The following is a 270,805-nucleotide window of genomic DNA, read 5'->3' as shown; positions in this document are numbered from 1 at the left end:
TGGAGCAGAATAATAATAAGCAGGGAAAGCCTAGGTAGACAGAAGACTTCAGTGAGTTTCCTGCTGCAGGTGTCTTCCCCACGAGACCCCCATTCTCCAGGCGGCAGCACCACCAGACCAGCCACTTGGAACAGGGGCGGGTGGACAGGCAGGGTCCACACCAGAGGGACTTTGCGACTGTACGTTTCCCAGCTGCTCTGAGCTGTTTCCATTGTTACTTTGTTTCAGTGCTGACTTGTTCCGAACTCCAGGAACATAAATAAATGGGACCTGTTTTTCTAAGACACGGTCACGCTGCTCTTACTTGGTTCTGTTGTGCCCAGGGACGTCACCAGCATGCGTCACCCAGGGAGCCTGGCTCCCATGACTCTGCGGGGACATGCGCAGCGGGACCTTTGTCTGGGGTCTCCCTGGTCCACGCCCAGGGCCACGTTGCCCGCTGCAGCTCCCAAGCACGGGCCCCCCTGTGGTGGGCACGGGCGGCACTCTTCAGGGGCCCGGTGCTACTTAGCCAAGCACTCAGGCAGCTCTGCTTTCACCAGCTGAGCGCTCCAAGGACAGGCTGGCCACTGGCAGACGCTTCCAGGGCCAGAGGCAAATAAGCACCCACGACCAAAATAGCTGTCAGATGACCAGAGGGCCCGCTCGCCACCTTTGGCCCAAAGGCGAGCTGCTCACAGCAGCTGCAGCTAAAAATAAGCGAGAAGGGCACCCATCTTTGGGAGAATCGCAACGGGAGAGCACCGTCCTGCCTTCGGGCCGCCACAGGCAGGAACGATGAGGTCGCTACGCTTCATTTCTGCTGAGGCCCTGGTGTCTCACCCCCAGGTGGCCAAGCAGAGCCTGGATGGTGTGGCCCACAATCTCTACCCACTCCTGTTCAAAGCCAGCTACTTGCTGGAGCAGGCAGAGGTGATCCGCACCCTGCTGGAGCGCTGGCCGCTGGAGGAGTTCTGGCTGAGTGCGCTGCTCGGGCCGCGCTCGGAACCCCCGGAGGACTTGCGGGACCGCGCCTGCCGGGCCTGCCTGGAGGCCTGTGTGCAGGGCCTCGCGGACCACGTGCTCCGGGCCGGGGGCCCGAGGCGGCTGCGGGTGGCAGACCTCACAGGCATCCGAGACGTGCAGGTGCAGCAGTGCCCCTGTGGCAGGGCGCTGGGCAGGTGGGGCCGCACGGAGCTGCTGGCCAGGACCTGCTGCCGGCTGCAGGCAGAGCCCCTAGTGGCCCAGCGCCCCATCCAGGTCCTTGCTGACCTCTTTGTCACAGAGGGCAACTTCAAGGTGGTGGTGCAGGCCCTGGGGCCATCAGGCCCTGCCCCACTGCGTGTGCACTGCCTTTCTTTCCGCGCTGACAGCCTGGGCCCCAGCCAGCTGCTGCACGTGCTGCGTCTGGCCGGGCCGGGTGAGCTGCGCAGGCTCGAGGTGGTGCACAACGTGCGGCTGCATGCGGGACACGTGCAGCAGCTGCTGGCCCAGGTGGGCTTCCCCCAGCTGGCCTCGCTCACCCTGCCTGCCAAGGCCTTCGACGCGCCCCCCACCAGCACCCCAACCCCCGACGGCGAGGACCCCCTCCTCACCTCCATCGCCTGGGAGCTCAGCCAGATGACCCAGCTCACAGAGCTGAGCGTGGCCTTCTCCACCCTGACAGGGAAGATTCGGAAACTGCTTGGGTGAGTCTGGGGTGACGGGACGGAGGGCAGGCCGGGTTAGCGGTGTCTCTGTTCACAGCTACTCAGCGTGGGTCTGGGTGACACGGGGCCCTCTCAGCGGCCAGGCGGAAGATGCACAAGAGACCTGCAGATGGGACCTGGCAGTTTACAAGGGCACAAGTTTCCCGGCTCCCTCCATCTTTACTCTGTGAGGGCCCAGAGCGGCAGGAGGGCACAGACAGAGGCATGTGACCCAGGGGGGTTAGGTTGCGTGTAGCCTGGCAACACAGGGAACTCAAGGAGGACTGGTTTTGGTTAGTGAGCAGAAGAGAAAATTAGCAAAACGAACAACATACAAGTGACTATGTTATATTGTATTAATTATCTGTCTCATAACAGATTACCCCCACACTGGCCTATGGTGGGCCACAAGCTCCATCAGAGCCCAGCACAACTTGGGTCTACTCTTGTGGTCTCCTCTGAAGGCTTGGTGGGCCGGGAGGGTTAGGCCATCCACTTCCAAGTTCAGTGTGAGGCTGTTGGCAGGTGGCCTCTGCACCTCGGCTGCTGGGAGTCCTCACGACAGAGAGGCTGATCTGAGAACCAGAGGTCACCCAGCTAGAAGCTCTTGAGACCGATGTGTCCACACTTCTGCATACCTTGTTGGTTTAGAGCTAGTCGGCGGGTCCATCCACGTGAGGGGAGGACACCACACAAGGGCGGGAGCACCAGGAAGGTCAGGGTTCCACCTGGTTGGTGACTGGCCATGAACATAGAAAATTAAACTTCTTTCTTGAGCCAGTGGGGGTGAAGATGTGGCTTCTAGTTTAGGGAGTCCTTGGCTTACAGATGTTTCTCTTCTATACAAAGGAACCCCAGAAGCTGCTGGCCAAGGGCTGCACTCACCTTTCCTTCTCTTTCCTAACCCTCCTCCTTCACCCTGCCTACCCCAGACCCCCCCATCCCTGGTCTTCTGTCCCAGGTCTTCTAGAGAGAGAAAAATGAGGGCTCCCTTCCTCCTTTCCTCCTGTCCCCAGTCTCCTGACATAAGAAAGGATGGTTCTGAGCTCATGTATGAATAAACTCTGGCATATATATGGTGGCTGGCTCTTTGAGACTCTCAGGACAGTCCTGCATTTCTGGCCTAGGTCCTCAGCCTGGATGTGCCTTTGCTACTGGGGGAAATTGGTTCCACAAGCCAGAGGACCCATCACCGGCCCAGCAGGGCCATCTTGCTAGCTCAGCCCCTGACAGGCTTTCCTGTCTCCCACCACACTCTGACCCTCCACTGGTAGAGTACGTGCTCCCACGTGTGTTTCAGTCTGGCTGATTGTCAACAGCCTGATGAGGCCCCAGGGAGGTCCCAGCATGACGTGTGTCAGGCTAAACAAGTGTGAGACTGGGGGCGGGGGGGCGGGGTCGTTGGTGGTGGTGGTAGTCGGGGAAGGCTCACTCCCTGGCGTGACTTTGAGCAGAGACCCAGAGCATTGACTAGGCAGACTGTGCGGTGGCCTGGACAGAGGCGCAAAGGGCCCAAGCTGGTAATATGGAGGGATCAGGCATCAGCAGGGAGAAGGTTGGGGTTGGTAGGCAGGGCAGTGTGAGAGAGGGGAGTAGTGGAGGGGACGAAAGGAAGAGAGAAAGTCCTTGGAGGTTCTGAGCAGGAAGAAGGTGTGGTCGCGTTCGTATTCACAAGGGCTTCTCGGGCTTCTTTGGCCCACACGATAGACCTGGATGGAGGGGCCGGGAAAAGGACAAGCATGGTGGGCTCTCAGCACCCAGGAAGTACAGGTGCAGGGGCAGGGGGCAGGAGGGGTGGCAGAGAACAGGACCCCATATACTCTCCTGCACTGAGTGCTCAGCCTGATGGCACCAGACCCAGGCCCAGCATCACCCGGGCAGGGTGGGCTGAGGATGTGCATTCTTCACAAGTCCCAGGGCGCAAGGGCCCTTCCTGACTTTCAGAACTGCCCACCAGAGCAGGGTTTACCCCGGCTGTGCATTTGCTGATGCCGGGCCACCTACCCCACTTACATTAGAACACGGGAGGGTCTTTAGGTCCCAGCAAGGCTAGGGCTGGACTAGATGGCTCCACGGCTCTTCCCCGCCCTAAGGTTGTGAGGGCTTCCTCTCTTTGTTCATAGTGAAGCTAGCTGTTTTGTGCCAGCTCACGTGCACCTCACTGCCCCACGGCAAGTACCTGAGCAGACACAGTGAGGGGTTGACAAAACAGATTTAACATTTTAGGAACTGATGACAAAGGCCAGACCTGTCTTGGGCTAAGTTAATTCTTCTCTACACTTGGTCACACCACTGGTTCAAGACTCAGCTCTGCCATCACAGCCCCAAACTGTCCACAGACAGGAGGCAAATGAATTACCCTAGTTCTAACAACACTTTATTTATGGACACTGAAAACTGAATTTCATATTATTTTCACATGTCACCGAGTATCTTTCTTCTTTTGATTTGTTCCAATGTTTACAGATATAAAAACCATTTTAGTCTTAGGCTGAATAAAACAAGGCAGGAGTGGATTCAGCCTTTGGGCCATGGTCCGCTGACCCATGAGATAGAATTCACCTTTATTCCTCCCAGAGCTCCTTGCGGGGATCTCCTTTCACCTGTGCTCTTTTCCGCCCCGCCCCTAGCCCCCTGAGGACACCGCTGAGGGTCCTGGACCTGGCCAACTGCTCCCTGAACCACGCGGACATGGCCTTCTTGGCAGACTGTGCCCACAGCATGTGTCTGGAGGTGCTGGACCTCAGTGGGCACAGCCTGTTCAGCCTGTTCCCCTCAACCTTCTTCAGGCTGCTGGGCCGGGCTGCCCAGACACTGAGGATTCTCACCCTGGAGGAGTGCAGCATCGAAGACAGCCACATGAGCATGCTGATATTGGCCCTGAGCCCTTGCCACGAGCTCTGTGAGCTTCGCTTCCTGGGGAACCCACTGTCGGCCCGGGCCCTGAGGCGCCTCTTCACAGCTCTCTGTGAGCTGCCCAAGCTTCGGTGCGTAGAGTTCCCAGTGCCCAAGGACTGCTACCCTGAGGGCACCGCCTACCCCCACGATGAGCTGGCCATGTCCAAATTTGACCAGCAGAAATACAATGTGATTGCTGAGGACCTCCGGGCTGTGCTGCTTAGGGCTGGCCGGGGGGACATCCAAGTCTGCACACCCCTCTTTGGAAGTTTTGACCCAGATATCCAAGAAACAAGCAATGAACTTGGAGCTTTCTTGCTGCAAGCTTTCAAAACTGCTCTAGAAAACTTTTCTAGAGCGTTGGAACAAATGTAGTAGGCCCTTGACAGGCCAAAGGGGGCCTTGTAGTTCAGCTGCACGACACCCCGGGCATCCTGAGTCAGCAGGCTTGGGCATCCGCTCCCCCGGCCACCACCATTTGAAGCATCTCTTAGTGAAACTCGTGTGTGACATCCATTAAGCACTAGAGGAGTGGAAACTCTGGCTCCAGGAAAGGTGACTCAAGGCCACTTTGGTGTCAGAGCTCCACGGGGACCCACGAGCTGGCCGCCACCGTGGTAGTGCTGAACAGTGGAGCAGTGCTGGGCAGGACAGGAGCAAGGAGAGGGAGCCCAGACATCAGGCCAGGGCCAGGAAGACACCAGAACCTGTCACAGAACAGGTTGTCTGTACCACGTCTGGGTGGTTTGAGTGATTGAGTCCTGATGCATAAATGCTTAATTACAATGTCGGGGCTAGTTTTCTGTTAAGATCTGACTCATACGAAGGGCTGAGTGTTAGGATGATTACATACTAATAAAACAGCAGTGTGACTTATTCGGACGTGGCTTTAATTTCAACGCAATTTGTATTTTTTTAAGTATCTAAGAATATGAAAATGAAACGTTTTCTCAAGACAGAGGCTAGGGCTTGATGGGGCCACACCTCCTCACACCATAACCACCAAGTTCTCAATGGGGGTTTGAATGACTGTGTGAGCAGGCTCTGTCTTGTGTCCAACAGCAGGTCCCTCCTCCCCCCAGGTGAGTCCCTGTCCAGGTATGTCCCATGCCTTTCTCTCCACAACCAAGTGGGGCTGCCTAAGATGTGGGGCTCCCGAGTGACAGCTGTCTCAGGATTCTGCTTACTGGGGAAGGCAATAAGGTTCCTCCCAGGTCTTTCAGGAAAGGAGGACATCCAACAAGGGGGCAGGAGGGAAGAGGTGACGTCTAACTCCCCTTGCCCCTCAGAGCTGTTTTCTGAGCCACCACCCTCACTGCTCTGCTCACCCTCGGCCATCTCCACAGGTCCATCCTGCTGGCAAAGTCTCTGAACCCTATTTCAGGCACATGGAGTTTGTTATTTTAAGAAGGCCTCGAAAAGAGGGTAGTCACAGAGCAAAATTTTGCAGTGATTTCATTCTAACTCTAAAGAGTGAATTAATTGAAACTGTTTGTGTCTGTGGCTGGCAGGATAGGACCCAGCATGTACATGGGCAGCTGTGGTGGAGATGGGCCCAGGGGTGCTGTGGTGACTGAAGCAGGAGGTAGGCATGCAGGCGTCTACTGGTAGCGAATGTTCCTGACGGCTCCCGCTCCTGGTGCCCCTGAAGAACGAACGCATGAAAGCCAAAGAGGATGGTGGGGGCGGGAGGCACATTCAGAGCAACTCTGAAGCATGTGGAGCAGCCAAGCAGGACCTATGCCTCCTGTGCCATCGTGGTGCCTGTCGTTCACTTGTTCCCGCGGACCTGCTGGGCCCCAACCCTGAAAGTGCCATTTCTGGCCACGATGGGTTTTTGCCACACCTGCCCAGCCTGGGAATCAGAGGCTCTGACGATGCCCATGTGATGTCGGTCACAGGAATCCTGCCACGGCCCAGGCACATCCCTGTGCTTTTCATGCCGGGGAGGGCACGGCTCCAACCCAAAGGCAAACTGTGGGGACAAGAAAACTCATCATGCAGGTGGAGAGCGGGGCAGAGGGCCGGGTGTCAAGAGGTTGCGAAGGTGCCACATGGCAGCTCGACTGTCTCTCCTCCTGGTGAAACTTAGGGGCCTATCACTGCCCAAAGCTACCCGGTCTTCCTAGGGGCCAGACACCTGAATTAAGCAGGAACAGTGTGAGGACCATGATGGACACTGGGAAACGTCTTTCCAGGACATCAGGGACATGGTCTTTGCTCCCCCCAAGTCCTTTGTGGTGGCTTAATCATCGCACATCCTCCAGGAAGTCAGCGCTGCTTCCTGTTGCCTATCCTGGCAAAGAGGGAATGCAGATTCAGGGGCTTCCACTTGGTCCTTCCTACCCTGCTTTTGTTCCAGATGCTTCTTTCCAGTTGTACACTCCAGACGAGGAGAGATCGACTGATCCAAGGAACCCTCTGTGCGGGGGACGTGACCAGAAGACCTGGAGACGTGAGCCTGTGGCTCTTAGTATCACTGACGCTGTCTCTTTCCTTCTCATTTTGTGGCTTGAGCAACACCCTGATCAGTTGCCACCCACTAGACCCTATGATTCCATCTCTATCATTGGCCACCGCGGCAGCTCCCTATGGGTGAAGGCTGTCTTCTGGGTCTTGATGCCCATCACAGTGATTCCACCCACCTGCCCCTGCCAGTCCTGAATGCCATCAGCCTGGGGCCCAAACCCACCCACAACATCACCGCCGCCAGTGGGCCTCACTTACAACAGCAGCCCTGACCTGTGGGCAGCAGGCACTGCCGAGCTACTCAGTGGTGCCAGAGCCCTCTTCTCAGCACCTCAGTGGGGGCAGCAGCATCTGCCCTCATGTGATAAACCCTCTCAACACCCCCTCCACGCCTCCATGAGCCTCTGTGCTTCTGGCTCCGGGCAGCCTGGCACTCATCCCCCACTGGCCGCAGGTTGCCCACAAGCGGCCAGTGTCCTTGCAAGGACATTATACGCAGGGATACAGGGGAGTCCCCCACAGCGGGGTGCCCTGCCCCACCCTTAGACGCACCCCCCCCCGCCCCCCCGCCGTGAAGCCCAGGTCCTCTTAGGTGCAGCCATTTCCCCCTGGAGCAGGGACTTGGCCAGTGGCGGGGGCAGGGGGTCTGCGGGAGGGGCTCAGACGCGATGCTTCCCCGCAGTCTGCACCCCGACAAGACCCTGACTTGCCAGGGAGTCTGCAGAAGGTGGATTTCCCACAGAGCTGCCGCAGAGGCAGTCGATGGTTGGCACACGAAGCCTTGTTTTCTTGTCAAGACTTCCTCTGATGTTAACAAAGGCCACACACCTTGACTTCCCTGCACCCTCTCCATTCGAATGCCGTAGGAGCATAGAACCCCCCGGTTCCCAAACTGCCACGCACGGGAATAGAACAGGTAATACTCAAGCTCAGGAGGCCCCGGAAGAGAAAGACCGAAGCAAACATGCACACGCGAAGCAGAGAAGCCACTGAGCCAAGGCTGCTGACGGGTGCTGCTGTTTCTGGCTCCTCTCTGAGGGACTGGCCTGCACTGTCCACTCCTGCCCTGAGGGTTCTGTGTCATGTCCTCGAGTAAGCCACCCCCTTGTTACTGTCTCACGTAGCTTGGATTGATCTCTGTTACTTGCAGCCAGAGTCCTAATCCGGAGAGAAAGGGAGCAGCTGTTTTTGTCACTGCTGGAAGAGAGGAGCACCTTGTGTCGGTGAGCAACAGCCCACTTAGGCGGGTCCGGGCACATCCGGAGGCCCGGCTCTGGCTGCGCACAGCCCTCCCGGCAAGCTCTGTGACATCTCTCTGGCCTCTCCAGCTCCGGCTGAGCTGGGTGGGGTCCCCTGCTCCCTCACAAGATAGCCTAGTGAGCACACGCCGTGGCTGAGTCTTTACCAGTGCCCGCGTGTCTGCTTCAGATCGGCTTTCCTGAAGTGACATTAAAACGGGGGAACTAATGACAAACTTTTCCTCCCTCTCCTTAAAGAGATGATCTTGGTAAACTGTTTGGCCATCAGACCTTTGAACAATCCCACACAGAAATACTCCATTACGTAGTTTAATTAAATATAACTTCTCTTTTCAAAAACACACAGGTTCTTGGGTGAAGACTTCCCTGTCATAACTACGCATCATTGGTGCGTTTGCAGAATTACTTTGTCACCATGAAATCAACAACTTCCTCTGCCAGCCCGTATACACATTATAGACAGACACAACTGTACACACACAAAGAAATACGTGGAAGAATTCTGATCTGTCTCTTTGAACGTTCACAAGGGGGGAAAGGCATGTTTAACATAAATTGAGTGGGATTAATCTATAGCACTGTTTCATTTTGGGGACATTCAGGTCAAACCCTGTGCCTTCCAACTTTATGCCAAAGTGAAGCACACTGAAGTAGGCACTTCCACAGGAAGCAGAGGCTGAACACAGCCCCGCCCCTGCCCCGTCCAAGCCCTTCCTGTGGAAATCACTGCAACCCCACCCACAATAACCTGGTGTCCCCAAATCAATTAAAATCACAGGCTGTGAAATGACCCCTCTTCTTGACTGCCACAGAGACAGGCTCCCTCCAGGGACAGGAGCGTCAGTCTGAGAACTTCCAGAGAGCAGCCTGGACAAACAATGATGTTTGACTCTCAAGTCCCCACAAATCTTGCACACGTATCAAACAGCTCCTGGCTCTGATCCTTTTTCTGTCTTAAACACTTTTCTTTCAGTAATGTTCTACTGTAGCCTCTTAGTCCACACATATTTTGCTGTATCTGTGAAGTCATCACATAGGCATGACATGGTGTAAACATTTCGAGCCTAATAAAAAATCAGCGTGAAAAAGGGATGGCATCAGATTAACCCTCGATGAAACTTGCTAATGGAAGGCAGCTGTGCCACAAAATACGAAGTTGGCCTAACATAACTTTCTGTAGAAAGTTTGGCTTTCTGATTTTGCAGTATCAAGCCGGTGTCTAAGCTGCCTTGAATTATCTGAACATAGTTATCGAGCTATCGGAGGCTAGGCTGAGAGCACGTTGGATATTAGAAAATAGGATGAGGGTTAATAATTCACCTTGCAAGTTACCTCCCGAGTGGCTGGCTGAACTTTGCTCATTTTAAAGAAAAAACCAAGGGGAAAGAAGTGGTTTATGCCACGACACCTGAAAAATCAGAGTAAAACTGAATGTACACCACTCCAGGCAAGGATATAATGCACCAGCAAATACAAAGAACCGGAGTTTTTTAGTTCAGGTTTACCTGAATAAGTTATTTCTGTTTGGATCGAGGAGTGGCAATGGAGCAGAAAGGTGACATTAGGAGTCGCTGGAGAAGAAAAGCAGGCAACTGTCCTGCGCAGAGCACAGCAGCTAAGAGCAGAGCCTGGGGCGGAGGACCCTGGCTACTCGGGGGGACTTACCGTAGCTCTGAGCCACTTTCTCATGTCTGAAATGCTCCCAGTGATTAAAAACCACACACAAGCATAAATGATGCAGATCCAGAGTGCCGCTAAGTACTCGGCAAAACTTGGTCCCTAGACCGAATCCAGCTCGTGATATTCCCCTGCTATTAAACGTTGTTTTCTGTCAGCTTGCATTTGTAAAAGTTTGTCTCCCTACCACAGACAGGCGGGCAGGCTGGGTGGAAACAGGGTTCAAAAGCAGACCTCAATCTAGCTGCTCCTGGGCCTCTCACTACCAAGCAACTGGGTGTAAGCTACCGGCAGTTCCGGAGCCACACTGCCCGGGCAGCCTCTCCTGACCCTAGCTCAGCTGCCTCACCTGTACGGGAGGCCACAGGTCTTCCAAAGGACTGCTGCAAGGCTGGCCCCTGGCTGGCACAGGGAACCTGGATTTGGGGAGGGTCCCCCTGCCACGACCAGTAAGAGCAGCCCAGTGTGTCTAAACTTTGTGCAGTTTGAGGTAACACTGACTTCCCTTCTGCGAGTCTGCAATCTGGGACGCCAGGCAGAGGGTACCCACATGACCAGCCCTCAACACAGACCCTGGGCTGTCTCTGGGGTCCCAGGTTGGTGACAGTTCACAGTCCTTGCCGGTGTGGGGGACAGGGGAGCACTCCCATGACCCCCCTGGGAGATGACTCTGGAAGCTGCATAAGCTCCTCCCTTGGTCCCATGTGCCTTTCCTTCTGCTGCATTTGCTACACACCCTTCCCATGTACTAAGATTAGGGGTGGGATTACGGGGGCGATGTGTGAAAGGCTGATTCACATTAGCTTTGTGAAAAATGGACCATGAGTGCCTACCTTTTTTTAGTTTGTGGCGAAACGGGAGATAATCTATGCAAAAACATTTTATAAAGAGTGAAGAATTACACACATAGGTGGCATTGTTGCTTTTATATGGCAAGTGTTTTTATTAGATGTCATTGCAAATACACAGCATGTGCTAACTGAACATGGACACGAGCCAGATGCAAAACACATACCAAGGTTATCAACTGAATACAGGAAACACTTTCTTTCCCTTTGGTGGGAGAGACCCTCACAATAGCATGAATCCTCAATAATATTACTATTTTCTGTCATCATCATTAGGCAGTTCTGTTACCTGACAACTTTTATTTATAATTCTAGGAAAGAGAAAATTGGAGGAGAAAACAATTTATTTACGGAGTGATAAAAACAGACAGAACACTACTGAGAATCAGTACTGTATCTGACTTTCTTAAAAACAATCTTACCCTATAGCGCAGATATGAGGTTACACTGTTCAGCCTAATAAAATATTACAGCTTAAAAAAAAATCCTCCTGAGAAACTGCATCTTTAAGAGCTGAAAAGCATCAAGGAAGCGGGACCCTGTGTCCCGCTCAGAGGGTGGTGGGAGTGGAAGAACACTCGGTCGACAGTGCTACACGCGCACGCGGCAGAGGGAAACCAGAAAATGATACCCCGAAGCGCCGCAGCGTGGTGAAGACGGCACGCCTCACTCCTGCCCTACTTCTCTAGTATGGCTTTCTCGACTGCCTTGTGCTTCTTCAGTTCAACAATCAGTTCCCAATATTTGAGATACAACCACATGAGTCTCCCATTCTGGCGTCTGTTGGTATTCCAGACATCGCCACAGTATGTGTCGTGCTTAAATATGTCGGTCAAGCCGGCTGCCATGTGCAGGTCGGCGGCAACCGGGTCAGTGGATGCTCGGACCAGCAACCTCTTCTCTATTTCCAGCCGCCTGCTGCGAGGGAGGAGCAGGCTGCAGTAGATGCTCTGTCTTTCCGTAAGAGCATCTTCAAACTCTTTCAGCACAAGCCTGGCCCTCCTCTGCCAGTCTTCTTCCTTTTCCAGGAAGCTCAGGTACGTGCTTCTCAAGGGCTGCAGCTGTCTCTTTTCTTGCATGACCTGAGCCCGCTCCTGTTCCAGAAGCTTCTTTTCTTCTACCAACTTGCGCCCCTGAGAGATAAGGGCTTCTCGGTAACTAGTCGTTCTGTTTTGTTCTTTTTCAAGTTCCAAAGACAAGTGAGCAACCGCACGCCGGTTTTCTGAGATCACGGCGTGGTACTTTGCTTCAAGATCCCGCTGGAAAGCAGCCGTTCTCTGACGGTACGCTTCTCTCTCTTTTTCTATTTCTTTCTGGGACTCCCTAGACCAAATCCAACCTGACAGGAATAAATTAGAAGAGACATTTAATGAAAAGTCAGAGTTGAAGTTCTGTAAGCTTTATTTTTAAAAAGCATGAAAACAAAAAGGCATAAAGCAGCTAAGAACAACATTTCAATAAAATCTTAAGCCCTGAGAGATACAGATAACATTTGGTATGAAACCACATAGCAAGCAAAGTCCACATCTTAAAATCAGACAGGGGTTCCCAAAAGGCAAGTGTGACAAGGCTGCTGACAGTTCCCTTTTCAGCCTCATCTCCTACAGCAAAGAAAGTCTACCACTGCTTTCTTTTGCTCTCAAACCCACCACCACTGCCTACTCTGACTACAGTGCATACACTACTGGCAAGGTTTAAAAGTTCAGCGCGCCTGCGCGGCTCTGTCAGTTAAGTGTCCGACTCTTGATCTCAGCTCAGGTCATGATCTCATGGTTTGTGAGTTCGAGCCCCGTGTCAGGCTCTGCACTGACAGCATGGAGCCTGCTTGGGACTCTCCGTCTCCCTCTCTCTCTAACTCCACCCCACGCGCGTGCACACACTCTCTCTCTCTCAAGATAAATAAACAAACTTATAAATAAATAAATAAAAGTTAATATAGCTATGCTTCATGTATTGTTGGCTGGTGATTACAGAACTGAGTAATTTCAAAGTGCACTCAGCCTTGCCTGGTCATCACTAGTAAGCAGCTGAAGTCCAAGAGGCTTGCTTCTATTCTGACAAGGGGTGCATAAAAATAAGGTGGAGTAAGAGGTTCAACCTCAAGACAGGCCTGGCCCCCTTTCCCCAGCAGGGAAACTCGAACGTCACAAACATGGGGCAGACCGAGGGGCAGCCAGGCCTCTGCCCTCTGCTGTGTGGACAAATTTCAGCCCCGGGGAGGTTCTCTGGGGGTTTCCATCCCCCAGCACTCAAGCTGGTATCCTCGCCATTTGGTTCTCCTTCTCCCAGGTCCCTTGGGAACCTTCACTGGTCTATGACACCTGCAGCCACCCCAATTCTATAAGCATAGAAACAAATGTATTCCTTCCTCAACTAAAAACAGCCTCTAGTCCTATTTCACTTGGTAACTGACACTTGAAAGCACATATCTTTATGTCTTCCTTTGGCCCAAGTTCACAGGCAGGGGAAGTGACCAGTAGAGCAACAGTTACAATACCATTTGATCAGCACAGAGAGGTATGTGTGAAGAGGGGAGGAAAGGACTATTTCAGCGTGAAGTGCAGTCAGGGAGGGCACAAGTCTGGAAGAATGAGGAGCAGCTGGTAGGAAAGGTCCCTGTAGGTAGAACAAACAGGGGCAGGAGCGGGCACCACGTGTTCTGAGCCGACTGCTTCCAGGAGCCGACAGGCCTGGGCTGCAGGGATTACATCAAGGAGGAGCTGGAGCAGACTCTGGACGCCAGCAGGTGCTGAACAGAAGTCCTCACAGACGCTCATAAGAAGTAGGAGAGTTGGGGGTGCAAGAGAGAGCAGCGGGTCAAGGAGGGAACCAGAGTCAGGGAGCCACTCCTGCCTTAACCCAGGTATGATCTAATAAAAGTACCACAACTGAAACACAGAACAAGTGGCGACTGATACAGAACACACAGAACTGAACATCAGGCCACACGGTGCAGGCTGATGACTGGGAAGTTCGGGGTAGGTGGCACTGAATCACGAAGGCCTCCAGGAAGAGATGGGACAGGGATGTGACACATATAGGTAAGATTACCAGGGAGGCGCGCAGAGGAAAGTGTGGAGGCAGAATGGAAGTCTGAGAAATCTTTTTTTTTAATGTTTTTGTTTTTAAATATTTATTTAGAGAGAGTAAGTGAGCAGGAAAGGTGCAGAGAGAGGGGGAGAGAATCCCAAGCTGGCTCCATGCTGTAAGCCAGAGCCCAATATGGGGCTCAAACCCCCAAACCGTGAGATCATTACCTGAACTGAAACCAGAGTTGGATGGTTAACCAACAGAGCCACCCAGGCGCCCTGGAAGTCCGAGAAACCTTCAGTCTGGGTCTGATCTTGGAGAACTCTGCCTAAGGACTCTGGCTAGACAAAACTGTTTGCAGTCCCAGTTTCAGAAGGCAAAGAAAGTTGGGGATCCTGCTTAAAGAAATAGAAGTACTCTTTCCTATTCTTCCTCCTAAGTATTGTCAGAAACCCGGGAACTCCCCTGAACACCACCCGCTGCTCCCCTTGGACGCCAGTGTGATTAAAAGTGAACTAAATGTGACTCTCACCATTTGGCTGCTACGCATGGAAAGGAAATAGGAAGCATCGTTGGGAAGAAAGGGGAGTTGGTTAAGAGGATCCACGAGGAGAGTGGCGTATGAACATCAGATCAACACCTGGGAGAATTGTCCAGACAGAATCATTACTCCACCCGGCCCCACCAATGTCATCTGTAAGGCCTTTGCTATGATCATTGACATGCTGAAAGAAGATATTAACAGCTCCATGACCAACAGCATAGTGGCCAGTAGGCCCCCAGTTACCCTGAGGCTGGTGGTGCCAGCTACCCAGTGTGGCTCCCTGACTGGAAAAGGCAGATATAAGACAGACACCCCGGGGGCCCCAGGTCCAGGTGGCGAGGGGTATGCTGCCCAAAACCACCGAGCGTGCCATTACCATCACTGGTGTGCTGCAGCCTGTCACCAAGTGTGTCAAGTAGATGTGCCTGGTGATGCTGGAGACACTCTCCCCGCCTGTCCAAGGCAGAGTCATCACCACTCTGTACCAGCCCATGCCAGCCGGCTCTCCAGTCATCTGTGTGGACAGCTAAGATGGCTGCAGCGAGTCTGTGGGCTACCCCCATGCCACCCATGACCTGGAGGGACCACCTCTAGATGCATACTCAACTCAAGGACAACACGCCATTTCTCCGCTTGATCTGGCCAAGCCGAACCAGGTGGCAAGACGATAGTCTCGCTTTGCCATGATGCACGGCGGGACTGGATTTGCCAGAATTCACTCCAGCTCTCCAGAGGTGAAAGGCTATTGGGCAAGTTTGGATGCGTCTATTCAAACTGCCCATGAACTCACCATTCCAAATAATTGGCTGCATAATCAGGTGCCAAGGCGCCAGCATTAATGAGATCTGCCAGATGCCCGGGGCCCAGATCAAAATTGCCAATCCAGTGGAAGGCTCTTCTGCTAAGCAGATTACTAGCACTGGTTCTGCTGCCAGTTATTAGCCTGGCCCACTATCTAATCAATGCCAGGCTTTCCTCTGAGAAGAGCATGGGGTGCAGCTAGAACGGTGTAGGTTCACTCGTAACCTCTTTCTGCTGTCTTCCCGTGATCCAACTGTGTAACGTCTGGTCAGTGATTCTAGGTTTCAAATAATTTGTAAGTCTTTGGTTTCTATACAACTTTATCATCCGCTAAGAATTTATTTATTATTATTTTTTAATGTTTATTCATTTTTGAGGGAGAGAAAGAGAGGGAGAAGAGTGGGGGAGGGGCAGAGAGCAAGGGAGACACAGAATCCAAAGCAGGCTCCAGGCTCTGAGCTGTCAGCACAGAGCCTGACATGAGGCCCGAACCCATGAACCACTAAATCATGACCTGAGCTGAAGTTGGACTCCCGACTGAGCCACCCAGGCTCTATCATCTGCTGAGAATTTAAATATCACATTCTCTGTTCAACTGTTAACGCTGGGATCAAGATTTAGTTTTATATGCTTTTCTCTCTTTTTGGTTTTATTTTGGGTTTTTGGCTCATGAATTTCATTTGTTTGTTGATAAGAAATGTTAAGAGTGAAATATTAATAAATTTCAGTTTAGTTCTGTTAAAAAAAAAAAAGAAAAGAAAAAGAAGAAACGCTGGCCATCGTACATACAACAAACATAAAAAGACTCTTGAAGGTAGAGAACCGCAGGCAGACTGGCCAGGGACCTTGGCACCCAAGGAACACCGTGATGGTGAGTCCCCCGGAGTTTCATTTGCCTCACACATCCCAGACTTGGAGGTGAAACGGCAACGGTGAGACATTCTTTTAAAAAGCCCCAGCAAAAGTCTGCTCTCTCTGGCCAAAGGACTAGGAAGGTGGCCTAGCAAGACAGAGAGCTTGGACAATAACCACTCTACTCCCACCAAACAGCAGTCGCTGTGGCTCCATCCCCACCTCACTCGCTGGAGTGGAGGCTGATGGGTACCCCTCCCACTCAGGGGGATGGTGTCAGAGGCGCCATGTCCCCAGAGAATGGGGAGTAACAAGACCCTCCCACCTCTGCCAGCCAGGGAGCATCGGTGGAGACCTGGGGGAGCTGTACCTCCTGCCCAGTGATAATGAGGGGATCCTTCCTTTCTGCGTCTGTGGATCAGCGGCTGAGTGGAGAGCCCGGACTCGCATCCATAGCGGAGAGCGAGGCGGCAGCACCACCCTTCCCCTGCCAGAGGCCTGTCCAAGAAGCCTGCCACAAAATGTCCAAATAAAGGGTCAGGCTCCTAACAGCCAAAATGCACAGGTTTCAATTGAAAATCACTTTTCAGGGGTGCTTGGGTGGCTCAGTCTGTTAAGCGTCCGACTCTTGAGTTCACCTCAGGTCATGATATCATGGTTTGTGAGACTGAGCCCCAGGTCAGGCTCTGTGTTGTAAGTGCGGAGCCTACTTGGCATTCTCTCTCCCTCCTCCACTCACACTCTCTCAAAATAAATAAATAAACATTAAAAAAAAAAAAAAAAAAAGAATAGCATCCTCTTCCCCACTGAGCAGTTTAAAAACAAAAAAAAAAATCACTCTCCATACCCAAAATTGGAAACATCTCAAATTGAATTTAAAAAGAGTATTGGTTGGGGCGCCTGGGTGGCGCAGTCGGTTAAGCGTCCGACTTCAGCCAGGTCACGATCTCGCGGTCCGTGAGTTCGAGCCCCGCGTCGGGCTCTGGGCTGATGGCTCAGAGCCTGGAGCCTGTTTCTGATTCTGTGTCTCCCTCTCTCCCTGCCCCTCCCCCATTCATGCTCTGTCTCTCTCTGTCCCAAAAATAAATAAACGTTGAAAAAATAAATAAAATAAAATAAAAAGAGTATTGGTAGATGCCAATACCGAGATGACAGAGACGTTAGGATTATCTGACAAAGAGTTTAAAGCAGGCATGATAATATACAGCCTAAGCAAAGAAATAGAAGATATATTAAAAAAAAAAACCCAAATGAAAATTTTAAAACTGAAAAACACAATAAATGAAATAAAAAAACACGGGAAAAAAAGTGTGGAGAAGGGAGAACCCCGACAAATGGCTAAAATAATAAAATGCAGATGAACACAGACATAAAATACTAACAAATGTAATTCTACAATGTGTGAGAAGGATTACATGGCATGACCAAGTGGAGATTATTCCTAAAATGTAAGAGGCTTCAATATTCAAAAACCCATCAGTGTAATCCGACATGAGCAGTCTAACGAAGAAAATCACATGATCCTATCAATTGCTACAGAAAAACATTTGACAAAACTGAACACCCATTCATGATAAAAACACAGAAAGAAACATAAAAACAGAGAGGACTTTCCTCGCCTTGACAAGGAACACCTGTGAAGACCCACAGCTAACATTGCACTTAACGGTACACACTGAACGCTCTTCCTCTAAGATAGGAACTTCTCAAGGGAGGCCTGTAAACGTTAGCCAGTGCAAGAAAAAAGAGGAAAAGGAAATAAAAGACAGATTGGAAAGGAAGAAAGAAAACATTGTCTCCTACCTTATACTCATAAAAAAAAAATTAACTCAAAATGGATCGTGGATTTACGTGTAAAACATTAAGACTAAACTATCAAGAAACAAGAATCTTCAGGATCTACGGATAGGTGAAGAGCTCTCAGGAGGAAAAGCATGACCCATGAAAGAAAAAGTGACACACTGGACGCCATCAAAATTAAAACTTTTGCTCTGTGAAAGCCTCCGTTAAAAGAACGAAAAGACAAGTTACAGAGTGGAAGAAGATACTGGCAAACCAGATACCTAGCAAAGTAGGAGAACCTAGAACATAGTAAAAACTCTCAAAACTCAACACGAAAACACAACACAACTAGAAAATCACTGTGAGACTGGAACAGACACTTCATGGAAGAGGCAACGTTATCAGCCATTAGGGAAATGCAAATTAAAGCCACAATGGGCGTAAAATAAAAACAACGGTGACCTCCCCAAATGCTGTGGAGGATGCCAAGAAACTGGATCACTCACACACTGCTGCTGAGGATGCAAAATGGTACAGCCACTTGGGAAAACATTTTGGCATTTTTTTTTTATTAAAAAAGTTTTTTAATGTTTACTTATTTTTGAGAGAGACAGAGAGACAGAATGCAAGTGGGGGAGGGGTAGAGAGAGAGGGACACAGAATCCAAAGCAGGCTGCAGGCTCTGAGTTGTCCACACCGAGCCCGATGCAGGGCTCGAACCCACAAACTGCGAGATCATGACCTGGGCTGAAGTTGGACACCCGACCGAATGAGCCAGACATGCGCCCCCATTTTGGCATTTTCTAAAAAAACTAGTTGATTCTCAGGGAGGCTGACAAGAGCAAATGCTTTTTATGATTCAGTGTTCTGCACAGTGCCAGCTTCTAGGTCAGAGCCTGGGCAGACCCAAACCCAGCCCTAAGGGTGTTGCCACTTAGAAGCCTGCCATCTTGCAAAGCACTCCTAACCCTCAGGAACGCTACCTGTTGCCTGTGGCTAGGGTGAGTGAATTGGAAGGCTTAACCTTACACTGACTAACTACGATTAATTAGTTTTGAGGCTGGGACAGGCCCTGGAGGGACTCTCATGTTCCCTTTGTTTTCCAGACTCGTTAGCTTTTATAGTTTTTCATAACAACTTTTACTTTTGAGGTTCTTGCCTTCTCGGACTTTTGAAATGTTGCTTTTTGTCCCTGAAAAGGTTCATGGAATACTGTGCCTTTTCTTCTTGGTTGTCTTATTTAGGTAACATGATATGAGAAAACTTTTAACTTGGCATTCTTATAAAGATTCTCCAGTAACATATTATTACATAGTTTAGAAATTATAATGCCAAATATGGGTGTTAATTAGCCTCCTGGCACAGTCAACATTACAGGTGATAAGTGAACAACTGATAAATGCTACTCTCCTCACCCTTCACTTCCTCTATGGCAAGCCCTTCGACCTGAGAAATCCAGGCACATAAAGACACTCCGTAAAAAGTATCACTGCTAATAGAGGGCAGCTTGGACTTTTCTTCCATTCAATTATTCAGTTTCTCATATTCTCTTTTAATTAAAAAAATTTTTTTAAATATTTATTTATTTTTGGGAGACAGAGAAACAGAGTGCAAGCAGGGGAGGGGCAGAGAGAGAGAGGGAGGCACAGAATCTGAAGCAGGCTCCAGGCTCTGAGCTGTCAGCACAGAGCCGGATGCAGGGCTCGAACTCACGAGTCGTGAGATCATGACCTGAGCCGAAGTCGGATGCTTAACCAATTGAGCCACCCAGGTGCCCCTCAGTTTCTCATATTCTTAACTGCCAACCCAAAACTGTGGGATATGACAAAATATAAAATCAATTCCTGAACATCGGGAAATGTATCACTGTAGTGGAAAATAAAAACTAAGGGCTGGAATACTTATAACTGGCAATTGGTCATTTCCCCAAAGTGATACAAAGTCAGTTCAAACTGGAAAGAATCTGGCCAAGGCTGAGCAGAGGTTTAATGGATAAAGTCTCCCAAAGGCTGATTTTCTAAAGACAACCAAAAAGGTTTTCTTTTATGCCTGTTTTATTTATTCTTCCCTGTCAGTCCTTATGAGGGCGACTGAAGCAAGAGAGCCCCCTTCAGAGCAGTGAAGTCTGAAATGGGAGCTAACAGTTACTAAAACTCACCCCACACAAAATGCTTCTGAATATCTTGTTTTATTTCGCCTTCACAATGCATCGAGGTAATTATGATTAGCTAGCTTCACTGGATAGGGAAACCAAGGCTCAGGGGGTTAAGTAATTTGCTTAAGACTCACTGTATGGATAACACTAGAATGTACACTGGCATCTGTCCGTGCCCAAAGGCCAAAGTCTTTGGGCTCCACACTTTCAGTCCCCAAAATGCAAACGTTAGGAAAACCATGACTTACGAAAAGCAGCCAATCCCAGCATTGGAACCAACAAGGCATAATTCCATCTGCTTCCATCACCCCCATCAGCCCTGGAATTAGGCCGGATATTCCAATTTGGAGGGTCATTTAAATTATTCATGGAGATATACCTTGAAGTAAATAATAAAATCGTTAATCACATGAAAGGAATAAAATACATCTGGCACAATCGTGTCATCCTCTTGGCTCAATTCTACCTATGAGCCAGTCACATAGCACTGAGTCTTACAGGATTAAAAGAAGGAAAAAACAAGGCCTCAGACAATAGCAACTCCCCAGGATATAGTGGGGGCAAAGACATGCCTCAAATAAGTGAAGTAGAAGGAGAAAGAGATAAGGTCTCTAACATAAACAAGCTTTAGAGTACGGTTGTACACAAAGACGTATCAATAGGAAGGTGTGAAAACACTGGCTGCTTCAGGAAATGAATGACATCGAGAGGTCCAGTCAGAGGTGTGTTGGCGAAATGGGAACAGGCTAGGAAGGCTCTCCTGCCTCCCCACAAACACCACAATTAGACGCTTCTGCTTAGAGCTCATGCTGTGTCTCAGTAACTAGCCTGGGGTCGAATGTTAGTATGAAATGTACCAATTTACCAAGTATCCACAGGAGGTTGGGCATTTGCACAAAATAGAGCAATGAGACTTTCAGCTTATCTCTACGTGATAGCCACAAATAATACACACTGATTACAAAAGAAATAAAGCAAACATAGGAAAAAAGGAATCTAATTCAATTTCGAAAGATTTTAATGGGGTTTTCAATAAATACTTAACATCTAAAAATAAAGAATTCTAACTGGCAATAAAGAAATGCCAAAAAAATTATGTTAAGGAGTTTGTGGTAACTATACAACAAAAAACTAGTTATCTGAAAGTACTAAACTGCAAAACTCTCAAAGTAGGGCTGGGAAGGACAGTGTTCATTTCCTTCAAGCCAGTAAAGTCCACTTGGTGGGGGGGTGGGGAGGGGCCATAACGCCTGAGGAAACATACAATCCTAGTAAAAGCAGCCGAATCCTAAATAAAGACAAAGGGTTATACACAATTGTATTCTTTATGGTCTTATTTAGTACTAGCAAAGACTTGGAAACAACCTAAGTGTCAATAAAATGGGAATGGATCATTGTAAACTTACTCAGTAAAATAATCCGAAATTATATTGCACAAATTTGTGCACGAAAAAGATCCTAATAATACAAAACGAAAAGCAGGATAACGACTAAACGACTAAAACTATTGATTTCCCATGCCACTTCCTTCCACAAAAGATTTCAGGTAACTTACATAAACACACACGAAAATTAAAAACACTTCCTAAATCTGAAGCGAAATCAGGCGACTTGGCGAAGACACTTAAACCTCGGGAGCTGCCCTCTCCACCGCTGGAGCCCCCCGCCCCGAGTCGACCGCGCCCGGGAACACTATCTCCGGAATCCCTGAACACAGCCGGGCGCCCTGACTTACTCCGACCCCAGCGCCACCCCCGCCCTCCTGACCTGCCCCCCGGAACCCCTGATCCGCAATCTACCCCTGGCCACCCTCCGGAGCTACCTCCGGAACACCCGACACCCCTGATCCCCAACCTACTCCCGGCCCCCCTGACCTCCCCTCAGGCCCCCGGCCTAATCCTGGAACCTCAATCTACCCCAGCAACCCCGAACTCCCCTCAGGCCCCCGGCCTACCCCCGGAATCCCAGACCTCCTCTCAGGCCCCCGGCCTACCCCCAGAACCCCCGATCTCCCCTTAGGCCCCCGGCCTACCCCCGGAACCGCAACCTACTCCCGGAACCCCCGACCTCACCCAGCCTCTCCCAAATGCAGCCCAGGGCCTGGTCCCGCTTCGATCACGGCCAGGCCCTCCGACCTACCCCCGGGCGGGGAGCGCCGGGCTCCGGGTCCGTTTAGCGCCACTGTCTGATCCTGTGCGCAGGCGCGAAACCCCCTCACGCCCCGGGGTCGCGGCGTGGTGCGCAGGCGCGGTGTCCCCTCGTCCGGGCCTGGGCGCTACTAGGTGCGCAGGCGCAGTCTGGCGCGGGGGTTGGTGGGACAGCACCGTGTAAGGCAGACATGTCGGGGGTCCGGGTGGTGTCGCGGCTGCTGGGCGCCCGGCGCCTGGCACTGACTAGGGCGGTGAGTCGGCGCCGTGGGGCGGGCAGGGCGCGGGGAGCCGAGGAGGGGCAGGACTTCCCACGGGGCGGAGCGGACGCCGAGTCCCCCCGGCGCCGGACCGGGACGGGGTCGCGAGGGTCTGGGGGAGGATGCGGTGAGGAGGCCGCCCGAAGGGGTGGGGCCGACCCGGACGGCCGCGGGACTCCTGAAGCCAGCGAGTCGCGTCCCGGTGAAGGTCATGACCCCGCTTGCCGTCCCCGGGGACCCTTCCCCAGAGTACTAAGGTCGCCCCCGCCCCAGCCTTCGGCGCGTGGGGAGGCGTGTTTGCCCGAGGTCACCCTGACAGGTGGCGGCCCGTGGGTGCCCCGGGCCTCTGAATCCAAAAGCGCCCTTAGATCTCCGGCGGAGGCGGGCCGGCAACCGCAGGCGCGCGCCGGCCGGGCGCTGTGCCGATCGCCCTGGGGACGGTCCGTCGGGTGCCAGCAGCCCCGAGGACCCGGCCGGGCTCGGCCGTCCCGCCCCAGGCAGGGTAGGTGGGAGGCACGTCTGACACCGGCGCTGGCGCTTGCCTGGCAACTGTTGGCAAAACCGCGCTTCTTCGGGGAAAGCGAAGACCCGTGTTTCACACCGGGATCTGGCAACTTTTGGACCTTCATTTTGGGTTTTGTATGGTGGCCTTTTGCGCACATTGGAAAACCAGGCGAAGAACACCAGCACTCTGACCGCAGACCACGTTCGGGCGACGGCGCCGGGAAGTCTGATTTCCCGTGCGTTGTCTGCCCGGACTCCGGTCAGTCGTGGATGACCGTCAGGGTTGTGCCGCTGGAGCCCTTGCTTACCGGATTGTGTCAGATGTACTCCTTACAGTTACGTCTTCAGGATCTACCTTTTCAGGTTTTATTTCAGCACACTAAACTTGGAGGGGTTGTTGTTTGGGTTCTTTTATATGATCCGCCTGCCCACCTACTTAGTAATGTAATTACAGAGTGAAAATCCCAGTGGGAACCGAGGCATTCAACAGTATTGACTGGAGTTATGCCTGTAATTATACCTGCAATTTTCTCCATTTTGAAATACAGATACGGGGGCGCCTGGGTGGCGCAGTCGGTTAAGCGTCCGACTTCAGCCAGGTCACGATCTCGCGGTCCGTGAGTTCGAGCCCCGCGTCAGGCTCTGGGCTGATGGCTCAGAGCCTGGAGCCTGTTTCCGATTCTGTGTCTCCCTCTCTCTCTGCCCCTCCCCCGCTCATGCTCTGTCTCTCTCTGTCCCAAAAATAAATAAACGTTGAAAAAAAAAATTAAAAAAAAAAAAAAAAAGAAATACAGATACTAAAAATTAAGTTAAATGTGAGAAGGTGAACTCCGCCATCCTGCCAATGCCAGAGAACGTTTTCAATGCTTTCTCGTGCTGCTGTGGTTGATGCTTCCTGAGCAGAGGTCCCCACTCTCCACGCCCCACCCATCTTGGGCTCTAAGTCCACAAGCTGGATGGGCAGTGGGGTACTCTTCCGCAAACGTGAGCAGACTTAGTGCCTCCTGCTTGTTAAGTGCAGTGACCAGTAACTGGTGGTGCTGGGAGAAGAGCTAAACATGTATGTGTGTCCTCGTCACCCCAGCGTTCTTGTGCAGACTAAGACCCCTCCAGTCTGTGGAACTCCCTTGACCACCTGCCTGCCCTTTGTTTATGACCTTGTTGTCCTTTATGCAAACTGGACTAGAATTCTGAGCTCTGAGCTCTTAGCTGCAAGTGAGAATAAGATTCTGAGCACCACTGGTCAGAGTGTGTAAACCTGTACTTTTGTATTGGCTTGATTGGAAGTTATCTTGGTTGAATCAACTATTAGCTGCCAGCATTTACCCTTCTTTTTACCTTGATGAAGATAGCTTTTTCTGTGGAAATTAATTCTGCCCCCAAGCAATATATGTAGTGGAATTTAAGATTGGCAAAAACAAAAGCATCAACTTAGAACAACAACGAAATGTATGATCACCAACTGAGAAATGTGCATGGAGAGTAGATGATGAGGGTAATTTGAATAAAATCCACAGAGAATTTTTCCTGATTTCATTTTGTTCAATTCTCTGGTGTTTCCAAGGCAGTTTATATTTACAGCTGCTTTCAAGTTGCAAAATCATCAAACCTATTTTGCGTTGGTTTCATTTTTAGTTATCTTAATGCACTGACATAATTTGCAGACTGTTCTGGTGTATTGAAAGGAAAAGTAAAAGCAAGGTCCTTAAATAGTTGCTGGTTAATTGCTTCAGATGAGATTTTTCAAATTCTTTAACATGGATATCCAAAGTACTGTTCTAGAGTAAGTCAGTTTCTTTTCTTTGAATGTATTGTTTTGAATTTGGTTTAACGATGTACCTAGAATTACATTATTTAGGCCATTGTGGTAACCTTTTTTGTTTTCCTTTTTGGGGTAATTATACCGCTGTGGCATTCATTTCTGCATTCTGTGGGATGTGTTTCCTGGTTCACTGGAAAAATTGTGGCTTGGTTTTGGTATGTAACCTGGATATGCATCTTATTTTGGAGTCCCAGAGATTTTTCCTAAGGCTCCTTACCTAGGGGGAATGTACTGAATCTGGTGCCAGCCAGGCAGACCAGAGTTCAGACCCTGGATAGACTCCATTTCTCTTTCATGAGGGTTCTGGGAGGGTTCTGTGACGCCCTGGTGTGGTGATCATTCTAGCCAGGACCTACACCTACAGCCTGAGCTCGATAATCTTGTGAATTGTATTCTAAGCATCCCTGTTTTAAAAACCTTTAAACTTCTAGTGAAAATAATTACACATAGTTATAAAAAAAAAAGTCAAGGAATACAGAGGCTTTATAAATGAAAAGGATTGAGACCCTCTCCTAACCTCAGACCTGTTCCCCAGTGAAATCACTTCTGAATTGTTTCTGTTATTGGCCGCTGGTGTTTACCTCCATGTCTCTAGCTAATGTGCAGGCTTATGTTCATCCATTTTGGACTTTGACTTGTGGCTCTGAATGAGGACTCAGTTCGCTTAAACCATCTTCCCCCATCCTCATTTCTTCCCATGGCCTTCCAAGGCACTTTCAGAGCCTTTATGGGCTGCTTTTCTTTTTATACAGATTGTACTTACAAATAGTTTCTTGTCTGCAATTCATAGGTGAATGCTATCAGATGGGGACCCGTACTTCGCTAGATTAAGGGTTTCAATATCTCTGCCCTTCTCTTCAGTTTTCTCCCTTTTACCATTTAAGTCATTCACTTGTGCTTTCATGTCATTAAAAGCTCTGTTTCTTTTAATTCTGCCTCCAAGGCAGATTTCCTCACGCTTCTTTACGTTTCCCTGTTGGAAAATGTTTGATAGTTTTACTTCAAAAAATGTTAAATAGTTTTATTTATAGACAAATTGGTTTAATTTTGGGCTCTCCAGATTCTAAAATTGCTCCTCAAATCTGATTTAGATAAAAAGCTAGTATTCTATTTTCCACAGGGAGATAGTAGGATAATTTGTTAAAGATTTCATTTTAACAGCTGCCAGTGTTTGAGATGGCCGTGTGTGTCTATCTTTATTTAACGTGAACATCCTAGAAAGAAGAAATAAATACTTAGGGAATCTCACTGTTACTATTTTACTTTTTTACAGTTCAACTTAAGCAGGTAAGTTTAATGATCAGAACAAAAATGGGATCGATTAGGAAAAACTATATAAAAGACGCTTTACAGTATAATATGTCCTTTTCATGTTGATTATTTTTATAGGATTTAATATGTGATTATTCTTCAGTTTTCTGAATTAAAATTGTTCAGGTGGCCATAAAATCTGGAAACATAGACAAATATACATAATAAATAGTTTACTCATATTCCAACAAATGTTCAATGAATGTGCTGTTCCTCATTAGCATTTCATACTTTAACAAGTTATGCAAAACTGCACGTGCACCACAGCACTATTTCCATCAATCCTCGTACATCCACCTACAATGAATCGCTTGTGGGGATTTGTGTGTCTCACTTTCACTGGATAAACTTGTGCCTTTAGCACACCCAAGATGTAATTAAGGAAGAAGTGTCTGTCATCTGTGTTTCTGGATTGTGTGGTCCTGTTTTGGGTTTTGTTTTTTTTTTTTTTAAGTTTCACCTACTATAAGTCTTAAAAACATTTTTGACCATTCGTATTATACCAAGAAAAAAGATGAATACTAAATACGAGCTAATGGAAAAACAAAAATTCATTTGTTTTACCTTTCTATTCCACATCACAACATTTTACTGAAAATGAAGGGATTTTTAATCTATAGATAAAAGACTCTAAATGGTACTTAGGTTGTTTTACAAGTTTGATTTTAAAATCATTTAGAATTCACAATGGGTCTTACACACAATGATTTCAATAAATCAGGCACTCCAGAGCACAATTGGAGGTGTAACAATTATGTGATGACTTCTTAACAGTCCAAGGAGATAAAGACCTTTTTTTCAAATATGGAAAGAAATTAATCTTTCTGCAGTATTAACCCCTAAAAGCTATCCTCCTTTATAGACTACAATATTATTGTCAATTTAATATACTTTTATTTTTTTAAATCTTATTTTTAATGTTTGTTTTATTTTTGAGAGACAGATCCAGTGCGAACGGGGGAGGGACAGAGAGAGAGGGAGGCACAGAATCCTAAGCAGGCTCCAGGCTCTGAGCTGTCAGCACAGAGCCTGATGCAGGGCTTGAACCCATGAACCGTGATATCATGACCTGAGCCGAAGTCAGATGCTTATCCGACTGAGCCACCCAGGCACCCCCATATACTTTTAAAAAGAACTCCCAGAGGAAGGGATTTCTGGGGGTTTTCCCAAATATATACAGCTACTTTTTCTGTCATGCTTACAACATCTGCAAAGTACGGAATGTTCAAATGCAGATTCTTATGATCAAGGGGCTCCATAATTGCCTCCTCCATATACTCTTTGAGGTCAGTCACTTTCATAACTATTCCTGTAATAGGATCAATCTCTCCATGTACTGTCACCACAACTTTATAATTGTGCACGTGGCCATTTGGATTGTTGGAATTCCCAAACAATTTCAAGTTTTCTTCATTACTCAGAGATGTGCTGTGGAGCCAGTAGGTCGCTCTGAGGGAGATGAGGTGGGACAGTTGCGTGGTGTTCTTGGCTTGCCTTCCCACTTGGTTGGTGGTGGGGCTGGGACAGGCTCTCTGTTTCTATTTTGATTTCAATTTGGTATTGTAAAATGTATTGTTCTTTTTTGGAACTATTACCTTTATCTTGTACTTTATTAAAATTTCATGAACATTTGTATTTTGCTGACTTGGTTCTTTGTTAAGATGTGATTTTTACCATTTAAAAATTATACTAAAGCAGAAGAATATTCTTTTTAAGTTTTTAAATTCGTTTACTGGACAAAAAGTTGACTTAGGTCAATAAAAACAAAAGTACTTAGGGGCGCTTGGGTGGCTTAGTCGGTTAAGCATCTGATTTTAGCCCACATCATGGTCTTGTGGTCCATGAGTTAGAGCCCTGTGTTGGGTTCTGTGCTGACAGCTAAGAGCCTGGAGTCTGCTTCAGATTCTGTGTCTCCCTCTCTCTCTGCCCCTCCCTGGCTTGTGCTCTCTCTTTCTCAAAAATAAATAAACATTAAAAAATACATATATACTTAAAGTTGAAATTGGAGAATTCAAGAATATTGCATTTATCAGTTCAGATCTACTTAGAAATTCAAGAAACTTCTTTGTAATTGGAACTGTTAGCATAAAGTCAACTATTTGTGGCAGGCATCATTTGGTCTCAGTGCTTAAGAAAGTCTAAAAAAATATTTTTAAGTTATTCTTGAGAGAGAGAGAGAGAGAGAGAGAGAGAGAGAGGTGGGGAGGGGCAGAGAGAGAGAGGGAGAGAGTGAGCATCCCAAGCAGGCTCTGCACTGTCAGCACAGAGCCCAGATGCAGGCCTAGAACTCATAAACTGTGAGATCATGACCTGAGCCAAAACCAAGAGTCAGTTGCTTAACTGACTGAGCCACTCAGGTGCCCCTAAATGCTAAAGAAAGTCTAGAGGTTGGAGCCACCTGCTCCATTTGCTCCATTTGCAAGCGGCCAAGCCCTCCAGCCTGGCCTGAGGCCATTAATCTTCAAAGAAAGTCCTTCTGTTCAAAACCACTCAGAGTTCATTTTGTATTTTGCCAAATTCTCCTCCCTGAATTCTCCACTTTGTCCTACAGAATAATTTTTTTACCCCACAGAATAAATAGCATCTCTTCCAAACTGCAGAATACTCGAAGACATCTCTTATATCCCCTTTGTCATTGTTAAACATACTTAATTCCTAAAACTGTTCATGAAATTGCTAAGACTTCATTTTATCAGTAGCCCTCTAAAATGCAGTCATAGAACAGAAAGACATGCCTTATAAGTTGGTTTTCATATACAGAAGATGGCCTCTCAGGCTGGGCTGTGATTTCATTAATACCAATTTTCTTGAGTAAATGTTCATAGGGTGGAACATTTAAGCCAAAACTTGGAGAGTTGTAGAGATTAGCCAGGGAATGGCCAGGGACAAGTGTTCAGACGGAACAGCACCCTGGAGTATGACAGAGGAGAGGGGATGTGGCTACAGCCCAGCGCAGGTGTGGAGAGTGGTGAAGCAGGAGCATCTCTAGGCCTGGAGTCTTCACATTCACAGTGAAGGGTTGGTCCCACTGGTACCCAGTGTCAGGGTAAGCAGTAGAGCCTCTTGTAGAAGATGGATCTCCCAATACACTGTCCCAGGCCTTTTCCAGTGAACCACAAAACCTTGCAGACGTGTGGTGCTATAGTGTGAAGAGGGTCATGATGGATCCAGTAAAAGTGCTTCATTGTAAACTACCACTTTCACAAAATAGATGGGTTTCCCATTGTCCACTAAAAACCATAAATTAAGAAATGAACGTGACTTTGTGTCCTTTTCATTTCCTGCTGAGTCTGTGAGTGCCGTGCTTGGAGACAAGCTTCATCTAGAAGAGCTTTTCTTGGAGTGCCGACTCCTTGCCACTTGGGCCTGCCCTGGGTCCTTAGTCCGCCTCTACCCTTCAGGGTTAAGTAGAGGACCCCAGGTGAGCTGTCTAGGTGAAGGAGCAGCTGCATACATAAAAAGGTTAATGACTTGGGAAGTTTTGATGATTTGTTATTCTTCTAAGACACTTAAGTGCTCTCCATCTCTCCATCTCTGTCTCAGCAGTGGCCCGCGACATGGCAGGCAGGCACGTGCGGTTTTCACTTCACTATTGATGGGAATAAGAGGTCTTCAGCTAAAGTTTCAGATTCAGTAAGTTTACAACTTTTTGTTCCCTTATAAATGATATGCTTGTCTTAGAGGAATAATGATCTATGCCAGTCTTCAATATATTGGAGTAATACACAGGTCTTATTTAAAGGAAAACATTCTGGTTCCAATAATGCTCTAATTATTTTTAGTGTATAGCACTTAACTGTAGTACAAATGTAAGCATAGTTACTAACATTTTTTGCTTATGGTTCTTAAGTATCTATAAACCAGATTAAAATTTAAAGCAGCAAAATTATAAAATACCAGTGACCACTGAACATTATTCATTGTGACAGATGACATAGGACCCTGAAGCCACTTGTGTGTAGGCTCTTGGTGTTTACTGGGTCTGTTCTGTCCTCTGCTTAAGGCACTAAAATTTGTTTACAAATTCTTTTCTCACAAGCTCACAATAGTTACTGAATACTAGTTGGCACCTTCTCAGTCCAACACAAACATGGTCCTGAAACCGGGGGGTGGTCCTCAGTGCTGAGGCAGTTGCCCAGATGAATCGGAATGTGCCTACCTAATTAAAACAACATACTGGGGCACCTGGGCGGCTCAGTCGGTTAAGCATCCGACTTCAGCTCAGTTCATGATCTCGCGGTTTGGGAGTTGGAGCCCCGCATCAGGCTCTGTGCTGACAGCTTTCGATTCTGTGTCTCCCTCTCTCTCTCTGTCCCTCCCCTGCTTGCACTCTGTCTCTCTCTCCTTCAAGAAATAAATAAACATTTTTTAAAAAATTAACCTTTTCTTGAGAAACTTGCTGACCACAGGTGGGGAATCATGATCTATATACTGCATTATGAGCTTAGATTCACACAAGCATGTGTATGACTATATGGCTGTCAACGGAAAAAGATGAACAGAAAGGATAATGGAGTAGGAAAGCCGTATTTAGAACTAATATTTTGATTTGTGTCGTTGCTTTCCTTTGCTTCCACGGTTCCCTGCTTTGAGGCTGTACCTCTTGTTTTCAACATTTCACTTCATGGTGGGTGTCCCAGGTGCTAGGATGCGTGCTCCCTCTTCGTCGGGTCTGTGTTTCGGTCCTGTCGGTGTGGGGTGTGCCAGCCACACACTCTGGGTCCTGGCACAGGGTGGAGGCCCCTCTGCTGTGGTTGCTCTTTCATCGCTTCTTCCATTTTGTCTGAGCTCTTGCACTGCACCCGCCGTCCCAATGTGTGGCATAGGTAAATGGGTGGTTGACAGGTGAATTGTTCCTTTCCAGATTTCTACGCAATACCCGGTAGTGGACCATGAATTTGACGCGGTGGTGGTAGGCGCTGGAGGGGCAGGCTTGCGAGCTGCGTTTGGCCTTTCCGAGGCAGGGTTTAACACGGCCTGCGTCACAAAGCTCTTTCCTACGAGATCACACACCGTTGCAGCTCAGGTAAGAGAAAGGGGCCCCCTTAATGGTTTTGGCGCCTGCACAGCAGTGCTCAGTCTTCTGCCACAGGCCTTCTCACTGCACGCCAGCCATGTTCCTGTCTCTTTCTGCTCCTTGCACCCACCTGGCTTACTCGCCTTGGGAGTGTGTTCCCACACTGCCTCCACCCCCACTGCCGGAGTCACTCCTAGGGCCTCTTATCGCTCTGCTGCTCCAGTGACACTCAGGTCTTCTCTGAGCACCCACCTAATCCTCTGGCCCCCATCATAGTTTGTCTTCACTGTACTTTCCCAATCTAAAATGAGCCTGTCTCTGGACTGATTCTCTTGGCCCTGCTGCATCCTTGGCGTGGGCCTCGTTAAGTATGATGATGATGAGCTTTGCTGGTGGCATGAATGTGCAGGACAGTAGAACATTGGCCTTTAAATGCTCAAAATTTAGGGAAGAGGATCAAAGTAAGATGAAAAAGTACACAGTGATTTTATAATTTTGTTTTCTTTCCTGGCACACCGTAGGTGGTACGCAGGTTGTATACAGGTAGAATTCCAAAACTGGAATGAATTGAACTGTTTTTTCCAGTATTTGGAACATATTTCCTCATAGAGATAGCAGAGTGTGGGGTAACTTTCCAGGAACCAGTAAAAGCCACCCTAATTACTGTGTTGTAGCCTGTATTCAGCATGCAGCAACATTCTTCAGGCACTTTGCTACACAGATACTTTGTTCTAAAACTATGTGTTATAAACTGAAAAATAAATAATACGTACTTTTGAAGATTACATTGTGTCTAAAAGGAAAAATGGATGTAAACGTAAGTCTAAATAATGAGAAATAATAGTATATTCAGATAGTGCAATATTAAAACAATAAAAAGTTAGAAATGGATAGCTTAACTTGAATGCTGGTTGGAGAAAGTAAGGTTTAATTGGGGGGATAAGACAGGTGGGGACTGGGCAAGTCTAAAGTGTACTCCTGTGGGGGGCACATGGCTGGCTCAGTCAGTAGAGCGTGCAACTCTTGATCTCAGAGTCGTGAATTAGAGCCCTGGGTTGGGTATAGAGATTGCTTTTTATTTTTCTTTGAGTAGGCTCTGTGCCCAGCATGAAGCCCAGCATGGGGCTTGAACTCTCGACCCTGAGATCAAGACCTGAGCTGAGATCAAGTTGGACACTCAACCGACTGAGCCACTGAGGCGCCCTGAGATTACTTTAGAAAAACAAAATTGTATTTCTTGGGACTCCTGGAAGACCAGCTGTCTGTGGCCCTGATTCTTACTAATAGTGGCAATAAAATAATAGCATGGACATGTGCACTGGGCCAAGTATTTAGTGTTATTTTAAACTAGGTTTCTCTCTTCTGCTACTACTCTGGTACTTAACAGTTTTTACTAGGACTGTGTTTGGGTTTACAATCGGTGGGGTCAGAGAAGGAGGAGGAAATAACTTGTGACTTTTGCTGCTTGTCTTGTTAGGGTTCCTGGCTTTGTGCTGGTGACTCTTTTCTTGATAACTGAAACGTAATGGGCAACTGAGGCACAGCAGCACCAAGCGGGGAAAGAATTCCTGCATGGGTCTGCTTGACTCGGAAGCTTGATTGAGGAACATTTGCAAAAAAGAGGGAAGTCAGAAAATGTGCCTTTTCTTCTCAAAAAGAGATGAGTAATCCGGTTTTAAGTTGGGGAGGAAAAGTGTGAGTGTTACATTTGTCCCTGTACTGCCATTTTCTGTGACTCTGAGAGACAGACACGGTAGAGAATGTGACTCTGAGTTTAGAGTTTATTCCTTGACCGTAAGTACTTCTTTAACACATGTCCATAAATGCCACTGGGAACATTTTGTCATAAAATTATCCCAGATCGATTTGCTCAGTACCTTTTATGTGCCAGGTTTGGAGGTGATGAGCATTGCACATAAAAACCTCACTTAACCCTCCAGATGGCTCTCGAGTTCAGCTTCATGTCCCTTCATGGGTAAGGGCACTGAGGCTGAGGGAGGTAAGATTTGGCATCTGTCATGCCTCTCCCTGCTCAGGACGGTCCTGTAACCAACCGGACTGCAGTCAGATCCCTCACATGCCGTTGTTGTCAAAATTAGTTGGCTTTCTCTGAATCCAGTTTTGGGCAGTGGGTGGAAGGGGGATGGGCCTGGAAGGTCCAGGGTTCCCTTTTGTAGCTTGTAAGTCTGCCCTGTGTTTACAGGGAGGGATCAATGCTGCTCTGGGGAACATGGAGGAGGACAACTGGAGGTGGCACTTCTACGACACTGTGAAAGGCTCCGACTGGCTGGGGGACCAGGATGCCATCCACTACATGACAGAGCAGGCCCCTGCTTCCGTGGTAGAGGTACTGTCCTTGCATGGTCTGTTTCTGGTAGAAAAGAGAGGTCGAGGCAAATGTGGTCGGCCCAAGGAATGGTAACGAGCTGATGTAACAAGGGAAATCTTTCCTGTCATTAACCACTCAGTTCATTTAATAACAAAGTTTTTCTCTTTTCCTGAAGTGTTGAAATTTTCATAGAACGTATTGGTTTGGGTTTACAGGTTTAAGTTGAAATTGTTTAGTGTAAATTAGCGATGAATATCCCGATTCCTTCAAGGTCCTAGGTGTTTGTTTTCATATTTCACAGCTGGAGAATTATGGCATGCCATTCAGCAGAACTGAAGATGGGAGGATCTACCAGCGCGCTTTTGGTGGACAGAGCCTCAAGTTTGGGAAAGGCGGGCAGGCCCATCGGTGCTGCTGTGTGGCTGACCGCACTGGCCACTCGCTGCTGCACACGTTGTATGGAAGGGTGAGGCCACCCTGGGTGCATGGGGTGACAGGACATGGTCTGGTCAGGCCAGGCATGTGGTGATGAGCTGGAAACAGGCCACTCTGGGACAGGTCAGAAGGTCAGCATGTCAGCCCTGGGGTTGCTTAATAAACAGCAGACTAACATGGCAGGATATATATTTGTTAATTGTTAATTTGAAAGTGTCTATTTTAGAAAATTAAATTGATCTGCCATACCGAAAGTATAAGAACAGAGCAAGTATTTTAGGACTCAGCACCTCTGAGTTCCTGAACTAATTGATTTAATACTTAAGTGTTCAAACTGGACTGAGGTTTGGGGGACAGTAGTTACTGGACAATCAGGGCCTACTTTGGCATAGCCAAGTAATCAATATTTGGAATAACTCTAATTCATAATAATCAGTATTCTGAATTCTTGCTCTCAAATGGGGACAGATTCTTGATTTGCAAATGTTAGGACCCTGGTGGCAGCTTTGGCTGAGTGCATTGACACACGTGTGACAGGATCTGCCCATCCTGCAGCATACTGTGTCATGTTGGGGAGCTGGTTGTTTTGTGAGAGCCCTTCATGTTTACTGAGCAACTACAACATCTTCTCTGACATGCATGACATGTGTATGTCCTTCGTTCTGATCTGATCATACAGCTGAGAGCAGGGTACCTTTCGTGTTGATCCACAACAGCATCAGCACTATGGTTGATGCAAGTAAACTCTGTGGCTTCTTTTGCAACCCAGGGTTTACCCTGTCCATTTGTTACACACCACATCAGAGCCCTTGACTTGTTCATATGAGCAGTGTTGCTGAAATGTTAGTTTAACACCCTAAATGCAATTGAAACTGTGGGATTCTTTTTTCTTTCATGTTTTTTAGTCTCTGCGATATGATACCAGCTATTTTGTAGAGTATTTTGCCTTGGATCTCCTGATGGAAAATGGAGAATGTCGTGGTGTTATTGCGCTGTGCATAGAAGACGGGTCCATCCATCGCATAAGAGCAAAGAACACTGTTGTAGCTACTGGGTAGGAGTCTAACTTGTATTTAGTTTTTCTGTAGGAAAGTTGAGTCTCCGAGTTTCTTTAAAAAAAAAAAAAAAAAAAATGGAGGTAGTGACCTAACCCAGGAGCATAATAAGCTTTGCCAGTCTCAGTTCCATGTCTCCAAAGGGGACAATCCTAGCACCTGCCTCAGGTGGGTGATGAAGTATCTGTCTTCAGTTTGCACCTGAGAGGACCCTTGAGGAAACGGGTCTGGAGAGTCACGTGACACTTCCTGTCTTAACCTGTCTTTTGCTTTAGTGGACACTGTGTTTATACTGATTTCTGGTGTAGATAAGTGCTGTTTGTTCACATGATGAAACTAAATTACATTTCTTACATTGTCAGTCCGTTATTTTAACCCTTTACAAGAGTGAGTCCATAAAAAGCAAAAATTTCAGCATTAAAGCAGCACACGCTCCTCAGGGAGGTCGTTCAGATAGCATGAAAGTGCCTTGAAGTATAAACGAGAGTGCCTCCTCTGTCTCCCAGGCTCCCGCCCCAGTTGCCCAGGGTAGCGCGTGCAGACAGCACCTGTCACGGTGCTGCGGGCTGCTCTGTCCGCTCTGGTGCCACTAGAAAGGCGATCCTGACGGGACACCATGTGTCACCGCTTTCTCTCTGCTGGCCCGTCTGTTTTCCAGAGGCTACGGGCGCACCTACTTCAGCTGCACATCTGCCCACACCAGCACCGGTGACGGCACCGCCATGGTCACCAGGGCAGGCCTTCCCTGCCAGGACTTGGAGTTCGTTCAGTTTCACCCCACAGGTAGGACGGGACCACTTTCATGGGGTCAGGACTCTCATACCTCTCGATGCCCCTCTGTAGTCCCACACACTAGCACATTCTCAGAGCCCAGCTTGTCATCTGCTCAAGGAAGTTTTTTCCATTTCTCTCGAGGCAGTTTAGGCCACCACCTTGCCTTGGCGATACCTGCTCCAGTCGTAAAGCTGGAGCTTTATATAAAGACTGTTCAGTGTCCCTCTCCCCAACTCGATTGTCAGCTCCCGGAGGTGGGGACAGGTGCTGCAGTTCACAGTGCCTGGCACATAGTAGGACCTCATCAGTGTTTCCTGAGTGAATGTCCCGAGAGCTGTTGATCAGAGTTGTGGCATGGGCAGATTCCAGTGTTACAGGGAAAACATCAGGCTGTCCAGTAGAGTATAAAGTCGGGACGAGCTATGGCAGATGCGGCCCCCCTGAGATGTTAATGACTATGGTGCCAGTTGTGGGCACATTGAGCTCATCTTGCGTCCTCAGACAGTTGAGTGTGTAAATGTGGAGTTCAGACGGGAGGTCTAGGCTGCAGGTGCAGAATTGAGAGAGTTCGTTATTCAGATATGAATTGGAGAGAGAGATCTGCCTCTTGGGACAGGCAAGTCTCATTCTGGACTTTGTTTCTAGTTGCTTTTCTGACCTGTCAACTGAGGGGACACCACACTTTGTGGAAGTAGCCTCCCACCATGCTAAAGAACCAGACCTGGGTTTTCTCTTTGCTCTATCAGTATATTTTTTCTGATCCCTGGCAGGGATAAAAAGTAAAAAATGTTTTAGGTAGTTTTTTAATACTGGTTTTGGGGTTTTTGTTTTGTTTTAAAGTTTACTTATTTATTTTGAGAGAGAACATGTGAGCGGGAGAGGAACAGAGAGACCAGGAGAGAGAGAATCCCAAGCAGGCTCCGTCCTGTCAGCATGGAACCTGACTTGGGGCTCTGTCTCCCAAACTGTGAGATCATGACCTGAGCCAAAATCAAGAGTCAAAACACAATCGACTGAGCCACCCAGGTGCTCCAGGAAATTCTTGTTCTTTTTTTTTTTTTTTTCTTTTAAAAGTTTGTTTATTTTTGAGAGAAAGAGACAGTGTGAGCAGGGGAGGGGCACAGAGAGAGACACAGAATCTGAAGCAGGCTCCAGGCCCTGAGCTGTCAGCACAGAGCCTGACTGGGGCTCGACCTCACCAACCGTGAGGTCATGACCTGGACTGAAGTCAGATGCTTAACCAACTGAGCCACTCAGGTGCCTCTGCTTTCTTGTTCTTAAAGCAAGAAAACTCTTCTGGTGTGGTAATGACAGTTTTAACTTTCAGGTGACATTGACATAGGTGTTTGTCTCCTTGTTAAAATTCAGGTGCTTGGCATTCCTTATTGAAGGGACAGTGAGATTAAGGGCACAGACCTGCCTAGTTGCCAGGTGTGCATTTGGCTCTGCCTTCCCAGCTGCAGAACACTGACAAGTTCCTAAGCTATCATTGCTCTCTCTGAAAATAGGGATATTTCCTGGGGTTGTTACAAAACTTAGAGTTGTACACAGCAAGTACAGTATAAGTATGAACGGTGGTAATTATTGCTGTTGTTAACCAGTTTTTATTTTTTATTTTTTTTTAAGTTTTTATTTTTATTTTCAAGAGACAGAGAGAGACAGAGCATGAGTGGGGGAGGGGCAGAGAGAGGGAGACACAGAATCCAAAGCAGGCTCCAGGCTCTGAGCTGTCGGCACAGAGCCCAATGCGGGGCTCGAACCCATAGACCGTGAGATCATGACCTGAGCCAAAGTTGGACACTCAACCAACTAAGCCACCCAGGCGCCCCATTAACCAATTTTTAGATACGAATTTTCCAAGCTGGTTTTTCTTACCTAGCCACAATTTCATGCTACAAAAGAACATTCTACAATTAAAACAAAACCTGAGATATTTAACTCATGCTTGGTTGTGCTGAAAGCTGAAAAGCTGTTGGAATTGGAATATTCAGCCAAGCTGTTAGCTGCCCTTTCTCCTCACTGCTGCTTCATTGGTGCTTTTTGTTGTCAAAACTTCCTACTATTCCTTACTTAACCTGTCCTTTGTCTTACTCTGTTGTGAGCATCATGCCCCTTGCATACCCTTTTCCTTTCCACCCCCAGAAATGTATTGGAAAAAAATTTGCATTTGAAATATTGACCTAGCAATTGTTAGGTTGTAATCATCTAATTAACTGGGTTCTTTGCAGGTATATATGGTGCCGGTTGTCTCATTACAGAAGGGTGCCGTGGAGAGGGAGGCATTCTCATTAACAGTCAAGGCGAAAGATTCATGGAGCGATATGCCCCGGTTGCGAAGGACCTGGCATCCAGAGACGTCGTGTCTCGGTCCATGACTCTGGAAATACGTGAAGGAAGGTCTGTGTCATTCTATCCAAAGGTGTCTGAGTGCACACACACACGTGCACACCCTCCTTTCTCTTGGGTGGCTGCTATTCATGTCTACATGTGCACATGGGCTGGTGTGGCTTCTGTGTGAGTTTTAGCAACTCACCTACCCCACCCAACTCTGCGTAGGCTGCCTCTCCTCCCCTCTGATGGTTGTTTGTCAATTTATGATATCCCTCTAAAAACCTACATTTTGGGAAGTTAAGCTGGTTTGACTTCAGTCTCTCTCAAATCTGTGGAACATCAATTGTGTGTATGAGTGTTATGATAGAGACAGACACTCTGTGTGGGGGAGCAAGACACACATGCCCACAACCTCAGTTAGCATATGGGCCTTCGATGCTGTTTGGGGACCCACATGCGTTCGAGACCTTCACTGTGCAGACTCTTGAGTGCCAGTGCTGCCTTACGATGGTGATCTTTCTTGTATCTTTGATGTTATAACTTCTAGAGATTTTATATTTGGAGTGTTTGCATTAGAAGGACTTTCTAATGCATTTACCAAGGAAAACAGCTAATTGTGACTTCCTAAGACTAGAGTATGAGCTCAGTGAGGGCTGGAAGTCTGTTCATGTTCTGGCTGTGTCCTACCACATTCAGTCTACCCTGTCACAGAGCAGGTGCTCAGAGGAGATGTGAAGAATGGGTGGCCACAAGTGAAGGGAAATTTTGTGCAGCATAAAAAAATGTGAAACTCGTAGTCTCACATTTTCTATAATTGCCGTTTTTTGCCTCACACCGTGATGTCCTTTTCCACCAGAGGCTGTGGCCCTGAAAAAGATCACGTCTACCTGCAGTTGCACCACCTACCCCCAGAGCAGCTGGCCATACGGCTGCCTGGCATTTCAGAGACCGCCATGATCTTCGCAGGTGTAGATGTCACCAAGGAGCCCATCCCCGTCCTTCCCACCGTGCATTATAACATGGGCGGCATTCCCACCAACTACAAGGGGCAGGTGACCAAACCAGGACCCTTCCACAGTGGGAAAGAGGGCGGGAATGATACAGGTGCCCTTGCGAGCTCAGAGAAGACCGACGTTTTCCTCAGAAGGCACTGTGTTGTTGTACAGGCTGCACTTGAGTAGATGCTGCCAGAGGGCAGGGGGCTCGGCCACCTTTCAGCTTTCACTTTTCACTCCATAGTGATGAGTAGTTACTGATAACTTACTGATCCCTCCGTAGTAGACAGCCATAGATGTAATATCATTGTTTTTCCCAGCTTATAATTTATTTTACCGTATGATCTCTTGTTACTTTTGCTGCAGCCTTGTAAATTGTATTCTCTTTACAACAAGTACCTTCGAGGGTTTGTAGTTCACCCAGAGCTTTTTGGGTCTTGACTTTTTGGGCCTGTCCTTAGGCGAGGTGACTGGAGATTACGTTCATAGGTGAGTAATAGGCTGGAAGCATCTGAGTTACAACTCAAGTCTGCCCTACTCCCTTCCCTTCATTCGAATCCAGAGTCAGAGTGAGGGAGTAGGGGATCAGTTAGAGGTGGTGAGCTAGGTTTCTCGTGAGCAGTAGGTGTGGCATTAAAATCACAGGTGCTGCCACATGGGATCCTTTGATCTGTCTTGGCCTGGGGTGGCTGAGTGTCTGGGTGCAGAGGGCGGAGACTAGACTGACACAGAGAGTTCCCTGTAGGTGAGAGCAGATCTGGCCTTCACCTGCCCTCCTCCCTCTGCCCCTGCATGCAGACACCCCACCGCAGGAAGCAGTCCTGTGCAGACTTTGCTCCTAAGTCTTCAGTCTTCCTTCCACAGGTTCTGAGGCATGTGAATGGCCAGGATCAGATCGTGCCCGGCCTGTATGCCTGTGGGGAGGCTGCCTGCGCCTCAGTGCATGGTGCCAACCGTCTTGGGGCAAACTCACTCTTGGATCTGGTTGTCTTTGGTCGGGCGTGTGCCCTGAGTATCGCGGAGTCCTGCAGACCCGGTATGTGTTTCTCCAGGCTGTTTCAGGAGGCAGGAGGTTGCCATGTCTTGATTTGTAATTGGAAATTTGTTTAGTGATCATGGAGGGGGTAGTCTCTTTTTACCCCCTATAAGTGAGGAAACAGAGCAATCAGAGATTTATATGGTGATAGACTTGAGACTAGACACAGGTTGGGTGAGGGTCTTAACAATTAAGAAGGTAACCTGGTTTTGGTCAGGTTCTGTCCTATATATAGTCCTTGTGTTCTGCTTAGAAAAGTCATTGTTAGGGAGTTATTTTAAGGGGAGGTTTATCACATAGTTGCTTGCTCAATATAAATTACTTATTTGTAGTGAAATATTTTAAACAGGTATGACGATAGAGTAGTTTTCAGTACTTATGGAAAAGTAATTTAGATTCTAAAAACAAAATATAAATACCCTATTAAAGCAGAAAGGGAGGACGTAATGTACACAAAACAGAGGATTGGGTCATATCCGTCCCTGCATTGATACAGTGGATTCAAGTCAGTGATTGCGTTCTTCTGTTAAAATAATCTGCTGAGGAAAAAATGCCATGTGCTAGAAGGGTGAGTCCCACTGTGAACAGGACACTTACTGTCGCTTTGACACTCAGAGGGTCTTCATGTAGATTGTGTTGGCCCATTTGCTCAGAACAACATGTGAGGGGAAGTCACTGTTCCCAAGGGAAGTGTCGTGGGATCCCCAGGCCTCTGCTCTTCTCGTTACGCTTCATTGACGGTGACTATTTAGTATCAGTTGTGCTATTTTTATTGCACAAAAGCTTTTCGTATGGACTTTAAGTTGGTGAAAATCTTACTATCCCATTAGTTAAACACAGCCCTTAGTATACCATGCCGTGCTCCCCTTTACGTCTGCAGTTAGCAGATACATGTAAGGAGAAGGACAGTTGTATTTTCAGCCACCCTTCCCCTTGCTCTGACTACAAGTCCAGGCTGTGAAGGGCAGATGTGGGGCCCTGTCCCGGTGTTTGCTGCAGAGGCAGGAGTTGAACCCACCTGGTCTGATACCAAATCTAATGCTCATTTCACTATAGCAGTGAAGCCTAAAATCAGATCTCAGAGGAAAGCAGAAAATTTGAGGTTTCTTTTCTTTGAAAAAGAGAAAAAGGAAGTTTTGTAAGAATACTTTCGGGGCATCTAACTCTGATCCCAGGGTCATGGGATTGAGCCCCACATCAGGGGCTTGGAACCTGCTCAGGATTCTCTCCCTCTGCTCCTTTGCTCACGCACGCACTCATTCTCTCTCTCTCTCTCTCTCTCTCTCTCTCTCTCTCACTCTCACTCTCAAAAAAAAAAAAAAATTTTTTTTAATATTGTTAGAAAAAATGAGTGTCTTGTACTTTTATATCTGAAGGATCAGTATACAGTTTTAAAAAGTTTTTTAAACTTAGCGGTAAAAAGGAACAAATTACTCCTACATGCAACAACACAAATGCATTTCGAAACATATTAGGTTGTATGACCCAAGCTTAAAAGGCTATATACATACATCTAACTTTATTTACATAACATCTTGGAGGAGACAGAACTAGGGAATAACACGGCTTGGTGGTTGCCGTCCTGCTCATGGTGACTCTGTGAGGCAAAATGTGCAAAACTCTACACCAAAAATGATAATTATACTTTAACTTTTAAAAACAAAAAGAAAAGGAAAAGCATCACTATATTTTCCCAAATACGAATATTTTAAACATTAAAATGTTTAAACCCTAATCTGGATCCTATTATGATGGTTACAGGAATCCATACCATGTGTCAACGTTTGTAGAACTATGCACCTAAAGAAAAACAATTTTGGTAAATGATCACTTTTTAAAAACGTTAAAAACAAAAGCAGAAGAAACCACAACCAGGGGCACCTGGGTGGGTCAGTCAGTTGTGTCCGACTTCGGCTCAGGTCATGATATAACAGTTTGTGGGTTCGAGCCCCATGTCAGGCTCTGTGCTGACAGCCTGGAGCCTGCTTCGGATTCTGTGTCTCCCCCGCCCCACTCCGCTTGTACTCTGTGTCTCTCAAAAATGAATAAACATTATAAAAAAGAAGAAGAAGAAGACACTGTAACCAGCCTAAAATTGGGGCATGTCACATGAGAGACCAGTGCCCTGGCCCCTTGCAGAGAGCAGCTGTGAGCAGCCCAACTTTACCTGCAAACCTTTGTTTCCTGTTTTTCATACCTTCTGCCCCTTTTACCTCTTAAAAAAAATACATTTCAAAACATGTTACCCCACCCCCAAAAAAAACCTTTAAAAAATCTTCAAAACATTTATCTTTATTTTTTAGAAAAGCAAGAAGAGCAAATCTTGAAGTTTGGGTAAGCAGATATAAGGGTCTGAATCAGCAAGAGACTTTTAAACGTGCCAGACCAGGTCCTCCCTCATCTTTGAATGAGGACCACGTGGTGGTGGGGGTGGGTGGTGGTGGCAGAATTGTTGGAAACTGCTCACTACCTGAAGGTGCCAGTTCTCCCTTCTGCAGAGTAATACTGCAAGGTGTCTTTGCATAAATCTAATTTTTAAGCTTAAGAATAGTTTCTGTTTTGTTCAAAGATTTCTTACTGGATACCTCCTCCTTGCCAGAAATTTTGTCTTTATATGTTTACGGCCCCAAGTCAATATGTGGTGCTTCAGTTAAAGGGTGGCTTGGGTGGAACATTGGCTCAGGTTACGGGTACATTTTCCAAAAGCCATTAAATTCTAGCTTTTTGTTTGTATATTTTTTAAGGAGATAAAGTTCCTCCAATTAAACCAAATGCTGGAGAAGAGTCTGTCATGAATCTTGATAAGTTGAGGTTTGCTGATGGAACCCTAAGAACATCAGAACTACGACTCAACATGCAGAAGGTAAGCACCTGTGCTCTGAAGTGAGCAGGCCATTGTGTCCACAGTCCTGTGCCAGGCCCGGGTTGAGTAGCAAGAGGACACATTGCACACAGAAGGCCGCAGGTAGCAGCCCAGGGTGGAAACTACAACTTCTGCATCCCACCGTGCTTGTATGTGGCTCCTCAGACCCTCTCTTCTGTTGTGTGTATGTCACAGCCTGAAGGGGGAGAGAGAGTGGAAGGTCCAAGAAGGTCCCGGCTGGGAACTTCCTTATACCAGGCTTCCTGAAAGCCCAGCACATCTCATTGCCAAGAAGTTAATCCTATCATCACACCCAGCTTCTAGCAACTCTGGGAAATGTCTTTAAACTGGGGCCGTTGTATCCCCTAAATAAAGTCAGGAAGAGTGGAGAGTGTGGGTTTTGGGAGGAAATGGTAATCTGTGCACTAGTTGTCGTCACAGTATTTATCTTCTAGATCAGCATGTCTGATGGGATGTTCTCTGAGGATGGGAACATGTGTCTTTGACCACATGTGACTGTGCAGCATGTGAAATGTGGCTAGTGTGACTAAAGAACTGAGTTTTATTCAGTTTCAATTTAATATAAATCGCTACACATGGCTACTGCATTGGATAACGCAGGGTTAGATCAATAAAAGTAGTATGTAAAACAGCTAGGGATCCATCAGGTTCTTCGACTACAGAGATCCTTGGTCCATAAGTAAGATCTCTGTCCACTTGAAATTATTTGTAAGAATTTGTGGAGGCATTTTCCAAAAAGAAGCCACCCTTTGCTTTAGTCACATTCTGATAAGGAGTCCAGTGGCACAAATGCTCACCACCAAAAGTTGCACCATGCAGCTTTTATAGGACTGTGTGGTTCTGTGTTCAGGTGAGACTGGGCTTCAGGGAGGCTTCCTGGAAAGGTAAGGCAAATAGCATGTGTGAAGGACAAAGGTATGTTTAAGGAAACCAGTCAAGTGATCTGTGCAGGACTTTTGTGGGGTACTGATACCAGGAGTTGGGAGGCCAGCTAGGACAGATGTAATCATTGCACTGGATAGTAGGAACTTCCGTTTGGATATGGAAATGGTGAATCCATGAGAGATTTTGAAATAGGAAACCTTAGAGGTATTCCCACTAAATAAGGCATGTACAGATCTTTGACTTACAATGGGGTTAGGTCCTGAAAAAATGCATTGAACACACCTGTCTTACTGAACATTCGCTTAGCTGGCCTTAAATGTGCTCAGAGCATCTAGGTTAGCTTGCAGTAGGGAAAGTTCATCTGACATGAAGCCTATTTTATAACAGGGTGTGGTCTGTCTCACGTAATTTATTGAATACTGTACTGGAAGTGAAAAACAGTGGTTGTGTGAGTGGAGATGGTTATTGAGCCTCAGGATCATGGGGCTCAGTGGGAGCTGCAGCTGCTACCGCCACCCAGAGTCATGAGAGTGCACCCTAATGCACACTGCTAGCCTGGGAAAAGGTGACAGTTCCCGGTACGGTTTCTCTGAATGCAGATCCCTTTTGTTTCCTTGTAAAGTTGAAAAATCATTGCTCAAAACCTCATAGGTTAGGGACCATCTGAATTGGTATCTGCTGTGTGCCAGGCAGTATTCTAGATGCCCGAGTCATCCAAAGAAAACAAAAAATCCTGCCCTCGTGGAATGTACATTTGAGTTGGGGGACGGAGTAATCATTTTGCTGATTCCAGTAAATACGTAAGAAAGAGAAAAGAAATGACGAATGTATTGAAAAGGAGTAGACAAAATTATTGCTTACTGATACAAATAAAAATTCCAAGATGGGAAGTGGAAAACTAATAAAAACAAGAATGAAGTAAAGCATCTGGATAAAAGATTCATATATAAAAATGAGTAGCTTTCCAGTATACCTGCAGTAATCCATTTGAAAATGATCTTCACAGTGCAGCCAAAAAGTTTAAAATACCTTGAATAAACCTAACCCTAAAGAGTATGACAACATGAGTGCTGAAGAACATAAAAGAATGTTTTAATTAACATTTACTAGATTCTGAGATAGCTTTTTCCCTTTGCTTTTGCTGAAAAGCCAAGACGTTTGATGGTATGCTTTATAATTTTTAAATTATGTATCATTCTAAAGAAATAGATGAGGTATCTGTTAAATAGAACTAAGTCAACAAGCTGTGTTAGTCTGTGATAGAGAAGGAGACATCTAGATCAGTTGCATAGAGTCCAGAAGTAGGCCCAGGCACACGCTGTGATTAAGCATGGGATAAAGGGGTTTTTTCAAGCGTGATGAAAGGTCATTCGGTGAGTGATAGGAAACAAAGGTAGATCCTAAAATAAATTTCAGTTTTATTTCATGTCCCATTTCTTATGAGCATAAACAAGAAAACCATACAGGAGTTTGACACATGAGGAGTTTTTACAGTATTTAACCAGAAGTCCACCAGGGAACGCTCCCAGGCTTCTCACTTCTCCCTCTACTTTATGACCATCCACTCCAGGCTCACTGCAGACCACCTCATAATCTTAGCACTTCTTAGTTTGTGTCAGCAAGGAGCCACCTGCTGCTCCTAGAACATTTACCACCAGATCTCGAGGGTGGAGCAAGTCTAGGAACTGCTGTCTCCTTGGGAATTCGAAGGTGGAACCCTTACACCTTTCTGCCACCACTCAGTACATTATGCCTCAGAAGTAAGTCTGCTTGGAATCACAGATCTTGGCCAAGTTCCACAAACTGCCTTCCCTAAATGCACAATGTTCCATTTTAAATAACGGACGTGGATTTAAGACATGTACTTAATAGGAACATAGGGTCATGTTTTAAAAGCATTTATCAGGGGCACCTGGGTGGCTCAGTCAATTGAGTGACTGACTTCAGCTCAGGTCATGATCTCACTGCTCGTGGGTTCAAGCCCTGCATCAGGCTCTGTGCTGACAGCTCAGAGCCTGGATCCTGCTTCGGATTCTGTATCTCCCTCTCTCTCTCTCTACCCCTTCCCCATTCACACTCTATCTCTTAAAAAATAAACATTAAAAAAATTTAAAAAGCATTGGGGTGCCTGGGTGGCTCAGTCAGTTGAGCGTCTGACTTCGGCTTAGGGCATGGTCTCGCAGTTCGTGGGTTCAAGCCCCACGTCGGGATCTGTGCTGACAGTTCAGCCTGGAGCCTGCTTCAGATCCCGTGTCTCCCTCTCTCTCTGCCCCTTCCCTGCTCACTGTGTCTCAGAAATGAATAAACGTTAAAAAAATTAATGAAATAAATTAATAAAAAAGCATTAATCAGAACTTCATTTAACATCTATTTACGATAAAACTCTCAACAAGGCAGGTATAGAGGGAGTGTACCTCAGTGTAATCAGGGCCATATGTGACAAGCCCACAGCTACTGTCACACTCAGTGGTGAAAAGCTAAAAGCTTTTTGTCTTAACATAGGAGCAAGACAATGTTCACTCTTACCACTTCATTCAACATAATACTGGAAGTCCTAGCTAGAGCAGTCATGCAGGAAAGAGAAATAAGAGGTGTCCAAATTGGAAAGAAAGAAGTAAAAGTCACTATAGATGTATCAGATCATATTTGACACAGACTCCACCAAAAAAACTTAGACCTGGTAAGTGAATTCAGTAGTGTTGAAATATGCAAAATCAATACATAAAAATCTGTTGTTTCTGTATACAAAGAATAAATCTTCTGAAAGAGAAATTAAGAAAATAATCCCATTTACAATTGTATCAGAAAGAATAAAATACCTGGGAATAATAAATTTAACCAAGGAGGAGAAAAATCAGTACACTGAAAACAGTAAAACAGTTTTCTCGTATAGAATGGGAGAAAATATTTGCAAATTATATGTCTGATGAGGGGCTAATATCCCAAAATATATAAAGAACTCCTACAACGCAATAGTGCAAAAACAGCCTAAGAAATGGGCAGAAGGGCTGAATGGATGTTTCTCCAAAGAAGACCTATGGATGGCCAACAGATACATGAAAAGATGCTCAATGTCACTCATCATCAGGGAAATGCAGATCAGAACCACAATGAGCCATGGCTGGCTGGCTTAGTCAGTGGAGTGTGCAGCTCCTGGTCTTGGGCTTGTGAGTTCGAGCCTTGTGTTAAAAATAAAATCTTTTTGGGGGCGCCTGGGTGGCTCAGTCTGTTGAGCGGCCAGCTTCGGCTCAGGTCATGATATCGCGGTCCGTGAGTTCGAGCCCCGCGTCGCGCTCTGTGCTGACAGCTCAGAGCCTGGAGCCTGTTTCAGATTCTGTGTCTCCCTCTCTCTCTGACCCTCCCCCGTTCATGCTCTGTCTCTCTCTCTCTCTCAAAAATAAATAAACGTTGAAAAAAAAAATTTTTTTTAAATAAAATAAAATCTTTTTTAAAAAGGTGAAATGATGGGGCGCCTGGGTGGCGCAGTCGGTTAAGCGTCCGACTTCAGCCAGGTCACGATCTCGCGGTCCGTGAGTTCGAGCCCCGCGTCGGGCTCTGGGCTGATGGCTCAGAGCCTGGAGCCTGTTTCCGATTCTGTGTCTCCCTCTCTCTCTGCCCCTCCCCCGTTCATGCTCTGCCTCTCTCTGTCCCAAAAATAAATAAACGTTGAAAAAAAAAATTAAAAAAAAAAAAGGTGAAATGCATAAGAAAAAATCTAAAGGGTTTAATGGTTCTTGGCATGGCTTTTCATATGAATTGAAGATTTACAAATGGTATTTTGTGTTACAGTCGATGCAAAATCATGCTGCAGTGTTCCGTGTGGGAAGTGTGTTACAGGAAGGTTGTGAGAAAATCAGCCAGCTCTATGGAGACCTAAAATATCTGAAGACATTTGACCGGGGTGAGCATTTCTGTGGGCCCCTGCACACAATTGGGGGGCTGGGCATTTGCAAGGGAGGCTGCCTCAGGGTCCTGTCCATCCCACTTAGTGCTGACTTACCCGTCCTTGCTATTTGTGTGGATGCTGGCAAGCCCATAGCTACAGCCTGGAGTACCCATCTGACTGGATCCTGTCTCTCATGGGTGCCTTGTGTGTCCTCAGGAATGGTCTGGAACACCGACCTGGTGGAGACCCTAGAGCTGCAGAACCTGATGCTTTGTGCACTTCAGACCATTTATGGAGCGGAGGCTCGGAAGGAGTCACGAGGTGCTCATGCCAGGGAAGATTATAAGGTGCGCCTTCACAACATACCCTATTTGCACATCAGGCCTTCTCTCACCTGGCCTTGCTTAGTCCCTAACCCTGTACTTTCTCTGCATTTCACTCAATTTTCCCAAAAGTAAATTTTAAAAAGTATGCCCTTTTTTCCCCCCCTGATAACTTTTACACTTTGGTATCACTGTGTTTACTACCAGTGTGACCTTTTTCTTGGTTTGGATCAGTATCTCCTGCTGCCAGTAGCACCCTGAGCAAAACACACCTGAACTTTACTTGGTCAAAGGTTACTGTGCAGTCCGAGTATTATTGCCAGAAAATGCTAACTTACTGACTTAAAATAATGAGGAAATCATCATTTGAGACCTGATCTCATCTTGGGTCACTTTTTAAAAAATTTTTAATGTTTGGTTTTTTTTAATGTTTATTTTTGAGAGAGAGACAGAGCACAAGTTGGGGAGGGACAGAGAGAGGGAGACACAGAATCCAAAGCAGGCTCCAGGCTCTGAGCTGTCAGCACAGAGCCTGACACGGGGCTCGAACTCATGAACCGAGAGATCATGACCTGAGCCGACATTGGATGCTCAACTGACTGAGTCACCCAGGCGCCCCATTGGGTCACTACTTTTTTAAATGACCTGATTTTTATGCAGAGTACAGTTGTCAGATTTTTCCAGAACAGAGCACTCAGCATATGACAGCAAAACATCAAGGAAATGGGCACTCGGGAACAAACACGAATTTAGGATGGAATATCGCCAGGACCCGAGCCACTTTCCAGACAGACAGGCTTTGGTCTGGGACAGTATTAGTGTTCCTGGTAGCAGGCTCACCAGTCAGCTGTGAAACTTTGTTAATTTACCTTCCACTGACTGGAGCTGGATTAGATTAATATTAATTAAGCACATTTGTCACATGTACTGAGAACTAGAAGCTTCTCTAGGCTGTTGGTTGGCAGTTTGTGTGATGAGATGAATGAGTTTTCATTCAGTGTTAGCAGATAAGCAGGTGGAAGCTGCTTCCCCTGGGAGAGCTCACCTGTAGGTATGTGTTCAGAAATAAGGGAAGGTGGGGCACCTGGGGGGGGGGGGGCACGGTGCTCAGTCAGTTAAGCATCTGACTTTTGATTTCGTCTCAGGTCATGATCTCACCATTTGTGAGATCAAACCTTGTGTCGGGATTCTCTCTCCTCTGTCGCTCCACCCCTCTCCCCCGCTCATGCTCCTTTCTCTTATAAATAAACAAAAAGGGAAAGAAGGTGCTAGCCCCACTTGCTTGCCTTCCCCCACCACCCCACTCACTTCACTCAGCAGAAACAGAAGCAAAGTGTTTTTATTTTATTTAATTAATTAATTTTATTTTTAAGTAATTTGTCTCTACACCCAACATGGGGCTCAAACGCTTAACCCTGAGATCAAAAATTGCGTGCTCCACCGACTGAGCCAGCCAGGTGCCCCTGGTTTTCATTTTAAGAGGCTCTTGTACATTCTTATTCATTACTATGTGCCGGGTATTCCTTAATAGTGTTCAGCTTCTCTTTGAGAGTTTTTGAACAAAATTTTAATGTAATTGCTAGAACTGAAACATTTCAATAAAAGCTGAAAGAAGATGAAAGTTCCCAGAGTACAGAGCAGCAATACAAAGTATTTGATAAACTTTTAAGTGCATAAAAGATCTGATTTCCACACCCAACCACCCACTGGTTGTAGAAATGGAGCTCTGAGCTCATGGTGCTGCAGACCCACTGCTAGCTCTGTGGCCTCAGTGGATTCTACCCTTGTTGGGACCTGGGCCGTGGAGGCCCTGGAGTGAGGAACGGCCTGTCTGGGAGCCCCAGGGTGGACAGGTCCTCTGGAGGACTGACCACTGGCAGATGGATCACGTGTCTCATCTCTCCATCCCACCTGCATTTGGGACTCAGTTGCACTGTTTTTCACATTGTGTGTTGTTTTAGATCAGATCTACACAAAATGGTTTTTCATTAGGGATTGTAGAAGGAAGAAGGCATGGGTTGAAAAATGGACTAGGAATGTCCCAGCTCAGAACAAGGTCTGGTTGGGTCAGTGGATACCTCCTTGTTGGGTGGGATCTAGGGGGATTCATAGCAGACTGGTCTCTCATGTATCATTTCAATGAGTTTGCCATATTTTCCGGTTAAATTGCTGTTAGAGAAGTAAGAAACTTGAAGTGTGATTGTTAGTGGTATTTTCTGAAATACACTTTCTCTGGCCTCAGGAGCGGATTGACGAGTATGATTACTCCAAGCCCATCCAGGGGCAGCAGAGGAAGCCATTTGAGGAACACTGGAGGAAACACACCCTTTCCTACGTCGACATCAAGACTGGGAAGGTATATGGGGGCATGTTCTGTTCACGTAGCACTGACAAATACGCTGTCCCACATGTTCTAGAGTTCAGCGTATGACGGACTGGGAGAAGCAGCATGGATTTAAGTCGACCATTGACAGATTTGAGATACCGCTGGAAAAGACCTTGTCAGTCCGCTTCTGTCTGGAGGCAGAATTCAGCATGGGCAGGTGGTTCAGAAGGGCTGGTCTTCCACAGCTTAGCACTGGGCAAGGAGTGAGCACCCAAGCCTGGATAGCAGGGGAGGGGATGAGGATTCTGGAGCCCATAGAGAGCAAGATCGGGGGTGGGGGTGGGACGGGAAAACACTCCTTTCTTCCCATTGGTCGGACCACCTCAGGGTGCAGCCTCAGGGAACCCAGGGTATGCTGTGCAGCCCTTGGCATTGGCCTGGGCACAGCAAGCAGGGGAGGGGGTGAGGGTGCTGGGAACAACCAGCTACAAGTACAATAAAGGCTCACAGTCTTACTCCACCGAAGGGTAATTTACCCATTTGACTTTTCTCCTGGGCGTTAAGAGTCCGAAATAAGATACAAAGTGTGTACCCTTAAGCTTTTCAGGCTTGTAAGGGATCATCTCAATCATTTGTCTCAGTCTGCAGAAATTGCATTGTGCTTTGTTGTCATCACTTCATACAGAGTGCCTAGTGTCTGCTATTTCAGGCAGGCAGTGATTTTCATAATTTTGCATGAAGGCTATTTTCTGACAGTGTATGTAGAAAGATATCAGACTGGGGCCACCTGGGTGGCTCAGTCAGTTAAGTGTCTGACTGTTGATTTCAGTTAAGGTCCTGATCTCACAGTTTGTGGGGTCAAGCCCCGCATTGGGCTCTTCACTGACAGCACAGAGCCTGCTTGGGATTCTGTCTCTCGCACTTTCTTTCTCTCTCTTTGTCTCTCTCTCTCTGTGCCCCTCCCCCACTCTCGCAATCGTGCATGCTTTCTCTCAAAAATAAACATCAAAAGAATTATTGAGAAAGGTATCAGACTTCTGTCTCAGTACAATCCTATTTTTGGTAACGTTCAAGATTTTTTACAATTATATAAGAAGTGCTCATTTTAGAAAGTATAGAAAGTGCAAGATAAAGGAAATTAACATTTGTAAGATCACCAATCACAGATACCCCTTATTATTATTTTGAAATTTTTATTTGTGAAATTTTGAAGTTTATTTTGAAAATTTATTTTGAAATTTTATCTTATTTCATTATTATCATTTTGAAATATTTCCTTCAGGTTTTGCATGTATGTTTATACACTTTTCCTTATATGTATGTTTATACACTTTCCTTAAATATGAGTAGAAAAATATATAGTTTAAATGTAATTAAAGCATGACAGTATATACAGGGTTTCACCTACTTCTTAAGCATTTGTGTAAAGCATCAAGAATTTTGTACATTGTTATTTTAATTGCTGTATTTCACTACATGGATTTACCATAATTTACATGGCCCTGTTGTGCTTTTAGATCCTTTTTGAGTTTGTTAGTGAAAAATACTCTAGTACATATTTGTGGTTTTAAGTTCCTGAAATTTGCCAATTTTTTTTTTTTTTTTAATTTAGTTTGAAAGAAAGAGAACAGGGGAGGGACAGAGAAGGAGACTCCCAAGCAGGCTCTGTGCACTGTCAGTACAGAGCCCCATTCAGGGTTCGAACTCACGAACTGAACCGTGAGATCGTGACCTGAGCCGAAATCAAGAGTCGGGTGCTTAACCGACTAAGCCGCCCAGGTGCCCCTAAAAATAAGTTTTATAGTTAATTTTTCAAAAGAGCATAAGAGAATGCTGTTTGTGTGGTTTTCTACAAATTTTGTCTATCAATTTTTCTTTTTAAGGTCTCCTTGGAGTATAGACCCGTCATTGACAGAACTTTGAATGAGGCAGACTGTGCCACAGTCCCTCCAGCCATTCGCTCCTACTGATTGGGCCAGAGGTGACCGACTTTGTACCCATGTATAATAATAGCTCATGTGTGCTTTTATATCATAACTGTCCTATTGATACCCTGTCTTCAAGGGAACAAGGGCCACCATTCGAATAGGTATCATCTACCTGGTGGCCAGAAGCTTGCCAGTAATCAACAGCCAGGAAGTGTGAGGCTTCATTCTTGTGAACTAATAAAACTGGGCATGATTCTTAAATAAACATAAATTACAAACCTATTTCTATTCCAAGTCCATTTATGAGCTTATACTGTTTGACTTGAGGCCTGTTTGTTGACCTGAAATATCGAAATCCAGAAATTTTGTTGTAGTATATAATTAAGTAAAAATGAATTTCGATGCTGACAGCACATGAAAGAAATAAACATATTCTCCTTGTTCTTAGTAAGCAAATGGTTTAATATGTGAACATGTGTCCTAAAGTATTTAAATAACCGGATACTAAAGGAAACAGATGGATTTCTTCTTTCCCCACTTGCTTTCAGCTGCTACTTGGGGTCTCCTTCCTAGTAATTGTCTCAGGGCTGGCTTCTGTAGACTCCAGTCCACAGCAGGTAGGGTCATTGATATTACTGTCTGTTTTTCAATTTTAAGGATGGTCTTTACAAACTTAGTTTGCAAATATGTAAAACATTTATGTTCTTTCAGAGTCCCTTATATTTGGAGCTAACCTCCTTAATTGTTCCTGCATTCTCTCCCTTCTCTCCCTCATAGCAACCACTTTAGTTATCTTCTTAGCTAAATGTTTAAAGAGAAGAAGAAAGAAAATCTGTATTTGCATTATGATGTATAGACCATTGTGCATTCCTTGTCTGCATATCCGGAGGTCACTCCTTATCAGTGAGTCTTTGTTCCTTCCTTTGGCTGCATGAGTGTACCTTACCCTCCAGTGATGGGCATTTGTGTTATTTCCAGTATTACAGATGCCACAATGAGTAACTGTGTGCTTGAAGTCATTTTCTTCGCCAGTTTCTTTGAGGTGGAGTCCTAGAAGTAGAATTTCTGGGTCCAAGGGTAAATGTACATATTGTTTTGTTAGACGTTCCCAAATTCTCTTCCATAGGGGCTGTGATGGAGGAGAGTTGCTGTTTCCCACAGCTTTGCCAAGAAAGTATGATGGCAAGTAAGAGTTGCTGATTCCTGGGCTGGGGGAGGAAATGTTTAAGATGAGCCTAAAAAGGTGTCTGAGCTGGAAACCGTCAGGGAGCACTGGGGCCAGAAGAGGCATTGGAGCCAGCAAACAATGGTGGCTGCATTGATTGAGACTGAGTGACTATATTAAAAACATGCTGTTGATTTATAATGACAGTGTAAAAACTCAGCCAAAACTGAACAAACAGAAACACACAATTAAGCAAGTTAGGCACTAACTACTAACACTGAAAATGGGCAATTAAAGGAAAATCATGATTATCCTGCCTTTTATCCACACATTGCCATTCAGGGTAACCTACTTAATTAGGAATGTATTTTACAGAGGAATTCCTTCAGATAAATGAGTAAGGACTGATAGAATTTAAAGACCCCCTTTTTGCAATCCCTAATGTGGTTCTGGAACTTGCCTGTGAATCAGTCACCTGGAAGGATTGTTGAATAATTCCTTACCCCACCACAGGACTTCTGGTTCCATAGGTCCTGGGGTTGGGCCTGAGAATTTGCATTTTTAATATGTCCAGGGACCACACTTTGAAAACCACCTGCACAGGATCATGTGGTTCAACAAACATGAAGGGGGTGATTTTCAGGAGAAAACAACAGGTGCAAAGACTACTGACAACTTCAGACCTCCATCCCAACCAGCAGATGGAACAAGGTATAGCCAAAGCATTTTGCAGAAGTGGGAGTATAAATATAGGCACCTCAGCATCATTTAAGTGTTAAGACAGTGAATGAAAAGGTAGCAAAGGCATGTATGTGAAGCATGATAAGACAACAAAAGTGCTGATTGGTTCCAAAGAAGTAACTGAGGGTGGCAGCCTCTTTATGTCTGTCTGCTACTTCTCAACATTGTGAGACCAAGAAAACCGCTGGGGAGTGGCTGGTCTGGAAATGCACATTTCTATGGGACAGAATATTTCATACTGGAAATGTTTTATACATTGTGTATTCAAGGTTTCTAGGAGAATCCACACGTTGAAGGAATTGATAGACCAAAGATATTTAAAAAAATGCATCAAAGTAAAAAACTAAAGTACTGCCCAGAGAGATGTGATTCATTTCTAATCTGGATAAAAAGAAGCAACAAAATTAAGATACAGTACAATACTCAGACTTAAATACTGTCCATAGCATTAGCCATAGCCACATAGCTATTGTTTGCTAGATTTATATAAAATTTAAAATTAAATTCCCGGGGCACCTGGGTGGCGCAGTCGGTTAAGCGTCCGACTTCAGCCAGGTCATGATCTCGCGGTCCGTGAGTTCGAGCCCCGCGTTGGGCTCTGGGCTGATGGCTCGGAGCCTGGAGCCTGTTTCCGATGCTGTGTCTCCCTCTCTCTCTGCCCCTCCCCCATTCATGCTCTGTTTCTCTCTGTCCCAAAAATAAATAAAAAACGTTGAAAAAAAACTAAAAATAAATAAATAAATAAATAAATAAATAAATAAAATTAAATTCCCAAGTCACCTTGATTCATTTCAACTAGTAGCTATATGTAGCAAGTGACTCCCACACTAGACAACAAAACAATCCCATCATTGCAGAAAGTTCAATTGGCCAACACCAATATAGACATTTACTATTATCTTACATTAAACAGCGTATATTTGATAAATTGACCACTGCTCAGAAACCTGAGTTAAATACAAAGTGGTAGGTCATTCTCTAGCAATACTAATTCTGTAAAGAATATTGATTGGATAGGATGTAGAGGGCTGGGCAGTCAGCTGCCCCCTAGAATTCTGCACCAGAGTCTGTAAAACGGAAAGTGACACAGGTCTCCATGTAAATGTCACAGTGTAAACCATTACTGATGTGAAATGAGGCATAAATAATGAATCAAAGTGGCTTCAGAGGGAAAGCTGTAAGGGTGGATAAATACAAAATATGTGTGTGTGTGCACATTCACGCGCAAAAACAAATGGGCACGAAACTTATTTGGTCATCCATTTGTTCACTGTTGAGGGCTTAGTATATGCCAAAGACATAAGATAACAAAGAGGGTAGACTGTGAAGTGTGAGGAATCCTAGCACCCAGAAAGAGCCAACATTTAGAAAAACTCTAAGGATAGTAATAGAGGCATTTTTCAATTAGCTCAGAGATATTACACCAAAGGAAAGACTGGCCCAACATTAGACACGTGATGTGCTAATGTTAATGGGAGGAAGAGAGCAGTGCTGTCTTTCAGTTTACTTCTCTACTTTCCCATCCAGGAGCACCACCTACATGGAAAGCTTAGAACAGACCTGGTTAGGAGGGAATTGAATCCCAAGATCGGCGAGGGGATAGGGCAAGTACATCAATACTTTAAGTGATTGAGTCAGCAGGACTAGGCAGGGGATGATCTGCCTCTTTTCTGTTGGCAGAAAGTCTCCCCTGTGGCTGCGCAGCATTTTCGTAAGGAGGCAACAGGACTCCAGGCAACACTCCCATCAGTGGCAGCTGGAGGACTCAGAGGCTTGGTCCTGCCCTCCCAGTACAGCATGGGCTGTGACCCACCTGCCGTGCTCTATCCAACTTCTCAGAGCCAGAGACGTTCATTAGAAATAAGGGCCATGGTGAAGGGAGGGATGCACCAGGCCAGTCTCTGCTGAAGCCTTCTAGATTGATCTGTACATTTGGGTATATGTTGGTGGGAGGAGGGGGAGAATTTTCCCTAAACCTTCATTTTCTAGTCATTAATCTCTCTTTTAAGAGTCAGCCTTGGGGCGCCTGGGTGGCTCAGTCGGTTAAGTGGCCGACTTCAGCTCAGGTCATGATCCCATGGTTTGTGAGTTTGAGCCCCACGTCGGGCTCTGTGCTGACAGCTCAGAGCCTGGAGCCTGTTTCAGATTCTGTGTCTCCCTCTCTCTCTGACCCTCCCCCGTTCGTGCTCTCTTTCTGTCTCAAAAATAAATAAATGTTTAAAAAAAAAAAAAAAAAAGAGTCAGCCTTGCCCTGACAGATGATGCAGGAAAGCAGAGCTAGGCCTGGCCTAAAATCTCCTTGCCTGTTTGACCTTAGGCCAGCCATGGTTTTCTCATCAGTAAAACGCAGACCCTGGTGGCTTGCCCTGAGGCGCTGGTGTGAGGGTTACTCAAAGGAACACTGACACACTAGGGTAGAGTCTCACTCCTTGTGAGCATTCAGGAAGTGCTCCTTTGGATGGTTCATTTTGCACACCTGGAATGAACAGAAGGCAGAACAGAACACTTCTAGGCCCTGCAGATGGTGCTGGCTGTGGCCATCCAGGTTGGGGACTTGGCCACAGGTTGGTGGAGAGTGACACTGTCAGGAGAGGGAGGCCAGGGCCTGCTGCAGTTGCGGAGACGGTTCTTGCTGAAGTTTCCCTACAAATAGTGTTGCAAAATCAGTTATTAATTTTGTGGAGTTAGAACAGAAAAGGAGCCAGAGATGGGACTAAAGATGGATTTCAGAAGCCACAGATCAAAGACCTGTGGAAAATTCTAGAAAACATTATTCAATAACTGATGTGAATACTTTATGAGAAAATTAGGAACTTTTTGAATTCACTAAGTCATGGGAAAACCACACGTTAAGAGTTTTGTAGATTAGCACTGTAGGTGAATGCCAAAGTCAGAATATTTTAATTTCCTTGAAGAACCTGCAAGAACCCTTCACATCGTGTGGTGGTTAGGATGCAGGAAAGCGGGCAGAGAGTGATCCCTGGTCACGTCTGTGGCCAGGGCAAGGGCCTGGATGATGTATCGGCGTCCTCAGAGAAGGGGGGGCTCCAGGCTGGAGGCCAGCTCCTGGACTCTCGGTCCTTCGGGGACTGGGAAGCACCGTGGGAGGGTCTCGCCTCAAGAAACCCAGCCATGAGGACCAAACAGCACTTAAAATCCCAGGGGCTGGAACAGGCTCTGTAGCAGAGGGAACAATTTCCGGGGTCTTCAGGAAGCCTCCTGCAGCGCGCTGCGGTCCCCACGGGGAGGGCTCCCCTGCGGCAGTGTCCAGCAGCAGAACCGCCAGTGAGGTGCAGGCCGCGCAGGGGCGAGGTGACACGACAGGAGGACACGTGGGAAGTCTGACACATTCCAGAAAGACGCGTTCTTCCCCTCGGCCACGCTCACTTTGATGACTTTTTAAAAAGCTTATTGATTTTGAGAGAGAGCACGGGATCAGGGGAGGAGGAGGGGGAGGGGGGAGAGAGGGAGAGAGAGAGAGGAGAGAGAGAGAGAGAGAGAGAGAGAGAGAGAGAGAGAGTTCCTAGCAGGGCAGGACTAACCCCTAACCCTAACTAACCCTAACTCCACCCCGGGCTCGAACCTGTGAGATCACGACCTGAGCCGAAAGCAAGAGTCCCTCGCATCCCTTTGATGACTTTTTGATGCAAAACTTAAACACGCTGGGGGGAAACCGCTGTCGCCTTGCGGGTGTAAGCGGTACCTGCGCCGGGTCCGTGGCCCTGGCAGCGCGCACGCGTAGCGCGGGATCCGCGCCCCAGCGCGCCAGGGCGTCGGTGTCGCTTAGCAACGGGGCGGCCAGGCCTAGGCCGCGCTCCAGCTGCCAGCGGGGACACGCCTCCTTCCAGCGTTTCCGGAAGTGGCGTAAGCGGTAGGCCCCGCCTCAGGAGAGGCGGAAGTGGAGCGGCCGCCAGCCTCCAGCCTCCAGCCCCCAGCCCCCAGCCCCCGCCTGCAGCCTCGGCCCGGCAGTGCGTCTGGGCCCATGGCCGCCTACCCGTACCGCCCGGGCCCCGGGGCCGGCCCTGCTGGAGGCGCGGCGCTGCCAGACCAGAGCTTCCTGTGGAACGTTTTCCAGAGGTGAGGCCCGGCACCACCCAGGCACTCACGAGGCTCCACCGGTCTCCCCTACGTTCTCCTCGGCCACCCACCTCCCGGCCTCCTTCCTGGCTTCCCCCCCCCCCCCAATGCCTCTTCCTGGCTCCTTCCGGCCTCCCCCCCCCACGCCTTTTCCTGGCTCCTTCCGGCCTTCCCCCCCCCCCCCCCACGGCTCTCCCTGGCTCCTTCCGGCCTCCCACTCCCCAACCCCCCCCCCCAACCACGCCTCTCCCCAGCCTCTTTACTGGCTCCCTCTGGTCTTCCCCTCGGCCTCCCTCCTGCTTCCCTTTGGTCTCCCGTCACCCTGACTCCCTTCCTGGCTCCCTCCGGCCTCCCCCTTGGCCTCCTTCCTGCTTCCCTTCGGCCTCTGGCCTCCTCCTTCCTGGCTCCCTTAGGTCTGGCCCCGACCTCGTGCCGGAAACCCCACCTTCCCCTAGGCCCCTGTCGAGGTGCGGAGCCCGCTGCAGGTGTCCAGGGGATCGCGGCCCCCACCCCTGAGCCTACAGCCCAGGGGATTGCTGCTCAGGGAGGGTCTTCGGGACGCTTGTTTAAGGTAAACAGAAACACAGACTGCTCCAGCGCTGTTACGTCCAGCAGCTGGGAAAGAAGCTGGAGACCGGCACTGCAGCATATTCTGTCCCCGGGTTGCCCTTCAGAGTGAATGAGTGACCAATGGTCACGGAAGGACGTGTCTGAGGCAGTCTTTTTGCTGTTTATGAAAAGGAGAGAATTCAGACTGTCCAAGGGAAAGAAAAGGAGAAAGGCTTGACAAGGCAAAAGGAGCCATCTCTTTGGGAGAACCTTGTTCCCATGCGGATGCGAGAGTGAGAGTCCTAGCTGCCTCCAGAGTTGACCTAGGCTCGGCAGAGGAATGAAGTGTTTATGCTTGACATGTTTTGCTTGTCCTGCTCTTTTATTCACCAGCTTAACTGGTCTTGATTTTGTAGGGTTGATAAAGACAGGAGCGGGGTGATATCGGACAACGAGCTTCAGCAAGCACTCTCCAACGGTGAGTGGGACCTAGTCGTCAGGACTTCTGCTGAACTTTGAGCCTGACCCACCTGTAGTAAATAACTTCTTTTCCCGAGTACAGAGGAGTTATGAAGGCCTAATTACTGTTACTGGCATGTGGTGGAGGTGCTTCTGATTTATTTTGCCAGTGGGTGTCCTGCGCCAAGGGCCTTGCCGAGCTGTTCCAGCCCCTGCATGGACAGGCGCAGGGAAGCACTTGAGAAGTGGAGGTTAGGGTGTAGGTTTTAGGGAAGGATAGGAAGTTTAGCTTTGTAGGGCTAATATGCTTCAGGTACATTGAAGATCACTGATTCCTTTCGTGACTGTATCTCTGTGACCTCTTGGGAGAGGATCATCAAGGTGCCAAGGGCACCATGGGGAAGTGACTGGGATGTTGGGGATGTGGCTCTGGCAGGTGGATTGTGGGAAGATGGTCTTATCAGTGGGAGAATACTAGGCATTCAGACAGGGATAAAGGACCATAGCTGTTACACGGCAGTGTGTTGGGGGCTCTCCATGGAGTTCTCTTCTTGCCAGTTTCAGCCTTATTAATCCACAGAAGTACTGTTTGAGACCTTTTATTTTATTAACTACCTGGCTCTTTTGCCTTTTAAAAAATCCCTCAGATGCCACTGACTTTTCTGATTCTTAGATTTGTAGCTTGTCTTTCCAGAGGTGTGCCATTTAAGATAGAAAAGGGATCGATTCTAAGATGTTGGAAGACTCTTTTTTTAAGTTTATTTTGAGAGAGAGCGCATGTGCATGCGTGTGAGAGAGTGGGGGAGAGTCAGAGAGACAGAATCCCAAGTAGGCGCCACACTGTCAATATAGAGCCCAATTAGGGGCTCGAACCCACAAACTGTGAGATCATGACCTAGCTGAAGTCAAGTCGGTGCTTAACCAACTGAGCCACCCAGGTGCCCCAAGATTCATTTTTATTAGTAGGAACCAGTTTGATGTTCTAGAAAAAGAAAGGATGCCGCCACCACCTCACAGTGCTGGGTATCGGGCTAAAGGAGAATACGTGCCCTCATTGTGGGCACATACCAGGCACTTAGTGTGGTTTATTGCCTCGTGATTTACATGAAGTGCAGGGTTTGTATTTACAGATTAATACGTTTAAAGAACGGTACATACCACTGACTTTTTTCCCCCAGTATTTAACGTATGTGGCCACAGATATTGGTGTATAACTTCACACGTATTTATGTTGTTGAGTTTACGAAATTTTTCTTAAATTTTATTTTTAATTTTTTTTAAATTTACATCCAAAATAGTTAGCATATAGTGCAACAGTGATTTCGGGAGGAGATTCCTTAGTGCCCCTTACCCATTTAGCCCATCCCCCCCCTCCCACAACCCCTCTAGTAACCCTCAGTTTGTTCTCCATATTTATGAGTCTCTTCTGTTTTGTACCCCTCTCTGTTTTGATATTATTTTTGTTTCCCTTCCCTTATGTTCATCTGTTTTGTCTCTTAAAATACTATATAGTTGTGTTTACAAAATTAAGAAATTTCTTTATGGGGCGCCTGGGTGGCTCAGTCGGTTGAGTGTCCCACTTTGGCTCAGGTCATGATCTCACGTTTCATGGGTTCGAGCCTCATGTTGGGGTCTGTGCTGACAGCTGGGAGCCTGGAACTTGCTTCAGATTCTGTGTCTCCCTCTCTCTCTGTCCCTCCCCTGCTCTTTCTTTCTCTCTCTCTCAAAAATAAAAATGGACATAAAAAAAAAAAATTTCGTTACTCTCATTTGACAATTGTGCCTTCTTGATTCCTCGCTTGTCATTACTAATCTCTTTTCAATTTTTGTGTCTCCAGTACTTGTTTACACTTGGAGGAGTAGAAGATAAGGTTACTAGGACATGTCCGAAACAGCTGCAATCCAGCAGGCTATGACCTGGCAAATCTGGCTTAAAACTTTCTAAGTGTTCACCAAAACGTATGTCTTCACATTCTGTTAAATGTGGTCAGAGGTTCCAGAGGGTGGCCGCTCCAGTGAAAGCACCCTCAGAGGTCATGCTTCAGAGGCATTCCTTCTGAGTTCTTTTCCAGTAAGTGAGGACCAACCCTCTTTGTCCATTTGCTTGAAGTTTTGAGGGTGCTGCCCAGGTTTGGGATCTCTGTGAAACCTGCCCCTCAAGAGTGATGGTCACACTCTGACCTCATTATCATGACAGTGTCCACCTGGGGGCTCCTGTCTGAGTTCAGATCCTGGCTCTCTCGGTTCTAGGAATACGACTTTGGGCAAGGACTTGACCCTCCTGGGAGGGTCGGTAGAGGAAGTGCACGCAGAGTGCTTGGTGCAGTGCCTGACACATAGCAGGGGGACTGTGTTGTTGGCTGAGTGGAGGAGGGGTATTGTCACCAGCCAGGCCAGGCAGCCAGCTCAGGTGCCACATGAGGGGCAGCCACTGTTTGTAGGCACTGTGCCAGCATTTAACAAACCTGATTTCACATGAGCATTGTTGTTTGAGCCCCCGGGGCATGGTGGTGGGACCTAATCTGACCTATAGGGTTAGGCTTCTGTATTTTCACTAGAGGGTGTCAGTAATGCTCCTAGTTCTAGTTCAGCTGGTTGTTAAAGAATTTGGGTCTTTACTCTGTTAGAGCATAATCTTGAACTCAGCTGCTACTAAATATCTACCAGGAGGCTGTTTAAAAGAGAATGAATTTTCACAGTTGTCTAGAGGATGTTAGGTTCACCATTGCTGAGACCCTTTGAAATCAATACCTGCTCTAACCTAGTATCTGTCGGGACTGTCTCGGTGGCCCTCTGGAGGCCCTTTTATTGAGTTGCCCTGTGGGATTGCCTCAGCTCTTGTTCAAGACATGTAAAAACTGGCCTCCCTGTTCACCTTGACAGAGGCATGCCCTCTGCGGGGTGACTGCCAGGCAAATGGCCGGCTCCCTTCTCCCTAGCGGGGACGGTGCCTCTGGTGTTCCAAGCACCTCTGGTGGCTGTTCTGTCTTGCTTTGTTTGCATTTTATTAACCCTGAATCTTTTAACCAGTTAGATTTGCCTCTTCAAATTAGCTGTGAAAAAGTTTAAATTGGTGGCTGGTCAGTAGCATGAATTTAGAATTTTAAGAGGGGGATTTTACTGATCGAGTCTTCGAACCCTTTCTCATCCTCCTACTTTCTCCTCCCATCCAGTATGATTAAAATTCACTTCGTTCTGCTCTACTGTGGATATCTGCGTACATTTAAGTTCTTTCTGCAGTAAGGCAGGTTATGTATGATGCATATTCACAGAGTAGGTGGTATCATATCGCTTGCGGAGTTACCCGTTGTGGCTTTTGAGCTATAGCACAGGATTTAAACCCAGATGTGTGTTGCTGGCACCCCTCGGTGCCCGTGCTCATGTTGTGCTGTGGGTGTACTGCACAGCTAGGTGTCACAGCACCGTGAGCCCCGGTATCTTCCCATTTGTCTCCAGGGGAGTGTCCACCGCTTGCCGTGGGTCCTGTACTCCTGCCTAGAGCACCTGCCCTTCGTCAGCATGAGGGGACGCTGTGTGCACCCTGTGTTTCAGATCCCTGTCTGCCTGGAGGGGTGTGCCCTCTCCTGCCTTTGAGCCCCCTCAGCATCGCTGCTTTTTCTTGGACGCTCCCTGCTCTCCATTCCCTGTATTCTACACGATCATTGTCGTAGCTGTCTCTGGCCACTAGACTGTCCGCTTCTCGAAGGAAGGCCAGACTGGGCTCCTCTGCGCAGCTGCTCCGTGTGCCCAGGCACTGCTCACTGGACGGGCCTGTGTCCATCCTGTTCCCCCCCGACTGCCCCCCGACTTCCTGGAGCTGTTGCGGTTGAAATTTGACTTCTGATTGCTCTCCCAGTATTGGGGTTCTGTTTTCATATTAGAACTGGAATATTAGGCTATTTCAGGAAGTTGGTTTACTTGGTCTATTACTGGTTAGAAAACTGAAGATACAAACTTGTATGATTTCTCACTTTAATTAAATCTGTGCCTGTGTGCTCTCTGCTAATATCCAGTTGAAACCATCCTGAAGAAGTACTTGTGGGTCCCATACACTGACTCCTTTATAAGACTTGTTTCCATAGGAAAGTTTCTAAAATTGGCTGCTCTCAGGAAGGTTTGTGGTTAACAGGTATGAAGAAAGACAGAAGAAGACTGTTCTCTTGCCTTCGTTTTGAAATAACATCTCATAAACTCTCTTGAGTTTAGTACCTTTTTTTTCCTAATTTGCACATTATTTCTTGGAATTATGGGAATTTTATTTTGCTCAAGCCTCTTTTTTGTAGTTCTGCAGGTTTGTCTTAATATAACCTAGGTAGGTATTTTGTGGAGACTTTTTTAGCTGCACTTTAAAAAAATAATAATTCATATATTCTTTTTTTTTTAACCAAAATAGAGTTCTGGCTTTCTTGAGGATCCCATATTAAGAAGAAATGAGAGGGGCACCTGGGTGGCTCACTTGGTTGAATGACCAACTCTTGATTTCAGCTCAGGTCATGATCCCACGGTTTGTGAGTTTGAGCCCCACATCGGGCTCTGGGCTGACACTGTGGCATCTACTTGGGATTCTCCCCGCCCCCTCTCTTTCTTTCTCTCTCTCTCTCTCTCTCTCTCTCTCATACTCACACTGTCTCTCTCTCTTTCTCAAATAAATAAACTTTAAAAAAATAAAGAAGAGGGCACCTGAATGGCTCAGTCAGTTAAGCATCCGACTTTGGCTCAGGTCATGGTCTCACAATCCGTGAGTTCGAGCCCCGTATCGGGCTCTGAGCTGACATCTCAGAGCCTGGAGCCTGCTTTGGATTCTATGTCTTCCTCTCTCCCTCTCTCTCTGCCCCTCCCCTGCTCGTACTCTGTCTCTGCCTGTTCCCCTCTCTCTCTCTCTCTCTCTCTCTCTCTCTCTCTCAAAAATAAATACTAAAAAAAAAAAAAAAAAAAAAAAAAAAAAGGAAGAAATGAGAGAAAACAGACCATATAAGCAGACTGTTCCCTGCACACCAGTGCTTCTGGTCCCATCACTGCTCCTGCCCTGACAGTCCCAGTTTGGTGGGTAAGGGTGTTTGCTGCTGGTAATGCAGCAGGGACACTTAGAGGTTTACCCTCAGCTTCCATCCGCCTGTGTGCGGAGAAGGGCTGACTCCGCAATTGCTGAGTTGGGTTGCTCTGAGCCTGCTCCTTCCCAGGAAGGATTTTCATGGCCGGCTGCCTCCTGGGATATTCTGACTGACAAGGGTGTTTGGCCCACTGAGGGCCCTGAGCTGTGTGGTACCTGTTGGCCTATATAGTTGATCCCAACAGTACGATTTATGGCAAACACCTGCTTTCCCTCTGGGTCTCTGGAGCGTCCATGCCTGCCTCCCCAAGAGAAACCCTGGGTTGTAGACTGGGGAGTTCCCTAGTTGACAGTACTTCGCCTCTGTCCTCAAGACTCCTAGCTGGAGGAGTGAGGACGTCCTGTGTGGCTCCATGAGGGGGTCCCTCTGGGCGCTGCACGGGTCTCCACCGGAATTCTCCTAGTGCCTTTCTCTGCTCTTCTGATTTTACTCTGGCCTTTCATTATAACGAACTGCCTGAGTGTTGGAGTCCTAGTGAGTCATGGAGCCTGAGGGTGGTCTTGGCAACTCCAGTACAGCCTGTCGTGTCTGCTCTTCCCAGAGATGCACCCCGCCAAAGTTGCAGATAGAAACAAAATAAAGTTGGGATTCGATGGACCTGGCTTTGCCGACAAGTTTCTCCGTGACCTTGAGCACATTGCACTTCTGGCCCCAGTTTCTTCGGATGTAAAAATAGGATGACTGGAAGTTTAGATCCTTTTCCCCCTGGAGCCAAGCCCCTCTGCACCAGATCCTGCATCTGTCTGGTATAGAACTGGGAGACCATGTGTCTTCTGGGACTGAGTTTACAGCGTTTCACTAGTAGTCACTTAGATTGTTTTTAATTTTCATTGATGTAAATGCTGTAGTAATTTGACCCAGACTTTCATAGAACCAGTTTCCAGCTGTGGCATTTATCAGATCAGTGCTGTTGATCAGTATTTCAGAAAGGTCATGTTTCTGACTGTGCTATTTGAAGTTGTCATTCCAGCACTGGCGAAGTCTGGGATTTTGCTGAACCTGAAGAGACACCGAAGTTCTGCTGATTGTGTGCATTGGGTGCCTGTGCTGTGTGCCCGTCCCTGCAGGATTTGCTTATACCTCCTCATCTGTAGCTCCTCTCTGGCAGAAAAGGCCAGGAAGGCTGGGAGTTCTAGGTTTGATGCAATAAAGTGGAAAGAGATCACCAGTGATGATGTAGAAAAGTCTCATTCTGCTGCTGTTGTTGCCCCTAGAGATTTCAAGTAGTTAAGTGTCTCGATTGTGCAAATGCTGGATGTTGTGAACTCCTAACCCCAACCACTCACTAAAGCCAAAGTTTAAGCTTGTGGTTAACAGGACATAATTTCAATAAAGAAAACTCTTTGGAGAGAGTGAAAAGACAATATATTACCAGAGCAGAATGGGTTTTTTCCCCCTTGGAGAATGGAGGCAGATGCAGGTTCTTGACAGAATTTGTATGCTTGGGAGTTAAGTGGAGAAATGGTAAGGCGTCCTGATGGGGGCTGTCTCTACAACCATGGATGGTTCTTTGGGCCATTGTCACTTGCTTAGGGTGGCTTCCTAAGGCTCCAGCCCTGCTCCCAAATTATAGGTGACAAAAGTGTATTAAATTTACGTGGGAAATCACATTTCTGTATTCTTTAGTTCTTTAAGATGAAATTGAGGCAGGACACCTAGAAGTCTAGGTAAAAATCCGACAGGCAAGCTTTTGCAAGATGACCGGTTCTAACGTTCAAACATGCTGCTGTCTGGGAGAAGCAGATGGGAGTGTTTGAAATTGTAGGTGGCCCTGAAACCTGGGCTAGAGGGTTATGGAGTTGTAGGGCTTGTGAAAAAAGTCTACCTTTATAATGTACCCCCTGTTTTTAGTGAGTGTGTTAAATTGATTATTTGCGTTGTATTTTCTTACAGAAAACTGTTTTATAAACCACTTAAGACTTTCAGGCTGACGCTCAGGTGCATTTAGTGCTTAATACAGCTGAGATATTAAATGTGTGCATGTTGCAGTGTTGCAGCTTCATTGTGGGTTACTGAGCTTTTTATGTTTAGTCTGAGAACCAGGCCGCAAGACCTAACTGTTGGCTGTCGTTACCCCTTGGATTCTGTGCAGAGTCGGGCCCCGTTTGGGTAAGAAGGATGAGCAGGGGTACCAAGAGGTTGCCTCCTCCGCCTTCCCCTTGCACGATAGCCCCGCAGGAAACCTGTGGGTCTCCGTCCTTGACTCAGCGCATGGTGACCTGTTGCTCTCCGGAGCCCGGGACCCCTGCCGTCCGCAGAATCCTCCAGCATGGCTGCCAGTCCCCATGGGCCACCTCAGGGATGCGCCTTCCCTGGGCACCCCACGTGTGCCTTTCCAGGTGGCACCTGGCTTTCACCACAACAGGTGCTCACGTTTGCACACTACTCAACTGTTGCACTTGTGTTGCCTTTGTTTCAAACTTGTTTGGCCGAGTCATTTGCGAGATGGCTCGTGAGGCTTCTGCTCACAGTCAGGATGGCCTGCGGGGGCTGCCCTCACCTTCACAGATTGAGAGCGCATCGGCCTGTAGCAGAGGTGAAGGGAAGACAAAGGAAAAGTGAATCAGGAAAAGGCTTCAGTAGGTGCATTAGATTCCCTGGGCTTCTAGTCCGTGGTGGGCTGTCTCCTGTGGAAACAGCAGGTCGCTGCCTGCAGCAGCTAGCTGGGAGGGAGGGAAAAACAAATGAGGTGAGGAAGTGACACTCTCTGTCTTTAGAACTTTCTTTTCTGTTGCGTTCTCTGTAACATAGTTTTATTATACGGGTTTTCAGTAACGTGCCCTAATAGCTTCGTATACAGTCTTCTGCCCGCTCTGCCCACCCCACGAACGTCTGTGAAGCCTGCAGAAGATGCTTATCCAACCCCGATGTGCCAGGCACAGGGACAGGTGTGCCCCTGCCTTCAGGGGAAGAGCAGCCTTCACCGAGTAGTTACGGTGGCGCTTGTCCCAAAGGGGAAGCTCGAACCTGCGCTGATAGAGCTGACAGATTTAGCTCAGGGGCTGGGGGGACGTGGGGCGCTCAGGGAGGGCTTTCCTGAGGACACGTTTTTCCTGTGGCTTAAAGGAGAGGTGAAGGTGAAGGATGTGCGTGTGTTGGGAGGTACACCCCGGGTCTGGAGAGGCGCGTGCGTGAGCCCTGAGGTGAGCAGGCACAGCCTTTGGGCGCCGCAGCGGGAAAGCCCAGCGTGGAGGACGCTTCCCTTTGGAACCATAGTTCCGAGCGAAAGGTCACGATGTGAGGTCAGGGGGTGGGTCTCTGTGAGAAACACGGAGTTTTATACAGAGAGGGAAATATGAGGTGTTTCCATACAAGTGGGGTGTGGGGAGAGGCCCTGCTTTCCCTCCACATTAAAAACACTTTTTTTCCTTGTTTTTAGTTAGTGTAAAAATTGGTAATGGTGTAAACCACTCTGAAAACAGATTTGGGGGCGTAAAGGTATCTAGTGAACATTTCATTATCGGTTGATAAACGGTTCTGTCAGATTCAGCAGTCTCTCTATGACAAATATTTGGTAATATCCCCATTACTATACGGAAGTGGGTCCCAGGGTGCCACGGTCTGCTTTTTCACACTCGCAAGGAAAATAACGTGCAATCTTAAGAGAAGACTTTAAGGCATGGTTGTACGGTATGTTTTTCAGTATACCTCTCAACTTACCTGGTGGCTGAACGCCTGGAAAACTGAGTGTATATTAAAATGCTCTAAAGCCGTATCTTGTTTACACAGTAAAGTACCCAGCTTCACGTCATTATAAACAGCTTGGAATGTTCGTCTGTTGGGGCCAAGGGACTCCTGCACAGTGTGGGATGGGACCCCAACCGTGACGTGCTTACAGCCCCCCGTGGTCATGGCAACCAGAAATGTCCCCTGGGGACAGTGTCCCTGCTGAGAAGTGTGGTGCCAGGGTCTTCCCGTGACCCCCAAATTACTTTTGTTAGGTTCAGATGGTACAGATTCGAAACCTAGAGCTTGCTGGTGTCTGACTGTCATTCCTGTCGCTTATTTTCAGGCACATGGACTCCATTTAATCCAGTGACTGTCAGGTCAATCATATGTAAGTAAAGGTGCTGTTGTCCCGCCTGTGCAGGCAGGCACCTGTCCTGCTTCATCCCGGCTGAGCACTTGAGCTCATTGTCTGACGTGTCCTTTCACATCCCGGTTCTGAAGAGTTCAAGTACCTACAGGACCGGCGCGCTTCACACACCGTCCGTATCTGGCACGATTGTGGACTGGCGGAAACACCCGATACTAGTTTTTGACCTGATTTTTCATTCTGTGCGCTTTCACTGAATTATAGTGTACTTCTGAGCAGCCAAGAGCGCTCATGTTTCAATCTTCCATTAGCGTCCCTTCCTGAAAAGAAACCAAATGATTTGTCATTTTCTCAGCAGTAGTTCAGACTGAGTTCATATATATGTTTTTAGCCATTTTGCAATTACATGGAGATGTAGTTGTAGGTTCTTTCGTATTTGGACCCAGAATTAAGCTGGGTGTTTTTTTTGTTTGTTTTTTTAATGAAAAGCAAGTCTTCCTAAGAGAAAACACCTAAAGCCGATAGAGTCTTCTTGTCACTGGGGTGGGCCTGCGCTGGTGGGTGTAGGTCCTCTGGGAGAATGGAAGTGGCGGTGCCCGGAGTTGGGCCCAGTTCTGGGAACTGAGAGAGTGGAGGGGCTCCTTCAGTCTGCACTTTGCCTTCTTCCTGGCAAAGTGAGAGTATCCACCAGGCGCCGTGTCTTTGTAGCCTGCTTCGCTGTGAAGCGTTATTTCTGCTGTGGCTCTGCCCGTGTTTTCTTGCCCTTCCCTCTTTACCGTGTGCCTCACGTCTGTCTAACGTGGCTTAGGGGCTGTGGCTGGAGAGCCAGCCGGCAGAGGTGGTCTGGCCCTCCCCGTCAACGAGTGAGCATTTCTTGGCCGTGGGCACCTGCTGGCCGAGCACCGGCCTGACCCCGAGGCGGGTGTGGCTGTGGCTGTGGCTGTGGCTGTGCTGTGGTCGAGCTGCTTGCTGATGACCGACGAGATGCCAGCTGCTGCACACCACTCACATTCCTTTCTGTCTCAGCTATGTTCGACCGAGAGAACAAGGCTGGCGTGAACTTCAGCGAGTTCACTGGCGTCTGGAAGTACATCACAGACTGGCAGAACGTCTTCCGCACCTATGACAGGGACAACTCTGGGATGATTGACAAGAACGAGCTCAAGCAAGCCCTCTCAGGTTTTGGTAATTCACTTATCTTGATTGTATAGCATGTTTCATTTTGGAACCTAGGTGCCATTAATGCTTTTTTACTTGGTTCATTTTACTGATTTTTTTAACTATGACTTTTTTTGGCATACAGATTTATACTTTGATACTTTTTATATCATGAAGGCTTATATTTGACCTGAAGACTTTTATGTGGGTTTTTTTCACATCCAAAATGAGATAAGGGCTATGCAATCATTTCTCACTTGTGAAATGTAGTGATGTCTCACTCACATTGAGAATGAGGCAGCTTTGGAAACAGTTTAACGTGAATAAGTGAAAAGAAAATGTCGAGCAGCTCATATTTCTTGATACATCACAACACGTGGCAGGATGATCCAGACACTCGTCAGAGATGATTCTGTAAGCTGCAGACACAGTGTCGGCAGGCATGCAAGTGCCCGTTCTCAAGTGCGTGCAGGCTCAAGTGTGCTGTGCTGCTGGGAGTGTTCACACGGCCTTCCAGAGTGGGTCAGTGGGCCCTCTGATGCGGGGGTGTGGGTCTGAGAGGAAGGTGGGATTTCTGGTGTGTAGGGCTATGCAGACATGGGGTATTTGTCCGGGGCTTGTGGGAGTCTCACCCAGAGTCTGGTGTGTTTGGGATGGTCTCACTCAGCCCTGTGTTCACTGGGCCCCTATTACAAAACCCCTTCTATATTTTGCTTAAAAGTCTGCTTATAAATGCCAGCTGGAAAAAAAATAAGGCAAGTTTGTTTATAATGTACTATTTTTTTTTTTTTTTTTAATAATATACTGTTATGGGTTGCCTGGGTGGCTCAGTCGGTTGAGTGTCCAACTTCAGCTCAGGTCATGGTCTCGCGGTTCGTGGGTTCGAGCCCAGCGTCGGGCTCTGTGCTAACAGCTCAGAGCCTGGAGCCTGCTTCAGATTTTGTCTGTCTGTCTGTCTCTCTCTCTCTCTCTCTCTCTCTCTCTCTCTCCCTCCCCCCCCTCCCTCCCTCCCTCCCTCCCTCCTCCCCCATGCTCTCCCTCTCTCTGTCTCTCAAAAATAAATAAATGTTAAAAAAAAATTTTTAAGTTAAAGTTATAATAATATACTGTCATAATGTATAACATACGTCTAGGTATTTTGAGTTTTAATAATACAAAGGACATTTTTAGTTCTTATGTTAATGTGTTATTAACTTCTGTCCTTCCCCCATTTTTCCTTTGGGCACATACTTCATGGCTGTCCTTCTCTTTCTCTTAGTTTGTTGCCTTATGAATTCTGGTGGTATTCAGTTAGAGGCCCTGGGAATCCATAGCACGTTTGTGTTCTCAGCTCACTGGGTGTGGGTCAGGGTTAGGGCAGGACTTGACCTCAGGTTCTCTGCATTGGGACTGGGAATGCTTCTGACTTTGCTCTACCGATAGGTTGGGGAGAAGGTCAGGCTGAATGGAAGATCTGGGAGGGGTGGCTGGCAGCTGTCCACAGATGGTGGTCCTGGGGCTGCAGGTAGCTGGAGGCCCGGCTGGGCTGAGGACAGCTTGGGAGGAACCTGCATCCTGTGAATTACTTCCAGACAAGTGACCTTAGGTGTCAGGGAACATGGCATTTTCTAAAGTTGTCAGGCCCAGAGCCCTCTTTTTATTCAGTGCTGGTGTCCAATGGGTCCTTGGAGCTCACAGTGGGAATGCTAGGGTGGGCCGTGCCACTGGCCTCTCTGACCTCCGAGTGCCCATCAGGCCCTGGCATCTGCAGCCATGGCTGCATGGTCACAGAGGTCATGTGGCACTTCCTTGTGGTAAGGAGCCAGCAGGCCCTCTTGGTCTGGGCAGGGCCGGGCTCCTTCCTGACTTCTGAGTGCTTTCTGGAGAAAAGTATTCTGTGGTGCGTTGTAGTTATTCTAAAAGCTTCTCCCTGTAGTTGGTTCTTGATTTCTGAGAGCCTGCTCTGGATCCATGCCTTCTATGAAAAGGAACATTGTTCTCCTTTTCACATAGTCATCACTTTGGAAGATTTTCTGTAGTAACTGAAGCAAAGTCTGTTCAGTTTTGACTCCTAAGGACAGCTCTCTTGCCCTGGTCAAACGGGGGGGCTGCATTTCAGCTCTGCATGTGTGTGAGGGAGTCTGGGGGTGGGGGGCAAGCCCCACAGCGTCCTCCGACCTCTGTCAGCTCCACTTGATGTCTCAGGCTGGTCCTGGTGGCACTGGGTCACCCTCACAGGACCCACGCTGGGTATGATGGCTCACACATCCCTTTTGTAAACCCATTTCTAGTATGTGCTATGCGCCAGGTACAGAGACCTGGAAATAAAGAGGTGTGTGGGGCATGGCCTTCACACTCCTGCTAGCGGGGAGCTGACCGCTCCACAGTGGGGGTCTGCTCACGTGCAGGGCGGTCCTCCCCTGTGGGCAGGGCAGCCGGCACGGGGCTGCTCCCTCTCCCTCCACCCAGCGTTTTCTGGTGAAAAGGTTATGAAAGTTATCAAGTGCCAGGACCCTCCATTCAGTCGTCACCCATCCCGGCCGCTACCATTTTCATGCTGCATTTGCTCTGTCCCCTGTGTGTGCCAAGGCTGACGGGGCCTGTGCGCCGTGGTCCCAGCACACTTCATTCCGTAGCGTTTCCCTGGGGCGTGTGCACTACGTCCACGAAATCCGCACCATTGACCCGCCTTAGAGGTTAACCGTCCATTTGTGTGAGTTAGGGTCCCCGCAGGTCCACAGGCAGCCCCCACCCCTTTTTCATGCCATTGGCTGGTTGTAAACATGGGTCTGTCCCTTGCTGCAGTCTCTGTCCCCTGGAGAGTAGTTACTGAAGGTATGCTTTCATGCCAGGCTGCTGAGAATAGGTGATGTGGGGTCTTCAGGGTAGCTCTGATGTCTCACCCCTCCTGTGCCTGTTAGTTCTAAGGAGAGAACTTCATTCTCTTAAGGTCAGGGTGTGGCCCTGTGGTCAGTGTGTCAGGTCTGAAAGGGCCCAGTCCTGACCAGGGTCACAGGCTGGGGCTGCACATGGAGAGCACCTCTTTTTTTTTTTTTTTTTTTTTTTTTTTTTTCCATTTTATTTAAGTACAGTTGACAATGTCATGTTAGTTTCATGTGTACAACATAGAGATTCGACAACACTGTACATTACACGATCTGAGTCACCACGCAGTGTTCTGACAGTACAATTGACTATGTTCCCTATGTTATACTTTTCATTTCCTGACTCACTTATTTTATAATCTGAAGTTTGTGCTTTTTAATCCCCTTCACCTGTGTCACCCACCCACCCTCACCTCCTCCTCTTTGGCCACTACCAGTTCTCTGTAGTTATGAGTCTGTTTCTGTTTTGTTTGCTCATTTGTTTTATTTTTAGATTCCACACATAAGTGAAATCATTTGGTATTTGTTTTTCTCTGCCTTATTTCTCTGAGCGTGATACCCTCTAGGTCCATCCATACTGTGACACATGGCAAGGTCCCATCCTTTTTCATGGCCGCATAATATTTGTGTGTGTGCGTGTGTGTGTGTGTGTGTGTGTGTGTGCACGCGCACGCACGTGTGCACACACCACATCTTTATCCATCTTTCGATGACCACAGGCTACTTCCATATCCTGGCTACTGTAAATAATGCTGTAATAAACACAGGCACGTTTATATATTTTCGAATTAGTGTTTTCATTTTCTTTGGGTAGATACCCAGTAGTGGAATTGTTGAATCATAGGATAGTTCTGTTTTTCACTTTGTGAGGAACCTCCATACTGTCTTCTAGAGCAGCCGCACCAGTTTGCATTCCCAGCGACAGGTGCAGGAGGGTTCCCCTTTCTCCACATCCTTGCCAACACCTCTTGTTTCCAGTCTTTTTGATACCAGCCATTCTAACAGGTGTGAGGTCATCTCATGGTTCTGATTTGCATTTCCACAGGGCACCTCCTCTTAATTTATGAGGGTGGGGTTATCACTGTGTGGGTTTTCACTGAAGGAAATTCTTAGGGAACAGTCTGCTCCCAAATTTTGCCTCTTATGGAAACATCCTTTTTATAGTTTGTTTGTTCATCATCCGTTTTTCTGGTCTGCCTTCCTTTGGTTTTGTTCTCACTGCGATACTATTGAAGAGCAGGGAAATTGGAAGTTAGTCCCAGGGATGATAGAAGTTGCTTCCATTTTCTGTACAGATTGTGGAGATCCAGCCTGTATGTTTGTGACTAGGCCGGAGAGCGGCACCGCAGTGGCCGTTGTCTGCTGTCCACACCCTGGATGAGCTCAACCCTCACCAGCTTGGACCTCTTATTGCCCACAGGCACAGGTGCCAAGTGTGAAGAGAGGAGACTCGTAGGGGTCAGGGAGAGTGGTTCCCATTCATTACCTGCTGTCTCTGTTTTCTAAGTCATGGGTCCTGTTTTCTAATCAACTGGCAGGGAAGGGGGGGCCCTGGATTTAAGTCACAGACGCATAGAGTATGCTGACCACTCTGGAAGGGTGCTGTCATGTGTGTGCATGTTTGAATCATTTTGAGAAAAGTAAGTGCTTTTGCAGGTAATTAACTGTGAAATTCACTCAGATAATAGGTGTATATATATCCTCGCAAAGATTCCAACAGGACCGAAACCAGTAAAAGTATTTTGGCCCCTGGATCTTCTCTCCTGAATAAGTAAGGACACCAGAGGCACACAGGTAGTGGGATTAGTAGGGAAGGAAGTAGATGTCTTCATTTAGAGCGGCCACGAGGGGTATCCCACAGGCACATGGCCGTTGTGTCTGTCTTTAAAACCACCTCCCTGCTGGTGACCTCTTCAAGACCTATTCAGTAAATTGGAGGTGGAATCAGTGACTCTTCGTCATAATATCTGATGGCCCTCAAGTTGTTATGAACCTTGTGAGGCTGCCTTACTCCATATAATCTTTTACTGCCTAATGTCTGTGCTACTTGATGTATAGGAGTACCTATCAGTTAATCTGCTGCTTCCCTAAGTTTACATTTTGTTTATTTGGAAGCTTTCGGTGATGTTTTATCTTTCAAATCTAAAATGAAACTTACCGTTTGTAAAATGATAACTTCACCGTATTCAGGGAATGAAGCCTTGGCCGCCCTGCAGGGTGATTTTTGGGGTGCAGCACAGTAGGGTGAGTATACTTGATGTGAACTAGTGAGCGCACGTAAATGACCTGCTGTGCCTGACAGCTCTGGCCTCCGGGTTACACTCACCCTTCCAGGAAGAAGCGGTGGTCCTCAGGTCAGCTACTCACAGGACTGCAGATGGGGAGTCATGGGAGGGATCGCAGAATGATGGCTTTGTTCCTAGAGTGCATGTGAATGCATTTGCGCCTTGTGTTTCCACCCCCAGCCTCGGCCATTTGTTATCAGCTGCTGTAAGAGGCTGTGGGGCCTTTTGGAAGGAGAATGTGGGTGTTGACGGGAATGTCTGCTCTCCTGGCCCTCTCTTCACTCTCTGTTTTCTCTTCAAGGGTACCGGCTCTCTGACCAGTTTCACGACATCCTCATTCGCAAGTTTGACAGACAAGGGCGGGGGCAGATCGCGTTTGATGACTTCATCCAGGGCTGCATCGTCTTGCAGGTAATTGGGGCTCCGTGGAGGCTCACAGTGAGCTGAGCTGTGGAGCAGGACGGGAGTGTCTGTGAAAGCAGAGGAAAAGGGAGGTACCTGCATTCTGGAATTTGCAGTTTAATGGAGTAAGATCAGTTTCTGGAGCTTATAAAAGTTTGTCTTGTCTGTGGAGAAGCAGTTATTCTGTTAGGTGGCGGTATGGCCCAGTAGTGCACTGTGTCCCTGTGGAGACCCTGTGCGGGTCCATTCGTTTGCAGACTGTTTTTGATAAATACGGTGTAGGGCTGTATATGTATTTTCCTTATGGTTTTCCTAATCACTTTTTCTTTTCCTAGCTTAGTTTACACAATACGTACGCAAGGTATGTGTGAATTGGCTGTTTTTGGTAAGGCGTCTGGTCAGCAGCAGGCTATTGGTAGTTAACGTTTTGGGGCATCAGAGTTCCATGTGGATTTCGACTGCTCCAGGGCCTGTTGCCCCCAACCCCTACATTTTTTGGGTGGGGGCTCAGCTGTATTAGCAGTCCATTCGGATGAGGTCATGTCTTCCAAATCCAGTGGGTTATTTACATGTGTTCTCTGGTACTTTTGTTGTGTTTTCATTCTGAGGAAGAGGATAAATTTTCCATTTTGATCTTTACTGTGCCCTCCCTTTTTGAGTGAGGTCAGCTGCAGGGGCAAGAGCCGGCTCCTGAGCACACGGGCCTTGTTCCCATGTTGCGGCCACTGCCAGCCAGCATCTGGTGGAGCCCGTGGAACCCACTCACCCCGTGCTTGGTGTTTCCCTCCTGTGGCCTTGCTTCTTGAGCTGGGAGAGAAACTGGTGCGGAGGTTGAGGACCCTTTTCCAGAGACCGAGGGCAGGAGTGCCCGAGTCTGCCCTGCTGTGCCCACACAGTCCCTGCTGCTCCTGTCTCTAGGTGAGGATCCAGGTTACGTAGATTGAGGCTTAGAAATGCAGTGGACCAGAGATGCCTGGCTGGCTCAGTCGGGAAGTATCTGACTCCGGCTCAGGTCATGATCTCACGGCTCGCGAATTCGAGCCTCGCATTGGGCTCTCTGCTGTCAACGCAGAGCCCACTTCAGATCCTCTGTCTCCCTCTTTCTCACAAAAATAAGCAAACATTAGGGGCACCTGGGTGGCTCAGTCGGTTAAGCATCTGACTCCGGCTCAGGTCACGATCTCACAGTTCATGGGTTCCAGTCTGGCTTCACGTGAGCCCTGCTTCTCTCCCTCCCTCTCTGCCCCTTGGTCACTTTTGCGTGTGCTCTTTTTCTCTCTCTCAAAATAAACAAACAAACATTAAAATTTTCTAAAAAACTGCAGTGAACTGATAAACCCATAGATAGCTTTTAAAGTTTTTATTGTGACAAATGAGAAAAAAGTAATAGAGACAACAGTGTGATGAGCCCATGTGCCCCTCACTCAGACTCAACAGTTAGCAGCTGATGGGCAGCTTGATGTCATACCTGCATAACCGTAACACTCCCCGCACCCCTTACTCTGAAACAGATTTGGGCCATGGAAAGCAACTGTTTTATCTCTACATATTTCAGTAGGACTTGCAACTAGACAATGAGTCCTGGTAGCTTATACATTTTTTTTTTTAGTTTTAACATTCTTATTTATTTTTGAGAGACCAGACAGAGCGCCATCAGGGGAGGGGCAGAGAGAGAGAGAGAGAGAGACAGACAGACAGACAGACAGACAGACAAGGAATCCGAAGCAGGATCCAGGCTCCGAGCTGTCAGCACAGAACCGGACGCTGGGCTCCAACCCGCGAACCGTGAGATCATGACCTGAGCCAAAGTCTGACGCTTAACCGACTGAGCCACCTATGCACCCCTGATCCTTGTAGTTTGAATTCCGGTCGGGTTATGTCATATCAGCTCTAGAGGCCGCTGAGAAATGTCAACACTGTGAGGTTTTTAAATATAATTTGGAATTTGGGGAAACATTCTCTGGGTTTTTTTTCCCATTAGAATTCTAGATCAGTAAAAGTGAAGTTTCTGTGGCATGCTAAGTGCAGCACTCTGTGACTTCCTTGCCGATGAGGCAGGGAAAAGCCCCATCCCTGTTCAGGGCCTTGTTGGAGAGCTGGGTCTGCTGACATTTGAGCTGTGGCTCTCTGAAATGGGGAGAGCCTTACCCCATCTCTGCCTCAGGGTTTGGTGAGGCTGGGTTACACTTCTTTTGCAGTGTTGTCTGGACACTTAAAAAGGTGTAATGTAAAAATCTCCTTATTCTCTGCATCTGAATTGCTCTAGGGTTAGACTTTTCATTTGAGGTTCTGTCCCATAAGTAAACATCTGATCCTTATATTTCTTCTTGAGCAAAGGTCATTTCGTGTAGGGTTTCAGTAGCTGGGGTAATGTGATCTGAGTCCCACAGGGAGCTCGCCCAGCGCCTCCGCACACCTGTGGGCTGAGGACAGGCCAGCCAGGCTCTCCTGCAGCCCCTGCCTCTGGGCCCCATGCTGACCTGGACTTCTGCTCCCACCCACACTTCCCACATGACCTCAAACATGGGGCAGAGGTGGGCAAGCTACAAGAAAAAAGTCCTGAAAAATGTCTTCCATCTGCCTTTTTCCAGAAAGAAAAAGGCTTTTAGAAAATTAGTTTTACAAAAGAACATGAAAATTTGTAGAAATCTTGGGAAAATACAATTAAAGTATAAAGAAAGATTTCCAGTTGTTCTTCAGGCCGGGATTAACTGCTGCTGGTGTTATTGGAGTTGGTTTCACATTAGCGTCTCACGCGTGTTCAGATGCTCCTGGCCACCACCCGAGTGGACAGTCAGCTGTGTCAGGAGCCCCTGTTATTGTCAGCCATTTAATCTGCCGCAGCACCCGAGGGCCGGGCTCCAGCCTGCTCTCGTGACGAACCCGTGTGTTGTTTCCTTTTCTCGTCCTGAGGAATTGTACTATGCCTGCTTCCTTTTGTCATTTACAATTCCTTAGGCCTTTTGTGGTTGTCCAGCTGTCATCTGGAACAGCACCCCTCTAGTTGTCTCTGCTTTAGGGGGCAGGGGTCTCCCCTCTGCTCCTGACCTGCTGTGGGGGAGTCAGGCTTGTGCACAGACTAAGGTGGAGCCTTCTGGGTCGGGTGTGCGCGAGGGACCCTCAGGCTGGTACAGGGAGACCTGCCTTCTGTGCTCTGTGGCTGAGGCTTCCTTCATCTGTTGGGAGCAGGTTGTAAGCGAGGGGCTCAAGTCAGGGCCGGTTTCCCTGTGTCCTGAATGGCACGTGACCAGAGCCGAGGTAAACGTTTGAGTAACCCGCACGAGGTTGGTCATAGAGCAGGGGGAGAGGACCCAGGTTTACCACTGGCCCACTTGGGGAACCAAGGCCTGGACCCAGGGCTGTCGTGTATAGCCTGCAACCCACCCCTTGATCTCTTAACCACCTTCCTGTATCCACCCTCCCACCTGACCTCGGCATCCCCCATGGTGGACAGGCCTGAGAGGGTGGTCAGGGTTACCCACCCATGCCTCGCTGCCCTGGTCTCCGTCAGAGTTGGGGTCGTCTGGAGACCTGGATTAATTTGGGTTCCTAAATTTTTTGTTTTGTTTTGTTTTTTACCAAATAACATTTTGTTCCTTCGGTTAAAAAAATATCAAGATCTAAATGACTGTTGTTTCTTCCCCAGAGGTTGACAGATATATTCAGGCGTTACGATACGGATCAGGATGGCTGGATTCAGGTGTCATATGAACAGTATCTGTCCATGGTCTTCAGCATCGTATGACACTGGCCTGTGCAAATAACAGCATGACTTACGGAAGGAAGACTAAAAATGCCAAATCACCCTTTAAAGAAACGGAACACAAATGCAGCTAGATACTGTTCTTTCTTTAGATTTTATATAATTAACATTTGGGGACCTGACTGTACATATGTGGATAAGCTGATTAAGATTTTTGCAAATGTAACAATAGTTATAACTCACAAACATTTGATTTGAGACTGTTCAATTGTGCCATGAGGTAAGATATAATAATGTTTCAAGTGTCTTGCATGCAAAAAATTCATCATGTGCATTTCTAGATAGCTCCAGTTCTATAGTGGAAATACTTTTATTAGCCAATAAGAATTTAAAAATAATAGAGAACTTGCACAGAGGCTTTTATGTGCCTTACATTTTTAAAACAGGGTTTATTGTATTTGTTTGAATATGCAACATAAGCAATAAAGCAAATGCGCACCCGGTCCCAGACGGCTCAGATATACTCACGTGGGAGCTCCCAGAGGTCCGGGACCCCTTCTGGGGCGTCCACCTGACTCTGCTAACGGAATCCAAGGAGACCACTGTCCTCTGTGACAGGAGTTAGTTTAAATTTCATAAAACTTCTTTGGACATAGAAATCCAAATTCGGTCTGGAAGCGTGTGGGTTTCTGTCACTTACAGTGATTCAGTCCTGCCCTGTGAGGATCTGTTAACTGTGGTTTTTGAACATGAAAGCGGGGTGCAGACAGCTGGGATGGTCCCCCACGTCACCTGCTGTCGGCACACGGCCATTCCCGGGGGGACACTCATCCTGCGCCTGTCAGAGTCCTCGGAGCCTGCTTTCTGCCCCTTCCCTCTAAGTGTGCTGCCCCAAGCCAGAATTTGGGGTGGGGGTTGTGAAGACATTCAGATGGGCAGTGGTGATTTATAAATGGGTCTGGGACATCAGAAGTTGGTGTCCCACAGGGGTATGTTGGGGGCTCGTGTTGGTTGAGAGGGGGCCCTTTTTGGGTTTATCTGTGGCACCAGATTGCAGAGGTCAGAACACCACTGACCACAATATGTGGGGTTGGGCTAAAGAATCTCTGGGGCTCATAGACTGGCCTTGTGAGCTCAGGGTGGATAGCAGGGTCTTTGGGATTTCTACCACTTTCCATGTTGGGTGCCTCTCCGGACATCAACATGCTCATGGTGCAGCACCAGCACACGACCCCAGGTTCTGTTTCAGTCAGCTCAGTCCTCTGACCCCAAATTCCTGACTCCAAGAGGCTTTCAGACCCATGGCCCACACATCCAGGTGTTCTCTCTCTGGGTTCTCGTAGACATCTTGGACTCCGTGTCTCCCAGCTAATAAACCCTATGCCCTCACTCCCCAGCCATGGGGTAACCTCTGCTGCCTGCCTGCCTGCCTCCCCTCCCCACACCATGGTCCCAAGACGTGCCTTATTTCTTCCTTGCCCCAGGCCTTCAAAGACCCCAGGCTTGGAGTGAGGGCGGCCTGTGTGGCTGTCTCTCAGCCTCACTGTGCTCTGTCCTGTGCACATGGGAGCCCCTGTGCTCCACATGTTAGCTTTGCCCGTCCACCCACCTCACCCCCTTCCCTGCACCTGGACCCCCCTCGATCTGGCCTTGGTGAGGCACCTGCCCCCAGTACACAGGTGGTATTTAAGCTTCATGAAGGCCAGACAGCAGACCCCGAGAGGCCTGTTCTCTCACTCTGTTCTCAGCCACAGAGGGAACTGTAAATGTGTCATGAGTTCTGTACCCCCGATTCAGGGAAGCGAAAGAAAGGTATGCAGAATTTTACAAAGAAAAGGTCTCATCGAGGATGGCTAAGGGTCTCCTCTTCCATCGGTGCAAGGAAGGGCTGTTGCACTAATGCAGATAGTGTGGGGAAGACAAACAGTGCATGGTACAGATGCACAGGTGTGTGCTACTCAGGTATGGTGCGGATATCGTGTTTGGCGCAGATGTACTCAGGTGTGATACAGGTAAATTCAGGTGCGTGGTACAGAAGCACTCATCTGCGGTACAGACGCTCTCAGGTGTGTGCTATAGATGCTCTCGGGTGTTTGGCCCGATGGACTCAGTCAGGTGTGTGGTACAGAAACAGATGTGGCCCCAGCCCTCCCAGTGGGAGGCCAGGGTTTGGTCAGCGGAGGCACATTGAGGAGTGGGCAGTTTGGGAGGTGGTGGTCACCAGGGACTTGGGTGGCCAGTCAAGGCTTTGGTGCGTTGGGGGTGGTGGTGGGTATGTGGCTGTGTTTCCAGAAGGTCTAGAGGCAGTGGGGCTTAAGGGCCGGAGGGTCCGCTGGGGAGTCCAGGCTACTTGAAGAGAGCAGATGGTCCCGAGGGCCCCAGCCCTGCCCAGGCCGCCCCATCAGGGTGTGCGGAAACTCCCTTCGATGCGCTGCACCCACATGGTTCCCTGCGCCGGGAGCCAAACCCGGCTCCGAGAGCCGTCATTCGGCCACACGGGGGCAGTGCAGTCACGCCAGGCAGGGACGCCTGCCCTGGATGGCTCCTCCACAGCATGACCCATCGCGTGCCCAAGGACACGCCAGCACAGAATTAACAGAAGCAGCAGAGAAACTGGAGTGAGTGGGGCTTAAGGTCTGAGGGCAGCAATACCTGTCCTGGAACGTTGTGAACAAAGACTTAGGCAGCTTTTCACTTACTACTTTGCTTAAGCTGTGCCCTGGGTCCACTTAGACATGGGTGTTTGGGATGGGCAGGCAGAGCTCCCCTGGGGAAGACGGCCTCCATGAGGCCAGGTCAGCTGCCACAGCCACCCGCAATACCTGATCACTTGTCCTCTGTCCCCATGTGCCCTCCTCCCTCCCCTCCCATGCCTTATTCCCTGTCCCCAGCCTGCACTCCCCCGTTCCCCCTTCCCTGGGCCCTTGATCACCTACTCTCACATACTCCCTCTCTTGCCATTTGAATGGTGTGTTGATGACCCAGCTCTTGACTTGACTTACAGGAAGACGAAGAACCTGCTGGAGACACCGGATTCTCAGCCAGCTTTAGCCTTGGGCTCTTTGTGAAGAAAATAATCCAGGAATGGTCAGAAAGGCCTGACTTGTGGCCACAGCTATGGTCACACTAAAGTTAACCTAGCCAACTGGGAGAGCCACTTGTGTCAGTCCAGAGGAGCCTGGTCGAGGAGGAAAGCAGGTGGGGGTCTGGGGACAGAGGAGGGCCTCCGCAGGGTGGGTGAGGATTGAGGCCCCTCCTGGGGAGGGGAGGGGCTGCAGGCGAGCAGATGTGCCCTCCCTCCTGTGTTGCTGAGCAGTCTCCGTGGATCCTCCTGTCACCTGAACCCCTCAGTTCCCCCAGGCAGGGGGGCTGTCCTGCTGGGCAGCGTGGGCCTCCCTCATCCCTCACCCTCACATCACCCGACAGAGGTGGGCCCAGGAGTAACCTGGGGTCCACAGCTTCTCCATAGCATTACTCACGGTTGCACACGTGAGTAAGTGTGTGTAAATGCGTGTATGTGATTGGCCAGTGTCTGACGCCCACTAGAGTAGAGGCTCCAGGTGTCTGGCCCGTGTCTGCCTCTAAAGCTGGACCATACGTACCTGGTGGGTAAATGGGTAAAGCTGGGGATTCTTCCCTCTTGTGTGTATATGTGTTAAAATATATATAGCAACAAAACTTACATTTTTACAGTTTTAAGAGTACAGTTCAGTGGCATTAAGTACATTCACAGTGCTGTGCAGCCCTCACTCCCATCCGTCTCCAGAACTTCTCTTTCCAAACTGCAACTTTGTCCCCATTAAACCCTAACTCCCAGCCCTGGCACTCACCATGTTACTCCACATCTATGGATTTGACTCCTCTTGGGACCTCATCTCAGTGGCAGTATTTGTCTTTTTGTGCTTGGCTTGTTTAACTGAGCATCATAACTCCGAGGGTCATCCACATCATAGGTGTCAGAATTCCCTTTCTAGGCTGAATAATATTCTAGTGTTACTATGGAAATGGAATGGAAACCCCACATTTTGCACACCCATTCACGTGTTGATGGACAGGCTTGTTTCCACGTTTTGGTGGTTGAATTATGAACATTGGTGCACAACTCTCTCTTAAGGTCACTGCTTTCAGTTCTTCGTCAGACGTCTGGTTATGTACCCAGAATGGTAGATTGCATGGGAATTCCGTGTGGACTTGTCTGAGGAACTTCCATACCATTTTTTATAGCAGCCACCCGTTTCACATTCTTCCCAGTAGTGCACAAGATTCTCATTTCTCCACGTCCTCGCCAAGAGTTGTTAATTTTTGCTAATGGTCACCCTAATGGGTGTGAGGCGACATCCCCTCTTGGTCTCCACTTGCATTTCCCTAACGATCAGTGAAGTGGAGCATCTTTTCATGTGCTATTGGCTGTTCATTTGTCTTTGGAGAAATGTCAGTGTCATGAGGCTTTTCTCCTGTTTTCTTCTAAATGTTTTCTCGCTTATTTCAAATCTTAGATTGATTTTGAAATAGATGTATGGAGTTAGGTAAGGGTCTAACTTTTTTTTTTTTTTTTTTTTTTGCATGTGCCTATCCATTTTCCTTACCACCATTTGCTGGCAAGACTGTCTTTCCCCATTTAATGGTCTTTGCACCCTTGTCAAACCTCATTGACCATGTATATGAGGGTTAATTTCTCTGTACTCTATTCTTCCATTTGTCTATACTTACCTCTTCATTGATAAAAATTGGAGACAGAGGAGGCCCATAATTTGGCCAAGGTCACATGATAAGTGGCGGTCAGGCTTCAGTTTGGACAGAGGGCACCCTAGACCATGCTCTTTCATGCATGGACATGGGGAGTGTGGAGGGCACATCTGACCCTGTCCATCCTTCCCACCAGATGACACTACAGGCCAGCCAGACTGGGCTTCACCTTGTTTAAAAAAGGATCATTTCTGCTCACAATTCAGAGGGTTTTAAGATAGCAAAGTTCCTCTTGAAATTGCCTTCAAACGATACAAAGAACCAGAGAGGGAAACAAAGCTTCAGGGTCTGATGGTGCGGGAGACTCCTGGCCCCAAGTTCCAGGGAGAAGCTCCTCGTTCCTACAGAATGCAGGATGGTACGGGAGGGCAGTGCCAGTGAAGGGGAGTAGGGCGTAGGCAGGGGGACAAGGGAAGGCTTCCTGCAGGGCAAGCCCTTCTGTCCCAGGGCAGGAAGTCAGAGAAACTCACCACTTGAGAACATGTCTAATTAGGGCAGAGCCTCACTCTTGTAGGAAGCAAAGAAAGTTCACTTGACATTTGTAAAAGAAGCAACTCAGGAACCAGAAGAAACATCTTAGAACCCAATTTACAGCCAGTATCTGAGAGATGACCAAAGATATGCATCCATTTAAAAAAGAACTATAAGCTTGGTTTGCAAACATAATTCGTTCTGGAAACATGCTTGGAATCCAAAACGCTTGTATATCAAAGCAAATTTCCTCGTGAGAAATAATGGAAACTCAGATGATTTGTTCCACAACCCCAAAGCATTCATATAAAAATGATCACGGGGCGCCTGGGTGGCGCAGTCGGTTAAGCGTCCGACTTCAGCCAGGTCACGATCTCGCGGTCTGGGAGTTTGAGCCCCGCGTCGGGCTCTGGGCTGATGGCTCGGAGCCTGGAGCCTGTTTCCAATTCTGTGTCTCCCTCCCTCTCTGCCCCTCCCCCGTTCATGCTCTGTCTCTCTCTGTCCCAAAAATAAATAAACGTTGAAAAAAAATAAAAAAAATAATAATAAAAATGATCACAATACTGTAATATACAAAATAATAAAGAAAATACAAGATAGAAAAGTAAACTAACACTTACCTTGGAAAATCTTCGTGGCTGGTGTGAGGGAAACGAGAGAGGAGGGTTATTGGGAGGACTACTTCCACTCTCACTAGTGGAATCCCTATCTGTTGGCTCAGTGGAATCCTTTTCTTTTCGTGCACCTTTAACAAGGAACCTATCCAATGACACTTGCTTCTGCCTCCTTTTGAGGATTTCGCGGAAATGGGACATTGCATTGTTAAACAGATTCATTGCTCGCACTGCTACAGCCTTGTTCGCGTGGTGCTTTTCTAGAAAATTTTGCACTGTTTCCCGCATTTTACACATCTCTTTGATCTCATTTGAAGCGAGGGATTCCTCGGCCTTTTTCTCCTCCTCCCCTGCAGACGAGATCTCCCCCATAACCTCTAGCTCTTGCTCGCGATGCAGATTCATCAGTTCGTTGGTGGTCGGCTCCTGGCCATGCTCCTCCACCGGTTCCTGAATGTCGTCCTCATTCACCTCCAGTCCCCTGGTCTTCCCCAAGGACACAGTTTCATCGACAACTGGCGGCTGCTGTTCATGAGCAAGCCCCTCTAAGTCAGGTCCAAGAATGCACCCAGGCCACGGGTTTCTCCAAGCAGAACTGAGGGTTCTCTCAGTGCCCCCATCCCAGGCTTTATCGATGATCTTGGGGCAGTTCACAGTGTGGAAATGATTTTTCCAAAACTCTTGGACGGTGAGGCTGCAGCCGGGTACAAGGTGGATGAGAGTTCCTGCACCTTCCCCCAAATCCCAATGCCAGGTGGTGAGGGACACAGGGGTGGCTTCTGCCTCTAGAGGTAACTTGGCACTGAGGGAAGTGAGGCCAGGCCAGGACGAGCTGGGAAGAGCCTCGCACAGTTTCGGTGACTCGGACAGTTTCGGTGACTGTTCCTTCAGTCACACGAAACATCGCTGAATAGTGCTTTGGTGCAAAGCCTTTTAAAGTTTGAAATGACTTGCTGATCCATGGGCTGGAGGACTGGAGTGGTGTTGGGAGGAAGGAATTTGACCTTAATGAACTCAAATTCCTCCAGTAAGTTGTCCTCAAAGCCTGGAGGCTAAGCTGCGGCATTACCCATAACCAGCAAGGCTTTGGGTGGTAGATTCTTTTCTTTTTTTTTTTAATTTCATTTTTTATTTTTTAAAATTTACATCCAAATTAGTTAGCATATAGTGCAACAATGATTTCAGGAGTAGATTCCTTGGTGCCCCTTACCCATTTATACCATGCCCCCGCCACGACCCCTCCAGTAACCCTGTGTGTTCTCCATATTTAGAGTCTCTTATGTTTTGTCCCCCTCCCTGTTTTTATATTATTTTTGTTTCCCTTCTCTTATGTTCATCTGTTTTTTCTCTTAAAGTCCTCATATGAGGGAAGTCATATGATTTTTGTCTTTCTCTGATTAATTTCACTTAGCCTAATACCCTCCAGTTCCATCCACGTGGTTGCAAATGGCAAGATTTCATTCTTTTTTTTTTAATTTTTTAATGTTTATTTATTTTTGAAAGAGAGCAAGAGAGAGTGGGGGAGGGGTAGTGAGAGAGGGAGGCACAGAACCCGAAGCAGGCTCCAGGCTCTGAGCTGTCAGCACAGAGCCCAATGCGGGGCTCGAATTCACGAACTGCAAGGTCATGACCTGAGCCAAAGTTGGACGCTCAACCGACTGAGCCACCCAGGCGCCCCAAGATTTCATTCTTTTTGATTGCCAAGCAGTACTCCACTGTGTATATATACCACATCTTCTTTATCCATTCATCCATCGATGGACATTTGGGCTCTTTCCATACTTTGGCTATTGTCGATAGTGCTGCTATAAACATGGGGGTGCATGTGTCCCTTCAAAACAGCACACCTGTACCCCGTGGATAAATGCCTAGTAGTGCCATTGCTGGGTCATAGGGTAGTTCTATTTTTAGTTTTTTGAGGGACCTCCATACTTACTGTTTTCCAGAGTGGCTGTACCAGCTTGCATTCCCAGGTAGATTCTTTTCTAAAAGGTATTTCTTCACTGCCGGACCAAAGACCTCGTTGATCCACTCAATGAGCAAGATACGTGTGTCCCAAGCCTTGCTGTTGGACCCACACATGACACTTAACTGGCTCTTCTGCACCTTGCATTTCCTGAAGGCTCGTAGATTCTCGGAATGATACACAAGCGGGGCTTGACTTTGAAATCCCCACTTGCACCAGCACAAAACAAGAGGGTGAGACGGTCTTTCATGGGCCTGTGACCGGGCACTGCATTGTCTTCTTCTGTAATGTACATCCTCTTTGGTATCTCTTTCCAAAACAGCCCCGTCACATCACAGTTAAAAACTTGCTCCGGCAGGTAACACTCAGAAGCCATGAGCTTCTGGAACTCGGTAGCAAACACCTCCGCTGCCTTAGCATCTGAACTCGCAGCCTCTCTGTGCCCCACAACACTATGGATGCCACTTCTCTTAAAGTTATCAAACCATCCCCTGCTTGCTTTGAAGCCGCCTTCGTTTTCTGTTGACGTACCTGGCAGTTTACTTACGAGGTCGGTGTACAAGGCCTTTGCCTTCTCGCAGATAAAGTTCTCGTTCAGTGTCACCTGCTGGTCGCTTCTCATTTACCCAAACCAGAAGCAACTTTTCTACATCTTCCAGAACATGTGGCCGTGGCTTTGATGTTCTCGTAACTCCTTTTGCTGCATTTGGCTCCCTTATTTGTTCTTTCTTCTTTAGTATCGTGCAAATGGTCAATGTAGACTTCTTATAAAATCTTGCAGTTTCAGCCAATCACATACCTCGTTCGTATGTCTCGATTTCCTTCTTCCACTGTAATCATCTCCCACCACCTTCCTTTTCAGCCTTTCCCTGCATGGGGCCATTGTGTATGTTCACACAGATGTTGACTACAGCATTAATAACCTCCTGTCATAGACTGCATGTAATGGAACTGGCAATGAGGCAGCAGAGGAGAGGGTCTATGTCTGCAGGCAGCCTGACCTGGAATGAAGCAAAGCATTCCTAGGCTCACTCTTGTCTGGAAAAGCAAAGGACTGTCCACGGGTGCTTTGAAGTGACAAAAATACACCAGTGCTGGTTGTGGGCACCTTCCGATGTTCTGAAAAATCACTGATTTCTGCCAAACACTGTGGCCTGAGACTGCACATGGGAGACAGGCATCCACAATCCCGTTGAGAAAGAGAGGGAACAGTTGGCCCGGCTGTGATGTGATGTGAAGTTCGGTGTCACGTACTCCTCGTATCTGAAGACTTGTTCGTTTTTCAAGTTAAAACTTACTAGATATGTTTGTTCTTCTTGCGGAACACTTACAGAATAAGTTACTTGCAATCCAAGGTTTTACTGAAATTCTGTAAGAAAGAAAACAAAATGAGAAATCTTAGAGGTTAAAAATAGACTATCTGGAAGGGAAAAGGCTGAAGAACAGGAAAAAAAAAAAAAAACTAGGGAAGAAAATTTCAAAACAAAAATGGGGCCATTTTCCAGAACTAAAGGAGGTAGGGCTACTTTGGAAGGACACTCCAGATGGACAAGGCCATGCTTAAGAGCATCAGAGCCCAGGGACAAGGAGACCCTTACTGTCTCAGAGGAGGACAGGTGACCCTGAGACTTGAAGGGACTGGCCGCGCGGCAGGGACAGCACAAGGGAAGGTTGTGTCCACTTTGAATTCTGCTACTTGCTGTAAAGACAGAGTTTTCAAGACCTTTTCCTCCCGCGTCCCTTTAACTAGGACACTCCTAGAAGACACGTTCCAGGAAGCTGAGTGAACAGACCAAGAGGAAGGGCTGGAATTTGGGAAATAACTGGCATGAGGACAAGTCGAAGGGAGCCAGGATGAGGGGTGATGGCAGAGCTGCCCACGCGGAGTGTGATCCGACTCGCGGACTCTGCGGAAGGCGCGTTTTCAGAGCTGCTGAAGGATGTGGAGGACAGTTGCTTCAAAGAAAACCAAGCAAATGAGTCATGTTCAGTTAGGGCTGGGGGGGTTGGGAGTGGGGAGAGGCTGTACAAGAAAGGAAATAAATTACAGTAAATATGTCAGGAAATAAACTGTGGTAAATTGGCCCTCTTCTCCCCTCCCCCGTCCTCTTTTCTGTCCCCATAGTGAGTGGTTCTCAGCTCTGGGGCTGCAGCCGGGTACAAGGTGGATGAGAGTTCCTGCACCTTCCCCCAAATCCCAATGTCAGGTGGTGAGGGACACAGGGGTGGCTTCTGCCTCTAGAGGTAACTTGGCACTGAGGGAAGTGAGGCCAGGCCAGGACGAGCTGGGAAGAGCCTCGCAGCAGAGGGAATAGCACCTGTGAAGGCCAATGGGGGAAGGCCGATGATGCAGGCAAGGTGATTGGCAGAGCCTGGATGGTCTTTGCTGTGGGCTCTTCACAAGTGTGGACTGCTTGGGAGTGGGTGGCTTATGCCCACCAAGGGCAGTCTCCGGGGAGGAGGGGGAGCTGGACACTGGTTTTCCGCTGCACCGGGGGCCGTGCAGCATCGCCAGTGCTGGTCCCGTCCTGGGAGGTGGCAGTGAGGTGTTCCTCATGGTGTGGGAACGGCGAGGCTAAAAGGGAGGCCCGGGGGTGTGGAGCTGCTGTCTTCCCAGGTGGGGGAGTGCCAGCTCTTACTACAAAGGTCCAAACTGGGAGAGGGTCCCGCAATTGTCCTGGACCCACCTGACTTCTGCCAAGATGTGCCCTCCCCCTCCCCGGAAATCATACACATGTGTGCTTATTGAACAACAACCAAAAAAAAAAAAAGTACTACATGCTTCCTGCAGAAATGTTCAGGAATTGTAGAAATTAAAAGAAAATTACAGTTCACCTGTAACCTCAGTTTTTCTCTGTGCACAATGCATGTTACAAATGTTGGATCAAAGTGCAACTACTGCGTTTAGCTACTTAGAAATACGATATATCGCAGTAGAGCTGCAAGTTTACCTGTCACCCGGGGTAATTTCAGGTGTGCACCAGGAAAGGAGCAGGGAGAGCAGACGGACAGTGGCGGCTTTGGTATGGAGTGGGTCTTCTGAGGGCACAGGAACAGGCTGCTCCCCTGCAGGTATCTGGAGAAGAGCATTTCTGCGAGGGGACAGCGAAGGCACCGGTTCTGAGGCTCACATTCAGAGCACAGCAGTGAGTCTACAAAGGGAAGGACTTTGGGAGCGTGTGGGGAGTTGGGATTTTGCTCAGAGCCTGGTGGGGCCTAGAGAAATACCTTTGGCTGCAGCTGTGGGGCTGGACGGGGAGCCTCTACTGGACTAGATGTGGCGAAGCCCGGTGGGGCTGGGGTGAGGGGTGGGTCCTGGAGACCACCCAGGGACTAGACTTGGGATGGGGGTGGGGCGATCCCACTTCGGGCCAGGTGAGGACAGTGGCGACGGAGCGCGCTGGGGTCTCTGGTGTCCCCTCAGACGCTGGGCAGAGACCACAGGATGTGAGGCCGGGCTCCTGGGGGGTGTGGGGGTGGTGCAAAGTCAGGACGCCTGGTGGAGCAGGGGAGGGGGCCACAGACCTTCAGGGTGGAAGAGAAGGAGCCGCCCGCCCACCGTGGCCCAGGGAGGAGGGGGAGGGGGAGATACGCGCCTGCAGAGTGCGGGTGAGCTGAGCAGGGCCCCAGCCTGGTGGGTTCTGGACTGGGACATCCGCAAACGACCTGGCCGTTCGTTCCTGGAAAGTTCAGGGCGAACGTATTATGTTAATATTTTATAGTTTGTAAAACTTAAAAACAAATGTTTATTGATTTTAAGAGCGAGAGAGGGAGAGAATCCAATCAGCGTGGAGTCCATGCCCGGCTCAAACGCCCCAGCTTTGGGATGGTGACCTGAGCTGAAATCCGGAGTCCCACACTTGCCCCACCGAGCCGCCCAGGCGCCCCTACAGTTCATAAAACTTTTTAGTCCTTTTGATTCTTCGCCATTACCGCAGGACCGAGGCCGCAGGAGGGGGGGGGGGGGGGGGCAGGGGAGGGGAGCCTGGGCCCCCCTTCTCTGCAGCGCAGGTGCCGGCTCTGCCTCCGAGGGAGCAGGTGGGTGGGGACGCGTGACTGGGGGCGGTGAGTAGAGTCTGGGGCTCCCGCGGGGAGCACAGGGGCCTCGAAGGGCACAGGGCACCCCTGAGCGGACGGAGTCCTGGACAGACCTCGGGGACGCGATGCGCGCGCGCGCCCCCTGCCGCCTCCCGGGTCGGCTGGGCCGCGGGGCGGGGCGGGGCGGCTCGCGTGCCGGGGTGGGGCCGTCCTTCCGCAGCCGCGGCCGCTGCGGGTCCCCGAGATGCGAGCGCCGGCAGCCGCGCCACCAGAGCTCCCGTCCCGGGTAAGTGCGCAGGGGCGCGCCCCGCTGGCCCCGCTGGCCCCGCTCTGCCCTCCTGCCGCCCCATCCTCGCCGCCGTGGGCCGTGGGGTCCGACCGGCCACTTCTTAACTGAAAATGGAAACGGGACGTTTGAGGGAAGCCGACCCTCTGCCCCTGCTCGTGGCCCCTGCTCGTGGCCCCTCGGTCCCCCCGCCCCCGCAAGCTGTGGATCGAAGCTCCTGCCTGTGACCCACCGCCTTGGGGCCGGGTGGGGGGCTAATTGCCCTTTGCTCTCGGTCCAGTTTCTTTCAGTAGCTCTTTTGGGCAGATGCTGGCAGGGGGCTTCGCCCTGCCGCCCCCCCCCCCCCCCCGAGCCCTCCCCAGGGCGGCGACCTGCCCCCCCCCCCAACCCTCCCCAGGGCGGCGAGTGGAGGAGGCCGGAGGTGGGGGTCCTTGGAGCTGGGGCGGCGCAACTTGACGCCCTCCTTCCGGGCGGGAGCACCAGCTTTGGTGCTCACACTTGGGAAGAGCGGAAGGGCCCGTGTTCCAGGAATTCGCTCGGTTTCGGTTAGCGGCACCAAGAAAGGTTTTTTCCCCAAAAGTCTTAATTCGAGTGGTCAAAAATCCCAGACTGTGGGCCCAGCACAGACCATCAGGGACCTCCCGACCCTGTTGTTCCCACTGTGACTCCAGTTGGGCAAGGGGCCACCCTCAGGGGCAGGTGACGGGTCAGGGTCGGAGGTCAGAGGCCTTGGGCAGCTCTGTTCTTGGGTCCTCCCTCCTCTGTGTCCAGGGGCTGGGGCTGGAGGCATCTTCCCCCTTTGGAATTGCCCAGTGGGCCTTCAGCTTTGGCTGCCCCAGGTATCTCATGGGGGGTGGGGGGAAGCCCCTACTTACGCGTGGCCTCTGTTTGACCAGCCGTAGCTAGTCCGTGAGGGGCTTGACGCAAAAGGGGGTGCTTAAGTGTGTGCCTGGGACATCTGTCCCCAAGCTCTGGATCCTCGACCGTTGTGTACCCGGCCTTTTCTTGGCCTGGTCAGCAGCCTGACTCACTGAGGGCAGTCTTCAGACAGCCTCTGGTAGAGGCCGGCCCCTAAGCCTGGACAGCCTCCACCCAACATCCGCCATTAGGGATCACGTCTGGCTTCTGCAGGCTCCCGGATGGGAGCCCTGTCATGGTGGCACTCTTAGCACCCACCATTAAGAGGAGACCCTGTGCTGATGTGCAGGCTGTCTCCACTCCTGGTGGGGGGCTAGCAGGCAGAGCAGCCCGGCGTGGGAGGCTGTGTCGTCAGCAGCGGCCCTGCAGCGGCCTGTGGCTGGCACTCACCTCCTTTATGATGAGGACTTTGCTGGTAACTGCTGGAGTTTGGACTCGGACCTCCTGGTGCAGTTCAGCAGCACTGCGTGCCTGTGGAAAGATGTCTGGGGACACACACCCAGACAGGGGTGATGGGGCACCACTGCATGGGGAGGGGTTTTAATTTGGGGACAGCCATTGCTTTTACCGTAAGAGAAGAATTTTCATAAAAGCTCAGGTTTCTCCAAAGAAACCCACAGTCCGCTCAGAGCTTAGCAGCGATGGAAGGTCCACAAACCACCGTGTTGGGCCCAGCTCCCACCCGCGGGTTCCCCTGTGGTGCCCAGGCTTCTGGCCACCTCCCACCCCAGCAATGACCATGGCTGCAGAAAAGACCCTGGTCCAGGCCAACCGCAGGCCACAAGGAGCCCAGTGTGGAGGGTCTCCTGCCTTCCCCCTCCCCTGCTTACCGACAAGGCGTCTGTCACCCACATCTGAGGCAGAGAGACCTGTGTCTCGCCTCAGAGGGACATTTCTTCAAGGAGTTTGGTCCTATCCCAAGCAGGCTTCATCTTTCTGAGGAGAGGGCACATATTTAGTAAAATGGAGCAACCTACGGCCATACCATCCACTTCCTATATGTTGGGTTCCTAGGGCAGAAACCTCAGCACAGATGGAACCCCAAACTGTGGTTTTTCCGGCGAGTTCTGTGGGGGGTGGTGTCAATGGGCCGACTCCTTTAATTTCTTCCACACAAACCCCAATGGGGGTGGTGCCTGGAGACTTTTATCTGCCCTTGGTTGTTGCTTTTTGCTGTAACCTGTGTTTTGGGGGTCATTCTGAACGCTGAGGTGGAGACATGGAGGGAGAATGTGGCTTTGTGGGGCGGGCGGGCAGTGTGCGAGACGGGGCCTGGATCCTGTGCCAGCTTCTGCTTTGGGCAAGAGGGCTGTGGGTGAAGGGTAACTAGGGGGGTCAGTGCCACCCCCCCATAGGAGTGTCCCCGGCCCCCTCCTCATCTTCCCTGTCATCTCCTCCACCCCCCCCCCCACCATCCCTGCTCCTGGCTTGGGGCTCATTTGAGGAATGGTGATGCTGGGGATGGGGTCTCCTTCACCTTTAAAAAAAATTTTTTTTTTAATGTTTTTATTTATTTTTTTGAGACAGAGGGAGACAGAGCATGAGCAGGGGAGGGGCAGAGGGGGGGGGGGACACAGGATCGGAAGCAGGCTCCAGGCTCTGAGCTGTCAGCACAGAGCCCGATGCGGGGCTCAAACTCACAGAGTGTGAGATCATGATCTGAGCCGAAGTCGGACACTCCACTGACTGAGCCACCCAGGCGCCCCGGTTCTCCTTCACCTTTGGCTTCACGGGTGGCTGTGTGGGCTGTTGCGTGCTTGGCCCCTCTCGGGGTGCAAGGAACCATCCCTGGGCTTTTGTCCCCCTAAGCTGGGGCCAGGCCTGGGATGATGACCTTGCACTCTGGCCTCCAGCCACCGAAGGCCCGACCTGGCTTCCCAGAGAAGTGCACGCATGGTGGCCGTGGCACAGGGTGAGGCTGAGAAGGCCAAAGCATCCGTCCATCCATTTGTGTTGTAGCCTGCAGCCGCCAGGCCACATCCCTGCACACGCTCCAGAGTGCTCCTGTGCTTGCCCACTTCATCCCTGGCAGCCCAGAAATGTACATCTGTCCCCCAGGGCCCTGCAGCTCCCACCCATTGTCCGCTCCCTCTGTGCAGAACACCCTCAGACATTTTCAGGGTGCTCTATCCACTTCTCCACTCTGAAAACTCCACCTGTATTTGCATATAGATTTGTGTTGTGCTTTTCGTTGAGTTAAAACTCGCATAACCTAAAAGTAACCATTTAAAAATGTATTGTTCAGTGCATTTATTTAGCATATCGCCGAAGTTGGGCACCTACCACCTCTGTCTACTTCCAAAACGTTTTCTTCACCCCAAGTTAAACTCTGCACCCATTAAACAGTCATTCCCCATTCCTTCCTCCCAGCCCTGGCAACCGCTGCCCTACTTTCTGTCTATGGGTTTGCCTGTTGTGGACATTCCTTACATGTGGAACCAATACGTGACCCTTTGTGTCTGTCTTCTCTCGTGTATCTTCGTGGCTCATTTGTGTGGCGGTGCGCATCAGAACCCCATTCCTTTATGTGGCTGTGTGCGTAGACCACACTTCGTTTATCTGTTCATCAGTTGGTGGCCTTTGGGTGGTTTACACTTTTTGGCTATTTGTGAATAATGAAGCTTTGAGCGTTTGTGTGCCAGATTTTGTTTAAATGTGTGTTTTCAATTCTGTTGAACTTATACCTAGGAGTGGAGCTTGCTGGGGTGTGTGGTAACTCTGACTCTTCGGGGAACTGCGCGCTAGTTCCCACAGCAGCTGTACCATTTTCCATTGGCAGAAGCAGCCACAGTGTCCCAGTCGCTCCGCGTCCTCACCAACACTTGCCATTTTCCCTTTGTTTTGTTGGTAGCCATCCTAGTGGGGAGTGAAATGCTGTCTCCTTGTGGCTTTGATGACATTTCCCTAGTGACTAATGATGTGGAGCGTCTTTTCATGTGTTTGTTGCCATTTGTATATTTTCTTCGGAGAAATGTCTGTTCAAGTCCTTTGCCCATTTTTAATTGTACCGTTTGTCTTTTTGTTGTCGTTGAGTTGTAAGAATTCTTTATATGTCCTGAATAGTAGACTTATCAGATGCATAATTTGCAAAGGCTTTCTCCCATTCTGTGGGTTGTCTTTTCACTGTGTCCTCTGAAGCACAGGTTTTTAATTTTGATGGAGTCCCATGTATTTTTTTTAACTTTTTTATCTGTGCCTTTGGTGACATATCTAAGGATCTGTTGCCAAATTTAAAGTCTGAAGCTAGAGCCCCATGTTATCCTTGAGGATTTTATAATTTGAGCTCTTACACTTAGGTCTTTAATTTTGCTGGTTTTTCATATGGTGTCAGGCAGGAAGCAAATTCATCCTCTTGCATGTGGGCACTCGGTTTACCCCTTTGCTGAAGACACTCTTCTTTCCCCGTTGAACGGCCTTGGCACCGCAGATTGTCTGCTCTTATGCCCATTTTGCTTCTTTTTAATGCTTTTTAAAAACCTTTCCTTATGGAGAATTTCAAATCTTTGACGAAAAGGGAGGGAATGAGCCCAACTTATTCATCAACCAGCACAGATGGGCAGCTATCAATATCGAATCATCCAGTCTCACTTGGACTCCCTGATTGCATAGGAACAAATCCCTGACAAGTCATGTTTTTAGTGTGTAACTTTTAAAAATCAGCTTTTTGTATTTTTAACTTAACTTCTTGTTTGAACTGAGAGACTTTGAGGAAGAAATGTCTACAACGGTGGAGTGGCTGTAAGGGTGACAAGACGACTCTGAGGGTACTCCAGGGCTGGCAGAGAGAGCATGCTGAAAGCATGCCCTTGGACATGGTCCCTTGGGCCTGGAGAGGGTATAGTTAAGCCCCGTGGATGGTGGAGAAGGTCACTGAGTTTCTCCACCTCTGGTGGTGGTGAACCGGAGCAAAGGAAAATCTAAAACCCTGGGACCAGAAGCCCCTTATTCCTGCAGAGTCCCTCCGGGGCCTCTGCTGGCAGGGGCCATACTGTGCTATATAAAGAAGAAATGCTTGAAGGGTCTGCCATGCATGCAGAACGAGCAAGGAGGGGTGGATTTGGAGCCTGGAGGCAATAAATGGATACCTGCACAACTTTTGAGGACGAGTGTACCTCCTAGGGAACAACAGCATAGGAGCCTGCCCCAGGGTCCTTCAATCTTCCCCTCCTGGCCCAGGCGCTATAGTTGCTACAGTTGCCCTGACTACGTATGTTATAAACCCCACGATCCCTTGTTATCATTGCTGTTTAAACAGTTATCTTTTGAAGACGTTTAAATAGTAAGAACAAACCTTGGTTTTGTACCCAGCAGTTCCTGTTTTCTGTGCCTCCTGTTCCATTTTGTAGACCCATGTTACCATCTGGTATCATTTTCCTTTGGCCTGAAGACACCCTTTCACATTTCTTATAGTGTGGGTCAGCTGGCAGTGAATTCTTTCAGCTTTTGTATGTCTGAAAAAGTCTCTAGCCTTCAGTTTTGAAAGCTATGTTCAAACGGTGTGGAATTCTAAGTTTCAGGGTCTTTCTCTCCGTGCTTTAAAGACGTAGTCTCTACACTTTTCTGATGAGGCACCCACTTTCATTCTTACCTTTGTTTCTCTGTACCCGATGGCCATTTTCTCTGGTGGCTTTTAACATTGTTCTATGTATCACTGGTTATGAGCAATTTGATTATGACTGGCCTTGCTGTAACTTTTTTAAATGTTTTTGTGCTTGGAACTTATTGACCTTCTTCAATCTATAAGTTTATATTATGTTTGGACAAATTTTTACTATTTATCAAATTTCTTTCTGTCGCCTTCTATAACCTCCTACTCTTTAGAGCCCAGTTATACACATAGTGAACTTCTTGAAATACCTAAGTATTTCATTTTTATTTTGGTGCTATTATAAATGGTACTGCTTTTTAAAAATCTGTGTTCTGATTGTTCATTGCTACTCTACAGAAACACACTTGACTTTTGTATCTTGTCCTTTTACCCTTTGACCTTTTTATCTGTGCCTTTGTGCTGAACTCAATTATTATAAGACATTTACCTTAGTAAACTTTTTGGAATTTTCTGTATGTATAGTTGTGTTGTCTGGGAATAGAGTTCTGTCTCTCCCTTTCCCAATGTTCTGGCATTGCTTTTTCTCACCTTATTGCCCTGACTAGGACACACATGTGGCACAGAGTAGGAAGGGAAATGAAGGGCCGTGCCTGTGAACTCAGAGGACAAGCTCAGTTTCCCGCTGTGGGTTGTAACGCTGGTATAGGCATTTCTGTAGATGCCCTTTATTAGAGTAATTAAGTTTTCTTCTATTCCTAGCGTGATGAGAGTTTTTCATTGTTATGAATGGGTTTGGATTTTGTTAAATACCTTTTTTGCATGTGTAAGATGGTCATATGTATTTTTTCTTTAGTTTATTAATGTAGTGAATTACAGTGATCAATTTTTGGATGTTGAAGCAGCCTTGAATTCTTGGATAACCCTCACTTGTGGTGATGTTTTGCCCTGTTTGTTTTGCTGGATTCCATTTGCTAATATCTGATTGAGGACTTTTGTGTCTGTGTTCATGGGAGATATCAGTCTGTAGTTTTCTTGAAATGTCTTTGGTTTTTGTATCAGAGTAATGTTGAACTTATAAATGAGTTTTCAATTTTCAACTTTAATTTCAATATTCTTCCAAAGTTTGCAGAGAATTGGTATTATTACTCTTTTCTTTAACTGGTAGAATTTACGAGTGAAACCATCTGGGCCTAGGTGTTTTTTGGTTGTTATTGTTGTTTGTTTGTTTGTTTGTTTGTTTGTGTGTGTGTTTGTTGTTGGAATAGATGTAGGACCAGAGCAAACAGTTTTTTTCTTGAGTGAGTTTTGGTAGATTGTGTTTTTCAAGGAGCTGGCCTGTTTTATCTAAATTGTTGGATTTGTGGAGATAGTATTTGTCTTAGTCTGCTTGGGCTGCCATAACAAAATACATAGATTGGGTGACTTAAACCACAGACATTTATTTCTCATAGTTCTGGATGCTGGGAGTCCAAGATTCAGGTGCCTGCTTGGTGGTTTTGCAAACTCCTCAGGAACTTCCTAGGTGTATTCTGAAACCAGCCCCTGTTTATGGAGGGCAGGGAGAGACCAAGAAAGAGGCAGCCACTCCCAGGTCGGTAGGTGGCAGTTTTAATAAGCAAAGAGAACTTACATATGAAAGCTTGTCTCAGATGGCGGAAAGATGAGTAGATCCCATACTCACTGGCTATATCTTAAAAGCTTATAAAGAGGTCGTAACTGGGCTCAGCCATGTATACTTTGAATGTGTTCTCAACAGAACATCCCCAACTCAGGGCTGTGTCCTTGGACCAGCCTCTGGGAGCAGGAAAGTTGAGTGGAACCCACATCCAAGGACAGGGGAGGGGATGAGTACCTTCCTAGTACCTGGGTCCAGCTCACAGTTCAGCTGGCAGTCACGTCTTCTCCATGACCTTCCCAAAGCTTCAGATTTGGTTTCCAGTGAGAGCTCTCTTCTTGGTTTGCAATGACTCTGTACACATAGTGAAGAGAGACCCCTGGTGTCTCTTCCTCTTCTTATAAGGGCAACAGTTCTAACAGGTCAGGTCTCCACTTTTAAGACCTCATTTAACCTTAATCACTTCCTTAAAGGCACCCCTTCCAATGCAGGATTAAGGCTCCAACATATGGAATTGGGGGGATACAAGTAAGTTCCTAGTCATATACTCTTAATTTTCTTTCTAATGCCTGTGGGATCTGTAGTGATGACCCCTCTTTCATCCTGATTTTGGTCATTTGTGTCTTCTCTATTTCTTGACCAATCTGGCTAGAGGTGTATCAATGTTGTTGATCTTTTCAAGGAACCAACTTTTGGTTTCATCAATTTTTCTCTTCTTCTATTTAAGTTTCATTGATTTTTCTTCTTTATTATTTCTATCCTTCTGCTTGATTTGGGTTTATTTGCTCTTTTTCTAGTTACTAAATTGGAAGCTCAAAATATTTGAGATCTTTTATTTTTTTCTAATATAAATACTTAATACTGTCAGTTTCCATTAAAGTATTGCTCAGCCGTGTCCCACAAAATCTGGTATGTTGTGTTTTCATTTTAATTAAGTTCAAAATACTTTAAATTTCTTTGACACCTTCTCTTTGGCCCATAGTTATTTAGAAGCATGTTGCTTTCAAAATATCTAGGAATTTTCCATATATCTTTCTAGTTTAATCTCATTATTATCACAGAACATACTTTGTATGATTTCTATACTTTTAAATTTGTTCAGGATTGTTCTATGTCCTGGAATTTGGTCTATGTTGATGAATGCTCCATGTGGGGCGCCTGGGTGGCTCAGTCGGTTAAGCGGCCGACTTCGGCTCAGGTCATGATCTCTCGGTCCGTGAGTTCGAGCCCCGCGTCAAGCTCTGTGCTGACAGCTCGGAGCCTGGAGCCTGTTTCAGATTCTGTGTCTCCCTCTCTCTCTGACCCTCCCCCGTTCATGCTCTGTCTCTCTGTCTCAAAAATAAATAAACATTAAAAAAAAAAATTAAAAAAAAAAAAGATGAATGCTCCATGTACACAGAATACACATTCTGCTGTCGTTGGGTGGAGAGTTCTGCAGTTCAAGTCTGTTACTGTTTGGGTATTCTAAATCCTTCCTGATTTTCAGTTTACTTATTGTATTGATTACTGAGACAAGAGTGTTGATGTCTCTGACGAATTATCTGTTCAGTTTTATTCATTTTTGCTCCACATATTTTATAGATGCATACACATGTAGGATTGCTATGTCTTCATGCGATATCCGTCCTTGTCCCTGGTTACATCTTGTCTTACTCGCATAACTATCCCAGATTCTTCTGATTCCTGTTTGCGTGGCATATCTTTTCCTCTCCACTTACTTTGCCTGCCTATATCTTTATATTCAAAGTGTGTTTCTTATATTTAAAGCACATTTGTTACACATTTCCAATGTTCTCATGGCACTTCACACACAGGGTGAACATTGTGTGTTGGGCCTACCTCTTCTTGAGGCCAGGCGAGGGCTCTTAACCCACTCTCCGACTCTGTTCGCCCAGTGCCTAGCAATGAGTGGTCACTGTACAGGATGTTTATGAGGGTACAGATAGCCCACTGCATGGAAGAATCAAGATTTTGATGCCCTTCTTGAGGTGATGGGTGAACTGACCAGCCTTAGGACACAGGTCTTGGGCTACTCCTTAAGGACCTACTCTCAGATACAGGCGCCATGTCCAGCACTGCTGGTGGAGGCTGGTGGGTGTGTTCAGCTGGGCTGCAGCCGTGAGTTAGTGGCTAAAGTGGAGTCCAGGGCTATGGAGCTGAGTGCGAGACTTTACATACAAAAGAGGAAGGCTGTTGGCTCAGAAGTGCAAGGCCACAAAGGGGAGGGATGGAAAGAGGAAGAAGACCCACCACAAACTCCACCAAGAGAGGGTGCATGCGGCTCCTGCCAGGGAAACAGCCCCATGAGAGCCCTGACACAGCAAACTGTTCCTTAGGACCCTGGCTGTGTCTCCTGCTCCTGGATGCCTGTGGAACAGCTTCTGTTTTCTGAGGACAAGCTCAGGATGTTTAACTTTCTGAGCCAGGTGCAAGAGTGGAGGGCTATTCTCTGTGTGAGTGTAGTGACTCAGATCCTCAGGTCAGGCTGGGGGACCATGACGCTGCTGGTCAAGGGGAGATGGTATGGTCAGGGCTGTGTGTCCTCACGTGGCCCTTGAACACCTTCCTGCTGAGTGAGAGGGGGTGTGAGTGGCTCACGTGGGCAGGCTTTGTGCCAGAATCACCTTGGGTCTTGTCCAGTTGGCAAGGAGGAGTGGGACCCCCAGCGTGGGCTCGGTGTTGACTCCTTGATTAGAGACACAGCCGACCTCGGCCGATGCTGCTGCCTTTGGTGGTTTGGGGAGTCATACGGGCACTGGGCTCTCTTCAACATAACAAACTTTATGCTCCCTCCCCCCTTTTTTAGGGCCAGAAATGATGATTCCACCAGGGGAGTGCATGTATGCTGGAAGGAAAAGAAGGAAGCCCATTCAGAAACAGTAAAGTATCACATCTTGTGTTTTTGCTGATTGTTCCTGATGAAGGGGGAAAGTATTTGCATTTTCATTGAAAGGAGTGAATTTTAGGAATAAAGTGAATGAGGGAGAGGTTTTGCTGAGTCTTTCTGATGGGTAGAGGGGCTTGCAGAAACAGCATGAGACCCAGCGCCTGGGGCTGCCGGTGTTTTGTGGGTTCTCTGCACAGCTGGAAACCCACTGCTGCCTTTCTTAGCGACTTGGGGCTGCTTTCCTAACTTTGATGGCAAGGCAGGACAAGGCAAAGCTGAGTGACACCTTTCAGCTAGAAGTCAACACGGGGGGCCGAGATGTCACCATGGTTTTTGGTGAGCACCAGATCTCCTCCCTGCCCTGGTGAGACCTGTCCTCGCAAGGACACACCACGGCCCCTGCGAGCGTTGCCACACATGAAGGACACTGTGGGGCTTGTCCCCCTGCCTGTGGGCCTCCAGGAGGTTTACAGAGTAGAGAAAGAAGCCTGTGACCCTCACCTCCTGGACACAACACCAGTGTTCACAGTCCCGCCAGCAGCCCAAAGGTGTTCAGGACAACAAGGTATGAATTTTGCGGCAGGGGTTTGGGACTGCCCTGCTGTGAGGCCAGCAGGTGTGGTTCCCAGAGCCCAGCGGCTGCCTCTGGCTCCTCCAAGGGGGTCCTGAAGTGTGTGCACTGTTGGCTGGGTTTCTGGTGTGTGTGTGTGTGTGTGTGTGTGTGTGTGTGTAATATAGCTCTGTTTGAGTCGGTGTGAGCATGTGTATATAAGGCTCTGTGTTTGGGCCTGTGTTTCTGTGACCCAGGCTGCCCTTCTGGGCCCTGGTGGCTGCAGGATTCTGTGAGAGGCCCCCACCCAAGGATAGGCGACAAAGGCTTGAGGGGCGGGGCTTCGGAAAGTGAGTTTGTCACCTGAGTTGGTTGTGTGGCCACCGCGGGCCTCCTGGGCTCTGCAAGTGGAGGGTGAGGCAGGAGGCGGCTGAGTGTTTCCACGACTGGGTCCGGGGTGGGGCAGTGGTGGGGCTGAGTCCTGCTTGTGTGTGCTAGACAGGGTTTATTCTGGTGAGCACACAGTCACGTTGAGTAAGGAACGGCACCACGGCCCCTGGAGGTGTTGGTCACTTGCATCTTTTTCCTTATTGGGCTGTAACTGAAGGCTGTGGCACTGCACGTGGTTAAATGTGCAATCTGGTCGGGTTGACAGCTGTACGCACCATGGAACACCACCAAAATCAAGGTCACCGACACTCGGATCGTACCCAGAGTGTCCTGTGTGCTTGCGGTCCCTACCTCCACCTCCATCCAGGCAACCCTGGCGTGCTCTGTGCCGTAGCCTGCTTTGCATCTCTGGAATCTTCTGTAAGTGGAATCAGACACCATTTTGTTGGGCTTCTTTCCTTCAGCCTGATCTTGAGGTCCATCCACACTTCGTGTGCACGGAGCGTGCTCCTGTTTGCTGCCGAGTAGTGCTCCAGGGTCTGGATGCACCGCTTCGTTTACTCACCTGCAGATGGACATTCAGGTGCTTCCCAGGTTTGGGCCGTTGCAGGCAGAGCTGCCACGAATGTTTACACACAAGTCTTTGTGCGGATGTATGTTTTCATTTCTCTTGGGTAAATACCTAGGAGTGGGATTTTGACTCAGCAGATGTGTGTTCACTTTTAGGGAACCACCAAGCTGTTTTCCAAAGCAGCTGCACCGTCTTGCTTCCCGGCAGCGCGCAGGGGCTCTCGGTCCTCTGCCTTCTACCCAGGTCCCCGATGGGCGGTGGTGCCGCCTCAACACGGCTTGATCTGCCTCGTTCCCCACGGGCGCTGGGCGTCTGTTCATGTGCTTGTGTGCCATCCACATATCTTCTCTGCTGTCTTCTTACTGAGTTTTAAAACTGCTTTACATATTCTGGATACAAGTTCTTGTGGACATTTCCCCCCAATCTATGGCTTACCTTTTCATTTCATTTTCTTTTTTAAAAAAGTTGTCTCTAGGGGCGCCTGGGTGGCTCAGTCAGTTGAGCGTCCGACTTCAGCTCAGGCCATAATCTCGTGGTTCGTGAGTTCGAGCCCCACGTTGGGCTCTGTGCTGACAGCTCGGAGTGTGGAGCCTGCTTCCGATTCTGTGCCTCCCTCTTTCTCTGCCCCTGCCCCACTCACACTCTTTCTCTCAAGAGTGAATAAACATTAAAGAAATTGTGGTTTATATACACAATGGAATACTATGTGGCAGTGAGAAAGAATGAAATATGGCCTTTTGTAGCAACGTGGATGGAACTGGAGAGTGTTATGCTAAGTGAAATAAGTCATACAGGGAAAGACAGATACCATATGTTTTCAGTCTTATGTGGATCCTGAGAAACTTAACAGAAGACCATGGGGGAGGGGAAGGAAAAAAAAAAGTTAGAGAGGGAGGGAGCCAAAACGTAAGAGACTCCTAAAAACTGAGAATAAACTGAGGGTTTATCGGGGGTGGGAGGGAGGGGTGGGTGGGTGATGGGTATTGAGGAGGGCACCTGTTGGGATGAACACTGGGTGTTGTATGGAAACCAATTTGACAATAAATTTCATAAATAAATAAATAAATAAACAAACAAACAAACAAATAAATAAATAAATAAATAAATAAATAAAAACTAATCTCTATGCCCAACATGGGGCTCAAGCTCATGACCCTGAGATCAAGAGTCGCATGCACCACTGACTGAGCCACCCAGGCTCCCCCCTTTCATTTTCTTAATGGTGATTTTCAAAAGACATTTAAAAGATATTGATGAAGATCAACTGACCCATTTTTTTTCTTTTATGAGTTTGAGTGTATGTGTGTATTCTAAGAGTCCTGTGGCTATCCCAAGGTCTCAAAGATCTTATGTATTTTCTTGTAAAGTTTTATAATAGGCTATAGATTTAGGTCTGTGACCCACTTTGAGTTAATTTGGGGGGATTATGTGTGGTGACAGTTGGTGTTCACCTGTTTTCATGGGTTTCCAGTTGACCAGCCCCGTTATTGGAAGGACTTTCTTTCCCTTGAACTACCGTAGTATCTTCATCAAATGAATTGTCCAAAATCTGTGGGTTTATTTCTAGACTCCTTACTCTGTTCCCTTGTTCTATATTTCTATTTTTTCTGTAATACCAAGCCATCTGGAACATTATAGATTTATGACAGGCTTAAAGTCAAAAGGATAGGTCCCCCGATTTTGCTATTTCATTGGTTATTCTTGGTCCTTTGCGTTTCCATGTAAATTTTAGAATCAGTGTGTCAGTTCCTATAAAAAGCATTGTTGGAATTTTAATTTGATTACATTGAATCAAATCTACACATCAGTTCAGGGGAGCATTGCCAGATGTACGCCAGGGATTCTATATTTTTGGTGCCAGGGCTCTCTTCCATCTGAGTCTGAACTATCCCTGTGCTAATGGCACTGGTCCTTGTCCCCTATCACCTGCTGAGTCTCTGCCTGGGGACTTGGAACTTACTCCACATGCCCCTGGGCCTGAGCCTGAAGCCCCTCAACCCCCATCCCCTCTCGTGCCCGTGGGCGTGGGGTGGGGTGGTTCCTGCTCTGGCCCATGGGGCTGGGGAATGGGGTGGCGGAGATGCATCACGGGACAGCCAGTATTGTGAGAAACTTTGAAGGGGCTCTTCCAACGCCCATTTCTCCAGCAGGCTAGTGTCCCTCCCACAGGTGCCCCAAGAGGGCAGGGGTAGGAGAAATATCATGGCCCAGCTCATCTTCAGGCACAGGCTGTCTGGGGAGACAGGGGAGCAGCCCCCCCCCTGTCTGTACAGGGACACCTGCACAGAGGTGAGGTTTCAGCAGGGGCCACCTGCCAGTCTCCCACTGTCTCCCCTTCTCTGACCCTCACACCTGCCCTGAGTGCTCCTGTGTCTCTGGGGAGGCCTCGGGTGTCTTTCACTGACTGGGGGGGGTGGGGGGGTGGGGGGCTCTGCTCTAGCCAGCAGGTGCCAGCCCACACTGGAGCTGCTCAGTTTATCTCCAGGCCTCCTGCCGGTTTAAATTTTGCCCAGCAGCATGAGTGATTTGGGGGCATATGCCTCATTAAGGAAGAAAAACAGCAGAAAGTGAGAAAAGCAAAGATATAGGAGGAATATTTGTAAATCATGTATCTGATAAAGGGCTTCTGTCAAGAATATAAAGAACTCCTACAACTCAACATTAAAAAGACAACCCGGTTGAAAAATGGGCAAAGGACTTGGGGAGACATTTCTCCAAAGAAGACACACAGACGCCCAGCAAGCATGTGAAAGGGTGGCCATTACTGGCCGCTAAGGAAAATACCGGTCAGACGCAGCGAGGCACTCCTTCACGCCTGCGAAAATGGCTGTTCTCCAGAAAAAGGAAACTGATGTGTCCATGAGGGTGTGAAGCGCCGAACCCTCACCTGGTGCTGGTGGTGATGTCTCTGGGTGCAGCCGCTAGTCTGGCAGCTCCTCAGAAGGTGAAATGGAGTGACCACACCGACCCGGCTGTCCACCCCCGGGCATGCACTGAGAGAACTGAAAATTAGGTGTGAGCAGGGTCTTAGGGTCATACGGCATTGGGTACGATGTCCGTCGACTGAAAGCCGGCCAGACTTCCATCGAGTTGTGAACAGGTGAGCAAATGTGGTCCATCCACACGACGGAGTGTTATTCACCCAGAAGAAGGAATGGGGTCCTGATAAACGCTGCACCACGGTTACTTGAAGACATGATGCCAGGTGGAAGAAGCCAGACGCGAAAAGTCTCACACTGTGTGGCTGCACGTGTGTGAAATGTCTAGAACAGGCAGAGCCGTGGAGACAGAAGGCAGCTTGTGGTCGCCAGGGGTGCTGGAGGGAGACCGGGAGAAACTACTGAATGGGTACAGGGTTTCATCTGGAGCCGTGAGATGTTTGGGACTTGATAGAGGTGAATGTACATTTTGAAAAGCTAGTGTTGTGTGAATTGTACCTCAAAGCAAACAAAGCAGTGGCCTGTGGGATCGGGGCATCAGGCTTCTCTGTGCTTTTGTGGCCAGGGGCCCTCAGACTCTGCAAAGTAGGTTTGTGCTGCGGGCCCCTCCTGACAGACGGATTGCTGGATCTCACCACACTTGTAAGTGAACACACAGGGACAAATAGGAACTCCTAGACAAAAGAGACCTCAGCCCCTAAAAGCAGGAGCCCTCCAGCCTCCCAGGTGCCATGACCCCAGGGAGGGTTGGCCCTGGGAGCCAGGCAACCTGGGTCCAGCGCCAACAGCCCCTCCCCCTGCCGCCTCTCCACCCAACTCTGGCTGCCACTTTAGGTTCAGATGCTTTGATGTGGGTGATGTTTAGGAAGGGCCTGTATAGAGCTGTTTCTGTGAGGGCGGTTAGGGTCAGAGGAGAGGGACTGTCATCCGGCATTGGGGGGGGGGGTTGGTAAGAGGGTCAGATGAGGGAGGCCAGCTCTGCCCTCTACCAGGATGGTGGACAGGGAAGCCCTGGGCAGGGGGATCCCCCTTGTGGGGGAGAGCAGATCTGTTGTGGGGCAAAGGGAAATGGAACCCAGGCCACCAGCCACCTCACAGAGGCACAGCCCATGACGTCAGGGCTTCAGAAGGGCGGGTGGGACAGCGCCCAGGTGCCCAAGGGTCCTCTGTTACCCCCTCCTCGGACCCGTTCAGCCCTGCTGTGTAGAGGAGAAACTGAGGCCCAGAAGCATCAGTCACACCTGGACTGCAGGTCCTGAAAAGGTCCTGCGTTTAAGAAAAGCCTGGAAGAAGCTGAGCACATGCAGCCTGGGGCCAGGGATCCTCCTCACACTTGGGGAAAAGTTAGCACAGAGAGGTCAAGAAATGTGCTGGAGCCACACAGCTTGCCTGCAGCTGTGTCCAAGGAGACCTACTCTCTGTCTCTGAGCGCCCTTCCTGGTAATGGATCCCAGCTTCCTCGTATGCACAGTATCAGGAGCCTTTTGTCCTTTTCAGCACCTTTTCTCACTTAGAAGCTGATCCACGCCATAAGGTCACTTCTGGGGACAGGTGTGTGCTCCATGGGGTGACAGCCCCTGGCGGGAAACCCCGAGTCTGATGGCGCTTGCTTCCCTGCAGGAGGCCGGCCACGGGGGCTGAGAAGTCAAACCCGTCCAAGCGGCACCGGGACCGCCTCAACGCCGAGCTGGACCACCTGGCCAGCCTGCTTCCGCTTCCTCCTGACATCGTGTCTAAGCTGGACAAGCTTTCCGTCCTGCGTCTCAGCGTCAGCTACCTCAGGGTGAAGAGCTTCTTTGAAGGTAGGACTCTCTTCTGTCCATCTGTGCTCAGCTGGGTGTCGCCTGGGCTCGCTTCGGTCTCACCCGGGCCCACCCCACTTTACTGGGATGGACCAGTTTGCACCCTGTCTTGGGTAATCATTTAGGGGAGCGGGCACTGAGTGCTGATGACCCAGGGCAGCTCTGTGCAAGGCTCAGGGGCTGGCCCTCCCCCTGCTCAGCTTCCCCACAGCCTCAGGGCTTCAGAGGACCAGGCAGATCCTCTCTGTGGGGAAGCAGGACCAGGGCTGAGCTCAGGAGGCCGTGTTCCCCCATTAGCCCGTGTCACTATTGGGTGGCCATCCTTCCGTGTTGTTGCTTTGTCTGTCCCGGGGATGCTGTGATCCCAGCCAGGCACCAGCCCCTCTGCGCAAGGGGTCCCTGGTGTGTCAGTCCCTTGCAGTAGCTGGGGATGGGTGCTCTCCTATATCTGATGCCCCCAACCAGGCCTCATTCTCCACGTGTCCCGGCTCAGTTCCTGGTAAAGAAATGTGGCTGTCACCACGCTGTTTCAGGGCCCATGACTGCCGTCATCGTCCCGAATTAAGTCTGAACTTCTTACCAAATCGCAACTTACTACATGTCTTTGGGAGTGGGTAAGACAAATGTGTAAAGGGGCAGGTCTGGGCACCAGGGAGTGGTGGGGGCTGTGGCCAACAGCAGAGTCTATACCTCTACCCAAAGGCTTTGGAGGTCGGTTTTTGCACATCCTCGTTTCGCTGCACAAAACACCCTGGGCTGCAGTGAGGACGCCGGCCAGGGCTGAGGTCCTCAGGTGATGTGAACCCAGGTCTGTCCCAGCTCCCACACCTGGGGGGACAATTTGCCCTGAGACGATTATGGCAAGGCCCGAACGCACCTTAATCAGACACGTCTGAGGTGCGACTCGGCCACTGTGCATTGCTGGCCTTCTGCAGCCCCCCAGGAGCGGGAGGACGGTTTTCTTGAGGACTTAGCCTACCTTCAATCCCAACTTCCTCCAGAGACCCCCACCATGAGGAAACATTAGGGGCCTGCAGGCAGCTCTGCCCAGTGCATACTCCACCTGGGCACCTTGCCGACTGACCCCTCCAAAGGGCCTCCCACACGTTGGCCTCCATTTTTTCTCATGGAGCAGGAATCCCAGATCCTCTGATCACTACTGGGCTCGGAGAGCCTGCTCTGTGTGTGAGAGCTCTGCATGGAGCTCCCTCCCAACCTCCGTCTGACACCCCAGAACCCTGGGGGCTCACCCATGTGTGTGCCCTCTCTGCTCTGGGGTGTGGAGCCCAGTGGGTAGTCTGGGCTGGTCCTGAGCCACACTGAGATGTCCCATCATGGAAAGGCCACCTGTCATCATGGGGAGGCCGAGTGCACTGGGCTAGATGGCCATGTGGCCTGCTGAGCCAGGCTTGGTCCTGAGGGCTGGTGGCTGCCACATTGGCCATGCCCAGGACCCCTCTGGGGCATCCCTGCTCCCCTGTTCCCCTGTGCATCCCCGTGCTGCCTCTTCCATCCCTGACGTGGCCCCGTGGGATTCGCAGCCGGGGCTGGAGCTCACCCAGCGCTCAGCCCAGGTCGGTCTTCCTCACTAAACCTCGCACTCTTCCTTTGGGTTAAAAGGGTGCCACCTGGGTGTCCGTCACTCAGACTTCCATGGCTGGAGCCCAAGCTCACAAAACACTCCCGCTGAAGTATTCTGTAGGGTGACAGAGAATGGTGCGTGGCACTCAGTGGAGGTCACCAGGAGGGTCTTGTGGGCTGGTGGGCTTCCCACAGGAGGCAAGGGGCAGGCGCTGTCTGCAGGCTGCGCTGAGGCAGCCCCTCACCCCAGTCTGTCCAAGGCTCTGGCCCCTTGCTGCCAAGGTCCTACATCTCGGGACGGGGCAGGGGCGGGGGCTGCTAGTCACTATGTATTCTCCCTGCTGTGGTCTGGGCCCCTTCCCCATGGGACGGAGGGGTTTTGTGTTCCTTCCCCAGCTGCACTGGGGTATCCCCAGGCCCTCGGGTGACAGGACCAGCTGTATGCAGTGCAGTCCTGTCTCCCAACCTCCATAGCTGCAGCTGCTGTGTTTACTCACTGGCCACATTCAAAGCCATGTCTATTGTCTGGATTCTCCTTCCCAGTGTCCACATGTCTGGCTCAGGCCCTCTCTCCTTGAAGTGCTGGAATCTTAGATTTCAGGTTCTTGGTGGCTCTGGGACCTCAGGTGAGGGGCCAAGAAAGGCCCGCAGATGGGAAGACCGGTGTAACTGGGGGTGCTCTTCCGAGCATCTGTGCTCTGAGTAGAAGCTGAGAGCCCCAGGGGCCCCCAGCCCCATGCCCCAGGGGTTCTATCCCCATGCCCAGGGCCCATCGCTTTGCCCTGGGGCACATCCCCAGGCCCCAGGGGTCCTATCCCCATGCTGGGGGCCTGCCTCCTCATGCCTGTGGCTATCTGGTGGGCACTCTGAGCCCCGATGGTGACAAGACCAGTTCACTGAGGTGACTTGGAACATTTTCGTGTTGTGCAGGACAAGAGTGCAGGACAAGATGCACTCTTGTGCATCACAAGAGTGATGTGATGAGTAAGTCGACAAAGTCATACAAAATGTGCCGGAGAGCCAGGTGTCCACACCAAGGGCGCGGTCCCCAGACTTGCCTTTGCGAAGCCCCTCTGTTACGGACGGCCACCTCAGCTTCCACGGTGGCCTCTTTAGGCAGCTCGGGCAGGTTTGGGGCTGCCCTGGGTGGGGTTGGTGGTTCACCTCCTGTTGGCACACCCTTGCAGACCTGACCTCCTGGCTGGGTGGTCGGGGGAGGAACCAGGTCACTTCTCTGGATGGGTCCAGCCGTTCCCAGCCAGGCCAGGGTTGGTGGTCTCTGAAAGGCTCCCGTCTGCTGTTTCTAGGGGTTCAGGCAGCTGTTCGAGTATCTGCCTGAACGCCTCACCTCTCTTAACTGGCAGTCGGTGATGTTCCCGACCTGCCACCCCATGCCTCCTGCCGGTGCACGCGGACGCCCTTCAGGTCTGTCCGAGCAGCTAGGGCTGACTCCAGGTCCTGCAGCAGGTGGGCCAGCCCAAAGCTCACAGCTGCCTGGCCACTGTCACAGTCAGGTGTCAGAACAGAACTTGGTTTCTCCACAGCACCGTTTCTGTCAAGGGTTCTGAAGTGTGGGATCCCCTTGAAGCTGCACAGTTGAGAGGAAATTGTAGAAAGTTTCCCGAATTCATTTTCACTGTAGAGTTAGAAAAAAGTCAGGCTGCAAAAAATCGGATCTTAATCTGCACTTCCTGACTCAGAAATAGATGAGTTAATTTCATTAAAGCTTCCATAAAATGTCACCTTTGGGAAGGATGTGACCTGGAAAATTTCAGCTTCAGATGGTAATAAGGCCTGAAAACTTGCCTGTGATGTTTACTTTAGTGCTGGCTTTTGTGGATTTTTGAAAGGCAGCAGATTTTTAATTTTTTTTTATCTGGTTTTTGCACAGGCAAGGGGCCAGTCAGTGCTTCTGCGTTATCAACCCCTCTGCTCAAATGCAAGACTGGGATTTTCCAGTCTTGTGGATTTCATCGTTCACACGATAGGAAATTGGGGGCTGAGAAAAAGGGGGAAGTCAGGACAAACAGGACCCTCGAGGTGGGCTCCCCCAGGATGTGGGGCCTGAGAAGCCCCAGCACCTCCTCACTTAAGCCTGGTAGTTGGTTAGGGCCACCCTCCCAGGCATTAGCTCTGCAGTGTGGGCTCGTCTGGGACACTTGCTGGCCAGAGGAGCAAAGCTCAGGTGGTGGAGAACCACCACTCACAGGTAACGGACCCAAGGTCCACACGGTGTGTCCATCCCGTGAGTCTTGTGATGGGAGCATCAGCCAGGGCTCCTGACTCTGTGGAGAGAAGCGTCAGAGAGGGCAACAGGGGCGATAAGCAGAATGAAGCGAGAAGGGGGAGGTGGAAAAGCAGTTTCGGCTGTCTGTGGGAACGTCGAGATTCCGACCCTGGGTCAGTGCTGCCCATGGGTCGTGTCTGGGCCTCCCGTCCCTTTGCGTTTTCTCCGCTCAGCCCGTGGGGCTCGATTCTGCACATGCCAAATGGAGCCCTGCAGGGGTGAGTCCTGGCCCCTGCTCACCTGGTGGGCGGGTCCAGAAGCCCACATGTCAGGAGGGTGTGCCCCAGAACCTTCCCGAGGGGCCTTGCCCTCGCGCAGCATGTCAGGAGGGCAGTTTGCCTTGATGGTCTTAGGACCAGCAACGGAGGCGTGTACAGCTAGCTGAGTGGTACCAGTTTTCAGCTGTCACTAGAGTTACCCTTCTCTCGATGAGCCCTGTGCATCCCTCCAAATGCACACACCAAGGCCCGCACCCCAGTGTGGCTGTGTTTGGAGATGGTGCCTCTAAGGAGTATTAAGGTTAAATGAGGCCCTGCGGAGGACCTGACCCCACAGGATTAGTGTTGGTCTGAGGAAGCCAGGAAAGATTTCACCAGAAACTGAATCTGCTGGTGCCCTAATCTCAGGCCTCAGCCTCTAGAGCTGTGAGGAATACTTACCTGCCGTTTACACGCCCGTGCGTTGTGTCTTGTTACAGGGACCCAGGCTGACTGAGATGGGCCTTCTGGGGGCAAGAGGGTTGGGACCTGCCCCCTCTCCTCTCATGTGGAGCGTCCAGGGGCTTTGTCCCCCAGGCACATGGATACGGGTCACTGCTGCCTCTCACCTCATCTGCTGCTGGAACCACCTTCCTTACCCCTTCCTTCCCAACACTGACACCTTCCAGAATTGGTTCCCTGGGGCATTTCCAGCAAAGACACGCTAGCGTTGGGTCATTCAGGATAGAGTGCCTGTCCTGTCCAACTGTCTGTGGCCACCAGCTTCTGACCCCACAGGAAGGGCCCCCAGCACTCCTCAGATCACTCTTGATTCTTCTATGCACTGTTTTATTTACCTTACCATATCTTAGCTACTTCCAGGAAGAGGAGCAAGCACTCATTGGTGTGTGCACCGATTCACTCCCTCCCTTCTGGTACCTGCATCTGCTCAGACCTGATAAGTAGCCAGAACTCAGGGTCAGCACAAAACAGCTTTGATTTTTTTTTTCTCTCCCCGTCCCAGCAAATCTCCTTTCTGGTTGGTTCCTCCACTACCCATGGAAGAACCAGGGCAGCTATGGATGTTTCTGGTCCCTTCCAGGGAATTCAGTGTCCCCTCCCCACCCCTTCACTCCATAATGTTGGCTTCCTATGCAGGCTGAGCTTGGTATTAGTATGATCTGTCTTTCAAGTGTGAGCCTTCTCCCAGCCCTCACCTGGAGCTCCAGCAGGCAGAAGGGTGGGGGCTCAGGCTGGCTGCTTCTCCTCTTGGTCCTGCCCCACTGGTAGCTGTGGTTTCCTGCCCTTCTGGTTCAGAGCAGCAGCAGGGAGGAGAGGCGAGGGTTCATTGAGGTCCTACGTGATTGGCATTGCCGTGAGCTGGCCGGCAAGGCTCAGTGGGGGACGCAGAGGGGTCTTCTACTGTGGTGGGTAACACTGGCACTCTGTCCTCTCCAGCTGGTCCCTGTCACCTCCTTTCTTAGCCTCAGGTGTCAGAAGGTACCTCTAGCCTCTTCTGTTGCAGTCTCTGCTCATGTCTCCAGGCACCCTCTTGGAGGACTTGAGACATCCCAGGCCAGTGGTTGGGCATTATGACCCTACCTGCTCCCCAGGAAACACTCACCTTAGACCCACTAGGTTGGTAGATGGCACTTCCCACATGGATGCAGCCCAGGTGCCTACCAGGAGCCTTAGGCCCCACCTTTGTCCTTTGGATTTCTTGAGTGTAGAGAGATGCCAGTCTTCAGGGTACAGGTGGGGGCATGCAACTCACAACACAGACCCTCCAAGGAGACCCTCCTCCCATCCTTGAGCATCTCTTGTTTCTGACACCCCCTTTGTAACCCTGCCCAGGTCACCTGGAATCTCACTTTGGGACTTGGGTATAGTTGGCACTTTGTTGTCTTGGGGCCTCAACTCTTTCAGACAGAAAGAGTTCCATATTAACAACCTGTTATAAGGCAAGAAAACAGAAACCATGGTCCCCATCCCCGGGCATTTAGAGTCTAGTGGGAGAATTCTGCTACCAAATATATGCCTTCTTCCATTTCCAACAATACAACAGGCCAGTAACTAATTGGTCATCTTGCTGCTAACAGCCAAAAATGCAAGATAAAATATCTGAAACCTGTCAAAATATATCAGTGGGCAAGCAGGAGATTAAGGAATACTCAGAGACCAAAAACAAAATGAAGCTGAGAATCCAAAGAGAGTTTTATTAAAGGAAATTTTAAATGTTTATTTATTTATTTTTGAGAAAGTGCATGTACACAAGTGAGGGAGGGGTAGAGAGAGAGAGGGAGAGAGAATCCCATGCGGGTTCCATGCTGTCAGCACAGAGCCTGATGTAGGGCTCGATTCCACAAACCATGAGATCATGACCTGAGCCAAAATCAAGAGTTGGATGCTTAACCAACTGAGCCACCCGGCACTTCTACTAAAGGAAATATTGAAGGATGTACTTCATGCAGAAGGAAGGGCATTCCAGGTGGGAGACCTGGAGTGGAGACGAATGGAAGAGCAGGAGGGTGGTGACCGTGTGGGCAGATTGACACAAACACTGAGAGTATAAAACAGTAGTACTACCATGTTGGAAGAACAAGAGAGAGAGAATAAATTCCTAACCATAAAAGTGGAGAGGGAGACTTGAGGTACAGACTTTGGTGGTTCTTGTGTTAATGTCCTATGGAAGCTGGCTAATTAATTCATCATAAACTGTCCATAATAATCATCAGGGTGAAAGAAATGGGGTTTCCCTTAAAACTAGTGGAGAGACAAAGTAGAATAAGTAGATGTAATCAATATTCTTAGACAAGAAAGAAGAAAACAGAGATGTGGAAGGGGGAGTAGAAACCACAAAATCCCAAATGTGTCATGAATTACAGTAAATGTGAATAGACTAAACATGACAACTGAAAGATAAGGATTATTAGGGTGGATTACTATGTCTGTTTACAAATGGCATGGAAAGGTTGAAAGAAAAAGGATGGAAAAATGCTAACTGAAAGAAATCTCATGAAGCCATTTTAATGTAAAAAAATTTAGTTTTTGGTTAAAAAACATAACTGGAGATCATGAGAGAGTCACTACATAATGATTTTAAAAATTTATATCAATTAAACATTTTTAAATTGAAAACATTTTATCAAGCACTAAAATGGTTTTATTTATTTATTTATTTATTTATTTATTTATTTATTTAAAGTTGATTTATTTGAGAGAGAGAGAGAACAAGCAGGGGAAGGGCAGAGAGAGGGAAAGAGAATCCCAAGCTTTGACCTGGGGCTCAAACTCATGAACTGTGAAATCATGACCTGAGCTGAAATCAAGAGCAGGATGCTTAACCAACTGAGCCACCCAGCACTGAAATGATTTTACATTTATGTGCTTCCAGTAACATAACCTTGAAAATATATAACAAATATTGACAGAACTATACAGAAAAACAGATGAATTCATCCCCATGAAAGATTTTAAGTTATTTTCTCAGTGTTTAATAGATCAAATAAATAAAAATCAGTAAAGATTCTAGGAGATTTCACAATGCAAAAAGGGTTAATCTAAAGGACACACAGAAAACACTACTCTGAAACTATAGAATTCACATCTTTTCAAGCCCACGTGGAATTTATAAATATACTGAAAACATATTGGCCAATGAAAGCAAGTCTCAATAAATTTCAAAAGACAAAATCATGACAAATGCATGTTATAAGACCTCAATGCACTTGAGCTAGAAATCAGTAATAAAAGATGACTTCAAAACCCTTATATTTGGAAATAAACACACTGGTAAATAACTCATAGATGAAAGAAGAAAACATCATGAAACTTAGAAAATATTTACAAATCAAAATGTGGGGCATGCAGCTAAAGTAATCCTCAGAAATAAATAACCCTATGTGTTTATATATGAAAGAAGAAAGGTGGAAAATTAATGAACTAAGCATTAGGTTCAGTAGTTCTGATAAAGCAAAGCAAAATAAACAAAAAGAGTCCAAGAAAGCAAATAATAAAAGAGAAGATACTGGTGAAACAGAAAAGAAACATACAATAGAGTTCCTCTAAAATGATAAAGTTTGTAAATATCTAGCGAAACTGAATGAGGAAAAAAAAGTAAATAGTATTAGGGACCTAAAGGGAACATGATTCTAGGCGCTGCACATATTTGAAAGGTAACTGAAGGCTATTATGAACAAATTTATGTCAATAAATTGGAAAACAAATGAATACATTACTAGAAATATAGCTCATTAGAAATGACTCAAGAAGAAATGGAAACCCTAAATAGTCATATGACTATTTTGAAAAGTCGAATCCGTAGTTAAAATGTAAACCCAGAGGGTTTTAAAGCAATCTCTACCAAATATTAAAGGAATTAATATTAAAGGAAAAATAAGTCCACTCTGTACTGAATCCTGTGATGTTGGATTGGAATTGGAGGTACTGGTGTGAGCTCATCATTTTCAAAATACAAAGATAGCTATAGACATAAATACGTGTGTATAGGTGTGTGTTCTGCCCACTGGCAAGGTCTAAGGTTGCTGTGAGCATAGCTCACACTCAGATCTTGGTTTCTAGATACTGTTCACCATCAAAAGGAACTCAGGCCTCCTTCCAGGGTTGGAGCAAGGAAAGCTTAGAGCATCTCAAGCCAGAAAGTGAGGCAGTGCTCAGAGAGGAATGGAGACATCCCACAGGACACAGCCATCCCAAGGGGGCTCTCACTGGCCAAATCTGGACCATTTCAGCATTAAAATGAAAAAGAATAGTAATAGATCATAACCCAGTGAATAAAATAGGATTCCATAAGCCCACACTGATATGTATGCATAGACGAATGAATGAATGAATGAATGAATGAATGAATGATAAGACAAAGTTTTCCTGGGGCACCTGGGTGGCTCAGTTGTTTTAAATGTGTGACTTTGGTTCTTGTCATGATCTCATGCTTGTGGGTTTGAGCCCTGTGTCAGGCTCTGTGCTGACAGCTGAGAGCTTGGAGCCTGCTTTGGATTCTGTGTCTCCCTGTGTCTCTGACCCTCCCCTGCTCCTGTGTGTGCTCTCTCTGTCTCTCTGTGTCTCTGTCTCTCTCTCTCTCAAAAATAAACATTAAAAAAAAAGACAAAATTCTCCTTAGGGCAGAGTGCTGATGAAGAAGCCCGGGCTGTGGAAAGGTGACTGGAGACAGATGTGACTTACAAAGTCATCAGTCATTCACCGTTGTAGCAATAACTCAGACAAGAAATTTCTGTACTAAAATTAGTGGGTGAAAGTGGGCTCAGAAGTGGAATTTTTATAGTCTTGAACTGCCTCCCAACAAGTATGAGTTCACACCTAAGGGAAAAACTTAGGATGGAGAAACCACCACCTGCCTTAGGCCACCAAATCTGACCCCTCACATGCTGGGCAACAGGAGGCAGAGAACATGTCCTCTTGGGTGATGTTCCTGAGAGGGTCGGTAGACCGTGGTCTAAGCTGAGGAAACACTGGACAACCCCCAACTGAGGGGCAGTTTGCAGAGTTGCTGGCAATGATCTTCAGGGTCATTGAAGTCAAGGAGGACAAGGAGACTGTCTGCAAGGAGAGGTAGGACCGACCCAGCCGAAGGGTGTTTGGGGGACACTCAGTGGAGTCTGGGCAAAGCCTTCGGTGCACGTGGCGCTGTTCTTCCCGCTGCTGTGAGAAGAGGGAGGAGGCCCGAGGAGTGGTTCTGGGGTGTGGACCCGGGTGGCTCCGGAGCGGGTGTGAACGGGGGCGGCTCCGGAGCCAGTGAAGAGCACGTGCCTGGGGGAGCTGGTGGGGCCCGGGAGGGCGTGGCGCACTCATGTGTTTGTCAGGCAAGTCCCATTGGAACCTTCCCGAAGCACTTGGCTCTTTGGGCACCCAGTCCTTGGTAAAAAGCAAGAGAATTGCTAGCACTTTCTGCAGCCACTGTTAGCATCAGCCGTTTTGCAGGCGGGGTCTGAGCAGTGCTGACTGGTCAGGGGGAGCAGGCCAGTGGGCAGCTGTGGGGACTGGGAAACACTGGGGGAGCAGGGTGCCAAAGAGCGAGCAGAGGGGTCGCCCCGTGTCTCACTTGGGGGATACTCCCTTGGTAGCTCTGCGCACCTGCTGGGCTCATTTTCTTGCAGCCAGGCCCCCGCGGCGCCTCCGCTCCTCCAGGTTGTTTCTTGTGTCAACCCCAGACAGCCTCCCCAGGAGGTACACCCCCAGGATGGGCTGGCATTGTAGACGCTGAAGAAAGGGGTGCCTGCTTGAGCAAGGGAACGACCACATCCCGCAGAGGCCTGTGCACCTGGACAGCTCTGGGCACCGAGGCCTCCACATCCCTTCAGCCTGTAGCATCCACCACGAGGGAAGCATGGTAGGAAGCGCTTCCTTCACAGTGACGTGTGGTGACGATTCACACAACCACCTTGTCAGGTTATTTGCAAATTTGAGGTTACGTAACTGGAGGCTTCTTTACAAATGTATTATAAGTTCATTCTTTATACATGAATCAGACGTTCTCTGGTAGCTTTGCTTCTCCAGAGCTCAGGACACTGGACCAGTAGGTACAGCCCCAGACTCTTTGCTAGCAAAGAGTCCCCCAGCGTGGCGGCTCAGAGCACCCAAGGGTAGGCCAGGGCACGCTGACTGTGGGTGTGACCATGGGTCCTGCACACTGGGTCGTGGGCTGCTTCATGTACCTGCACACCACGCAGTTATTTGTCGAGTAAGTATTGGACTTTCTCAAAGCACCAGCATGCTGTGTGGGTTATGTTTTGTCGTGTTTCACAAAATGTTCCTTGAACTCTTGGCTTGACGCTGGTGTACTTCTCTCGTGATGCGTTGAAACTTAACAAAAACGCGGAACGAGTGGGCTTGTCCCGGATGTTTCACACCATGAAAAGGATATGGATCCCCAATGTGTGTAAGTTCCCCTCTCTTTTTCTTCCCAAAGAGCTGTTTTTGGTTGTGTCTTGCTTTGGGGATTTAAGGAAAGAGTGCACTTTCTCTGCAGGACATGTGACCCAACTTACGCAGAAGTGGTTGGAAATGTGTTCTTTTGACCAGAGAAAGTGGATGGGGTGGCCACTGCCTCTCTCTCATCACTGGCTCTGAGGAAATGCATTTTCTGTGGTGCCTTTTCAGCCGTACTAAAGTGTGAAATCTCTAAGGCATGCCTGGTACATTTTGGAAAATACGGAAAGTTTTTACAGAAAATCGACAACTTGATGCAATGTACATCTTGGAATGTGCTCTTACTCCCTAAATGCAGAGCTTGCAAGAAACAAGCGTGTTTCTTTATACTCGTGATGTTTTTTCTTGCCTAGGGACCTTGAGGCTTTGAATGGCAGCTTTAACCCTTCCCCCTCTCTGGCTGCCACGGCAAGGGTCCTGCAAGGACTCGCACCTGCCAGTCTGCACCTGCTGGGACCCTTGCCCTGGCTGCTGGTTCTCCTCCCCTCTCCACGGGCCACAGACATCTTCGCCTCCTGTTAAAATGTGCCCACGCCACGTGTCAAAAGCAATGTTTCTCCTGCCCTCCCTCGTTGTCTAGGCCCCAACATAGAGCATATACACCCTCGCACAGGACATGCTGTGTGTACACACACCCTTGGTTACTTCTGCTCCATCTGCCCCTCCGGGCCTGTTCTCTTACCTGCTGGGCCCACCTGGTTGGTTGGCGTGATGCAGGGAATAAGAGATGTAAATGTCAGTCCCCGTGTGCCCTGCCTGTGGGGGCCCCCGTGTGTAATCATGAAATCATTTTGTGATTCATAGGAGGGGGCACTGCCTGGGAGGAAGACCGTGGGGACGTGGCTGGGGTGCATCCCCCACCAGCATGGGGGAGACATCCAGCCTCAAACGAATGAATGGATCACCCGAGAAGGGAAGGCCAGCAGGCTTGCTCTCACCCCGCCCCCATGCTGCCCCTCAGGGGATCTCCTCCGGCCAGGCCTGCAGCCTGGGTGAGGTGGAGTGTCACAGAGAGGGGCCACGGTGAACATCCCTCCAGAAACCCCCATCTGCCTGCAGAGTTGGAGCAGGTCATGGACGAGTGCCCTTTGGAGTGGGCGAGGTCCCTGCAGGGCTGCAGAGGGAACGTGCAGGTTGAGGCAGCACATCTTTTCATGGGAACCTTAAGAGATTCTTGTCTGCACATGCCCCAGGCTTGAGAGGCCTGCCCTCCCAGGGATGGGGCCAGCTCGTCCTCACTCTGGGGGTGCAGGACAGATGGGCCTCTGTGGATGCCCCAGGAAGGGCAGAGCCCCCAGCCACAGGAGCAGCCTGGCCAGCGCTTTGCCCCTCTCAGTTGGTACCACCTGTTTTCTGCGAGGACTGGGGCTTCTCCAGACCCTCATCGTCTTGGCCCCTTCCCAGACACCTCTTCCCACACATGCTTTGCACACAGCTTGCTGCTCTTAGCTGCCAAGGGCCTTCCCAGAGCCACCCTGTGCCACTGGGCCCTCTTCCCTCTCAGCCTGCCACCCACCTGGGCACTCCCGACTTGTCGTCAGGACCGCCCCCCCACCCACCCTTTGGTGGCTAGATGAGGCTGTGTTTGTCAACAGCCTCCTGCCCAGAGAACCTAAGGGTGGTGTTTCCCTTTGCCCTTCCCTGTGCAGGAGCCGGGCAGACCTCTGCATCTGGGTATGGAGAACAGCCTGTTTAGAAGGTAAGGGCAAGGCCAGGAGCGACCTCTGTGAATAGCCTGAGGCCGTCAAGAATCACTGCAAACCCTCCCTCCCAGCGTGTATGCTCCATTTCCCTCTGTCAGAAGCAACACAAGGAGTTAATCTTTTCGTCCTTGAAAAGTAAAGGGAGGGATGGTTTGAAAGCTCCACAACTGTGAGCTGATGGCCCATCAATTTGATGTAGAAACTGATGTAGAGGGGCGCCTGGGTGGCGCGGTCGGTTAAGCGTCCGACTTCAGCCACGTCACGATCTCGCGGCCCGTGAATTCAAGCCCCGAGTCAGGCTCTGGGCTGATGGCTCGGAGCCTGGAGCCTGTTTCCGATTCTGTGTCTCCCTCTCTCTCTGCCCCTCCCCCGTTCATGCTCTGTCTCTCTCTCTCTGTCCCCAAAATAAATAAAAACGTTGAAAAAAAATTAAAAAAAAAAAAAACTGATGCAGAACTGCAGGTCTGTAGACCCTGTTGGGGAGCCTGTGCCCTCCCATGGGTGCAGCTCCCCACCCACCATCTCCCCCCTACTCCTGGGAAGCACCTGCCTAGCTCTCTGCCATGGCCTTGGTCTGGTTGGAGAGACCGGGTGTGGGGAGAGGTGAGCCAGGGCTCCCGGGGCACCCATCCACTCCCAAACACACATGGGCCCAGAAACCTCATGCTGGCCCTCTAGAAGGGGCCCTGGCGGTGGATGGAACCAAGTCAACACAGCCAACCTTCCCTCGTGGCTGGCCCTCCACGTCCCACACCTGTCAGTCTCCAGGTGGGCAGCCCGGGCCCCCAGGTGGCGTGCCAAGAGCACCTTCCTGGTGTGCTCATGAAGCCTGTCGATGTTGTTGGGCCTGTCTTATAGGAGGGTGAGGCTCCCAGAACTCCCTGCTCTAAGCTGTATGCTGTCCTCTGCTAAGCATGTCTCCGAGGGGCTCTGGGACGGAGGTTAGCTTCTGATGAGAATTGGGCAGAGATAGGAGGGCACTCTTGCTCCTCGGGGGTCCCCAGGGTGCTTCAAGCTCACCTGTTTCTCCTCTACCCCTGACCTCTGGGTGTAGCACGGGGAAGAGCAGAGCAGAGCCGTGGGCACGTCATCTGCCTCCATAGGGACATGTAGGGAAGTGTGGAGATCAGCTCTGACCTGTGAAGGCGTGGGGCAGGCCTCTAGCGGGAAGGCCTGCTAGACTGGGGCTGGAGGAGGAGGAGGAGGAAGAGGAGGAGGAGACGTGCCATGGGTGCTACCCAGAGCGTGAAAGTTGGGACACACTGTGCAGGGCCCCAGGGCTCAACTCCGAAATGAAGCCACGTTATACCAGGCAGGTGTTTGATTCAGCCGGCCAATGGACATAGGCCCGTCCACTCCAGGACCTGCAAATGGCCAGAATCGGGGTTTCAGTCCAGCCTCCAGTGGGGCCCCTGGCTTTTAATACTCTGGGTGGCAGGAGTCCTACCCAACCTCTAGACGGCTCTCACATTCAGTGCACCCTGCACCTGGACCCAGCTGTCCTGCTTACCTGTCCTATCTGCACTGAAAGGAGTTGGCTTCACCTGAGCAGGGAACAAAGTGGCTGCCACTTTCTGAGCATCCCAGCACCATCCAGAGGCAGAGGTAGGGGAGTCTTCTAGCTTCTCCTCCGCCAAAAACACTTGGCACCTGTCATTGGCCAGACCCAGCCACATGAACTCTAAGCAGCTACTGTGGTGGGACAACAGGCCCCGGTGGCATGTGGTTTGGCCCAGGGTGGCACCTTGCTGAGTGTCCCCTGTGTGAGGGAAATAGAGGTCTCATAGTGGAGAGGTTGGGGTGCGGGGTAGGAGCTGGCAGGGTGCAGGCAGTCCCAGTCAGCCTCAAGGGAAGTGGGGAAGTGGGGAAGTGTCCCCTCCCTTCTGAAGCGTCCCCCCGCCCCGGCTTGCGTGGAGACAGGGATGGCCACTGTCTCCATGGTTTTTCGGATTCTCTGTGTCCCAAATGAACCTTCCTGAGGGTGTAAGAAGCCAATGAAGTGAGAAGCACCAGTTGTTGGAGAGTCTCATTGTGGCTGGTGCTCTGGGGTCATTGGGTGACTCAGAGTCGGGGAGGAGCTGGCTTCTTCAGGGTTCAGGCTGAGCGGTGAGCCCGAGGGAGTCCGTTTGTTTCTGGGAGTGGGCAGCCTGGCTCATGCCTCCTCTGTCTGCCACATGGCCCCGAGCTCTGTGTGACAGACCGGGTGCGGAAAGCTGGCTTCAGGCCAGTCCCCAGGGCTCTCAGAGGCCCCCAGTTGCCCCTCAGAGTCCAGGCAGGGCAGGAGGACTAGCTGCCCACAGGGCAGGGCCTGTGGGACGTGGTTCTGGTGGGAGCCAGCACACTCAGCCCGGCCTCCTTTCTGTGGGCAGGGCAGTGCCAGCGGCTCACGAGGGGTCTGGGCCACTTGTGCGTGGATGGGCCTCTTGAGCCCCTGCTGGTCTGTGGGGGCTCTCATGCCTGGAACTTCCTCTTCGTGGCCTTCTTGGCAAGCCGGGCCTTCGGAGGGCCCCCGGCAGACTCTCCCCACACTCTCACCAGCTCCCCAGAAGGACACCCTGCACCCCCACCTGTTCCCCAAGAGCCTTTCTCCCTGACCTGTTACCATGGGCAGTCAGGTGCAGAGGGGGCGGTGACAGGGGCCAGGTGGTGGGCTTGTCCCTTGTCATGGAGGAGGAGAGGGGGACCCCCCAGGGCAGACCCAGCAGTGGGGCTGAGGTCTGTCTGCAGAGGTTTCCAGGGCCCTGGTGGCCTTGCCCACGGCCCCAGTCCCTGTTGCACTCCCAGCTCAGGCCCTCAGGTGAGACCTGCTTTCAGGGGGGACAGAGAACCCAGGACGGGAGAGAAACCCTGAGGTGGGGGAGCGGATCCAGGGCAGAGCTGAGCCAGGAGGGCTGAGGAGGGGGCGCAGCTTACCGGCTGCCTCCTGCCCTCCTTACCGGTTGCCCCCCTCCCCGGGACCCTGCTGCTCTGCCCTGCCTGGCCACCTGCCCGTGGGAGGCACGGTGGGACCCTGGCTGCGACCCCACCCCCCACCCGAGTCTGCTGCTCTGTTTCGACTCCCTGAGGGCCCCTGAAGTGGGGGACCTGGGAAGTGAGCGGCAGGCCCTGTCAGCTCGCATGGATTTCCGGGAAAGCTGGCCCCCACCCCCGGGCTCCTGCATTCGGTTTCTTTCTGTCTTGCCACAGGCCTGGGGGTGGGGCGCGTCTGCGGCTGTGCTCGCACGCGAGGCCCTGGCCTGGGTCCAGGTGGCTGTCACTGCAGCGCTGATGGCCCCATCGCGTGACAGGAGCCCAGAGGAGGCCCCGCTGGGCGTGCCCCGCCGGGATGTGGCTGCAGAGGAGGGGAAGTGGGGGTGCCCAGCTGGGGGGGGGGGACACGCGATGCTCGGGGGCCGGTGTCCCACGGTGTCCCCGTGGGTGGGGAGAGAACTTAGAGAGGGTGTCCCCCGCTTCTGCCTCTAGAGGGTACAGGACAGGATGTAGCCCATCAGGTTGGGGGGGCAGTGAACACCCCACAGGGCAGTGATGTCACCATGCTGGGATTTTCCCCCACCCCAGCTTCACAGCTGTGGAAGTCATTGCCCCCAACAGGGTCTGCAGGGGCAAGAGAACAGGCAGGCAGGGGCAGTCCAATCCCTGCCTTCCCCTGCCCTCAGTTTGAGGGGTGTGTTGGAGAAGGCTGGGGGCAGGGAGCTGGCTTGAGCTGGGGTGGGAGTGGGAATGACCTCTCCACAATGGAGTTTGCTTTGTGGAGGGCCTTGGTGGCCTGGGTGTATGGGCAGGCGGCCCAGGATGCACTGAGGTGGTGAGGGGTCCTGTCTCTGCCCAGCCAACGGCACTCCTGGCCTTCATTGAGCCCCAAATTCACCACAGGTGCTGCACAGGCCCTGCCCATACCCTGGTGGAGAGCTGTGGCCTCCCTGCTGTGGCAGCAGGATAAGACCCTCTGGCGGGGGAGGGGAGGGGGGGGACAGGGACTCACATGCCAGTGTTTTTCCTCCTTTATCTTTCTGGGCCTCTGAGAGCATGGGGTCCTGTGTGACCCCCGGCAGAGGCCCACCTCAGCCTTCGGGGTGTTCTGAGACCAGAAGGTTCCCTCAGGGGACATGGCATTCGCTTCACCAGGGTCTGTTTGCTGCTTCTGTGTGCTGGGGGTGGGGAGCTGTGTGAGTTTAGTGAATTCAGACCTTTCAGCTTTCTGAACGACAGGGTTGTGTTCCCAAAGGGAGTAAAAATAGGCACCTCTAAATGTCCCTGGCTTTCGACACATCTCAAAGCTTAGTGAGCGGTGGGGCCTTGATTGCTGGTGAGGTTTTCGGTTGGGAGAGGGGCCTGGGCAGTCTGCAGCACCGACCGCCCCTGTACCTTTGCCCAGCAACCCCCAGGTGTGACTGTTCTTGTTTCCTGCTTTCTGGCCAAGGAAATGCGTTCATTTCTGGGAGTATTTAGAGCAGAGAACAGAGTTCCAGTGCTTCTTAGCTGTGGGAGAGAGGTTGATAGAGCAAAGCCCTCTCGGAGAGGGAAGGACGGGGGGGCCAGACAGAGACCAAAGGCCCCAACGTGACCACCGTCTGTGGGGCTCTCCTGAGGGCCACCTCCCTGCATCCAACCCTTTGCCTCTGTGGACACTCGGCTCAACAGTTTCCCTGCACCTGGCACCAGAGGGCTTGAGTGAAGGGGCCCAGCGTGGCCTCTGGTGGGAGGCAGGAAGCTGCCGGTCCAGCAGTGCAGCTGGTGTGGGGTGAGGGTCCCACCAGGGAGGGCAGTCCGTGCCTGACAAGAGGTGTGGACAGAGCGTCTCGCCTGGAGTGCGGACATTGGGGCCCTGCGGTCCCTGGGCTCTGGGGACCTGGGGGCCTGAATTTCTATCAAACTCCGTGGCGGAGCAGCTGCTGCCCATAGCTCGCCGATATGGGGGGGGAAGGTACAGTGGATGTGGGGCAGACCCTGGCTCTGAGTGCGGCTCAGGGGGGTGTGAAGGTGCTGATGAAGTAAAAACTACCTGGGTAGCACAATCACTATGACCCACGTGCCCTGGAGGAGTTCAGCACAGCTTGGCGGTTTTGGAAGAGAAAATGCGGGAGATTTAAGTGCCCGTGTTTGTATTTTCTCCCGAGACCTGGACAAATGCAAGGGTTCTGCCTGCCCCAGGCAGGGCCCTTTGACCCCCAGTTGCACTGACATCACCTGCAGCTTCAGTTTGGAAACCGACCTGAGGGGCAACTGGGAGGCCCTTCCTGGTCTGCCCAGCCCTCCAAGGAGGCTCCGGGCGGCCCCCTTTCCGCACCCCAGGGGTCCTCCCATAATTCTCCATGTGGATGGGGACCCTGGGCATGCAGCTGGGGGTCCACAACAGGTGCCAGTAAATGGGGATGTGGACGGCATGTCTGTATGTCTGAGCTTTCACCCCAGAACGGAGATGGGCCACACTGGGGTTGGGGCTGGGGGAGGGCCAGGAAGCTGCCACCCTTGGGGGGCACCTGAGTCATGCCAGGGGGGCCTTCCGTGCAGTGTGGGCCGCTCCACACCAGGTTGGGGGTTGGGGAGCGGTTGGGGGAGCTGGGGGCATGATGAGGTCGCGTGGGCACTTCCAGGGTGGTCTGAGTTATGGAGACCAGCAGTGCCGAGTTAGGGCACCTACTGGAGCTTGGGTCTCCAGAGAGGACCTTGGGGACCCCTGGGCGGTGTCCCTGAGGCTGGGCGGGATTCTGAGGGGTTTACAGGAGGGGGCAGAGAGCAGTTTCTGCAGAGCAGAGTAGGGGTGGGGTCCTCGAGGTGAGGCCCAGCCCCGATGGCCTGATCTCCTGAATATCACACTTGGTGCTCCCACCTGGCTGCCCTGGTCGGCCCGGGTCCAGTTCCAGCTGTGCTGCCCCCATGCGTCCCACGGAGGAGACCCCAGATCAGCTTGGGAATGCGGCTTGGGAGGGTGGCGGCCAAGAACTTGGGAAATAGAAGAAGGTAAGCAGGTCTGGGGCCCAGGAAGGGTGCTGACAGACTTGCTTCGTTCTTCTCTGACAGCCGTGCAGAACTGCCCACGGCAGCCGGCGGCTGGTACCCCCTCGCCAGAAGACAGCGGTCTGAGCGGAGGGTCCACCGTGCTGGAGGGAAGGCTGCTGCTGGAGGTGAGTCCCCTCGTCCTCCCATCACATGCCTGTCACCCTGCGTGGGGTCTGTCTGCCCGCTGGTCGTCAGGTTGGACCGCTAACAATTTACTGGAAATGTGGCCCTGGGAGCAGCAGGGGGTCAGACACAGATGCGCAGGTGAGGCCCAGCAGGTTGGGACAGGGAACCAGAGGTGGCCTTGGCCCATACACCTCAAGTGTAAAAACCATTTCTCATTCTGCATTCTCTGGTTTTACTTGTCAGTCAATTCAGCAGGGTTTTTCAGAATCATTGTTATTATTAATGACAGAGAATCGCACGAGTTTTGCAGGGTGTGGCAGGTGCAGGCTGGCCCAGCTGTCCATATTACACGCACGGCATCTGGGGCCTGGGTCCGCCTCTCACCCCTGGTGACTCTGAGGCGCCATGACCTTCCTGACCCTCTCCCGTGGCCCGCTCCTCGAGGGGCGGGGCATGCGTGGCTCAGTTCCTCAAGCAAGATAGGACAGCGAGGTGGAGCTTTCCGGGCTGGGTCGAGTCACTGTGTACAGAGCAAGGGGGTCGCTGCCTCCACCGGTGGCTGAGAGACCCTGGTTTTCCCCACCTCAGGAGGGGCCTGTAACCAGCCGCTGAGGTGCCCCCGAGGCCGTGGTTCCCCTGGCAATCCCAGAGGGGCCGGGCCCCATGTGTCCCCCTGCGTGTCCCCTTTGGGACCCCAACACTGGGTTCCCAGCACTCAGCCCTGCTTGGTGGCAGTCCCGTCCCCCCAAAGTGAAGTGTCCTCAGCTGCACACACTCGCCCGTCTGTTGGGCTGACGCACTAAAGGCAGAAATGGTGGCGCGTTGGCTCCTTTTATGCTGATGAAATTGAGTCTGCTTGGAGCCCATCGGCCCCTTCTCGGGGGTCCCCCAGCAGTCTCGCTCAGTGTTCTGTTTGCACCCCAGCTGCCCTGCGGCAGCCAGAGCGGCCTGTCCCAGGCGGGTCCTGAAGGGCAGCCCCGGGTCCTCGCCCACTGGCCGGCCCGTGCGCTGCCTGCTGGCCCAGCTGCTGCCCTGGTGCCTTCACCGCAGGAATGAGCTCAGAGGTTTGTTTGCAAGCCAGGGCCCCTCATGGAGGACAGAGGACAGGGATCTTCTGCCTGATTCACCCCTGCCCGAGTCTCGCTTCCCACCCTTCAGTCTGCTTCCCCCCCAGGCGCTTTCCCTGACCCTCTGGGTGGCTTCCTGCTGTCTGCGTGTGAATTCCTGGGTGCTCAGCTGTTTGGCATGTGGGCTTTGGTGGTGGGGATGTGCCCCTAGGGCACCTCAGCCAAGATGTCCCCACAGTGCCTCACCTAAAGGGTAGGTGGAGGGTGGGGTTCTGCCATCTGCTGACGACAGGTGGGCAGATGGAAAGCATCTGGGCTGGTTGGAGGGGAGCCAGAGATGCTCCTGCCTCGGATCTGGGGGCTCCTATCTGCCACCGTGACCCCTGACCCGCCATGGCCCCCCCATGACCCCCATGCCCCCTACGGTCCCCACAGGGACCCCCATGACCCCATGATCCCCCATGACTTCCTACAGTCCCCCGTGACTCCATGGCCTCCCATGGTCCCCACAGGGATCCCCATGACCCCCTGACCTCCAGTGGCCTCCCATGACCCCCCATGGTCTCCCAGGGACCCTCACAAACCCATGACTTTCCACAACTCGCCATGGTCCCCCACGATCCCCATGACCCCCAGCGGTCCCCAAGGGAACCCCCCATGACCCCGTGGCCTCATGACTCCCTGCAGTCCCCCATGATCCTCCAGGACTTCTACAATCCCCATAGGAGCCCCCATGACTCCGTAGGCCCCTGATTCCCCACAGACCCCATGACCCCTCTACGCACCCATGATCCTCACAGGGACACCTACAGTCCCATATACCTTCCACTGCCCTCCAAGGCCTTCACGCCTGCTGAGGCGATGGTTCTCATGAAGATCACAGAATTTATAAATCACTTCCTTTTTAAAAAACAAAAATACAAGCAACCATATACTTGCAGTTTGCTGGGTTACTGTTGGATTTCCATGAAAATTCTGTATGGCGGGCACCTGAGGACCCCGTTCTTAGAGCCCCTGTGTCTTTCCGTCCCGTCTGGAGCAGAGCAGGGGTCCTAACAGCAGAGTAGCTTTTAGAAATACTGTGGTTTCAGGAGAGGAAATACTTCCATACCTCACTATTTACCATGTTTTTCGGAAGTGAATTCTTAAATATTAATTTTTCCTTTAAAGTTGGATTTTTCCAAGCTGGTGAGCTTGGGGCTGGAAAACATTGTGCCAGCTTGAGTTTTATTCTTGGCAAAATATAACTGGCATGACTCTTTTTATAATTCATGTTAAAAATTAAGATAATAAAATCTTAAACATGAAATCTTTGTTAAACTGTGTTCCGACTATAGATACAGAAGCATGTGCACACTCCCATCTCCTGTGGGAGCCTGGGGGCCTGTTCCACACATGTCCACACCACTGCCCTCCAGCCCCTCTGCTAGCCCTCGGCGGCCGTCCTGCTCTCTGAGCAGGACCAGGTTTCCCCCGAGGACCTGGGGACCTCAGGACATGGACGCAGCACGGTAGTCCCAGCACAGCTAGAGACTAGGAAGTGGCCCAGCCTGACCTTCAAGAGCTGACCAGCTCCCTGGGGGCCGGAGGGCGGCACCCAGCCCCATACCTCCTGTTGGCCCAGTGCGTGTGTTCAGAGAACTACCCTCTGGGGTGGGACTCGAGGCTACTGGTCAGTTTGCCGCGGCACGGGGGGCTCTACGGCCATCCCCTTGCCCCACTCCGTCTTGAAGACAGGGCCAACAGCTCCTGAAGCTTCCTTCTGCCACCCCTTGTAACACGTTCTCTGTGACCACAGAAGTTTCTGGAAGTTCCCTTAGATTGGAAGCAGTCTAGATTGTATGGTGAGGGTTCTCCTCACCACATTTCTAGTGTGGCAGTTCTCAAACTTTGTGATTAGAGACTCTTTTTGAAGTTTAAAAATATTCCCTAACAGCAAAATAAACAAATCAAGCAGCAATAACAAGAAAATCCAGCTTTTATTTCTAATCTTCAGTCTGTTAAAGAGAAACTGGAAAAAATGAGAGGTTTATGACAGGCATCATAAATTCATAAAAATGTAGTGCTGGCACAGACTTTAAAGGGCCTGTGGTCTAACGTCCACTATTTTAAGATGAAGAAACCAAGATTTGGAGCGGTTGGGGGTCCAGGATCCCTGTTGGTGTTGGGGCTGGGCCTGGCGTTTCTTTATCCGTGGTTAGTGCTCTTGGGCCCCTGCCTGCCCCAAGAAGCCAGGGTGGATGGCCAGAGGGGCCGCCAGGTGAGCACCTTGGCACAGGCTCGAGGCATGGGACAGGTAGGTTCTGGAAACACACACATTAGATCACAGTTAGCAGCGTCGTGGGCTTCTATTCCCACTTTTAAGGTGGTCTGTAGTGTTTGGTGTGGACAGGGCAGCTGGCTAGCAGGAACTGTGGACTCGGGCCTAGGAGGGGCCGGGCTACGGGCCACCTGACCCTGACGAGGGTTCTGGTGTGCCGTGGGTACATTTTCTCACACTTATTTTTAAGTTCACGCATGCTAAAACGTGTTCTTATTGGCAGTGTGGTGTGGCCACCGTTGTGAAGAACACAGCAATACCATCATGCCTGAATCCCCCTGGTGCCGCCCGTGTGTGGGGCCCGGCCACCAGAGCCACGTTCTCCGGCCCCTGCGGCCTTCTCCGACCGCTGTTCTCAGGGTGCCTATGGGTGGGCTCCTACAGCGGGGAGCTTGGGTGCCAGCAACACTCACCAGACCCAGACACGCAGCTGCCTGGAGCACAGTTGGTTTTGTCCTTCTGTGGTGTGAGGGCATCTCGGTGTGCTTGTCCACCCAACCACTAAAGGACGTTTGAGTTTCCAGGGTTTGTGTATGTGGATAAAGCTGCAAGCAGCCGCGTGCAGGTTGTCCGGGAGCATCGGCTCTGGTTCTCTTTGGGTGATACCCACGTGTGTGGCTGCTGGGTTGTGCGACAAGAGTGTTTTTGGTGTCGTGGGGACCTGGCGTGCTGTTTCTCCAGGTGGCCGTGCGGTGTCCCCAGTGGCGGAGAACAAGGGTGCCCTTGTCCGTGCGCTTGCTGTTGTCCTGTGTTCCCCCTCCTCAAAGCTGTTTTAAGAGAATCTCATCACGGTTTCGGATCGCGCTTCCTTCATGACCAATGACACAGAGCCTCTCGTCAGGTCGTGGTTGTTCATCGAAGGAGCCCCTTGCGAGCAGCCTGCTCAAACGTTTGCCCGTGAAAACAGGTTGTTTCCTACCTCGCTTTTGACTTTGGAGCTCTTTATGTGTTCTGGACACATGATCTTTGTTCTGTGTGTGGTTTGTAAGCATCTGCCTCTAGTCTGGCTTCTCTCCATTCTCTTCAGAGTCTTGCAGAGAATGAAAGTACTTAATTTGGACAAAGCCCAGGTTATCAGTTTTTAAATAGGTCATGATTCGTGTCACATTTGAGAACTCTTTACCTCACCTGGGTTGCAAAGATTTTTATTTTATGCTTGCTCCAAAGTTTTATCGTTTTGTGTTTTACATTCAGGTTTATGGTTCATTTTTAGTTGACTTTGCTACAGGCGAGGGTATGGACCGAGATAGCCTCGTTCTGCACGTTAAGATCCTGGTGTCTCAGGATTATGTGGCCCTTCTCCACTGAATTGCCTTTACACCTTGTAAAAAAAGCTTGTGGCCCTATGTTTGTGAGTCTGTTTCTGGACTGTGTTCTGCCATTGAGAACAAGCACCAGCCGGTTTCAGTGTCTGCAGCTTTACAACAAGTCTTGAAATCGGAGAGTATGACTCTTCCAATCTTTGTTCCTCTTCAAAATTGTTTTGGCTATTCTAGGTTCTCTGTCTTCCTGAATATATTTTAGAATTCGCTTGTCGCTATCTACAAAACTTCCTGCTGGAATTTGGGTTGGGTTGTGTTACATCAGTAGGTCAGCCTAGGAGAACTGAGACCTACAAGTACTGACCCCTAATGCACGAGCACACCATCTCTCTCCATGTATTAGCTCTTTTCCTGCTCTCATCCATACTTGTAGTTTGTGGCAGGGAGATCCTGTGTATATTGATAGATTTATACCAAGTATTTCATATTGTCGTTATTGTAAACAGAACGGCAGTTTCATTTCACTTTCTACTACTGTATAGAAATACAATTTATTGTTCTGGGTTGACTTTGTATCTGTGAACTTACTGAATTCATTAGTAATTCTTGGAGCCTCTTTTGTAGATTTCTGTGCGAATTTTACATAGATTATCATGTTGAGAATAGAGACCGTTTTTATCTACTTTTTCAGTGTATACACTTTTTTTTTCTTGCCGTATTCCCCTTCTGAGGCTTCCTGAGCAACATAGAGGAAGAGGGGGACATCTCTGTCTTGTTCCTGGTCTCCAGGGGAACCCTATAGTCTTTCAAGGTTAAGTATGTTATTAGCTTGGAGTTATTTTCTGCTTTTTGTTTGTTTTGGTTTTTTTTTTTTTTTTTTTTTTTGGTAGATGCTTCATATCAGATTAAGAAAATTTTCTCTATTCCTTATTTTCTGGGAGTTCTTATTACAAATGGGTATTAAGTTTTGTCAAGTGCTTTGTCTGCGTCTACTGAGATATGATCATGGCTTTTTTTCTTCAGTCTGTGAATACGATGAATTACCTTGATTCATTTTCAACTGTTGGTCCAAACTTGCTAGTTTGAATAAATCTTACTTATACATTACTGGATTAAATTTGGTTATATTTTGTGGGGGCTTTTGTTTTTATGTTCATGAGAAATATTTTTGTAGTTTTCTTGTAATGTCTTTATTTTTGGTGTCATGCTGATGCAGGCTACATTAAATTAGTTGAGAGTGCTTCCTTCTCTCTTGTTTTCTGGAAGAGACTGTATAGAATGGGTGCTATTTTCTCCTAAAAAATGTTTGTTAGACTTCACCAATGAATATAACTGGTCTGGTTTTCTTTGTTATATTTTAAATTATGAATTCAATTTTTTTAACCAACAGAGGACTACTCAGTTATCTATCCTAGTGTGAATTTTAGTAGTTTACATCTTTCAAGGAATTGGCCTGTTTCCTCTACTTCATTGAATTTGTGGGTACAGAACTGTTCAAGGTTTCCCCATGTTGTCCTTTTAGTGTCTATGAGAGGTTCCGTAGCTATATATCCTTTCTATTTTCATTGGTAATTTGTGACTTCCATTTTTTTCTTAGTCAGTTGGGCTAGAAGCTTATTCATTTTATTGATTTTTTTCAAAGACACAGCTATTGGCTTCATTGATTATTGCTCTGGACTGAATATTTGTATCCTCCCCCCAATTAATATAATTCAAATTCATATTAGACCGGAAACCCGATGTGAAGGTGTTAGGGGTCGGAGTCTGTGGGAGGTGCTTAGGTCATGAGGGTGGAGCCTCATGCATGGGATTTATGCCTTATAAAAGGGGCCCGAGAGAGCACCCTTGTGCCTTCTGCCCTGTGCAGTTATAGCAAAAAGCCATCCATGAACCAGGAAGTGGCCCGCACTTGACTGCTGTCACTGGGTGAGGTGTTCTACAAGCATCAGTTACATCAGCTTGGTTGACAGTGTTTAAGTCTTTTATATCCACATTGATTTTCTGTCCGGTCTCAACCTGAGAGACAGTGTTAGCATCTTCTAATTTAACTGTGGACTTTTGTGTTTCTCCTTTCAGTTCTATCAATTTTTTGCTCTATGTGTTTGGGAGTTCTGTTGAGGGGTGCATACACATTTAGGATCGTTACGTTTTTTTATGAATTGACTGACCCTTCTATCATTACCATTATATAACATGCCTCTTTATTCCTGATTTTCCTTGCTCTGAAGTCTACTTTGTTTGATACTAATATAGCCACCTCAGCCTTCTTTTTTCTTTAAAGTTTATTTATTTACTTATTTTGAGAGAGAGAGAGAGAGAGAGAGAGCGCGCGCACGCACACGCACTTGCACACATGAGCAGGGAGAAGGGCAGAGAGAGAGGGAGGGGGAGGCTCCCAAGCAGGCTCCACGCTATCAGCACAGAGCCCAACACAGGGCTTGAACTCACGAACCGTAAGATCATGACCCGAGCCGAAATCAAGAGCCAGACACTTAACTGACTGAGCCACCCAGGCGCCCCAATCCTTCTTTTGATTAATGTTTGCCTGGCATATCTTGTTCCCTCCTTTCACTTTTAACTAGTTTATATTGATATATTTAAAGTGTGTGGTTTTCAGCCACTAGGTCTGTAGTAATTTGCTGCAGCAGCAAAAGGAACTAATTCAGATTGAGCCCTGGACATTCCACACGTGTTGGGAGCCTTGGGTGTCACAGCCTCAAGGTGGGTGCTTGTCTTCGGTCCTGTGTTGGCAGCGGCCGTGCAGGGGGCAGGTTTGGCCAGCAGGCCCGCTCCTTGAAAGCACGCTGCCCATGCCAGCTTGGCTCTCTGCGCAGGCTCTGCTGGTCTGCCTCTCCGGACGTGCTCCACACACGTACCCCTTGGACTGAGCCGGGACTGCGTCAGCTCACACACAGAGGTGAGCCCGGGTCCCTTCCCCGCCGTCTCCTCTGCAGGATTTCCTCCACACCTGCTTCCTCCTGGGACCCTCTTCCTGGTCCTCTGACTAGAACTCCTGTGTTTCTCTTAGAGCTTAGCTGCCACTGTCCGGTGGTGATTCTATGCATGAGCACATGGTCAGGGCAGAGAAGGGAGAGAAAATGGGGTACCGAGGACCAGGCCCCTGTTCCTCCCCGGTGGCAGATTTCCCTCGGGCACTTGCATGCACACAGGCATGCTCACCTGCCTTTTGGGCTTGTTGGTCTGAGGAGTGAGGTCTGTCCTCCCAGAGGGCACAGGGCTGGGGCACTGGCCTCCACATGGGGCTGGGGCACCTCTCCTCCAGCTCCTGAGGACAACAGTGGCCCGAGCAGTGTGTGGTGGTGATGGCAGTTCAAGTTCATGACTGAATGCGGCTCAGACAGCAGAAATGTACTCTTCATAGTTGTGGAGGCTGGGAGTCCGAAATCAGTGTCATTGGGCTGAAAGCAAGGTGTGGTGGGCGAGTTCTTTCAGATGCTCTAGGGGAGAGTGTGTCCCATGCCTCTGCTGACAGTCAGTCTTCCCTGTGTCTCTGTGTCCCTCTTATAAGGACACCAGTCATATTGGATTTGGGGCCACCCTAACCCAGAGTGACCTCACCTTAATTTATTACAGCTGCGAAGATTCCATTTCCAAATGAGGTTGCTTTGCAGTCCCTGTGTGCCCGTGTCTTTGGGAGCCGCTAGTCAGCCCGTAAAACCGTCCATTTTGCAGGGGACGTGCTTCAGGTGAGAGCACAGATTGGGGCAGAAACTCAGGCCTCTCCTGACTCCAAGACCCCAGCCCTGAGCCAGGGCTCAGCTCCAACACTCCAGGGCCGCTTGGAGCCCTGAGGACTTACTTGATCCTCGACAGGCATACGAGACAGATGCTGTCATTGCCTCCCTTTACAGATGGGGAAACGGAGTAGTTCTGTAAGCTGCCCAGTGTCCCAACACTAGCAAGGACAGAGCCGGGACTGGCCCCCACTGCATCCCCTTGAGGGACTCCGTCTGAGCCAGGGTCCTATCCAGGTGGTCCTGTGGCCCTGGCAGATGAGGGGCCGGTGTCAGAGCCAGAGGCCTGTCTTGCTGTCACCTGCAGGGCACTTTCAGGGCTTTAGTTTCAGGCCTCAGAGCCTTTGGGGATGGCTAGACAGAGTGGGGTGCGTCAGGCTCAGGGACACAGTCACCGAGGCCTTCCGTTCCCACCGGCCAGACCAAAACAGGAACGTGGCAGGAGCGTGCCATGGCCCGTGGGGCTGGGTGCCTGAAGGACACTGGTTCTCACGGGCAAAACCAGCATCGCAGAGGGTTTCCTCCAAGCGTTTCACACAGAAACCAAGGGGCAGAGGACCCCAAGCATCTGACGCGTCAAAGGGAAGGCAGGCCGGGCCGAACCACAGCCGGGCGTGCACATAGCCTCACAGTGCACCGAGGGGCTTCTCCGGGAAACCAGCCCTTATGTGAGGTCAGAGGCGATGTGCGCACGGGTCCTGGTGAAGCCTAGGTGTGGGGACACAGGACAGCCAGAAGGCAGTGTAGGCTGAGAGGCAGCGCGAGCGGCTGCTTGGGGGAGAAATGGGAATCGACTGCAAACGGGCCTAACTGGGTGAATTTAAAAGGAAAAGCTGTGAACCAGGGAGGCAGTACCTCCTTCGTAATTTTGCAAAGTCCTTGACAACTGAATGAGAGAGGTAGCTGTGGAAGTCGTGTGGACAGTGGTGGCCAGGCGCTGGACCCTGGACCCCTGTCCTCAAGAGGATTCTACAGTTAAAGGCAGGACACAACCAGCACGCCGGCCCCTCTGGTCAAAGAGACTCAGTGCGGGCACGTGGCCTGCAGCCTTCCCACGCTGCACCAGAGGGTCGGGGTCTCCAAGTGTGGCGAGATGGGTGGTGGGGCTGCACACGGGGCACTGACCCTGGCGCAGCCCCTCTGTGGAGCCCAACAGCCTAGAGGAAGGACCCGAAGACGCCGATGCTGGGGCTTCCCCACCAGAACTCTGTCGTGTGTGTGGGCGTCCTGGTGGCTGTCCCACACCTGCCTGTAAACTCCAGCACGTGAGGGCCACAGACCCTTGAGACAAGAGGCTCACTCAGGATCCAGCAGGAAAGGCAGCTCGGGTGACCCAGGGAAATAAACCAGCTGATGTCGGGCTCCTTGGGGAGAAGAGCAAAGACACAGTGTCCGTGAGATGGAAACAGGTGCCAACAAAGGGAATATTCTGAAGTTCGGGAAAGAGCTCAAGAATTACAAGTATGGGAGCAAACGTAGGAGCTGTACGAAGATGGAGAGTTGACGCTGAAGGGTCACTTCAGTTTCTCCAAGAGGGAGAGGAAACTAGGTGGAGAATATAGTCCCCGAGGGCCCCATAGGCTCCAGTTCCAGAAAGATCGGGGGAGGAAGCTGTCAAGGAGGGTTTCCCAGAACCACGGGCTGGGTTTCCGGCCTGAAGGTCCCCCTGCGTGGCCAGCACAGTGGGTGGAAAGGACCAGCGTGTTCCGCCTTTCTGAGATTCCACACCCCAGCACAAGAAAACCCCAAATGCTCCCAGAGAAAAGGAGCAGGTACCAACAAAAGCACTGAGCCTCAGGAGTCCAGGCCTCACCAGGAGCGCTGGAGCTGGAAGGCCTTGCGGAAGTGTGTGCAGAGGCAGGAGCAGGGCGACGTCCTGCTAGGCCCCACAGGCCTGCCACCTGCCGGGTTCAGAGGGTGAGGCGGAGAAGAGCAGCCTCAGATGGGCCGGGCCTGGAGAGTGGCTTCTCAGGAGGAGGGTCTCCTACTGGAACCAGGGCAGTGTGGAAACACAGGCGTGGAGCCTGGAGCCCAAGGCCCCACCATCAGCAGGGGAAGAGAGGAGACCGGACGGAAAGGCCTCTGCACGAGACAGAGCTGGGTACATGAGTCAGTGTGGGGGCGCACAGCCGCCTGGCTCAGCTCATGGGTTTATGCACAGTTGGGACACGGCCACGCAAGGACAGCAGGGCTCGGGGCGGCTGCTCTGGGGTGGGCCTGGCGGGCCGGTTCTGACACAGGCTCTTAAATCTTGCCCACTCGACTTCTATCCTTCGTCCCACCAAATTCTGTTGCATCAGAAATAAACCTGCTCCTGGCTTCCTTGTGGATCCTTGCTGCCGGGCGGATCTTCACCACCCTCTGGTCTCGTTTTAAACGTGCCTCCTGCAGACGTGTGTGGGGGTCCTTTCCCCACACTGTGTCCTGTCGCGGGTGCGTTTAGCCTCTGGGTACTGCAATCACCCTTATTTGGGGCTGCTTTGTGACGTCATATTTTGTCTTTCACACTCAGGGCTGTGGCTCCCTCCTCCCTTTCTCTCCAGGCTTCCATGAGCTTTCTTGTGCTAGTTTAAAAGTTACACATTCTGGCCTGTCTTTACGGGGATTGCCCTTAGAAAAGACCTGTTCAAGTTGGTTTTCTCTGATTCTTGGGCTCACGGCATGCTCTCAGGCCTCTGGTCTCCTGGACACCGCACGGCAACTCTTGTCTTGAAGTTGAATCTTGCCCGGCACGGGTCGTTGTCTTTGATCCTTGTGGCCTGGGTGTGTTTCTCTCTGGAGTGCTTTCCCTGCAGTGCGTCCACTGTGGGTCTGGCTGTGACATGTCCCTGCGTCCACTGTGGGCCTCGCTGTGACGTGTCCCTGCGTCCACTGTGGGTCTGGCTGTGACGTGACCCTGCGTCCACTGCGGGTCTGGCTGTGACGTGACCCTGCGTCCACTGTGGGCCTGGCTGTGAAATGTCCCTGCGTCCCCTGTGGGCCTCGCTGTGACATGTCCCTGCGTCCACTGTGGGTCTGGCTGTGACATGACCCTGCGTCCACTGCGGGCCTCGCTGTGACGTGTCCCTGCGTCCACTGTGGGTCTGGCTATGACATGTCCCTGCGTCCACTGTGGGTCTGGCTGTGACATGACCCTGCGTCCACTGTGGGTCTGGCTGTGACGTGACCCTGCGTCCACTGTGGGTCTGGCTGTGACGTGACCCTGCGTCCACTGTGGGTCTGGCTGTGACATGACCCTGCGTCCACTGTGGGTCTGGCTGTGACATGTCCCTGCGTCCACTGTGGGCCTCGCTGTGACATGTCCCTGCGTCCACTGTGGGCCTCGCTGTGACGTGTCCCTGCGTCCCCTGTGGGCCTCGCTGTGACGTGTCCCTGCGTCCACTGTGGGTCTGGCTCTGACATGTCCCTGCGTCCACTGCGGGCCTCGCTGTGACGTGTCCCTGCGTCCACTGTGGGCCTGGCTGTGAAATGTCCCTGCGTCCCCTGCGGGCCTCGCTGTGACGTGTCCCTGCGTCCACTGTGGGTCTGGCTGTGACGTGTCCCTGCGTCCACTGTGGGTCTGGCTGTGACGTGACCCTGCGTCCACTGCGGGTCTGGCTGTGACATGTCCCTGCGTCCACTGTGGGTCTGGCTGTGACGTGACCCTGCGTCCACTGCGGGTCTGGCTGTGACATGTCCCTGCGTCCACTGTGGGTCTGGCTGTGACGTGTCCCTGCGTCCACTGTGGGTCTGGCTGTGACGTGACCCTGCGTCCACTGTGGGTCTGGCTGTGACATGTCCCTGCGTCCACTGTGGGTCTGGCTGTGACATGTCCCTGCGTCCACTGTGGGTCTGGCTGTGACATGTCCCTGCATCCACTGTGGGCCTCGCTGGGACGTGACCCTGCGTCAACTGCGGGTCTGGCTGTGACGTGACCCTGCGTCCACTGTGGGCCTGGCTGTGAAATGTCCCTGCGTCCCCTGTGGGCCTCGCTGTGAAATGTCCCTGCGTCCCCTGTGGGCCTCGCTGTGACATGTCCCTGCGTCCACTGTGGGCCTGGCTGTGACGTGTCCCTGCGTCCCCTGTGGGCCTCGCTGTGACGTGTCCCTGCGTCCCCTGTGGGCCTCGCTGTGACGTGTCCCTGCGTCCACTGTGGGTCTGGCTCTGACATGTCCCTGCGTCCACTGCGGGCCTCGCTGTGACGTGTCCCTGCGTCCACTGTGGGCCTGGCTGTGAAATGTCCCTGCGTCCCCTGCGGGCCTCGCTGTGACGTGTCCCTGCGTCCACTGTGGGTCTGGCTGTGACGTGTCCCTGCGTCCACTGTGGGTCTGGCTGTGACGTGACCCTGCGTCCACTGCGGGTCTGGCTGTGACATGTCCCTGCGTCCACTGTGGGTCTGGCTGTGACATGTCCCTGCGTCCACTGTGGGCCTCGCTGTGACGTGTCCCTGCGTCCACTGTGGGTCTGGCTGTGACGTGACCCTGTGTCCACTGCGGGTCTGGCTGTGACGTGACCCTGCGTCCACTGTGGGTCTGGCTGTGACATGTCCCTGCGTCCACTGCGGGTCTGGCTGTGACGTGTCCCTGCGTCCACTGCGGGCCTCGCTGTGACGTGTCCCTGCGTCCACTGTGGGCCTGGCTGTGAAATGTCCCTGCGTCCCCTGTGGGCCTCGCTGTGACGTGTCCCTGCGTCCACTGTGGGTCTGGCTGTGACGTGACCCTGCGTCCACTGTGGGTCTGGCTCTGACATGTCCCTGCATCCACTGTGGGTCTGGCTATGACATGTCCCTGCGTCCACTGCGGGCCTCGCTGTGACGTGTCCCTGCGTCCACTGTGGGCCTCGCTGTGACGTGTCCCTGTGTCCGCTGTGGGTCTGGCTGTGACGTGTCCCTGTGTCCACTGTGGGTCTGGCTGTGACATGTCCCTGCGTCCACTGCGGGTCTGGCTGTGACGTGACCCTGCGTCCACTGTGGGCCTCGCTGTGACGTGTCCCTGCGTCCCCTGTGGGCCTCGCTGTGACGTGTCCCTGCGTCCCCTGTGGGCCTCGCTGTGACGTGTCCCTGCGTCCACTGTGGGTCTGGCTCTGACATGTCCCTGCGTCCACTGCGGGCCTCGCTGTGACGTGTCCCTGCGTCCACTGTGGGTCTGGCTGTGACGTGACCCTGTGTCCACTGCGGGTCTGGCTGTGACGTGACCCTGCGTCCACTGTGGGCCTGGCTGTGAAATGTCCCTGCGTCCCCTGTGGGCCTCGCTGTGACATGTCCCTGCGTCCACTGTGGGTCTGGCTATGACATGTCCCTGCGTCCACTGCGGGCCTCGCTGTGACGTGTCCCTGCGTCCACTGTGGGTCTGGCTGTGACATGACCCTGCGTCCACTGTGGGTCTGGCTGTGACGTGACCCTGCGTCCACTGTGGGTCTGGCTATGACATGTCCCTGCGTCCACTGCGGGCCTCGCTGTGACGTGTCCCTGCGTCCACTGTGGGCCTGGCTGTGAAATGTCCCTGCGTCCCCTGTGGGCCTCGCTGTGACGTGTCCCTGCGTCCACTGTGGGTCTGGCTGTGACGTGACCCTGCGTCCACTGTGGGTCTGGCTGTGACGTGACCCTGCGTCCACTGTGGGTCTGGCTGTGACATGACCCTGCGTCCACTGTGGGTCTGGCTATGACATGTCCCTGCGTCCACTGCGGGTCTGGCTGTGACGTGACCCTGCGTCCACTGTGGGCCTCGCTGTGACGTGTCCCTGCGTCCACTGTGGGTCTGGCTGTGACGTGACCCTGCGTCCACTGCGGGTCTGGCTGTGACGTGACCCTGCGTCCACTGCGGGCCTCGCTGTGACGTGTCCCTGCGTCCACTGTGGGTCTGGCTATGACATGTCCCTGCGTCCACTGCGGGTCTGGCTGTGACGTGTCCCTGCGTCCACTGTGGATCTGGCTGTGACATGTCCCTGCATCCACTATGGGTCCGGCTGTGACATGTCCCTGCATCCATTGTGGGTCATGCTGTGACGTGTCCCTGCGTCCACTGTGGGTCTGGCTGTGACATGTCCCTGCGTCCACTGTGGGCCTCGCTGTGACGTGTCCCTGCGTCCACTGTGGGTCTGGCTGTGACGTGACCCTGCGTCCACTGTGGGCCTGGCTGTGAAATGTCCCTGCGTCCCCTGTGGGCCTCGCTGTGACATGTCCCTGCGTCCACTGTGGGTCTGGCTATGACATGTCCCTGCGTCCACTGCGGGACTCGCTGTGAGGTGTCCCTGCGTCCACTGTGGGTCTGGCTGTGACGTGACCCTGCGTCCACTGCGGGTCTGGCTGTGACGTGTCCCTGCGCCCACTGTGGGTTGTGCTGTGACATGTCCCTGTGTCTACTGTGGGCCTCACTGTGACATGTCCCTGAGTCCACTGTGGGTCTGGCTGTGACATGTCCCTGCATCCACTGTGGGTCTGGCTGTGACATGTCCCTGCGTCCACTGTGGGTCTGGCTGTGACATGTCCCTGCGTCCACTGTGGGCCTCGCTGTGACGTGTCCCTGCGTCCACTGTGGGTCTGGCTGTGACATGACCCTGCGTCCACTGTGGGTCTGGCTGTGACATGACCCTGCGTCCACCGAGGGTCTGGCTGTGACGTGTCCCTGCGTCCACTGTGGGCCTCGCTGTGACGTGTCCCTGCGTCCACTGTGGGTCTTGCTGTGACGTGACCCTGCGTCCACTGCGGGTCTGGCTGTGACGTGACCCTGCGTCCACTGTGGGCCTGGCTGTGAAATGTCCCTGCGTCCCCTGTGGGCCTCGCTGTGACATGTCCTTGCGTCCACTGTGGGTCTGGCTGTGACATGACCCTGCGTCCACTGTGGGTCTGGCTGTGACGTGTCCCTGCGTCCACTGTGGGTCTGGCTGTGACGTGTCCCTGCGTCCACTGTGGGTCTGGCTGTGACATGTCCCTGCATCCACTGTGGGCCTCGCTGTGACATGACCCTGTGTCCACTGTGGGTCTGGCTGTGACATGTCCCTGCATCCACTGTGGGTCTGGCTGTGACGTGACCCTGCGTCAACTGCGGGTCTGGCTGTGACGTGACCCTGCGTCCACTGTGGGCCTGGCTGTGAAATGTCCCTGCGTCCCCTGTGGGCCTCGCTGTGAAATGTCCCTGCGTCCCCTGTGGGCCTCGCTGTGACATGTCCCTGCGTCCACTGTGGGCCTGGCTGTGACGTGTCCCTGCGTCCCCTGTGGGCCTCGCTGTGACGTGTCCCTGCGTCCCCTGTGGGCCTCGCTGTGACGTGTCCCTGCGTCCACTGTGGGTCTGGCTCTGACATGTCCCTGCGTCCACTGCGGGCCTCGCTGTGACGTGTCCCTGCGTCCACTGTGGGCCTGGCTGTGAAATGTCCCTGCGTCCCCTGCGGGCCTCGCTGTGACGTGTCCCTGCGTCCACTGTGGGTCTGGCTGTGACGTGTCCCTGCGTCCACTGTGGGTCTGGCTGTGACGTGACCCTGCGTCCACTGCGGGTCTGGCTGTGACATGTCCCTGCGTCCACTGTGGGTCTGGCTGTGACATGTCCCTGCGTCCACTGTGGGCCTCGCTGTGACGTGTCCCTGCGTCCACTGTGGGTCTGGCTGTGACGTGACCCTGCGTCCACTGCGGGTCTGGCTGTGACGTGACCCTGCGTCCACTGTGGGCCTCGCTGTGAAATGTCCCTGCGTCCCCTGTGGGCCTCGCTGTGACATGTCCCTGCGTCCACTGTGGGTCTGGCTGTGACGTGACCCTGCGTCCACTGTGGGTCTGGCTGTGACATGACCCTGCGTCCACTGTGGATCTGGCTATGACGTGACCCTGCGTCCACCGAGGGTCTGGCTGTGACGTGTCCCTGAGTCCACTGTGGGTCATGCTGTGACATGTCCCTGCGTCCACTGTGGATCTGGCTGTGACATGTCCCTGCATCCACTATGGGTCCGGCTGTGACATGTCCCTGCATCCATTGTGGGTCATGCTGTGACGTGTCCCTGCGTCCACTGTGGGTCTGGCTGTGACATGTCCCTGCATCCACTGTGGGCCTCGCTGTGACGTGTCCCTGCGTCCACTGTGGGTCTGGCTGTGACGTGTCCCTGCGTCCACTGTGGGTCTGGCTGTGACGTGTCCCTGCGTCCACTGTGGGTCTGGCTGTGACATGTCCCTGCATCCACTGTGGGCCTCGCTGTGACGTGTCCCTGTGTCCACTGTGGGTCTGGCTGTGACGTGTCCCTGCGCCCACTGTGGGTCGTGCTGTGACATGTCCCTGTGTCTACTGTGGGCCTCACTGTGACATGTCCCTGAGTCCACTGTGGGTCTGGCTGTGACATGTCCCTGCATCCACTGTGGGTCTGGCTGTGACATGTCCCTGCGTCCACTGTGGGTCTGGCTGTGACATGTCCCTGCGTCCCCTGTGGGCCTCGCTGTGACGTGTCCCTGCGTCCACTGCGGGTCTGGCTGTGATGTGACCCTGCGTCCACTGTGGGCCTCGCTGTGACGTGTCCCTGCGTCCACTGTGGGTCTGGCTGTGACGTGACCCTGCGTCCACTGCGGGTCTGGCTGTGACGTGACCCTGCGTCCACTGTGGGCCTGGCTGTGAAATGTCCCTGCGTCCCCTGTGGGCCTCGCTGTGACGTGTCCTTGCGTCCACTGTGGGTCTGGCTGTGACATGACCCTGCGTCCACTGTGGGCCTGGCTGTGAAATGTCCCTGCGTCCCCTGTGGGCCTCGCTGTGACGTGTCCCTGCGTCCACTGCGGGTCTGGCTATGACGTGACCCTGCGTCCACCGAGGGTCTGGCTGTGACGTGTCCCTGAGTCCACTGTGGGTCATGCTGTGACATGTCCCTGCGTCCACTGTGGATCTGGCTGTGACATGTCCCTGCATCCACTATGGGTCCGGCTGTGACATGTCCCTGCATCCATTGTGGGTCATGCTGTGACGTGTCCCTGCGTCCACTGTGGGTCTGGCTGTGACATGTCCCTGCATCCACTGTGGGCCTCGCTGTGACGTGTCCCTGCGTCCACTGTGGGTCTGGCTGTGACGTGTCCCTGCGTCCACTGTGGGTCTGGCTGTGACATGTCCCTGCATCCACTGTGGGCCTCGCTGTGACGTGTCCCTGTGTCCACTGTGGGTCTGGCTGTGACGTGTCCCTGCGCCCACTGTGGGTTGTGCTGTGACATGTCCCTGTGTCTACTGTGGGCCTCACTGTGACATGTCCCTGAGTCCACTGTGGGTCTGGCTGTGACATGTCCCTGCATCCACTGTGGGTCTGGCTGTGACATGTCCCTGCGTCCACTGTGGGTCTGGCTGTGACATGTCCCTGCGTCCACTGTGGGCCTCGCTGTGACGTGTCCCTGTGTCCGCTGTGGGTCTGGCTGTGACGTGTCCCTGTGTCCACTGTGGGTCTGGCTGTGACATGTCCCTGCATCCACTGTGGGTCGTGCTGTGACGTGTCCCTGCGTCCACTGTGGGTCTGGCTGTGACATGTCCCTGCGTCCACTGTGGGTCGTGCTGTGACATGTCCCTGCGTCCACTGTGGGTCTGGCTCTGACATGTCCCTGCATCCACTGTGGGTCTGGCTGTGACATGTCCCTGCGTCCACTGTGGGTCTGGCTGTGACATGACCCTGCGTCCACTGTGGGCCTCGCTGTGACGTGTCCCTGCGTCCACTGTGGGTCTGGCTGTGACGTGTCCCTGCGTCCACTGTGGGTCTGGCTGTGACGTGTCCCTGCATCCACTGTGGGTCGTGCTGTGACATGACCCTGCGTCCACTGTGGGTCTGGCTGTGACATGTCCCTGCATCCACTGTGGGTCGTGCTGTGACATGACCCTGCGTCCACTGTGGGTCTGGCTGTGACTGTCCCTGCGTCCACTGTGGGTCGTGCTGTGACATGTCCCTGCGTCCACTGTGGGTCTGGCTGTGACATGTCCCTGCGTCCACTGTGGGTCGTGCTGTGACATGACCCTGCGTCCACTGTGGGTCTGGCTGTGACATGTCCCTGCGTCCACTGTGGGTCTGGCTGTGACATGTCCCTGCGTCCACTGTGGGTCGTGCTGTGACATGACCCTGCGTCCACTGTGGGCCTGACTGTGACATGACCCTGTGTCTACTGTGGGCCTCGCTGTGACATATCCTTGCGTCCACTGTGGGCCAGACTGTGACATGTCCCTGCATCCACTGCGGGTCTGGCTGTGACGTGTCCCTGCGTCCACTGTGGGTCCGGCTGTGACATGTCCCTGCGTCCACTGTGGGCCTCGCTGTGACATGTCCCTGCGTCCACTGTGGGCCAGACTGTGACATGTCCCTGCGTCCACTGCGGGTCTGGCTGTGACGTGTCCCTGCATCCACTGTGGGCCTGGCTGTGACGTGTCCCTGCGTCCACTGTGGGTTGTGCTGTGACATGACCCTGTGTCCACTGTGGGTCGTGCTGTGACATGACCCTGTGTCCATTGTGGGTCTGGCTGTGACATGTCCCTGCGTCCACCGTGGGCCTCGCTGTGACATGTCCCTGCGTCCACTGTGGGTCTGGCTGTGACATATCCCTGCGCCCACTGTGGGTTGTGCTGTGACATGTCCCTGTGTCTACTGTGGGCCTCACTGTGACATGTCCCTGCGTCCACTGTGGGTCGTGCTGTGACATGACCCTGTGTCCACTGTGGGTCGTGCTGTGACATGTCCCTGCGCCACTGTGGGTCTGGCTGTGACATGACCCTGTGTCCACTGTGGGTCGTGCTGTGACATGTTTCTGCGCCACTGTGGGTCTGGCTGTGCTGGCTCCTTCCATCTGAGGTCTGTGGTCCTCAGTCTGGACATTTTATTTCTGTCTTCACGTCGGATAAAGCTCTTCTCCCCTATTGCTTTCATCTTCTAGAGCTGCTCTTATCCAGATGTTGGTACTTCCACAGCCACCCTCCCATCTGCTGGTTTTTCTCCCACGTTCTGTTTGGTCTCCACCGCCCCCGCCCCCCTCCCGCCCGCTGCCCTTCAGGAGAGGGGGCTCCTCCTGGCCGACTGCTGGGTGCTGTCCATCACACCAGATCCCGGACTGGTTTATTTCTCTGGTTCCAGTTTCATGCCTACTATTTCCATTTGATTTGTTTGTAATGCTTCTTGTTTTATGCTGCTTATGTCTTTTCTTATTTCCCGAAATGTACTTTTTAAATTCACACTCCTCTCTATCCTGAGCCCCCCGTGCTGCCCTGCATGCCTTGTCCCTGCTCTGCCGGGGAGCTGTGTGCTGGGGCAGGCAAGGCTCAAGGAGGGGAGGGGATGCCGGCCCCCCTTGGGAGGGAGCCCCCACCTGGGCTGCTTCCTCCAGCTGGCCCCCTCCCTCTCACCCCTGCCTGCCCCACCAGGGGAGGCGGTCCCTGGGCAGTGCGGGGAGGGACCACAGCAGAACAAGATCTCTTCCTTCCACCTTTCTCTGACTGCCCCCAAGCCCCTGCCCGGGCTGCAGCCCCAGTCGCCTCCTCACCTCCTCATCCCAGCCCCAGATGGCCTTTCTGGGGCTCCTCCTTTTCTCCTCCTGGGCCTGATTTTGGGGAGGAGGAGTCAGGAAGCCCTGTGTCCATGTTTTATTGAACCAACTGCATGTGGGGATGTGGATGAAAGGGGTTGTGTTTAGGGTATGGAACTGCGGGCTGCAGCATGTCCTGAGGGGAGGGGTCCCAGCAGTTCCCGGGCACTCCTGGGGCCTCGGGATGGTGACTCATGCGGGGTACCGTCTGGGGGCCTGGCAGGAGCTACAGGGAGTGCTGGCATGGCACAGGGACTTCCCACCTCCAGGTCGTGGCTCTTCTAAAGAAAGACCTAGAAACTCACTGTCCCCCACATCGGACCTCAAGAGACACGGGAGCCTATCTCCCTCCGTGGCTCTTCTACTCTGCTGGCCTAGAGACTAGTCCCCAGACACACAGGCTGGGAAGAGCAGGCACAAAACCCCAGCAAACTCATGGCCAGGACTTGGGGTTGCCTGGTGCAGAAAGAGGGGCACAGTAGGAATTGGCTGGGAGGACAGGACAGGGCCTTCAGGCATGGGGGGAGAGCACAGTAGCTGGGGGTCCCAGCCCCGGCCCACCAAGAAGGACTGGGACACAGACAGAGGGGCCCTGGGATTGGGGCCTGACTCCTTGGCCACCTCCCACCTGCTCAGGCCTGGCTCCCTCAAGCCGACAGGCTTAAGAGGGGCGAGTCTGTCTCTGACTTTTGAAGGGTGTAAGTGGGGTTACCAGGGCAGGAGCTGGTGTGATTCTGGGGGCCCATGGCAGGTGATGGAGTGCGGGCTGCCCGGCCCTCGAGAGAGCCTCGCCTGTTTCTGTCTCCCTGCGGAGCAGTCTGCAGCACCAGCGGCTATGCCTCCTGGGTGTTCCTTTGGTCTTTCTCCTCCAAGGAATCTGCCTTTGATTATCTTCTGTTGTGGCTGCTGAACCCACTCTTCTGAAGCCCCTTTCAGTTTCTTTCAGGGGCTCACCAGACATGAATAAGCATGGAAAGCAGAGGCCTCATGCCAGGAGGGCAAGCTTGGCTCCCTGCCCCTCTAGTACAGCCCTCCACCTTACCTTCCTTACTTTCTGTGGGCCCGTGCCCCACTGCCAGCCTGACGATATGCATGGGGTGTCCCAGGCTGACCTGAGGACCCTGCCCACAAGCTTGTGTCACTTCTCAACCTTGTCCTGCCCTGGCCCGTGAGGTTGTGCCTTCTGCCCATCCAGTGGCCTTCCTGTGGGGTCAGTGCATGGATCCTGGTCCCATCTCTGAGGATGGGTTGGGTGTCTGGGACTTGACTGGGCCTGGCCTTTTTGTGGCTTTTAGGTCATCAGGATTCTCCACTGGGAACCATCCCCCCCCCCCACCATCTATTAGCCTGTGACCATCCACCATTTGTTCTCTGACTTTCCACCATGAACCCCCAACCATCCACCATGAACCCCTGACCATCCACCATAAATCACCATAAATCCTGACCATCCACCATGAACCCCTGACTATCCACCATGAACTTCTGACCATCCACCATGAACCTCTGACCATGCACCATGAACCTCTGACCATCCACCATGAACCCCTGACCATCCACCATGAACCTCTGACCATCCACCATGAACCTCTGACCATCCACCATGAACCCCTGACCGTCCACCATGAACCCCTGACTGTCCACCATGAACCCCTGACTGTCCACCATAAATCCTGACCATCCACCATGAGTCTCTGACTATCCACCATGAACCCTGACCATCCACCAGGAACCCCTGAGCATCCTAATGAACCTCTGACTATCCTCAGCCACTGAGTTGGGCTCACTGGGTCCCTCTCACTTAGTGACCATTGTGCTTACTCTGGTCCTGCTTGGTTGTAGGGTCTCCTAGGATTAGACACATGTGTCCCAGGCCCTGCCCCCACTGAGCTCTGAGTCATTGAGTGGGTCTCCAGCAGGTGATTTCAGCACAAGGTGAGGAGACTGGGCCAGCCTCTGGTAGGGAAGCCCCATGGGAGGAGCATGGGCCATGCTTACTTAAGATGCCACGTGTTTTAACTCTTGTTCACGTTACCATTTCAATGTTTGAATCTGTGGAACACTGAGGAATTGCAGCCCTGAGCCATCATGTGGAGTTTTAATTACTATGGGAGGAGCCAGCATTTGTGAGGACCTTCCAGGCAGCTCTGTGTCATCCTGGGTTCATGCGGCAGCAGCTGAACCTCTGGGAACCTGAGAACCTTCCTGTCACCTGGATGCTGGAGTGCCTGTTCTGTCTCAGAGCATCCCTCCCCGGGCATGCTGGGGGATGGCCCACTGCCGGCTCAGGCTCACACCTGACTCCCCCCTCATGAGGAGGCTGCCAGCACCCTGTGGGTCTACAGGTTACCCTTGTAGCTCTCCCTCCTGCTGGTGGTGTTCTGCCTGGAGGGCTTTATCACCAAGCCACCTCAGGCCCCAGCACCACCCCTCCTTCCTGCTGTTCGGAAGTGGTGGGGGGGGGGGCAAAGTGGGGCAAAGCTGGATCAGGCTCTCCTGGGTGTAGAGCTGCCCACGTGTGAAGGAAAGGTCTGGAACTTGTCCAAGGCAGGCTCTGACCCAGAAGGTCTGGAGTGACCCATGGTAGCCAGGCCAAGGCTGGTGGTCTAGAACATACTCGGAGAGTGAGGTCAGAGATTTTAGGGTCAGTGAGTGCAACCCTCCAGCCATCAGGACGCCTGCGAGGACAGGCCCGCTTCCTCCAGATGGACCCTCAGACTCATCAATAGCATTTATTTACTGATTGTCCCTAACCGGGCTGGCTTTTAATCAACCAAACTTCACGTTAAGATGTTTGTACTCAGGAAGTAGATCCCAGTTTTAAAATATAGGCTTTGTTCTCACTTTAGGAAATGATTTCAACACTTCTGGTATCAAATCACATGTCCTGCACTCTAATTATAGTACAGATTCTATGGATTCTGGTACAATATGGATTCTTTGCTCACTCTATGCTGGGCAGGGCTCATTTAACCCTCATAGGTGGTCACTGCTATCATTCACATTTTTCAGAGGAGGAGACTGAGGCCCAGAGAGGTTAATTAACTTGGCCAAGGTTGCACAGCTGAAAAGGCAGCACAAGGTTGAAGTGTCCGTGAAGAAGCAGCATGGTCCCAGAGAAGCGAAGACAGTGGATGCTGGACATGGCAGCCGGCACCTAGTTCTGGGCTCCACCCCCGCTGGGCGCGGGGAGGCCGGGACGGCTGCAGAGCGGTGGTTCTTGCTGAGAGCCCTGTCCCGGCACCTCCCCTCCCCCGGTTTCTGTGGTTCCCGTGGAAAGGAAGGCCCCGGGGGGCCCAGGGCAGCGGGTTACCCAGAGCCGGGCCCGGGTTAGAGCGAGGGAACGAGGGGTCAGCCAACTGCGTCTTTCAAGAACTGTTTTCAAGCACCGTTGCTGCTTCGTGGCAGAAATTCAAGGCTGAGTTTACTGTTTGTGGGATCTATAAACAGCCAGTCATTCCGCTCCCTCGCACGCACGCGGGCCCCATGGAGAGGCCGCGAGTGATCTGCCTCCAGCAAGGCCAGGCAGCTGCCTGGTGCCCGCTCGCTCGCGTGACTGGCGCGGGCCGGGCCTTGTGTTGTTGCCCCGTAGCCATGGCCGCGGCTCTCAGGGGAGTGCTTGGCTCCCCACGTCCCTTTATTCTAGGGAGGAGCGATGAGGGGCCGTTAGAATTGTTCCATTTTCCCTCGTTGTGTTCCTCTGCCGTGACCTTGACAGAACGATCTTTGAAGTACTTGCTGGCTGTTTTTTCTGCCGCGGGACTGGACGAGATCAGGATGTGCAACGGGTTTGCCAAGGGAAGTCCCGGGCTTTTCGCACGTTTTTGCCTGTTTCCCCACAGAGGGGCTGTGGGCGGCAGGGCCAGCAGCGCAGGAGGCGCGGGCACCCGGGGCCCTCACCTGCCGTGACCCCTGCTGCCCCCTAAGTTGCAGGTGCACGTCTCGTGACTTTCAGTAATTGAATAGAGATGTGACTTTTCTGCCCCTTAAAAAAAGTTCAGTCTTAAGTTTGGGGCCAAATCCTTTTTTCCACTTGGAAAAGTGACCTCATTTTCCATGTACCATGTTTGAGAAAACACAAAACTCTTGTAGGATTAAAAAGAGACCGGGAGGAAACAAACGTTGGCGATGCATATTTGAAAGATGGTCCCACATGTGTAAAAGTATTTGGCATGATGCTTCTGGGCCAGAACGTCAATCCGATATTGAATCCATATGACTCGGCAGACGGCATTTTATGGTCCTTTTGCTTTTTGAAAAAATTTCTGCCTTGTGAGTTAAAATTAAGGTTGTTTTTGGTTGTGACGAATCTCATAAAATCTTTTTTAAGAAGGCGTTTTACGTACTCGAGCCTTGAGCCGTCGTTCGGTCTTTGAACCGTTGCTAGCACGACAGGCTCGGTGTGCAGCAGCCTCCCCTCGGGGGAGCCGTTCAGGGAGATGGCCGAGCAGCGGGCGCTCCAGGAGGGGCTGGGGCCGAGGGCCACGCACCCCCCGCCGCCAGGCCCCTCTGAGGTCACCGCTGCCAGCGCCACATGGCGGTTGGTCTGACTGCCCGCCCGTTGAGCACGTCACCCGACCTCAGGGTAGTGGCAACCGCAAATAGTCACTCTGATAGTCTATCAGCACGACCGATGGTCTTCCAACCAGCCGTCCGTGGACCCCAGTGTGGCCCCACCTACCTCCATCCGAGTCCCAGGGGTAGGACGGCAGGGGCTTCGTGGTTGGCTGCTCCCATCCTGGGAGGCTGCGCCAGCACCAGTGGGTGCGATCCGCTGTGGCGGCAGCGCCCTGACTTACCCAAGTGTCCCCATCACTGCGCGGGAAGTGCTTGGTACCAGCCCGTTCTCCCTGCCCCGCCACCCTGAAACCCACCAGCCCCTGTGGGCGCCAGCCCCCAGGGCCTCGGCTAAGCGTGGGGCAGGAGGGAGGCCAGGTCACGTCCAGGCAGAAAGGGGCCCAGCTCTTTGGTGGTGAGTGCCAGGTGCCGGGTGCCCTCACTCCTCTTAGCCAGGCCCCACCCTGTAGGCTGGCAGTGTGTTTAATGTCGTCACACGCCTCCACACTTCTTTTGTCTCAGGCAGTGAAGGCAGGTCTTTTGATAAATGATGTAAACAGACAAATTCCAAATGTTCATAGGTGCCTCCCCCAAAACACTGTGTGTCCAAGAACAGAGGCATTGGGCAGGGCATTAGGCAGGCGCATATATATATATATATTTTTTTAAATTTTTTAGAGAGAGAGAGAGAGAGCATGGATGGAGGTTGTGGGGAGGGGCACAGGGAGAGAGAAAGAGAGAGAGATCTTAAGCAGGCCCCACATTCAGTGCGGAGCTTGGACGTGGGGCTCGATCCCACAACCCTGGGATCATGACCTGAGCCAAAATCAAGAGTTAGACACTCAACCGACTGAGCCCCCCAGGCGCCTGATTTAGGCGTATTTACAAACTCTCAAATAGCCCCCTAGGATGAGAGCCAGGCAGATACTGGACTTTCCATTCACCACTCAAAGGTGTTAGGATATGTGGGACCACACACTTCTGTCTGGAGCTGGACATTTATTCAAATGACAAGTAACGCGGTTTGATTCTTAGAGGTGTTTTGGTGGACACCTATGTTGTATGAGGTCAGTTTCCTGTTCCTCAGAAGTACGTTGGGGTTCAGGGGCGGGGGGCTTTGCAAGGACCATTTAAGTCCGTGGCCACGGCTGCAGGGCTACGTGAGATGGGGATTTCTTGCCCAGAAAATTCAGCACAAAAGCTGAGTCCTTTGCAGCGTCATCGCCCCAGTGTGTGTGCCTCTGCGTCAGAAAATTGTCCAAAACCTTGAAACTTCCAAGTCACAGAGGAGCCAGGCCGCTCCAGGGTTGTCTGGAGGGGGTCATTTCGCAGCAGAAATCCTCTCCTGACTGCCTGCGCCTCTCGGGCGCATTTGGGGCCGGTTTTGACGTTTTACCGCATCTCTCTCGAAGAGCTCTGACAAGTGTGTTTCACATTTTCCTGAGTGCTGTCACTTCCCCTTTTGAAATGCTTTGGCGGCTGGATGTGTGGCTTTGTAGCGGAGCGGCTCTGTGTGAAGCTGGAAGGCTTGGTCCTTTGCCCTGAGGGCCTTCCTGGGACCTTCATGTGACGTCGTCCCATCACCAGAACGCGGCAGAACACACTAGCTCTGGTTGGCAGGTGCACTTTTCCTCACACCTCTACCCCCAGCACAGAAAACACACATCTGGGGCAAGAGTCGCGTTGTACCTGAACGAAGTAGGCAGAAAACCTACAACGGTGTTATCTGAAAACAAAGTAGGGAGCAAACAAAGAGACAAGGCATCACCCAGAAGAAGACACACTCCGTGGACAGGTTCTGCGTGGCTCCACGAGACGGAGGCCTGACTGCAGCGCCATGGAGGATCGTGATGTTGGGGGACTCTGGCTGGTTCCACCCTCTGCCGTGCAATAGCTACGTTCCTGCAGGAGCAGGAGCGGGGAGCAGGGAGGCTCCCCGGAACCCAGCTTCTGCCCTGTGGCAGCTGGGAGGGAGCTGTTCGTGGGCACGTGTGATGTTACTCTGAACAGAGTCAGTCACACTGGTGAGAGGGAGCGGAGCTAGGGGTGGGGGTGTCTGATCCACTCGTTTCTACAAGCAAGTTTTAGCGAACCTGAATACAGAAAACCAAGTTCCAGAGCACGGAACGGAAGGGGAGAGGGTCGCGGCTAATTCTGTGAGGTCAGAAAACCGTGCGCTGAAGCCTGCTTGAGGGCACAAAGGAGAAACCAACTCATCTCCTTGAGACACTACATGAAAGAACTCTAAATAAAGCAACAGCGAGTTGACTCTGTCTGCAGCAGGAGCGAGCCATGGTGGCCATGGGAATAAGGTGACTCTCCATGTCGGGAGCCACTGTGAGCTCATCAACCTGGTAACCCTGAAGGGGCAAACACCACCTTGAAGACGATTCTCCAGCCCTGACGGACAGACGGACAGACACAAAGCATGATAACAAAAGCTTCACAAAGCACCATTTATTGAGAAGCTCGTTCTGTCCCAGTGGTTCCGGTGACACCTGCTTCCTATGCCACATTTCCGTCTAAGCTGGGGCCTGTTTCTGGACTCGCCATGCAGTCCACTGACCAGCCGCTGACACCGGCACCAGCCGTCGTGACTACGGAGGTCGGCCCCACATTTCGGTGTGTGAATGAGACAGCCCTCCCTCCTCACTTTTCCTGTCTTTTGTAGCTATGACTGCACGTTTCCTGCCTGCACGTAGCATCGACTCGCCTGCTCCCAAAACAGAGTGGCAGTCTGTTGGGGGGTTCACTTGGGCAGAACGGGCATTTTTGCAATGCTGAATTGCCTTGTCCAGGAACAGAGGATGTCTTTCCATCTGTTCAAATATAATTTTGTGTCTTGAGAAGTTTTAAAGCTTTCTGCCCCTGTGTTTTACACTTTCTTGTTAAGTTTATTTATCAAGTAATGGATCTTCTTTAATGTGTTTGTAAATGGGGTTTTATCTATCATCAGACCCTCTAATTTGGTTATTTTTCTAGTATGTAAAGATTATTGAATATGGTATCTAGGGGCGCCTGGGTGGCGCAGTCGGTTAAGCGTCCGACTTCAGCCAGGTCACGATCTCGCGGTCCGTGAGTTCGAGCCCCGCGTCGGGCTCTGGGCTGATGGCTCGGAGCCTGGAGCCTGTTTCCGATTCTGTGTCTCCCTCTCTCTCTCTGCCCCTCCCCCGTTCATGCTTTGTCTCTCTCTGTCCCAAAAATAAATAAACGTTGAATATGGTATCTAATTTTATATACTGCTTCCTTACTGAATTTTTTAAATTTTTTTAATTTTTTAACTTGTTTTATTTTTTAATTTTTTTTAATTTACATCCAAATTAGTTAGCACATAGGGCAACAGTGATTTCAGGAGGAGATTCCTTAGTGCCCCTTGCCCATTTAGCCCAACCCCCCTCCCACAACCCCTCTAGTAACCCTGTTTGTTATCCATATTTATGAGTCTCTTCTGTTTTGTCCCCCTCCCTGTTTTTATATTATTTTTGTTTCCCTTCTCTTATGTTCATCTGTTTTGTCTCTTAAAGTCCTCATATGAGTGAAGTCATATGATTTTTGTCTTTCTCTGACTAATTTCACTTAGCCTAGTACCCTCCAGTTCCATCCACGTAGTTGCAAATGGCAAGATTTCATTCTTTTTGATTGCTGAGTAATATTCCATTGTATATATGCCACATCTTCTTTATCCATTCATCCATCGATGGACATTTGAGCTCTTTCCATACTTTGGCTATTGTTGATAGTGCTGCTATAAACATGTGCATGTGTCCCTTCGAAACACCACACCTATATCCCATGGATAAATGCCTAGTAGTGCCATTGCTGGGTCGTAGGGTAGTTCTATTTTTAGTTTTTGGAGGAACCTCCATACTGTTTTTCAGAGTGGCTACACCAGCTTGCATTCCCACCAACAATGCAAAAGAGATCCTCTCTCCCTGCATCCTCGCCAACATCTGTTGTTGCCTGAGTTGTGAACGTGAGCCATTCTGACAGGTGTGAGGTGGTATCTCATTGTGGTTTTGATTTGTATTTCCCTGATGTTGAGTGATGTTGAGCATTTTTTCATGTGTCAGTTGGCCATCTGGATGTCTTCTTTGGAGAAGTGTCTATTCATGTCTTTTGCCCATCTTTTTTTTTTTTTTTTTTGAGTTATTTTATCATTGGCTTTCTAGGAGTTTCCAGATATCCAGTGATAGCATCTGTAGACAGAGACCATTTTACTTTGCCCAGTTCTTATGCCTCCTGTTGGTTTCTCGTCTCGCTATAACAGCTAACACCTCCATCTGATGGTGGTCACTGTAGGATAGGAGTCAGCCAACATTTTCTTAAAAGGCCAGATGCTAAATATTTTCAGCTTTGTGGGTCATACAGTTGCACCCACTCGGCTCCACTGTTACAGTGCAAGAGTGGCCACAAACAATAAGTAATGAATGAGTGTGTCTGTGTTCCAGTAAAATTTTATTCCCAAAACCAAGTGCCAGGCCATAACTGGGACTGTAGTTTGCACACACTGGAATGGGAGATCATGGATATCTTTGTGTTGCATCCTGGTATTACTGGAAACACCTAGAATATTTCCCCACTAAGTAAGTTGGTGACTTAGAAATAGCACGCACCCACATAAACACTATCATGTTAAGAATGTGCCTATAATTCCTATTTTCTTAAGAGTTTTTATAGAGAATAAATGTTGAATTTTGTGGAAAGCTTTTTTACCATCTGTGGAGATAATTATAAGACTATCCCCTGTAGAACTATAAATGTGTATTAAGCTAATGGGTTTCCTAATGTTGAGTCAACCTTGCATTCCTGGAATAAGTTCACTTGGTCATGTGTATTGTGTTTCCTTAATGTGAAATTGGAATCTGTTTGCTAATATTTATTTGTACATTCTCATCAATAACTAAAGGTCTGTAATTTTATTTTTATTGTACTTTTCTTTGATCAGAGTTAAGTGTCAGTGTTACACTTCTGAAAATAAGTGGAAAAATTCCCTGACTTTCTATGCTCTGGGACAATTTATGGGGCATTGATGCGATCAGATCTTTAAGACTTGGTGGTTACATGGTAAGGCCATCTGTGGGCTGGACCCTTGGTAACTTCCTCTGTGTCTTCTAGAGAAATCAGTCAGGTAAGGTTTCTGTCTCTAACGGATACATCGTATTTTCCTAGGGAAACATACACTTATTTAGGGTTTCAAATTTATTTGTGACTTTCTCCTACTTTCGTTTAATGTGGTTCCCTCTGCCACCACCAGGGAACTGCTTTCTGGTGTTTATCCCATTGCTTTGTTTGGGCTGCCCCTGGGCTCCCTATAAATAGATGCACAGGCCCCATGGTCAGCAGGGTGCTCTTTTTCTCTGTGTGATAGCCCTCATGTGGGGCTGGTAGCTGCTGGGTTATTTCCGGAGTGTGACTGTTGGGAAGGAGGCCGCTATGAACATTCTTGTTAGGGTGTTTTTGTGAGCACACCCATCTCACTTGGGTAAGCACTGAGTGGAATTTCTGGTCATGGGGAGAGTGCGTGTTCATGTTTATGAGGAACCTCAAAACCGTTTCCCAACGTGATTGTCACATTTTACGTTCTTACTGGTGATGGTTCATATCCTCACCAACATTTCGTGTTGTCTGTTTTTTTGACTGTAGCCATCCCAGTGTTTGTGAAATGGTATCTTAATGTGATGTTTATCTGCATTTCCCTGATGACTAATGATGTTGACACATTTTCATCATAGACAGGCCTTTCTTCCATCTCCCTAGGAAAGTATCTGTTCAAGTCTTTTGCCCATTTAAAAAATTTGGGTCGTTCATCTTTTTACTATCCATTTATGAATTGTATATATTCTGAATGAGGTCCTTGGTCAATGTGCTGCGAATACTGTTTTCGTGCCCTGTGGCTTGTCTCTACATTTTTAAATTGTGTCTTTTAATAAAGTCCAGTTTATCAAGTTTTTCCGTGAAGGGCTAGTGTTTTTGTGTCCTATCCAAATCTGCCTATTCCAGGCTCATGAAGACATTTTGTTTTCTTCTAGAAACCTTATGATTATGAGGTTTTATCTTTAGGCCTAAGCTATGTCTTGAATTAATTTCTGTGGAATTAGATAGGAGTCCGTGTTCATTTTTTCCATACGGACAACCAGCTGTCCCAGACACATTAATGCCATGTTGTCCTGGCTACCACAGCTCTATGCTAAGTCATGAAGTCAGTGTAAGTTCTGAAATTTTGTTCTTCTTTAACATCGTTGCTTTGGCAAATATGGGCCCTTTGCACATATAGAATTTAGAATCAGCTTGACAATTTCTGCAAAGGGAAGAAAACCCTCCTGAGATTGTGATTGGGATCACATCACACCATAAACCGATTTTAGAGACTGGGCTCTCTAAACCATGTGGAATCTTCCAGTGCAGGAGCATGGCATACCTCCTGGATTATTCAGGTCTTGTACATCTTTTATTAGATTTATTCCTAGGCATTTTATGGGGTTTTTTTGGTTTAAAAAATTTTTCTTAATGTTTATTTATTATTGAGAGACAGAGCATGAGCAAGGGAGGGGCAGAGAGTGGAGGAGACACAGAATCCGAAACAGGCTCCAGGCTCTGAACTGTTAGCACAGAGCCCAACGCGGGGCTTGAACCCACAAACCACTAGATCATGACCTGAGCCGAAGTCAGATGCTTAACCGACTGAGCCACCCAGGTGCCCCATGTTTTGTTTGTTTGTTTGTTTGTTTAATCTAGGTCTGGAGTTTTCTTTGTGGGAAGGTTTGTTGTTGTTGTTGTTTTTAAGTAGGCTCCATGCCTAGTGTGGAGCCCAATGAGGGGCTCAAACTCACAACCTTGAGATCAAGACCGGAGCTGATGGACGCGTGGGTGGATTAGTCAGTTAGCATCCAACCTAGGCTCAGGTCATGATCTCGTGGTTTGTGAGTTCAAGCCCTGCGTCAGGCTCTCTACTCTCAGTGCAGAGCCCACTTCAAATCCTCTGTCCCCCTCTCTCTCTGCCCCTCCTCCCTCTCAAAAGTGAATAAACATTAAAAAAAAAAAAAAAGAAATTTGAATTTGTTACAAAAAGAAAAGACCTGAGCCGAGATCAAGAGTAGGATGCTTAACTGACTGAGCCACTCAGGTGCCTGGCTGTGTCATGATTGTAAATCCCTGGTGTCAGTAACTTGTATTTTTCTTGATAAAATTTGCTAAGGGTATATCAAATTTATTGATCTTGTATTGATCTTTTATCAATCTTTTCGAAGAACCAAATTTGACTTTGTTGATGATGTTCATTATTTGACAATTTTAAACAATATCATTGACTTTTTCACTCTTGTTTTTTTCTTTCTTCCACTTACGTTGGATTTAATTGGCTCTTTTACTCTAGTTTCCTAAGGAGAAACTACACTCTCTTCCTTTCATAGCTCACTAGGATTTAGTACTCTCTTTTCTGCCAATATGTCTCTGCAAGTTACCAGCTCCCTGTGGTCTCATCAGGACAAGGGCATGGATTTGTGTAGTGTCACTTTTCTTGTTGTTTTCCATCATTTATAAGCCAGGGTATTTGGGGTTAGGTGGCTGCTGCTGTCCTAGGATGCCTAGAGATCTTCAATATTAGCAGTTTAAAAGCTCTTGGGAATTGATATTTATAAACCCTGATAGAAAAATTAGCCAATGATATGCATGAGCAGTTTGCCAAGCAAGAACTACAGGCTAACAGTGAGTGTGTGGAATCTCATCAATATCAATCCCATTAATAATCAAAGAAATGAAAATTATAGTAAATAGTACAATAATTTATCACTTAACAAATTAGCAAAAATTTAAAAAGGAAAAAGTATCCTACATGATCAAGAATTAAGGGAAATGAGTATTGTGATATACTGCCAATAACTACAAACTTCATAGAAGTTAAAGTCTCTAAATGTCTGTATTTTAAAGATACAAATTGAAATATTTATGAACTCCACTGCCCGGATGCCCTCCCTCACCTCCAGCTTCTGCACTGGCCGAGTAGAGTTGCAACCTCCTGCTGCATGGAGGTGATGTAGAATTGAATGAGACATTCCATGTAGGGTACCCAATACTCTCGTGCACCGTGTGAGCTATCATTTTCTTTTTTTAAATTTTTTTAATGTTTATTTCCTTTTGAGAGAGAGGCAGAGACAGAGGGAGACACAGAATCCGAAGCAGGTTCCAGGCTCTGAGCTGTCAGCACAGAGCCTGATGCAGGGCTCGAACTCAGGAACCATGAGATCATGACCTGAGCCAGCCGGACGCTTCACCGACTGAGCCACCCAGGTGCCCCCAGCTATAATTTTCTTTATCGTAATGATGATGATGGTGAGCAGGAAGAAGATAGATAGATAGATAGAGGATAGATGAAATGCTCATTGATCATGTAAATCGGTGGCTGTGTTCTCTTGTGCATCTTCACTACTGGTGATTCTGGGAAATCACTGCAGGGCGGAGCTACAAAGCTTGCTTTTTGAATAAAGATTTGAAGTCAGGCACAGCGTAGCCACATGCCGCACTTTTCTACACACATGCACGCACGGCAAATAATTATGGATATAACTGATTTAAGAATCATAAAAATATTGTGAATAGCAGACACTAACAAATTTAAAATGAAGAGGAAAATATTTTAAGATGCTCTAATTGATAAAGAAAAAATTAAAAACCTGGATACACTAACAACCATTACATAAACTGACATGGTGCTAAAACCCTCCCCTTTTCACTTGCTGTCTCCCATCATCCCCAAGCTGAATGCTCTTGGAAGTGAAACCAAACTTTCAAGGTGCACGTTATCCTTGCCTTCAATAAGTAGGTCCAGGAAATGGAAAAGAGGGAGAGGGGCCTGACTCGTATCTAGTGATCCTGACACCAAAATCAGGAGGGACGCTCGTGGGCCAGCTTTTCCTTAAATACGGATGAGCGTCTCCGCAGCAAAGTGAGTTACTTCCAAGAGCATATTAGAAGTGACGATAAGGCTTATCCTGTAATATGCAAGAATGATTCATCATCAGGGACCTATCATGAAATTCTACACATCAATAGACTAAAGAAATGTTATGTTATTGTTTCAGTAGATGTAGAAATAGCACTTGATGGAGTTCGATATTTATTCATGATAAAAACACTTAGGAAAACCAGAACATAGTCTGGAAGAAAGTGCGTGAACAGGGACAGTCCATATAGTGAAGTGAGGCTCCTGTTTTGTTTCAGGTACTGCTGGGAGCCTCATCTCTCCATGATGATATTTGTATTTTGTACAAGATGAGTTTTATAATCATTAGAAAAAGAAGAACACAGTGTTGAGGCTTATAAACCATGATGAAGTGCCCGTGTCATCTGCACACTTGGGACCTATTGCAAAACGGCCATAAATAAACAAATAAATAAATCAACAGTGGGTGTTTCTGGAGGTTATAAATACAGACTACGGACCAGGAGAAATGGTCGAGAATGCAGCAGAGACAATGCTTGCGCTTTCTCATTGTGAAGGTTCTGAGAATGTGGGCAGGAGCCAACTCAAGTTCTTGTTTCTTCTAGTCTCTCGATGGCTTTGCCCTGGTCGTGAGTGCGGAAGGCATGATATTTTACGCGTCAGCAACGATCGTGGACTATCTGGGCTTCCACCAGGTAAACACAGCTCTTCAGCCTGCGGCGTGGTGGGTCCCACTGTTTGCACACGCTTACTGTCTTCCAGCCTCACACACCTGTAAAACCAGGCTTTTCTTATCACGCAGGTTTTATCAGGTAAGGATTTCCACATCCCAGCGTGGTCTAGGGCTCGAGGTCACAAGAGAGATGTAATGGTGTCCAGGGTGTCACAACTGTATTGGGCACTGACCTCTGCTGGCCGCGACCTTGCCACAGCATCACTGTCTGAAACCCCAGAGGTGGGGCACATTCGGGAAATAACGTGTTCTGGAAATGCCCTTATTGATGTCCAGGTAATTCATTTGGTCTGTTGCCACAGGCCTGCCCAGGCTGCATGATTCCAGACATTGGGGCAAGGCTCTGGGGTTGAGACCCACCAAACGCTGGATCCTCCTCCAAGAAAAGGTACAATAAAAAAAAAAAACAAAAAAACCCACCCATGGCCCAGGGAGGGAAAAGGAAACTTCAGGGCCTGGCGTCTGGGAAGGAAAGGAGGTCGCTCATGAGAAATCCAAAGTTTGAGCTTCAAGTCCAAATCGAAATTCATACTTAAAAAAAAAAAATTTAATGCTTATTTATATTTGAGAGAGAGAGACAGACAGACAGACAACAGAGCATGAGCAGGGGAGGGGCAGAATCCAAAGCTGGCTCCAGGCTGTGAGCTGTCAGCACAGAGCCCGATGCAGGGCTAGAACTCACAAACCGTGACATCATGACCTGGGGCAAAGTCAGACGCTCAACCAATGGAGCCACGCAGGCGCCCCGAAATTTACACTCTTGTGTAGCTCAGAGCCCCAGGTCAGAGCCAGTGGTGGACAGATGAGAACGTGGGGCACCAGGAAGCAGAAACATGACCTTAGCTGCAAGGCCACAGCTGTCCCCAAAAAGATGTCCCCTCTGAAGAGGGCTTCTTCGTGCAAAATTATAAACACACTCCATGCAATATACAAACAGGCAGATTGGAGAAAGAACAAAACAGAACTTTGAAAAGTGAGGTATACAGTGTATCTGTCTGCCAGGGTCTTACCTGGAGACAGAAACTGTGAAGTGATCTGACTCGCTTAATATAAAGAATTAATGTGAGTTTCGTATAAAGAATCATTAACAGGGGCGCCTGGGTGGCGCAGTCGGTTAAGCGTCCGACTTCAGCCAGGTCACGGTCTCGCGGTCCGTGAGTTCGAGCCCCGCGTCAGGCTCTGGGCTGATGGCCAGATTCTGTGGCCAGAATTCCGATTCTGTGTCTCCCTCTCTCTCTGCCCCTCCCCCGTTCATGCTCTGTCTCTCTCTGTCCCCAAAATAAATAAACGTTGGAAAAAAAAAAAAAAAGAATTATTAACACAGGATCCTAAGGGGGTACGGCCGTAGACAGAGACACAGCGAGCGGAGGGGCCACAGGGCCCACAGGAGGCTGGGCACCCCAGCAAGGAGCACATTCTGGAGACACCCTCATGGGTGAGGGTGAGGCCATGGCTCCTGGGTGGTGGAGAGGTCACCGAGGTGCCCCAGGCCAGGGCTAGCCAGCAGGAAATGCCCACTGGGATGCTGGCCAGACTCTGGGGGAGGCTACCTGCAGGCGGACCTGGCCTGGGTGTGGTCTCAAAGGACCCAACCTCCCTCCTGCAGTGCCCAGAGCACCTTCGCCAGCGGAGGGGAAATGTGTGCAGGATCCGGGATCAGAGCCAAGTGATGAAAGGAGCTGAGAGGCAGTACGTGGAATTAGAAACAAAGATCCCACAGGACGGGCGGAAAAGCAAGGGGATGCCCAGAAGCAAAGGGCGGTGGAAGCCAAGATCTGAGAATGGGGGTCCCCGGCACATGAAAATTCAAGGCTGCCTGAGGCCCCTGAGGCTGCTCGGAGCATTTGATGTAATTTCCATGAAGACTGTCACTTTGAATCATTCCCAAAACTGAAGTGTCTGTCACTGCACACGCCTCTACATTTGCTTTCCTGCCACCTGAACCTGGGACCGATGGCTGCCACTGACCAGGCCTCTCCCTGCCGCTGGCCCCGGGACAATCTTTGGACAGACAACGTGCACACACCCACTCTTCCACAGGGCAGCCGCTGGTGACAGCCGACCCTGTGGCCTGGACTGGCCCCTGCAGCACGTGCAGGTGTGGCTCCGGCAAGGACCCCACACACAGGGCCACCGCGTGGCAAGTGGACAAAATGCCGTGGGTGTGATCTCCAGGAGGTGCTTCCAGGGCCGCCCTGCACACCACGGGGACAAGCCTTGGCTCTGCTCTCTCTGAGCCTCCTTTTCTTCTTCCATGTGCAGGGCACGGGCATTGGCACCTGGTGACACTCGGCGGTGGGGAGGCGTCCCCACCACGAGCCACGCCTCAGGGAGGTGGCCCGTGGTTCTTCTCCCACTGGCTGCTCCTGGCAGTGGGTGACAACTGGGCTCCATCACTGTGTCCTTGTGTGCACCTCCACCTCCTGAAGACATGCGGGGCAGGTGTTGGGGGATGTGAAGTGGGGGGAATGCATCACCCGCCCCAGACACATGAGCACCTGGATGGCCAGCTGAGGCCCTTCCTCCCCTCTTCAGCCCTCCCACGTGTGCTCTCAAGGTTGCTGTGCTCGCACAGCTCTCTGGCCTCGGGGCCCCCTCGTGCAGCTTGGAGCTCAGGGACCCGCAGATGGCCAGCACCAGGCTGCGGACACGACGTGATTCCAGCCCCCAAATGGCAAACTCTCTTTGTCCCCTCGATTGCGTGTGCGGGGTCTGATTCTAGAAAAACGTGGTCTGGGCTGCCTTTTCCATGCTCAGAACTCAACTTCAGTCCCTATCACTGTCTGCTGAGTTGCCCTGCAAATTCTCCAGACACACCCAGAACTGCCTACCTTTAGCCATAATCCGGGAGGTGGCTTTGGTGATGTGCAAGTGTCCTGAGGCGAGGCTTTGGTCCCAGGTCTGAACGTGCTCACTAGAGTCCGTTTTTTGGAGCTTGGTTATTCTGCAAGTGCTGGATGTAAAATAAAATTTTGCCTTCTATTATAAAGAAATTGTTTCCAAATGCCATTAAATCAGGCATTGCCTCTATTTATGTAAAACATGTTGAGAAAATATCAGAACAGTTTTGTGCTGTTGTGAGCTCCTTGTGCAAAATACTTAACAGAAGTCAGGAACCAATTAGGTTCCAAAAGTCAGGAACCATGTTCAGCAGTCATTTTGATGAACAGCTAGATTTTAGATGCATGTTTTAGTTGCCGTTGACATTTATTGATTCAAGAAGGGGTCCATTCTCCCCCAGGCTGGCAGCTGGGGGAGAGCTGTCCCCGTTTGAACCAGGGCAAGGGCGTGGGCGCAGTTGGGAATCCCACAGGCTAGGTAACAGGTGCGTGTGCAATTTGCACAAAAGGATGAGGGCTGCGGGGATGGGGCTGTAAAAACTGGTCATGACTTCTGGAGTTATTCTTAACTCCAGAAACGGTAGTTTAGAGCTAAAATAAGGCTGGCTTTAGTTGACCAAAGCTGTGTCTGTTTTTCCACATTTTTTTTTTGAGAGAGAGAGAGAAAGAGAGAGAGAGCGCATGTGCAGAAGCACATGCATGCATGTGCGGGGGCGGGGGGGGGGGGGGCAGCGGGGCAGAGAGAGAATCCCAGGCAGGCTCCGCACTGTCAGTGTAGAGCCCGATGTGGGGCTTGAACTCAAGAACCACAAGATCGTGACCTGAGCCAAAATCAAGAGTCAGACGCTTAACCGACTGAGCCACCCAGGCGTCCCTGTTTATACATTATTTGAATAATTATTCTACTGATCTCTCCACCACTTGTCACTGACCCCGCTTTATAGGGATCAGACTCCGGGAGATTAAGGGAGACTAAGACCAGTCAGATATGTCACAGTAGTTATTATACCTTTGTTGCCCAACCTAGAAAGTGTCCACATTGGCTATGTCTTTCAATTTGCCTGAGTCAGAAACGTCTCTTCCGGTTTTATCATGCCCTCGCCATTGGTCTCTGTCTTGTTTTGGTTAAGCCACAGAGCCCCTCTTCCATGTTAATCCCACACATCCTTTCCATTAATTAACTCAGGTGTGGGGAGACATGAACAGGGCGTCCAAGGACGCAACCTTCTGGGATTCTACAAAGCGTGGGGTCACCCACCAAAGCTCGCGAGAGAATGACCGAAAGACAGTGCCTGTTACAAACTTCCCATGGGAACTACGACTGCCCAGTGCTCGGAGGTCAGCAGTCTTTTCCATTCATCAGACTGTAGCGGGGAAGCTGCCATCCATTTGCAGCAGGAGGAAGAATACAGAATTCGCAGTAATGAGTCAACGAAGTGGTATTTAGTATCTCACACAGAAAATATAAAACATTATTTACAGAAATTAAAGAACCAGATAAACAGAACTACGTGCCATATCCATGAATCAGAGGACTCCAATTATCATTATAAAGATGTCAGATCATGTTACAGAGGTAATGACATTATCATGAAAATTAAGCAGCTCTTCCAGGTAGAGATAGACGAGCTTTTGGGAATGCAGAAAGTTGGGAGTCTCCAGGGCCAGGGGGCAGCAGCAGTGATTACTGGGACTTACACACCGGACATGAGACTTCCTGTAGGACCCAGTTGCTAGATGAACAGACCCCAAGACAGAACTGGAAGCTCACAGCAGGCACGTGTGCACCAGTGTGGGATTTACAATGAAGGGGGCGCTGTCCCGTGGTGGGGAAATAGCCATCTTGCCAACAAACAGAGCTGGGTAAACTGGATTTACATGGGAAAGAAATGAATCCTGGGGGCGTTTGGGGGGTCCAGCCAGTTGAGCATTTGACTCTTGATTTTGGCTCAGGTCATGATCTCACGGTTCATGAATTTGAGCCCCACATTGGGCTCTGTGCTGTCAGCATGGAGATTGGTTGGGGTTCTCTCTCTCTCTCTCTCTCTCTCTCTCTCTGCCCCTCCTCTGCTTGTGCTTTCTCTCTCTCTCTCTCTCTCTCGAATAAATGCATTTTAAAAAACTTAAAGAGAGCTTGATCCTAGCTCTTACCTCATAGCATGCACAATAAATAAATGGCAGAAGTTTCTAGAAGCTTCAGGACCCAGTTAGGAGATGGGTGAGGATGATGAGGGCAAGACCCCACCCATGAGGAGACAGACAGATGAACTGGCCGTGTGAGGTCCACTAAGAGAACAGAAAGGCAGGCCAGGGAGTAGTGGCTCTGGCATCACAGCCCACGCAGTAGAGGACCCATGTCCAGAGCAGATGAGGAACCCACAAATCAGCAAAACAGCTCAATGGAAATTTGAGAGAAGGACACAAACAGGCGACACGCACACTCCCACATGACACGCGTACATGTGCTCACACGCACACCTCAAGACCAAAAACGTGAGAAGATGCACAATTTCATCGGCTCACAACGCACGGGTGAAGACCACGGTGCGGAACCGTGGTAGCCGCCACAGCGGCTCGGATGAAGAGGGCTGGGGACGCCTCGCGTCGGCCGCAATGTCAAGCGACTGCGCTGGCACGCACCGCCACAGTGGCGTGTGGATCTGTGCCCTCACTCTGGAAGGGCGCTTGGTGCCATCCGCTAATGCTGGCCCTCTGCCACCCCTGACCCAGGAACCCCACCCCTGGGCGTGACTTGCTCAGACACAGCAGCGGCGTGTGGAATCAGGTGGAGACACTCACCCCACGGACGCGAGAAACTGGCGCCACACACGCGGCGTGGGAGAACGTTACAACTGTGATGTGCAACCACAGAGGACGGACACTAAGAACAGCATTCCGTTTACGAACATAACCGGCCTACGGTGTGGGCAGTCTGTGCCATGACCGCCCCGGGGGGTGGAGGGAAGGGGCTCTGGGAAGCTGTTGTGTCCTGTTTCCTGATCTGGGAACTCACGCATCCACTGTATGCATATGATGTGGGCACTTTTCAGCCAAGTGTTATGCTGAATCACACTTTATTCAGAAAGCATCCTATGGGAAGGGCACGCGCGATCACAGGGCCACCAGATGAGGTGGGAGCTGGCAGGTGAGTGGAAGCCATCAGGTCTTGAGCTGGAGGGAAAGCCTGGTGCCCTCGCCTCCACCAGGAGTTGGTCTCTGCCTGTTGGCCTGACGTTCACACCCAGAGCCTCTGACGTGGCCAACCATGACCAGGGACAGCAAGCATTCTGGCCTGTGAGCACTTGTTTGTCTGAAGACATCTCTTTGGACGAAGGAGTGCGCAGGTAATTGTAGTGCAGCCTTCGAGTTACGGTCGTGTTCCTTTTCTGCTTTCCTGAGGTTGTTTGACCCGTAGGGATCCCAGTGAGCCTTAGCCATGCAGCTATGGGCAAGAGTAGGGCCCCTTGAACAGACAGCGGGTCTCATCCATCTGGGTGAGTATACTGGTTACTTTCTGAAAAAGTAGCCTCGTTTCTGGACTTGATTCTTCAGGGACTTTCCCTCCGTCTAGTTTTCGTAACGATCCTGTTGAGAAATGATGCAAACTTAGAAGTGGCTCTTTCCAAAGAGGCCAAGGGCACCTGCCAGGTTATTCAGGTGTTGTTGGGCCAGGCTCTCCGTGCGGATAATGAGTGAGGGAAGGTTAAGGGAAGGTCGCGGGGAGATGTGCATGGCCTTCATCATTTATCAACACACTCTGAATACGTCTGCTAACGGTCAAAATAGTCACGTTCCTGGGAAGCCAGTCTTCGTAGCCCACAGTTGTGGCCGCTGTGCCCTGAAATGCAGCTTCCAAGTGTGGACCCGGTGCCTTCGAGGGCTAGCCTCTGTGTTCAGGGCTCAGGTAGGTGGGAGGACAGAGGAGCAGAAAGAGGGCTAGGGACCTGCAGGTCCTCGTGGTACCATGGATGGGAGCAGCGGCCAGGCACAGAGGAGCCAGGATGAAGGAAGTCCCTGGCCAGGAGGCCCGGCCGGGCTCTTGTGTGCTCTGATGGCTCCCAGTTCACCTGGCAGCTCCTGTCTCACCTTATGGCTCTGGTCTCACCTGGCAGTTCCCACCTCACTTCTTAAGGACACTTTCCTAATAAACTGTTGTGATATGACACAAAGTGTCCCCATGATAGACACACAGCTTGATGAGTTCTCCAGTCCTGGAGAAGAGTGGCTACCCTGGGCCCAGGTGTTTGATCTCTGAGCCTCCTGCTCTGCCCTCAAGGGCACTGCCTGGTGGATGAGTGGGGGGCTGCGGGCGGGTGGGGGGCCTGGCATTCCAGGCTGGACACCTATGTCCTCCCAGGGAGGAAGTGTCCTCCAGCCAGAGGCCTGCCTTTCCTGTGAGACTTCTCTTCACAGCTGTGGCTGAGACAGCTCTTCAATGACTAATCACTGGAATAAAGCAGGTTGGAACCGTTGTTGCAATATTGCAGACGGACGTGATGCACCAGAACATCTATGACTATATCCATGTGGACGACCGCCAGGACTTCTGCCGTCAGCTGCACTGGGCCATGGACCCTCCCCAGGTGGTGTTCGGGCAGCCCCTGCAATCAGACACAGGTGGGTCTTCGGGTCCCCAGTGAGCCTGAGACTTGGGGCCGTTCCTGGAGAGGTGTGGGCGCCTCCGGAGAACTGACCACCATCTGTTCTCGTCCTGCTTCGCCTTCCTTGGGAGACCCCCCCACTCCGAATCCTCCTCCCCTCTCCAGCCCCCCCTCCCGCACCCTCCTCCTCTCTCCACACCCCCTCCCACACCCTCCTCCCCTCTCCAGCTCCCCCTCCCGCACCCTCCTCCCCTCTCCAGGCCACCCAGCACCCTCCTCCTCTCTCCGCACCCCCCTCCCACACCCTCCTCCCCTCTCCAGGGCTGCCCCTCCGGCACCCTCCTCCCCTCTCCAGCCCCCCCTCCGGCACCCTCCTCCCCTCTCCAACTCCCCCTCCCGCACCCTCCTCTCCTCTCCAGGCCCCCTCCCGCACCCTCCTCTCCCTTCCAGGCCACCCCGCACCCTCCTCCCCTCTCCAGTCCCCCATCCCGAACCCTCCTCCCCTCTCCAGCCCCCCCCCCACCGCACCCTCCTCCCCTCTCCAGGGCCACCCCTCCCGCATCCTCCACACCTGAGGAAATGAGGCAGTGCTTGTCTGTCACCTGGCAAGCTCCCCTCTGGAAATCCTAGGCCCAAGTCAGATTTACCTGTAAAAAGTCCTGTTCAGAGACACTGCCCCTTGTGGGCAAGTGTTTCCTCCTGACCGTGGCCCCTGACCCATCACGACCGGGCCAGCTCCCCTAGAGGTCGTGGAGCAGACAGGAGGCCAGGGGAAGGGGTGGCGTCCACGGGGGTCGCCGCTCTTCCACACACTCCCCCAGAAGTTGTAAACGACTCAAGAAAAGCTTCCACCACAACCTCAGACAACAGCAAGATTTACCCCACAAAGCTGAGTGAAAACAAAAAAACCCAGGTGCCAACACAGTATCATTTTATAAAGCTCAAAACACACGACAGCTGACCCCCAGTCACCCCTGCAGTCGTACTGAAGGGATGTTTCTAGGGACAAAGGACAAGGAAGACCAGCTCGGTCAGAGTGGCTGTGTCTGCGAGGAGGAGGTGGGGAGACAGCGGGATGCCAGTGGTGCTCAGGGGAGCACCCGTGCACCTGTGTGTGCTTGCAAGGGGGTGGGGGGTGGGCATTTGTGTGGACGGGGTGGGCGTGTGGGGATGCCTGGCGGGCAGGTGTGTGTGTGTGTGTATGTGTGGCGAGATGTGTGAGCCCGGGTGTGGGTGTAGGAGGCAGGCTGTGGGTGTGTAAAGTGAGCTGTGAGTGTGAAGCAGGGTGTGTGCGCGCGCACACGGCAAGGTGGGCAGGCGTGTGTGTGTGCGTGTGCGTGCGTGTGTGCGCGTGCAGGGGGGAGCGCGTGTGCACACCGCGGTGCTGTCAGTCTGTGTTTACGGTCTCTCGGTCTCTCTCCTCCTCCCCCCACCCCCCGCGCCCTCCCCCCCACCCCTCACCCCCGCACCGGTGCCCGCGCAGAGGACGCGGTGCTGGGGCGGCTGCTCCGGGCGCAGGAGGCGGACTTCTCGGCCTTCCTGACGCGCTGCTTCGTGTGCCGCGTGCGCTGCCTGCTGGACAGCACCTCGGGCTTCCTGGTGAGTCGCGCCCCCTGGCGCCCCGAGGCGCACGTGCGGGGTGGGGGAAGCGGAGGGGGCGCGCGGGCACGCGGATCCGGGGGTGGGGGCGGCGGGGGGTGCATGCGGACCCTGGGGGAGGGGGGTGGCGAGCGGCGCACGAGGACCGGGGCGGGACCGGCGGCCGGGAGGAAGCCTCCAGACTCCGATCTGGGCTTTACTGGCTTGGTCGCGCCTTCCCTGAAACCCCCTTAGCAGCGTGTCGTCAGCACACCCCGCAACCTGGCGCGAGCCCCCACTTCGGCCCGGGCTTGCCGTTTTCACCTCTTCTCTTTCAAGTAGAGGCTTGGGGTGTCCGTTTCCGTTGCTCTTCGGGCTCCTCGGCCAAGGGCTGAGAGGGGGGCCGCGGACGTCCTCCTTGGGGCTGGCACAGCGGACCCTCGCCCACCCAGACCTCTGCCCACCCCGCACCCCCGCAGCTGTGCTCCACAGAGCGTCTCCCCCGCCCCCGCTGCAGCACCTCCCAGCCGGCTCTACGCAGCCTCCTGGGGTTCGCGCTCCCAGCAGTCCCAGCGTCCTCCCCACCCTCCGCAGCAGCTCCACACCATGACCTCTGACCCCAGGACCCCCTCCCCCTCCAGCTCCCCCCACTCCCGTGTCCTTCGGCCATCAGCGCCCTGGGCAGGGCCCTCGGATGTGTGCGGAGCTGCCCCCACCCACATGACGGCGTGCCCTCCTCCCCAGCCTCCACCCTTGGACTGTGGGCCCCTCGGGGTTCTATCTCCCCACCTGGGCCGTGGTACCCAGGAGAGATGCGCCTCCAGTGCTCCGCAGGGCTGGGCTGGGGGTTTCCAGAGGGGCTCAGCCTGTATTGGAGGCAAGGCGAGCAGAGGACAGTGGGCGTTCCTCCAAATTGGGTTCCAAATGGCTCTGAAAAGGGGGAGCCCTGGAGAGGCACCCACAGACCAGCGGGAGCCCACACCGGTCGTCAGCAGTCAACAGCAGCTCTTGGGTGTCCTGCCTGCTAGCTTGTCCCACCTCGTGTGGGCTCCTCTCCATTGTGTTCACACCGGCCGTGTGCACCACAGTGTAGACCGCGGGCCCCCGAGGTTCCTCGCTGCTTTCTGAGGGGCCCCCCGGAGATGCACGCCCTAGCGGTTCCACATCTGAGTGGTCTGTGGGTGCCGGGCTGAGGAGCAGACTCTTGAGATCAGAGACCCACTGACTGCATAGCCCCACCACAGGCTAGGCTCAGCCGGGGAGACAGTATTTTCCATCAACCCTCTCCTCTTGGCTGGTCTTTATGCATTAACAATTTTTTTTTTTTTAAATAAAAACATTGCTCGTACATGACACAGATTTAATCATTTCAGAAGAGCAGAAGAAATAAAAATGTCCCTCCCTTGCACACCCAGGCCCCTTCCCAGATGTCGGCACCCCAGTAATGTCCTTCCTGAAGCTCTTCTTGCCCAGCCTCCCCAACTTTCTGCTCCGCCCTGGCCAGCGAGAGTGAGTTGAACTTGGGGTGGTCTTGGGGACTCTCCCCAAGACTCAGGACCCCCTCTGCCTTCACATGTGCTTCTCCGGGAGCCTCACCTGGCTGACCCCTCTCCAGGTTGGAGGCCTCACCCAAGATGCTGCCCTCCCAGGGTCCCACATCACCCATTCTGGGAACCCACCCTGCCAGGTGGTTGTGCATTTACCCAGAGGGATGACAGCTGAGGGAATCACTCCATCCAGGCTGCCTCCCAGTGGCCATGTGTCATTTGTGGCAATATTTTGGCCTCAGTCATCCGCTACTGCGATGGCGGCTTCACGCTCCCTGGGCTTATTTCCCTGATCGACGGGGATAGTGAAGAAGGTTGCTGGTGGGTGACAGTGGGAATGTTTCTGGAACCAGCTCTGAGGACCCAGGACAGGCCCAGCCCTACAGCAGATGCATCCCACATGACTGCACATTTCTGCAGGCCTTTTCACTCCACCGGGACCTTCACAAGAGAAGCAGCTTTTTATTTGCAACATGGTCCCAAGTCTGCTACTACCAGGCGTACACATAATGGCTTATCTTTTATTTAGGTGATTGGTTGAGCATGAAGTCTTTTATTTTGATAATATTTTGTTCTATCTATTGGCTGATAAGGAATGTTCACTTTTTAAAATTGGATAACCAATTCCTAGTAAATTGGAAATTCTTATTTCCAGATGACATAACACTGGAGGTATTTTACTAGACAATCATGCATAAATTAAAATGTAGATTAAAAAAGAGGGCGCCTGGGTGGCTCAGTCAGTTAAGCCTTTGACTTCGGCTTAGGTCATGATCTCGTGGTTTATGGGTTAAAGCCCTGCATCGGGCTCTGTGCTGACAGCTCAGAGCCTGTAGCCTGCTTCAGATTCTGTGTCTCCCTCTCTCTCTGCCCCTCCTCCTTCACGGTCTGTCTCTCTCTCCTTCAAAAATAAATAAACATCAAAAAATTTTTTTAATAAAATAAAATATAGGTTAAAATGAAACTGTAAAACGATGCACTGAATAGAGGAAACAACCCAAAGACACTTATCTGAAAAAAGTTCCATTATATTAATTTGTGAAACTCATTTCTGCGCACACTGGAAACGCCTCAGGCATTTACAAGGAATGCACTGAGAACAGGGGAGCGGGCATGACTTAGGGCTCTTCCCGGCACTCCCTTGTGACTCTCTGGAAGCCACTCTGTTTCCACTGGCTAAGGCTGCCCGTGAGAACCCAGTGTTACAACATCAGAAATTTGGAGGTCTAGTTGATATTTAGTTGGTAGCTTGAAATCAGCCGTGATGGGAATATTTCTACCAAAGAAATTGGCAAACATAACAAATCAGGGCTTTTTTTTTTTTTCCCTCTGGTGGGCTGGATGTTGAACACAACTGCCTTGAATCCTCCACACCAAGCACATGACTAGCAAGCAGTGGGTGCTTTGCAAATGTTTGTTCATGTAGTGAATCCATAGATGGATGGAAGATGGGAAGATGGGGGGATGGATGGTGAAAATGGATTGATGGAGGGATAGAGGGGTGGATGGATGGATGGATGGTGGATGGATGGATGGATGAGGGGGTGGATGAGGGGAGGGATGAGGAGAGGGTGGAAGGACAGGGGAGAAAAGGACACATTGTGGGGTTGTTTTAATGTTTATTTACTTTGAAAGAGAGAGAGAATGATCAGGGGAGGGACAGAGGTAGAAGGAAAGAGAGAGAATCCCAAACAGGCCCCACACTCTACACAGAGCCTGACCCAGGGCTCGATCTCACAACCTGAGATCATGACCTGAGCCTAAATCAACAGTTGGACACTCAACCAATGGACTGAGCCACCCACGTGCCCTGTGGGGTCATTCCATCAGGAATGCCCTGAAGTCACCTAGTAATTTAGATTAGCTTTTCCACTGTGGAAGGATCTTTTATTTTCTTTTATCACAAACTCCTAAATTACTTGTTGGCTCTTTAACTCACGTCATATACTCTGGATAAAATGAACTTGTCCCCAAGCTTTATCATCATGAGTGAAGGAATGACAATTCTGAAATGGAGAGTCAAATCTGGAACAGCCCTCAGAGACTACCTCCTCCAGCAAATCCTGCCAGGGGTGGCTGACGGCTCTGCGATGGGCCAGTGGCATCTCACGCTGATGCACACGAGCGCCCAGAGTGTGAGGCTCAGCTCCCACACCCACACCCCCACGTACACATAAATGTGCACACGAGAACATGCTTTTCAGTTAAAGGAGATGATGGAGACTCCAGAGAAACTGTGACTTGTCCTGGAGGCCTGGGGATAGTCCACATGCCCAGGAGGCCAAGTGTGGAAGAACTGTTGGTTTGTGTCTCCTAAGTGGCTCAGGATAAGATTTTTCTCCGCATTTCTATTCCTGAGAATGTAAGTTCTGCATTCTCTGATGGTGTTGCTAGTGTGCTCTGTGACCACACCTCCGTTTCTGTCTTTAACACACCAGACAATGCAGTTTCAAGGAAAACTAAAATTCCTGTTTGGACAGAAGAGGAAGACTCCATCAGGGACAGTCCTGCCCCCTCGGCTGTCACTGTTCTGCATCGTGGTGCCCGTCCTCCTTCCTTCCGTGGCGGAGATGAAAATGAAGAGTGCGTTTCTGAGAGTGAAGCACAGGGTGGACGTCTCAGGCTCAGTGGACACGAAGTGAGTGAAAGTCCCTTAAAACACAGCCACGCTCACTGCTGCTGGCGGTTAAAACAAGAGCCTTGGCACTTGGAATCTTCTATTCTTTCTTCATTTCCGGCGAGCAATAACTTGAGAAGTTTGGTGGTTTTAAAGCTAGTACGTTATGTAGGAAAGAATGTGCAGAGGAAGTGCTTTCACACTAATATTTGCGAGTGGTGGTACCACATAGCGCCTGCACCACTGTGTCCCTGATCCCCCAGTTACGGCCTCGAAGCAGGTGCCCTGAGCGCTGGTCATCATGGGGTGGGAGGTGGGGGGCCGCAGCCTTCTCTCCTCTGCGCGGTCCCTCCGTCCACGCACAGGGCTTAGTGCAGGGACCGATGCGGGAGGCACCGGTGCCCAGGCAGTGGGGACACGGCTGCCGCTTCTGCCCAGCCGAGTTTTCTCGGCTTTTCAGTGCTAGAAAACACTCCACATCGAGTTTTCTAGGCGATTCACACCTCAACTTTGTGGAACAGACTAGGCCTGTGTTTTTTGGGTCAGTGTCCTGAGAGTGATTCAAAATGTGCGTCTGTGAATTGTGTTTTCCACACAGTATGAGTAAGACCAAGGGAGGGGGGTGGGGAGGCAGGGTGTCTGAGATCTGACTGTACCTGCTACAGATGCAACATGTCAGACCTCTGAGTCCCCAACCCACTTCTTTATCCCTCAGTGGCTGTCCCTAGAGTGGGGCTCAGCCAAGCCAGCAGCTCCCCGCTGCAGGGCTGCATCGACTAAGACCCACCAGGGCTTAGACCCAATCGCTTGGAGGCGGGCTGGGCTCTCAGGTTGAGTTACATCAAAGTAGTATAGCTTTCCAGCTGCAAAGACCCCTCTGCCAGGGCCACAGGGCACTCACCCCAGGAGGGAGGCTTGCTCAGCACCCTCCTCGCCAGCATGCTGTCACTGTGTGTTTTGCATCCTGCCTGTGACGCTGTGCGTACTGGCCAGACCTCATCTCCTCCTCCAGGAAGCCCCTGTCCCCCCTCCTGTCTCCCACCAACAGGGAGAGCCTCAGTCTCAGATCCTGCCCCTTAACCCCGTTGGGCCCTTTTAGGAGGTAGGTGCACAGCCTACGGATTCTCCCCTCCCTTGCCCAAGAGTGTCTGGCTTCCTAGGTCCTGGTGCCTCCCCAGGGAAGGTATCAGTCCCTTAAAGCACTGCCTGATGGGGATGGGCCTGAGTGCAGAAGGGGGCTGGTCCAAACCCCTCAGCTCTCAGGTCTGTGTTGGCCGATGAGGTTTAGTTCTGTGACAGCAGCATCTGACACGTTTGCTTGCCTCCCTCCGTGGGTCACTTTGGGTGCGGTGTGTGTGCCTCTGTCCTGGAAGCCACATCACCGGTGGGAACACTGCCTCTACCAGGATCCCCTTCTTAGTCCTGAGTCCTGTGGTCCTACTTACACGTCTGCTGACGTCTGGATGAAGAGTCTTTGGCCAAGCGTCTCCCCCACAACCGGGTCCCCTCCAGAAGAGTCCCAGGGCTCTGTGGCCCGTCTAGGGGATTCCTGCTTGCCTGCCCACGCAGCGCCAGGATGGCAGGTAGTGCCCAGGGGTCTTCTCTTTGTGACTCTCCCTTTTGTGGGTGTGAGGGTCCGTCCCTCTTCAGTGTCCACAAATAACCTTTGACTAATTCCAGTTGACCTTTAGATGGTGAGAAAATCTGACAGCAGCTGCAGTGGAAGGAGGGCCCCCATTCCGGGGAGGGGGGCTCAGAAGGCTCTCCCTTCTGCCCGTGTGGCATGGTCTGCCTTGGTCTGCAGGTCACGAGCCCCCACCTCCCTGCTGCTGGTCTCAGGTGCAGGGCCAGGGGGTGGCTTCCAGGAACAGAGCCACCCTGAGCAGTGGCCAGGCCAGCATGCTGAGACGGCAATTACTGGAACGTTTAAAAATAAACATATATGCCCTCTGAAAGATGCACCGTGTCCTAAACATGCCCTACCCAAGGGAGAAGACTAAAAGCAGGCGAGGGAGGAAGCAAGCTGACTCTTCAAGGTGCCAAACCCCAGAGGGTGCCGCCTGAGACTACCTGGGCCCGCAAGCAGAGGCCACCAGTCTCCACACCTGCTTTCTCCCTGTCCCTCCCCTCCGCTGCCAGCCCCTCACTCTGAAATACTCCCACCTTCATTTACCGTCCCAGAGCTTTCGGTTTTTAGCCTTTTTTTGGTTTTTTGTTTTTTGTGGGTTTTTTTGGCTTGTCATAATTGAAACCCACACTGAGCTTCCTCTTTCCCATTTTTCCAGCCCTGAAACCAAGTAGAGGGAAATCTCACCCTCCCTTGGCTTTTCGCTCCTGGGGGCATGCAAGGAGGACTCCTACTGCCCCCTGGTGCCCGCGCCGGAAAGTGCAGGCTGATTACGCCAGAGCCCCTGCGGCGGGGAACGGGGGGAGGGAGGGGGGGGGGGCCTGTGGCTCACAAGTCACCCAGTGCTCCCGCAACTGGCATCAATTCACGAACTCACTAAAGTATTTGTCCTCCAAAGTCCTATTCAAGGGATTTAGCACTCATTTGTGAACATGCAGTGTGCCAAAGAATTTGTCACCAGATGCTCTTGTTTGCAGATGAGGGTGACAGTGTAGTCCCCGTCTCTGCTCCCCTGTCTCTGCTCCTCTGTCCCTGGTTCCCCGCCCCCCATCTCTGCTCCCCTGTCTCTGGTTCCCCAGTCTCTGCTCCCCAGTCTCTGCTCCCTGTCTCTGTTTCCCCTGTCTCTGCTCCCTCATCTCTGCTCCCCCATCTCTGCTCCCCGCTCTGTGCTCCCCGGTGTCTGCTCCCCCATTTCTGGTTCCTCATCTCTGCTCCCCCCCTCTGCTCCCCTGTCTCTGGTCCTTACAGCTATGGCCAGAGGATGGAGAGGGACCAGCATATAGGATAGGGATCTGTGGTTCTGAGGCCCATTGGCCTGGACTTGAGTCCAAGGCTGACATCTGCTAGAGAGGTGGCCTCAAGGAAGTCACTTTACACTTCTGAGGCTTGTTTTGTTCCTTTGAAAATAATGAAATAGCGTCTATGAGGCTGAGTTTGCTTAGAATCTAAGACGAGGAGCTCTGTGATTTGTGTGAGTGAGTGTGTGCTCACTGCCCTAGGAAAGACGGTTCCATAGTCACTGAGCGTGCGTGGTGAGTTAATGGAACACAATTAGTGGAAATCACAAAAATTGACTGTATTTTCATTCTGGTCCTGCGGAGAAAAACAAAAGCGCATTTTATGTGTAAGTCTATTTTCTGAAGCAATTTCTTTAGCCCTTTATTGGCTTGATGAGTGATGTGAATTGGAATCTGTAGCCACGGAGAGACTTCACAGTCTAGAAAGAACCGGAAAGTGTGAGTTATGACTGCGCCCCCTCCCAGGCGTGACAGCAGCACCGGGCACGGTGTTAGTTCCTTCCGGCAGCAAAAACGCCATCTCCACGTATGTTGCTATTATCTGTTCTTCGCAGAGCAAAAGCCGCCTCGAGTCTGTGTGACCCAGCATCGCATGGAAAACCCCACTGCCTGGCAGGTACTTTCACGAACGCACCGTGTCACTGTTTTAAACGGGCGAAATGTGTCTGTGTCCCTCGGGGGCTCTCGCTGCCTCCTGATGCTGGGGTGCATTCCCGGGAGACGCCCCGGAGGGTGTGGGTGTCTGTGCTGAGCCACTCATGGTGACTGCCGTTCCCCCGTCTAAACCCTGACAGGGAGGGGCATTGGAGAAAACATTTCAGCGCTCAAGGCACAAGCGGATGCAGGCTGCTGGGCCCGGGTTCCAGCCAGAGCCCCATGTCCCTGCCTCAGGAGCAGCCCGGACCTCGTTTCTGACCCCGAGGGGGCCGCCGGGTAAGTGGTGCTGTGGCCCAGCTGTGCGTGAAGGGAGCAAAGAGCCGCCGCCGTCTGCTGGTCTGGTGGCTTTGTTCATGACAGGCGAGCCTCGCCGTGAGGGAGTGCGGCGCACAGGGGCACACCTGGGAGCTGTCCTCACATGTCTGAGGTGTGGCAGGGGACAGCAGGTGCTTCAGCCGGGGCTGTCACGACCTGTGCACTCACCCTCAACCTGAAGCCGGGACCGTGGGTGACCACCCTGTCCTCTGCCCTCACCTTCACTCAGAAACCCTCTTCACTCCCTCCTCCCATGGGCCCCCGCCCCAGCCCCCACCCCGACCAGGGGGTCTCCTCTTGGAGGACTGGCCTGGCTGTGTGGCTGCAGGGCTCCACCCGCTCCTCTGGGGCACCGTCTCCCCTGTCACAGCAGGTGCCAGCCCTGACACCGCAAGGCGTGGTGAGGTGGAGGCCTGCGTGCCAGCAGCAGGGTCTGGCTCACAGAAGCCGCTGGAGAGAGGGCATCTGTCTGCCTTACAGTTCGACGGGGCCCTCTGCGTCTGGGCTGGGTGGGTCTGACCCTTGACACAAGGCGTACGCCTCATCGAGGTGCCTCCCTAGGGCGGGGTGAGTGGCACACGCCCTCCCTGCTCCTGCCCGGCACCCCAGGTCATCCAAGAGGCCAGGGGAGGCTCATTACGGGAGGATGCCGGTGCCAGGGTCATAGGGCTGCTGGGTGGGCCGAAAGCAGGGGTGTGGCTGGGCCCCCGCACACTGCAGCCCTCGCAGGTTCAGCCAGTATCATGCCAATTCAGTGCCTTCCCTTGGAGACCCCACCCAAGTGGGTGCGATGATCCTCATTCCTGCCCTGATGGGTCCTCTCCTCTCTGCAGGGACAGGGGAGGAGAGGAGCACGGGCGGGTGCCTGGCAGCACTCCCGGAGCCAGGGGGCGGAGGGAAAGACCTGCGTATAGTTGCTGCTTTGAGGCGCCTGGACCCGTGAGGCACCTGAACTGGATGACAGGGAAACATGGTCCAGATGGTGGCACCAACGTGAAGCTGGGACCCAGTAAGAGTGACCCGTTCTCCACACACACCGTGTCCCGTGGCTCCTGCGTGTCCTGCCCCGGTGTTCAGGGCACTGTCCATAGCAGTGGGGTTACTGCTTTCCGGAATTCACCTGGCTGTCACCCAGGAAGCCACTCTCCCAGTGCCTATGCCAGCCGCACGAGCAGAGCCTTGCAGGACGGCTGCAAGGGGCCCCCTCTGCCCAGCTGCCCGTTTCCCCAGGGGAGCCTGGACAATGGGCTCCCTCCGCCCAGAGGGCAGCGTCTCGCAGCGGGGGGCTATTCCACCGAGGACGCCAAGTTTCGAGGGGGGCCGGTGCCCGCGGGAGCCCCGTGCAACCCCATGCTGTCACTTGATGTGCCCGTCAAGCTGGAGAACGACTCTGGGTCTGAGGACGCGGCAGACGGCTACCTCGTGTCCCCAGGCCAGGTGTGGCTGGGAGCCGGTGGTGTGGCCAAGAGACAGCTGGTCACTTTCCCTACCAGGATACACCTGAAGACAGAGTCAGACTCCAGACCCCACCTGTATGCTCCGCACCTGGGGCACAGCATGCTGGGGGCTCACCTGAGCGGCAGGGCTCCACTCAGACCCGGCAAGGAGCCGGCGCCCTTACGCCCCGCACACTGTGCCTGCCTGCAGCATGTGCATGGCCTTCCCGAGCCAGATCCTCCCCGCCACCTCTGTGCACACGGTCACCAGCCCCCTACACTGGGCTGTGACTGCAGAGCTCCCGGCACCACACCCGTTGTCAAGCGCGAGCCCCTGGACTCACCCCCATGGGCAAGCCACAGCCAGGGTGGGGTGCCCGGCATGTTCCCCAGGAGTGCCTTGCCAACACTGATGCCCCCCAAAGCCCCCGAGTGTGCTTTCCTGCCGTAGGGCGGGTGTTTCTAAAAGCTAGCCTCTTCCGCACGCCCAGACTTACCCTCAGCTGCGATGGCAGGTGGGGGGTCAGAGACGTTCTGCAAAGCTGCACGAGTCCAGGCCTCCTTAGGTGTGGGCAGCGTGTGCAATAGCATATTGCGTACTTTGTAAAATGTCACGCAAGTCCTTCAATGCCAAGTGGTGTTAAGTCTGTTCACCATTTTCCAGAAAGTGGCCAGAGTGAGACATGTCAGCCTGGCAGGGCACACCCCTCTCTCCAGGACGCAGTGGGCACCTGGCCAGTCACGCGGTGTGGTCTCCCGCGATCCCCATGCTCACCTCCCAGCTCCGCCTGCGCCGTGGAGGCGGGTCGACGCCTCCACGGAGTGGACTGAAGAGAGCAGCCACACCCTGGGTACAAATTAGGGATATAATCTTTTGAGCCACAGGTGACCATGCCCCCATTCACGGAAGGAATCTGGAAGGTTCCAGGCAAAAGAGCCCGTCTGCACCAGGTCCTGCCCTCACTACTACACGCAGCACGTGCTCCTCGACCTCACGGTGGAGGTTGAGGCCACACCCAGAGTGGAAATTGACAGGATGATATCCTGTTCCTTCTGGAAGTCTCTGGGATTTTTAATGGGCCTCTGAAGATGGTTTATGCTAATCTGTCTCCAGTACATTGTGTAATTTCGAGTTTACAGAGTCTGGGTTTGGAAGCAGAGAGAAGGACGAAACGTAGAGAAAAGAGGTAAAAAAAAGTCAAGTTGTCCATGGAGGCTGTGTTGCTGGCTGTATACAGGTTTTCAAATGGGGATTCCAACCACCACCTCAGGAAGAATCATTAGAGACAAGACAGAAATTGTTTTCTAGAACTGTACACCCACACATCCCAACTGTAGGATCCCCAGACACAACGTTGTGAATCAGAAAGTGGAGTCCCAGTCACCCCACGGTCACCACCAGAGATGGGCCCCCTCCGCGCCCCGCCAGTGCCATCAGCGAGGGGTGTGCCATCAGGGTATGAAGGTCTCCACTGAGCCCGCTTGTACCGTGGTGGACGCACACCTGCTCCTCAGGGACAAGGGCATCTGTTCCTAAAGTCACCCCCAAGTCACCCCCATCTGGGAGCCTCAGGAGGTGGTGGGAGCCTCCAAGCAGGGACTTGCTGCTCCGCCATCGGTACATTCTACCCTTCAGTGTGGGGCCTTCTTCTCCATCACCTAGGGCTTTGGGGTATCAATGTTCAGCTGGGCTAATGCTGAAGCCTTGTTAGAACTCGGGGTTTAGCTGGCAGGACCCTTAGACACACCCTGGGGCACCGGTGCGCCTGTTGCCAGCTTTGTGGAGGGTCCCCCATGCGGGATGCTGGGAGCTGAGGGCTTCTTCCTGGGGCTGACACGGGAGGTCACCCACTGGAGCCCAGGGTGTGGAGTGGTCAATGCGTGGCCCTCTGGGACACACAAGGCCAGCCCAGCAGCCTCTCCTCACCCACTGAGGCCTTGCAAAGGGTGACACTGGTGCTGTGCTGTCTTCACTTCTGCTGCCGGAGTCTCCCCTGACCATTACGATGGTGGCACAACCACCCAGGGACACCTGGGGACCTCTGGCTGGCCCCAGGCCCTCCTCACCCGGTTCTGCTGCAGGGCACAAACGCCTGTGCTCTCTGGGCGTCTGGAGACTTACTCCCTGAGACCTGGGGTGGAGTTGCAGAATCTTCTTCCTTCTTTCCTAGTCAAACCCAGAGCCCAGGTCCTGGCCCTCTGTCAGATGTGACTGTGCACCTATCTGGGGTCCCCATCTGTGAGGTCACTGACCCTCTCACTTCATCAATGGAGAGGCCACACCCCAGGCCCAGGCTGGCTGCCTGGGGCCATGTCCTGCGATGCACTAGGGCTCCCCCATGTCAGGATGCAGTAGACACACATGTAGCAGGTACCTCAGAAAACACAGGACTGAAAAGGTGGAATTCAGAGACATCATGGCATGCTTGCACATTGTAGCCAGGCCCCAGCATAACCAAAGAGGAGCGGCAGGTGAGAGCCTCAGGCGAGACGCCGCCCTGAAGCAAGTCACGCCTGTCCCCGAGGGCCGTGGCACCCACGCCACCCCCTCCCCACAAGCGGTCAGCTCGCAGGTGGACAGGTCCTGCTTTGTTGACAGAGAGTCTGGCCCCTGGAAGTTAGCTCTGCAGGTCTTGTGTTCTGGAGACGCCCATCCTACACCCGGGGCCTTGAACTCAACGGGCCCAGGTCCCCTCCTGAGATGCCCCTCATACACCCGGGGCCCTTGAACGCTCTGGGCCCAGGTCCCCTCCTCTCCTGGGTCAACACCAGCAGAACGACCCTGAGTCAGCACTTTCGTTACTTCACAGCCACACCCTTCCTGAAACATCATGTGGGAAGATGATGGCATGTAGGAGGTGCAGATGTGGTCACTTCCTCTTTAAATGTCATTACCAGTACCAATTACAGGGTTAGGGTTTTCTGTGTCGTGTAGCTTTTGCTTATGTAGCTGAAAACATATGAAAATCAAATGTAACATGAGAATGGATGGACAGGAGGAGATGAACACAAATTGTATATTTTTATAGTTTCTACTGGAGGAGAAAAGTTTTTAATATCTAGACTGACTTGCTGAATTTTTTAAAATGGAAATATTATAATGTAACTTTTTATACTGTTTTCTCAGTGCCTTTAGAAACAGCTTTCAAATATATTCCTGATAGTATGGTTTGTATTCAATATGCAATATTGATATAAAATAAATCACGTTAGTTCATGTTTACCACAAACAGAAATGTCTACTTGATTTTCCAGATGAAGTAACTATTTCCTTCGGTGTGTTGATTCATTTCATTCTAAGACAGTCCTTTACCGCTGGATAAAAGGCAAAAATAAAATGCTGGGGCCCAAAGATGCAGGCAGGAGGCTGAGCGCTTGGCCCCGCGTGCTGTGGCCTCAGCAGAGCTCCCTCCCTCCACCCACCAGCCCCCTCTTACCCATCGTTGAGGGGTAGGGGACCCTCCCAGGTGCCTTTAGGGTCCCCCAGACTTGACCTGTCCTGAGGGAGCAGACACCTGGCCCCCGTGAGTGTGTGCATGTGTGTGCGTGTGCAGGTTTGTGACTAGGATGCTGCAGGCCCGGTGAAGGGCCATAAAGTCACTGCACTCACGTGGAGAAAGGGGCTGGGGAGCTCTGTGCAGCCTCTTTGTTCGGGGCACTGGTCCCGTCCCCATGGCCCAGCAGAGCAGGTCTCGAGTATGAAGTCTGAGGGACATCAGTCCACAAGCCCCCACCAGCCCCCACCAGGCCTCTTGTCGCTGCGACACTTGGCATCACTGGGCACACTGGTTTTGTCCACCTGGGGGCAGAATGGTAGGTAGTTGTTTTTTGTGGGTTTTTTTTTTAAATGTTTGTATTTATTTTTGAGACAGAGAGAGAGCATGAACAGGGGAGGAGCAGAGAAAGAGGGAGACCCAGAATCCCAAGCAGGCTCCAGGCTCTGAGCTGTCAGCACAGAGCCCGACGTGGGGCTTGAACTCGTCAACGGTGAGGTCATGACCTGAGCCGAAGTCGGATGCTTAACTGGCTGAGCCACCCAGGCGCCCTGGTTGGTAGTTGCTTTATGTCCACCAGTGGTGCTGTTGAGGTTCTGCTGAGTGCCAGGCCTGTGACAGTGCCGGGGACACAGCAAGGAAAGAAAGAGGTCGGTGTTGTGCTAGAGCTGACATCCCTGAGTGTGCACAGGGACAGGGTGCTGACACGTGACCACAGAACCAAGTTCTGCAAGGCAGAAGGACACGGGCACTGCACAGACTGGGGCAGGGTAGCCCAGGTGACCAAGGCCACACTGAGGGTCACAAGAACAGCAGCCTGCAGGGCTGGGGCTAGTCTGGGAGCCAGAGGGCAAGGAGTGGGTGGGACAAGGTCACAGAGGCCTGGGTGAGAGGGGACACAGCAGGGCCCATGTGGGAAGCACCCAGGGCTGCAGTCTGAGGCTCATGCGGGCTGCAGGGCATGAGGGGGCCCCAAGGCCTTCCTAAGGATACAGGGAGGCACCACTGGTCTGGCCTCCAGCCGGGAGTGCTGCTCGGGCCCCTTCCAGTCTCTCCTGCCCTCGTGTGCCCATCTGGTTGGTCTCTGCACATTCTCGTTATGTCAGGATAGCAGCGTCTCCTCAGCTACAGATTTTCTCTGTGGCTTGTCTTTTCGTTTAGAGAGTCTCTAAAATAGCATACAAGAGGTTAAAATTTTAAATGTCTTTTTCTTTATGGCTTATGCATTTAGCATCTTAAGAAATAACTGAGTGCCTCTGACATAAAGCCTACTTAGTCTGATATTATCTTGCCCCATCAACTTTCTATGGCCCTGACTACACGTCAAACCCCTGCACACTGACCATCCCGTTCCTTCCATGTTTGGCTGTTTTACAGTCCATTTACTTGTGCTCTGATAATTGGTATATTTGCATGTGTTTCTATTTCTTGTGTCTCTGATTACACAGGCCCTCTGGTATTTCTGGCCTTTCCTATGTCCCTAGGGGATTGCCTGTGTTTCCTGTGTTCCTTCCCCCGATTTGGGGGTTGGAAGTTACAACTCTGCTTCGGTGGCTATCGTTGACATGTGCTCTTAACGAGGTGTAAGTTAGAGCGAATCAAGGTCCCCGTTCTCCCAGAACAGACAAGGACCAGCTGCTGCACCCCACTCTGCACTCCTGCCAAGGCCGGGGTCTTTCCTACAAGCATCCTTGGGGCTGCTTCTGCCAAAAGGTTTCAGTGAGAGCTTCCAGGATGAGGAGGGGTCACTCCCAAGTGAAATGCAGGCCCGCAGCTATGAGCTCCTGGGTGGGGAGCATCCCTGACTCATGGTTCTCAGTACCTGGGAGAAACTGTTCTGGGGCTTTGTTGTTTGTTTGCCCCGTCCACTCTTACACTGAGGCTGCACCCTTTGTCCAGACCCCACCTGTCCCACGTGGATGTGAAAGCCCACCCTGGGCATCAGGTCCCTCCCACCCCCACCTGTCCTTGCCCTAGGGCAGTCGCCCATCATGCTTTCCTGAGCTTGCTTGGGCTCACCTGTGCATTTCAAACATTTTTCCAACATTTTACAGGAGGCTGTTCGGTCTGCCAAAAAGAGAAGTCAAAAAAAATTTCAATCAAGATTTTGGTTTTTTAGTTTTAAGGAGGAAAAAGCTTAAAGCCCTTTAACAACCATCTCATTTCTACCCATCTTGGCTGAGGAAGTTATCAGGGAGCCCTATCTCCAAACACAGATGTCCACAGCACAAAGCTCCAGGTGGTATGTTAAATGTTGCCGAATTTGAAATAAGTCCTAAAAGCCTTGACAAATTTGGCAAATTTTTTATTCATTAGTTTCAAAGTACCTTTGCATTCACAATTTCAAACATAATTTCAACTTTTTGTGTACATCCATTGTTCAACTTAGTAATATATTTTCATAAATTACTAGGTACAGATGAACCCACAAAGGGGTCAACTCTCGGAGTTAGTATCGTGCCACAGTACTGCCCCTCCTCAGACGTTCAGCTGATGGCAAGTTGCGGTTTGTACGACCACAGCAATGGGGGTGGGGGGTCACACACCTGCATCCCCCTCCCCCACCCTCCTTGTGTCCAGGTGTGTGCACACGCTTGTGCGCCCCACCCCTGCATCGCTGCCCCCACTCTCCTCCCTGCTGGCTCCCATGCCTGCCATGTTCCGGTCTCCTTCCTGTTTGACTGATCTTGGCAGGATTTCAGGAGGTGCCCATCTGTACGGTCTAGTAACTGTAATGTAGCGAAAGGATTTGTTTTCCGTCAGTATAAGGCAAATAGCGCTTCTTACCACAACAGGCAAACCCTGAAACTGAGTGGCTTAACACATGTTCTCGCTCATTCTGGAAATTAGTTCTGGCCAGTGGGCCTCTCCTCACACAGTAACTCAGGGACCTGCTTCCTCCTCTTCTTTCCAGCTAGTGCAGCCCCCCCTACCTCCCACCCCTGCACCTCTGCCCAGTGACACTCCTCATCCCCAAGACCCACCCCCCACCCCCCAGCTTGGCCTCCACCCTCTTAGCATTTTGTGACAAGTCCTACTGTGGGTTGTTCCCAGGTGGGCTTCTGTTTTGTTTGTACTCATTACAAGGGGTGATCTTGAGATGTGCTGATCCTGAGGGGCTGGGCTCATTTTTGATTCCAAGGTGTAACAACAGCTAAGAAGCTGCGAAGTAACAAGCTGGGTGTTGATCTAGACAGTCAGATGTGACTGATTACCAACCGTTACCCACCTTGTTCATTAATTTACTGAATGTCTGCCCTATGCCAGTCACGGGTCTGGGGAGGAGCTGGGGCACGGTGAAGGCCACAAAACCCCTGCCACATTGTAACAGGAAAGACAGATGTGGACAAATAAATACACAGAGCCCCAGTAATGGAAACCAGGGCGGAAAATACTCAAGATGAGGCGGAGCGATGGAGGGGCACAGTGGCTCCCTCACTGAGGGAGGTCACAGAGGGTTACAGAAAGGACACACGGGGAAAGAGACCATAGTGAAGATGAGTACTGAGAACGGTGCCCAACGAGAGGCACTGGCAGGTGCACAGAACAGCCGGCCTGGGGCCGCGGAGGGGAGAGGACAGGAAGGGCTGGAATAAGAGGGGCTGAGTGAGGAAGGGACCCTCCTCACTCCACCCCCGTGGGAGCGACCCGGGCCGGGACCCGGTCCTGAAGGCTACCTCGCCCGGTGGGAGGAGACAGCCAGCCCACAGGTCTGACAGCTCAGGCCCCGCCTTTCCGGCGCGCGGCCGGAAGCGGAAGTGTCTGTGGGCGGCTTACTTCCGGGCCCAGAGCCGGGCGGCGGCGGTGGAGGCGGTGAGTCGTAGACGGCGGCGGGGGAGCGCGAGCTCCTGGGCGGTGGTCGGCGCGGTGCGAGGACGGAGGGGACGGAGGGGGGAATGGGAGGGGTCGGCGGGGAAACGGGCAGCACAGCCGGGCTCTCGACTGGCGCGGCCCGGTCGCTCTGTGGCCGGGAAGGCTTGGTTGAGGCCGCGATGTCGCCCCTCACCCCGGTGGGTAGGGGCCTGTCGACTCCGAGAGCGCCGCTCGCTGGGGAGCTTTCGGGGGGGCACCGAGCCAGCCGCAGGGGGCCGTCCGAGGCCTGCTGTGCGCACCTGCGACCGGCTGGAGGCCCGCTTCTGCGGTTACCGTCCCGCCCCATGCGGAAAACCGTGCAGGTGTGCGGCCGGTGGAAGCGCGGGTTACCTCTGCAGTGAGTGTGGGCTGAGGAGGAAACGCCTGCCTTCGGGTGGTGGAATTTAAGGCTGGTTGCCTTTGGCATCTGCGCATTTTTCTGTCCCGTTAGATTCTCGGCATTGGTGGGAAGGACTGGTTGCAGCGTAGTGCCTTTCGAAAGAGGAGCAGAAAGGCGCATCCTGCACCCAGTGATTACCTGATACAGAGCCCATGGCGGAGATAGTCGGTGCAGTTCTGGGTTTTTCTGAAAGCTGTGGGAATGAGAAGTAAAGTATTAAGGGAGAGGATGGCCCTTCCGCTTTAAGAAGCTGTACACAGAAAACAGGCGCAGAAGTAGGAGTTTAGTAGCTGAGGTCAGGGGATCCCGTGTGTATGAAACCCTCTCACTTGGCAGGCCTCACCAGATACCCCTGTTGGTGCCAGGAATAGAGCTCTGGAGCTGGGTTGGAAGGTAGGTTTGCCCGGCAGGCAAGCGTCCGTGCTCTGCACGTTGTACCTGAGCACAGGTGCCTTCTGCCCCCCCATCTTTGGTTATTGGGCTGTTCAGTGCAGGCAGCAGAGTGCTGGGTATTACAGACGGCAGTGAGTTTTGAGCGGAACCCCAGGGCGTGGGCTGGGACTTGAGCAGGGGAGGGGCGAGGCATGTTGAGGTGTGTGCTGTCCCTGTGCCTCCGCGTCCTCACCGAGGCCTCTGGGCACAGCCGCCCCACCGATGTGGCCAAAGGGTTCTGTGAAGGCTCCAGAAATTGGCCTTGTCTAGGGAAGAGAAGTCCCTTGGAGACCGACATCTGATAGGATGAGGGGTCTGAAGTCCCCACGGACACGTTCTCTGTTCAGAGATCAGAGTTCATACCTGTGAGTGCCTCTGCTCCACTTAGGGGTAGAACTGTCTTCATATCAGAGTTCTGAAGGTTTGCATCTCGTATTAAGGAGCTCGTAATCCCGGTTCAGCTTTCGGGTTTAGTGGGTTAATGATCTCAAATGCTGTTTTTACAGCTCCATTGTGAACAGCTGACTGTTAGGGGAATGAGTTCTGTACCTGATATTTCTTCCTTCCCTGACCTCCTCCCGCGCTCTCCCCGCACCCTCACAGGACACCTCTAGCATGACAGGTGCCGACATCCCACCTGCTTTGTAATCATGAAGGAAACAGACCGGGAGGCTGTTGCGACAGCGGTCCAAAGGGTTGCTGGGATGCTTCAGCGCCCGGACCAGCTGGATAAAGTCGAGCAGTATCGCAGAAGAGAGGCCCGGAAAAAGGCCTCTGTGGAGGCCAGATTGAAGGTACGAGACCAGAGAGGCCATGGGCGTCGGCTTTACTCCCAATCAGGACAGATCTCTTTTCTTTTGAGTTCTGGGTTTCTGCACAACATCTTCATTGTAGTTTTGCTAAATTAAATTGGATTTTGTGACGATCTGGAAAGAGGCAGAATGGAACATCACCTTTCCTTAACACATTCCTTCCAACCCTGTATTACCAAGCAGTAGATTCACAAAGGAGATTGTGGGAATATTGGAAGTCCCAAAGGAACACCCTTAAGAGAATGAGGCTGCAAGGTCACCTCTTCAGCCGAAAACGCTTTTAGCATCCAGGCAATGGCAGGCTTGATGAGACAGGTGAGGGTCATTCATTTGTCCCAAAATGAAGCATCTGAAGGCCGGTTAGACTTATTTAAAATGGTAGTTTTCCTTTCATTTAAAAAATAGTTTGGACCCGCTACATTTGTAGTCAGAATTTTTATCTGTTCCAGAAACTTGTGGGATTAACAGAGGATTATCACTGGTGACTTAGGAACCTTGTGCAGTCTGTTACCATCGTCTTAATGATTTCTACCTGCGGTTTGTGATTCCTGGGTCAGGTGTGCTCCTGGCTTTGATTGTGCCACCTGGTCTTTCCCTTCCCTGTCCCCTCCACCTGCTGCCATTCCTTCGTGCCCCCTGCCTTCTGGCTGTACAGCTTGCTCGTGGCCATCCGGCGTCACTGGTGGAGGGAGTCTGAATCTCAGATGTACCAGTTCTGCACAGTGGCACTGTCCCTCGTGAGCCATGAGCCAGAGAGAGGGCCGGGGGGTGGGAGGGGGGAGAGACGGAGAGAGAGAGAGAGAGAGAGAGAGAGAGAGAGAGAGAGAGAGAGAGAGAGAATGAGAATATCTTAGGCTCCAGGCCCGGTGCAGAGCCCGACGCGTCTCCCCTGGGTGTCTCCCCTAGGCTGCGATCCAGTCCCAGTTGGATGGTGTGCGTACAGGCCTGAGCCAGCTCCACAGCGCGCTGAACGACGTCACAGACATCCAGCGGTCCCTGGCCGATGTCAGCAGAGACTGGAGGCAGAGCATCAACACCGTTGAGAGCCTCAAGGATGTGAAGGACGCTGTCGTGCGGCACAGCCAGCTTGCTGCCGCCGTGGAAAACCTCAAGAACATCTTCTCAGGTGGCTGGGGGGACAGCTGAGGAGGGCGGGCGCCTTGGGCGTCAGGGGCGGCGTCCTGTCTGTGCTCTTCCCCACAGCTCTGTGGGTGATGCGGGGGTGGACCCAGCTTTCGTGCAGGGTGTTTTGTAGACCTGCCTCTGCATGGATAGTGGGTTTGATTCCCGCCTAAGCAGTTGACTACTTGTTTGGACTGAGGACGAAGGGACCAGTTGCAAAGACCAGGAGAATGCTTGTCATTCTGTTTGCCAGGACAGAGGCACAGAAACGGGTTAGTCAAATAAGCGCTCTGGGAGCTTCGCTCCCCTGGCCACAGTATGGCTGCTAGACCAGGGGGCCCTGACAGGCCAAGGAGAAGATGCATCCTGGTGAACAAGACGGAGGGTCCAGTTCCCAGAGAGAGGTGACGCAGGAGAGTAGCGTTTTCTAGGTGGAAGAGAGTGCTCACAGGCCAAGGGTGGGGAGGGCAGAGGAGGGACTGCTCTGTGGCGTCAGGCAGCTCAGCGCCGGGGACCTTGGGACCTGGTGGAGGTCTGGGGGCTGGCGGAGTGACGCAGGAAAAGGGAGTATGGAGTGGCCCTTTCGGAGCCGTGTCCCGACACCTCATTACTGAGAAGAAGTACACTCCACAGCCTTGTGGAACAGTGTCAGTCACCTGGGCGGGGCTCTCTGTCCACTCTGCACAGTCCAGAGTCTGTCTCCCGCCACCCTCATCCCCTCCCCTTTATCAGGGTCACCAGCATCCCAGCCAGAGGCCTTGGGATAGTCTGATGCCGAACCTTCCTTTATCCCATGTCTGGTGTCCGTGGATTCTTTGTGTCCTTCCCTAAACTCTGCTTGACCCCTGAACGTCACAAGGCCGCGTGTCTCCCACCACTGTGGCACTGCAAAGCACCTTGGCAGTTTGCGTCCTCAGGCTCTGACTCCTCGGCCCTCTCGCGCCTGGTCTGACCCCTCGCTCTGCACTCAGCCTCCCGAGGTCTGATACCTTGGGCCACCTTCCAAGTTGCTTCCCACATAGCTACGCGAACGGCACAGCTCTTGCCGGCCCTGCAGCGGGTGCTAAGGAGGCAGCTCCTCTTGGTGGCCGTCCCCAGGACTAGCATGGAGTCCCCACGCCCGACTCTCCTTTGTGACACCCAGCTGGCACCTTGCTAGTTAATCTCTCTCTCCTTATGATTTCCTTCCAGTCTTGTAAAACTAACCCCAGATGACCAGAACGTGACTTTACTGGAAGCAGTCCATCCACAGGGGTTGAAAATAATTTCCTTCCCTTGAGGAATGAATGAGGCTGTGTTACATATGTATTTTTGTTAGGAGTAGATCTTACTGGGAAGATGTGCTGGTGTTTTGTTTTTGTTTTTGTTTTTCTTTTTATAATTTTTTTAATATGAAATTTATTGTCCAGTTGGTTTCCATACAACACCCAGTGCTCATCCCAAGAGGTGCCCTCCTCAATACCCATCACCCACCCTCCCCTCCCTCCCACCCCCCATCAACCCTTAGTTCTCAGTTTTTAAGAGTTTCTTATGCTTTGGCTCTCTCTCTCTCTCTCTAACCTCTTTTTTTTTTTTTTTTTCTTCCCCTCCCCCATGGACTTCTGTTAAGTATCTCAGGATCCACATAAGAGTGAAAACATATGGTATCTGTCTTTCTCTGTATGACTTATTTCACTTAACATAACACTCTCCAGTTCCATCCGTGTTGCTACAAAGGGCCATATTTCATTCTTTCTCATTGCCACATAGTATTCCCATTGTGTATATAAACCACAATTTCTTTATCCATTCGTCAGTTGATGGACATTTAGGCTCTTTCCATAATTTGGCTATTGTTGAGAGTGCTGCTATGAACATTGGGGTACAAGTGGCCCTATGCATCAGCACTCCTGTATCCCTTGGGTAAATTCCTAGCAGTGCTATTGCTGGGTCATAGGGTAGATCTATTTTTAATTTTTTGAGGAAATTCCACACTGTTTTCCAGAGAGGCTACACCAGTTTGCATTCCCACCAACAGTGCAAGAGGGTTCCCGTTTCTCCACATCCTCGCCAGCATCTATGGTCTCCTGATTTGTTCATTTTAGCCACTCTGACTGGCGTGAGGTGATACCTGAGTGTGGTTTTGATTTGTATTTCCCTGATGAGGAGCGACGTTGAGCATCTTTTCATGTGCCTGTTGGCCATCTGGATGTCTTCTTTAGAGAAGTGTCTATTCATGTTTTCTGCCCATTTCTTCACTGGATTATTTGTTTTTCGGGTGTGGAGTTTGGTGAGCTCTTCATAGATTTTGGATACTAGCCCTTTGTCCGATATGTCATTTGCAAATATCTTTTCCCATTCTGTTGGTTGCCTTTTAGTTTTGTTGATTGTTTCCTTTTGCTCTGCAGAAGCTTTTTATCTTCATGAGGTCTCAGTAGTTCATTTTTGCTTTTAATTACCTTGCCCTTGGGGATGTGTCAAGTAAGAAATTGCTGCGGCTGAGGTCAGAGAGGTTTTTTCCTGCTTTCTCCTCTAGGGTTTTGATGGTTTCCTGTCTCACATTCAGGTCCTTTATCCATTTTGAGTTTGTTTTTGTGAATGGTGTAAGAAGGTGGTCTAGTTTCATCCTTCTGCATGTTGCTGTCCAGTTCTCCCGGCACCATTTGTTAAAGAGGCTGTCTTTTTTCCATTGGATGTTCTTTCCTGCTTTGTCACAGATTAGTTGGCCATACTTTGGTGGGTCTAGTTCTGGGGTTTCTATTCTGTTCCATTGGTCTGTGTGTCTGTTTTTGTGCCAATACCATGCTGTCTTGATGATTATAGCTTTGTAGTAGAGGCTAAAGTCTGGGATTGTGATGCCTCCCGCTGGTCTTCTTCAATATTACTTTGGCTATTCGGGGTCTTTTGTGGTTCCATACAAATTTTAGGATTGCTTGTTCGAGCTTCGAGAAGAATGCTGGTGCAGTTTTGATTGGGATTGCACTGAATGTGTAGATAGCTTTGGGTAGTATTGACATTTTAACAATATTTATTCTTCCAATCCATGAGCACGGAATGTTTTTCCATTTCTTTATATCTTCTTCAATTTCCTTCATAAGCTTTCTATAGTTTTCAGCATACAGATCTTTTACATCTTTGGTTAGGTTTATTCCTAGGTATTTTATGCTTCTTGGTGCAATTGTGAATGGGATCTGTTTCTTTGTCTTTCTGTTGCTTCATTATTAGTGTATAAGAATGCAGCTGATTTCTGTACATTGATTTTGTATCCTGTGACTTGGCTGAATTCATGTATCAGTTCTACAGGCTTTTGGTGGAGTCTATTGGATTTTCCGTGTATAATATGTCATTTGCAAAAAGTGAAAGCTTAACTTCATCTTTGCCAATTTTGATGCCTTTGATTTCGTTTTGTTGTCTGATTGCTGATGCTAGAACTTCCAACACTATGTTAAACAACAGCAGTGAGAGTGGACATCCCTGTCGTGTTCCTGATCTCAGGGAGAAAGCTCTCAGTTTTTCCCCATTGAGGATGATATTAGCTGTGGGCTTTTCATAAATGGCTTTTATGTTTAAGTATGTTTCTTCTATCCTGACTTTCTTGAGGGTTTTTATTAAGAAAGGATACTGAAAAAAAGAAAAGAAAGGATACTGAATTTTGTCAAATGCTTTTTCTGCACAGATGGACAGGATCATATGGTTCTTTTCTTTTATTAATGTGATGTATCACGTTGATGGATTTGCGGATGTTGAACCAGCCCTGCTCCCAGGAATGAATCCCACTTGATCATGGTGAATAATTCTTTTTATATGCCGTTGAATTCGATTTGCTAGTATCTTATTGAGAATTTTTGCATCCATATTCATCAGGGTTATTGGCCTGTAGTTCTCTTTTTTTACTGGGTCTCTGTCTGGTTTAGGAATCAAAGTAATGCTGGCTTCGTAGAATGAGTCTGGAAGTTTTCCTTCCTTTTCTATTTTTTAGAATAGCTTGAGAAGGATAGGTATGATTTCTGCTTTAAATGGCTGGTAGAATTCCCCTGGGAAGCCAAGATGTGCTGGTTTGACGGCCTTCAGGCTTTTCTCGTTACCTGTAATTCAGGAGTCCTGTGCACACAGCCTTCCCCCCCCCCCACTTTATTTTAATGTAAGATACACAGGGTGGAAAGTTTATCAGCCTGATTGTTTGCGTGTACAGTTCTGTGGTGTCAAGTGCTTTCACGTTGTTGTGCAGCTGTCATGACCACCCACCCCCGGACTCCTCTCGTGAAACAGGCATGGGACAGTGTTGCGTGCCCGTCACATGCTAGTAAAACTGAAAGAAAAAACAAATTTTACACCCGTTAAATGTTAGCTCCCACTTCCCCTCCCTTTACTAGTTATGGGTCTGTTTAGATTTTCCGTTTCTTCAGGGGTGCCTGGGAGGCTCAGTCGGTTAAGGGTCCCGCTCTTGGTTTCGGCTCAGGTCATGATCTCACGATTACAAGATTGCGCTGACATTGGGGAGCGTGCTTGGGATCCTCTCCCTCCCTCTCTCTCTGCCCTCGCCTGCTCACGCTTGCTCCCAAGATAAATAAACTTAAAAAAAAAAAAGATTTCCTGTTCTTCAGGGTCAGTCTGGGTGGGTTTGTGCCCCTTGTCTAGGTCGTTGTACAGTTTCCAGGACTCTTGTGGTCGTATTTCTGCAGGATCGGCAGCCATGTCCCCACTTTCATTTCTGATTTTAGTATTTGAGTCTTCTCTCTCTTTTTAAGACCATTTAGCCAAAGGTTTGTCAACTGTTGATCTTTTCAAAGAACCACCTTTTGGTTTTGTCGATTTTCTGTGTTCTTTTCCTGTTGTCTGTTTTGTTTCTCTCTGCTTTCCTCTTTACTGCCTTCCTTCTGCTGACCTTAGGGTCACCCTGCTCTTCTCCTGGTTCCCTAAATTATAAAGTTCGGTTGTTGACTTGACATTTTTCCTTTTCTTTGATGTAAGCATTTAGAGTTCATACACTTCTCCTTTAAACTGCTTTCCTTGGTCCCATGAGTTTTGGTGTGCTGTGTTTTCATAGGTGTTTTCTAATTTCTTTTGTGATTTTTTTCTTTGATCCAGTGATTGAATATGTTTAATGTCCACAGATTTGTGCATTTTTCTAATGTTACAGATTTCTAACTTCATCTATCATGGTTGGAGAAGGTATTTTGTATAATATCTGTCTTTTAAAATCTACTGAGATTTAATTAGTGGTGTAAGATGTGGTCTGTCCTGGAAAACGTGCTCTTGGAGGAACAGGTGTGCCACTGCTGGGTGGAGTGTCCCCTGGGTGTCTGTTAGAGGTCGGTGCTTGTGGGGTTCAGGTCCTCTGTGTCCTTCTCTCTTGACTGCTTGTCCTGTCCGTTACTGTGAGTGACATCGAAGTCTCCCAGCTATGATCACAGGACTGTCTATTCCCCAATCTTGCGGATTTCCGCTTCGTGTAATTCGGCGGTCTCTCGTTGAGTGCGTCAGTGTTTGTAATTGTATCTTCTGGCTGTAAAGAGCTTCTTATTAACATATAATGCCTTCTTTGTGTCTTGTAAACTTGTTGATTTGGGGTCTGTTTTGGCTGATACTGGTAGGGCCACCTGCTCTAATCTGGTCACTGTTCACATGGAGTGTTCCCTCCGGCCTCTCATTTCACACGGTTTGTATCTGTGGATCTCAAGTGAGTCTCTTGTAGATGCCAGGTGGCTGCATCTTGTGTTTGTGTCCCTTTTGCGGTCTTGGTCTTCTGATGGGAGAGTTTAATCCACTTACGTGTAGAGTAATCCCTGATAGTGGGTGCCTTACTTCCGTCACTTCCCCATTTGATTTCTGTGTGCCTTACGGCCTTTGTGTCTATCGTGTCTGCATTATTGTCTTGTTTTGTGTTTAGTTGATTTTTTTGTAGTGAAATGTTTGAATTACTCCTCACTTCCTTTTTTTATATATCCAATAGCTGTTTTCTTTGTGGTTACCATGGGGATCACATTTAAAAAATAAAGTTAAAATACTCTGAATTTATCCTGGCTTAACTTCAATAACAGATGAAAACCCTCCTCCTACATGATGCCGTCCTTACCCCTTTTCAGTTGTCGATGTCACAAACTTACATCTTTATATGTTGTCCAAAAACAGACTCGCTGGTTGTTTTTTTTTATGTATTAGTCTCAAATCATGTGGAATTATAAACCAGTTATGGTAATATTATCTTTGAACAAGTAATTTTTTCCCTAGCTGTATTAGTCTTTTAAATTACTTAGAACAAAAAGTAAAGGTACAAACCAAAGTTACAATAACACTGGTTTCTCCAGCTACCCATATATTTCCCTTACCGAAATCTGTACTTCTCGACCCAGCTTTGCATTACTGTCCCGCATCCTTTCGTGTCACCTGCAGGGCTCCCAGGAGGTCTCCGGGCAGGTTTTGGGGTCACGAGCTCCCTCGGCTGGTGTGTGTCTGGCAGTGTCTTCATATCTCCTTCATTTTGAAGGATAGTTTTGCTGGGTATGGGACTCAGGTGACAGTGGTTTCCTTTCAGTCTTCGACTGTCCCAGCCCCCTGCTGTCAGGCCTCCACGGTGAACAACCTTCTTGTCTCACTGAGGTTCCCTCATAGGCAGCCAGCTGCTTCCCCCTCACGGCTTTCAAGGTTCTCCCTTTGTCTTTGGTTTTCAGCAGTGTGTTTGTAACATGTCTTGTTCTAGATCCTCTGAGTTTTTTCTTCTTGGAGTTTAGTGAGTTTTCAGGTGTTCATAGACCTGTCTTTGATCAAGTTAAATGCAAGTTTGACCACTAGTCAGATCATTTCTCTGCCCCCTTTTCTCTCTTTCCCTCTTCTGGGACGCCCACAGTGTGCGTGCTGGTCACCTGATGGTGGCCCACAGACCCCCGAGGCTCTGGTCACTCTCCTTTAGTCCTTTTTCCTTCTGGTCCTCTCACCTGGTAATGTCCATTGTCCCATTTTGGTCCGCAGTCTTCCTTCTGACCATCAGACCTGCCTTTGTACACTTGAGATAAATGTTTTCACTTTCAGGGTGGTTTTTGGTTTCCTTTTAGGGTTCCTGGCTCTTCATTGATGTTTGCATTTTGTTCCCGTATCATTTTCTGGGCTTTCTGCACCTCTTTCTTTAGTCTCTGGAGCACGTTTAAGACTTGCTTTAAAGTCTTTGTCTGGTAGACCAGCCACCTAGTGTTTCTCACGGATGGTTTGTGTTGGGTAATTTTTTCCCCTGAATCTCCATACTTCCCTGTAACTTTTGATGCCTTGTGATTTTTTTTTTTCCGTTGGACATTGGGCATTTGAATCTGGTAACCTGAGAACTCTGAAATCAGGTGCTCCTCTTCCGCAGGGGGTGATTTTGTTTATTACTTGTGTTTTGGTTATTGGAGGCTGTCCCTGTGCTGCAGATCAGACCCAGAAGTATTGAAGGTCTTCTCAGGTCTGCTGAGCCTGGACCTATGTCTGGAGGGAGAAGGGAATAAAAACAGAGGGGGAAAGAGGCACTGGCTCTTTAAATCCCCCAGAAGTCACCTGGTGGAAGAGAGAAGGGTTACAACGTTGGTGGTGGGCCTGTAGTAACAGTAGGCTCCACCTCCGTGTCCGCATCTCCCTGATCAGCCAGCAGTGGGGACACAGATCCTTAGTATTGGAGGACGTGGTCCTTTCTGCTCACCCAGGTTCTCTCGGGCTGTGTGCGAGCTGCTTCAAGAGCATGTGGCGGGCTGGGCCGGGCCTGGGGAGCTGCTCCTGTGCTCAGAGCTGCGACGGACGGAAATTAACCTCAGTTTACCACCAAGCCTTCTCTGGGAAGTTGCTGGCCTTCCGCAGACTCCACGGTCCAAGTAGTTACCCAGCTTCTGCCAGTGCAGTTGTCTGGGTGGCAAGACAGGTCCCCATGCTGTGTCCTCTGTGTCCTTCCCAGCCTCCCACACAGACAGGTGCCCGTGCTCCTCCTTCCCAGCATCCCGCACAGACAGGTCCCCATCCTCCGCCTCCTTCCCAGCGTCCCGCGCAGCCTTTTGTGTGGTTTTCACAGTGCCATCTTGTGCCTTTTTCCCTAGTGCCCGAGATCGTGAGGGAGACCCAGGACCTCATAGAACAGGGGGCACTCCTGCAGGCCCACCGGAAGCTGATGGACCTGGAGTGCTCCCGGGACGGGCTGATGTACGAGCAGTACCGCATGGACAGTGGGAACACTCGTGACATGACCCTCATCCACGGCTACTTCGGGAGCACACAGGGGCTTTCGGACGAGCTGGCCAAGCAGCTGTGGATGGTGCTGCAGAGGTCACTGGTCACTGTTCGCCGCGACCCCACCTTGCTGGTCTCAGTTGTTAGAATCATCGAAAGGGAAGAAAAAATTGACAGGCGCATACTCGACCGAAAAAAGCAAACCGGTTTTGTTCCTCCCGGGAGGCCCAAGAACTGGAAGGAGAAAATGTTTGCCATCTTGGACAGAACTGTGACCACTAGAATTGAGGGCACACAGGCAGACACCAGGGAGTCGGACAAGATGTGGCTCGTCCGCCACCTGGAAATTATACGGAAGTACGTGCTAGATGACCTCATTGTTGCCAAAAACCTGATGGTTCAGTGTTTCCCCCCGCATTATGAAATCTTCAGAAACCTCCTGAGCATGTACCACCAGGCCCTGAGCACGCGGATGCAGGAGCTCGCGTCCGAAGACCTGGAAGCCAATGAGATCGTGAGCCTGTTGACTTGGGTCTTGAACACCTACACAAGGTAACTCCAGGTTTACTCTTGCATTTCGTTCACGTAGAGTTGAGTTGTTTTGCTCTGGTGTGTGCTCGGCACCCTCAGACTTTGTTTTCTTGCCGACGAAAGTCTCCTCTCTGGCCTGTTTGTGGGCTTCCCCTGAGGGCAGGGCCCAGACTCTGGTTGTGTGAACGCCCTTGTGTTTAGGTGGTGCCCTTGATGCCCAGGCCCTATTGAGCGGCTCTGTGTTGCGCTTTTCTATGATACTGAGCCTGCTGTGCACTAACCCGTTCCCTCCTTGCGGTGGCACCCCGAGTGTGTGATTTCACCCCGTTGGACAGGTGGGGACGCGTGGGCACAGGAGGTCCCGGGACCTGCATAGTCACATGGCTGGGAAGGAGGCACCACTCCGTCCTCCTGGCTTCCGGTGCCCCCAGTCTGGTTTACTCTCACCAGTAGCCGAGAAAAGTCTGTTCTCTTTGCATTCCAGCCTTGTGGTTTTATCACTTCACAAGAGGAATGAGCGATTTTGTGCTTGATTGGTTTGAGGTTGATCTAAGAATCTCGGGTGAGGGGTGCCTTGGGGGCTCAGTCGGTTAAGCCTCTGACTTCGGCTCAGATCATGATCTCACGGTTTGTGAGTTCGATCCCCACATCTGGCTCTGTGCTCACAGCTCAGAGCCTGGAGCCTGCTTTGGATTCTGTCTCCCTCTTTCTCTGCCCCTCCCCCACTTGTGCTCTGTCTCTCCCTGTCTCAAAAATAAACATTAAAAAAAATTTTTTTTTTTAAAAGATTCCCTGGGTGTAAATCTAGGATGAAAAGTCTTTTAATAGTCACAGAATTTTCTGAAGTTCACTGAGGAAGACCTTGTATTTCTTTTTTTCTTTTTTTTTTTTTCTTTTAACATTTATTTATTTTTGAGACAGAGAGAGACAGAGCATGAACGGGGGAGGGTCAGAGAGAGGGAGACACAGAATCCGAAACGGGCTCCAGGCTCTGAGCTGTCCTCACAGAGCCCGACACGGGGCTCGAACTCACGGGCTGTGAGATCATGACCTGAGCCGAAGTCGGCCGCTTAACCGACTGAGCCACCCAGGCGCCCCAGACCTTGTATTTCTTACACATAGTGGACTAGCTGTTAGTACTCAGCGTTTTCATTGTAAATACACATTTAGGGAACACGGCATAAGGTGTGTGAGTTTTCTGAATATTTAAACCTCGGACTTTTGAGGACTAGCCACACGTAGATACTAACTTCTTTATGGAAACTTTTTTCTGGAACTCCGTTCCCATCCGTGTCTTCTTAAGCACAGTCGCCTGAACGTATTGACACTTTTTGCTGACTCACGTTAGGTTATGAACCGCATAGATTAGCAACACTAACTTCAGGGTCTGGTTTCTAAATTATTGTACTTGGGTGTTACTCCCTTGTTTGATAGAACCTGTCTACTGAGCACCTTGTATTTGCCAGGCCCTGGCCTTCCCCATGGGGAGGTGCTATGGGTAGAAAAAACAGTTCTTCCTCTCACAGGGTTTCTTTCCTGAGTGATGTGGGTGCAGCCGGCTGAGGCCAGGGAATGAGCCGCCTCATGTGGCCCCTTCTCGCCCAGCACTCTCCCCAAGCCCTGCCTCCCCTCCCCGGCGTGGCATTGTCGGGGGGAGGGGGGGACTTCGTGTATGACAAGACCCAGGAGCACTTACCTGAGTGTTTTCTGTCTTCCTAGTAATTATTCTTTCTCGTACCTGGTTTTGCCATAGTGCAGAGATGATGGGGAACGCGGAGCTGGCCCCAGAAGTGGATGTCAGCACCCTGGAGCCTTTGCTTTCTCCAGATGTGGTCTCTGAGCTGCTTGACACATACATGTCGACTCTCACTGTGAGTAGGTGCCGTGTGGTCCCGAGCCAGGCTGTGTCCCTCACATAGACCACGATGTGGGCTCTCTGGGTCAAGCCGCCGTCACCGAAGCCAGTGGGCAAGAGAAGGCAGGGGAGAGACCTGTTTTGATGTTGGTTTCCTCAGGATGTGCAGGCTCTGTTTCTGAGAAGTTGGGTCTTGAAGTGCACGTGGCCAGTTAGATGAGGAGGGCGGCTTGTCCTCTGGCCACTGGGTCTGGAGGTTGAGGTACGTGTTTGAACCTCCTCCGGCTGGAGTGAGGAGTGAGCCTGTCCTACCCCTGGAGGCTTTGGGAGGCAGGCCCCTGGATGTCCTGCTGACGGGCAGTGGTGCCAGCCAGCCTCTTAGAGCTGAGCCCAGGAGTGGGAGGGTGGTGGCAGTTGGGGACCAGATGCCGCCCAAGACCCCCAGGTGGCCTGTGGTGACAGGAGGAGGTCAGGGTCTGCTTCCTTGGACAAGGTGAGCCCGAGTAGCAGATAGCATTCTGACTGAGGTGCTGAGCAGGGTGGGGTCTGTGTCCTGAAGCGACAGTGCCGGTGTGCGGTCTTCGTGGACGGGTCTGCTGGGAGCATGGCAGCCTTGGTGCTTCTGTGTACTTCTGACCAGCCTGGCCTGGCCTGCAGTGAGGTTCTCGCCCGGAAGGTTGTCTGTGGAGGCCCCACCTGCCATGGTGGCGGCTTGTGGCACGGCTCGTGTGGGAACGGGGACTCCCGGGACCCTGAGTTTGGTTTCTGCTGCTGCACCCCTGAAGAGAGGACATTGCCTTGCTTCAGAGGGACCTGTTCTTCTCTTCTTTCTCTGCGATGCTGGACTTCTTTTAGTCAAACATAATTGCCTGGCTGCGGAAAGCACTAGAAACAGACAAGAAAGACTGGCTGAAAGAGACGGAGCCCGAAGCCGACCAAGATGGGTACTACCAGACGACACTCCCTGCCATCGTCTTCCAGGTACTGTGCACCATCGAGGGTCATTCCTGGCCTGTCCGTGGGCTCTGTGGGTGCTGCAGATCAGCAGGAAGCCGCCCCTGTAGTAAAGACAGAGGGAGCCCCACCTCGTACTTCAGGCCCTTCTCCGTCTGAAGCAGTTGTGCCCACCGTTGCTTTAGTTTCCGTGAGGTGTTCGGATTTGAACTAGAACCTAATTACGTGTTATTTGCGTATGGTGCTCAGATAGGAGTTTGCTTTCTGACGTTTCCTCATGTTGGAAATGTCCAAGATTTGTCTTCATAAATGCCGCCTGATTGAACATCGCCTGATGGATTTGGGAAGGGGTCCTTTATGTTTTGGCCATAATCATGCCTTCTTATGATTACTTTTTAATGCCTGGCACTTGCTGGCGCCCTCCAGCTTCTTTCCTGTCGGCTTTTCTTCCTGGAGGAAGCTTTCTGGCAGGAGGGGGGCTGAGCCGTGTTCTGATACTTGTGTGGGACCGTATCAGTGGCGTGTGCTTGGGCACCAGCTGGGCACAAGTAAGCGATGCGGGCGTCTGTCTCTGGGTGACACCGTCAGCATCCGATGGGGCCCCACCCTTTCCCTTATTTTGGAAACTGGTGTCCTGACAGGCCTCGTGTGCCACGGGCCTGGAGTCGGCTTGGCCGTCTGGCCTTTCTGTGTCTCTGTACATCTGCCTCCCCTCAGTCCAGTGTATGCCCTCCTAACTCTTCGTAAGGAATCCCCGTGGCAAATCCTAGCACAACCCCCGGCACCCATGTGACCCCAGCCACACCCAGCCTCCCCGTCTGGGCAGCATATACATTTCCCTCTTTGTGGAGACCAGCCTGTTTGCAGGTAATTAGGAAGTGATTCACTTGGTTTTTTTCTATCTAGTGAGAAAGTTGTTTGACTTTGTTATTTTTCAAGCGGTTTCATTTTTTTTTTCTGAATGTGGACTGTAACTACCAATTGGCAGATAGGGGTTTTATGTAATGGGAAACTCTTGTGAGTTTATATGACAATTGATAAGTTCTCCAATTTTTAGATGTTTGAACAGAATCTCCAAGTTGCTGCTCAGATAAGTGAAGACCTGAAAACAAAGGTACTAGTTCTGTGTCTTCAGCAAATGAATTCTTTCCTGAGCAGGTATGTATTTTTGCCAGCGTGCTGATTTAGAAAGTGTATGTTTTCAAAACTTAAAAGCAAAATTTTGATCCCGATACGCCTGGTGTTAAAAAATGCTTGAAGCCCGGATTTGCTATAGTGACCTTTGTTATTTTGAAACAAGCCTTTTCTTACTGTCTTCCTTTGGAACGGACTGTGCCATTTTCCTGAGAGTCTGGACGGTCCGCTGGGCAGTGAGGTCTCCTGGGCAGTGAGGTCAGGGCCGCCGTCATTAGAGTCTCCTCCAGACGCGTCCTTCCTGTTGTCTGAACTGCCCCTGGCCCAGGAGGGGGAGACTCCTTCGGTGGTGGCTCCACATTCCATCACTGGCAGTCGGCCCTCCAGGGCGTCTCGGGGTGTGTTTCCAGGACCCCTCCCTCCCTCTGCATTGTTCACAAAGGAGATTTTCAAACCTCTACAGAAGTAGAAAGGTGTAAAAACCTCAACCCGTCATCCGTCTTCAAAAGCTGTCCCTTTAAAGCCCCCTTCACCTCATCTGTACACCCCGAGGACTTTAAAGCAAATCCCAGACATCCAGGCACCTCATTTCCTGCGTTCTTATCTCACTGTAGGGCCATCAACCCACGTACACATGAGCATCCTTTCTTGGGATCATCTGACACCAAATTTGCATTTGGGTCCCCCCGTCCCCCTGTTGATCCAGGAAAACCTCTTTCAAGTTACATATTCAGACGGGGTAGCGGCAGGGTCTGCGTGGCGAGGTCTCGGGTCCTCGAGTGCGGCCTTGCCCCTCTTTCAGCCACTGGCCTGTGGACACGTGTCAGATTATCTCACAGCGCCTAACCCTGACTGCCATCCACCTGCCAACCACGTGTTGGCTCTAAAGGCTGTGGGTTTCATCTTTATCACCTTGCCCTTTGGTAAGAAGCCCGCACAGGCAGTGTGTACACGAGGAGATGCACGTCCCTGTGTCCTCTGCTGGCTCAGGCGCCGACAGCTGGGCCCCTCACTGAGAGTCCCCGTCAGTCACCCACCTGCACATCATGGCCTTGTTTAGTCCTTTTGTTAGCAGAAAGAGGAAACTTTCCTCATCAGCCTCAGAAGCTTGATTACCTGAACCACATGTCGGACAGAAAGGCAGAATAAATGCTTAATTATTTCTCTGTAATTGGCAGTTTTCAGTTTGCTTCTTTCTTAAGGTCTTTTAAACATACATACAGTACATTGTGCTATTCTACTCCTGTGCGTGTTTGGGAATCTAACAAATTCAGAAATAAAGCGTGTAGTGATCTCACTTGCTTGTTTTCTTGACCTCAAATGAGTTATTTATTTTTGAGTAATTTATTGGTTCTTCTTCAGAAAGTGAAATTTTATCTAATATTTGATAATGTTCTCAACACTATTGTATGCATTTCTAGGCAAGTTGTATGTCCGATGAAATAATAATTTCCCATTTACTCAGAAATATTTCTAAATATTTGTGTAATGAGAATCCTGAACCATATTTTAAAGCCCGATAGAAGATTTATCTTCAAGAGTCCGTTTAAAGTGATCAGCTTCCCTGGTCTTACAGATCATCCCAAAACTCACCTTATTTGTAAAGACTTGCCTGCTCAGGTGTCAGCGGTGCCAGATGTATTTATTTATGAGGTGTGATGTCAGCGTGGCGCCCGGCACACCCACCTGCCCCTCGACTGATGTTTACTGGGGCTGTGTGTTCCAGATACAAGGACGAAACCCAGTCGTACAAAGAACAACACCTGAGGGACCGGCAGCACCCGCACTGCTACGTGCAGTATGTGATCGCCATCATCAACAACTGCCAGACCTTTAAGTAAGTGACCGTGGACAGGGCGGCCCAGAAACAACAGCGGAGCGGGTAAGGGCGCTCGGCCACTTCACGGAGCCGTAACTGTTGCCTCGTAGAGAATCCATAGTCAGTTTAAAGAGGAAGTACTTGAAAAGTGACGCGGAAGCAGGCGTGTCTCTGAGCCAGCCAAGCATGGACGGGATTCTGGACGCCATTGCGAAGGAAGGCTGTGGCAGCCTGCTGGAGGAGGTCTTCCTGGACCTGGAGGTGGGAGCCGCTTCTTTGCCGTTTCGTTTCTAGGCTGAAAACGGGGCTACCGTCCTGTGTGCCCTCGGGGACACGCACCCAGCTGACACTCGACTTCACCTCTCTCACTGTCAAAGGGCTTTTTCCGTCTCTGTGACGTATGCCTGTACGACAGAGGCCCAGGTTTGGGGCCCTTCCAGTGTACAGCTGAGCAGAGACCCCGTGAACTGTGAGGAGACTCAGTGGGGGCAAGTGTGCAGACGGATTACGTTCATTAGCGAGTTCTCAAAACCAGAACCAAATTGAGAATATGTGCACACTGCACACGCATCACGTAGACCAGTCTCAGCTTTGAGTGAAAACACAAAACAAGCCATTAACAAAGTGCGTTTCGCATCACATCTGAGGGATAATACACCGAGAACAGCAAGTCAGGTTAGATGGCTTAGCATTATCTAGATATGTTCGCAGAAACCAGAATATATTGAACAAACTAAAACTGTGATCGATCTCAGGTCCTGCTGGGAAGGAAGTAGCTGGAAAGGAGCTTTTGGGGTGATTGGTGGGATCGTTTTGTGAGGTCTGTAACTTTCTTGAAAATGGCGTAGAAAACAGATGAAATGTATGCGTTTGAAATCATTTCAAAATAAAGTAACAACTCTAAGAGAAAAGTAAAGGATGACCAAGTTTCACAGAAAAGGGTTTTTACAAGTGTCCTAAATACAAAACAAAATTGCCTATCTCCCTGACCTTCAGGATATGCAAATTCAAGCCAAGTGGTATCTGTTGCTTAGCGGGACAGCAAGGGTTAAACACGGCAGTACCTGTCCGTGTTGTCGCCGGCCTGGGGACAGACGTGCAGACAGCAGTTTCTGGAGGGCTACTGACGCTTCACTTTGCACACTTGTGGACTGAGTTACGCTCTTGGGGTTTCACCTGCGGAAACACAAATTCGTCGCAGCCTTCTTTGTAATTGCCAAGTGTGAAAAACTGTAAGTGTCCGTCAGGCTGGGGTAAATGAGTTGCAGAGTATCAAGCAATAAATGCTCGTGAATGTTAAAGGCAGCACGTGTACTGCAGGCGTGCGTAGAGGACGCAGCCCAGCATGACGGTCACGTGCGGCGTCCACCTCCCGCAGCTAAGGTACGCGTTCGCGGATCGCGGGCCAGTGGGGTTTCCCGTGAGTGTGTCTGCTGTCACAGAACGGCACCAAGGCTCTGCAGCACCTTCCTCCCGATACACGTGACTTGGGGACAGCGTCCAAATGACGTTTTTCTCTGTCCTTCACTTTTCAGCAACATCTCAGTGAGCTGATGACGAGGAAGTGGCTGTTGGGGTCCAACGCCGTGGACACCATTTGTGTTACCGTGGAAGACTATTTCAATGACTTTGCCAAAATTAAAAAGCCGTATAAAAAGGTAAGGGCGCGGGCACAGCCACTTGGTGTTGGCGTGTGCTCACCTGCATGTTGGAGCCCACATGGCATCTCGTGTGGAACTCAGTGTCCAGTTCTTCTGTGACTGGGTGTTCACAGGTGGTTTCAGTAACCTGAGGCAGGGAGGACACATCAGCGTCTAAAGGGGTTTCTGTTGTTCCTTTACCCTTACTGCCTCCTGGCACCCCACCGAACCGTCTTTGGCACAAGGCCACACACGCAGGCAGTGCTCGTGATGGGGACCCCTGGCAGGGAGGGTGGAGGCAGTGGCTGTGGACCAGGGTGAAGCAGCCGTCCCCTCTCCGGATCCCCGTCCCGGGCACAGGCAGCCTGGCTGTGTTTCCACTCCGGCAGAGGCCCAAGGGTTCTTCCCCGTGCGGCCAGGCCCTGCAAGGACCTGGGAGCCCTGCTGCAGATGGGCGAAGGAAGGAGCCGTGTGCCCGAGCCCCCGTGTCCCTCGGCCGTCTGCATGAAGTCCTCCTGCAGGGCCCGGGCGTCTCTCCTCACTCCCTCCTCGCGTGTCCTGCCAGGGCGTTGGGCCGTGCTTGTGTACCGTAAAAAGTGATATATTTTAAGAAGTTTGCTTCTGGCTTATGGAAGTGGTTTTAATACACTGACCTCACGTTCAGATATTGTAAAACTTTGTGTTTCTAGGATTTGTCTCTGGACCCTTTCAGACCTGTACGTACGTGGTTGTGTCATTTTAACAGAGACACTGTTTTCGTTTCTGGTCCTCGCACCTTTCGTGTCTTCCTGTCCTGCTGCGTTGGCTGGGACCCAGTATAGCCCTTGTCTAAGGACTAATTTTACAGGGAATTCTCGTGACTCAGCCACTAAAAGTGATACCTGTAGGGAGGCCCGGTGGTTGGAACCCCCGACCGACCGGTCCCCTCGCCTGCCAGGAAGCCTCTGGCCGGTCAGAGGTCGGCGTGCAGCCCTCTCGTCCGTTGCTTGCACAGTTTTTGGTTCCACTGTTTACTTCCGTAAACATCTGTTGTGTCGCTTGAATGCCGGTGTCTGGCAAGTGCTGTGTGCAGGCCTCCGGATGGTAGACGGGTCTTGTCTGGATGGCTCCTCTCAAGCGGCTGGCGGGCGCGTGTTTCGTGAGAGAACCTTGTTTCCAGTTTCCTTTCACCACTTCGTGGAAAGCACCGTAGCGAATGGGGTTGTGGTTCAGCGAGGTGATGCAGTGGAAACCTCGGATGTGCACCTGCTGGAGGGTTCTGCCGGCGATTGGCGAGGGCTCGCCCGCCCGGGTCTCCACAGAGGGTGGACCTCCGCAGGGACCTCGCTGACCCTGTGTCTGCCCGCAGAGGATGACGGCAGAGGCGCAGCGGCGCGTGGTGCTGGAGTACCTGCGGGCCGTCATGCAGAAGCGCATCTCCTTCCGCAGCGCAGAGGAGCGCAAGGAAGGCGCAGAGAGGATGGTCCGGGAGGCCGCGCAGCTCCGCCACCTGTTCCGGAAGCTGGCCTCCGTGAGTGCCGCCTGGGCCCCGAGGCTTTCTCATCGTCCCCACCCCCAGGGCCATAGGCCAGTTGGTTGGGGACCGGGTGACCTGTCGGCCTCTCTTGTGTGAACGGGAAGGTCTGGTGGACCCTGTGGCTGAGGCTTCGTGCACTGGGGCATGGCTTCTAGACCCTTGGGGGGCAGCGCTAGCCAGACGCTAGCCTGACCCTCATGGGCAGTCCTGGGCTCACTCCCTGTCGACTGTCCCCGCCCTCCTGCCGGTAGCACCGCCATTGAGTGCTTGGTGAGGGCTCCACTGTGGATCCTGAGCTGGATCCAGAGCCACCTACGTAGGAGGTGGGGAGCCAGCCAAAGTGAGGGCTTGACAGAGACTCGTCAGGGGTCCCCCTTTGTGGCCCTCAGCCGCTGGCGCCCTGTCTTCCAGGGTTTTGGGGAGGATGCGGATGGGTACTGTGACACCATCACTGCCGTCGCAGAAGTTATTAAGCTGACAGACCCGTCTCTTCTCTATCTGGAAGTCTCCACGCTGGTCAGCAAATACCCAGACATCAGGTAAGGGCCAGTGTGCCTTCCTGTTCCAGCTAGAATTCATGGCACAGAGCAGCAGGCTCATTCCTAGGGTCACTGGGAAGATGGGAGAGCCTGGCTGTCAGGTGTGAGCGCCACTGGGGGGGGCGGGGAGGAGGGTCTGGGCTCCTGCGGGGACAGACTGGGGGGGCGACCGCCAGGAGTAGAGTGGACTGCAGAGAACAGCAATGTCTCTGTGCCTCCCCTGGCCCTCCACAGGCCCTGGAGCCCACAGGCCCCCAACATGGGCCGCGTCTCCTGGGGTCAGCACCAGTGAACAGGTGGGGCGTCGGTCACGCTCTGTTTGCTGGGGAAGGTGCACAGCAAGGTGGCTTCGGGAAGCTCCTCTTGTGCTCCTGGGTTCAGAGAAGAGGGGACACGTGCCACACTCGACCAAGACACTCAGCCAGTGTCTTCCCTTTCTGCCAGTGTTCTGGGCTTCAAGCAGGAGGGCCTGGTGGTCCTGTTCTCCCCAGGGTCCTCCTGCTCTAAGCAGGCAGTCCATTAAAAATTTAGGAGAACAGAGTCTAGAAAGCTTTGTGCTTGTAGCTTGAAGAAAAGGCCACAGTGAGAGGAGAACTCTGGTTTCTCTGCTGTTGTTACGAGTGGTCTGCAGCTGTCCAGCCCCCTCTGGGGCCTTGGGGTTGGCTGAGCCAGGCATGGGGAGAGCACTGGGGGAGTTTGAGCCGGGCCTGGGGGCCAGTGGCTGTGCGTGCACCCCTGACGCAGCCCTGGTGTCCCCGCATCCACAGGGATGACCACATCGGTGCCCTGCTGGCCATGAGGGGGGACACCAGCCGGGACATGAAGCAGACCATCATCGAGACGCTGGAGCAGGGCCCGACGCAGGCAAACCCGAACTACGTGCCCATCTTCAAGGAGATCGTGGTCCCCAGTCTGAACGTGGCGAAGCTCCTCAAGTAGCCCGTGGGCCCCAGCCTCGCTGTGGCGCTGTGCCCGTCCCCCACCCGTGGCCCCGGCCTTGTGACGCTGTGCCCGTCCCCCACCCTTGGAAATGCGTGGCGGCCAGAGGGACATGAGACGCCCAGGTCCCGCATGCCTGCCTCTGGTGGGACCGCGCTCGTGGCTTCTTGATGAGTGAGCTCTCTGATGGTCATGGCTCTTCTGGTTTTCTCCTCTCTTGTCGTTTGAGGGGGCCTCATGGTGCCTGTCCCCCTCATTTCTGCACGGTGTAAACACCTCCAAAACTCTGCCGCTCAATAAAAGAGTCTAAACTCTTGCAGGAAAATGAAGACTTCCTGGTTGTGAAGGGTTTCTTCCTCGGGGTGACCTGGTAAGGTTCCAGGGCCCGGAAGCTAGTTTCTGGTTGACAGGTGTGCAGCCCAGGGACGTGCGTCAGCCCGGACCAGGGGGCCTGTGTTCCGCAGCTCTGCATGGAGCCCCCTCGTGCTGAGAGTCCTAGCGGGTGAGGTTGGACAGGCGCCCCTCTGGTCCGCCCTCCTGGAGGAACAAGCCTGGCACCCGTGGGTATGGCCGGGCGGGTCCTCGCTGGAGACGTCGTGAGCGTCAGGTCTGACAGACTCAAAGTGAACGTGAACGTGAACGTTTATCTGGTGCGCGCTTCAGGGTCTGTGCTTACGCCTGACACGGGATCCCGTAGACCCCCGTTGTGTAACCATCTCCACGGCAACTGCCTCAGCAGTGGCTTTGTTTGCACATTAGTCTTTAATCTCATGACAAATTAACAAAGAAGCCACGCCAGAGCGAACGGTAGGGACTTGTATGTGGGGTGTGAAGGGTCCTGACCCTTCCCCACGCTGCCGTTTGCCAAGGGGGTTCCTCAGATGCGCCGTGCGGTGCCGGCCACGATGAGGGACTGGGTGTTGCCCTGCTCCCCCACCCTTGCTTCAGGGGCCCAGGGACTGCAGACCCCTCGTGAGTGCGGCGGGGGCCACTCTGAGCAGCCAAGTCTGAGTCTCTGGGACGTGGGCTTCCCTTCCTCTCCAGCCACGTTCAAGGTGCAAAGCTGGTAACCACCTTTATTTCCTCTTCGCGAGATAAAAAAAAATTCACACGTAGGACTTTTTCTGGAAGGAATCCACGCCTAAACGGGATGAAATAACTAAACGTGGGATGCAGTTCCTAGAACCGTTACTGGTTCAGGAGAGGCGTAACTTTTCGACAAATGCGTAGTAACGCCCTGTCTCTTCGTGTACATGCTAAGTATGACGTCTTCATGCCTGCGTGGAGCAAGTGCCCAATGCTTTTTGAGCGCATACAGCGAAGAGTTAACGATCGTTAGTTATTGTCCCTATAATAATAAAAATGCATCTATTTTTCCACCAGCTGAGAGAATTTTCACTCCATGTTACTTTGGAGCAAACATCCGGGGTGAATCTTCACACAATGACAGCAGACCCCAGTGATGCACATGGTTCTGGCCGCTCCCCTTGCCCTGATCGTGTGATGGTCACTCCGGTGTCCGCGGTCCCTGCTCACACCTGCTTCCGGGATGCCTGCGGCGATGGCGGGCTGAGCACTGGCTGCCTAAAGTGAATGCCAGATGCCGGCGCGTCCCAGACCCTGGGGACTCGTAGTTTTGAAGGCAGCACTTTGGCCAGGATGCGGTGGGAGTGGTGGGGACCCCAGAGGGCCGCCTCCTGGTGGTTGGGTGACACCCGGGGGAGGGTCACCTCCAGGCCAGTTGGTGCCAGGCGTCTATTGGGGAAAGTGGGCTTAACGGGACAGCAGCCTCCAGCCAGTACCGGAAACAGGTTCGCGTCGGGCCACTGCAGACTCGCTGAGTCTCGGGGCCGCTCTCTTGCTGTTCAGTTGGAAGAAGATGCGTCCAGGGAGGAAATTTCCTTGACTCTCAAGTTTCATTCACAGGGCTCCTGGTTTGTCTGTCTGACTGGGGTGCAGTCTTGCGAGCTGATGCTCACCGGGGGTGCTGTCCCTCTCGAGTCCACCACTGTACAGCCCAAACAGCTGTGGCCCCAAAACACGGAACCTGGAAGCACAGACACTTCTTTCTGTCCAGAGGAAATCTTCCAGGGAGGGTGGGCCACGTGGGGGCTTCTGGCTGCCCCGCCCTCCCTCCTGCGTGGGGCGCCCGTCAGCCAGGCATGCCACGGGGACACCAGTGCCACCTGGGAAGAGACGTGGGACTCGGCGAGGAGAAGCCCGGAGATGGGCTCCCTGGACAGCCGGTCTGGGAGAGTGCAGGTGGGGCCCTGACGGACATGGGTGGGGTCAGGTGGCGTCCCTCCCAGCCCCGGAGCACCGGACGCCGCAGAGGCCAGAGGACTCCCCTATGGGACTGGACGAGCGAGGCCCTGCCCACACCTGGATTTCTTGGTCATGAGGCAACACGTCTGTGGTATTACGGCGGTCCTAGAACCCACGCTCCTTGAGACCATCCTATCAGGTTTGAAATGGCTGTAAGTTTACAGTAAGAGGTTAGATTCTTCTTATAAAAAAATGATCTATGGACTCAGCATTGGTGTGCCATTTTGTTTTATAATAAACATCTAAAATTTTAACTATTAAAAGATGTGTTTGTGCCACAGACTTCAAGGATGACCGGGGGGGTGAGACCCACCTGGGGTGGGGGGGCTCCACCTGGTGGGGGCAGGAGGCAGGAGCCACCTGGGGGGGTGAGATCCACCTGGGAAGGGCTCCACCTGGTGGGGGGCGAGGCAGGGGCCACCTGGGGGGGGGGGGGCTTCACCTGGTAGGAGGGGGAGGCAGGAGCCACCTGGGAGGGTGAGATACACCTGGAAGGGGCCCCACCTGGTGGGGGGAGGCAGGAGCCACCTGGGAGGGGCTCCACCTAGTGGAGGCGGTGGCAGGATCTGCCTGGGAGGGGCTCCACCTGGTGGGGGGGTGAGGCAGGAGCCACCTGGGTGGGTGAGATCCACCTGGGAGGGGCTCCACCTGGTGGGGGGCAAGGCAGGAGCCATCTGGGGGGGTGAGATCCACCTGGGAGGGGCTCTACCTGGTGGGGGTGAGGTAGGATCCACCTGGGGGGGGGTGAGATCCACCTGGGAGGGCCTCCACCTAGTGGAGGGGGAGGCAGGATCTGCCTGGGAGGGGCTCCACCTGGTGCAGGGGGAGGCAGGATCCACCTGGGAGGGCTCCACCTGGTGGGGGGTGAGGCAGGAGCCACCTGGGGGGGGGCTTCACCTGGTAGGAGGGGGAGGCAGGAGCCACCTGGGAGGGTGAGATACACCTGGAAGGGGCCCCACCTGGTGGGGGGAGGCAGGAGCCACCTGGGGGGGTGAGATCCACCTGGGAGGGGCTCCACCTGGTGGGGGTGAGGTAGGATCCACCTGGGGGGGTGAGATCCACCTGGGAGGGCCTCCACCTAGTGGAGGGGGAGGCAGGATCTGCCTGGGAGAGGCTCAACCTGGTGGATGGGGGCAGGCAGGATCCACCTGGCGGGGGTGAGATCCACCTGGGAGGCGCTCCACCTAGTGGAGGGGAAGGCAGGAGCCACCAGGGGCAGTGAGATCCACCTGGGAGGGGGGCTCCACCTGGTGGAGGGGGAGGCAAGAGCCATCGGGGAGGGGCCCCACCTGGTGGGGGGAGGCAGGAGCCACCTGGGTGGGTGAGATCCACGTGGGAGGGGCTCCCCCTGGTGGAGGGGGAGGCAAGAGCCATCTGGGAGGGGCCCCACCTGGTGGGGGACGAGGCAGGAGCCACCGGGGGGGGGGGGGGGGGGGGTGAGATCCACCCGGGGGGATGAGATCCACCAGGGAGGGGCTCCACCTGGTGGGGGGTGAGGCAGGAGCCACCTGAGAGGGTGAGATCCACCTGGGGGGCGGGGACAGGATTCCCCAGGACATTCAGGGACAGGTGCACAGCTCCATCTCATGGGTCTCCCTGCACTTCTGCCGCCGCCATCAGCCTCATGATGACCCTTCAGAGACCCTCCTTGCCTCCAGGCTCTGGACCCTGCTGTCCCTGCTCACCTCTTTTCAGCCCTGGGCCACCCCTCTTCTTTAATGTCTCAGGTGCTTCCTCCCCCAACTCTGGCTGGGTGGGTACTGTTCTGCCCTTTCTGGGCACCTGCCCCGTGCGCAGTGACGAGTTTGAGTAAGCAAGTGAGCGGTGGTGTCTCCGTGTCTCTGGGAAGAACCAGTTCTCAGAGGCCTGGGTGGGCCAGAATTCTCGTGTCCAACAACCTCCTTGCACCAGCCAGAGGGGCTGCCTCTGACCCACGGGCACGCGCCCGCACGCAACTGTGTCGACGTTCATTTTAGTGCCAGAGCAGTGTTTGCCTGCAGAAACTGCTGCTTAAATTCTCCTCGATATGATTTCTCATTTATAAACAAAGTTTGTGCCCAAAGTGCCTCGAAACATTTTTAATAGACTTGATCATGCAGGCTTGACAGGGTCTGTGATGGGGCCCCTGCCCAACACGTCCGGGGCAGCGCTCGCTGTAAGGCACATCGTTCTGTGATCAGGGTTACACAAAATTCGACTTAATTTACATTCACAAAATTAACATACACAATTTTCACCACTCCTAATTAACATACATTTCCAGCTTCAAAGAAATTCTTTAAATCTCCTTTCACAATAGAAGACCACTAGTACACGGTATAGAAGCACTGTAACCAAATTATTTTCAAGAAAATACAGAAGTGAGAAATAGCGACTCCTACAGTCATGTTCCTTCGTCTACCATAAAGTAGGCCAAGGTTCAGTATTAAATAAATAGGAATTCTTTTCTAATAAAAAATTTTACAACAGTTTTCCTAAGGAAATACATTCATAAGACTTTGTTTACATTTTGTTTTACAATGACAAGGACAGCTAGGATTCTCATTTATGAAATGTATCCACAGCACGAGGGTTTATAACACCGTGTCCACAGAGGAGACAGCAGACCTCTCTCGAGCGCTGCCGCGTGAGATTCTGCCAGGGAGGTTTCCGACCTGGAACTTCGGTTCCCTCATGGATGTGGTTGGCCCTGTGCAGTTCAACAAACTGCCCGCCCACCACAGAAAACACCAGCCAACAGCTGAGCCATGAGACATTTGTCAAACAGATGCATCACCAGGCGGTTTACTGTCTCTGGTGTCGAGTGGGGTGCCCCTGAGTCGCTTTCCCTGACTCAGCCTCTGGCTCCGCAGCTGGGAATCGGATCCGGGTCCAGCGGTCCAGGTGAGTTGTTAAGGCAGCTAGAGATGCCGGACCAGCTGGGCTGTGGCCCCTGGGGCCCCGGTGCGCCAGGACCCATCCTGCTCTAGACGAACTCTCTGCGGGGAGCGGACAGAGTGTGTGCCTTCCTGGGGATGTGATCGATGGCTGTGGCTGAGCCGTGAGGCTGGGCTGGGAGCAGTCCGTTGGGCTCGCTAACGGGCAGATAATGGGCGAATTTCGTGCTCACAGGGTTGGTCAAAGCGGTCGCACCGTGTAGGGAAAGCAAGCGCCATCCTGTGTGTGTGATTTACGGAACGCAGATCTCGATGGGTTTTGTGTCGGTGAAGAGATGCTACGGGGACTCTTCCTGGTTTTTCTCAACACAAAGCCATGAACAGCAGGTTATATACAGACTTTTTCCATCAGGGACTCCGTGTGCACTACTGCAACACTACAAACTGCTGGCAGACCTGGCCCGTGATGGTTGTGAGAATCTACAGCATGAGAACTTGGTCGCAGCACAGCACAGTCTCCTTTCCTGAACAGGCTGAGCCTGGCCTCTTTAGAAAAGCTTCTGGGAGAGTCCTGAGGCCCCTGAGGTCCTTAAACACCTCTTTCTCATACAAAACCCTGTCTGAGGAACAGGCAAGGGCACAGGAGGCCCCCCACCTTCCGGTGGCCTTCCTGTGGCAGACTCCTCAACCCTAGGCTCTTGACCACTCCCCCCAAGGACGGCCAGACAGTGGTCTCCCTCCAGAGGACTGGACAGCGGTGGGGGTCAGGGGAGGAGGGACTCTGTCCAAGGCCATGTCCCTGAGACCCTGGAAGGGGTGGAGGGGGTCTGTGCCACAGCACCCTCAGGGCAGGCCCAGGGATCCTGTGAAGGTCTGGGCCCCCTTAAGCTGCCGTGAAGGCCCCATTCTCCTTGGCAGGAGCTGGGCGAGCCCACGTGGCCACTGCAACTTGTAACTCAGCGGGGGCGTCTCACAGGGTCAGGTGGGACAGCTCAGGCCAGAGACCAGGTGTGTGGGGGTGGGAGTGGGGCCACACCTGGAGCCCAGGGGCTGCCACACTGACACCTGGGCCAGGGCCAGACGGGTCGCGGCACAAAAAGGATAAGCAAACAAAAGATGTTTCTGCAATCGTACCTACAGTCCTAAGGTGACAGGTAGTTCAAAGATCTGGTAAGTGGACATGAAGACATCACACAGGGCCTAGGCTGCCCACATCCCCAACCCCTGCAAATTGCTCCTGGAACCAGGGCCCCTGGTCTCCCTGGGGGTGAGAGCCCTGCCTGGGCCCAGAATCATGGGCTGGCATCGGGATGGGCAAATCCCACTTTGTCTGGGTCTCAGTTTCCCTGGCAGTGCTGATGAGAGAATGGACACAAAGTGGCAAGAACTCAAACACAGAGGCAGGCTTCTGGGGGCGCAGGGCCCTTCCCCACTCAGGGGTGAGGGTGGAAACATTAACTCGCGAGCGCCAGGTCAGTTCACAACCAGGGCAGGTGGGCACAAGGACCCACAACAGAGTCTCCTGGCAAGCGCGCCAGCCCAGACCTCCCAGAAGCTGGAGGAGGCCCTGCCCGGGTCCAGGTCCACTTCTAGCCCGCGGGGGCCTCTCTGCAGGTGGCTGCGAGGAATTCCCAGGGTCAGGCCTCGGGGGCACATCTGGTCCCCTGGGACCCATTCTAGCCCACAGAGTCCGGCTGGCGGCCCTATCCCAGCACCTAGACTCCGGATGCGGGAGACCTTAGGGCGGGGCCGTCACAGCGGCGTCTCCTCCTGCTCCAGCGCGTGCGGCGGCGCGTGGCACGAAGGCGGCAGGGACGAGAGCTTGAGCAGCGCGGGGCGGCGGCGCGCGCGGGGCCGCTGGAACGAGCGCCGGCTGTGCACGCGGCGCGCCGCCGCCGAGCGCGCGTGCGCGCCCGGCAGTCCACGGCGCTCCGGCCCCGCCCCCGGCTCGCGGTCGGGGGGCGCTGTGGGCGGGGCCTCGGCGGGCGGGGCCTCGGCGGGCGGGCCCTCGGTGGGCGGGCCCTCGGCGGGAGGGGCGGGGCTCGGGGCGTGCGGCCACTGGGACCGCGCGGGGAGCGGGGGCTTCTCGGCGGCGGGAGGGGACGAGCGTCCGGTCAGCGGCACGTCGGAGCCCGTGTCACCTGCGGGAGGAGACGGCGTGAGCGCAGAGGGCACCTGGCAGGGGCCCTCGGGGAGGAACGGGGGCACGGGGTGGGAAGGGGAGACCCGGGAGGCTGCGCTGGGCGGGTTCCCCGCCCCATCCCAGACCGTCAGGCCTTCGGCACAAACTGCGGGTAGGGGGCCATCACCAACCCTCCAAGTTGACTGCTGGCGCCCCCACACCTGGAGGCTGCCACGTCCCCTCAACGGGCACGTGAATCACAGGGACCCTCCAGCCCACGCCGTGGAACCTTCCCTCTAATCTTCCAGGATGGCTGTGCAGCCAGGAGGGTCCCCAACAGACCCAGCCCGACCCCCACCCCCACTACCTGAGAGGTTCCGGGGCACTTTCAGGCCACGCCCTGGCTGTGTAGCCAGCACGGTCCACAGTGACAGGGTCGGCTGAGGACCTGACCCTGCAGCCCCTCGGCAGGTGCCTGTTCTGCAGGAAGGTGCTCAGTGTAAAGCCCACCCCAGACACAGCTACCCTGCCCAGGAGGTGGCCCTAGCCACGTGGCTTCTCCGGACCCCGGTGTCCCGCTCCAGGAACAAGCAGGGCTCAAGGAAGAGAGAGGGGAAGGTTAGGAGGTTCAGAGGCAGAAGCCAGGAAAAAGCAGGGACTCTGCCCACGTGGCCTCTCCCACAAGCTCTCTTGGAGTCCCCAGTGGCATACGTCCCTGAGGAAATCTCAGCTGGCGCGTAAAGCAAATACCGCACCAGGCAGGGATTTGCTAGAACACTCTACAGTGAGGGGTGGACTGCCGCTCCCCCGCCGGACGCCCCTGTCCACGTGTCCACAGGAGACAGAAACAGGACTTTCCTGCCCTCCTGAGTGAGAGCCCCTCGGGTACCAGCTCCTGTTTCCTGTCTCCTCCCAGGTGGCCAGCAGACACGGGAAGGAAATGTGGAATGAGCCCGAAGCCTGCAGAGGGGCTGCATCCCCTTCCCTGTGGACAGTAGAGCGAGGACAGCGCCTTCTAGGCAGCCAGCAAGGAAGCCGGAACACCTGCACTTAGCTGCACCTGCCTACCACCCTTGCCTTGCCCCTCACGCCCCGTCTTCGCCCCTGCCCCTGCCTTCTCTGCCCTCCTCTCCCGGGAGAGCTGCTGGTCTGGTCGGTGGGCTCACTGGCTGTGTGGCCGGCCCCTCCGCTGCCTGGGCCCTTTCCCTGAGTTCTCGAGATGCTGAAGGGGGCCTGTTGCTCTCCTCCACTCACTTCTGCCGCATGGGCTTTAAGCAAAGCCCTGGGGCCTTTAGGGACAAAAGTGTGTTCCCCTTCCCGCGCGACCCCCGCCCCGCCTCCCCCCCCCCCCCCATGCTTAGGCCCCTCTGAGATCATGACTTAGATTCGTGGGCTGAGCACATGGGTTAAAGAGATCTTGAAACAGCTCTGGATCCTGACATCTCAGTTGGAGGAGCTGAGACTCAGACGATCTCCTAAGAAACATGCGGCTGGAAAAGAGGCTTAGAAGGAGGAAGAAAGCTTCTGGAGAGTCTGCAGACGTTCAGGTTCAGAGCAAGAGAGGCGGCCGGCTGAGGGAGAGGAGCTGAGGAAAAAGCAGGCGTCAGGGGGGGTGGGGGGGAGTTACATGTGCGTGGACTCAGGGAGGGTCGTGCGGGGCTGCTCCTCGGGGGCGTCGGCCTGCAGAAAGGAGTCCACGGACTTGCTGCTGACACGGAAGGGTGCCAGGCGGTGGAAGTTGCCCGGCGAGCAGGGGATCTGCACACGGGCCCTCTGGGAGGGCACCACAGTCTCCCCTGGCGACAGCCAGGGTGGCACCCTGGAGAGGGTGCTCAGGTCCTCATCCGGGGAGAACACGGGGTTGTCAATCCCTAGGAGAAAGGGCAGCAGCTGGTCAGCTCCCCAGGTGAAGCCGGGCAGCAGGGAGGGGGGGTGCCACCCTGGGGTCACACGCCAGCGCGTCCTGCAGCCAGCACCTGGAAGGTTACCTGGAAGGTCTCGGGTTCTGTGCTCTGCCTCCCGTGCCGGCCCTCTACACGCGGCAGGCAGGGCCAGTGCCGGCTCCCTTCTCTGGAGCAGAGAACCCCGCCTGCCACTCACCCCCCACACGGGCCCAGAAGTCCCCATCCAGGGACCAGTGATCATGCTCGCTCCTGGGACCTGAGGAGGGCCAGCCCGCCTGCCCCTCACCTGAGGGGGAGTCTGTCGCCGTGGTGTCCTGTGTGACGCTTGCCAGGAACTCGATCCCTCCACCCACTTCAGCACCGTAGTCCGGGGCCTCCTCTGGGTCTGAAAGTTCCAAATCTGGCGGCAAGGGAAGGCAGCATGAGGGAAGCAGGCCGGGTGCACAGACGCCCCCATTTAGTGCCCTTGACTGACAGACACCCTGACCGGCTTGCAGGGTGCCCCGAGGGTTGTCATTAGCCACCTCCTCTGGGTAGCTCGCTGGGTGGCAGTGCCCGGGTGGCCAAGCCAGCACAGGGCTGTACAAAGCAAAACCACACCGGGAGGTTTTCCCTCCTACACAGGGGCCGCGGTGAGTGCCACCCCTCTGCCCCGGCCCCTCCTCCCCAGCCAGCCTGGCCTTTTGGAGGACGGAGCACCCTGGAGAAGGGGGCCTACTCGGGGTGGGGGTGGGGGCACTAACTTCTTGTGGCTACAACATGAGTGGAGACTGGGACAGGGGATGTGGAGCCCACCTGAAGGGCGCCGCCCAGCGGAGTGGCTGGGGCCCTAACAGCAGCTCCTTAGCCGAGGCAGGACAGGCAGGACCCTGCGGGCAGGGAAGGGTCCCCCTGGCAGGACGGTGCTCCGTATACCTCTCCCGCCCCATCACACGCCCCTGCGTCCCCGCTGGTGAGCGCTCTGCTGTGGCCCCAGCCAGTACCTTTCTCCTTAATGGTGAAATTGTGCACGGGGCTCTCCATGGGCAGTTTCCCATTGGGAATGCTGCTATTTCTCTGAGAAACAAAAGGAAAACTGTTAGCAGGTGTGGGCACAGCGACACCAGGACCCTGACTGCCCCAGCCGTCCCGGGGCGAGGCCCCGCTGGGGCCGCCTGGAGCCGTCCAGGGCCACTCCTGCTCCGTGAGGGGGCTACAGAGGTGAGTGGTGCAGTCTCTGCCCAGGCTTGTCCCTGGGGGATGCCCTGGTGTGAGCCCACGGTCCCTCTGCCAACCCGTGCCTGCCGCCCTCACCCGCTTCTGGGCACGTTCCCTCTTGTACAGCTTCGCTGCCTTCTTGTTCTGATTGATCCCAAGCTTGGCCGACTTGAAGGATTCCAGGCGCTTCCGCATGGTCCTGTGGAAGATCTCCTTGTCCTGCTTCTCGTCTTCGTTCGGAGTTAGCTCGTGCCGACTGTAGAGATGCTTGTACTGGGGGAGGGGCAGCCGGGCGGTCACAGTGGGGACACCTTGCATGGCTGGGTCCCCTCTGCAAAGCCAGCCAGACAGAACTGGGGACGTGAGGGCCCAGGCTGAGCCCTCCCCCCCCCCCCACCTCCTGCCAGCTACCTGGGCCTGAGTGTTCTCTGCACTCAGGACAAGGACCCCCGTGCCAGGGTGAGGACCCCACCCCGGGCTCCACACACCCACCTCCTGCCGGGGCTTGTACAGGTACTGCTGCAGCGTGTGGTGAGTGGCCATGTCCTCTGTGTCACGGATGCTCCTCCTTCTCTGCTCCAGGGACTGCATATCCAGGCACACGGCACTGACGTTCTCCCTCCTACACGGGGGTCACAGTGATCGCCCGCCCTTCCGGCCCCTCACCCCATAAGCCCGGACACCTCCAGCCTCCTGGAAGGCCTGTCCTGGGAGTCTTCTCCCTCAGGGTTTCAGCCAGACCCCAAGAGGACTCCCCACCCTCCCCCGGGGCTCCCTGACCCCCTAACTCAGCCCAGCCCGGCACCTGCACACCAGCTGACGAAGCCCCAGCCAAGCAGCACAGCCCAGCACAGGAGGGAGGTCCTAAGTCCAGGACCAGTGTGGGGGCGACTGGGGATGGGGCTTCGGCCCCAAACCTCTGCCCTGCCGGCTTCCTCTTCTCTTAGTCTCACACCAGGGCAGACACTAACCTCACTGCAAGTGTATCTGTGCAGGGGGAACTCGTGGCACCCGTGTCCACACCCTGTGCTCCTCTCTGCGCCCCTCCCTGGGGTCCAGTGCACACCCCACTTACACTCTCCGTTGCCTCAAGATGCCCACTGGCCAGTGTGTGCCCAGAGGGGCCCTGCTGCCTGTGACTAGGAGAGCCTGGGAAGTGCAGGTCAGGGGAGATCCCCGCCCACGGCAGCCTCCAGGGTCGTGGCGGGAGGTGCCCAGGTGAGGGGTGGCTTCTGGAAGAAGCCCGTGTAAATGTGGGCACGTACAGGAGATAGGAGACAGAGGCCTCCACAGTTGAGGGCCGCGGTGTGCTGAAGTCCACGTTGACCATGTTGTCAGTGCTGGGGGAGCGGATGAAGGCCAGGGACCCACGGCGTTCTCCCTGCGGGGAGGAGGCAGACTGTGCCAACCCACACCGTGGAGTGCCTGGAGGCCAGACAACCACCAGCCTCTGGAGAGCTCAGGCCGCAGGTAAGGGCTCGCTTGAGCCGAGTGGTTGGTGGCTGGTGGCTTGAAAAACTAAAGACAGAAGCAAGTGTGAAGAACCCAGCCCCTCAGCGGGCACGGCGCACCAGGGAACGCCGCGGCTCCCCACAGGACTGGGGATGTGTCCCTTGTCCCCACTGGGGGTCCCAACCAGCTGCCCTCAGTTACCCCAGAAGGGAACCCCCAGGCCTCTGTCCAGAATTGAATCAGATCAAAACTACGTACAGCAGAGCCCTACATGAATGAAAGTCAAAAACAGCCACTCTCCTTGGGTGGGAGTGTGGGGCCATGTGCCAAGGGGGCCACAGAGAGAAAGCAAGGGCCCCTTAGGGGAGGGCATGGGGCTGTGAGGGCACCAGAGTGAGGTGGCCGTGCAGGAGACTGACGTGGCCGTGCAGGAGACTCAGAGGCACAGCCCAGGAGGACACATCACCCCTGCTGTGACCTGAGCCGGCAAAGCCAGGCCTGACCAGGGAGGAGCCCACGTCACGGGCCAGGGGCACTCAGTGTGCTGGGCAGCAGGGGCCCTGACAGCAGCCTGCACATCCCACGTGGGGGCTGGGGGCCTTGGAGTGTCCAAGGGACTTAGGACTTGGCCAGCAGAGAGGGACAGCCCCTCCTGCCAGTCCCACCAGGCTCTAGGCCACGAAGGCCTCTGCAGTCCCACCAGGCAGAGGTTCGTGCTCTTAACTTTCCCAGCCCAGGGTCAGAGGTGCAGACAGACGATGGCCTTGTCCCTGCTGGTGCCTGGAGCTTCTGGGTTTGGGATTTCGGGGGGACCAGGGTCGGCACTAGCCCAGTGGGCAGTGTAGAGGCCCTTCCTTTTCCTCATCTCCCTGTGTCCCTGCCCCTCTCTGCCTTGTGGTGACCCCAGGCTGTGCTGGGGTGTCAGGCTATATATTTGGAGTGGACAAGCCCACTGGAGGACTCACTTTCCGCTCTGAAGGGACAGGTGCTTCCAGGGCTCTGGCTGTGCCCTCCGTGTGAGGTCCGTGGGGTTCGCCAAGGTGGCCCCGCCCCTCCAGATGAAAATGCGGACCCCTAGCTCACCAGGCTCTGTGTAGGCCTGAGCTGATGAGATGCCCGTGACCTCGGGGCCTAAGGGCCATGTGTGCGGACACACATGGGGCAAAGGCAGCTGGGTGATCAACGCGATGGCCAAGAGATGGTCACATGTGTGCACTGAGAAGCCAGGAAGCACTTCCTGGAGGCATGTGGCCACTGGGGAGGGGGATTTGACCTGAGCCCTGCCATGACCGAGTCACTTGGACACATCCTGTACTGACCAAGTGGCTGTGAGTTGGCACAGGGCATGTGGCATCAGAAACAGCAAGATCCAGAGCGTCACTGTGCAGCAGGGCTAGTCCCTAACCCCCCACATGCTCCCGAGCCCGCTCGTTTTCCCCACACCCTGGACGCACCCACCAGCCACTGGTTGGTGGGGAGCTTTCTCTGGCCCATCAGCCTCAGGGACACGGGAGCAGACTCATTTGCCTGCGGAAGGCAGGGGTTCTGTGGGTGCAGGAGGGTCCTGCTTACCTGCAGGGCCGGGGGATGTGGAGGCCACCTCAGAACCACAGCCTGTTACCAGGCATGTCCCATGTTGACCCCACAGGACTCAAGACCTCCTTGCTGCATTCCCCTTTGTGCGCATGCGCGTACGTGGATGCGCGCGTGTAGGCACGCATGTGCATGTCTGTGTGCACTATGTGGGGGTGGGGGGAGCCACGACTCCATAATGCCCTACCTGGCCTCAGACCTCAGACCCACCAGGCGTCCTGCAGGGAGCTGTAGGAGAGGGCTCTGTGCCCCAGCTCCCACAGCCATTCTCAGGGCTTGGCGCCATGAACACGTCAACCCCCGCACGGGGCTGCCTGGGCCTCAGGGTGCAGACAGACGTGCATGTGGGGTGCAGGCCCACTGCCCTAGACCCCATGGCTGGCCACATCCCATGTCTGCGTGTTGTTTTAGCCCCCAACCCAACAAAGAGAACAGACAGAATGTTCTGGTACCTCAGCCACATAGCTAATGGCATCTTTCAAGTTGAGTTCGTGGAAAACATTCAGAATCCGATCTCGTGACTTCTGTGCCGACCTTCTCATAAGGATTTTGCTAAGGAATTTCCTATCGAAATTGGACCACCTGGGGGGTCAAATCAACACAGATGTTAACACTTGGGAGGATCGTGGGACCCTGGCAGCATGTGGGGGCAGGGAGCAGCGGGCCCCCTCTCCCACTCCCAGACCTGTAATGGACGTGGTCTCCCAGGAGCTGAGGCCCGGGAGATTCCCGCCCCTCCCCTCCGAAATTTATTTACGGTAACAACCTTGAGGGTGAGATTTAAAATAAGACGAATAACCCTCAGGGGCTCGATTTCCCCATCAGTGTTCTTCCTGTCAGAACCTAGAATTCTGAATTCTGTTCTCTCATTTGATACAATATTGCAACGTTTTCCACCTGACGGTTACCTAACACTCTGGAAAGGGTAGGGCAGGCTGAGGACAGGGCCCTGGGGCCCTGGCTACAGTGAGAGGGACATATTTTACCTGCAGAGGGACTGGCTAGAGCAGGAGGACCCTCTGAGCTCCCACACTTAGAGAGAACCAGGCTGGCCAGAAGGAGGCTTTAAATCCAGCACAATTAGAATACTGGCCAGTAGTCTGGGGCAGAAGAGGATGTGGCCAGGCCAGAATTGCAGAGGAACATCTGGCTGAGGTCCAGTGGGCCTTGAGCTAGACATTGAGGGGGAGGGGTTGCCCGAGGAGGCGAGGTCTGGTGGGGGGGGGGGAGTCCCAAGGGGAGGGCGCTGCAGGAGGAGGGGTCCTGGGGGAGAAGGATCCCAGAGGGAGAGGGGTTAAGGGGGAGGAGGAGTCCTAGGGCAGTCGGGGGTCAAGGGGGTGGGGTTCCTGGGAAACAGGAGTCCCAGGAGAAGGGGGTCTCAGACAATTTGGCAAGTATCCTTGTTCTTCAGTCAGCCAGTGCTTTGTGAGGTTGGTTTATGGGGAATGTCAGCCGCCCTTTCTACCCTGTGGGTCCTCCAGTTAAAACTGAGGGCAGAGACGAATGTGCCTCCAAATTTCCCCCTTTCAGTCCAACCAGGGGCACCTAAAGCCACTTACTTATCTCTGAGATAGTTGTGTCCAATTTGCCCTGATATATCCTCGATGGCAGAGAGGATGTGGTCGAAAGCCTTTCACAGGAAAGAGAAGTGGGCTGGCATCACTCGGAGGGCTACCCCTGCCTTGCCCTGCCTCGCCCCTGCCCCCCCTCCCCCACCCCAGTCCCCTACCCGGCCATGCAGCTTCTCATTGAGTTTGGGCTCCCGGTGCTGGCTCCTTTTCACCTTCAGCCACTGCACCAGGGGCTTGATGGTCAGGCCCTGGAAGACAGGTACTGACCCAGACGGCGGGCAGGCTCCCGCCCAGGGCCCACCCTGGCCCACGGCACCCCCAGTGTGTGAACCCGTACTTGCACCCCCTCCGTAGGCCCACGGGGTGAAATGGGCCGCCCTGATCCACAGACCTGCCCTGCTCGGAGGGTCCCCCGATCAGCTCCTTAGACTTCCCAAAAGCAAGGAGAAGTGGGACACCTTCCTGGGCGTGTCTGGTCAATAAAACCCTAACTGGGGCTTCGTTAACCAGCGGCAGCACAGGAAGAACGTTTTCAGGCCAAATCGTGCTGCGTCCCCTGTGGGGCCACATGAAAACCTACAAAACGTCTCCTAGTTACTAAAATTACAAAAACCAATTAGGGCCTGGAGGCTGGAGAGGCTAGAAACAGAGTGCCCCGCTGGCATGGAGAGGTCGGGGGCGCGGCGGCCGCGTGCCCTCCACCCTACCTGGAAGACGACCGTGAAGAAGACCACGATGATGGTGGTGCTGACGAAGAGGTTCCGCTCCTTCACCTTCTGCTCGTCCAGAAGGACGACCAGAGCGAAGGCCACGGCCCCTCGCAGGCCGCCGTAAGACATGACCACCTGGTCTATGATTTCCAGCTGCACCATCCGGTACCGGTTCAGGACCCAGGTCTGCAGGACCACACCTGCGGGCGGGGAGCGCACTGAGCTCCAGGCTCCTCGAGGGCCTCAGGCCAGTGGCAGCCACCGCCCTGGGGGCACAACATGTGGGACTCCCCTCCACGGGCAGTGACGGTGACAGGTTCTGTCCCGGGCAAGGGGTCAGGGAAACTGCACGCTGTAGCCCTACTCTCCCCAAACCCTCTTGTCCACACCAGTGCTCTCTCCTGGCCGCAGGTCCCACCTGCCGCTGGGGATACTCCGCACCCCGCATTTGTGGCTGGAAGCTGCTCCCCGCAGCTCTGGGAATTTGCAGGTGTCCCTGTGACCGGGCTGCAACACTGAGGCCTTGTGCTCTTGCCTCCAGGACCAGGACCCTGCTCTGCTCTGTCAGCCGCTCCCTGGAGCCCTCAGGCCCTGGTGAGCTCAGGCAGAGTGGGTGGTGGCCTCGCCCCGGCACCGCACACCAGGGAGTGGCAACCAGGGCCGGAGCAGGCAGGGGGGCTCCTGCCTCACATGAGCCTCAATCTGCTCATCAGTGACTGCATCCGCAATGAGTCCTCAGGAAACCAGATGGATTCCTCTAGGTTCTAGAACCTTCCACCCTGACCCCCAGCTATTCTAACTCCATCTCAAGGTGCCGAAGCCGTGACAAAGCCTGGAGTTTCGATGAAGATAACCCACGGCCTGGCCGTGGTGAGGCTCCCCAGCAGCTCCCAGACCCGCCGCTCACCGGGCAAGAGGGCTGTGCTCGAACACCGCGTGCCTGGTTTCCACAGCCGGGCCCCAGCGCCTGCCCCCACTGTGCCCAGCGTCCCTCAGTCATCCCCCCTGCCCCCCATGTGCTCCTGCCCCCATCTTCCCACCCCCCATCTCCCCCGCATCCCTGTCATCGCCCCCCACCCCCTCCCCCCTCCCTGGTCCCCACCATCCCCCAGCGTCCTCACCAATGGCCCGGTACACGGAGATGAAGACCAGTGTCAGGAGCACAAAGGCCGTGTTCCACTTCCAGATGCGGGGGTTCACGGCTGAGATGCCCAGGAACATGAAGATGATGGTCTCTGCCCCACTGGCCAGCATCTTCATGGTGTAGCGCACGGTGGTGGCTGACTGTTCCGAGATGTTGGCCTTCACGTACTTCTGACAGCAGATGCCGCAGAAGGTGATGCTGGAGGCGGGACGGGCACACAGTGAGGCTGGGGGCTGAGACTCTGGCCTGTGTCTGGGCACATGCCCACCCTACTGGTCGGCGTGCTCGGCTCTGCTTAGGACCGGGTGCAGTCCCGGCCCCCGACACCCCAAGATCTGAACCCTGAGCCACCCAGTGGGCTGCCTCAGCATCTGTCCTCAGCCCGGCGGTGGCTGGCTCTGGGGGGGAGGTGCCAGGGCAGATTCGGGTCATGGGGGTGCCAGCCAGCCTCCCACCCAGAGCATCCGGAAGGGGCTGGGTGTAGGCAGAGCTCACGGACAATTCTGTGAAAACACCAACTCCTTATTTAAAACCTGAATAGACCAGATTCTTCACCCCCACAGTGGCTTCTCACCCCTTAGAGGGAAGCGGGCCAGGCGGATGGGGGCTGGGAAGAGACCCACAAGGTTGTGCCCCAGGAGGGAGGGGCCCCTCTCCCTCACCCGTCACCCCCCCTCCCCCTCCCAGGCACAGCTGCTTGGCTGTGTTGTGGGTGGGCCCTGCCCTACCCCTGCACACCAGCACGGCCCGTGGCCCACGAGCTGTGTGGCTCTGGCGCTCTGGGCCGTGGGAGCGAGGGGGACTCACGCCAGGATGGCCGACAGTGACAGCATCTCGGAGGTGAGGTAGGACAGGTAGGAGATGACGAAGACGAAGCCGGGCTCGATGATGCGCACGTGCTTGGTGAAGCGGGTCACCAGCGACAGCAGGAAGGCGAAGACGATCCCCACAAGCGTGCCCCCCAGGCTCACCACGAAGAAGGACACTGCGGGGCCGAGGACACTGGCTGAGCCGCCTGAAAGGCCCTTTGTGGCCGGGCGTGGCTGGCCCCTGCGTGTGGGCACGGCCGACCGGCTGTCCTTCCAGACCATTCCTTTCATCGTGGGTTGCCTGGTAACCCCCACAGAGGCGCCAATAACTCAGCAAACAAGCGTCCAATTCTCCCCCTGAGAGGCCACCAGGCACGTGGAGAGCTGGGAGGCCTGGCTCCCCTCCCCCATCATGGAGAAAGCCCGACAAGGGGGCCTTGGGCAGGGCTGTCCCTGCACCCCTGATACAGCCAGGCTGTCATTGTCCCTGCCCAGAGGAACGTTTGTCCAGAACCACCCAGGACACCAGGGCCCATGTCCTCCAACCAGACATTCTGGTGGGCCTAACGGGGCTGCAGCCCTTGCCTCCCCAGGGTGGCGGGACCCAACAAAATTGTTTTCCTAAAACACGTTGGGGACAGGAGGGATGGCCACCGAGACTTTTCCCACACAGGCTGTGGGTCCCAGGGGCAGGCCTGGTGTCAAAGCCTGGAGGTGATCCACATGCTGGAGAAGAGACATGGCCCCCACATTCCCCAGGTGTGCGGACCCACCAGCCACACACCTATGCCTTTCACGCAATCCACGCCAGTCACCTTGTCACCACCCAGCGTCACAAAAGATTCGAACACGTTGTAGAGGACCTGGGGGGACAGAGAAGCAAGCATGACATTAGGCCGGACCTCGGCCAGTGCTCACCTGATCTCAGGCCTTGGGCCTTGAGGACTTGGTCTGGGTCAAGCAGGCCATGGCGGCCTGTTCGCCAGGAGGAAATCATCGCCGGGAGAAAGCATCACGGAAAAGAAGATGAAGGCCAAAGACGAGCCAGCGGGTGGGATACGAGAGGCAGAAGAACATTCTAGAGGGAACTAGAACCTTTACGAGCAAACGTCGTCCTTTCCTACTATCAGCAAAGCAGGGGTGACCACAAATTTAACCCGCTACATTTAATTCTGTTTCATGTTCCAAGATGAAGCCAGAGTTTCATTTTTAGTGACTTTGCTGTTGCGTTAACTCCCGATTATAGGATCACACCCCTTGGTGTTTTTGCATGTTGACGTTTAAACCTCATTCCACCAAGATGTTGCAGATGAAAGGCTCAGGAAGGGCATGCGAGGCCACAGCTGTGGAGGCTGTGCTGTGTGTCCTATGCTGAGCCCTCCACACCCAGGGGCCGAGGGTAGGACGCAGGTTCCTGGGGAAACAGCTGGTCTCTGAGCCCCAAGCCTGAGCTCTCCAGGTCTGCTCAAGGGGACAGAGGACCCCAAAAGGCGGGGTGTGGAGCTGTTTCTACAACAGGAGGCGCACAACAGGCCTGATGACTCTCAGGTGCTGGGCAGAGTGTGGGCACACAGCCACCAAGGGTGCTGGGGGCTGGACCGCAGCCTGGGTGCCTCCATGGAAACGCAGGTGGGAGGGAAGACGAGGCTCAAGCCAGCTGTAAGCGGAGAGCTCCGTGGCTCAGGCATGAGTTAGAGCTTCTCCAGAGAAACGGAGCCACGGCACAGAGCAGCCCAGCCTCGAAGGAGCTGTGTCTTATATTTCTGATTAAGTTTGAAATTAATTCTCAAATTCCCCCGAGAACGTCTTATCTGCTACAGAAGAAATCTGGTGCAGCACAAGCTTAGGGTCTGTCACTCTCCTGAACCCTGGAGGAACACGAAGAGGGAGAATTTCTTAGGCCACAGGTACTTTTAGAGCAAGAGGGACCTTCACGTCCTGCTGTGTCTGCAAAGCCCTTGGGGAGAGGCGACAGGCTGGTGGGGCTGGCCCAGAGCAGGTGCTCGGAGATGCAGCACGCGGCTGACCTGTGCAGGGAAGGTGCTCTGTGCGTGCCTCCACCTTACCTGTAACGCACCTGCACAGAGGTAGCGGCCCAGTTTCGGGCTGGGTTTCGACAACTCCGTGCTGGCCACCGTGATGCTGAGACAGTGCTCCCGCATTTCATGAACCTTCTGTTCACTTTACGGATCTGTTGTGGCCTCACACCCTGACCGAGAGTCCTCCCGCCCCTGCCCACCCACCCCGGCCCCGCCGAGCTCCCGGGCTCCGCCTCCCTCCTGGAGACCGAGGCGCTTCATGGGTACGGTCAGCGCTCGATCGTCTTCCCTCCTAGGTTCTGGCAAGATCTCACTGTTTGTCTCTTTAGTGGCTCCCTTAGGGAAATCAGGGCCGGGGGCATCGACTCTGGACCCGGAGTTAGAGGCGTCCCGCTCTGGCAACTGGTGGTGGGGTTGGCAGTGAGGTGTTATCAAGACGGGAGAAGAGTGTTCGAAGAACCGATTGAACAGGCAGTCATTCGGAGTTGGGAGGAAGTGAGAGAGGGGACAGCATGCGATGGGGCTGCGGGGGAAACCTCCTCCAGTCAGAGCGGTGGGGGGCGGGGGGCAGAGGGAGAGCAGCCCCCACACCCACTCTCAGGCTTCTCGGGCACCTCCTCAAGGCTGATTTCTCCGCCCACAGCACCAAGGCCCTGGGGCCGCCCAGCACCCGCTCACCACAGTGACGGCGTCATTCAGCAGTGACTCCCCAAAGACGATGATGAATAGGACCTCGTTGACGTGCACCTCCTCGAACACAGCCAGGACGGCCACCGGGTCCACGGCGGCTATCAGGCTCCCGAACAGGAGGAAATCCAGCAGCCCGACCTTCAGGTCTCCTGCAGGACAGGCAGGGCCGTCAAGGAGAGCCCTTCGGGGCCCGGCTGGGCGAGGACCTCTGAGCCCCGCACACCGACTCCCCTGGCCCTCTCGGGGGCTTCTTCAGGCTTCCGTCCTCCTGACTGCCGGCTTAGAAGCCTCTCAGATGGGACTCCCTCTTGGGCCTGGGGCTGGCTGGTTGTGGAACCTGGGTCAGAGCTGCCTGCCTGCCTCCCATGGGCTCCCACAGCCTTCAGGAAAGGCTGGTCTCACCCCCACTGGGGACTGACTGCCCCTCGTTCTTCCCTTCATCCACCCTGGGGCCTGCTTACTCCCTCCTGGGGGGCCCACCGGGAGGCTGCTGTGAGCAGATGAAGGACCTGGGGGGCTCGGCCATGCACAGCATGGGATCAGACCCCTGCCCTGGGCCGTCTGCGGTCCAGGGTTAGGGCTGGAAAGGGGGTCAGGGGCTCAACAGGCATGGGAGAAAGGCTTCCCTGGAAAGTGATGTCTCCGCCCAGATGAGAGCCACCAGGACCCAGCCTGGGGGGAAGTGATGGAAGGGAGCAGGGGAGGGGCAGGCCTCACAGGGTCCTGGGGGGCCACAGCTGGCCTGGGGAAATCCTGGGGGACTCCAGTAGGAGGGGCCACCAGGGAGGTTTGAGGGACAAGAAGGGAGACGAGGGCTCAGAGTGGGGCGGGGGCGGGGGGAGGGGTAGGAAGGGACCTTGGAGGAGCAGGTCCTCAGAGTGAGCTCCGCTCTGCTTCTTGAAATGGCCCAGTGGATTCCTGGTGCCCTTGGGGGCGAGGGTCGTGCTGAGATGCACTTTCCAACATTCCAACATCTCTGTCTCCAAAGCGGCACCAGGCTGCACTCACAGCCGCACGGCAGTCCGCACCGGACACACAACCTCTGGGACCCGAGGACGGTTGCCTCATCCCGGCTCTGTCCAGGACTCACACCTGCTCTCAGCTGGGCTGCTCCAAGGAAGGCCTTGTCCGGGAGCCTTCCTGGCACTGAGCCGCCTTCCCGGCCTGAATGCACTGAACCAGACCTCAGGCCTGGAGGGTATCGGGGAGGCCCACGTGGGTGGGGAGACACAGAGGCCATGCGTGGGCTGGACCGCTACCCCTCCAGGCACTTGGGCCCTCTCCAGGTCTAGGACAGGGCTTCCGCAGGAGCCCAGCTCTCCCTTAGGGCCACGCAGGGCCCCCTGGAAGGTTGTCTCCTCGGAGAGACGTGGCCCTGGAGGGAGCTCCCCGTGAGCTCTGAAAACCCAGCAGCCTGGCTCCAGAGTCTGTGTCCCGAAGAAGTGGGAGGTGTTAGAACCAGCTTACAAAGGGTTTAAAATGTGCCTTTTGAAATGGGAATCGTAGGGTTTGCTTTTCTACCTCCAGGCACTGTTGGTGAGGCAGAGGTGAGAACACAGTCCCTCCTGGCTTCAGACACGGGGACTCCACACCCACATTCCACATTTTGGGGCCGTCCCGTCTTTAAATGCCTCCTGGCTCGTGGGTCTCTCACTAAGGGCCCAGACAGACCCGGTGGTACATTCTGGAAGCCAGCCACTCCAAGCAGGAAGTGTCCCGGGGCCAGCCTGCTCTCCTCCCTGGGGCAACAGTCTACCACCCACTGGCCCTCTCTGACTGCCTGAAGCCTCTGCTGGGCCTAGCCCCGGCTGGCCCGTCCAGACACCCATCCAAGATACCCGCTGCCAGCCCTACCTATGGCCTGGCCTAGGGTGACTTTTCCTCAGAGGGGTGCCCCGGCCATTGGACTACAGAGACCGATTGGTCCCTGCCTCCCCAACTCCTCAGATGCCTTGCTCCGGGTGTCTAGGGACAGGATAGGCTCATTGGCCCCTGGGTGCTGTTCTGATCTGTGACTTTGGCTGATGCCTAGCCTTGACCAGCTGCATCCTGAGGACTGAACACAGGTCCCCTTAGGAACTCCTGCTCTAAACCCTGAGACTCTCCCCTGTGTCCAGTGGCTAGAGATGGCCCTGCCATCCTAGATGTACCCAACCACCTAGAGGCATCACCAGTAAATGCACCCGGGGCTCACTCACCTCCAAGGCCCGGCCAGACGTGTTTGGCCCCATGTCAATCTTAGGGGGTTTCTCTGGGCTGAGCCTGGAGGCGGTGCCAGATGGCCGTGGGGGCTCCAGGAAGCATACGTGCTCCCCATGGGGTGAGGACAAAGTCCCAAGGTGACAAATGGGACAGGTGAGGTGACTATTCCCGTCAGGGGACCTTTGGCCTCTCTTTCTCAATGCATGTCCTTTGTCATCAAGGTTTTGAGGCCTTGATCCACACAAGGAATGCTGTGCAAGGCTGTTCCTTCAGCCGGACGGAAACCACCGATCCGGGCCCGTCCCTGGGAGTCTGGTTCGGCAGGTGGTGGTGTTTGGGGCCTGTGGTGCCAGCACCCACTTCTCATCGGTCGCCCCCAATGCCGGAAGCTAACCCTGTAGACCCATGATGCAGGCGGCCAGCCACAGCAGCCCCGGAACGGGCAGCGTCTAGGGCTGCGCGCACATCTGCGCAAGGCCTCAGCTGAGCCCCTGGCCTCACCTGTTCCAGTTTCCCAGGTAGATAATGGCCAGCTCCCGGGTGGGTGGGGCGCACCTCGGCCGTACGCCAGGGCTGAATTAAGTAACCCAAACTGCAGGAGACACTGGCAGGGGCAGGAGGGGCACCGGTGACTGTGCAGAAGCTGGCGCGGCTTTTCTTGCAGGTTGGGTGGGGGCGCCCGGGCCGCCGCTGCTCAGGTGGGTGTCTACCAGGCTCCACAACCGGCCTCTGCCCAGGGGCCTTCTCCTCCCTCTCCCTGGAGGCTTGCTGGCAGGGGAGCGAGGCCCATCCCCACCTCCTTGCTGAGGGGGAGGGACAGCAGCTTGGCCGACTCACCCACCCCACCCACCCGCCGGCCTGGTTGGACAGGGCGTCATTCCCAGGCAGGACACGAACCTCAGCCTGGGGTTGCCTGGACAGGCTCTTGTTCATTCATTAAACCTTACTGTAAACATGCCAAGCGGGTTAAGTGGACCCACCGGTGACATCTGTCACCCCAACCACTCATCCCCTTTTCGGGTCTGTGTTCTGTACCGAGCGTTGTTAAGTGGAGTGCCCAGAGTCTGCTCCCGCAGAGCCCAGCCCAAGGACCCCACACCGGGGACCCCACCCCGAGGACCCCCCTGCAGACGGCATGCCCACTCACCCATCAGGCCGCTGAGGAAGACGCCGTAGAGGGACAGCCCGGTGGTGGCCGCGTTCCACACGGTGCCCACGACGGCGTACAGGAGGATGGTGCCCAGGTTGCCAAAGAAGAGCCGGTTGGGCATGAAGTAGCCGGCGTCCAGCACGATGGGGGGCAGCAGGTAGAAGAAGAAGACAGTGGGGGTGAGTGTGAAGGAGGCGATGTGGTCGGCCGCCCAGACGATGCCGCCCAGCACCAGGCCCAGCACGATGAGCAGTGCACTCTCGGGGACGACGCTGGTGACCTTGTGTGACAGGTGGAAGCCTGCGGGGGAGGGGGCCGTCAGGGGCGCCGGGACCCCTCCGAGCGAAGCCTCTGGTCCAGGGCCACCGCGGGCCCCTCCCACACGGGCAGATTTCATTCCGGAAACGCAGCAGGCTCTGGGGCTGACGGAGACCAGAAGCAGCTCTCCCTGTTCACGCCTGGGAGTGGGGGCTGCCTGGTGGCTCTGTGGACAGGCCGGCCTCCTGGGAGGGGCTGTCCCAGCCCACAGGACAGACACGGGCCTGGGAAGTGAGGCTCCATGTCTGCGTCTGTGGACGCTTCCCTCCGGCCCCACTCATGTGGCCAGGAGGCCCTGCCAGTCCACTGTCGACTGCTGTCCCCTCGGGACCTGGCCCCTGGGACACCCTCCTCAGGGTCTCCTTGCCTTTGAGGGGTGGGTCTGGGGCAGACAGAGACTCCCATGACAGTCGGGCTGCAGGGAGCGGCTCCTGAGCCCAGGGCACCCTCATCCCAGGCCCCGCGTGGCCCATCCCCTCATCCCTCCATGCTGCCTCACCCAGCTTGTCTCAAGGTGCTGGAGCCTGAAGTGCGGCTGCCTTTTAACCTGCCCTGGTGGGACTCGGGGGGCCCCGGAGGTCCCCCTGCTGACAGCCGGCTGCCTGGGCCCCGTGGCCCATCACCCTTGCAAAGACCTTAGGGTGCAGAGGCCTGTACTCTGAGTGAGGCAGGCTCACAGACCTCCCAGGGCCCTTTTCTCCTTCTATTGTGTTTGTTCTATTTTAAGACTCAGAGAAAAGGTTAGAAGAATTCCTAGGATGTGTCCCAGGTGGCAGCAGCTGCCTGGCCAGTGAAGCCCCCCATCCGGGCTTCCGCCGCCCCTGGACCGTGCCACTCTGTCCACCCCAGGCACCACCTCCCTGCTGTCCGTGTCCCCTCCCCTCTCCCCCCGAGTCTGTGGAAACCTCTCAGACCTTCTGGTTCCACCAGCCGCTCGCTCTAAGGTCTCCTAGCCTTGGTCAATGATCTCTCAGGTCTAACAATGGGTGTTGACCCATGAAAATCCTCTTTACAATTTCCCCGCTTTGCCGTCCTCGCTGGAGCGCCCGTCTTACTGAGATTGTGTTGGCCCTTTTCTGGGAGGTTGAGCTCTGTGGGGACTTCCCTTCCATTTCTTGGGTCACATTTTACCCCAGGTGTCCTCCCCCTTCTCTTTCCTACAACATCGTATGGCCGCCGGCTGCTTCTTCGCCCTATTCGTGCCTGACCTCACTTTATACGCACTCACGGCGCAGGGCAACTTTCTGATTCTGGCTTCTGCCTCATATGGGCTCACGTGAGCTAGAGTTTGGGGCGGGATGTTGCTGTCCTTGTCCTGTGGTCTGGGCGCCCTCCTGGGACCCTCGTTCCGTGCTCTCAGCTGGCATCATGTTGGCAGCCAGGGCCGGGCCTTCTGGGCTTCTGCACTTCCGGCCACCCAGCCCAGGCACGAGGGAGGGTGACAGTTTCAACCAGCCAAGGCCTCTGGTTGTTGGGAATTCTTGGTGAGAGAGGCCAGCCCTGCAGGCGGGCTCTCCCCATGCCCGTGACCCCTTCCGGAAGGCAGCTGCACTGTAATGAGCTAATTAAACGGAAGACTTGATTGACTCTTAAGTGGCAATTTGCTGGTGGTTCAGCTATTAAGCATATAATGGGCATTTTAGGAGCCAGTAAGCCGAGTTCCTGTGGGGGAAATGCCCTGTGGTCACTGGCCCGAACTGCAGGGATGCAGTCAGGGATGTGGCTCCCAGTCAGGCTGAGTCACCACAGGCAGACCCCTTCTTCCCGCATCAGGTCACTGTGAAAAATCCCTGACTCTAGGGTGGACGCTCAAGGCACAGCCATGGCCTCTGCTGCAACCCCACCGGGGGAGGGGGGGGGCTGGGCCTCTGGGAAGTGGGGAGGGAGACAGGGAGGGGGAGCAGGAACTGAGAGGCACATGCCTCACCACGGCCACCAGGAAACCCAGCACCCGGCGTGCTCAAGTGGGCTTGGCCACCAAGACTCCAGTGGCAGGTGGAAAGACCCGATTCCCTCTCAACCCTTGTTTGCTACACCTCGTTAGAGAAGGATCCAGCAAAGGCAAATCTGAGCAGTGACCCAACGACCTCCTCAGGACCCACAGCTCGGGGCCTCCACATCTGGCCTGGCCCAGAGCCTGAGCCATGACCGTGGAGAAAGGCCCTGCGTCCTAAGGCCATGTGCCAACAGGGTGGCTGTGACCTTGGGAAACGATTAGGTGGTGCAAACTTCCGCCTCAAAATCCCACGGCATTTTCTGGGGAAAAGCCAAACCTCATAGGCTGGACAGGCAGGGAACGTCTGAGCCTTTGAGGAGCCCACGGAGCTGGCTTTCCCATGCGCCCTGCCGAGGGAGAGGGCAGACAGCGATTCAGGATGTGCACCAGCCATGCTGTGCTGACCCCAGGCACAGCCACGGGCAGAAAAGCTTTGCAGAAAGCGGCTCCCCACAGGCCTCGAACACTGGAGAAGCAGCAGCTTAGCGGCGTAAACCCCAGCTCGGCAAATATTTGAGCTGCTAATGCAGGCAGGGCACGTGGTGCATACTCCTAGGACTGACAAGACAGAGTGACAAGAACAGTAGAGGACAAAATCAAAGTGCACCAGGATGCACAGACTGCGGGGAGCTGAGTGAGGCCGGGTCCGGAGCTCCCCTGCCGAGGCCGGTCCCTTCCGACCAGGGAACGTTAGTGAAGCGACTCCCAAACCCACAGGTAACTGATTGCCGAGGCCGGGAGAGTTACAGCTAATTAAGCACGAACGGCCTGGCTGCAGGGTGGTAACCACAGGGGACACACACTTTTCATTCTAATTACAAACCCTCTGACTGATGTTAAAGGTCAGGAGGCGCCGGCCTGCCAGCCAGCCATTTCTGGAGCAGGCCCTGGACAGAGTGGGTGCCGAGGCCCCCGGGAAGGTCATCGCTGACGTGTGTCACGCCCCCTCGGGATGCGGCTGGGTACCCAGGGCCTGGGGTCAGGCCCTATGTGGCCACAGCCTCCAAGGATCTCTCAGCAAGATTCAGCTGAGTCCACGCAAATGCAACAGCACAGTAAATCCTTTGGTTTTACTTTAACGCGCACGAGCCTTGGTCAATTAAACGCTGCCTGACAAAGTAACCAGACCGAGCAGTGGAAACATTCCCAGAGAGAATGAGAAGCGCTGGGAGTACACAGGGGACCCCCTTCACCTGGGGGGCAGGCGTGTAGGGGTTGGGCCTGAAATATCACACAGTCGGGTCCACACACAGGTGCTCAGAGACACAGGTGGGCACACACACACACACACGCGCGCGCGCACGCACACCCCCGCACGTGACTTCCCCAGCACTCACTCCACAGACGAGCGTGAGGTTCCTCCCGCGCTTTCCTAGGACGGGACTGGCTCTGAGCCCCTCCCCACCACCCACGGGGAGAGGAACAGACCCCCCTCTCTGACCTCCATGCTACCTCAAGAGGCACCAAGGTATGAGTTAGTTACAGCAAATGTGTCAGCTGCCAGGCCCAGGGCAGGAGCCGAAGATATTTATAGTGTCCTCAAATATTACCTAGCTGACCCCACACCTCCTGCCTGCAAGGATGTTCCAGATGAGTGCTCAGAGTTGTTGTCAGACAGGCCTGGCCTCTCCCCAGGGAGGGTCTATTTCCGGGACCCTGAGTAGAGCTTCGAGAGCAAAGGAGGCCTTTCAGGATTGGCCCTTCTGCTCACAAGCCACGAGACGCTTTAGACATTGCGTGCCTACAAAACTCAAGCAAACTTTGTCAATTTTTAAATTAAAAAACGAAAATTGTTAATAGCTTCCTAGGAAAGCATCAGATTCTTTCATCTGGAGCCATCGTGAACAGAAGTGAGGACAGAAGGAAGGCTGGGCCCCAGCCAGCTTCAAGCACTGAGCCGAAGCGTGCATGTCCTAGCTGAAGGCGTGCGGGGACAGGAGCTGGAGCCGGAGCCCAGCGAGCACCAGGACGACGTTCACAGCAGCGTCCTTCTCCCCGAGCAACCCCCTCCTTCTCAGCCCTCCTGGGCCAGGCTGCTCCTGTGGTAGTCCACATTAAAGGGTGCCATGCTTAAGCTTTGCTTTCTTATGGTTTCATGACTGGCTCTAAATTCAATAAAAGTTTGGGAGCAGGATCTGTGACAATTATACCTTCGGGGCCGGGCACTGGTGGGGTAGCACCATTGTACCAACCGTCCCTAGGGAACAACCACGAACTCTGGAAGAAACATGTCAAATGGCAACTTAGGCATTGAGGAGAGACGGAGAGAAGGCAGACACTGGCGGGCTCCAAACCTTGAGGGAAAGGGTGGCAATGGGCGAGTTCCCTGTTTTCTTTTTTGTTTTCGTTTTCCTGACTTTCCTGTTTTTTATGGCTTTTTCCAGAGAGCAGACCCCAGCTGGGGTTGTCCAGAGCAGTTAAAACTGTAGCCTTGGGGCGCCTGGGTGGCGCAGTCGGTTAAGCGTCCGACTTCAGCCAGGTCACGATCTCGCGGCCTGTGAGTTCGAGCCCCGCGTCAGGCTCTGGGCTGATGGCTCAGAGCCTGGAGCCTGTTTCTGATTCTGTGTCTCCCTCTCTCTCTGCCCCTCCCCCGTTCATGCTCTGTCTCTCTCTGTCCCAAAAATAAATAAACGTTGAAAAAAAAAAATTTAAAAAAAAAAAAAAAACTGTAGCCTTACTGGGCTGAGAAAGCAGAGGGCAGAGATGACGGTGACCACGGCAGCTGGGCAGCGAGAGGCCAACATTCTATGTGTGAACTCTTCCCAAATTCCTGGCTGATCCTTGAATTACACACGAGAGAGGCAGGTACCAACTTCCTGTCACCACAGGGAGACCTCTTTGGAGTCTCAGTCCATTCCTGGTCAAAAGACAGCACGGCACCAACCACCACCACAGAAATCAAGGCTCTCCAGAGGAGCACAGCGGAATACAGAGTCTCTACAACGTATGAGCTATAGTCCTGGAAACAATCCCTAATTACCAGACACATGAAGACACAGGAGAATGAGACCCAGACATCACTGGGGATCTCAAGGTGATCCAGACATTGGAATTAGCAGACAAGGGTTAAAAAAAAAACTACTGTAACTATGCTTAAGGGTGTAAAGGAAGATATACTTGTAATGAATAAAAAACTAGTAAATCTCAGTAGAGAAAAGGAGTTGGCGATTTGTTTTCAATAAGAGGCAGATAGAAAATTGCTTAGGCGTGTAGGTTCTATGGTCTGTTCGGCAGTTAGTCAGCTTGGCTGCTGCATCACAAAAACAGCCATAACACCCACGAACAGCTGTGCTCCAAGAAAACTTGATTTACAAAAACAGGTGGCCAGCCCACGGGACATAGTCTGCTGACCCCTGACATAAAAGAAACCTAAAAGAACCAAATGGAAGTTCCAGAGTCGAAGAATTCAATATCTGAAATAAGAGATTCAATAGACAGACCTGACAGCAGACAGAGAGAGGAGAGACAGCGAACTCGAAGTTAGATGAGTGGACACTGTCCAGCATAAAGAACAAAGGTGAGAAAGATAAAAACGTGAACAGAGCATCAGCCGCCAGTGGGACAGTGTCGGAAGGTCCAATACATGTGTAAATGGAGTCCTGGAAGGCCAGGAGACAGAGGAGGGGGTGGGGAAAATCTGAAAAGAGAATGGCCCCAGATGTCGCCCATCTGGCAAAAGACATAAATTTGCAGATCTGAGAAGTCCCTCAGATTGGATTTCTATCTGATTTCTATTTCTATCGATCGGTCTTCAAGTGAAGTTGGAATAAGTGTGAGAAAGGCCGAGGGCCCAGGGAGAAGCAGTGGGGGCGGTGGGGCGCCTGGAGGACATGAGATGGGCACCTGGGGTTTGGGGAGGGCTGGGGCCGGGGCCGGGGCCAGGAGAGGACCTCAGAAGAGGAAGGGCGGGGGGCCGCCCCAGCCTGGGCTGCGTAGAGCCCCACGGATCAAGCTGGTGGTACCGATCCGATGGCACACAGGGCGTGATTGCTGCAGGAAGCTGGTGGCCCGGTCACGGAGACCCTGTTTAACAAAATGGCTCGCGGAACTGCAGCTGCAACGGCAGGAGGAAGAAAGGGTCCACGTCAGAGCCACACAGATCCCCGCGCCGGCCCCACGGACGGAACCCCAGCTCTGCTCAGGGTGTGACGGGCCACCGGGCCCCGTGTACCTGGTGCCTCCGCTTTCACAGGACCTGTGGCCCCGGAGGCTTCACAGACCAGAAAGGCGTTGTTCCTCAGAGCTTTCGGCTTCAAGGACATGGAAAGTTAGTCTTGGCCTGGTGGTTGCCTGGAGGCTCGGAGGTTGACCATGATGGTCACACTCGTTGTAAAATCCACCAGACAAAGATACAAAGATGCTTCGCTCTGGGGTGGGGCCGGGGGGCCGCGAGGGGCCCTCGAAAGGCTCCAAGGATTTTATGAACGGGTTCTCTGTGGGGGAGCAGGTGTAGGTCTCGCTGACCTTTTACCCCTTCGTGTGAAAATTCCAGCGAGGCTATTTTCTCTGAGGACATCTTTGGTGCAGATAATGTGTGGGCAGCGTCCCAAGGTGTCGTAAACCGAGCCTGTGCCCACTCACGTGGCTGCTGTGTCGCCACGGTCACCACTATCAGGGCGTTCCTAGCACCGTCCCCTGAGGCTGGGACTTTGTCATGGGCCGCTGCCCGGACGCAGAGCAGCAGGAAATGGTGGGGACTATTGACTCTTGATATGGACGCGGTGCTGCAGGAGGGTGAAGGGCTCCCCAAGGTGGGAAGGCCACGGGGCAGCTGCCGGCCGGGAGGGCCCCGCTGAGGAGAGCAGCACTGACACATGCCAGCTGTTCCCGGAGGCGCATGGAGCCGCGGGGACATCCTTCAAGAGGACAGGCACAGCCTGCTGAGTGGCCTGGCCAGGTGCTGCCCCTGCGGACCCCTCGTGCCCGGTTCCCCACGGAGCAGTGTCTCCACGGTTTCTGCATGTGTGAGGGCTTTCTGTTCCGAGGGACCTGTCCTGCCACTTCTCGAGCTATGATTATCTTATCCCTCCAGACTCGATTTCCTCAAGGTCAGATGACAGTCTAGACCCTTCTGGGAAGTTGGACGATGAAAATCAGATTCTCACAAGGAAGGTGGACTGAGTGCGTTCTCCCCAAGCCTGATGAAAACAAAAGGGGAAAAGGGGGGAGGGGGGGTGTCACTCATTGTCTTTATTTTTCATTTTTTGGCCAAAAGGAAGGAGAGATACGAAGACACTGGCGAGTCAAGCGAGTCAGTCAAGCGGGTGAGGGAAAGTTCGAATATCACCATCACTATGCACACCGATGAAAGGAGGGTCGCACCCTTGATAAGAAAGTACATCTAGAGATTTCAAACCTCTTTTCAAATATGAGAGCAGAAGTACTTGACAGAAGAGTTGAGGGGACAGAGATAGAGGGAAAAGACAAGGACACAAAACACAGGAGAGGAAACCTAAAAGGGGAAGAACAAGGGACGATCGGGAGACGAGAGCAGAGGAGACGGGCACTGACCCGACAGCTACGAACACCCTGGGTGCACAGGGCTCCAGGGACTCTGTCTCCAGGGACTCAGCATGATGGCCAGTTGGATCCCACCCCCAAAGTCGGGAGGAGAGGGAGGAGACCCCACACGAGGGAGGAGGATTGGGGAGGAGAGGGAGGAGACCACACACGAGGGAGGAGGCTGGGGGGGAGAGGGAGGAGACCCCACACGAGGGAGGAGGTTGGGGGGGGAGAGGGAGGAGACCCCACACGAGGGAGGAGGACTGGGGGGGAGAGGGAGGAGACCACACATGAGGGAGGAGGCTGGGGGGGAGAGGGAGGAGACCCCACACGAGGGAGGAGGCTGGGAGGGGAGAGGGAGGAGACCCCACACGAGGGAGGAGGACTGGGGGTGAGAGGGAGGAGACCACACACGAGGGAGGAGGCTGGGGGAGGAGAGGGAGGAGGCTGGGGGGGAGAGGGAGGAGGCTGGGAGGGGAGAGGGAGGAGACACCACACGAGGGAGGAGGCTGGGAGGGGAGAGGGAGGAGACACCACACGAGGGAGGAGGCTGGGGGAGGAGAGGGAGGAGGCTGGGGGGGAGAGGGAGGAGACCCCACACGAGGCACTGGGCCAGGGACAGGACACCAACTCTGGAGGGGCCTGGAGTGATGCCTCCTTCCTGGGCAGGGAGTTGACTTCCAGGCTTCACCCAGAGGGGTCAGTCTGCTCCTGATGCTTGCTTGTCAAGGCTCAGCTTGCTGCACAGCCAGTCCCCAGAAGTAACAGAGGGAGAAACCACATTTGGTGGAGAATGAACCCACCAAACGGAGGTTCTCCCCAAGACAAGAAGGCACGCGATTCAGGAGATGGGGTGCCCAGTGTGGGGGAGCTGGTGTTGTGCCCGCAGAGGGGAGGGGCCCGGAGCACATTGCCACGTGCAGCAGCCTTCTGGGAGTTTGGGGCCGAACCACTTAAATCCATAGAAATCTGTGCCAACAACAACAGATTAGTCAATGACTTCGGGTGAAACAAAAGGATGTCCTGGAAATGGAAAAATGGTCCCATGCTATCTCATGGCTATGAAGACAGTTTGTGTAGTCACAACGTTCAGCACCGAAATTTTGGTGGAAAACACCAGAACTTAGAGAGCAAGCATGTGGGGGTGGGGCAGGCTTTCTGTGCTAACTCCCCTGGCCAGAGACCCACAGCTGGTGAGTCTATCACAACCCCTTCCCGCCTTGTGCACCCACATGAATGGTCCTGGCCAAGATAGCCTAACACGTGTGCTAGCAAAGCCAGGCACACAAGGCAAGGCGGCTGGCCCCCTGGGCAGGGAGGGGCAGGGGCAGGGGCAGGGGCAGAACGAGTCCTAGATGATGTCTGTGCAGAAAATCCCAGAAAGTGATGGAAGACTTCAGGGTATACAAAGTCCATCACTTTCCCATAAACCAGCAATAAAGGTATGGAATTCGAAATGTAAACCATGACACCATTTACATCAACACCAAAAAAAGAAAAATAACCAAAAAGCAAAAAAAAATCTTAGGTAGAAATCTAACAAAATATGTACAGAACCTACATGAAAACTTGCAAACTTGGACGAAGAAATCAAAGAAAACCCATATAAATGGCGAGATAGTCCACGTGCACGAATGACAAGACTCAGCACGGTCACGCGGCGAGTTCTTCCTGGCACGATCCACGGACACAATGCGATCCCAATAAAAAATCCCAGCCTGTTACTTTATCATACGGAGGCAAAAAACCCAGAGCAGCCAGCACGACCTTGAAGAACATTCGAGGACTGACACTTCCCGACTTCAAGACTCAGGTGAGACCACGGGGATCGCTGAAAGGACGGACGAGCGGAACAGAGGGCCCAGAAACAGACGCATGTGAGCACAGTCACGGTCTTTGACGAAGGGGCACGGGTAACACGGTCGAACAAAAGTGGTCCCCTCGGCAACTGCCGGGACGGCGGGACGTCCCCGTGAAGAAAAATGAGTCCGGACACAGACCTTACAGCCTTCACCACTATGAACTCTCAACGGATAGAGACCTACAAGTAAAATGCAGAACTATACGTCTCCTAGAAGATCGTGGGACAGAAAACCTAGCTGGGTTTGGTGATGACTTCTTAGATGATCCAGCACGATCCCTGAAAGAGGGAAGCCCGACCTCACTGAAATGAACGACCTGCCTGAGAAAGACCACGTCAAGAGAGCAAGAAAACAAGCCACAGCGGGGAGAAAATATTTGCAAAACATGTACCTGATAAAGGATTTGTGTCCCACACACACGAAGAACTCAAATCTCAGTAAGAAAACAAACAATCCAATTTAAAAATGGGCCAAAAGCCTAAAGAGACACCTCACCAAAGAAGATATGCACGTGGAAACGTAGCTCAATATCATACGTCATTAGGGGATCGCAGATTAAAACAACAAGGTACCACTAGACATCTATGAGAATTATTAAAATCCACAACACAGACGACTGGAGATTCTCGCTGGTGGGAATGCAAAACGGTGCAGCCACTTTGGAAGACAGTTTGGCGGTTTCTTGCAAAACTAAACATAACCTTCACCGTACGACCCAACAATCGTCTCCTTGGTGTTTACACAGAGGAGTTGAAGCCTTATGTCCATACAAGAGCCTGAAAATGGATGTTTCCAGCAGCTTTACTCGTACTTGCCAGATTGTTCTTCAGTAGCTGGATGGATCACGAAGCCGTGCTCCATACACAGTGGAGTGTCATTCAGCGCTAAAATAAACGAGCCATCGAGATAGGAAGATCCGTGGACGAGTCTTCGATGCACGTTGCTAAGGGCAAGAAATCCATCTGAAAAGGCTACCCTGGAATCCTCATATAGCAGCATTCCAACTCTACGACACTCTGGAAAAGGCAGGGACTACGGAGGCAGTAAAAAGATCAGTGGTGGCCAGGTCATGGGGGAAGGGAGGGATAGGTGGAGCACAGAGGATTTTTAGGGCGCGGAAAATACTCTGTATGATCCTGTAATGATAGATACACGTCATGACACATTTGTTCAAACCTGTAAGATACATAACACAAGAGCAAACCGCGATGTAAACCATGGGCTTCAGTTAATAAGGATACATCAATATTGGCTCATTAACTGCAACAAATATATCACAGCAATGTAAGATGCCAACAATAGGGACACTGGGGGTTGGGGAGAGGGGGGAGGGGGAGCCGGTGGGTATGGGGAACTCTCTGTGCCGCCTGTTCAATTATTGCGTACATTTTCACCTTCACTAAAAAATTAGGTCTATTAATTTTTGAAAATCAGCATTGCTGAGGTGTGGGGGATTTCTTTGCGCTGTGAGGTAGGCTTGGGAGGCCAGGCCCGGGACGGAGGTGACGTGACGGTGTTTTAGGGACGAGGGAGGGAGGTGGGTAGGCCAGGAAACACCCTTGCTCCTCGCCCCGAGGGACAACCGGGGGTGAGCGGCCTGCGGTTTTGTGCCGGCCGGGGAGCGATCTGTCGTGACTCTCCTGCGCTCGCGTGCTGTCAGGTTTCGTCTGAACAAAACCAAGTTTGTTCAGTTTCACCGAAAAGGGTTTATTGCCACCCACGGGGAAGGGGCAGCTCCAGACTGGGGTGGTGCGGTGTGGGGTTCTGGCTGCCAGGGTGGCGCAGGGCGGAGGGCGCCACGGTGCCCGGAGCTTTCCTAGTGTGTGAGGCAGGGGCAGCGAGGAGGCCAGGTGCCAGGAGAGGGCACGAGTGGGTGTGCAGGGTGCAGGTGTGAGCACACGTGGGTGTGAGCTGTGTGAGCAAGTGCGGGCAGGCGGGCGGGAGAAGCACCCCCCCCAGGAACCACGTGACGTGGCAAAGCTTGTGGCAGAGCCAGGCCCATGCGACGCCCGTGCAGTGTGGTGCAGGCTGGGGCTTCAGGTCTACCTTGAAGCTGGCCTCAGCGGACAGCTGCACGCTCCTCGTGACGGGTCAGGCGAGAGCCTCTCTGAGGGGAAGGTTTGCCTGGGGCCACACGGCCACGCAGCCACATGGCCCGCCGGGGCGCGCGCCGCAGGCCCCTGCACGCCCCGCCCCCGTCCCCTCCCTGCTGGGACAGAGGCTCCCGGGAAACAGCCTGACGCGTGGCCCTCCCAGGACAGGAGCTCCACGGGAGGGGACGGTTCCAAGGTTTCTGAGGGTGCTGTGGCCCGCGTGTCCTCACCAGGGCGCGCTCACACCTCCATCACGGCACCCACAAACACCCTCCGTGGGCCCCGTGTGGCCTCCTCTTGCAGCCCTGGTGGGCGGGACAGTCAGCTCCTGCCAGGCTGCCTGAGGACCACAGACCCTCCCCTGCTCCCCTTGATGAAGGCACAGGACGCCAGGGAGGAAGACCTTGTCTCTGGGAAAGCAGAGAACTCACCCCCGCTTCCCACAGATAGGCGCTGGGGCCCGGCATGTGGATTTAGGCCGAACACAGCACAGCGTGGCCCTGTGGGCTGGTGCAGGAGGCCGGGGCGGAACGTGCTGGCCCCGCTCAGCTCACAGGCTGCCTGCCCTCAGCCACCCCAGGACAGAACCTCCTTCCTGCTCCTCTCCTGGGAGCAGACACCACCACGCTGTGTCCAGTCTACTTCCGAGAATCCGATGGGCTCCGTGCTGGCTCCCGGCCATGGTCTGAGGAGTGGCCCGCCAGCCCCTGGCTTGGGAAGGCACCATTGTTCTTCGGGGACAGATAACGCTTCCCCAGCTTCACGCAGCTCGTGACACTCGAACTAATCTTCAGGCCACAAGAAAACCAGGATTCTACACCGAAAGCCAGCTGCAGGGGCCTCAGGGCCCGGTGCCCTGAGGGCAAGGTGGGGGCCTGGGGAGGGGGAGGTGCAGAGGCAAATCCCGGTAGTCTCCACCCGCTGTGCCACTGGAGGACTCTGTGGTGGGATGGGGGGTGGGAGGAGGGTCCCGGAGCGCTAGGCACGGGGGTCAGCTTTCCCGGCCCGGGACACCATGGTCAGGGGGCGGGGGTTGGGAAGGGCCCATCCTTGTCCCTGGGCGGCCAGCCACACGCGCCCATCCCACATCTGCCAATGCCTCTCGTGGGGCACCTCAGGTGAGCCAGAGCGGGTGTTGGGCAAAGACATGCTCCTCCAGGCTTTGGGGTCCCAAAATGCAGGGCACAGGCCAAGGCTCACGCCGGCCCAGGGCTGAAGGCACCCCAGCCGTCGGAATGTTCTTGGCGTTTTTGAGTTAATGAGTAAAGGATTTTGACAACAGAGGCTGTACCCTCGACACTGGGGGCCTTCTCAGAAACTTCCAACCGCCTTCCTTCTCCGGTTCACCCCCAGAAACGCAAGCTCTGGGGGGGAAGGTGCACCGGAAGGGCTGTGCTGAGACCTGCCCACACCTGGACCCCCGGCCCCTGCTCTGGTCAGTAACTGTATTTTGTAAATGGCGGCCAGGTGACCCCCACCCCAATCCTAGCCACACTGCACTGGGGGAGGGGAAAAGGAGGAGGAAGAAAAGGCACACTGGTGGCCGCGGTCTGAGGCACACGGGTGAGGGGCCGACACGGGCTTCCCTCGCAGGCCTGGCCGAATCCACAGAACACCCTCTCCAGCTACACTTGGTGGGCACAAGCCAGCACCCACCAGGATGAAGCCACAAAATCATTCCCACCCCAGGGACAGGGCGGCACCAGGAGCCTGCCGGCAGCGGGCGTGTGGGGGCAGGACTGCCGAGTCCCATGCTTGCCGCTTGTGGGAGGACACGGGCCCCCAGAGCTGGGTCCTGGCTCTCACCTGCCGTCTTGGACACAGGCGTCTGTAGCTGCCGTGTGGCTGTCTTTGCATTTTCGCTTTCACGCAGCTGGTGTCAGCGGGCCTGTTATTATGGCCGGGCCCCCTGCTGGGACCGCCCAGGCCACAGAACGTCCCCCGGGCACCTTTGCAGGACCCTGCATGCATCTGCGCGCCGCACCTGCTAACCTCCGCTCTGCAGCCACATCTGAGGGAAATGTGGTCAGCCACGTCCCTGCTGAGGAGGCCAGGTTGCTGGAGAGGAGGGCAGCTAGCCCACTGCAAGGCCGCAGGCATCCCCCAGATGCAGCAACCGACCAGGCAGGGGTCGGGAGGCCCGGGAGGGCCCTGGAGTCCCGTGGGGTTGCCCACGGATGTGTGACGTGGCCAGCCGCCAGGAGCCTGGCTGGGCAGCGGCTGTGCGGGAATGGTGACCGTCGCCTCCCCGCTGCTTCCCACCCTGGACACCCTTGAGCTTGGATCCTGGCCGCGGCCCAGCCCCCGGAGGCCCTGGTTCGAGCTGTTTGGAGCCAGCCCTGGGGGACCGAGCTGGACCGAGCTCACTGATGCCTCCGAGCTCCTCAGCCGCCTGTGAGAGACCGAGGCCTGAGGCTGGCCCAGCCTGGGTCACACAGGCAGCTGGTCCCCTTCCCGATCCTCCGCTAAAGGACCAGAATGAAGGCTGTGCCGCCACAGGTCGCGGGAAGGACGGCAGCACCCCACGCGGAGGCACGGCCCGCTTCACCACTGCACCCTGCCCGCTTATGCAGTTTCTGCTGTCACTGAGCACACAGGGCGACACCAGCTGACTTCTGGGGAGTCTGGCCTCCGAATTGGCCTTTGTGAAGTATGGGAGGGGGGCTGCGGCTGCCCTAGCCCTGGTGTTGACCACACCTGTTCCCAGGCCTGCTCCAGGGGCCTGCTGCAAAGGCCTCTGTGGCCCCAAGACACAGCTCTTGGGGGGGCCGCTTCCGCTGGGGTGGCCAAGAGGCGGCTTCGGCCCCCTCCTCTACCCCAGGATCTCCCCCAGCCCACCCCCTGGAAGCCCAGCTGCTTCTGTTGGGTTTGGGCAAGGAGCCTCCCTTGGGACTCTGTCCAGCGTTTGACAGTCCATATGGGGACACTCCCTCGGACATGGGGGGTGGCGACAATAACTTGATCATTCACCAAATACCCCCTGAGCACCTGCCATGTCTGCCCACTCCTCCCCGAGCCCCCACAGGGAGTGTGGATGCTACAGAGGTGCACGTGGTACCACAGGACCCCAGGAGCAAGCAGCCTCGAGCCCACCGCCTCGTGGGGAACACGATCGTCAGCCACAGGCTGCCACCCTCCACCTTGTACGAGCCAGCACACAGGAGCAGTGCACGCACGCATATGGACACCAAGTGAGTGCACACGTGTGGTCCTCCTGTGGGGCTGCCCTGTTCGGGTCCACGTCTAGCTGGCGGGCCAAAGGTGAGCTGCACCGAGCACCCAGCGTGTGAGGGCTGCGTTCTAAGGGAAAGTAGGTGGCCGGGTGGGAGGCCCACGTCCACTGTACCCCAAGCTCCGGGGCTTGTTAAACCCAAGAAGAAACGGACCCCCAGGAGCTGGTGGTTTTCCACCCTGTATGTTGTTCTACAAGCTGCCAGAACCAGGCATTTGCAACTTCCTATTTTGCCTTTGCAAGGAACCCTTCCCCGGCTGAGAGCGCCCCACGGTTGGACTTTAGCATGATAGCTCTGCGGGTGGTGAATTCAGAGGCTTCCTGATTCACCCAGGAAAGGAAGAAACAGAACTCGGCCCTTCCCCCCACAGTCCTGCACCCTTCCTCCTGAGCACAGGGCTGACCCTGCCCCCAGAGGCTGCAAGTCCCAGCGAGGGGCTCACAGGATGCCTCCCAGAGCCGATCTGCTTGCCAAGGCCACATCCGTCCACAGACCCCCCAGACTCCATCGTCAGCCCAGTGGCCTCGACCCCCACCTGGGCCCCCCGGGCTGCTGCCTTCACCTGGACCACTTGCTCCCAACCCCGCTCACTCCAGCTGGCCCCCTCCCTTCCTGCGTAGCTCATCCCCGCTGCCCCTCAGATGGGAAGTCTATAGCCCGGACTCTGACCCTATGTGTCCAGCGAAGCACGGGGCTCTCACTTCTTTCCAGAGCGGATGGATGAAAGCTTGGCTTGTAGATGTGGACTTGAGACGCAGTGAGCTCCGAGGGAAGGCCCGTGTGAGGCTAAGCCCCAGGTCCCTGGCCCAGCTGGGGCACCTTGCACGACCTGGAGGGTGGCCAGCATGGCCCTCGCCTGTGCAGGCACCACCCGTCATTGCCATAAGGACACAGGGCCCTGGCGGGCAATGGGCGGTGGGGGTCAGGTGGGGCAGCATCGCGCACCCTCAGCCTCCTTGCACCTGACCCGCCCGCCAGTCCTGTGCCCTCTGGGACACTGGAGGCTCTGGGGCCAAAGCAGAACGGCCTGGCCAGGGCCCTTCGGTGCCCAAGACATCACGGACCCTCACAGGTGCAGGCTGTGACCTTAACCTCTGATCAGACCCGAGCGCATATGGATGGTTTCTGACCCGTTTATTCTGCACATGTTTATGGGAAGAGCCTTATAAAATGAGAGGGGTTGTGCCAGCATTACAAATGCCCCAGGGAAGGCCCAGCTCGTGAGGTGACAGCTCTGAGCTGCTGCCACCCCTCCCTCCCTGCAGCCTTGTCGCTCTCGGTGGAGCCAAGCACAAGTCCGCTCAGAAGCCTCGGCGGCCCCTCTTCCCTGTGATGCTTGTGACTGGCTGCCTTGCTGGCCCCTCTGAGCTCACCGGCCACACCCCACTGGCTGGCTTCCCCCCGCCCGCCCCCTGCTGCTCTTCAGACACACCTACACATGCCCACCTCAGGGCCTTTGCACTGGTTGACCCACTCCTGAAAATGCTTTCGTTACGGGGCTGGTTCTCCTCTGCCTGCACTGTCCGCCTCTCCTCATTCGTTTTTCACTATAGCACATGACGCCATTTATCCTGTGCCATGATGTCATCCGTCTGTCCCCCACAGGAACCTGCACTTGTTGGGGGGTCTGGGGCTGCTCTGTTGGTACCACATCCTGACGTTTGTCAAGTGAGCACTAAACTGAGGGGGCCTCGTCCGGCAGCCAGGGCTGCAGCTGCTAAAAATCAAGGATTTCAAGATTGCATCAATAAAGGAAATCAGACCAGTTATGCCCCCCAAAAGTTGTTGCTGTGCTGATGGAATTGACCCGCCCGGGACCCAAGTCCCAGGCTCAGCGCAGGAGCGTGAGGGCGCTGGCACCCACGCAGACGCCTGTGTCCCTGGAGCCCGCGCATCGTGACCCAGCGGATTTGCTCTGTCCTGTTCCGGAAGGCGTGACTGGGGGTGAACTGGCAGCAGCTGTCAGCTGGTGGGGGAGTGTGCGTTAGTGCAGGCGGGGTGCAACCTCCTCTGGGGACCCGGCCTGCCCAGGTGAGCACCGTGTGGGCCGAGAAGCTCCCCACCCTGAGCCCCGACGCGCCCTCCGTGCCCTGAGCAGACGCTGGCAGTGCTTGTCCACGGTCTGCCCGCCTCCACGGGCGTGGTGTTCTCAGAAGGCTGTGTGGCAACTCGGGGGAGGAATCCAGGTAAGGAGTCTCTTCCCAGGCCCAGAGCCTGGACGGTCTGGGCAAAACTTACAAGCGGGAAGCCGGCCTTCAGGGCTGCGTTCCTTCTCTCAGCCACGCAGACGGGCAGGCGGGGTGCCGGGCACTGAAGACGCGGCACGAGCCGGACACAGTGCCTGCCTTCACAGCGCTGACCTGGCTGAACCAAAGAACTGGGTGGGGGCTTCAGGCGCGGGGGTGAGCTGGAAGGCAGGACAGGTGCCAGGTAGCTTGCGTGACCAGGTGGAGTCTGGGTTTTCACTGGAATCTAGGGGAGCCACACATGCCAGGGCCACAGCCAGGATGGAAGCCACCACACACCCATCGGGCCATCCCGCTCCTGTCCCAACCGCTCTTGGGGCCTCTGTGGCCCCACCAGCCCCTCCGCCTTCACTAATGGGATACCTGCCCCCCAGCCCAGGGGCCCCTGAGCTTGTCATCCTCCAGTCCCACAGGCTCTGCAGGCAGGGCCGGGGTGGGGAGGGGCCCCCGCAGCACCTGGGTTCACTCAGCACCCCTTCTTCCCTGGCCTGAGCAGAGAGAGAAGACAGAAGATGGGAAAGGAGAGGCAGGGAAGGTCAGGAGGGAGGGCTGGGAGGCAGGATAGGAGGGAAGGCGTGGGCACAGGGTGGGAGCAGAGACCCGCCCAGGGAAGGTGCCGGGGACAGGGACCCCAACTGTGCTGCCCACGGCCCAGGCAGGAAACCACCCGGTCCGGGCTCCGGGGCGGAGAGGCTGGTTGAGCAGGCTCTGTTCAAACCTAGCCAAGCACCCAAGACCTGGAGACTCGGACCCGATGCCTGACAGTGGCCAGAGCCATGGGCCCTGTGCTCCTGGGAACAGGCCTGTCCCAGGACCCAGCCAGGAGGAGCCAGAGGGGCCTTCTCTGAAGGCAGCCATGAGCAGGTGCCAAGGCAGGGCAGGTGGCAGAGAGCAGAGCCCCGTCCCTCATCCGCCCCGGCCACCCCTCCAGGTAAAACTCGATATCAGCAGGGCTTCGGACACTGGGGGACGGTGTGTGGGCGTGGGTGGGAACGCAAGCTTCAGCCCCCGGCTCAGGAGCCTGGCCTGTGTGACAGGAAAACTCTCCTCCAACCCATGCGGACATAGAGGAACCCGCAGCCCCATCCTCGAGGGGCAAGAACTGGGGAGGGGGGTGTCCTGACACATGTGCGGAGAAACCAAGTGCAAGGCTGAGTGAGGGACAGGTCAGGAGGGCACAGAGACAGGTCTGCGACTAGATCACAGAGCACCATGCACTCCCCTGACCACGGTCCAGACCCCCGCAAAGGGGCTTGGTGCCTTGGGAATAAGGCCAAGAACCTCTCTGCTTACAGGAAGTTGGCCCAGGCAGAGCCTTTCTGGGGAGTCCCTTCCATGAGCAAGCAGGACTGGATGCTATCAGCACTTCCCAACCTTTGCCCCTCTTTCCTTGGAATATTTCAGTGTTATACCTTAGCTCCAAATGCCCATGGATTGCTTTACAGCCTGGGGCTAATTCCCCCATGGGCAGTTCCTGAAAAGTGAGACTCTACACCTCCATCTGGTAGAGGCTCTTGGGAGGGCCCTTGGTTCCAGGCTTTGGATGATGGGTCTCGACTCCAGGCCCCCTTACTGGGTCCTGCCAGGACTGGGGTCCACTAGGGCCCACTGGCTCATCTACCGCTGGGAGGATGGCACCTGCCCTGCCCTTCCTCCTTTTCCAGATTCCCTCATGCATTCCTCCGAGAGGAGCAAGGCAAATTTAGTGGAGGCAGGCAGGAGAGCATGATGGAGAGCGCCCAGGAACCCACAGGAGAGAGTAGGACAAGGGTGAGGCTCAGCCCCAGGGACTCCTGGTCCTAGGACCAGAGCACCTGAAGTAAAACCCATAAGCTTCTGGTTTTAACCCCAGGAGGTAAATACCACCCCCTGGCTTCCCCCACAGCCTGGGCATGTGCCTGGGGCAGAGGCCCAGCCCCTGTGGCTGTACCTCAGAGAAACAGTGGATCAGGCGGGGTGTCTGGGCCAGTGGCCCCGGCTCCCCAGGTGCCTGGGCAAGACAACGGAGTATGTGGGTGGATACCCAGGGACTTCCCAGGCCTGCGGCGTAAGGGCCCCCACTCAAGGGTGAAACCGTAACGGCAGGAAAAGCACTTCGGAAGCAACGAGGATTGGGGCCAGGAACACGGGGCCCTGAGGCCCAAGAAACTGGATCGATGAGCCAGCAGCTAGCATATCGGAAGGCATGATCCCAGGGCTGCGCTCCAGCTGGAGCATAACTGGGAAGAAGAACTTCCTGTGGAGGCTCAACATGGGTCGGAGGCTGTGGACGCCGTACAGCAGGCCCTGGTCTTCGCACCGGTTATGAAAGACCCCCCCGGGGTCTCTTCCCCCAAGACCAGGAGTGAAGAGGGAGGCATCACATCGAGGGGAGGGCTTGCAAAGCCTCAAGGGTGCTGGAGGTACAGGGACCAGGAGGGACGACTTGCCACCACCCTGAGCCTCCAGCCCTCGAAGCCAGATGGCCCCATCGGCCACTGGGGTCCTCCTGGGGGTGTTTCTGCCAGGTTTGAGTGGGTGGGATGTGAGCCCAGGCCGCCCCCTTTCCCAGGAGAGGCCATGGCGTAGACAGCACAGATTCTCAGGCTCAGAGGGTGAGGCCACCACTTCCCAGCCAGCCAGAGTCAGGGGCCCCTGTCCTGCGGCCCCTGCACACCGCGAACTGCACCTTCAGGGGGCCTCAAACTGGGTTTCTCACTGGCCCACCCACACCAACACTGCCCCTCACCTCGGCCGCTACAAGCGTAGCCCGACCTGTCCAGGGGTCTCATGGCTCAGGCCCGCCTCCTCACCGGCAGGGTCCCGACCCCCTCAGGAGGCTCCTCCCTGACCTGACTCACTGCCCACCTTTTGCCCTGGACCCACCCGGCTGTCAGCTGGATACCTGAGCCACATCTGCCCACTGAAATAGCCCCTACCTAATGCTTGGGAATACATGGACCCAGTCAACCTACAACTGCCCCTTCCCCAGAATCTCCTCTGGTGCCCGCCCCCCCTCGCCAATGTCCATTCTCTGACCTACAACCAAGGCAATCATGAGAGCCCAGGTCTGTTCAATTCCCTCCTCTTTGTGCCACCCGGGCAGAGATCAAAGTTCTCCAGGGTCTGGTTGTGCTGGTCTGGCCTCCTCCAGCCTCCCCTCTGCCTCCCTCTGGTCTCCCCTCTGGCCTCCAACATTCTAACCTGCCTCTTCCTCCAGAAGGCACCTTTCCTGGTGGCAACTCCAGAGCTCTGTCTCCCGAAGCCACCTGGATCCCCACCACCCAAGCGGGCCCTCTACCCCATGCTCTGCTGCCTCACGACCTATGCATGGCCAACGTGGGCCTTGTGCTGGCCCAGCCTTTGGGCTCCAAGGAAGGTCTGAGGAGAGAGAATGCAGTTAAGGGGAAAAGGCCCAGCTTGGTCCAAGGCCCAAGACCCTGGGCCTTTGCAGGCTCAGCCCCCCCCCTCCAGAGGTCCAGAGGAGGGAATCACCCCCCACCCAGGGGCAGACACTGTCCCGCTGCAGTGGGTCCCTCAACCTCTCTGGCCCTGCAGGCCTCACCTGTGCATGGGCTCCCTGGCCTCAGTGGCACCCTACTCCCCTTCTGAATTTCCTAAAGATGCAGCTATGGGCAGGGGGCCCCTGGAGGTCCAGATGCAAACAGTAAGTCCTTTGCTGAGCCCCAGACATGGGGTCTTAGGGGTTGTGGGTCTGTGACCTCAGCAGCCACAGACTCCTGGGCCCACAGACTCCTGGCCCACAGATTCCTGGGCCAGCTTTCTGGTGGCCATGACCCTGTCCTCTGGCCAAAGCTGCTTGAGGGGAGCAGCTGCCTCAAAACATTGGCATGAATTATTGCTTTGTCCCTCGTCCCCGCACCTAATTGTCCTGTCTGTCCCAGGTCCCCGCACCTAGTTGTCCTGTCTGTTCCAGGCCCCCTCACCCTGTTGCCCTGACCACCCGTGGCTGGAAGAAATCTGACCGAAACTAAAATAAGCACCTGGAACCATTGGTAAGACATTTGGCAAATGCTTGGAAATCAGTAGAAACCCCTCTCTTCTCCTGCTCCTGCACCTTGAGATCGAAATAGCCTGACCGTTTCCAATGACCAAAGGGGCCTGAGAGTCTCATGAACATGAGCCCTGGACTGCGGAGTCAAGAAGGGAGGACGCTGGGACCCAAAGCTTGCCCTCATCCGTGCACACGCTGGACACACCACCACACAGCCTCGGCCTCGGGTCCCAACCTGGATGCATATGAAGGCGTGGCTAGGAGTGCTCTGTGGGGCTTGTGCGCAGGTGCTGGCTGCACTGGGAGGGGCCTGGGTGACGTCCTGATCTGGGGCCAGGTATGTGGGTCGGGAAGTGGGGGATGCCACAGGGCAGGGAGGTGGACCCGTCGTTGGGGAACCCCTGGGGTATAACCATGGACCAGGTTAGGTCTCTGCTTCTCTCTGCAGAGAACAATGGATCATGGGGGTGGGGTGGGTGGGGGTCCTGACCGGGGAGGAGGTGGAGCTGGAGCTCAGTGGATCTGGTCAAGAGTGAGTGCAGGCCACTGAGGTGAGGTGACCGCTTTCTTTGATGTAGATCTTGCTTTGTAGGGCCGGCTTGTTTGCTAAGATTTGGTTTGGATGTTGAGCCCTGGAAGGCCAGAGGCAGCAGGGGGTGGGGTCCCAAGGTGGATGGAGAAACGATGTCTGAGGGACTATGGGCAAAGGGACAGAGTGGAGGGGCTTGGGGGACTGCAAAGGAAAGGGCCGAGGTGGGGGTCACCCGAGGACCATCCTGAGCCACCAGGAGGGCCTTGGGGACCTGGGCAGGGTCAGTGCAGCAGATTCCAGGCTACAGGACTAAGGGGTTGAGCCCGAGGGACGGATGGTGTGGGCAGGGCCGGGGCATGGCTTGGCCCAGAGCAGGACGGCCCTGAAGGGGGGAGGCTGGGTCAGCCCCACAGGCCTTCCCTTGGGGTCCTTTCCATGTTGTCCTTAGAACCCCTGGTCTCCAGGCTTGACTGTTCCCCCTTCAAGGGGGGTCAGCAATCCCAGACAACAATGGGATGAGCATGTGGTGCTCGCACAACAAGCCCTTTTAAGTGAGTGTGGGCAGGAAAACGAACTCTGGGCTTTGCTCTGACGGTGAAACAGAACTGGCTGGAGCGGGTGGCCACCCTGCCCTGGAGAGGTCCCCCTCAGGACAAGTCTGGCCGCGCTGGAGACTCACAGGTCCACAGCTCTTCCCAGGTGAGTGACGAACTCCTGGGGCCAATACTCTGGTCAGTGAGACCTTTCCCGGCAGCCTCCCCTCAGGGCCACTGGCAGCTTGGGCGGGCGGCTGTCACTGGAATGTCAGATGCCACGGCTGGACTCGGGGAAGCCCCAGCTTTGCAAAGAAAGCATTTGCTTCAGGAAACAAGGGTGTTCCATGTCCCTGTGTGGCTCCCCAGACTGTCACGGGTTCACCCCGCGCACATTGTCATCTTTATGGTGGTGGTTTCACAGAAGAGAAAAGGTGGCAGAGGACAAGAGCCCCCACTCAGCCCCAGAAACGGTCAGTTCCTGGGGGGGGAGGGGTGGGCGGTGGTGGTGCAGGCAGTGTGAGTGTTAGTGAGGACAGGCCTCTCAGAGCCCCGGCCCGGGACTGGACCTGTCCAGTAGATGACCGGTAGAAAGCGGCCAGCGTCCTTTGCCCCCAGCAGGGGTGTCCGGAGGAGACACACGGATGAGACCTTGGTGCTCAGGTTTACTCCGGTATCCCAGAAAGCCCAGCGTGGGACAGAGTGAGCACCAGACCGGGCAGCCAGGGCCAGGGAAGAGATGCCTGAGAAAACAGGAGGAGGCAGAGGGATGGACAGTGCCCTCAAGAAGCAGAAAGCAGACAGCGAAGGGCAGGGAGGCGGCCGGCCGGTGGGTGGGCACCAGGGGAACCCAGTGCTTCCCGCCCTCCAGGCATCCAAACCCCAGGTTCAAATTCTGTCGCAGGCTGTCCCCAGAGCCGACGACGCGACGCTCCGGCCGGCTGAAAAGGTCAGAGCCCAAGGCCCTGGAGAGCCCTCTCCCCTCTCCTGCCCCTCCCCACTCCCAAATCCCAGCCTCCCGCTGATCCCTGGGGCGGTGTCCTCTCCCCTGACTCCGCCCAGTCAGTTACCGGCGGCGCGTCCACCGCCTCCCCAGACCCTCCCTGCCCGTGCCCAACGCGTTGAAACTTTGGTCCCCATGAGCTTTTAAGAAGCTGACCTTCCTGTCACCTTGGCCGGGAGCGACCAGCAGCCCCCCCCCCCCCCCCCCCCCCGCCCCGCTGGCTCACTGAAGCGAGTTATGAGAAATCCCACAGACCAGGGGTTTGGGAGGAGAAGCACTGTCAACGGAAAAATCGCTCCTGCAAATAGGATGTTGCCGGGTTGAATCTCGAGCGGCCCCACTTTCCTTTGCCCTGGGAGCCGCTGGTCACCCCAGGGCTCGATGGCAAGAGCTCGCGCTGCCTCCCCGCACGAAACCGCTGGACGAGCCCGACACACACAACCCCTGGCCGAGGGAGCTCGCGGATCCAGGCCGGGGTGCGGCACAAGGGAGCCCCGACCGCGAGACCCCAGGCCCCGGGGCTGCGCGCGCCTGGCGGGGATCATCAGGTCGCTCTCGGCGACCAGCGTGGCCGCTGCGGGCCCGGCCAGGCTCGCGGTCCCCGCCTCGCCCCGCCTGACCCGCGGGCCTGCCTACGTGGGGCCGACGGGGCGCTCCCCAGGCCCGACCGCGGGGTGGCTGCCGCTGGGCCAGGGAGACTGCGGAGCCGGCGCAGGAGCGCGAACGCGGGAGCACAGCTCAGTACTCGCGGGCGGGGTCGCGCAGACAGCCCCCCGCCCCGCCCCACCACGCGACCCGGCGGGGACAAGCGCGGGAGGAAGTCGCGGCGGGGCCGGGACCCCCGGCTTCTTACCGATCTTGGCCAGGCTGGCCACGAGGATCCACAGCGCGATGATGTACGGGTCCTTGACGTGGTGCCACTTGAAGCTGACCACCTGAAAGCCTTGGCTCGCGCCCCCAGACTGCTCCTCGACGCCCCGCGCCCGCGGCAGCGCGCCCAGCGCCAGCAGCAGCGCCAGCAGCAGCCCGCACCTGGGGCCCGGAGCCCCGCGCCCCGACATCGCCGCCACCGTTCAGCGCCCGTTCCGGACGCGCATGTCGTGTGGGTCCTGCTGCTCCCCGGGCGGGTAGACGTGCGGGGCGCGCCCCCCGCCCCCTCCAGGGACTCTCTCAGGGCGGCGCGGAGCCAAGCGCTCGCCGGGTGCGGGCTCCTGTCCTGGTCCCCGCCCGCCACGGTGGCCTTTAATCCAGCAGCCCCCTCCCGCCCCGGGGCGGGGCCTTCCCGCCCCCGCTGCGCGCACGCGAGCACGGACACCGTCGCACGCTCCTGGCACGCCAGCCCAGCCTGCACACGCCCACCCGGGGCCGACTGGTCCCCCTGACCTCCTCTCCGAACTCCCGCGAGCGGGGCCCCTCTATTTCCCTCCTCTGTGGCCTGCGCGCCTCCCCGTTCCACCCTGTCCCTGTCCAGGGGCTGGAGGGCGCGGGCCGGGAGGTCCAGGCGCGCGACTCCGAGCAGCCGCCTCCCCGGAGCGGGGTGAGGTGGGGATCGCGGCAGCGACCGGTCCCTGCGGGCTTGGCTGGGGGCTTGGTGGGCTCCAGGTGTCTCGGGCGCCCCTCAGTGGCGTTAGCTCGCTCCCGAGTTGCCTGGGGCAGCTGCGGGCACATTGGCCCCAAGCTTATCCAGAGATGCAGGGCCTGGGGCTTGTGGACCCCACTGGAGGCCCCAGGGTCCAGAAGGGGGCCAGGCGCAAGCCTTGAGCTATGTCTTCAATATGCACCTGCATTTCCTAACAGTTGGAACAAGTCATCCGAAACCAGGTCCTCTCCCACCAAACCTGGGGTGGTGCCCGATCCAAGTGGTTCTGCCCTGCCCCCTGCATGGTGGCCCTGTTCCTTCCCCGAGGGACCCTCCACCCCGGCCCTCAGACCCCAGCTGGGAGGCTCAGACCCCAATGCCCTTTCTACCTGAGGGCTTGGCCTCCAGTGGCAACTAGCCACAGCCCCCCCTGCCTGAGCAGTAATCCGCGATAGCTTATATGGGCACCTCCGACTTGACCAGGCGAATGCCCCCCTTCTTCCCTTCCCCAGCCCACCCTGCGGCCTCAGCGCTGGGCGGCCCCTTCTTCCTGCTGTCCTGCCCCAGACCCAGGACGCAGGCCTGACTCCTTCAGTCTCTCAGTACACCTGTGGGCCCTGCCTTCAAAATACAAAGGAAGCCCAGCCACTGCTCAGCAAGCAGGTCCAGCCGCTACCGGGCTGCTGCAAAGGCCTCTTGCCTGTGCCCCCTCCTCTTCCCTGCACCCCCCCACCTGCCTGCACCCCCCCACCTGCCTGCACCCCCCCACCTGCCTGCACCCCCACTTGCCTTCACCCCGCCACTTGCCTGCACCCCCCACTTGCCTTCACCCCACCACTTGCCTGCACCCCCCCACCTGCCTGTGCCCCCCACCTGCCTGCACCCCCCCACTTGCCTGCACCCCCACTTGCCTTCACCCCGCCACTTGCCTGCACCCCCCCAATTGCCTGCACCCCCCCACACTTGCCTGTGCGCCCCCCCCCCCCCACTTGCTCTGTCCTGCTCTCCTGTTGGAGCCTGCAGTTCAGTGGGAAGGCCCAGTCCTCCCAAGACTCAGGCCTCTCTCTGACCTCCAGGCTGCCCTCTTGGGCACCTCCCCTGGCACACCCCCTCTGCTTCCCAACGTCTTTGCTGCAATGTCACCTTCTCCTTTTCCCATAGCTGATCTCTCAGCTCACGGTTGTGACATCCTAACTCCCCTCCCTCTCGGTCATGTTCCTCTATGCCTTCCGACATCATCCACTCAGTCTGTTTGCTGATTGCCCATCCGTGGAGTGTCTGTTCCATGGGTGAGGGGCTCCACAAAGCCCATAAGGCTCATGGCTGCAACCCCCCTTCCTGAAATAGTACCTGTCATACAGGAGCACTCAGGAGAAGTCGGGTGGGTGGGTGGACAGATGGGTGGGCTGATAGGCAGATGGACAGATGCATGCATCTTCTAACACCAGAATATATGTCCGGGTGCCCGGAGGCTTGAGCTGGACAGTGCTGAGCTGGGTGGCTTTATTCCTTGGGTCCTCTCCCCGGTTTCTGGCTGATGGGAGGTGGTCATCAGTAGTGTGGTAGAGAGAAAGTGCATTCAAATCATGCCCAACAGGGTGAATTGGCTGGACTGCTGAGCACAAAATGGGTGGGTGACTATTTGGGAAGATACAGCAGAGGGCTTCAGTCTTCACTGGGTGTCCTTTGAGGACTTTCCAGCTGTAAGGTCCTCTGCAGTAGCCCAGGGACCCTTGGTAGGGGAGGAGGGCCAGGATCAAGGGGCAGGGGGAACGGACTGAGCTGAGCACTTCATCTGTGATGGGAGCACGTGACTAGCTGCTAGGGTGGCCTTGTGCAGGGGGCTGAGGAGAGCTGGAGAGCTGTTCCCAGCTCACCCGTGTCTGTTTCTCTCCCCAGGAATCCTAGGCCTCCTGTCCCAGAGATAGTGCCAGCTGGACAAGATTGGGGTCACCCCTAGCCCAGACACCCTTCCCTGTTCTTTTCTCCTGGTTCTTGAGTGAAACCCTTAGGGAGAATGTCCTCTTTGAAGATGGTGCCCTTGCATTCCACAGGAAGGCCAAATTCCCACCAGAACAGCATGTGCTATGATGCCTGATGACCCTCTGGCCACTCCACCCTCCGGGGTTTTCACCGAGAGCCTGTCCTAAGAGCTCACGGCAATTCTCCTGGGGTGGGGTGGCGGGGGAGGGTGCTGCTTCTGAGATCCAGGAAGCACTTCAAAGGGCAGGGTAGCTGAGCATTATCGTGTGGACTCATGGGTCCGGTGTGAGTGCCAGCGCTGGGGACTGTCCCTCAGATGGTATGCTGCAGAGGTGGCCACAGGATGCCCAAGGACAAGGGCAGGAGAGGCCCGGTCAGAAGGAAGCAAGCCCCGGAAATGGTGCGACCTGACAGCGCTGTGTGGCGGGATCTGTGGGCGCTAGAGGGTGAACAGACCTGTGCTTCAGATTCCTAAAAGGCTCTGGGGCAGCGGTGCCTGTGCCTGAGGATGGTGAGGACACCACGTGTCCATCGGTGCCCCCCCTCGGGTGCCCCCACGACCTCTCTGCCTCTGACTGAGGTGTGGTTTCAGATGGGGCTGCGGCACGCTAGGCTGCCACCCACAGCGGGCAGAATCGTGAGTGCGCCTGTCAGAGTTGTGCCGTGCACAACGCACACAACAGCAAGGCCGAATGTGCCTGGGGCCCTGGGTCGCGGGGAGTGGCAGGGTGTCTGGGGCAGTGTCCTCAGGAACTTGCCTGCGTCTGACGTTCTGATAACCACCTTACTCACCATGGCCACGGGGCAGGCCTGCGTGCGGTGGCCGCCCTGCCCCCACCCTCCCGGCAGCCTGGGTCACCTGCGGGCTTGCCCGCACGTGCACTGTCTTCGTTTGCTTGGGCCGCCAGGACAGAGCGCCGCGGAACGGGGACCCTAAACAACAGAAATCTATTTTTCTCACACTTCTGGAGGCTGTAAGTCCAAGAGCAAGGTTCTGCCCGAGTTCCAGTTCTGGTGACAGCCTCTTCGTGGCTTGTGGAGGGCTGTGTCCTCACAGGTCTTTCCCCAGAGCACAGGAGGAGGGGAGGGAGAGAGGGGAAGGTCTCTCTCATCCTCTTCTTATAAGGCCACCAACCCTATTTGATTAGGCCCCACCCGTATGACTTCATTTAACCCTATTACCTCCCGAAGACCCATCTCCAAATACCATCACAGTGGGCACTAGCACTTTAACTTATGAATTTGGGGGGGGGGGACACAGTTCAGTCCATGGCACCAACGGAAGGGCCATGGCCACACAACATGCTCAAAACAATTAAAATAATGCAAGTAGCCAGCCCCAAACCACCTGCATTCTACCTAAGCTTCTGGAGCAAATGAGCTTAGAAATCAAGAAATTAGAAGTGAGAAACGTCCCATCTAGTCCATCACAGTAATTTCGGGTTACGCATTTCATTCGTATGATTTCTGAAAACATCTTGTGCACAAAGAAACCAAGGTTTAGGATCTGTCTGTGCTTTTGCCAACGACACACACGAGGTGGAGGTTAGGTCTCTAATGCAAAGCTTCGCACACACTCCTCATCCCCCAAAGCTTATTTTCCAGCCCCAAGTGGTCGCACGGCAGCTCTTCCCAAAGAGGGTCAGGAACACCGTGTAACCGCCTTCCAAGCCAGTAATTCTGCGGGGACTGCTCTTCATCTGTTTGCTGAGGACCTACTGTGTGCCAGGGCCCGTCTAGACGGAGCCGGCCCAAACCATCACAACGGCATATTCATTGTTTCTTGTGTGATTGCTGCATTGAAGTTGTGTTTCTCACAGATTGGGAGGAACCGGTCTTCTGTGGTCTGTCTGTCGAGACTCCGAGTGAGCCTCGGGTCTGCGTAACCTAGAGCCCAGCTTGCAGGTAAGGAGCGTCGGGGCAAACTGCAGGCTGGGATCTCGTCCCGAACAGCAGCTCCAACATTTCCACCTCGGCAGTGTGCCCAGGACACCGGTCCACTGATGGGGTTGTGCACCATGGGGTCAGCTGTGGTGAGGCTCCCGGGCCTGGGGTGACAGGTTGGGGGCAGGGCACTGATGCAAGGTCCCAGCCACCCCCCCCCAGGGCCCCAGATCCCTGTCTCCCTTGGGATCCTGACCCCCGTCAGAGACCCCATCAGCACCCCTGTTCCACACCCCACTCCACACCACTGGCTTGGCCAAGTCGGGGAGCCTGGCCTGTCTTCCCCTGCCTTTGGGGACACCAGGGATCCTCTATGACAGTGGCTCTGGGGACTCCATTGCGTTCTTGCAGGAGCCTTTCCCCCCAACCACATCTGATCACTCCCTGGTCCCCCACCTGCCCCCTCTGCCCACTGACCTCACACGGACTCCGGCCACATCCAGGCATCCCCGGACACAGGTGACCCCCCTTCATGGGGGCCCCCATCTCTGGGCCCCGGCTCTTACTCTGCAGGGTCTCAGGCTCCCCTCTCCTTTCTGGAAGCAAGACCTCCATTCTGGGAGGGACCCCAACCGTGGACCGTGCCCCCTGACATCCCCGTGCTGTCTCTAGGCTGTGACTTTCTCCTGGGACTACAGTGCCCCCTCCCGACAAACGGCCCTGGGACCCTGTGCCGCCTGCACAGACCCAGTGCAGACCACCCCCCTGAGCTCCTTTCTGGGGCCCCATAAAAACCCATCAGATGGGGTCACAGGCTCAGACCACCAGAGCCCGGTCACCAGTCCACCCCCCCAGGCCCTGCCAGCCAGGCCGAGAAACCCACCCCGTTCAGGCATAAGACTGGAACCATCGTAAACACAAGGATTCACAACTGAACCCAGAAAGGCGTGGGGAAGGAAACAGGGACTTAGCAAGCTGAGCACATCAGGAAAGAAAGGGGGATTTGATATTGGAAAAGCCATTCCCGTAGCTCCTCTGTGAACAGACTGAAGAAGGAAGCTCAGGGATGTACCAGTGGAGGCAGAAAGAGCCCTCGGTAAAATTGAAAATGCACTCACAACACACACAAGGAGGAAGTCTCTTCGCAAACTGGTAAATAACTCCTGCGGACATGGGTAGTGCCCCCAGGTGCTGCCCAGCCACGCAGGGTCTCCGTCAGGGACCCTTCCTCACTGTGCGTCCGGGCACGATGAAGGAAAGGGTCAGTCATGCACGTGTGGTTGTCGCCTACATGTGACACCCGTGACTCGGGGACGGATTACTGGAATTCATGAGTTAGGTTGGCAAGCTCACTGGCTTCAAAACCGGTCTGAAATCAGTTCTCTTTCTATACTCTGCAAGAAACTTTCCAGAAAATAAAAACTAATTTAGAAACACTATTACACAGCATCAAAAATATGAAGTACATAGGGGAAAAAATCCAACAAAAGATATTCAAGACACAGGAGAATTCTCCAGTGAATGCTTTTCTAGGCGGAGGGAGTTTCAGTTATGAATCTACCTTATTAAATGCACGGCCATTCAGACTTTCTGCTTTCTGTTTCTTGCTGTATCCATTTTGGTGAATTTTACTTTCAAGGAATTTGCCCGTTTCACCTAAACTTCATGTTTGTCAAGTTCACGATATCCTTTTGTGTCTGTAATGTGCTGCTTCCCTGTTTGTGCCTCACGCTGGTAATGGTTGTTTTGTTGTTGTTGTTCACAGAACCAGGTTTGGGTTTTGCTGATTCTCTCTACTGTATGTCTCTGTGTCACAGACGCCTTTTCCCCTCCTTTCGTTCTTTGCTCTAATTTCGATGTTCTTCTGGCTTCCTGAACTGGAAGTCCTGGTCATTGGTTTTCAGTGTTTCTCTTTCTTAAGTCCATGACTTCTCCAAGAAGCTGTGAAGTCCCCTCTGACAACCTTCTTGGTGCACCCCATGGTTGTAATACGTTGGGTTTGCCTCATTCAGTTCAAAATATTTTCCACTTTCTGTTGCGATTTCCCCTTTGACGTGGGTCACTCAGAAGTGCTGTGCGTGCCAGCATTTGCCTCCGGAATGCTCGCAGGTTGCTGCTGTGATCTTTCTGCCATCGAGACCCGTGTCGCTCCGGCACAGCCAGGGAACGTGCATGGCTCCGACCCTTTTGCATTTCTCACGCCTGCTTTGCGACCTAGAGTCTGGGCTCTCACGGGGACTATTCCACGTGCCCGCGGTGAGGACGTGTGCTCTGGGGTTTCATATTTGCCCACTTGGCCAAACTGCTTCATCGCGTTCTTCGAATTTTCTACATCCTTACTGATTTCAGTAACGAAGGGACGTGTTAAAATCGTCATCTGTGCCGGTGGCTGTGTCGTCTCGGGTGTATTTGCTTTTGCTCTCGGTGATTTAGGCTGTGTTAACAGGATGGCTGTGTCTTCAGGCTGCACTGGCTCTTTGTCGTATGGAATGTCCCTGTTTATCTCAAAGACTCTTGCCTGATGTCTGCTGACATTCATACAGTGGTCCCCGTTTTCTTTCGGTAAGCACCTGACAGGTGCATCATTTTCCATTCTTTTGCTTTCAATCTATTCGTCTGTTGAAAGTGTGTTTTTTGCTTTCTCATCAAGTGTGACAGGGTTTGTCTTCACGCGTCCTTTCTTAACTATTGCCTTGAGCTAGCCGGCATGCGGCCTGCAGCCTACAGCCCTGGGCCTGGCAGGGCTCACTCTCCACCAGAGCAGCACACGGCTATCCCGCGGCAGGTGCAACGCTCCTGCCAGGGACGCGACTCCTGTGTGTCGACACTTACCCAGACTTTGCTCAAAGAAAAGTCAGCTTGCTCTGTACCCACGTCCTCCAATGTTTCCTTCTCCCTCGTCGGCCTTGTTAGTTTCCCCAAGTGTTCCTTTTACATTCACTCCCCTTCGGCAAACATTTATTTGGACTCAGTTCTGCATGTAGCGTAGACGTACCTTCGAACTGCTCGGTCCACACGTGGGAAGGGGACCCTCGTGTGTAAACGCCAGGAAACGAGTCTTGAGCCTGGAGACACAGACGACCTCACAGTTTGGATCTCACCCACCTTCCCGAGATCCAAGTGTGCCCACCCCACTGCGTCACTGCGTTGGAAGTCATTGTTCATGCAGAGTTCAGCAGCTGGTGTCCCCGGAGCGTCTCACACTTGACTGATCACCCAGGTCTTCTCCTTGGGCTCCCCGCCCAAGCCCAGGGGTCCCCGGGGCTCTGAGGTGTGTGCGGCGGCATACAGAGCCTTTGGATCTTGCCTCATCCTTGGATTTGCCCGCTTTGCAGGAGACTTGCTCTTGGCTCCCCTTCCAGTCCTGCAAGCCCACCCTCCCGAGTGCTGATTCACCCCTAAAGACAGCGCAGCAGTCCTTGCAGCTAGACCCCGAGGCTGAGAGCTGGCTGAGGACTCTGGAGCCCTGGAAACATCCAGGGGGTGGCAGAGCAGCTGGGCGCCTAAGCGGGAGCAGGCAGCTGAGTGAGGGCTTCACCCTGCCGCCCGCGTGCACTGAGCCCGCTTCACCCCACCGCCCATGTGCAGCAGGCCTTGGGGACTGGCCCACCCTCGCTGCGTGTAGATGCCCTTTGGCATGGTGTGGACAGTGCGTCCAGGGTTGCAGGGCTGTGCCTGCCGGGAGTGGACGGCCCTCTGAACACAGGCTGGTGCTCAGTTCACCCTCCTGCACTCTTGCCCTTTGCTGTGGGAAGCAGGAGCTGGGCCCTGTCACCATCAGGTCTGCCCTCTGAGGCCCCTTCACTGTGGCTCTGTAGACATTATTGAAGGAGGAGGGAGTCGATTAACCATGCCGTTTTCACCCCATCCTAGCTCAGATGCTCCCACTTCTACTTCCACTTGAACCAGAAGAGCCCGGAAGCCCCCAGGTGTTTGTGATCAGAAGCCTGATCAGGGAGAGCAAGCTCTGGGGACCCGCCTGGCCCAGACCCCCCGCCTGCCTTGGGCACCGTCTTCTTCATATCGAGGAGCCTCAGCTTCTCCCAAGTGGCCACCACGGTGGCGCACACAAGTGGGCGGGGCTCCAAGCCGGACCCATCGGTACCCCCCGCTGGCGTCACAGTGAATGCCGATCCCTGAAACCGGGGGTAACCCGGGGCAGGTATGCCAACCTGTTCCCTACTCCTCGGACCTCCCAAATGGAAGCGACACACAGCTGGCACGTCAGCACCGGAAGCCTGCAGGGCTCTCACTGAGGCTGCTGGAGGTGGGCCAGGTCCCCGTGGGCCCGCGAGCCACTGGCCTCCCTGCCCAGCCCCAGCCCCACCTCTCCTGGCGATCAATAGTGAGTATCAGGACAGGCCCAGAGCAAACACACACCGAAAGGCTGATGACAATAGCCGGGCAGGGGTGAGTGGGGCATCTGGGGTTTGTCTAAGGGCTGATAGCGTGTGTGCTGAGGGTTTAGGAGGCTCCCAGGGCCTCGGAGCCCGGTGCTGCCCGCCGGGGGAAGGACAATGCACATTGTGTTCCTGAGAGACTGCTGCTCACACCTGAGCCGGAGGCCTTGGGTGCTCTTGGGATGAGCCCCTATTCACGGGGATGGACGTACCTCTGTTCACATACTCACTCCCGATAGCATTTCTTCTAAAAGGAATCCGGGGAGATTTCTGCAAAGAATGGCAGTGCTGTTGATGGGAATAAATATCGTGCTCTGAAAACTGGCCCTTATGTGTTTCCCTGCATTTGTCCTTCGAGTCACGTTCTTCGGTGGAAGCAGAGGTTGAAGTCTGATCGGCAGCCCCCAGGCGTGTGGAGGGCGGGAGGTCTCAGAGTGAGCCATGGGTCTGAGCACCCCAGATGGTGCTGGGGACATCCAGGGGATGTGGAGGGGAGGAGCCAAGGTGGACACTTGTCCCTGCCCTGAACCTGCCCCCTCTGGCCACCCCCTCCTGCCGCTGGAGATCCTGCTGGGAGGGAAGGGCACCTGAGGGGTGCAGGCCCTGGGGCCATCCGTGGCTCAGGCAAGGATGGTGTGGACAGGAGCAGGGCAGGCGGCAGGGTGACCGTTGGCCCCATTTGAATCTCATTTCCACCCGGTTTGCTTCCGCTGTGCACTGCTGGGAACAGTGATGGCCAAAGCCGGAACCCTGTCACCAAGCAGCATAGCCCAGAGCACTGTCCTTGGCAAGTGCAGGAGTAGGATGGCTGGTTTGCCACTGCTGCCCCTGGAGGCCTGTCACTGGCACCAATGGGACCCCCCCCCCCCCATTTAGGAAGCATGCCATGTGCTCCCCACTGTAGGGTCCTGTCTTCAGGGGTTTCACAGTAAGCTCACGTCAGGGCCCCAGAGGGGCTCAGGTGGGAGCTGAGGCTTTTCACAGGCAGGATCAGTGGCTAGAGTCTGAGTTCGGAAACCCACTGATTGTGAGAGTGCAGCCCAATCCTCTGCTGCTTCGCTGAGCCTCAGAGCATCGACCAAGGTCCTGTGGTCAGGGCCGCTCTGTCCCTGACCTCCCCACCAAGGACTCTGACTACTTCAGGTACTACCCGCACCCAAAGACATGGGGAACAGAGGCGTGGGAGGGGGCTTCCTGGGGGAGTAAGCATGCGGTCTCCCCCCGGGCCCAGCAGCACTCACCTGACAGTGGAAAGTTTTCACAGAGAGGAATGTGCAGAGCGTGCGTGGTGGGGAAGGCACATTCCTAGGAGAGCATGCATTTACACAAATTAGCCTTTCAGATGGGAATGTCGCTCATGCAAGACCTGGCTGGCACGGGACGGCTTCTGGGGGGACTCACTGTCCTGGGGCACAGAGTCAAGGTCCCGGCACACACCGCCGGGCGCCCTCCTGCCCCAGAGAAGCTGGGCCGCCCTCGTCAGAAGGGCAGAGGAGGACCCGCTTGCTCCCACCCTTGAGGACACCGTGTGCCATCACGGCTCCGCCTGGCTCCCGCTGCTGTTTTTGGGAAAGGGGGAATCCCTCTCACCATCAGCCCAGCTCCGCACGCGAGAGCCCTGTGCCTGCTGCCCCTGTGGCTCTGGCAGAGCCCTAAACCCGGCCTCTAGGCAGGGGCCGGCTCCGCGCGGGGGGCCGCGTCGGTGCCCAGGCGGGAGGGGCCCGCAGCCCCGGGCATGCCTCTGTCCCCCACAGTCTGTGCCTCTGCTGCTACCTGGGACTTCCAGGCCTCTGAGACCCCCTAGAGACTCCTGTCCCTGGGCAGGCCTGGGGCGGCCGTGGGACGGAGGCCTACCCCGCTAACAAGTGCAGCACGCCCATCAAGGGGCCATCCTGTGCTGGGCCAGGCCTGAGCAGACCTGTTTGCTCAGACACTCGAGAGAGACACCCGAACACAGATGAGCCCTCTCAAGAAGCCCATCCCCACTGGAAGAAGAGGACCCAAGAGGGGCCGCCTGGTCCCTAAAGACCCAGGCGTTTCACTGTGGGCCACAGGGCCAGGAGAGGTCAGGCAGCATGCACCGGCCCTCTGGCCTCCTTAGTGAAGGGTCAGAGGTCAGGGGCAGAGCGAGAGGGAAGGGCAGTCCTTAGTCATCTGAATGCTCATTTCCAGGCTCCCTGACCCAGCCTTGGCCCTGACAGCGATCCTACCCTCTTGGGGTGTGTGTTGGATTCCTGAGGACGCGGAAGGCAGGAATGGGGACGAGCCAGGCCCCTGTGGGCGGCTCAGTGGGTCCGCCTTCGTCCCCATAGCGCGTATCACACAGGACCGTCCCGAACGAGGGCTGCACAGACACGCTTTGCAGGCGCGGGCACTCCACATCTGCTCGCCCCCTCGAGGCCACTCTCACAGTTTCTGCGCACCGTCCCTCCCTGCGCCCTCTCCGGGGTCTCCCCGTGGACACCTCCTCCAGGCCTTGAGGGCCCCACATCCAGAGGGCAGCAGCGCTGGGCCGTGGAACCACCTGGGAGCAGACTCGCTTGTCCCCAAAGGCGGCGAGTGTGAGTCTGTGTCCTTCGCAGGGACATCACCGTGTCTCTGGGAGCACAGCCGCTGTGTCCCTGGCACCAGGGTTTGCTGGGTGCTCACTGCACAGCTCACAAGACACAGGCTCTCGTGGGGTTTATGGACTGTGGTTAGGCATGTGGGTTTTCTCTGCCTCAGTCTCCCGTCTGTCAAACGAGTGTGAAAGCGGGACGAAGGGGAGCCGAAAGCAAGGACTGCACCTCCGTTTGTGCAGATGGGGAAACACAGGCACAGAGAGGCGGCAGGGTCTGCCCCGGGTCATGTGGCTGAACGCCCGCACAGCCTGTCCCGTGGCCCCTCACTGCCCTTCCTTCCCTGCCCTGTACATGCTGGACCTCGATGTCCCCAGGCAATTTGAGCCAACACCAACCGGTGTTGTCAAAGCCCAACTTGAGGAGGCGAGGGAGAGACATCCTGAGCCCTTATCGAGAAGACCCCTTAGGGCAGTGGGCTGTGGGGTTCCTGGCCCCCACCAGTTTCAGGGGGCTCCGACTGGAGCCCCCCTGGGCCCCTCCAGCCTCCATTCCCCTCTGCTGGAGAGGACCTGCCCCTGGAGCCCCATGCTTGCTCACCCCTCCTGAGACCTTGCAGGACAGAACTCACAGCCTGGCCTCAAGCACCCACCCAGGGCCGGGCAGCAGGGGCGCCCAGGGTCACAGGCTGGGCCGAGGTCAATTGTACTGTAAAGGAGACAGCCATGTTGGGTACAAACTGGGACTTCTTTCCATAAATAGGAGTTACCAGGTTTATTGAGTATAATCCTGAGGAAGAACCGGGGATCCAGCACCGTCTGAGTCACGGTTTAGTGGCCCAGGACAGGGTGTGGAAGGTGTGAGAGGCACAGGAGCCTTTGCCCTGCCCCCGCCCCTCTGGCCACCCCCTGGGCCACGGGCACGGAGGCCACCACAGCCGGCTTTTGAGATTTGGGGTGGAAGAAAATAGCCCCAGGGTGAAGGCTGGTGTCCGGAACCCGAGATGCCCAAACAGCCACAGTGCCAGCAAACCCCAGCCACGAGTTTAGATTTCAGGAATAATATTTTCAAAAATCAATCTCTCCTGCTTCTGCTACGTCTGCTTGCGAAAACAAGTGTGTTTTCCTTGGATGTGCGCACGGGGCTGTCCCGCGGAAGAGCCGCGTCCTCAGGTCCCCGGGGCCCGTCTCAGCCGAGGCTCGCCCGGCCACGGCTGCGGACCGACGAGCCCCGTAAGCCGAGGGGGGCGTAGGCCTGCTCACCACTTCCCTCGCGTGAGAGCGCCTGCGTGTTTTCTTTCAGAAGTGCTGGATTCTGACACCACATCAAACGCGAAACGCTCTGCGCCTGGCCGGCACAGGCCCTCGGCACAAACCGTCACCGCGGGGACTCCTTGGAGTCTGCTGAGCTCCTCTGTTTGGGTTGGGACCAAGGTCTCCTTTATCGAACACAGCCTCCGGCATTCACGCAGACCCACCACGAGACTACGCACCCCGCTCTCAGAAGTGTGTGACCCCATGATGGGCAGAGACAGGGCACTGACGATTTTCGGGCAGCACTGGGGGCCGCTGGGCTGCAGACTTAGCACCGGGCCGCTCGGCAGCCAGTGAATATGCCCATTGTTCTGCCCCGCACTTCCTTATTTGGGGATCGGGTATTAAATATACAGGAAAATAATGACAGCTCTAGCTGCTGACCCCTGCCTGTGTCCCCACCCCGGGTTCATTCGATACCCATGGGAACCCCACGCAGCAGGTAGACCTAACATCTACGCTCTACACGTTCTAATCCCATTTTAAAGCAAGGAAGCTGAAGGCTTCCGTGATTCGCCCCAGATCGCAGGCTCGCAGAGCCAGCCCTCCCCCCCACCCCCCAGCTGCCCTGCACGTGGGCATTTGCATATGCAGAGAGAGAGAGCCTCAGGGAATCCCTTCCCTACTGCTGGCTGGCTGGCTGGCTGTGTTGCCTTTGGGGAGTTACTGAGCCTCTCTGTGCCTCTTCTGTTAGACGGAGTGATGGCGGTAGCACCCAGCCTGCTGGCTCCACGTGAGTGTCCAGGGTCCAGGATCAGGGAATACGGAGGCAGGCGTACAGAAGGGGGGCTGTCTGTCTGTATGGAAGGCCACTGGTGCCGGTCCCAGTGGAGCCAGTGCCCGGGGGTGAGGCAAGAACAGAGCTTAGCCAGAAGGAACCCCCCCGCCCCACACTGAGCTAGACGGGTTGCAGCCAAGGGTGGCTGGTTGGCTCTGAGGAGGGTGATGGTGGGAACAGTGTCCTGGCTTCCTGACTCCCCAGACGGCCCTGGGTAATAGGTATTCTGCTAGCGGGCAATACGCCACCCCCTCAAGCTGTCACCCCTTTCCTGGCGGGTCCCACCCGCAGGCCCCAATGTGACAGCATCGCTGCACCAGGGGCGTCCGTGTTTCCCCCCAGAGCCTGGAGTCCCTGAAGGGAGAAGCAACAGCCTAAGAGGGGCTGACTCGGGGCAGCAGCGGGAGGGGGTCCAGGAAGCCCAGAGGGCCCTTGACCAGCTGTTGAGGCCCATCACGTGGCAGGTTTCTGGAGACAGAGGATGAGAGCCAGGACGAAGCTCAGTCTTTCCCACGCCCCCGTGCGTGTGGATGAGGTGGCTTCCGGACGCCCCAGCACCCCCGTGGATGGAGCATCCCAGGCACTTCCTACCTGGAAGTGCCTGGGCAGGAGAGCAGCTTCGCTGGGGGGACAGCCTCCTGACGCAGTGCCAGCAGCCAGCTGGCCACGCTATTTACAAGTTTGTTGAGATCAATGGTCGCTTTTTTGTTAATGCCACGATGCCCCAGGGGTGCATCTAATGCGTGTGACGGTTGTGGCCTTGGTTGGCCAGAAAACACACATGCACTTGCAGGTTTTCTCCCAGGGTCTCTCCGCCGGCTTTTCCCAGAGCCCGGCTCCCACTACCTGTATGCCACTCCCATGCCGGGCCCCACATGTGTCTCCAGGGTCGGTGCTCTCCACCTGCCCGAGCACAGGAGACAAAGGCAGGCAGGGTGGGGACTGACTCACCAAGCACATCTGTATGGGAAGCTTGTCCACGAGGCTGGGACCAGAGGTTTGAGACAAAACTGTGTGCATGTGCGTGTGTGTGTTTGTCCTGAAATCAAGGACGATGACTTCTGTGTCCCTGCATCTTTTTATATATATGTGTGTGTTTTCTATTTATTTTTGAAAGAGAGAGAGAGAGAGAGAGGATAAGTACGGGAGGGGCAGAGAGAGAGGGAGACACAGAATCAGAAGCAGCTCCAGGCTCCAAGCTGTCAGCACAGAGCCCAACGGGGGAGTGGAACTCATGAACTGTGAAATCATGACCTGAGCTGAAGTTGGACGCTGAACCGACTGAGCCACCCAGGCGCCCCTGCATCTCGGAGCAGGGCCCTCGGCTAGGAGTTCATCTGTGGAATAGTCTACGTGAGCTATTCTCTGACAGACATGTGCGTTCATGAATCTCT

General features: G+C 53.1%; 7 protein-coding genes and 1 pseudogene across 24 annotated transcripts; 6 read left to right on the top strand and 2 right to left on the bottom strand.

Annotated features, from left to right (window-relative positions):
- The first annotated feature begins 777 nt into the window (after positions 1-777).
- LRRC14B (leucine rich repeat containing 14B) lies at positions 778-4,978 on the top strand. Its single transcript, XM_047848447.1, has 2 exons — positions 778-1,667; positions 4,298-4,978. The coding sequence occupies exons 1-2, from the start codon at positions 778-780 to the stop codon at positions 4,938-4,940; spliced, it is 1,533 nt and encodes a 510-aa protein (XP_047704403.1). The 3' UTR covers positions 4,941-4,978.
- Positions 4,979-10,889: 5,911 nt separating this feature from the next.
- On the bottom strand, positions 10,890-22,268 carry CCDC127 (coiled-coil domain containing 127). Of its 2 annotated transcripts, none has more exons than XM_047848448.1 (3): positions 22,122-22,268; positions 20,231-20,361; positions 10,890-12,157 (listed from the first exon to the last, which is right to left on the bottom strand). In XM_047848448.1, exons 2-3 carry the CDS (start codon positions 20,349-20,351, stop codon positions 11,496-11,498), a joined length of 783 nt encoding a protein of 260 aa, XP_047704404.1. In that variant the 5' UTR covers positions 20,352-20,361; positions 22,122-22,268; the 3' UTR covers positions 10,890-11,495. The 2 variants fall into 2 exon arrangements, with proteins under 2 accessions (XP_047704404.1, XP_047704405.1); XM_047848449.1 differs by having other exon boundaries at positions 22,055-22,178.
- Positions 13,779-15,554, top strand: LOC125159823 (poly(rC)-binding protein 1-like; annotated as a pseudogene).
- On the top strand, positions 22,257-52,512 carry SDHA (succinate dehydrogenase complex flavoprotein subunit A). 3 transcript variants are annotated; one of them, XM_047848445.1, is made up of 15 exons: positions 22,257-22,383; positions 29,570-29,659; positions 30,891-31,052; positions 33,247-33,390; positions 33,674-33,838; positions 34,713-34,861; positions 35,521-35,645; positions 37,865-38,033; positions 38,824-39,019; positions 39,827-39,998; positions 42,743-42,861; positions 47,557-47,668; positions 47,870-48,000; positions 50,219-50,332; positions 52,186-52,512. In XM_047848445.1, the coding sequence occupies exons 1-15, from the start codon at positions 22,321-22,323 to the stop codon at positions 52,270-52,272; spliced, it is 1,998 nt and encodes a 665-aa protein (XP_047704401.1). In that variant the 5' UTR covers positions 22,257-22,320; the 3' UTR covers positions 52,273-52,512. The 3 variants fall into 3 exon arrangements, with proteins under 3 accessions (XP_047704401.1, XP_047704402.1, XP_047704400.1); XM_047848446.1 differs by having other exon boundaries at positions 22,271-22,383; positions 29,573-29,659; XM_047848444.1 differs by lacking the exon at positions 22,257-22,383 and adding an exon at positions 29,223-29,447 and having other exon boundaries at positions 29,573-29,659.
- A 5,495-nt stretch (positions 52,513-58,007) lies between these two features.
- On the top strand, positions 58,008-79,285 carry PDCD6 (programmed cell death 6). Of its 4 annotated transcripts, none has more exons than XM_047848425.1 (6): positions 58,008-58,213; positions 59,179-59,240; positions 68,345-68,389; positions 69,395-69,547; positions 74,977-75,086; positions 78,724-79,285. In XM_047848425.1, the coding sequence occupies exons 1-6, from the start codon at positions 58,119-58,121 to the stop codon at positions 78,820-78,822; spliced, it is 564 nt and encodes a 187-aa protein (XP_047704381.1). In that variant the 5' UTR covers positions 58,008-58,118; the 3' UTR covers positions 78,823-79,285. The 4 variants fall into 4 exon arrangements, with proteins under 4 accessions (XP_047704381.1, XP_047704380.1, XP_047704384.1 ...); XM_047848424.1 differs by having other exon boundaries at positions 69,395-69,553; XM_047848427.1 differs by lacking the exon at positions 58,008-58,213 and adding an exon at positions 58,469-58,784 and having other exon boundaries at positions 69,395-69,553.
- A 126-nt stretch (positions 79,286-79,411) lies between these two features.
- On the top strand, positions 79,412-181,835 carry AHRR (aryl hydrocarbon receptor repressor). 8 transcript variants are annotated; one of them, XM_047848418.1, is made up of 13 exons: positions 79,412-81,978; positions 100,790-100,862; positions 106,941-107,122; positions 125,878-125,981; positions 159,972-160,061; positions 160,169-160,178; positions 160,402-160,487; positions 167,427-167,556; positions 169,024-169,139; positions 173,104-173,303; positions 176,762-176,823; positions 177,002-177,140; positions 178,013-181,835. In XM_047848418.1, the coding sequence occupies exons 2-13, from the start codon at positions 100,798-100,800 to the stop codon at positions 179,064-179,066; spliced, it is 2,238 nt and encodes a 745-aa protein (XP_047704374.1). In that variant the 5' UTR covers positions 79,412-81,978; positions 100,790-100,797; the 3' UTR covers positions 179,067-181,835. The 8 variants fall into 8 exon arrangements, with proteins under 8 accessions (XP_047704374.1, XP_047704371.1, XP_047704373.1 ...); XM_047848417.1 differs by lacking the exon at positions 79,412-81,978 and adding an exon at positions 90,803-90,901; XM_047848415.1 differs by lacking the exons at positions 79,412-81,978; positions 100,790-100,862 and adding an exon at positions 90,741-90,901.
- A 4,036-nt stretch (positions 181,836-185,871) lies between these two features.
- On the top strand, positions 185,872-208,149 carry EXOC3 (exocyst complex component 3). 5 transcript variants are annotated; one of them, XM_047848450.1, is made up of 14 exons: positions 185,875-185,922; positions 186,698-186,754; positions 187,397-187,587; positions 188,512-188,731; positions 196,764-197,445; positions 199,178-199,295; positions 200,135-200,260; positions 201,291-201,391; positions 203,094-203,204; positions 203,297-203,447; positions 204,722-204,844; positions 206,175-206,336; positions 206,754-206,881; positions 207,649-208,149. In XM_047848450.1, exons 3-14 carry the CDS (start codon positions 187,444-187,446, stop codon positions 207,818-207,820), a joined length of 2,238 nt encoding a protein of 745 aa, XP_047704406.1. In that variant the 5' UTR covers positions 185,875-185,922; positions 186,698-186,754; positions 187,397-187,443; the 3' UTR covers positions 207,821-208,149. The 5 variants fall into 5 exon arrangements, with proteins under 5 accessions (XP_047704411.1, XP_047704406.1, XP_047704408.1 ...); XM_047848454.1 differs by lacking the exon at positions 185,875-185,922 and adding an exon at positions 185,942-185,976; XM_047848452.1 differs by lacking the exon at positions 186,698-186,754.
- Positions 208,150-216,766: 8,617 nt separating this feature from the next.
- On the bottom strand, positions 216,767-255,977 carry SLC9A3 (solute carrier family 9 member A3). Its single transcript, XM_047848456.1, has 16 exons — positions 255,770-255,977; positions 231,602-231,904; positions 228,241-228,401; positions 226,308-226,386; positions 225,522-225,699; positions 224,692-224,912; positions 223,568-223,770; positions 223,019-223,108; positions 222,849-222,919; positions 221,742-221,871; positions 219,510-219,625; positions 218,737-218,866; positions 218,341-218,517; positions 218,031-218,103; positions 217,334-217,447; positions 216,767-217,014 (listed from the first exon to the last, which is right to left on the bottom strand). Exons 1-16 carry the CDS (start codon positions 255,975-255,977, stop codon positions 216,767-216,769), a joined length of 2,502 nt encoding a protein of 833 aa, XP_047704412.1.
- Positions 255,978-270,805: the final 14,828 nt, after the last annotated feature.

The sequence above is a fragment of the Prionailurus viverrinus genome, unplaced genomic scaffold, assembly GCF_022837055.1.
Source record: "Prionailurus viverrinus isolate Anna unplaced genomic scaffold, UM_Priviv_1.0 scaffold_63, whole genome shotgun sequence".
NCBI classification, from domain to species: Eukaryota; Metazoa; Chordata; class Mammalia; order Carnivora; family Felidae; genus Prionailurus; species Prionailurus viverrinus.
This window is presented reverse-complemented; position numbering and strand designations above follow the sequence as displayed.

Excerpts from the sequence above, each read along its gene's own strand:
- LRRC14B (XM_047848447.1), top strand. The coding sequence starts at position 778 with ATGAGGTCGCTACGCTTCATTTCTGCTGAGGCCCTGGTGTCTCACCCC. Across the intron at positions 1,668-4,297 it reads AAGATTCGGAAACTGCTTGG|CCCCCTGAGGACACCGCTGA; the intron begins GTGAGTCTGGGG and ends CCCCGCCCCTAG.
- CCDC127 (XM_047848448.1), bottom strand. The coding sequence starts at position 20,351 with ATGAATAATTTAAATGACCCTCCAAATTGGAATATCCGGCCTAATTCC. Across the intron at positions 12,158-20,230 it reads GCTGGGATTGGCTGCTTTTC|GTTGGATTTGGTCTAGGGAG; the intron begins GTAAGTCATGGT and ends TATTCCTGTCAG.
- SDHA (XM_047848444.1), top strand. The coding sequence starts at position 29,238 with ATGGGTTTCCCATTGTCCACTAAAAACCATAAATTAAGAAATGAACGT. Across the intron at positions 29,448-29,572 it reads GGTTAAGTAGAGGACCCCAG|TGGCCCGCGACATGGCAGGC; the intron begins GTGAGCTGTCTA and ends CTGTCTCAGCAG. Across the intron at positions 38,034-38,823 it reads CTGGAAATACGTGAAGGAAG|AGGCTGTGGCCCTGAAAAAG; the intron begins GTCTGTGTCATT and ends CTTTTCCACCAG.
- PDCD6 (XM_047848424.1), top strand. The coding sequence starts at position 58,119 with ATGGCCGCCTACCCGTACCGCCCGGGCCCCGGGGCCGGCCCTGCTGGA. Across the intron at positions 59,241-68,344 it reads TCAGCAAGCACTCTCCAACG|GCACATGGACTCCATTTAAT; the intron begins GTGAGTGGGACC and ends GCTTATTTTCAG. Across the intron at positions 68,390-69,394 it reads GACTGTCAGGTCAATCATAT|CTATGTTCGACCGAGAGAAC; the intron begins GTAAGTAAAGGT and ends TTTCTGTCTCAG.
- AHRR (XM_047848415.1), top strand. The coding sequence starts at position 90,741 with ATGCGCGCGCGCGCCCCCTGCCGCCTCCCGGGTCGGCTGGGCCGCGGG. Across the intron at positions 107,123-125,877 it reads GGTGAAGAGCTTCTTTGAAG|CCGTGCAGAACTGCCCACGG; the intron begins GTAGGACTCTCT and ends CTTCTCTGACAG. Across the intron at positions 160,488-167,426 it reads GGATCCTCCTCCAAGAAAAG|ACGGACGTGATGCACCAGAA; the intron begins GTACAATAAAAA and ends GCAATATTGCAG.
- EXOC3 (XM_047848452.1), top strand. The coding sequence starts at position 187,444 with ATGAAGGAAACAGACCGGGAGGCTGTTGCGACAGCGGTCCAAAGGGTT. Across the intron at positions 197,446-199,177 it reads GTCTTGAACACCTACACAAG|TGCAGAGATGATGGGGAACG; the intron begins GTAACTCCAGGT and ends GTTTTGCCATAG. Across the intron at positions 203,205-203,296 it reads AACAACTGCCAGACCTTTAA|AGAATCCATAGTCAGTTTAA; the intron begins GTAAGTGACCGT and ends GTTGCCTCGTAG.
- SLC9A3 (XM_047848456.1), bottom strand. The coding sequence starts at position 255,977 with ATGTCGGGGCGCGGGGCTCCGGGCCCCAGGTGCGGGCTGCTGCTGGCG. Across the intron at positions 218,867-219,509 it reads GCCTCTGTCTCCTATCTCCT|GAGGGAGAACGTCAGTGCCG; the intron begins GTACGTGCCCAC and ends ACCCCCGTGTAG. Across the intron at positions 218,104-218,340 it reads GGGAACGTGCCCAGAAGCGG|AGAAATAGCAGCATTCCCAA; the intron begins GTGAGGGCGGCA and ends TTTGTTTCTCAG.